Below are 288358 nucleotides of genomic sequence, written 5' to 3' on the forward strand. Positions count from 1 at the left end.
TCAAATTTTTCTTTTGGCTGAAAAACCTGCAGGAAAATGTGCCTCAAAACCGCCTCCAAAAAATATTAACACGCATTGCACATATGTCTTTTTGAAGAGGCAATAAAAAGAAAATGGAAGTCGGTGAGAAAAAAAATACTAGGTAGTAAGGGAAAAAACACCAGATTAAGTGGTTGTTCCCATGAAAAAAAAAAAAAGCCAGTAAAAAAAACATCTTGGGGCACATTTACTAAGCATGTTGCATCAGAATTTTGGCATAAAATGTGTGAATGGCATTTTGATTTGCGCCAAATATATCAACTGTTTTCTTAAAAATTTGCGCCATAAAGAGTACATCATGCCAGAAATGAATTATACATGTCAATGTGGGCGGGGCTATTAAATTGGTTCATATTACACCTCATTTACCATTCTCTTATCTGGAGAAATGTCTCAAATAGTTGTGGGCAATTCAGCCAGCTAAGGCTACTTTCACATTTGCGTTCGGGGCTCCGCTTGTGAGTTCCGTTTAAAGGCTCTCACAAGTGGCCCCGAACGCATCCGTTCAGCCCTAATGCATTCTGAGTGGATGCGGATCCGCTCAGAATGCATCAGTCTGGCAGCGTTTGGGCTCCGCTCCGCTCAGCAGGCGGACACCTGAATGCTGCTTGCAGCGTTCGGGTGTCCGCTTGGCCGTGCGGAGGCAAACGGATCCATCCAGACTTACAATGTAAGTCAATGGGGGCGGATCTGTTTGAATTTGACACAATATGGCTCAATTTTCAAACGGATCCGTCCCCCATTGACTTTCAATGTAAAGTCTGGACGGATCCGTCTGCAGCTACTTTCACACTTAGAATTTATTTTACAATATAATGCAGACGGATCCGTTCTGAACGGATTCATCGTCTGCATTATATGAGCGGATCCGTCTCAGACTGATCCGCTCTGAACGCAAATGTGAAAGTAGCCTTATGTGGTGGTGTTTTGTGTAAAAAGTCACATTTATGGCATAAAGATGCAACCTTTTTGTCAAAAAGTCTAATTTATTAAAAGAAAAACCGACTCGTCGAGGGAGCAAGTGACAGGAAAGTAATAAAAAAGGACGCATTTGAGATAAGTCGCAATTTACCAGTGTAAATGGCGCAGATATGCTTCAAAAGTCGGAAATATGTTTAAAAAGTCTCAAGTGTGGTCTGGTGGGGGTGGCACATTTTGGTTTAAAAAAGCTTCATTTTTTTAGTGCCATTGGTGTTAAAATGTGGTAAATAGAGAGAAATGGGCGGATAATCAGGTTTATATTTTAAAAGTCACATTTTAAGTGGTGTGCGCCTTTTGATATGAGGTGAAATAAATTACCACTTTTGATTTGTATTGTTAGAGTTTTTTGGCGCAAAAGTGTGCCACCTTGTGTTTAAAATTTCCCATAGGTGTCCGTTCAACATCTGGAAATTTTTTTGCCTAATTGATGCGGCACCAATTGCGCCCAAACATGCAAAATACCATCCAAGAATTTTAAGTGCTGGTTTTGTTTCCATTAGGCCTCTTTCACACGGGCGATATTTCCGTGCGGGTGCAAAGCGTGAGGTGAACGCATTGCACCCGCACTGAATCCGGAGCCATTCATTTCTATGGGGCTGTGCACATGAGTGGTGATTTTCACGCATCACTTGTGTGTTGCGTGAAAATTGCAGCATGCTCTATATTGTGCGTTTGTCACACAATGCAAGAATCCACAAGAAAGTGCAGATGAGGTGCGATTTTATTAAAAAAATTTCACGCATGGTTGCTAGGAGATGATCAGGATGGGGACTCGATCATTATTATTTTCCCTTTATAACATGGTTATAAGGGAAAATAATAGCATTCTTAATGCAGAATGCTAAGTAAAATAGGGCTGGAGGGGGTTAAAAAAAATTTTTGCAAATAATTTAACTCGCCTCATCCACTTGTTCGCGCAGCCCGGCTTCTCTTCTGTCTTCTTCTTTGCTGTCCAGGAGAAAAAAGACCATGGTGATGGCTCATGTGACGGACCATGTAATGAGCGCAGTGACGTCACCACAGGTCCTTTAACTCAAAGAAGAAAGAAGAGAAGCGTGAACAAGTGGATGAGGTGAGTTAAATTATATTATATATATATATATATATATATATATAATATATAATAATAATATTTTTTTTTTTTACCCCTCCATCCCTATTTTACTAAGCATTCTGTAATAAGAATGCTATTACTTTCCCTTATGACCATGTTATAAGGGAAAATAATAAAATCTACACAACACCTTTGGGTACCAAACATGGCGATTTTTCTCACACGCGTGCAAAACGCATTAGTGTTTTGAAAAATTGCGCATTTTCCCGCAGCGCACCCGCATCTTATCCGGCCCAAATCCATGACGCCCGTGTGAAAGGGGCCTTACAGTTGATGAGGGACACACCTTTCAGATCAGCAGCATAACTGGTTATGGTATGGTTTGAAAACCTTGAACTAAAGGCCCCATACACATTATTGTATTTTCAGCTGAATCCACCGAGAACTGCGTGTTCGACTGACAGTCTGTGTCTTTCCTGCAGCGGATTTTGTCAGGGTAGAGAAGAATCCGGCAGTGGCTTTCTCCCCTCTCCCCATTGAATACACATAGACATCCCCTTGGTGTTTTTTAACCATGTTGTGGGACTGCAGCTATACCATCCTATACATTAGGGCTGATGCACACGACGTATATATTTTTTGCGGTCCTTAAAAAATTGATCCACAAAAAATACGGGTGACATCCATTTGCATTCTGTATTTTGCGGAACGGAAAAGCTGGCCATCCATAGAACAGTACTATCCTTGTCTGTAATGCTGACAATGATAGGATATGTTCTATATTTTTTTTTTTTTTTTTTGCGGAATGGAAATATGGACATATGGAAACGGAATGCACACAGAGTAACATCAGTTTTTTTTTTTTTTTTTGCGCGGACCCATTGAATGGAATAGTTTCGCATACGGGAAAAAAAACAGAACGACCACGTAAAAAAAAATATATTTGTGCGCATGAGCCCTTACTACATGACATTTGGTTGCGGTAGCTAAAATGTGACACTGTTTTCCCCTGACTTCAATGGGAGTAAAGATATGTATTTTTATTTCTACATGTGGTAAGTAGATGAAGCAGTACAAAGAATGCTCCCTAAGCCTGTTAAGGGTGTTCACCGGCAATTAAGAAAATGAAAATACTTAAATGTTACTTTATTATAAATATATTCTCAAATGCCTTTCATTACTTATAATGGTTCGTTTTTGTCTGGGGAGCAATCATTGGGAGAAACAAAATGGCCGCTGTCCCATCAGTTCACACAAAACCTGTCCTGATCATACATGAGGACAAGGTACTTTACAGCACTGGGGTAATGAGCTGCCTCCTCCTCTCTACTTGTCAGGGATTATGATCCTGAATACAGATAAGACCTTTAGCTGAATCTTTGAGGAATTTAGTTCATGAGGAGACATGAAGTACAGAGAGGACGGACAGGACAGGCTGCGGTAATGTTTCTGTGGTAATGGAGACTGTAAACAAGTGCTGCTGCTCATTACCCACACCTCCCCCTCCTCTCATGTCTCCTCATCTTCTCCATTACCACAGAGATTCACCTGTATTCAGGACCATGGTTCCTGACAAGCAGAGCAGAGAGGAGGATGAGGCAGCACTATGGCTCATTGTGGTGAAGTAACTTTTCCTCCTGTGTGATTAGGACAGGTTTTGTGTGTACTGACAGGAATGTGGCCATTTTATTTCTCCTAATGATTGCTCCCTAGACAAAACAAGCCATTAAAACTAATGTAAGGTATTTGGGAATATATTATTATAAAATAATATTTACCGTTAAGTTTCCATTTTTTTTTTTTTTATTCCTGGAGAACCCCTTTAAGAACACATGAGGCAAATCCGCATGTATCCACCATCCCTTTTCCACTTGGTTTAGCAGATTCCAGTTTTTGCTAAAGTTGCATTTTGCGCAGTGTACCCCAGCCTCCACAGACCTCAGATGGCGTTCTTCCCACATGACTGATCCTTGGCTCTTCTTGTGCAGATGTTGCTTGAATGTCGCAGATGCAGGAGCTTGTGTGTATCTTCCATAATGCATTATGCATTTTCACTGACAGAGCAGATTCATCCCAGCAATGTCTACTTATTTGTCAGGTTTATATATCATACACTACTTTTTATAGCTTGAGTATTTGTGCACATGGCACCTCTATATTGAAGAGCGTTTTAGCCATGGACAATTTTCCTCCATAAATGTTCAAAATGATGGATAATAAAACAGGGCTGTGGCGTCGGAGTCGAGGAGTCTGAGTCGGAGGCAATTTTGGGTACCTGGAGGTGGAGTGGGCAAAAAATAAACAGACTCCTACAGGATTTAAATTAGAATAAAAATTTTAAAAAAGTTTAAATGTCTCAATTCACAAAAAGTTATAATTAATTACCATATTTTTCGCCCTATAAGACGCACCTATTTTTATGGAGGAAAATAAGAAAAAAAATATTTTGAACAAAAAGGTGTGCTTTTGGTGGGTTTTGAACTAATGGTGGTCTGTGGGTGGGTGGCACTGTTATGGGGGCATCTGTGGATGACACATAAATAGCATCTTATCTTATGTGTCATCCACAGATCTCCCCCCCCCCCCCCTGTAACAGTGTCCCTGTATAGTGAATGGGGGCCGGCATCTGTTTCTGTAATGGCAGCGGGGCCCGGTGCCTGCTTCATTCATAAAGTGGGCGGAGCAGGCGCGTGACGTAGTGAGCTACGCTACGAGCGCCCGCCCGGCCTCGTGACTGCCAAGAAGTTTTTAAGATGATTGGAATACTTTAACAATACCCACAAGTTTGATATGATTATACTACAGTGAGCGGGGCCCGTTGTAGTAGAATACAGTGACTGCACCGGGCCCCGCTGCCATTACAGAAACAGATGTCGGCCCCCAGCCCCTCCTCCCTCTCAGCCTATTCACCGGACGGTCGTAGCATTCGCCCCATAAGACGCACTGCTATTTTTTCCCCTACTTTTGCGAAAAATACGGTACTTCTCTACTGTAAGAATAAAGGCCAATGCATGCAGTGCGCCACGTTACCGCAAAACGAACGCGTTAAGTGACCATGAAGAAGCATGCTTTTCATATGCTTCACTATATGGCACGCAACGCACAGTTAAGGAGCGGCAATACTTATACTTTCCATTGTGTTGTGTTCCGCTGTTACAGGGAACGCAACGCCCATGGTTAACCTAGCCCCTCGCTGATAACTGATTAAGTAAATAAGTTTTTTGCAGGGCTAGAGACACTTGTATAAGTGAAGGGAACGGATAGTTAATAGTTCAAGACTGAAGCTGTAAACCATTTGAAAAACTGCTGTCATTCAGCTAAGGCTATAAAAACTTGTAAACTCGATTGTTAACTTAAACTTTAAACATGACTATGGGATTCTACTAGGGAAATCATGTTTTACAATAAATGCCCCTTCCTGAATCCTCCCACTGCCCGATCTTCAGCAGAAGATCAGCACACAAAGGCGAATGCAGCAGCTTGACATTCGCATACTAAATACAAAGGAGCCTGAGTCGGAAGTACCAAAAACAGAGGCGTCGGAGTCGGACCATTTATCTACCGACTCCACAGCCCTGTAATAAAAAAACATAAGTATATCTAGTCCCACGTTTTAAAGGGTTTGTCCCATGAAAAATATTCTACAGCTTTTCAAACCAGCACCTGGATCTGAACACTTTTGTAATTGCATGTAATTAAAAAGTTAGTATAGCTAAACTATAGTATAGAGTTATTCCATATAATGTATCTGTATAGCGCCACCTGCTGTTGGTTTGTTTTTTATTTCTTTGTCCTACTCACTGAGATGGCAGCACATGCTCAGCTTTATCCTTCAACTGCCTGTTGAGCTGTAATAGGGAGAGAGCTGCAGCAGAAAGGACACTCCCTTGAGCTCGCCAGCTTGATATAAATCTAGCAGAGCAACTGTAGCAATGAATAGGGATATATCTGGATCCATGTGAGGTATTGGGCTGGACTTAGCTTTTTTTGAAAGAAATTGTCATGTACTATATGATGTCTGATTTTCATTTTATAAATTACTCATTAGATAGCCCCCTTTAATTACTGGAAATCACAGCTCTTACATGTATTGCTCCTTTTAAAGAAGCACTCCTCCAAAAATGTTATTCTCTTATTTGTTGGAAAGGTACATGATGTAAACTGTAGTGAAGCCAGTGACTGTATTTCTGAGTAGAGATCAGCAAAGCAACTTCGGATGCTACATCCAAAGTCGCTTTGCTAAAAATAATTGTTATAATGCTGTACGGAGATCCTTCTCCTTACAGCATTAGAATGTATGGGCTCCCATGAGGCGAAGTCCACGCGTGACTTCATCGAGTAACTTTGGTAATTGATTATTACAGTGAAAAACTTGGAACCAAACTCTGCTTCGCTTCCTAGGTACCACTCGGGGATCCAACACCCGGGACCCCCGGTGCGGCTAAACTCTGTTCACTTGAATGGAGCTTAGCCGCGCCCAGGCCAGTTTATACTAGTCGTGACGTCATTGGGCCTGCAGTAAACGGTGAGAAGGCCGCGGCACTCCTGGAGTGCCGCTGCCTTCTCAAACAGCTGATTTGGCAGGAGTCCATGGTGTCGGACCCCCACTAATCAGATGCTGATGATCTATCCTCTGCAGAACCCCTTTAACTTCACTATAGCTTGAGAAATGCTGAGATTTTCTCTCCAGAAAGTTGTGTGACGTTTAATGATTAACATTTACTGTCTGTCTCAAGTAATAACCACACATCACATAATATGGTATCATTGCCCATACAAGTGCATGGGTAAAGAAAAGGTCATCTGTGCTATCTTGCTGTGTACCCCGCTGCTTGGAGCATTCCTTTGTACAGTACGGAGCATGACTAAGACAGCAGATGGGCTACTATGCTAATGTAGCGTGCAAGGAAATGGAGATCCAGATTTTTCAAATATTTGGAGCACATTTCTAATGCTGGTCTGTCAACTAAATTAGAAATTAGTCAAAACCTGGTTGGACTCAGCAGACATCGAAAAATAGACTGAAGCTGCATGGAAAGTAGTCTGATTAAGGCCTCTTTCACACAGGCGTTCCGGATTTGCTCTGGATGCGTCGAGTGTGCATTGCAGGAAAACCACACAAGTAGGCACGCAATTGCAGTCAGTTTTGACTGCGATTGCTTTCCGATGTTCAGTTTTTTCCGCGCGAGTGCAATGCGTTTTGCACACACTTTGCACGGGTTTGGGTTAGGTGTTCTATTCATTTTATTATTTTCCCTTTATAATATGGTTATAAAGAAAAATAATAGCATTCTTAATACAGAATTCTTACTACAATATTGCTTGAGGAGTTAAAAAAAATATAATAATAATTAACTTGCCCCATCCACTTGTTCACGCAGCCGGCATCATCTTCTTTCTTCATCTTTCAGGACCTCCAAAAGGACCTTTTGACGTGATCGTGCTCACCAAGTGGTGAGCGTGGAGAGGTCCGCACAGGTCATGCTAAATGAAGATAGAAGATCCTTCTATCTTCATTCAGCAGGCCGTGCGCTGACATCACCGCTCTAACCACGTGGTGAGCGTGATTACATCATCAAAGGTCCTTTTGCAGGTCCTGAAAGATGAAGGAAGAAGACTATTCCGGCTGCGCAAACAAGTAAGTGAGTATTTTTTTTATTTATTTTTTTAACGCCTCAAGCAACATTTTAGTTTACATTCTGTATTAAGAATGCTATTATCTGCCCTTTATAACCATGTTATAAGGGAAAATAATACAGTAAATTGACTTTTATCAATTTACTAACATAATCTTCTAGCAACCATGTGTGAAAATCGCATTGCATCCGCACTTGCTTGTGATTTTCACACAGCCCAATTAATTTCTTTGGGGCCTGCGTTGCGTGAAAAACACAGAATATAAAACATGCTGCGATTTTCACGCAACACACAAGTGATGCATGAAAATCACTGTTCATCTGCACAGCCCCGTTGAAGTGAAATGGGTCCGGATCAGTGCGGGTGCAATGTGTTCACCTCATGCATTGCACCCACGTGGAATTCTCGCCCGTGTAAAAGGGGCCTAAGAATGAGGCTACACTGCTATTTTGCTGCAACACCTATTTAAAAATTGCTGTGTAGCCGTCAAACTGAATGGGGCCGCAGCGCTAATTGCAAGTTACATTTTTTGCCATTTTGGGGTTGCAGTCATGGCAACTTAAAGGCTATGAACACCTTTGGGGGCAATTTCTTCATGAGTGCATTTTACTCTTTTGGGGCTAAACATTTTTTTTCAATTGGTCTTTATTAAAAATATTGAGCCGTTCTGTCACAAATGGTTAACTGTTTTCTACAGTAGCTGTGTGCATCCTACTTTCACTTTGTGCTAGTCATCTGATAACCCTTATCTCTAAATTAGGGCTTGTTCACACAAACGTAAGGGCTACGGGCCGTGCTGTGGACCCACCGCGATCCGTACATTCCGCAAAAAAATAGAGCAAGTTCTATCTTTTTGCGATGCGGAAGCATGGAATGGAACCCCAGGAAGCACTCCGTAGTACGTAGACTACGGATTTGCCGCATTTGCCGACCCATTCGTGTGGACCCTTCGTATGCGGTTAGCAATAAGTCAACGGAGGGGCAACGGCCATGTGAACGAGCCCGTACTAAGAGGTCATTAACACTTATTTAAGCTACATTCTTATTAGTATGATAAGGATTGATCTTTAATAAGTGTTTATAAGGTCAAGAGCAGAGCCCGTTAGCTCCCTGCCTGACGGAAGAGAGAGAAAATTCAGATTCTGTTAGTGGAGCATCTCAGCTCTGTACAGAGAAAAGGGCTCCATATTTTTAAGAAAAGACCAATCAAATTTTTTTTTTTAAATCTCATAATGAGTACAACGCACTAAATAAAAATTTCCCCTAAAGGTGTAAGTAGCCTTTAAACCTCGGGCTGGGACCCCATTCAGTTCAGCAGCTGTATTGCTATACTGCATTCTTAGGATTACTCATTCTCCCCATTTTCCAATCTCAAATGAAGTCAGCTTAAATTTATACTAAACTGGCTTTAAATATGCACCACATTTCTCACAGTGGCTCCCAATGAGTGACACATCTGGTGCAGGATTAGGCACTGTACACCACCTATTGGATAGGTTACTTTGTGCCAAAATTCTGGTGCAATTTTGGTACAGATAGCAGCATTGTAGGGCACTCCTTTTCTGCTAAACCACACTCACTTGAAGACTAGGCATGGTGAATTTTCATGATTATTTTTCGCATTAGAATAATAAAACCTAAATACAGCAAATTGTACCAGATTTTGGCGCATTTTAAGCTGAGTTCTAGGGGCAATCATATTTATAAAGAAGAAGAATAACAATTTGCATTAGTTAAGCAATTTTTTTGTTGTTTATTTGTTTAATGTATATTAGATTTCTTTACCACCTGCGGCCTGGTGCCCCGGCTGTCATGTCAAGCAGACAATGCAGCGTTTTTCCCCCATCTGATTCTCGGCATATTCGCTGACTTCTGCTGGACCCCATTATAGTTAATGCCGGATCCGGAGAACCGCAGAACATCTTGCTTCCCCGACATTTTATTCTATTCTTTATGATGGGAAATGTTGGTATAGTTGGCTGACAGCTAAACATGTATGCTCGACATAACAGTAAATTGTTCCTAAAACAGACATCATACCATCCAGCCTATGGTCGTGTGCACACAACACTTGATAACCCTAGTTCTAGCAAAGCTTGATAAGTGCTCTATTTGAGTGACAGGGCAGATAAGAACTGACTACATAGAGCCAGTGATGGTTTTAGTGTAATGCAGCCCAAATCATGGTGCCGGTTAGTGCAAACGTTTAGTTTTGGTGCAGATGTACCTGAGCCCTGCGTAGTTTCTTCAGTATAAGGTCCACACAGTTCTTCAAAAGGGAAGAGTTAGGACAACACCTGGTTAGATGTAGAAGGGAAATTGACTATTCTGCTGCAGGAGCAGTAAATATCTCAGCTTTTAGTAGTTTTACACGCTGGAGTTATATACAGCAGGCTATTTACACCTGGGCTGATGGATATACCACATATCCTTCATGGTGTGACCTTGCACACTCATTTCCAATCTTCTTATGCTTTTACGAAAGCAAAAAATGAGGCCAAACATTTGTGCCTCTCCTCTGCCTGGCCATGCATTGCAAACCGGGCACATCTGTGGTTGACAGCCGAATGCCCACAATGTTATTGAACCAGACTGGCAGCTCTTAATTGGGCAGCGGCCTCTGTGGGCACTTTCATTGCTTAATTAGACAAGATAATCACATTTCGGAATTTAGCTTTAATCACTAATATGGCTAAATATGCCTCAGTAGTGACGGGGGTAATGACGTATTTTACGGATAACATGAAGCGAGCAGTGGGTTGTTGTTAGCAGAATTTTCAAATACATCATTAGGTTTAATAAGGGAAGGTGGGCGCACTGGTGCCAAGTGATTACGAGTTAATTAAAGCACTGGCAAGAGCACAACTTGGAAGGAGACTTCTTACTGGGGTCAGTGGGAATATGCCGTCTGTTTTAGGATTCCAGAAAGGAAATGTGAAGCAAATGCCGTTCACAGCCTTTTAGAGTAACTCTCGGCGGTGTGATTTCTCCCACCTTTTCCTTGCTTTATAATTGTGTCCCCAAGTTGTTAAATGAGCTCACAATATCCTCCGAGCGGGTTAGCATATGTTTGTGTTGTCACCTGGAGGGCCCTATTTCAGATTGTCCTTGGGGCTAATGCACACCGCCGTATAACAACTATAGTAGTAGATGATGGCTCTAGTAACGCGGAGAACAGCCATTTGCTTTTTACAGTATGGTATACAGTATTCGTACTGTATATTTTTTATATATTTTTTTTATTATACACCAATTATGAAAAATATTTCACTGGACATTTTCTAAATCTGCGCTGGACGATTATCTAAAAAAATGCTTGGAATCATTTGGATTCTCTCATATCTGCTGCATGTCACTAGACCTGTGATATTGGTCTGCCTTTTGGCTGTTGGGAATGCTGAGCGGCCAGGAGCATGCTGAGAGCTGTCACTCGCCATCAGACGGCAGGGCGAATGCAGCTTTGTCCTGCTCGAAAGAACTGTTCTGCGTAACAAATTCAGGTTCTTGTTTATCCTTATCGCAGGATAATATCACCCCTGCTAAGACGGCACATTTTATTGCTTCCCATTTTGTTACCCATTATGTAGTTGACTTAAAGGGATTCTGTCCCCAAGTTTTAGGCTATAGAGATACGGACATGCACGGCTAGATCGCCGCTAGCATGTCCGCAATATACCTGTCCTATAGGGCTGTGTGCTGTTATTATCTTTAAAAAAGGATTTTAGAGATATGTAAATTTAGTCTTGTAAGGTGCCCAAGGGGCTGTACGAATCTACCTGGTGCCCAGCCACGCCCGCCTGTGAAGGAACCCAGCACCACCTGTGTCCTCCGAATCTCCTCCGCGAGATTACGGCAATCTAACGAAAGTAGGAGATTCGGAGGACATAGGCGGTGCTGGGCTCCTTCACAGGCGGGCGTGGCTGGGCTCCAGGTAGGTTCGTACAGCCCCTTGGGCACCTTACAAGACTAATTTACATATCTCTAAAATCCTTTTTTTTTTTAAAGATAACGGCACACAGCCCTATAGTATATTGCGAACATGCTAGCGGCGATCTAGCCTTGCATGTCCGTATCTCTATAGCCTAAAACTTGGTGACAGAATCCCTTTAAGCTGAATGCCTATATAGTAAAAAAATTAAAAAAAAATTCACTTTTAGTACATTGTGGATTCATTTCTGGGTGTTTAGTGCTGGTTTGTAGGTAATAAGTTGAATACTCTAGAATGGCAAAAAATACCAAATTTTAAGGCAGCATACCTCTTAACAGCAGTTTCTTAGCTCCAAAGACATCTAAATAACGGAATGAATCAACTAATAGTTAACTTAAAAAGAAAAAATGGCACTGTTTTCTGTCTACAGCTCCTGTGCAGACAGATGTGTTTCACTGGTTGCAGACAAAAAAAAAAAAAGTTACCTTCCAAATGACCATTCACTTGAATGTGAGCTGGGCTGCAGTACCCACAGCGGATGGAGCTTTGTGCTTCTGCCTCCATCCACTGCGTAGTTTACAGCACCAGCAGCTGCCCAGAACTGTTGCATCCCTACCAATATGATATTGATGACACCTCCAGAGGATAGGTCATCAATATCTAAAAGTCCCTAAAAAAAAACCTTCCAAAATTGTACCAGAAATTAGACTTTTCTGCTGAGGTTTATTATATATATGTGTACATATTAATGCAAAAGTGACAGCACGAAGAGCAGGCATATTGATTGCCCCGTTTTTTGTTGGTTTCTTCTCATAAACTGGCAGCAATCTGACCTCTTCTCAGCTTTGTCTTGCTCTTGTTCTACCACTAGTTGCTGGTCAGATAATTCAAAAATGACAACCAGTATCTCTGGAAGGCAAGATTCACATATGCACTAAAGTAATCCGGCAGGCTGTTCCAGCAGAGACCTAGCCAGAGCTGTTAAGTACCATAGCCCATTGATTATAGTGGAAACTGGCTGAGATTCGGCCTCTCCCTGTCATAAATGCAGGGATTTTGCCGAACAAAAACTGAGTGCAGCGATTTTCGTTTATGCCAGAGAGTGGCTGGATTCTTTGTGGATTCCATTATAGTCTATGGGGTCTAGTGGACAGGTGGCACTATCCAGCTATGCCTGGTCAGAGAACTTTATCAGGCTGTTCTCTGCTGGAACAGCCTGCCAGATTGCTGTAGCCCAAGTATAAGAAACATTTATTGAGGAGCAAATTGTTGGAAATTCGATTTGGGTCCTATTCAGCCGAATCAGGAGTCTCATTTGATTTGGACCTGAATTAATTCTACCTGAATCAAAAGTTTTTGTGCTCTCTCTTGAATTCTCTTTTGACTCTAGAATCGTTTCACTCATGTCTAGAAACAATACCAAGCGTTAATATTCTGGTTTACTGATGGGATAGAAAGATTGAAGCTTTGCCCATACTATTCTCCCCTTAAACAAAGCACTATAGTCTGAGGACAGTTCTGCCTTTTTATCCATTTTCTTTTAAACTTTGCCCCCCACCCAGGGGGGTACCTGTGGAGAAATCCATTCCTATCATCTGGTCTTCATGTTTGTCTTTACTGGCTTCTGGTCCCCGACTGTCAACGTCTGCACAATGTGCTCACATGCTCTGCAGCAGCCAGTGACTGTCCTCAGCGGTGACGTTTCCTCAACCAGCATGTGACCTAGCATTGAGAACATATCACTGATGAGAGCACTCATTGGCTGCAATGGCGCACTTGACCCCGACCATGTGAAAAGTGACAGACTGGGACTGGAAGACCAGTTAAGAGAGCCCAGGAGCCAGAACCCATTGACCAGGAGTAGGTGAGCTCATTCTCCACAGGTACTACTTGCTGAGGGGAGGAGGGGCAATAAAAAAACAAAACATAACACTTGAACAACCTCTTTAATTGTGCTTGAAGATTATTTTTCCTAGAACTCAACATTGTTACGCCACCTATTGGCTATGTTATGAGAAATTGTCATGAGACTTCCATTACTGAGCAATGTTGTGTACTTTTTCTATACTGTTTTATTCTGTATCCTGAAATTAAAAGCTTTTTTGGCTTTATTCAGTTGGTTACATTGAAAGTAGGGCGATTTTTTTTCTTTCTCACATTTTCCTCATCTTTTCCTCTACGCAAGTGACTAAAGACAGCCCACAGCCACAAACTAGGCAATGTTGTTGGGCAACTTCATGACGGCTCCTTTGTAAGTTCACTTAGAAAACATGGAGATGAAGTAAAGGTCTGTAGAGATTAGCCGGGGGCTTGTTTTAGGAGACAAGTTATTTGGCAGAAGTTCTGCGATTGCTTAGTATGCAATGTTGCAACACCTAGCTGCCGATGTGTTCCTGCATTTCCCAATGTACTAAATGAAAGTGTTGATTACCTTGGTGGTTGGGAAGCTTTCTAAATACTTCTCAAGCCAATAAATTATTGTGAATATTTTTGAGGAGTTACATTATAGGCAATCTCCCAGTCTAAAATCTCGTTATGAATGGAGAATAGCTAGTAATTCCTACAGCAGATGTTGACAGATGTATTGTATCGGAAGGTTTCAGGTCACCACCATCAACAGCTCTTGTCAGATCTAAGGCCTGAGTCACTGAGCCAGTGCTGGCACGAGAGCACTGTGCTAGATGAGATGTCTAGCCTTGTGAATCACAGGGGAGAGGCAAATTAATAGAGCACAGGGACATAGTACTAGCGGTGCTCCTAGCGCTACGGTCAGCCCCCTGGTGCTCCAAGTAGGTAATTGGCATAAATATAAAAAGTCATATATGTGAGTGTTCAGTCTACAGAAAAAAGAAATATAGAATTTTGCTTAACATCTTATTATCATCTACATTTCTGGTACTTTGCAAAGCATTGGGATGTCGCACGAAAATCGACAACTGTAATGTGAACAGACCCTAAAATAAATAGTCACCCAGCTCTTCCATTAACGGTATATGTAATATAGTTCTAATTCCAACTTAATACAAATGATAATTGTCTAACAGAATTCCTTTTATATCTATACTCCATTTAAGAACCAGAAACTTTCTGATCTCTTGAGTTATGAAAAATACATTTATGCTCCTGCTGCTGAATATTAACTAAATCCAGTGGACGTCCCATGAAAGATTACGGAAAATCTCGCCGTCAGCTGAAACCAGGCAAAATGTCTGCTTGGTGGAGTGTAAATCATCTGGTCAAGTGGGGTTAGAGAAAGGGCTGCAGCGTCTCTAAGATTCAGGGAGTGCTTAGCCACGCTGAAGACATTTTTGCTTTTTCGCTCGGTTTTCATTTGGACAGCCTGGATTTTACTTCCCTGCAATTGAAAAGGGGTGTGCCGACTGTTTGCTTAGGTTCCTGTAAAGCTAGCATTCCTCTCTATTTACAGAGGATTTATCCCACAAGGGAGGTTAGCCAGCTTCCCAAAGTTAAACTTCATTTGGAAACATAAGCAAGCATGGATATAAACACGATTAGGCCTGTGGGAAAATGGTTTTCTGGTAAAATACAGTATGATTTGTTTCAGATGCTTGAATAAGATCCCAGCAAATATAGAATATGGGAGCAACCTTCAGCTTCTATTTGCTAGATTTGAACTACGCTAAAATTTTACAAGCAATTGATTTAAATGGTCATTTTTCACTAAATTGGTCAGTTTTACAGCCATCTAAAATATGCTGGTCTCAACAAATTATTCTCAAAGTTGATGCCAGACTGACTTTTTTCTTGGGTTTGTAGTAATTTTCAGGATATCAGGTATTGAAGTGTGGTTCATTCCTGTAATTTATATTAGATGCTGCTAGAGAGAAAACTCTTTGAGGGTAATTTTATCATGACCTGTGAACCCGTTTTCTGGCTTAAAAAAGTACACTAGTAAGCTCTATTTGGTGCTAAAATGTGTGATTTTCTGCTTCTTGCACCACTTTTCAAAAAATGTGTGACTGAAAATTGGCATAAAATATAGCTGAAATCTGTGCCAGTTTATAGCTGGTGTAGACTTCATCTTGTGGCACACAGACAGGCCAAAGTTACTTCAAATTAATAAGATGCGTAAGCTCTTAAAGGGGTTGTCCACCTCTTAATATTTAAATATAAAACAAAACGACTAAGATCGACAGGTAATAAAACAAGGGATACTCGCCCCTCACTGCCATTCAGACACCCGCTCACTGGTTTCTCCTTCTTGATCCCTTTTGACATGTGGAAAATGTTTGTTCAGAGAGTCACTGGCCACAGCGGTGACCCATCTATACTAATGATTGGCTGAGCGAGGCTTTCCAGGCATTTCCTATGTGTCACGATAGCACCAGGAAGTGGAGAACAGCGAGGACCTGGTAAGCATCGGACTGGGATCAGCAGAGAAACGGTAAAGTCAATATTCCTTATTATATTGTTTTACACTCATCTGAACTTTAACAACGAGCAATCGCCTTAGCCGACCGATGATAGACCATCATTGTTTGAAAAGAATTTGGCCGTGTTTAATATTTTCGTCCAATAGTCAGATGAAAGATCTTTTGTTGAAAGAAAGTTCTTGAACGAAAGATCTTTCTTAGAAAGTATGTTCAAGTTGTGAATGACCTTCACCGTCCCAAAAAATTTTGTGGCTGGACCTACCATGACGCTTTAATAAATTTAGTCAACAGCCTGTCCACTGAGACTGAAGACCATGCATCTGCTGCTATAATTTTTCCAAAGAAGCTCAGAACAGCCTGAAGACTACTTTAGCAGAAGTTGGAGCAGCAGATGATTGGTTGCTCACCTGCAGCTTCCTGTTGGGGAGGCAGAGACATGTGGCAGAGGTTTCTTTGCGACTGCAATTGTTCTGGAACATTACAGCGTCTGAGAAATTAGCTGTATCTCATACAGATGTAGTCAGCGGTATTTTGACACCTGCTGCAGCACGATGGTCACTTTAACGCAATATGTTGTATTACTCATATCGGTTTTTGTAGTGTTAACACATTAAGCCATTCAAACTCACTGGGCTACATTTGTACTTGCCTTTTTTTCAAACCTTGGGGCAGCAGTATTGCTGTACCTTCATAAACCCAGCTCTGCCTGGTGGATACCTGTAATCTGCCTCACTCAGTACCCCACTCTTAAGTGTTGCTCTTAAGGACTCATTGTGACCCCTTTTGTGTTATTTTTATTTTTTTCTGTTTTATTCACACTTGCATAAGGTTGTCACACTTAACTGAAAAAAAAGTGCCATGGCATCAGTGGGCGCTCCCCTATGAGGTAAGACCATAATTAGAGTAGGGCTAAACTGATGAAAGGCCCTCTTTAAGGCCGCATTCACAGTTGCATCGTGAATACAGTAGACTGATCCGACAGAGGATCAGGCCTCTGGAGCTTACCCTTTCAGCATTGCCAGACACGCCCATGTACTGCCATATCCCTATTGCTTATAATAGGTTTCGGTGGTGATCCGGCCGCTTTCCAGCATAAATGCCAGGTTTCGGCCGCACAAATACCTCTGCATGCGGTGGGTTTTGTCCGGTCGACAGTCTGCATCTATGCATCTAGCCTGCTAGAATATGAACTCCACTGATTTTGATGCGGATTTGTCCTAGATCCCACCCTTTGCATTAAAAACTCCACACCACAGGTTAGTTGCCATGCAGAAAATATCCGCACAGTGTACATGAATCGCATGTACTCACCTGGCACTGCAATACACTATGTACGCCTGTGGCCTTAAACCAAAAATTGCACCCTTGCTTTAGAACTGACTATTTCTAGTAGCGAACTGATGGCGGTAAAGTAGCTGGTGTGAGCAGTCGCTCATTCTAGGAATGTAAAGCAGCATGCCTTTGATCTTGAGCTCAGCCATAGTCAAATGTATCATTGACAGTAATATTGTGAACTATCGGGTGCTTTAGAAATCAGTGTGTGGCCTCACGTGTACAAGCAGAGCCCCCCTTTCATCTCTGAGATGTGTATATTATCTTTTCCTTGCTGTGAAGTGTTTATTACTGGCTGGGCCAGAGGCTTATTCTCCCACAGTGAGATTATCCAACCGTGTGTTGTGACCTACCTTCCCTGCATGAGCGGTTCTGTGACCTACCAACCACTCCAGTACTGGGGAATTTACTACGCTGGGAAGAAGGGGAAAAAAAACAGGCAATTTTGTTGGGCTCTTATGGTATGGTACTATATTTATCCTTGCTGGCAGTGCCACGACTTTCTTCCCCAGACATATTGCTCCTTTCATGAAAAGGGCATTGTGCTGTAACATCTGAATCAGGCTTAACTGTTTCATATTCATTGACTGCACAGAATTCCTCCCTGCCTCCATTGTGCAGGCTTGTATGAGCCCAGTATCCTCTTTCAGCGAGTCAAATTTGCTAAAATGATGCACAAAGAGGCCAGAGATTAGTAATGTATAAGGAAAAGTCTCTTAAAGGGGCAGCATTAATGTTAACCCTAGTATTGCTAGCAAAAAATAAATAAAAAATCCTTACTGAAATACTAATAGTTTAATTTAAGTTAATGCAATCTTTACACCCTATGTTCACCAGTGACCTCCCTCTCCAAAGTGCATGAGATTTCAAGAAATCTGATCTACAGATAAAAATCTCCATCATAAATTGATCCATGGAGTGGATTGTAGATCAGCGGCATGTCCATTTATGCTGTATATTTCCACTGCAGATCTCACACTTTGCAATGAAGAGCTTGACATCTGCAGCAATTCCGCTTCATAATGTCAGGAGGGTTTTATGCCCTGTATGGATGTACCAGTTGAGAATTGTTATCAAAACTGGTGCGAAGGAAAGTTAACTTAGTTGTCCCTAGCAGCCAATCGGATTGATCCTTCCATTTTCCAGACAGGTTCTGAAATATGAAAGATGGAATCTGAATTGCTATGGTTCATTAAGCCAATTTCCCTTTGCACCAGTTTTGATAAATCTCCCTGATTATCTTTCCTTTCTGACAAGTCTTTGCACTGGTTTATTTTTATTTTTTCTAGATTTATAGGTTTTAATGTAAAAACTTCTGGCTGGCATTCAAATACAAACCGGATTCCAAAAAAGTTGGGACACTATACAAATTGTGAATAAAAACTGAATGCAATGATGTGGAGGTGCCAACTTCTAATATTTTATTCAGAATAGAACATAAATCACGGAACAAAAGTTTAAACTGAGAAAATGTACCTTTTTAAGGGAAAAATATGTTGAATCAGAATTTCATGGTGTCAACAAATCCCAAAAAGTTGGGACAAGGCCATTTTCACCACTGTGTGGCATCTCCCATTCTTCTTACAACACTCAACAGACGTCTGGGGACCAAGGAGACCAGTTTCTCAAGTTTAGAAATAGGAATGCTCTCCCATTCTTGTCTAATACAGGCCTCTAACTGTTCAATCGTCTTGGGCCTTCTTTGTTGCACCTTCCTCTTTATGATGTGCCAAATGTTCTCTATAGGTGAAAGATCTGGACTGCAGACTGGCCATTTCAGTACCCGGATCCTTCTCCTACGCAGCCATGATGTTGTGATTGATGCAGAATGTGGTCTGGCATTATCTTGTTGAAAAATGCAGGGTCTTCCCTGAAAGAGATGACGTCTGGATGGGAGCATATGTTGTTCTAGAACCTGAATATATTTTTCTGCATTGATGGTGCCTTTCCAGACATGCAAGCTGCCCATGCCACACGCACTCATGCAACCCCATACCATCAGAGATGCAGGCTTCTGAACTGAACGTTGATAACAACTTGGATTGTCCTCGTCCTCTTTGGTCCGGATGACATGGCGTCCCAGATTTCCAAAAAGAACTTCGAATCGTGACTCGTCTGACCACAGAACAGTCTTCCATTTTGCCATACTCCTTTTTAAATGATCCCTGGCCCAGTGAAAACGCCTGAGCTTGTGGATCTTGCTTAGAAATGGCTTCTTCTTTGCACTGTAGAGTTTTAGCTGGCAACGGCAGATGGCCCGGTGGATTGTGTTCACTAACAATGGTTTCTGGAAGTATTCCTGAGCCCATTCTGTGATTTCCTTTACAGTAGCATTCCTGTTTGTGGTGCAGTGTCGTTTAAGGGCCCGGAGATCACGGGCATCCAGTATGGTTTTACGGCCTTGACCCTTACGCACAGAGATTGTTCCAGATTCTCTGAATCTTCGGATGATGTTATGCACAGTTGATGATGATAGATGCAAAGTCTTTGCAATTTTTCGCTGGGTAACACCTTTCTGATATTGCTCCACTATCTTTCTGCGCAACATTGTGGGAATTGGTGATCCTCTACCCATCTTGGCTTCTGAGAGACACTGCCACTCTGAGAAGCTCTTTTTATACCCAATCATGTTGCCAATTGACCTAATTAGTGTTAATTGGTCTTCCAGCTCTTCGTTATGATCAAATTTACTTTTTCCAGCCTCTTATTGCTACTTGTCCCAACTTTTTGGGGATTTGTTGACAAAATTTTAATCAACGTATTTTTCCTTTAAAATGATACATTTACTCGGATTAAACGTCATCTACGTTCTATTACAAATAAAATATTGACATTTGCCATCTCCACATCATTGCATTCAGTTTTTATTCACAATTTGTTTAGTGTCCCAACTTTTTTGGAATCCGGTTTGTATATGGATTATATATTTGAGTGCCAGCCAGAAGTTTTTACAGTATTGCAATATTTTTTTATAAGACAATAGGGTGGGTCTGCTGGAGAGAGCACCTTTACCGTGTCGGAGCTGAGGTTGAGCCACTGGAAAACAGATTATATATATATATATATATATATATATATATATATATATATATATATATATATATATAAAAAATTTTTTTTTTTTTTTTTTTAGATTTATAGGTTTGTTTGCCATGTGTTAGTTTAGCCTAATATGGGGCCACTTTTATGGTGTTTAGACATCATTTGCACCTTAAGTGTATGTACAATGCATTGGGAAGGTCTTCTTTTTCTTCACATTTTGTTATGTTGTGGCCTTTTGCTAAAATTAAACAAATTCAAGTTTCCCCCCATCATTCTGCACTCAGTAAAGCTCGGTCAGGTGGGATGGGATCCTTCAGTAGACAGACATTTTCAGGTCTCTCCAAAAATGTTCGATTTGAGTTCAAGTCATGTCTCTGCTTTGGACACTCAAAGACATTCAGTTGTGTCCAAGCCACTCCTTTGTTGTCTTGGCTGTGTTTTTGTCTTGTTGGACGGTGAACCTTTAGCCCAGTCTGACGTCCAGAGCACTCTGGATCAGGCTTTTATTAAGAATATTTGTTTACTTTGCTCCATTCAGCTTACCCTCAATCCTGACCAGTTTCCCAATCTCAGGTGCTGAAAAACACCCTTATTGCATGATGCTGCCACCACCATGCTTCACTGTAGGGATGGTATTGTGCAGGTGATGAAGTTACCGTATTTTTCGCCCTATAAGACGCAGAGGAAGACAATAGGAAAAAAAAATTTTTCATTAGACCTCTGGTCAGACCACCATTCAGACCCCCAATGTTAATCAGACCTCAGCTGACAGCCCCAATAAGCCCCCAATGTTAATAAGTTCTCAGATCAGACCCCCAATCAGACCTCAGCTTAGACCCCAATGTGACTGACCCCCAATCAGACCTCAGATAAGAGCCCCATTGCCTCTCATCTGTCCCTCATTGCCTCATATCAGCCCCCATGCCTCTCACCAGCCCACAGCATCCCTATATCAGCCCCCATTGCCTCTCACCAGCCCCCAGCCACGTTATATCAGCCACCAAAAGTATTATCAGCCCCCATCAGCCTCCTATGGAATAAAATAAAAATACATTTTTTTTTTTCCTGCCTGGACGTAGGGTTGGGCGATATATCGGTATCACGATATACCGCGGTATTAAAAAAAAAAGTCGATATGGTGATATCGCTGTTTCCTAAATATAGCGGTATTTTGTGATGTCATAGAAGCGGTCTTCTAAATTGGCATTTATCGTGATATATATCGTTATTGCGATAAATTTCTTAATATCGTTATTGTGGGAATATTTTTGATATCGTCCAACCCTACCGGACGCCGCTGCTCCCCTCCTCCAGAGCGATCCTCTTCTTCCTGCCGCCGGCTGTGCTGTGAACTGGCGTGAGGTCACAGAGTGCCCTCACGCTTTGCGCAGCCACAGCACAGCCGACAGCCGAGGACCAAGAAGCGGTGAGTACAGAGCCTTCACCGCTTCCTGGTCCTCCGGTACTAATGAGCGATTCCATAATGGAAGCACTCATTCGTATTCGCCACATAAGATGCAGGGGCACCCCCCCACACTTTTTTGGGGGAAAAACGCGTCTTATGGGGCGCAAAAATACGATATATCTTTATTTTATCAGACCAGAGAATCTTGTTTTTACAGTCTGTGTCCTTCAGGTCCTTTTTTTGCAAACTCCAGGTGGGTTTCCATTTGTCTTTTGCTTATGAGAGGCTTCCTTCTGGCCACTCTGCCATAAAGCCCAGATTGGTGGTGTGCTGCAGTGATGGTTGACGTCCTGAAAGATTCTCCTATCTGCACACAGGATTTTTGGAGCCCAACGAGAGTGACCATTGAGTTATGGGTCACCTCTCTTACCAAAGCCTTCTTCCCCGATTTACTTATTTTGAAGGCTACAGCCAGCTCTAAGAAGAGTCCTGGTTGTTCCAAACATCTTCCATTTAAGAATTATGGAAGCCACTATGCTGTTGGGAACTTCCAGTGCAGCAGAAATTTTTTGTACCCTTCTCCAGATCTAGGCCTCCACACAATGATGTCTGAACTCTACAGGCTGTTCCTTTTCTCATCGTGGCTTGGTTTTTGCTCTTAGGCCTCTTTCACATGGCCGTAGTGCTCCCTTGGCTGTATTGCGGGCCGCATATGGTGGTTCCGCAATACACGGGTCACCAGCCTTGCGCATTCCGCATCACGGATGCGGACCCATTCACTTGAATGGGTCTGCAAATCCAGAGATGCGGTACGGAACGGAAGCACGAAACGGAACCCCACGGAAGCACTACGGAATCCTTCCGTGGTGTTCCGTTCTGTGCTTCCGTTGCTCAAAAATATAGAACTTATTCTATATTTTTGCAGAACAGACGGAACGTGGACCCCATTCAAGTGAATGGGTCTGCGATCTACATGCAGCTACCCCACGGTCGGTGACACACGGCTGTGTGAAAGAGGCCTTATATGCATTCTCAGCTGTGAGACCTTTTATATAGTCAGGGGTGTGTCTTTCCAAATCATTCCCAGTAAACGGAATTTACCACAGGTGGACTCAAATGAAGGTGTAGAAAGATCTCAAGATGATCAAGAGAAATAGGAGGCCTCCAGAGCAAAATTTCAAGGGTCATTGCAAAGGGTCTGAATACAAAATTTATACAAAAATTTATAAAATTATGTTTTCACTTTCTCACTAAGGGGAACTAAGAGCAGATCAATGGGGAAAACCTTTTTTTTTTTTTTTTTTTTTTTTTTATTTATTTAAGCACAAGGCCCCAACATAAAATTTGAAAGAAGCTGAAGACTTTCCGAAAGTATTGTATACTTTATATTGTAATCCATTGTAAAGGAGGGCGATTTTTTATTTTTTTATTTTTTTTGTATGGTTTCTTGTCGCTTTCTTGTACTACTTTCTTACTTTAGGATTTGCTTTATTAGTTGTGTATGTGGCCGTTAGTAGGTCCTGAATTGCTTAATATGTAAAGTATTTCTGCCAGTGGCAGGTCGGCTTCCTGCTGCATTCATGGGAACTGGTGAGTTTCATTCAGCTGTGGATTAATTACAGAGAAAGCTGAGCTTATCCTACTTTCCACATCTCCATTACCAGATCTTGCCCCCGAACAGGTTAGAGATGCTGTAGTGAAAGAAGCTTATCCTGAGCTGCCTTTCATTCAGCTTCAGCAGGAATCTGAGAAAAACCCTCTCTATCTGGAGCTGGACTCGGGCTGCTGGGAGAAGTTTTGGCGGAGGTGATTGGGTGGAGCTGGCTTTCCTGGCATTGTAACACAGATTTTCCTGTTGTGATCTAATGTCAGCAGTCTCACATTCACTTACCCCAGCTCAGCACAAGGATATGTTGTGTTCCAGTAGCAGTTCCCCTCAGGACCCCTGACCTGTCACTCCTGGGTTGCTCAGTTCCCCCATTTGTGCACAATGCTCCACTTACCAGAAGCATGGCGAGATCCATCGGTGAGTATTCAATTTGATATGTCAACATCAAAAGGTTTTCTCAGATAACAGATGTTGTGTCATTTTAAGCATGGCTGATCTAATACTCGGCTAGAATTACACTACATAAATAGTCTTTCATTTGAAGGTTAGCTCCTTCTCAGATTGTTTTGAATTATAGTAGTGCCTGGCAGGTTGGAAAGGAGGAAGGAACAGGTGGCGGGGCTGGGCAAAGGTTGGCATTGAAGGTAGATAGTAGTGCCAAGTGGAATTTTTTTGTTACTGCAGTTCAATCCAGAGTTGATTTTTTATTTTGTATTGTTGGGTATCTGTGTGCTCTTGTAGACTATGTATGTGCTCTATATACAGTAGGCTTTATGTGGTGACTCTTTTTACTTTATAGCCTATGCTAGTGCTCTTATGTGGTATCTCTCGAGTTCCTTATCTTATCCCATCCTCCCTGGTTTAATTCAAATGGAAATATGAGTAGCTTTAGGTTTTCCGCCTTAATGAACACCTTCACCATAAAATGCAGCGTTATCTGCAAGCAGCCTGTTATAGAGCAGAAGGAGCTGAGCAGACGGATATATAGTTTTGTGGGATAAAAACCTCACATGACTTAAGAGGTATTGACTGAAATTCCTGTTCTTTCTGTGCTTAGGAGTCTGGTAGGCGGTATTTCTCGGCTATTGACAACCTTCACTGTAGGAATGCATAACGAGATAACGGTCAGTCACTGATTAGGACTTCCCACTGGACTCAAGTCTAGAAAGTGCTGCAATTTCAGTCAGTAAATTCCATGTTATACGGAGTATGCTTCCAACAAAACGGTCTGCTCTGCTCCTCCTGCTCTTCATGTTCACTGTTACAAGTTCCTTTTAAGGCCAGACACACATGAACGAGTTCAATGCGAGTAAGGGTCCATTGACAGGTCTGTAGTCTATTGCGTATCCGCAATACACCCGGCCGGCACCCCCATTAAACTGCCTATTCTTGTCCGCACTTGCATTAGACCTCTTGCACACAAACTTAATTTTTATTCCCCGTTCACGTTCTATTTTTTGCGTTCTATATATACGGACCGTATACGGAACCAGCCTTCCGTATTTTTGTTTTTCCCATTCTGTTCAAAGATAGAACATGTCCTATTATTGTCCGCATAACGGGCAAGGATAGTACTGTTCTATTAGGGGCCAGCTATTCCGTTCCGCGAAAAACAGAATGCACCCGGACGTCATCCGTATCTTTTGCGGATCAGTTTTTTGCGGACCGCCAAATACTGAAAAAGCCATACGGTCGTGTGCAAGAGGCCTTATATTGATCTATAAAGCTGTGTGTCCCTGTGAGACCTGGAATCTATTGAATTACACTGACAGCATTATATGAGTGTAATTGAATAGATTCCAGGTCTCACAGGGACACACAGCTTTATAGATCAGTATAATGCTGTGAGATCCTCTCAGAGGAGTGGCGTTTGGAACGGGAACTCACACTGAAGTCACTTGTATGTGTCTGGCCTTAAAGGGGTTGAAATAGCATTTATTATGTAGATGACGTTAATACAAGCCACTTATTAATGTATTGTGAATGTCCGTACTGGCTGGATAAATTTTTCCATTATATTACACACTGCTCGTTTCAGTGGTTACGACCACCCCGCAATCCAGCATCGGTGGCCGTGCTTGCACACTGTATGAAAACGCTCTAGTCTGTGTTCTCCCACGTTCCTGGCCACCAGAGAGGATGGCACTTTCTATAGTGTGCAAGCACAACCACCACTGCTGGATTTCAGATACATTAGTAAGTGTCTTGTATTAAATTTCACTACATAATAAAGGCTATTTGCCGAAGTGAGATAACCCCTTTAAGGGGTATTCTGGTCGTGACAAGTTAACCACAGGTTAGAGGATAACTATTAGATCGACAAGGGTTCTGCAGCTGGGGCCCCCACGATCAGCAGAACAGGGACCTTGTACCCCTTCTCCTCCCCCCAATTTGACTGATGAATCAGGTGGGGCTTGTGCACTACCACTCCACTCATCTCTCTGAGATCTCTGGAAATAGCTGAGCACTGTACTCTGCTGTGTCAGTGCTGTCCGTTCGGGGTGCCCTAAGGGGAATGTGTTCCCCCAATTCTCATTATTGGTGGGGGTCCCAGCGTTGGGGCCCCCCTGATCTAATAGTTATCCCCTATCCACATCCCTTTAATATGTGTTCAGATAGGTTGAGATCTCTCCAATGTTGAATACGGTAATTCTAGTCCTTTAGACACCAGGTAGTTTAGACGTGAGAATGAAGGCTGGAATATCTGCTTAATGTTCCACTGTCAGATCAGTGGAGAAGCCAGCTATATATACATTGTCACTGTGGGGTCTAGAACAAAGCCAGTGTGTGGTTCACAGGCCAAATAAACTGCAGCCGTCCGAGCAGAGGAAATTGGTTGTGTTTGAATAAAGCCTATTGATATTACCAGGATTTATTTTTGTTTAAAAAAGGTGTGACGCAGATTTCGGCCAAAATGGCGGCAGCCCTTTCTCTGGGCCAGCTGTGTTTACCTTCACCCAGATAATGGGGGGCCATATTCAAATGATTTGGCCACAGGCTGGGATGCAGTGGCAAATGGTTTATACAAGCATCACTAATTTCTTGTCACTTATTTTCCTGGTCACTTGATTATTTTCAGTGACCATATACCGTACTTACATTTCACTTACAACATATTGGATTACAAAGTGCGCTCACACAACCACCCTATTGTATGTGTTAAACTGCCCATACAGATATAAGGGGATCCGTCATTTCTCCTGACATGTCTATTTTTAATAAATGCATGATAGAACTCAGCATTGACCCATTACTCTGTTATTCCTCCTGGAAATGTCTGACTAAATTGACAGCTGGGTGTTACCATTCCTCTTGTCAATAGAGTGTGCCTCTAGGAGTAACAGGGCAGATCTCTGGAGAATATGCTCCAGAATTATTATATTGACTGGGGCGCAAATTTATTAATGGCCACCTGTCAGGTGCTGGATGTGGCCCCTGTGTAAGGGCAGCGCAGCGTAGTGACAGACACTCTGATTTCAGCTGTCTGTCTCTCATGAGTTATAGTGGGACACCTGTCAGTCCGGCTGCAAGGCGGAGGGAGTCCACCTGTCATCGGGGTGGCAGCTCACACGCTGCACAGATTATCATGCAATTACTCAAAAAGTACTTCAAATTAAAGGGATTTTTGGGGCTTTTTTTTAACTGATGGACCACGGATTTGGGTCAAATCGGAATTTTTGGGTGATTTCGATTTGGGCGAATTTTTTAAAATGACATCAGCCATTTTTCAGATCAGAAGACAGGAAAGATGTAGAAAGACTATCGCCTGACACCAGGCAATGTTTGTGTATACACCAGCAGGCATTTGCTGCAGAAATGCAAACATTTTTGGGCTTTTTTTATTTTTTTTTTAAACATAAGTTAAAGTTATGGCGCAGCTTCTTTTTAAAAAGGGCTGTTTGTTGCCACCAGCAGCCATGTGTTTGCCCATAGTCGTATATGTTGCTCTAACTTGAAAATTGGTTGGTGTTAAAACAGCCTGAAATGAGTTGCACACAGTCCTAGGAGACCCCAGAATGTCATCCCCAACTTTTTAAGGCAATTGAAGCAATTTTATTCCGGTTGAATTTTAAGACATTCATTCACTCATTAAAATGGGTTTCCAAGACTTTAATACCGATGACCTATCCAGAGAGGATAGGTCATCAGTATATGATCGGTGGGGGTCTGACATCGGAGACACTCTGTTTGTGAAGGCACTGGTGCTTCTGTGAGCACCGTGGCCTTCTCTGTACTTGTCAAACACAGCGTTGTACATTGAATAGCGGCTGTGCTTCAATCTCATTCACTTCAATGGGGCTGAGCTGCACCTACGCCATGTGACCGACGAACATGTCGTCACGGGCCTAGGAAAAGCTGAAAGAAGGCCATGGTGCTACTGCGAGTGCTGGTGCCCGTCTCAAACAGTGGTGATCTGGGTGTCGGACCCCCACCGATCAGATGCTGATGATCGATCCAGAGGATAAGGGTACTTTCACACTCGCGTTATTCTTTTCCGGTATTGAAATCCGGAAAAACACATCAGTTTTGTCTCAATGCATTCTGAATGTAAAGCAATCCGTTCAGTATGCATCAGGTTGTCCTTTCCGTCCCTTGTACGGTATTTAACCTGACAAAATGCCGCAGCATGCTGTCAAAATCCCGGAACACTACTGCGCTTGCTGGTATTAATTTCCATTGAAATGTATTAATGCCGCATCCGGTACCAAGTGTTCCAGGAATTGCCGGATCTGGTTTTCCGGTCTGTGCATGCGCAGTTCTTTCTAGCTTTGAAAAAAATAAATACAGGATCCGTTATTCTGGATGATACCGGAAAGACGGATCCGGTATTTCAATGATTAACTCTAACGGATCCAGAAAAAAAAAACGGAAATGCCTGCCGGTCCTCTCAATGCTAGTGTGAAAGTACCCTAAGACCTCAGTATTGGGCTACGTCTACACGACAACAATAAGTCGCGTGACAGGGCACAACTACACTGCAACATTTGTAGCGCAACATTTTGTTGCACTAATGTCGCGCAACAATTTTTATAATGGCAGTCTATGGTGTCGCACTGCAACATGCTGCGACGCAACAGTCGCAGAAAAATCCATCTCGAATGGATTTTCTGCGACTGTTGCGTCGCAGCATGTTGCAGTGCGACACCATAGACTGCCATTATAAAAATTGTTGCGCGACATTAGTGCAACAAAATGTCACGTGACAAATGTCGTCGTGTAGATGTAGCCTTCAAGGCTTGGAAAACCCCTTTAATGCTTATGTATCTCCATCTAATTCTTTGTAGCTGTGTCTCCGTTTTGCTTCTCGCTGGCTGTATGACTATGTCTTCTCTGCTTTTAACTTTCCCTCACTCTTCCTTCATTGTGTAGGATTTTGATGCTGAATCGGTCTATTTTTAGTGCTGTCCTCTGTGAGATCCTCGTCTTTTGTGTGTTCCTAATAAACATCCTTGTTTTATCATAATGGGGATGATCTAAAATGAGAGTTAGCGACGTGAATAAAACTGAATGCTTTCCCAGCTTTGCACAGAATCTAATATTGGACAAAGGGGTCGGGAGTTTTTGAATTATTTGCTATGTTTATGCCATTATCTTACTGTAGAATGCTGTGCTTGCCTTGTGCTGTGTTATTCAGTGTTTGATCGTCCAGGTGGTGTCTTGTATTTTTGTATATATATATTTTATTTTTTTGTTAACTAGCTCTCATCCGGTATTTTGCTGGTGTTATCATTCATATGAACAGTCCCGTAACTGATCGCCCACATTCTGGCCTACTACATGGTTGCCAGAGGTACAAACTAGAGTCATATAACGTTTGATGAAGTCAAGCTGTATAGGAATAAGGCTACTTTCACACTAGCGTTCGGAGCGGGTCCGTCTGATGTTTCATCAGACTGATCCGCTCCTATAATGCAGACGTTTGCATCCGTTCAGAACGGATCCGTCTGCATTATAACTTAGAAAAATTTCTAAGTGTGAAAGTAGCCTGAGCGGATCCGTTCAGACTTTTTACATTGAAAGTCAATGGGGGACGGATCCGCTTGAAGATTGAGCCATATGGTGTCATCTTCAAGCGGATCCGTCCCTATTGACTTCCATTATAAGTCGGAACGGATCTGCTCGCCTCCGCACGGCCAGGCGGACACCCGAACACTGCTTGCAGCGTTCAGGTGTCCGCTCACGGAGCGGAGGCTGAGCGCTGGCAGACGGATGCATTCTCAGTGGATCCGCGCCCACTCAGAATGCATTAGGGCCAGACGGCTGCGTTCAGGGCCGCTTGTGAGCCCCTTCAAACGGAGCTCACGAGCGGACACCTGAACGCAGGTGTGAAAGGAGCCTAAGGCCTCATGCACACGACTGTATCCATTTTTGTGGTCTGCAAATTGTGGATCTGCGAAACACCGATACCTGCCATGTGCATCCTGGATTGTCCCTTCCACGGGTCCAGCAATATGTTACCAATGCTCTACAGTGTGCTGTCTGCATCATTGAAATTAATAGGTCCGCATCCGATCCACAAAAAAAAGTGTGCGGAGCCCAAATGCACGCTGTGTAGTCCAGAGGCTCCACAGTTTAGGGCTAGACAGTAAAGTGTTAAGCTCTGTGTTTCTCTACACTTTCTGGCAGTTGTTGAGTTTGGCAATTGATTTGTTGAAAGATGCATGCTATCAAGGAATGCATAATATAGAAAGGAATGTCCCATGTTTCTTTAAGGATGCCTTCCTCTGATGAGCAGATGTGTTCGTCTGTATGCGGATTTATATATATGTGTGTATCTCAGATTGCAGACACGCGTCTGAGCGGTGGCACAGAGCAGAAGCCCACAGATGCACTACGTGGGATTTCTTCGGTCTGTACTTTGGCACCACAAAAAAAATAGAACATGTTCTATTTTCTTGCTGTGCAGACTGAATCTTGCATATCGCGGACCCATTCAAGAGAATCCAAAAAATACTATTTATGGTCCGCAGCACGGACATAGGGTGCACACATTCGTGTGCGTGAGCCCTTAGACTAATGTTGGCTGTACTTTCCCCCGACAGCAGATGTTGGAGCAGGGTTTCTCAGCTCAGGTCCTCGGGACCCACCTACCGGTCAGGATTTGAGACTATCCCACAGAATGAGTACCTGTGGTAAGTCCTGATGCATGGACACTAATAATATCACCTGCTCAATACTAAGGAAATCCTGAAAACATGACCGGCAGGTGGGTCCCGAGGACTGGAGTTGAGAAACCCTGTGTTAGAGGAAAGAAGGATCAGGCTGTCGGATCTTTTTATTAGGGGAACTAAGCTGCCGCCAGATGTTCCCTATGCATCTGTAAGGAGAGATCAGAAGGGATAGTTGTCGGTCAATGGCTTTTTAAAGTGTATGTCTACCCTTAGGCCTCTTGAGAACAAACAGTTTTGTATTTTTTTCCCTTCAGTTTTTGCGGATTCAGTTTGTGGTCCGTATGCGGAACCATTAATTTCAATCATTCAGCAAAAAAAAAAAAAGGAATGTACTCCGTATGCATTCTGTTTCAGTATTTCCGTTCCGCTGAAAGATAGAACTTGTCCTATTGCCCGCAAATAACGATCCGTGGCTTCATTCGAGTAAATGGTTCCGCAAGAAAAATAACGGAATGCATCCATATGTCTTCCGTATCCATTCCGTTTTTGCTGAACCATCTAGTGAAAATGTTATTCCCATCCCAATTTTTTTAATGTACTTACTGTTTAAACTTTATTGTATGTTTCCGTTTGTGATCCCCAAAAAAAACGGAATCCGAACGGAAGCGGAAACACTACTGAAACGGAAAAACTGATCCGTTTAAAACGGACAGCAAAACCATGTGGTCGTGTGCAAGAGGCCTTAGGTGTAGATACAGAGTGAGCTGTGCAACAGCAACTCCCTTGTTGCACACAGAGACTCATTTACATATGATTAAAAAGCCGTTTTTTCTGCAATAAGACCACTGAGCGACATGGGAGCAAGAACATTAGATTCAGTTGGCAAGGGCTCGCCAGACATGTAAGCTGGTTTTAATAAGATGGATTTGATGACAGATTCCCATTATATTAAGGCTGGAGGGAACTTTCTGTATATTTCAAAAGTATTATAATATACTAGGCTGTGATTTGGTTATTGCTTTCTTTATTTCCCCCAAGGTTCTCAAGAGCTGTGGATAAAAAAAGCCCTATTAATGTGTGAACTGCCTTGGATGAATTGCCGGAAAGTCATTGAGCAATGGGTTGTTTCCCAAGCTGTTGCTAATGAGCGTAAACCTTAATGACCCATAGTTTTGTATTTTTATGTTGTTGTTTTGTGTCGTCTGCGACTCATTGAGCACACAGAAAAACAGTTCATAAAGTTGACGGCGTACCGTGCTGCAGCTGTGCCGTCTAGAATTGTCCAAGCACAAGAACAACAAAGCCAATGTATGTGGCTCTCAGAGAAGGTACATCTCGTTGAGTGTGAAGCATCGTTTTTGCTTCTGCATCAGCGACTTGTCGACCCAAAGCAGCGATGAGCCCATGACGAGAGCAGAGGCAGGGAGAGCTGCAGAGGGCGACTCGACAAAGCCATTCCTCAAACTGGAAAGTGTAGCAGAAAATACGGTTCCAGTTATTTCATATTACGCTTGAGAGACGGCTTTTCTCACCAAGTCAGGCTTCTTAAATGTTCCTCTTCGACAAAAGATGATCCAGGTGTGAATGAACCCATTACTGACATACGTGTACTTTTTATTTTTTATATTTTTATTTTAATATGGGCTAAATTTCTCAATAGAGGCATCGCTGTCAGGTGGTTTAACACCTTATGTCTTTTTAAGACAGAAAGAAACATAAGTCGGTTTGTTTAGCATGGGGCATGGGTCTTGAAGAAAACCAAAAGCTTTGTTTGTCCGTTGTCTGATTTAATCACTCATAATTGTAGTATCGCGAAAAAGTTATTTGACAATGACGTAGCTGCTTGAGCCATTGTTCTTTTCCTATTCAGCCAGAAGTAAGCGCAAAAAAGAAGCTAATTGCTGGTAGATTGTCTACTGTGGACATTTTGGATTGTAATACTATCATTAAAGTTGACAACCCCCCATGGTTGACCTCTCTCGCCTAATCAAATTTTATATTGTGCTTTCAGATAGCTGATCAGCTTCCCTGGATTTCGCTGACGACACAGGAAAGCTTCGCCTGAAGATGGAAACACTGGAGTCGGAACTGACCTGCCCTATCTGTCTGGAGCTGTTTGAAGACCCACTGCTGCTGCCTTGCGCTCACAGCCTCTGTTTCAACTGTGCGCATCGCATTCTGGTCTCCCACTGTGCCAACAACGAATCCGTAGAATCTATTAACGCCTTCCAGTGCCCCACCTGCCGTTATGTCATCACCCTCGGTAAGCGCGGCTTAGACGGGCTCAAGAGGAACGTGACTTTGCAGAACATCATCGACAGATTTCAGAAGGCATCTGTGAGTGGGCCTAATTCCCCTAGCGAGACACGCCGAGAGCGGACATACGATACGAACAACAGCATGACTTCCAGCGAGAAAGTACTCTGCCAGTTCTGTGACCAGGACCAGGCACGGGAGGCCGTGAAGACATGCGTGACTTGCGAAGTGTCTTATTGTGATGACTGCCTAAAGGCAACTCACCCAAATAAGAAGCCGTTCACGGGACACCGTTTGATTGAACCTATCCCTGACTCGCATATTAGAGGGTTAATGTGTCTGGAACATGAGGATGAGAAAGTTAATATGTATTGTGTGACGGATGACCAGCTAATATGTGCCTTGTGTAAATTGGTTGGGCGGCATCGGGATCATCAGGTTGCTGCTCTAGGTGACCGATACGACAAGTTGAAGGTAGGAGCATCTTCAGTAAATGGTGAAGGAATACCTGTAGTCACCTGTTTAATAACTTTCCTAATTCAGACTGGTTTGGACGTACACTGGTACCAGTTTATTGATCCACCTTTAAAATCTATTAAGAAAGAACACATTTTTTTCACGGTTCAATATTTTTTATATGTATTATCTAAAGAAAGATTGGAATGTCTTTTCTGGCTTTGGTTGGCTAAAGTGAACAAAATTCATGGAAGCGATGAGCTGAACTGATATAAGTGAGAACAGGTTAAAACACTCCCGGTCTGTTCTTTTAAAGGTGATAACCTAGTTGAGAACCTGTACCGTCACTTATAGAACCTGTACTGTCACTTACTGTCACGGATGTGAATTGGCAATCATTTTCCATCCTCTAGCTGGCTACGGTGCATTAGCAGAGTGAGCTCCTCATTCATTCCTCTACAAACAGGTGGAACCTTCTAATCACTGCATTAGAGAGCGTAGCGTGCAGAGCTCTTTGTGATTGTTTAAATTAACGTCAGCTTTTTTTGAGCTGTAATTATTACATGAAATTACAGTAACACAATTTTTGTGTCATAAATAACTGTCTGGATTAGTTTTTTTTTTAGTTTTTTTTTCCCGGGCATTGGGCTCTGCTAATTATTTTAATAGCAGATCATCCTTCATTAGACAGGGAACAAAGGGGGGCCTGTGCAATCTTCATTCTTTTCACACAGATGGAAAATAGTACAGTTTTTGTCATTATTCTTAGACAACCATTGCATGCAACATTAAAGTGTACTCAAAGCGCCGCTTTTCCGTAATTCTGACAAGTTCAGCTTGACCCTGTATATAGAAGCAATTTCTGCCATGCATTCGACATTCAGAGCCATCAATTAGAGCCTACAGGTGTCTCGAATGTACATGTTCGTGCTGTTTCGAGTGGGCTAGGAAAACATGTGTTGCTCATTTCGCGAGACCTGAATGTCTCACCAACCTCTATGAATAAATAAACTTGGTAATTTCATAGATAGAATTAGTCTGCTATGCTGAGGTAAATGCAGATAACCTCAGGGCTTGGAGAGGTGAAATAGATGTTTGGTTAGTGGTGGCTTACCCATTTCTTGAACAGACATAACCTATAAAATTCTGACCTGTTCGGAGCCATATGATTCCTGATCTAGTATTAGTCAAGTTTACAGACTATTGGATGGTTTCTTGTAAGAAATGAATCCTAAATGGAATATCTTGAAGGACTATAAGGAGTTCCTACTGTGCAGTTCAGAGACAACAGGTGCATAGACCATCGACTGTTGGACAGTGCTGGAGTTAGAAATAATTTGGCACAGGTTCCAGATTAACAGACTGTCAGTTTACAGGGGGCTGAGATGCCACATTTGAAGATATTTTTGAAAGGGGTCTGCTCTTGTTTGTGGATTAATAAATGTTTGACCCTCATTCGGAAGCTATAGTTCTCAACATCAGTATGAAAAAAAATGGATGTTATCCAGATATTTGGAAAAATACTAGTTGGTCTAATCCAGTACCCAAATTGCCTTTTTAGTGGCCAAACAATGAGTTTCAGACATGGGGAAACAACCCATGGAAGCTCCATTAGCAAATAACAAGGTGTGTTGGCTAATTTGCTTTTGGGATTAGCTGTTTTTGCTTCTGGGATTTGTCTAGCACTGGCTTAATATTTAAAGGGGCTTTTCAGGAGTACAATTTCGATGACCTATCACTAGAATAAGTTATCAATATCAGATCAGTGGTGAACCTACTCCTGTTTGAAGAGTCTCTTCTTAGGCCAGCGACATCATGTTTGTCGGGGACATGGCCTATGTGCAGCTCTGGCCCAACTAAGTGAGTGAGCCTTGGCGACAACGCCAAGCACAAACGCCATACAGTGTACCGCACTGTGTTCGGTATGCTGTGAGGAGGCTGCAGAGTTGACCGAAGCGCTGAGGCTTCTTCACGGACCACCTCTAATCTGACATTGATGACCTAGCCTGAGGATAGGTTTTCAATATTGTACTCTCAGAAAATCCCTTTAATCCAATATTCCCCAAAACCACCATGACTTTTTAAAGCATATGAGAAAGTTACTATGTGTTGTTTGACTAATGGCAACCTAATATATATTTTTGTCTGAATTGGAATAAGCCATTTGTGGTGTGTTCACACATTTTTGATGCAGGTTTTTGAAGCAAAAGTGAGAAGTGGATAGTAATAGAGTTATACAGTATACTCCAGGAGTTACAGAAACTTTTCATTGATCTAAAACCAAACAGTGAGATCCCAGCACCAATATTTTAGACGTGTTGGCAACATGAATCTTAGCCCTAACTGATGTCATGTATTGATCACTGTGGATGACAAGTGGTTTTGGGTGCAGTTGACTATTACAGTTTCTGAGAATTCTGCAGGACATGTTGATCAGAAGTGGAAATCGTCTTTGACATGGCAGCTGGTATTCATTGTCCGCAGGCTGTAGTCTGTCTGTGTGACTGGGCTTGAAGTCTGGAAATGTTAGTATTAGTGTCTTGGAGTCCTATATGTTGGTTCCCCGTTTATTATTATAATAATAATAATAATAATAATAATAGTATGTTACGTGTCCATTGGCATAAACCCTCCTCTAAATGATTTATTCACCTGACAAATTGTTCCTGACAAGACTGAGGCCTCCTAAATGTTGGCACTACTTGACCTGCACTGCATGATCTGGCTTCCTAAGGATAGGTAAAATATCTGCATTACGGTATTTCTGTAGTCCATTTTGGCAGAGGAATCGTATTTTTCCGTATCTGGCATAGGTGGACACTGCGGATCTGTACTCGGTATAATGTGGTCTGTTGGGTTTCCTGAATGAATCCAGGATTTCTGCCTGAAAAATACTGTTGCATGCAGTATGTTAGCTTTATGGATGTGCTCCTGTGACTTTGGCTGTGCTAGTCTGAATTTTCTTACAGTTGCATGCAGTTTATTTTTTTTCCACCAGAAAGCTATCATTCATGTATGGATCCCATAATGGTGAATAGAGATCCGGCAGACCAAGGCAATTCTGGTTCTGTGGTCCTCTCCTGGAACACAGTACTGCAATTCTAAAACGTACAGGCTGGTTTCACACGGGCGTTGCGGAAACATGCGTGATTTTTCCACGCGAGTGCAAAACATTGTATAATGCGTTTTGCACGGACGTAAGAAAAATCTGCATGTTTGGTACCCAAACACGAACTTCTTCACAGAAATTCGGGTTTGGGTTAGGTGTTGTGTCGACTGTATTATTTTCCCTTATAACATGGTTATAAGGGAAAATAATAGCATTCTTAATACAGAATGCATAGTACAATAGGGCTGGAGGGGTTAAAAAATGTTTTTAAAACAATTTAACGCCCCTTAATCCACTTGTTTGCGCAGTCCGGCTTCTCTTCTGTCTTCTTCTTTGAGGAATAGGACCTTTTGATTATGTCACTGTGCTCGTCACATGGTCCATCACATGATCTTTTACTATGGCGATGGATCATGTGACGGACCATGTGATGAGCGTAGTGACGTCACCACAGGTCCTTTTCCTGTGCACAGCAAAGATGAAGACAGAAGAGAAGCCGGGCTGCGCGAGCAAGTGGATTAAGGTGAGTTAAATAATTTTTTTTAACCCCTCCAACTCTGTTGTACTATGCATTCTGTATTAAGAATGCTATTATTTTCCCTTATAACAATGTTATAAGGTAAAATAATAATGATCGGGTCTCCATCCCGATAGTCTCCTAGCAACCGTGCGTGAAAATCGCGATTTTCATGCAAAGGACAAGTGATGCGTGAAAACCAACACTCATGTGCACATCCCCATAGAAATGAATGGGTCTGGATTCAGTGCGGGTGCGATGCATTCACCTCACGCATTGCACCCGCTCGGAAATCTCGCCCGTGTGAAAGGGCCCTGTAGGTGTATCTTTTATCACGTTTATCTCTAAGGCCTCTTTCACACGACCGTGACGGATTGGCTCAGGATGCGTTCAGTGAAACTCGCACTATTTTAGTAACATAGTAACATACTTTATAAGGCTAAAAAAAAGACATCTGTCCATCCAGTTCAGCCTGTTATCCTTCACGTTGATCCAGAGGAAGCAAAAAAAAAAACCTGTGAGGTAGAAGCCATTTTTCCCCACTTAAGGGGGAAAAAAAATCCTTCCCGACTCCAATTAGGCAATCAGAATAACTCCCTGGATCAACGACCCCTCTCTAGTAGCTATAGCCTGTAATATTATTACACTCCAGAAATACATCCAGGCCCCTCTTGAATTCCTTTACTGTTCTCACCATCACCACCACCTCAGGCAGAGAGTTCCATAGTCTCACTGCTCTTACCGTAAAGAATCCTCTTCTGTGTTTGTGTACAAACCTTCTTTCCTCCAGACGCAGAGGATGTCCCCTCGTCACAGTCCTGGGGATAAACAGATGATGGGATAGATCTCTGTACTGACCCCTGATGTATTAATACATAGTTGTTAGATCTTCCCTCAGTCGTCTTTTTTCTAAAGTGAATAAACCAAATTTTGATAATCTTTCAGGGTACTGTAGTTGCCCCATTCCAGTAATTACTTTAGTTGCCCTCCTCTGAACCCTTGCCAGCTCTGCTATATGTGCCTTGTTCACAGGAGCCCAGAACTGTACACAGTACTCCATGTGTGGTCTGACTAATGATTTGTAAAGTGGTAGGACTATGTTCTCATCACGGGCATCTATGCCCCTTTTGATGCAACCCATTATCTTATTGGCCTTGGCAGCAGCTGCCGGACACTGGTTTCTACAGGTAAGGCTACTTTCACACTCGCGTTTTGGCTTTGCGTTTGTGAGATCTGTTCCGGGATCCGTTTACATTCTAATGCATTCTGAATGGAAAAGGATCCGCTCAGAATGCATCAGTTTGCATCCGTTCAGTCTCCATTCCGCATTGGAGATGGACACCAAAATGCTGATTGCAGCGTTTGGTTTCAGTCTGATGAAACTGAGCCAAACTGATCCGTCCTGGCACACAATGTAAGTCAATGGGGACGGGTCTGTTTTCACTGACACAACATGGCACAATAGAAAACTGATCCGTCCCCCATTGACTTTCATTGGTGTTCAAGACGGAGCTGTTCACCAGAATTCCTAGGTCTTTTTCCATGTCAGTGTTAGCCAGTGTTTTACCATTTATTATGTACAGGTGACTTGCATTTTTCCTTCCCATGTGCATAACCTTACATTTGTCACTGTTAAACCTCATCTGCCACTTCTCTGCCAAAGCCTCCAATCTAAAAAACTGAAGGTTTATAAACAACAACAACATTGGTGAAAAATGCAACACTTGCTTCCGGATGCAATGCGTTTTTCACTGAAGCCCCATTTACTTCTATGGGGGCAGGGCTGTGTGAAAAACACAGAATATAGAACATGCTGCGTTTTTCACGCGACTCAGAACTGATGCGTGAAAAAAACCTCTCACGTACACAGACCCATTGAAATGAATGGGTTTGGATTCAGTGCGGGTGCAATGCGTTCACCTCACACATTGCACCTGCGCGGGAAACTCGCTTGTGTGAAAGGCGCCTAAGTCTTAAGCAAACCTGGTTTCTGCTCATTCCCTCTTAGCACAAGGCCAAGCCATGTCCACCAGAGTGAGACCTAATCTGTGTGTGTACCTCTCTGCTGAGTCTTCAGTGCACGTTTGGATAGAGACAGGGTTCATGTGACAGCACTTTGTAGTACCAGTCAAATCCTCCTATGCTATAAAGCAGGATGTGAGAGGGTGCCATGTTTTCTGAATAATGGAGAGGCATCAATAGCCCCATGGCAAATGTCAGTCTATCGGGAGACAACCCACAAAACAGTGTCTCAGGGGCGTAGCTAAAGGCTCATGGACCCTGGTGCAAGAGTTCAGCTTGGGCCCCCCTTCCTTCAGTGCTTTGTGGCCAGGGGCAGGGAAGCACATAGCCTTCATGCTGTCTGGCGAAAATTGAAACACCTCAACCTTCTTGACCTAACCCCATCCCTCCAGCCAGAGGTGTAGCTTGACCAGCATGGACTTTCTATAATACCGGTGTCATCTTATGCATTATGCATTGCAAGGGTTTTTGGGCCCCCTCCAGCTCCTTGGCCCAGTAGCGACTGCTACCTCTGCACCCCCTATAGCTACTCCTCTGCAGTGTATTACGATGATGAAAAAGGGCTATTAAAAAGAAACTGTGCAATTTTTCTTATTGGAAGTAGAGAAGCCGTGTCTACAGGCGTTACGTAGTGTTGGAAAGATTGTGGTCTTGGACTGTCTGAACAACTAAGCGGTTCATCTTTGATGAAACCATTATTTTCCTAGAAGCCCAAGTCGCCCATTTCAGTCTTTACAGAATTCTTGGCACAGACAGCTGGGTGCCTCGTGCCCCAGGGAGCATGGCTATTTGTGAGTTGCAGACCTGACTGTACACGTGTGGCTTCAGCAAGAGCTACTTCCATTTTCTGGCAAGCGCGTCGAGTGGATAGTCATGTAACCTCTCACTGGGTATCTGTCAGACGGATGGCACAGATGCCTAGAGAGGTGGAAGACATATAGCCTGAGCACAAAGAACATCATCTGTGTTCCAAGATAACCCTGCTGAGCAGAGACTGCAGGGTGATGAACATGTTCCTCATGCCACTTAGAAACACATCCAGTCTGCAGAAAGCAGGACTTCTGACGGCAGTGGTAAAATGCTGCTACATCTGACAGCTAAATATTTTACACTTCCTACAAAATGTGTCGATGTCTCCATAGGCTTAGAAGACCAGGATTCCACAAGCATAGAAATGTCACACTCGCATGTATCTGTCGGCATCTGAGCAGCGCGTAATGCTGGCTCCTGCCGATTTATACATTGTGACGGATTGTCAGGAACAAAGATGCACAGCGTTCGGTGGGGATCTTAGTCACCCCCCCCCCCTCCTCCCCTTTTCTCACACATAAAAATTTATGACAAATATCATTAGAATTTGGGAAATGATACATACTCTTGCTTAAAGGGTTTTTCCTATCCTTTGTATGTGATGGGGGTCTGATACCCGAGACCTCTTGCGATTGGCTGTTTGAGAAGGCACTGGTGCTCGCATTAGAGTTGCAGCCTACGCCATGTGATGGTACGTTCATTGGTCACATGGCCTAGGCACAGCTCAGGCCCATTGACGTGAAGGGGGCTGAACTGCGATAAAAAGCACAGCCGCTATACAAAGAGTACTACCCTGAGCGCCCCTGCCTTCTCAAACAGCTGATTGGCGGGGGTCCCAGGTGTTTGACCTTCACTGATTACATAATGATGACCTATTCAGAGGATAGCACATCAGTTAACAAATCATGAAAACCCCTTTAATTTCTTCATTATTTTTCTCTACATTAACGGCTTAAGTCATGCGGACTGGCTAATGTCAGTGAGCCTGAGCCAAGTGCTGCTTAATGTGTATTTCTCAAATATAGAGTATACAGTCATGTGAAAAAATTAGGACACCCTTTGAAAGCATGTGGTTTTTTGTAACATTTTTAATAAAAGGTTATTTCATCTCCGTTTCAACAATACAGAGAGATTAAAGTAATCCGACTAAACAAAGAAAACTGAAGAAAAGTCTTTTCAAGATCTTCTGTAAATGTCATTCTACAAAAATGCCTATTCTAACTGAGGAAAAAGATAGGACACCCTTGCCCCTAATAGCGAGTGTTACCTCCTTTGGCTGAAATAACTGCAGTGAGACGGTTCTTGTAGCCATCTACCAGTCTTCGACATCGGTCTGAGGAAATTTTACCCCACTCCTCAATGCAGAACTTTTTCAGCTGTGAGATGTTTGAGGGGTTTCTTGCACGTACAGCCCTTTTCAAGTCACCCCACAGCATCTCAATGGGATTCAAATCTGGACTTTGACTTGGCCATTCCAGGACTCTCCATTTCTTCTTTTTCAGCCAATCTTTGGTTGATTTACTAGTATGTTTTGGGTCATTGTCATGTTGCATGGTCCAGTTCCGCTTCAGCTTTAATTTTCTAACTGATGGTCTCACATGTTCTTCAAGCACCTTCTGATACACAGTAGAATTCATCGTGGATTCTATGATGGTGAGCTGACCAGGTCCTGCTGCAGCAAAGCAGCCCCAAACCATGACACTTCCACCTCCATGCTTCACAGTTGGTATGAGGTTCTTTTCTTGGAATGCTGTGTTTGGTTTACGCCAAACATGTCCTCTGCTGTTGTGTCCAAATAATTCAATTTTGGACTCATCTGTCCAAAGAACATTATTCCAGAAGTCCTGGTCTTTGTCAACTTTATCTCTGGCAAATGTCAGTCTGGCCTCGATGTTTCTCTTGGAAAGCAAAGGTTTCCTCCTTGCACACCTCCCATGCAAGTTAAACTTGTACAGTCTCTTTCTGATTGTAGAGGCATGTACTTCTACATCAACAGTAGCCAGAGCCTGCTGTAGTTCTCGAGATGACACTTTAGGGTTTTTGGAGACCTCTTTTAGCATCTTGCGGTCTGCTCTTGGGGTGAACTTGCTGGGGCGACCAGTCCTGGGCATGTTGGCAGTTGTTTTGAAAGCCCTCCACTTGTAGACTATCTTCCGGACAGTGGAATGGCTGATTTCAAAATCTTTTGAGATCTTTTTAAATCCCTTCCCAGACTCATAGGCTGCTACAATCTTTTTTCTGAAGTCCTCTGACAGCTCTTTTGCTCTCACCATGGTGCTCACTCTCACTTCAACAGTCAGGAGCACACCAAACTAAATGTCTGAGGTTTAAATAGGGCAAGCCTCATTCAACATGCAGAGTAACGATCTACTAATTATGTGCACCTGGTGTGATATACCTGTGTGAGATCTGAGCCAATTTAAGAGGGAATACATGTGAGGGTGTCCTATCTTTTTCCTCAGTTAGAATAGGCATTTTTGTAGAATGACATTTACAGAAGATCTTGAAAAGACTTTTCTTCAGTTTTCTTTGTTTAGTTGGATTACTTTAATCTCTCTGTATTGTTGAAACGGAGATGAAATAACCTTTTATTAAAAATGTTACAAAAAACCACATGCTTTCAAAGGGTGTCCTAATTTTTTCACATGACTGTATATGTAAGGCAGCACTCACCATTTGTCGTATAAAAATCCTTTATTCGTCTAAGCAGACATATACATGTGTGACAGGGGCGGACAAAGGCCGCGGCCATGTTGCGCTTCTTCTGGCCACTGACGTAGACACGTCCCACAGGTGCTCATTTTATGTGCTACTCTGCACCATTATCATGGTGATCAAATAATTTACTGATATGTGTATCTCGGATTTAAAAACAAGCAACAGTAATCAAACAACGCTACCCTAGATGTTCATTATTTTTAGAGGAAAACTCTAAGGTCACTCCTATCATTTAAGCCTAATGGACCTAAGGCTTTTGTTCAGATAATCCATCTCGCTTCTTTTTCTAACGGGCGGTGCCTGTCATCACCTTGTGGAAGAGGGGGTACATATTCAATACCTGCGCTTCCCTTACGTGAGTTATCAATCTTGGGCATCCTCTACCAGATTTTATCGAGTTCAAATGTTATCTGAACCTTTCATATATACATCTAAGGGTTTTACCCACATAAAAACGTCCACATTAACACATTACCAAATATACAATGTATGTACTTCTTCAAGTTATGAAGCTATCAACTTTATGGTATATACCCCCGAAAAGCAGGATTTTAGTACCTACATTATACCTACAGAAGGCATGGTTTCCACATTTAAAATTTCCTTTTGGTCTCCTCTCTTGTAGCCAATTTTTGTTCTTTTTTTCTACATATCTACTCCTCACCAGCATATCCTTTATGGTGTGAGTTTCAAATGTTTTTTTTTTTTTTTTCAATCTATTTTTAGTGAACCATATCCCAATTACTTTGTATCATTTTACAAATATTTTCTGTCATCGGACTGTATCTAACGGGAAAGACTAATCTTTTTTGGTCTTCCCTATTATTCCCTTTTTCTTTTGTTATTCCCCTTTAACAAATCTTGCTGGGAGATTTTATCAGCTTTCTCCATACCTAATTCGAGTTTTTTTTGTTTGTTTCGGCTACCTTCTCTCCAACAGCCTTTCCTTCAGTTCTAAGGCTTGTGTTTTGTCCATCACTGCCGTAATCCCTGCTCTGTGCGGTATGCGAATATGGAGAGTTTCTACAAACTATACTCCCTTGCCACTGAAATTCCTTCAGTGCCAAAAGGAAGTCACTAGTGTCTCTCACATATGCAGGGGCATTTTTTAATACTGGTCTCAATAACCAGTCAATATATTTAGACAAAGGTTCAGTCGCCGACACTATATAGGGCGACCAGGGTGTCTGCTCGGCCACTTATGTATCTTAGGTAGAAAATACCATGAAGGCTTAGTGGGAAATTGAGGTATTTATTTTCAGCCATGCGATTTAAAATAACCTCTTTCTTCACATACTTCTGGACAAGATTTTTCAATTGGTGTTGTATTTCTATTGTCGGGTCACTGTGTATCCTTTCTTAGGTATTTTCATCTCTCAGTTGCCTCAATGATTCTTCAACATAGTACGGTCTAGACATGAGGACCACATTTCCCCCCTTGTAGGACGGTTTTACCACCAAATCTTCTTGTGCACGAATCCATATAAGGGCTCCCCTCTTTTTTTTTTTTTTTTTTTTACTGATATCCCGTGCACAGGGCTATATAAGGGCTTTTATTTCTTTTAAAGGGCTTCTGTCACCCCACTAAAGTCATGTATTTTATTTTTTGGGCTACTTAAATTCCTTATACTGCGATTATATCAATATATAATGTTCTTACTCCTTTTCCTTCAGCAGTTTTTTCAAGAAACAGACTTTCATAATATGTAAATTACCTCTCTACCAGCTGGTAGCAGCCGCATCCTCCTTTCATAAAGACGCCGCCTCCTCATGTTGATTGACAGGGCCAGCGAACGCGCTCGTCTTCTGCCTGGCCCTGTCTGTGTTCAAAATCTGGCGCCTGTGCCGTACCTGTCTTCAGTCGGCGCAGGCGCACTGAGAGGAGGACGCTCGCTCGGCCGCTCCTTCCTCAGTGCGCCTGCGCCAGGTGTAGATGTGAAGTCATCGGCGCAGGCGCATTGAGGATGGATCGGCCGAGCGAGCGTCCTCCTCTCAGTGTGCCTGAAGACAGGTACGGCGCAGGCGCCAGATTTTGAACGCAGAGAGGGCCAGCCAGAAGACGAGCCCTGTCAATCAACATGAGGAGGGGGCGTCTTTATGAAGGGAGGATGTGGCTGCTACCAGCAAGTAGCCGCCCTACTTGCTGGTAGAAAGGTCATTTACATATTATAAAAGTCAGTTTTTTTTTTTTTAAAGAAACTGCTGAAGGAAAATGAGTAAGAACATTATATATTGATATATCGCAGTATAAGGAATTTAAGTAGCCCAAAAAAATGAATTTAATGGGGTGACAGAAGCCCTTTAAGACCTGTTGTTGGAAAATATCTATACTCCCACCAGCCGACAAAGGGGGACAAAACGTGGACCTCACGCCCCCTGTAAAATGATGTACATTTCCATTAGCATCAGTCAGTTCCGTATCTGTTAGCAACTCAAAACGCAATGTTTTTTCATTAAATTTAGTTGAAATATTTAAATTCAAAGGGATCTATACTGACAGGTATTGTTTTCTATCGCTCACTCCTTGGGATACATTGCTAAACATCTTGTGTAAATGGAGTTTGCGTACAGATTTGAACATTTCGATCTCCAAGCTCACATCATCAAAGCGCTCCACTAGGCTGTATCCCTAGTATCCCAGCCCTATTTGAAGGACAGAGATACTGTCCGGCAACAATTCATAGTCCGTTAGATTCACAACAGTGCTTTTATTAAATTCCTGTCCCTTGACGGGATTTACTGTCTCCAACTACTTCCGAGTTGATTTTCTGGTGTTTCCTTGCTTCTTCTGGTGTTATTCCTGAAGGGTGTTTCCTAGACTCCAGGTCGGGTTGCTCGTTATGGTTAATTGGATCATCTGATATGCTTGAATCTGTAGTCCAATATTCACTTTTAGTGCGTCTTTGATATCGCTTTCTTTGTTGTTTTTTATTTTTATTCCAATCCAAATACCCTTCCTGTTTCATAGTCTTGTTTATCTCTTAGGAATTTGTCTCTTTTTCTTTCCTTCACTTCTGCTTGAGTAACCACCAACTTATTTAGTTTTTTGTCAAACATTTGCATCTGATTTTCTGTCAATCTACTCTGTAATTCGTTCTGCATTTTTGTTAACTCCTCCTGTACAGTTTTATGTTCCATTTCATCACGTATCAGGACCATTTCCAAAACTGACTGCCTTTAAGCTGGCCATACACATTAAACAATGTGTCATCCGAAAACGAGCCACTGTTTAAATCAACTTTTTACGTCTATTTTTAAATAAATTTTTTGGGTTATTTTTAATATTTCAAGTCACTACTTAAAAAAAAAAAAAAAAAAAATATCTAAACTCCTGCAGTTTTCACACTGGCCACTAATGCCACGTCCATCCTAGCATTTACAATTCCAGTATTCTGTTCTGACAAGGACATTGGCAATGCGCTCACCAGATCCCATTCGCTATGAGATCTGCCAGGTTTTTGGCATGTATAATTACAGCTGCACGGCGGAAAACCAGGGGATCCCATTACAGTGAATGGCATCCATATACCAGATCTAGCAATTCCAGTGTTCTCTTCCTTTGCCGGAACAGAATGCTAGAATTGTAGACGCCAATGTAGATGTAGCCTTAGCCAAATAACAGATGTCATTTCCTGTTCTTTTCAGATCACATTTCAGCAGTCATCTCATTATCATAACAGGCAGGATTACAGTAACAAATATATAACACCTATATAAAGATAAGACGATATCCACCGTTTATAATAGTTGATTGTCAAAGCTGATCTACTCCTTTGTAAAATGACCACTGCACAAGTAACAGAGCATGCCTACAAAACTCATCCATAGAAGTCAATGAGGTCCAGCCAGTCTATTGTGTCTGTGTAAAGCTTATCTCTAAATGCTGTTAACTAAGGCAAGATGGCAGCATCCATGATTATCTTCAGGAAATAGAATAAATCGGACTAGAAAAAAAAGGAACACGTGTCGCTGTCTGTCTGACTTGAACTGGCAGCAAATGATAGGTGACACATTCCCTTTAACAAAAAGTGTTGGAAGATATCTTGTTTTTCCATCAAAACGTTCTCTATGCTTCCGTGTCTGCAGAGCAGCGGGAGACCATAATATCGCACGTGCCAAGTGCTCGCTGATGTCTATCTTTGGGTCATGACATTTAATTTCTGTCTTCTCTTACCAGAAGTCCGTCTCCTTCCTGCGCAGCCCTGGCCGATCAGGCCGAGGCTGGAGTTTAATACAGATATCATTGTGACAAGCCAATGACTGGAATATCCCGTTTACATATTGCTTGGCTCACTTTTTCTCATCAGCTAAAGTCGGGAGGTCACTTTCACTCTAGTGAATTAAAATGGGGCGTTACTTCCCTTTTTTGTCTAATTTATTTCATTTTGTGACATGCACTCATTCCGTATTGGGGTTGTTTCTGCTGCATGTGCATAGATTTCTGAACAGTCTATTTAGATGAATGAGTCAAATACATTTTTGTGAAAAATCTGCTACATACAGACGTGGACAAAATTGTTGGTACCCTTTGGTCAATGAAAGAAAAAGTCACAATGGTCACAGAAATAACTTTAATCTGACAAAAGTAATAATAAATTAAAATTCTATAAATGTTAACCAATGAAAGTCAGACATTGTTTTTCAACCATGCTTCAACAGAATTATGTAAAAAAATAAACTCATGAAACAGGCATGGACAAAAATGATGGTACCCCTAACTTAATATTTTGTTGCGCAACCTTTTGAGGCAATCACTGCAATCAAACGCTTCCTGTAACTGTCAATGAGACATCTGCACCTCTCAGCAGGTATTTTGGCCCACTCCTCATGAGCAAACTGCTCCAGTTGTGTCCGGTTTGAAGGGTGCCTTTTCCAGACTGCATGTTTCAGCTCCTTCCAAAGATGCTCAATAGGATTGAGGTCAGGGCTCATAGAAGGCCACTTTAGAATAGTCCAATTTTTTCCTCTTAGCCATTCTTGGGTGTTTTTAGCGGTGTGTTTTGGGTCATTGTCCTGTTGCAAGACCCATGACCTGCGACTGAGACCAAGCTTTCTGACACTGGCTAGTACATTTCTCTCTAGAATTCCTTGATAGTCTTGAGATTTCATTGTACCCTGCACAGATTCAAGACACCCTGTGCCAGACGCAGCAAAGCAGCCCCAGAACATAACAGAGCCTCCTCCATGTTTCACAGTAGGGACAGTGTTCTTTTCTTGATATGCTTCATTTTTTCGTCTGTGAACATACAGCTGATGTGCCTTGGCAAAAACTTTGATTTTTGTCTCATCTGTCCACAGGACATTCTCCCAGAAGCTTTGTGGCTTGTCAACATGTAGTTTGGCATATTCCAGTCTTGCTTTTTTATGATTCGTTTTCAACAATGGTGTCCTCCTTGGTCGTCTCCCATGTAGTCCACTTTGGCTCAAACAACGACGGATGGTGCGATCTGACACTGATGTTCCTTGAGCATGAAGTTCACCTTGAATCTCTTTAGAAGTCTTTCTAGGCTCTTTTGTTACCATTCGGATTATCCGTCTCTTAGATTTGTCATCAATTTTCCTCCTGCGGCCACGTCCAGGGAGGTTGGCTACAGTCCCATGGATCTTAAACTTATGAATAATATGTGCAACTGTACTCACAGGAACATCTAGTTGCTTGGAGATGGTCTTATAGCCTTTACCTTTAACATGCTTGTCTATAATTTTCTTTCTGATCTCTTGAGACAGCTCTTTCCTTTGCTTCCTCTGGTCCATGTCGAGTGTGGTACACACCATATCACCAAACAACACAGTGATTACCTGGAGCCATATATATAGGCCCAATGGCTGATTACAAGGTTGTAGACACCTGTGATGCAAATTAGTGGACACACCTTGAATTAACATGTCCCTTTGGTCACATTATGTTCTGTGTTTTCTAGGGGTACCATCATTTTTGTCCATGCCTGTTTCATGAGTTTATTTTTTTACATAATTCTGTTGAAGCATGGTTGAAAAACAATGTCTGACTTTCATTGGTTAACATTTATAGAATTTTAATTTATTATTACTTTTGTCAGATTAAAGTTATTTCTGTGACCATTGTGACTTTTTCTTTCATTGACCAAAGGGTACCAACAATTTTGTCCACGTCTGTATAATTCTACCCTCTTCTCTCCCATTGCTACCACGCTGTTCAGATTGTTGTCCCGGGACCATTTTCTGCATTGTCCAAAATTGATCATGTGTGAACTACTTGGACCTCTGCTTGGGTACATCTCATATTAACAATGTTTTTGACAGTTGTTTATCCCTTTTTCATTTATACAATGGGACTATGACAAAAATAGGATTCTGGGAAATAAGAAAATGATTAAAGGGGGTCTTTCACCAGGACACTTACGGTTGTAAACCAGACACAATGCCTTGTTGGGCTAGCTCAGCAGAATGTGATGATACTTTTACTTAGCGATCTGTTGCTTCATTCTGGAGAAAAGTACTTTTACTCCATATGCAGATGAGCAGTTAAGTGCACAGAGGGCGGGCCCAAGTCTCTGCATGCTCCTGTGCACCTCCTACAGCCTCTACCAGCCTCTTCTGATCCTGCCCGTCGAGAAGGAGAGGGAAGGGCTGGCAGAGGAAGCAGAAGGAGCAAGGGATGCACAGACTGGCTTGGGTTCACCCTTAATGCGCTTGAATGCTTACTTGCATATGGATTTGACTATTATTATTTTTTCCAGGATGAAGGAACAGATCACTAAGTGAAATTTATTGTTACCTTCAGCTGGGCTAGCCTAGTAGGCGTTGTGCTTGGTTTAACAGTGAATTCCAACCAATTGTCTGAAATGCACTGATGGCTCCATGTACAGTGAGTGCATTTGGAAAGTCTTCAGAACCTTTCACGTTTCTTCACATTTTATGTTGTGACCTTGTGCTAAAACAAAAAAATAGTACTATCTCTGTACTTTGCCTCATTCAGCTCTTCAACTCTGACCAGTGTCCCTGTGCCAGCCACTGAAAACATCCCCACCACAGTGCTTCACTGTAGGGATGGGATTGGGCAATGTCTAGTTTTCTCCAAACATGACACTTAGGACTGATGCAAAAAAGTTCAATCTTTATTTCGTCAGACCCAGACCAGAGAATCTTGTTTCTCACAGTCTCAGAGTTCTTTAGGTGCTTTTTTTGCACCTTTCCTGTGTCTCACTGGCCACTCTGCCATAAAGCCCAGAATGGAGGAATGCTGCAGTGATGGTTGACCTTCTTGAAGTTTCTCTGGAGTTTACCAGAGGTGGGGCCAATCAAGGTGTGGAAACATCTTAAAGGGAACCTGTCACCTCTACTATGCTACCCTCGCTGAGCGTTTCTAAATGTTCATTGTGTTACCCTAAACATATAAATTACACTTTTAATTTCATTTGCAGACAAATTTCAATAAGTATTATGCATTTTTGTACTTCCCGCCTTTTTATGCAAATTAACATAAGTCATATCTTACTTGTGTGACCAGAGAAGAGTCATATTTTCAAGCTCTTGACTCATCTCAGGCTAATTTACATATGTATCAAATCGTTTTTTTACACAATAAAAGCACACAGAGCTATGGGGACTGGGTATTGCGGATGTGCTAGCGGCGATCTAGCAACCCATGTCCTCAGCTGTATACCCAAAATCCAGGTCACAGGTTCCCTTTAAAGATGATTACAAGAAATGGGAGGCCTCCAAAGCTAAATTTCAGGTGTCTTATCAAAGAGTCAGAATACTTTTATGTCCATGCAAAATTTTAGTTTTTTCCTTTTTGTAAAAAAATATTGCAGATATTTCTAAAAGTCTGTCAGCACTTATCACTGTTATCTCATTAGGGGATATTCGTACAGATTGATGGGCAAAAATGTTGTGTGTTTTGTTGCGGCCTCAAAAAAAAAAAAAATGTGCAAAAAGTGAAAGGGTCTGAAATATTGTAACCAACATAATGTGACATGCTGCCTGCACTGTGAAATGATCAGAACTGGTGCAACTGGTTTATTGGGACAACCCATACTTAAAAAGATGATCTTGTATCTGTAGTACATAGCATTTTTGATCTATGATCTATCGAGGCAGAGAAATGATGGTACCATAGGCACAAAACTAATATAAAAAAATCTGAAATTTAAAATCAAAATTGAGAAGCATTGTGATCACTTGACATTGACATTAAAGCACTTTTGTATCTAGTCTTGGGTTGAGCACAGGATATCCTTGTCAAGAATAATCAGGAAGAGAAGTGCTGGATAACCGATAAGTAAAGAATTGCACTGTGTGACTAGTCACATTGAACTAAAGCATAATCTAACCATGTGCTTTTATTTTTTATATTTGGTTAGTGTTACAGTTTTAGAAATTTAAATGGGTGGTCCAGTCTACAGACATTAATTAACGATTTTCAGGATGAGTCATCAATATCAGATGGGTGGGGGTCCGGCACCTCCACAATCAGCTGTTTTGGGCAGTTGTGGTACCAGGAACTATACAGTGTACAGAACTGAAGCTTAAGGCGCCTGTGTAGTCTCCACTGCTGGCGTACTGCAACTCTGCCCCATTCACTTCAGTAGTAAGCCAGCGAAGCCACCACATATTGTGCAGTTGATTATCCGGGGGTGGGTGACTTCTTATGCTCTATGATTCTCTGCTGTTTGTTTGTTCTGCTGCTTACTGGGTCTCCGCTGGTCTCTGCTTTCTGCTCTCAGGTCGACACACAGGAAGTGGCTAGTGATGCCTGCTCAGCCAATTTTTACCCCAAACATTTTTATGTGCATTTTTGGGGTACTCGTATGTGGACAACATGTCATTGAGAAGATTCTTAAGGTCCCTTTACACCTACTGATTTTAAGGGATAAGCATTTGTAGAAATCTTTGTTCTTGATAATTGGCTTGTGTAAAAGATGCCATCAATCAACTGACACCGAAAATCCTAGTTGCTGTGCAGCAGGATGTGCTGTGTAACCAGGGATCTGCTGTCCAGGAACAAGAGATCGCTAAATTGATTTCTCCTCCCCATACAGCGCAGGTGATGGCGCCATTACCCTTATAAGGCTCTCTTCACCCTACTGTCATCACTTGACTAGCCTCATGATGAGTCCAATTACTGATTGTAATGGATCATAGACTTGTATTGGGGTTTGCGATGTGCCCATTGAGAATCATGTGGTGCTGAAGACTTCACATCTATTGGTGATAAAAACACTGGACCTGAAGACTGAATGGGGAATGCCTGATAGATGAAATAATTTTCAAGGCTTCTGCAAGCTTTCTCTTTGCTGCTCGGTCTGGTAGAGTGGAGCACATGGGAATGGGATAGAAGTGAATGTATAATTTATTTATAGAATGCAACCATTTTACACCAGAAAGCTGTTACAATACACGGAGGGGATAATAATGCAGTAAAACACAGCTGAATAAATGCAGGTAAGAGAGGAGCATATGAAGGGCATGATATGCAATATACCCCTAGACCCTGGAGAATGGGCACACAATGCCTACGTAATACCTCTGTTGTTGTGTGGTAGTTTATTGAGACCTACCAATACATTTAGAATTTCTGCTGAACTTCTTGGTCTGCATTGTCTGGACAGTGAGCTCTTCAAGGTCGTTTTCTGGAGCTTCACTGGTTAACTTGTATGGCTTAAATTGATTATGACATATACAAATGAGTTCTAGGCTGAGCTCTTCACTGATGATCACTAAACATGAATTATACAAGAGATTGCTTAGCTGGGATATGTAACCGTGTAAACACATTGCAGCAACTGAATGAAGAGAATGCGAGTGCTTTTTAGGTCACCGGTGGATTTGTTTTTGACAGGTCTTCTAGAAATTTCTTAACATGCATTTAGATGCTGCAAGGAGCAGCCAGTTGTTGGGAAGGGAGCTTTCGTTCCCGACAGTCGGCTGCTCGCTTAGTGGAGGTGAAGCACTGTATTTACCTGTAGCTATCGCCCCCACAGTATGAGGTTGAGCGATGGCTACTGCTATTGCTCGGACCCTACAAAGTCATTTCTCCTGGGCAGCAGAGTGCTGTTCACACAGAAAGGTCTGCTGCCTGGGAATAGGGCTGAAACGATTATTCGAATAACTCGATTAAATCGAGTCAAAAAATTCATCGATGCAGTTTCCCTGTATCGAGGAATCATTTAGATCACGTGATCACGGAGTGGGAGTGAAATTAAGCGTCTCACTCACCGCTTCCGTGTCCTCCGGAGGCCAGAGAGGCAGGACTGAGCGGCCGGCACAGCTGAGGGAGGAGGAGGGAGTCTCTCCCTCCCCACTGTGCGCGGCTGCCGCTGAAGACCAAGTAGGAGGAGGAGGGGAGGGACTGAGGAGGAGGGGAGGGGAGGGACTGTGGCCACTGCGCCACCAATGAATGTGCCGGCCGTATCCCACAGGGTCCCCCTCCCCCCCCCCCATCATTGGTGGCAGTGTCAGTTCCGATCGGAGCCCCAGCAGTGTAATGCTGGGGCTCCGATCGGTTACCATGGCAGCCAGGACGCTACTGAAGTCCTGGCTGCCATGGTATGTTAGTGAGCAGAGAGCAGCGCATTATACTCACGTGCGCTGTGGCCGGCGGTCGCTCCTTCTCATAGGTCTGTGCGGCGCATTGCTACTGCTGTAAGCATTAGCAATCCGCCGCACAGACAGAAGAAGGAGCGACCGGCGGCCACAGCGCACGTGAGTATAATGCGCTGCTCTCTGCTCACTAACATACCATGGCAGCCAGGGCTTCAGTAGCGTGACTCCTGGCTGCCATGGTAACCGATCGGAGCCCCAGCATTACACTGCTGGGGCTCCGATCGGAACTGACACTGCCACCAATTATGGGGGGGAGGAGGGGGACCCTGTGGCCACTGCCACCAATGATTAATACTGGGGGGGGGGTGCGTTATCAGAGACTGGGGGGGGGGGGAGGCAGATCAGAGGCTGGGGGGGGAGGCAGATCAGAGGCTGGGGGGGGAGGCAGATCAGAGGCTGGGGGGGGAGGCAGATCAGAGGCTGGGGGGGGAGGCAGATCAGAGGCTGGGGGGGGGAGGCAGATCAGAGGCTGGGGGGGGAGGCAGATCAGAGGCTGGGGGGGGAGGCAGATCAGAGGCTGGGGGGGGAGGCAGATCAGAGGCTGGGGGGGGAGGCAGATCAGAGGCTGGGGGGGGAGGCAGATCAGAGGCTGGGGGGGGAGGCAGATCAGAGGCTGGGGGGGAGGCAGATCAGAGGCTGGGGGGCAAGGCAGATCAGAGGCAGGGGCAGCAGATCAGAGGCTGGGGGGAGGCAGATGGAGAGAGAGTGGTTGATGGAGGCTGCAAGCACCACCTTGGCATGTATAAAGTTATTGGTTTAGAGAGGGGTTAATGAAGGCACCTCCAAGGTGCTTTCATTAACCTCTTCAAACCAATAACTTTATACATGCCTAATGCCAAGGTGCTTCCATTAACCCCTCCAAACCCAATGGGCATGTATAAAGTTATTGGTTTGGAGGGGTTAATGGAAGCACCTTGGCATTAGGCATGTATAAAGTTATTAACCCCTTCAAACCAATAACTTTATACATACCTAATTACGTACGTTATTTTAAGTAGCTTTTTCTTATTAGATTACTCGATGAATCGAGAAATATAATCGATAGAATACTCGATTACAAAAATATTCGTTTACTGCAGCCCTACCTGGGAACGACGATTGAGGTGTCCGCACCTCAGATCAACAAGAGTTTTGCCCGTTAATCAGGTAATATGCAGCACCTTTACACGGGCAGGTCATTGGGAACGATCATTCGTAGATAGCTGTTTAGACGCCAATACCTGCCGCACAGAATCGGTGATTTTTGGTACCGGCTGAAGGACACGATCACCCGATGTACAAGCATTTGCTTGTTCGTCGGGTGATCGCTGACCCCTTTTACATGGCCAGTTATCGGGAGCAAGCTTGTGTATAAACGCCTATCCTCAATATTCACTCTGTGTAAAAGGACCTTTTACAGTTTCCCTGAAAATCCGTCTGCAAATTTATAGGTTTTCTTCTACAGCAGTCTATATATTCTGTGCAATTTTATTATGGTGCAGTTCCACCAGAGGGAGATCATAGGTGCCAGAATATAGGCTGATTTAGGGTCTATTCACACGACTACAAATGGGTCCGCATCTGTTCAGCAATATCAGGAACGGGTGTGGACCCATTCATTCTCAATGGGGCAGGAATGTATGCGGAGAGCACACTATGTGCTCTCCGCATCTGCATTTCCAGAGCGCGGCCCAGAACTTCCGGGCTGCGGCACAGCAAAAAAATAGAACATGACTTATTCTCGTCCGCAATTGCGGACAAGAATAGGCAGCTCTATGGAGGGTGCCGGTCGGGTGTATTGCGGATCTGTAATACACTACGGATTTGTTAATAGACCCTTAATGGAGAGGTTATAGAAACCTATATGTAGAGTATGTTCCAGAAAAGCAATGTTCTGTTTCCTGATTTCTAGTCAAATGCTGGTGATTTCGCTGTATTAGGGACTCACAATGTGTAGAAGATGTTTCACAATCATAAAAATACTTTAGAACCCAATACAAATGCAGAGAAGTCTTCCATCTCCTTCTCCTCAGCCGGCCCTGACCTGACACTTCCGTCCTGTTGACCAGGTAATTCTTGCTAGATATTCAGCTGGGGATTATTTTGGACAGGTGCCACAGAAGAGGATTTCCAGACGAATGGGTGTGGTAAAGGAGTATTCATGTCTGTGATGTAAGGGCTTGGTTGGGCCAAGTAGGTAATTGGCTACTATCCTGTTGACCATTTATCTTAAATCTACAAATGATAAATCCTGAAATTCTGAGTTCTGTAGGTCAGGCTGTGTCTGTCCAGCCTCTGGTACAAAGTACAGCTTTATTACTCAGCAAATATCCTGGCGAGTTTACTCATTTACATTGAATATCTATCTGGACTTTCCACCTGACGCTGAAGTGACCACTGGTAAATACACTTATCTGCTGGGATTTAGAAGATTGTCGACTTGATTTTAAAAAATGCAAAGCTGCCACACACTTATATTGCCTTAAAGGAAATATGTCACCAATAATTGTATCTGCTCGTTAAATCCAGATAGTGAAACACATCCTTTTTTTTCTAATCACTTGGTATTTTCTGGTTGAAGATTTTTAAATTCTGTTTCCTGATAGAACATGATTATGGGGCGGCCATCTTGCCTGAGCTGTTCTTAACAGCATTTAGAAAGCATTAAGAAAATTGCTTTTTGGCAGCCACATGGGCCATAGACACAATAGCCTCAAGGGGACCTCATTGACTTCTATGGGAGAGTTTTCTAGGCATGTGCTGTGACCTGTGCAGAGGGTTTTTTACAAGGAATGGGCAATCCTGTCTTATGTATACACAGAGGTGATGTCATTATAGGCAGGATTAGAATAACGGATAAGCAGGTAACTGAAGTAGTGATCTGTACAGACCAAGAAGTGGCGCCAATTATTAGGCTTAGTGGCCAGTGTGAAAACTGCAGGATTTTATGTTTTTTGTTAAAATATAGGTCTTGACAAGGAACAAAATTTTTTTATTTAACCTAAAAACATGATTTAAACAATAGGCCATTTTCAGATGACCCATTCCCATAAAGGGGGCCATACCCATTAGATAGAAGTAGGTTGATGGTTGAACAGGAGATGAACAAACAATCATCTGGTGAATGTTCATTTTGCACACACTGCCATACATGGTGCAATTGTCTGTATTATGTATGTATACCCCTTTTCATATGTACAGTGCTATGGAATGACTGGCGCTTTAATAATAAATATTAATAATACACACACCGGTCCATAAAGGCCATTGCAGTTGTTCAAACTGCCCATACATGTTCAATGAAACTGAGCAATGGGCGAAATATCTTTCTGGGAATGTTCTTTCAGAGAAAGATCTTTCGTCTGACTTTGTGTCAGAAGATTGTTATTGAATGGCTAAAGAACCATTCGTTGTTAAAGTTCACCCAAAAAAACGATTGTTTCAGTTGAAATGGTCCATTATGATCAACCGTAGACTGTGTATGGCCTCCTTCAGATCCAACATAATACTGCACTCAGACAGGCTAGGATCAGGGGTGGACTGGCCATAGACCCTACAAGGGAAAACTTCCAGGTGGTCCGATGCCCAGGGGGCAGACCAAGCCCCCTTCAAGTGGCCGACCGGCTACCTATCGATTTAATGCATTCTCAGGAGCGGCATGGATGGCAGTATATTGTTCTGCACTGTGTATTTGATGCTGCTGGGGTGGTATTTGGTGCTGCACTATGGTATTGCTGGCTCTGCCTTCTGTCATTTTTGATTCATCTACAACATGGGGCCACTTTTATTTATTTTTTCCAGGGCCATTCTTAGTTCTCAGTCTGCCCCTGCATAGGATGGAGCGATGAGGCCAGTGGCTGGGGGGTAGAAAAACTATTACCATATTTTTCTTTTTTACAGATTTAAAATCACATATAATGTTTTAAGAGTTTCCACTCAATGTATTTCCCTTATGTAGAATTACCTAGAGGTCCTCATGGTGTTCTTACATCAAAAGTCGCCATGTAGTAATATAATCCATGCAGAACACTTAAAAGATGAAGTTTATTTTTGTATCAATTTTGGCATTTTAAATGTCCCCAGGAAAACCCTAAACTTTCTTCTAAGACCTGCGGGAAAAGCAAAATTCACTACATGCAGGTCTGGTAACTTGATCTGAGTAAGTGGACTATTAGCGACCATTGTTCTTTAGAGGGAGGAAAAGCCAAACCTGGGGATCTTGATAGTGGGAATTCCTGTAAAATGTCAGAAGGCATATAGTTGGATCCCATATTAACTCTTAGATAAATAATCCTTCTAGCAGCCCAGCACAGTGTGTGTGCTTGAGATTTAGTGTCATGTAGCAAGGCTTTAATCTTTTTTTTTGGTACAAGTAGCAAGAAATTTTATGATCTTAGCTAGACACTTGTATCACAGTATGACCCTCTGTTATTGTAACATTTATGATCTATGTTTCTGAAGTATATTATACACAGAGTGCAAAATTAACCTAGAAACTACTGGACCGACTTCCAGTGAAAACATTCCCAAACAATGAGAGGAATATTAAATTCTAGCTAAAGAAACAGTGACATTAAACTATGTAATGCTGTGTGCACATGCCAAATCAAGCAGGATATAGAAGTATTAAGCCGGTAATACGTAGCTGATGTTTATCTCTTTAATTCTGGAATCTTATTAAAACTGTGGCCAACAGGTTGTCCAACTTTATAATCGTGTTTGCCAGACCAAACCCCGTGGACCTGTGAAGGAAAGGATACTTACCTGCTCCGCACCGCTGAGTTTCGGGGCATTTTGGTTAGCCACACTCCAGTTCCCTACTTGTCAACTTCAGGAGTGGGCAGAGGTCACGTGTGCCACTGCAGCTAATACATTGACGCAGCAGTGACGTGTCCCCAGAATGGAATGTCACTGGGTCACATCCACGGGAGGCGATCCACATTATTCAGATATTGATAACATATCCTGAAGATAGGCCATTAATATTTCACTCCCAGAAAACACCTTAAAATAACGAAGGGTTGATGACTGAGCAACCACTCAGTGAATGAACATCTGGTGAATGATCGTTTTGCAGGCAAAACCATACACGTTTTAGTCTGTTGGCTGGTACAATCATTGAAACTGGTGGGGTTCACTCCTCTGCAGGTCCCAGCTTTCTGGGAATCAACATCCTGGTTACGGGGCCGCACGTGACTGCTGCATCCAGTCACTGGTTGCACTGGTGACCTCGCCAACTGGATGTTCATTCCCAGAGACCTGGGGCATGTGGTGGAGGCTGTGGAACCATGGAGCTGGAAATACAGCAGTGGGAACCAGGAAAGTATGAACCCCACCGCGGTTCCACCCACTCTAAACGGGTCTGATAAAGTTTAAGTTGAATAGCCTCTTTAAATTTCACACTATCAATGATCTTTTTGGTTGGAATCGTATGTTTTGATCAACTGCATAAGTATGTATGGGTACATCTAGTCCTTGAGAATGCATAGGGCACATTGAATGGTTAGTCCCAAAAAGCCACTTGTCTGTCTCTGTAGGAGGAGGGGGTCATATGTAAAAATAACATGTAGGATAGAGCCTGTGGATCTAACTTGTGCTGTTCAAAAAATGCACAAAGAAAATCTACAGTATAACAACAAAAAATCAGAAAATCTTCAGTTTATTTTCTGTCAGAATACATGGCTAGAACCGTGCACAAAACTGTAGCCAGAGGTCTGACAGTGACTGCTACAGTATGACGGGATCAGATTCCGACAAACAACTGAAGTACACAGGCTCTTACACTCCCCTGGCCATCATTGTAATTCAGATTTCTTGTGCCAAGACAGATGAAAGATTTTTAGGGATCTTTGTTAAGAGCAGGCTATTCCACAGGTAACGGACAGGACATCATTATTTTCACACATGGCTTCCAACAAGGGCTCTAGTGTACTTGAAACTAAAGCTGTTGAGTAAAGTTACTGAGGCAAGTTAGTGTAACGGAAAGGTTTTCTTCTCCTCGGTCGTCTTCCCTTTCGAGGATATGATTCCATTCATGTTTGTACCTTTTGAAACAGTAAACTATTCTGTAAAACTTCACACTGTTGAAATCTGTTCATAAAGGCCTTATCTACAGCGCCTCCCTCCAGAATTAGATAGATGTAGGTCAAATAATCTGCAGAGAGACTGTGCCACACATTTGTACTTTTCTTTGCTTCTTATCATCTGCTCAGTTTTCCAGGCTGCTAAATTTACTTAAATATATCCATATAGTTGCCAATAATAAATAATGCATCTTAAAGGGAATCTATCAATAAGGTAAATGTGAACAAGGCTCCGGTCCAGATGGATTACACCCAAGAGTTCTTATAGAACTTAGTTCAGTTATTGCTGTGCCCCTGTGTATAATTTTTTCAGAGATTCTCTAGGGACTGGTATAGTGCCAAACGGCAAATATGGTGCCCATATTCAAAACCGGCTCTAGGTCCTCCAAAGGTAATTATAGACCTATAGGCTTGGAAAGTATAGTTTGTAATTGGATTGAAAACTGGCTGAAGGACTGTGTCCAGAGAGTTGTGGTCAATGATTCCTATTCAGAAAGGTCCCAGGTTAGAAGTCATGTTCTCCAAGGTTATTGCTGGATCTCCTATTGTTTATCTCCTAATTTATTTATAAATGGTTTTGAGGATGGGATTAATAGCACCATTTTTATTTTTTTTGCAGATGACACTAGGCTATGTAGTAGCGTGCAGTCTATGGAAGATGTTCAATCACTTAGAAGTCAGCTTGTATTTTTTGGACATCAACTTTGCAAATGAGATTTAATATGGATAAATGTAAAGTTATGCATCTGGATAGTAATAATCTATGTGCATTATATGTCCTAGGGGTAGGGAACCTCCAGCCGGAGGGCAGCATATGGCCCCCGGGATCATTTCATGTGGCTCCCAGCCCCTTTCAGAACATATAGTGAAAATGCTAACATGGGAGGCAAGAGAGGTGAGAACAGCGCTACATTGGCTTTCCTCACCTTCCCTGCTCGTCTTCCGGCCCCGCTCTGTGCCCTGACACATACAGCGCCTTGACATAGTGCACATCTACGTGCACTATGACCTGACGCTGTGCGCTGTCAGGTCACAGTACAGCGAAACTGGAAGACCACCAGGGAGGGTAAGTGAATCTGCCAAGTGGCAGCGCCGTCCAGAGCTGGAGATTTAAGTTTATTTCTTTAATCGTCTGATCTGAGTTCTGTTTGGATTCTGGGGGGTCTGATAGGGTCTGATCTGAGGCTAATTGGGGTGGGGAAGGTCTGACCTGAGGCTGGGGGGTCTGATCTGATGCTGGGAAGGTCTGATGGGGCTGATCTGATGCTAGGGAGGTCTGATGGGGCTGAAACGAGGCTGAGGGATCTGATGGGAGTCTGATCTGAGGCTGATGGAGGTGGGGGGCAGATCTGAGACTAAGAAAGGGACAAAGGCAGGGACAGCATGACTGACATTAATGCCAAATAAAGAACTAAATACATAGACTGCTATGTTTGGTCAAAATGGCACCTATACTATATGTAATATATATATAGTGCAGGTACCATTTTCTGCTGCAAAAATACACTGCTCTAGATTTTTTTTCAATTGAAGTGCAATTTCTGTAACTTACCCCTAAGTTGGTTATATGTTTGACCAAATATAGCAGTCACATTTTTAAGTTGAGAATTTTGTATGGCCTGCGAACGGTTACAAATATCCAAATGGCTCTCTGCAGCAAAAAGGTTCCCCACCCTGTCCTAGGGGATGTAACAATGACAGTCACTTGTAGAGAAGGATTTGGGTGTCCTTGTAGATGATAGATTAAATACGTAACAGCATACAATGTCAATCAGCTGCTTCTAAGGCCAACAGGATATTGTCATGGACTCGCGGGGCAGGGATGTAATACTACCACTTTACAAAGCGTTGGTGAGGCCTCATGTGCCGTTCACTTCTGGGCACCAGTCCATAGAAAGGATGCTCTTTAAATGGAAAAGTACACACTAGCAACTAAACTGATAAGTGGCATGGAGGGTCTTAGTTATGAAGAAAGATTAAAATAATTCAATGTATTTAGTCTTGAGAAGAGACTTCTAAGTGTGTGTGCATGGGGGGGGGGGGGGGGGATGATTAGCCTATACAAATATATATGCGCCCTACAAAAATATTCTGGAAAGGTTTTCCATGTTAAAATCCCCTCAAAAGACAAGGGGCCACTGCCTCTGCCTGGAGAAGAAAAGTTCAATCTGAAGAGGCATCAAGGATTCTTTACTGTAAGAACTGTGAATCTGTGAAAGGACTACCTCAGGACGTGGTCACAGAAGAAACAGTGGACAGTTTTAAAAATGGCTTAGATTAATTCTTAAAAGTAAATGACATTAAGGCCGAATGCACACGGCCGTGTTCTGCGGCCGAGAGCGGTCCGTGGTATGCCGGGTTGGATTCCTGTTCAGAGCAGGAGCGCACGGCGTCATTGGTTGCTATGACGCCATGCGCTTCATGTCACCGCTGGACTACAGTAATACACTATAGCAACCAATGACGCCGTGCACTCCTGATCTGAACAGGAATCCAGCTCGGCATACCACGGACCGCTCTTGGCTGCGGAACATGGCCACGTGCATTCGGCCTAATGCCTATGCAACTGTGTAGAAATTTGGGTCTCGCTTCCTATTCTAAAATTTTCATCCCACCTATGCCTTGGTTGAACTTGATGGACTTGCGTCTTTTTTTTTTTTTTTTTCAACCAAATTAACTGTAAGGTTATGCTGCCTTAATTGAGTAGTGACAGACATGCAGATTTCAGACGTGTGCCGTTCATGAGCTAAAAGTAAGTGGTTGCCAAGTACCATCATCATCATCATCTCAGTCCCCACCTGTAAAAAAGGCTACCGGAGTCATGGTTATTCATCATCTTCTAGTGTCCCAACCCACCAGCTGATATTGGGTAGATTTTTCCTTTGCATTCTCCCATAAAAAGGTGAAGGGGGAGAGGGGATTTCATGAATAACTGTGACTCTTCTCAGGCAGCCATGACTCCTTTTTTTTTCCTGGCCTGGTCTACAATGATTATGATTCTGGTTCTTGGCAAATAACATGGTGCTGAAATCAGTGTGTCTGTCACTACTTTATTCTGCCCCCCAGTGAGGTCAGCATAAGGTTGATGACAAGTTCCCTTTTAATTTTATTAACTTATTGCATATAGTGTTTGCATGTTCATCCTGTCCAGCCTTGCATGTCTGGATTGATTTCCTTTTAGATTTTCATTAAGTTCAAAATTATGAGACTACTCAAATATATATATATATGTGTGTGTGTGTGTGTGTGTGTATAAAGTGGCCCACAGACATGTTTATCTTTTTATAAAACCTTTTTCCGCTGTGAGCCACCAAGACTTTCATCACCTGGGGAGATTTTTCCAGCCAGTATGCAGCAGAACAACCTGTTAGGCCAGTTTCACACTAGTGCTAAAATGATCCAGCAGAGGTAGAGGAACGACCTTGCAGAGTTCATTGCATCCGGCTTAGTCAGAAGGGGCCGGACCACCTCAACCAGCGTTTTATGCCGGAAACCCTTCAGGTCCCATTATAGTCAATGGGCTCCAAAGGGGAAAGGTAGTATTTGGCAATGCCAAATACGATGAACTCCAGCAGGCTGTTCTACCAGAACAGCTTGCCAGATCATTTTAGCGCTAGTTATTTTTTTTGATTGGGTGACTAAAATAATAGATGGCGGAGGTGCAGTAGACATCGCTTATCTAGACTTTAGTAAGGCTTTTGATACTGTCCCACATAGAAGGCTTATCAATAAAAGTCTTTGGGCTTGGACTCCCATATTGTTGAATGGATTAGGCAGTGGCTCAGGGACAGACAACAGAGGGTTGTAGTCAATGGAGTATATTCAGACCATCGTCTTGTTACCAGTGGGGTACCTCAGGGATCTGTTCTGGGACCCATATTGTTTAATATCTTTATCAGCGAAATTGCAGAAGGCCTCGATGGTAAGGTGTGTCTTTTTGCTGATGACAAAGATTTGTAACAGGGTTGATGTTCCTGGAGGGATACACCAAATGGAAAAGGATTTAGGAAAGCTAGAGGAATGGTCAAAAATCGTGCAACAGAAAATTTATTGTTGATAAGTGCAAGATAATGCACCTGGGCGTAAAAACCCAAGAGCAGAATATAAAATCAGTGCTACAGTCCTAACCTAAGTATCTGAGGAAAGGGATTTAGGGGTCATTATTTCAGAAGACTTAAAGGTAGGCAGACAGACAATGTCATAGAGCAGCAGGAAATGCTAGAAGAATGCTTGGGTGTATAGGGAGAGGCATTACCAGTAGAAAGAGGGAGGTACTCATGCCGCTCTACAGAGCACTAGTGAGACCTCATTTGGAGTATTGTGCTCAGTACTGAAGACCATATCTCCAGAAGGAGAGAAGAGCTACTAAACTGCTACATGGATTGCAGGATAAAACTTACCAGGAAAGATTAAAGGACCTTAACATGTATAGCTTGGAAGAAAGACGAGACAGAGGGGATATGATAGAAACTTTTAAATACATAAAGGGAATCAACAAGGTAAAAGAGGAGAAAATATTTAAATGAAGAAAGACTGCTACAAGAGGACATGGTTTTAAATTAGAGTGGCAAAGGTTTAAAAGTAATATTGGGAAGTATTACTTTACTGAGAGAGTAGTGGATGCATGGAATAGCCTTCCTGCAGAAGTGGTAGCTGCCGATACAGTGAAGGAGTTTAAGCATGCATGGGATAGGCATAAGGCCATCCTTCATATAAGATAGGGCCAGGGGCTATTCATAGTATTCAGTATATTGGGCAGACTAGATGGGCCAAATGGTTCTTATCTGCCGACACATTCTATGTTTCTAGTATAAAAGGTGTGCCTCTAATTATAAATGCTGTGTTAAGTGTAGACATATCTAATGTAACGAATGGTAGGTAGCTACATGGCATCCCCAATAAACTCCTTTCTTCTGTCTGGTTGCCATGCAACCGTTTGCTCATCCTGTGTTGTTAATTGTAGCTAAAATGGCAGATCTGGGAGCTGTGGTTATCGTCATGATTGCGCCATGTTGCCTGTACGGAATCTGTCACCACATACCTACAAGTGAAGCTAAGTCTCTCTGTACAGGGAGTGCAGAATTATTAGGCAAATGAGTATTTTGACCACATCATCCTCTTTATGCATGTTGTCTTACTCCAAGCTGTATAGGTTTGAAAGCCTACTACCAATTAAGCATATTAGGTGATGTGCATCTCTGTAATGAGAAGGGGTGTGGTCTAATGACATCAACACCCTATATCAGGTGTGCATAATTATTAGGCAACTTCCTTTCCTTTGGCAAAATGGGTCAAAAGAAGGACTTGACAGGCTCAGAAAAGTCAAAAATAGTGAGATATCTTGCAGAGGGATGCAGCACTCTTAAAATGGCAAAGCTTCTGAAGCGTGATCATCGAACAATCAAGCGTTTCATTCAAAATAGTTAACAGGGTCGCAAGAAGCGTGTGGAAAAACCAAGGCGCAAAATAACTGCCCATGAACTGAGAAAAGTCAAGCGTGCAGCTGCCAAGATGCCACTTGCCACCAGTTTGGCCATATTTCAGAGCTGCAACATCACTGGAGTGCCCAAAAGCACAAGGTGTGCAATACTCAGAGACATGGCCAAGGTAAGAAAGGCTGAAAGACGACCACCACTGAACAAGACACACAAGCTGAAACATCAAGACTGGGCCAAGAAATATCTCAAGACTGATTTTTCTAAGGTTTTATGGACTGATGAAATGAGAGTGAGTCTTGATGGGCCAGATGGATGGGCCCGTGGCTGGATTGGTAAAGGGCAGAGAGCTCCAGTCCGACTCATACGCCAGCGAGGTGGAGTACTGGTTTGGGCTGGTATCATCAAAGATGAGATTGTGGGGCCTTTTCGGGTTGAGGATGGAGTCAAGCTCAACTCCCAGTCCTACTGCCAGTTTCTGGAAGACACCTTCTTTAAGCAGTGGTACAGGAAGAAGTCTGCATCCTTCAAGAAAAACATGATTTTCATGCAGGACAATGCTCCATCACACACGTCCAAGTACTCCACAGCGTGGCTGGCAAGAAAGGGTATAAAAGAAGAAAATTTAATGACATGGCCTCCTTGTTCACCTGATCTGAACCCCATTGAGAACCTGTGGTCCATCATCAAATGTGAGATTTACAAGGAGGGAAAACAGTACACCTCTCTGAACAGTGTCTGGGAGGCTGTGGTTGCTGCTGCACGCAATGTTGATGGTGAACAGATCAAAACACTGACAGAATCCATGGATGGCAGGCTTTTGAGTGTCCTTGCAAAGAAAGGTGGCTATATTGGTCACTGATTTGTTTTTGTTTTGTTTTTGAATGTCAGAAATGTATATTTGTGAATGTTGAGATGTTATATTGGTTTCACTGGTAAAAATAAATAATTGAAATGGGTATATAATTGTTTTTTGTTAAGTTGCCTAATAATTATGCACAGTAATAGTCACCTGCACACACAGATATCCCCCTAAAATAGCTAAAACTAAAAACAAACTAAAAACTACTTCCAAAGATATTCAGCTTTGATATTAGTGAGTTTTTTGGGTTCATTGAGAACATGGTTGTTGTTCAATAATTAAAATTAATCCTCAAAAATACAACTTGCCTAATAATTCTGCACTCCCTGTAGATATGCACTTGCCCCCTGAAAGCAACGGCCTTTGTCCCATCCTGTTTGGCCCCAATTCTGAGAAACGAGCACTTTTAGGTTAATGAGGGCATTACCATTGCGCCTCTTTGGACCCGAAACACTGCTCTCTTTTTGTGCCAGCCGCACCCCCCTGACAGGGCCAGGCAGTATAGCCATCATCATGCCTAGCCCTGAAATCTCGTAGCTGCATGTTTGCCTGCGTCATCTGCGAATGCACAGAGTAGTTTCCATCCGCTTGACGAGCTTGTCTTGTACTACACATGCACTGATCACAGAGTTGAACGCGCGGGCACAATTACATCTACGCTGCCTGGCAGGGCCTGGAGGACACAGATGACATAGGTGATCGGAGCTTCGGCTGCAGCTGCAACGCTCTAATTACACCAAGGGGTTAATTTGCATATAATAAAATGCTAGTTTCTCAGAACGAAGCCACCGATCAGGATGGGACATTTAGCAGGCAATTGTACATCTACTGAGTGAGTTGGCGCATTCCCTTTAACAATCTGGACTAATGTCTGTCCTATATATGCTCAGTCTGAATTTTGGTATCTCTTGTGAAGAACCAGTCACCTAGAAGAGAAGGATCTTCTCTTGAAGCAAAATTAGCTGAGTCACAACTGGCGCTCAACATTCTGGCGACAGACGCCACCGGCATTCCATAGCATTAGGAAGTGAAAATTACAGCCAGCGGCACAATTCTCTGTGGAGCACGGGATGACTGAACATTTCTGGGATTTATGACATTCCTCCCTCAGGCTGTGTGGTATGACAACCTCGGCCTACACTAGGTGGAAGAGGCATTTGCCTACATTATTGTAGTTGAGAACGGAAGGTTGCAGCTTATGCTTAATATTAGAGTTTGTGTTCTGGGCTATGTGAAAGCATGGTGAACCCAAGACTGTTTCGTAGCTTTTATATAGAGAAACCAAACTGTACATTGTGATCAATTACTGACCAAGTACAATGTGGACCTCCCAGGAGGTCTTCATGGGTTTTGCAACTTGGTTGTCACTTTGGAAATGTATTGCCTCTGTTAACTTTTGATATTTACACATAACAACATGAATTTTAAGACCATAAAAGGGTTATCCTACAAAGAATTTTATAGCATTTTATATAATATCAACTAAAATACTGTATGTATTTTCCTCTGCTGAGATATTATAAATGTAAGCTTGTGTCCTCCGTGGTCTGGTGGGATCTCTGCTAGTGACTTTCAAGGCAGCGTGGAGAGATTAGCTCTCTTCCAGGAGAAAGACAGTCTCTATAGTGCCCCTAGTGGAGTGACACTGCAGAGACAGCTTTCTTTCTCTAGAGGTAAAGAGCTAATCTGCGTTCTTCTTTTCCTCAGGGAGCACAAAATGTATATGAGACAGTAAGGCCTCATGCACACAACTGTATTTTGTTTCAGTGTCCGATCATGTTTTTTTTGCGGATAGGATGCGGACCCATTCATTTCAATGGGTCCGCAAAAAATGCAGACAGCACACTGTGTGCTGTCCGCATCAGTATGTCCGTATCGTTGCTCCGCAAAAAAAATAGTGCATGTCCTATTTTTTTTTCTAGTTTGCGGACAAGGATTGGCATTAGTACAATGAATCCGCAAAAAAAACAGATGCCATACGGAACGTCATCCGTTTTTTTGCGGATCCGCAATTTGCAGATCACAAAACACATACGATACCGTCGTGTGCATGAGGCCTAAGTCCGTGAGGGCTGAGCGGCAGAACTACCCACTTGATGGAGCCTTCTGCTTCCAGCTCCGTCCAGTTGCTACAAACACCTGATTTTATAGGTGGCGAGAATCAGGCCCCCACCGATCTGATATTGATGACCTACCTGTTGGATAGGTCATCAGTATCTAAAAGGTTAATGACCCCTTTAAAAGAAACCCTGACAGACCCCACTAGTGATCCTATTTTCCTGTTGCTAGCGGCCCCCTCACAAAATAACAGATAATAATTTGCTATATAGTGACGATTGAGGAATAATATTGATAATAAAACAATACTAATTAATGTATTCAGCTTTTATTAACGTATAAGGCGACTTTCACACTAGCGTTTTCAATTCCGATTCATTGTCAATGGGGACAAAATTGAAGGGAACGGAATGCTCCAAAATGCATTTCGTTCCGTTTGGTTGCGCTCCCATTGCGGACAGAATAACGCTGCAAGCAGCATTTTTCTGTCCGCGATGTGGTGCGGAGCAAGACAGATCCGCCCTGGCACACAATGTAAGTCAATTGGGACGGATCAGTTTTCTCTGACGCAATAGAAAACTGATCCGTCCCCCATTGACTTTCAATGGTGGTCATGACGGATCCGTCATGAGGCTATATAAGACATAATACAACCGGATCCGTTCATGACGGATGCATGGTAACAGAAGCATTATTGCAGATCCATGACTGATTCGCAAAAAATCACTAATGTGAAAGTAGCCCAACAATACCGTTTATAGCACTATTGCCACGCCTGCTGAAGAGCTCCAGATTACATGTAAGATAATACAATGTGTGCATGCATATACAGTATGTATTAAATAGTGTGCATACTGAAGGGGAATATGTGCTAGCTTGCAGATCTTGACAAAATGTTCATTCTAAGGCCCCCGTCACACGGGCGTCGTTGGTGAGGGCCGGATGCGATGCAGGTGTGTTCAGGGAAAATCGTGTGGTGAGCGCGATGACGTCAGCGAAGGTCCTTTTGCAGGTCCTTCAAGAAGACCAAAGAAGAGGATCCCGGCTGCGCGATCAGGTGGATGAGGTGAGTTATGTTTTTATTATTTTTTATACTTGGCATTCTGTATTAAATAATGCTAATAATAAAGTAAATGGGGTCCCGGGTCATAGATCCCTCGTCTCCTTAGCAACAATGCGTGAAAATCACACCGCATCCGCACTTGCTTGCGGATGTGATGCGATTTTCACGCAGCCCCATTCATTTCTATGGGGCCTGCGTTGCGTGAAAAACACAGAATATAGAACATGCTGCGATTTTTTGCGCAACGCACAAGTGATGCTTGAAAAACAACGCTCGTGTACACAGCTCCACTGACATTAATGGGTCAGGATTCAGTGTGGGTGCAATGCGTTAACCTCACGCATTGCACTTACGTGGAATACTCGCCTGTGTGAAAAGGGGACTAATGGTAGTTTAGTCTCCTTATCTGGTTGTTCTGGCCTTTTTTCACAAACATTTTATTATCTATTTCATGAGCTGTCCAGTGATAAGATACATTAGGGTTAAGTCAGGGTCGAACTTGTCGCCTTTATCTGTGGCACCAAGACCACTTTTTGTCTGCAAAACCCTATATAACCTTGTGTATCTTTTGGTGAAGGACTGGTTTATTATACAGTTATTTTGCTTGCCGCACCACTTTTAGGAGTATTATGTGGTTGTTAAATCCCAATAAACAGCCTAAACCACAACCTCATATTCCCAGGAGAATCTCTCTCTGGTATATAAAATACTGAATGGAATTTTAATATATCACAGGGGATATTAAGATGTTCTTTGGTTTGATTCTATAAGTAATTTTAAAGTAGGCATATTTCTGGGACTCGTGGGTTAGATCCATGCTTGCCTATGCTCACACTTTGATAAGACTTCCATAAGTATAAAATGTTTTAATTTAGCATTTGGACTTTTTGTATGTATTACAGAAAGATTTTTCTTGGTATTACTAGAAAATTATTATTTACATCTTGATACGAGAGCTCTTATTGCTAACAAATACATCATTTCAGGTTCAGATACTCTTTTAAGAGAGACTACACACACCACACCACACCAGGGTTATATTTAATCTATTTCATTTAATGTTTGTGTCGTTAAAAGATATTGACAGTATCCACTATAACAGTGACCTCCACAGCCCCTCACCCCCTTAACTTTGACCTTTAAAGCAGCCTTCCCCTTTAACAGTAAGTTCCACAGCACCCACCCCCTTGATGGTGACCTCCACAGGGGCCTCCCCTTTTAACAGTGACCTCTACAATACCCGCCCCTTAACACTGACCATAGGTTTCAGTCCCCTTAACTGACCTCCACCATTCTCGACCCACTTAGCAGAGACCTCCACAGCGACTGCCCCTTTTAATAGTGGCCTCCACTGTCCAATCCTCCCTTAACAGTGACCTCCAAAGTGGCCTGCCCCTTAACAGTAACATCCACAGCACCCTCTTCTTTAACAGTGACCTCCACAGTACCCAGTCTCGTTAACATTGATTTCCACAATAACCCGCCCCTTTAACGGTGACCTCCACGGAGCTCCATTCCCTTAAAATGGGACTTCCACAACACCCCACCCACTTAACACTGACCTCCAGCAGGCGTGGACTAACCAGATCAGGGGGCGTGGCTGGGGCCTGGGAGTGGGGGTTTTAAGTTTGTCTTTTGAGGCTGGCCTGAATGACCACCCTACTTGCCCCCTGAACTGTGACTTCCACAGCACTCCGCTCCCTTAACAGTGTCATCCACAGCGCTCTGCCCCTTTAAAGCTGACATGCAGCAGTGAAGAAAAATGGCTGGGTTGTTATGGAAACCTGGTGTAAAACTGTGTGTATGTGGAGACTAAGGCCCTGCGAGCTTCTATTGGCTGATAAGGATCATGTGACCGTGTGTATGGCAATTGGGATATGAAGAGAAAGACCTGCAGGCTTCTATTGGCTAATGCAGGTCATGTGATGTGCCACATTTGCATTTTTTGGGGGAAATATCTCAGGAACGCTAAGTCCTTGAGAGCTGAGACCCGGTCTAAAACCTTCACGGACACCTGATGTACCCGCGTGCTAAATTTCGTGATTTGTAAATGCGACGGTGCGGATTCCTTTTAGCGGACATACATGCATGCATACATACATACACTCAGCTTTTTATATTAGATATAAGTAAATGTATGTAAGGTAATAGTGATAATTGGGCAAATGTATATCCTTTTAGCAAATTAAGTACAAAGAATTAAAAAAAATTAAAACACAACACATAATTACTAATTACATCCACACTTCACCTAGAGTCCTGACTACATCCAGAATGAAGGTGCTTACATCACTGATTGAGTTAGCGTCACCTGACAGCGACACGTCACCTGACAGCGACACGTCATCTAGGGAGTCCGTTTCAGCTAAACTAGTAAGAGACTCGTCTGTGAAGGTTCTCATTTATTCAGGTCATGGTATATATCTGTAAAGAATAAATCAAGGCACCTGGACGTACTGTAGATTTCTTGAAAACGTTTCACTCGTTCTTCCAACGAGCTTTCTCAATTCTGTGATTGTACAAAAATTGTACAAAAATTCTGGGAATAAATATGTAACTGAATCCACATCTGGTAATTATACCCAGCATTGGGTCAAAGGTGTTGATTCCATTATCCTAATTGGAGTCAGTAGGTGATAAAGACTTCCCAGAAAAAGGTGTCAAGACCGCATTGTATGTGGCAGACAATAGATGTCTAACCCCCCCCCCCCCCACCTATATTCAAGCTTGGCTTCTCCATTTTTACGTAGATGGCCTCCTTTACGCCTTGTTTGTACCAATCGGCCTCCTTATCCAAAACACGTACTTGACTGTCTTCAAAGGTGTGACCTGTTACTTTTAGATGTTAGTACACGGCTGAATCTTGACCATACGTTTTGGCTCTTATATGCTGAGCCATACGCTGATGTAGTTGTTGTTTTGTTTCGCCGATATACAGTTCTGAGCATTCCTCATTGCACTGGACTCTGTTACTTTTAGATGTAAGTACACGGCTGAATCTTGACCAGAGGTTTTGGCTCTTCTATGCTGAGCCATACGCTGATGTAGTTGTTGTTTTGTTTTGCCGATATACAGTTCTGAGCATTCCTCGTTGCACTGGACTGCGTACACAATGTTGTCCATCTTGTGTTTAGGCGTTGGGTCTTTGGGGTGAACCAGTTGTTGCCTCAGTGTGTTGCTGGGTTTGAAGCAAACAGGAATGTGATGTTTATTAAAAATCCTTCTGAGTTTCTCAGACACCCCAGCTACATATGGGATAACCGTATTCTTGCGTCTGTCATGCTTCTCACCCTCACTGGTAGTCTTGGTGGTCTTTCTTCTCCTTCCTTCTGTTTTGACAAAGGCCCAAACTGGATACCCACAAGTTTTAAGTGCCCCTCTGAGGTGTTTGAGTTCCTTCGCCTTGGCCTCTGTGCTGGTGGGGATTTTCTGTGCCCGGTGGTGTAGAGTCTGGATGACTCCCAGTTTGTGGTCTAGAGGATGGTGGGAATCAAATAGGAGGTACTGGTCTGTGTGTGTTGGTTTTTGATAGACCTCTATTCCCAGTTTCCTTCCCTCGTCCAGAAACGCCAGTTTGTTGTTCTGCATATCTTCCCACGTGAAATTGATGTTATGATCCACTGAGTTGATGTGGTCAGTGAAAGCCTGTAACTCTTGTTTATGAATTTTAACCCAAGTGTCATCCACATATCTGAACCAATGACTCGGTGTAATTCCCTTGAAAGTGGTCAGGGCTTTCCTTTCTACTTCCTCCATATACAGGTTCGCTACAATAGGCGAGACATTGTGTACGCAGTCCAGTGCCATGAGGAATGCTCAGAACTGTATATCGGCGAAACAAAACAACAACTACATCAGCGTATGGCTCAGCATATAAGAGCCAAAACGTATGGTCAAGATTCAGCCGTGTACTAACATCTAAAAGTAACAGGTCACACCTTTGAAGACAGTCAAGTACGTGTTTTGGATAAGGAGGCCGATTGGTACAAACAAGGCGTAAAGGAGGCCATCTACGTAAAAATGGAGAAGCCAAGCTTGAATATAGGTGGGGGGGGTTAGACATCTATTGTCTGCCACATACAATGCGGTCTTGACACCTTTTCCTGGGAAGTCTTTATCACCTGCTGACTCCAATTAGGATAATGGAATCAACACCTTTGACCCAATGCTGGGTATAATTACCAGATGTGGATTCAGTTACATATTTATTCCCAGAATTTTTGTACAATTTTTGTACAATCACTCAGAATTGAGAAAGCTCATTGGAAGAACGAGTGAAACATAGAAACATAGAATGTGTTGGCAGATAAGAACCATTTGGCCCATCTAGTCTGCCCAATATACTGAATACTATGGATAGCCCCTGGCCCTATCTTATATGAAGGATGGCCTTATGCCTATCCCATGCATGCTTAAACTCCTTCACTGTATTTGCAGCTGCCACTTCTGCAGGAAGGCTATTCCATGCATCCACTACTCTTTCAGTAAAGTAATACTTCCTGATATTACTTTTAAACCTTTGCCCCTCTAATTTAAAACTATGTCCTCTTGTAGCAGTTTTTCTTCTTTTAAATATTCTCTCCTCTTTTACCTTGTTGATTCCCTTTATGTATTTAAAAGTTTCTATCATATCCCCTCTGTCTCGTCTTTCTTCCAAGCTATACATGTTAAGGTCCTTTAATCTTTCCTGGTAAGTTTTATCCTGCAATCCATGTACCAGTTTAGTAGCTCTTCTCTGAACTCTCTCCAAAGTATCAATATCCTTCTGGAGATATGGTTTCAAAAAATCTACAGTACGTCCAGTTGCCTTGATTTATTCTTTACAGATATAGTAAGAGACTCGACTGGGAAAACGCTATCTTTCGTATGCAAAGGTGTTCCTTTTATAGGTGACCTTCAACTGCCTTCATAGAGTCCCAACTTTTATACCGGCTGAATAAAGAGCTTCACCCCCTATTGGACTATAGGCAGCTTATGCAATCCGTAGCGGGCACTGTGCCTGATCTTATTTATCTGTTATTATTACAGACCTCAGAGCTTTCAGTTCCCTGATCTGCAATACATCAGAATCCCATAGAATGGCAACTCTAGGACACCTCTTCTCTTCTTAGAACTCTGGGTTGTGCCATTCCTCTGCTACTCCTCATAGAAACAGTGGGCTTTACCATTTCCAGTTACCAAAAGATATGTCCCTGCACACAGTTACTCTATGAGCACTGGTTAGACAGTGTCAGTACGGTAGGGACACACACACACCCAACTGGTAATGCCCAGTTTTCATTTTATTCATTAATTTCTAAAAGGAATAATGGAGGAATGGGTAAATCCAATAGATCTAAGAAAAGATGGTCTAAATTGCTAACACAGATATGTCAGGAGATCTAACTAAATATACTAGGTACGGAACGTAAAATGTACATGGCTTGGGAAGATGCATCTCCTAAAAGCACCCGTCACCAATTTCTGCCACCCCATCAGACACCCCCGGTGACCATTTCGAAGTACCTAAAGTACACTACGTGCAGAATTATTAGGCAAATGAGTATTTTGACCACATCATCCTCTTTATGCATGTTGTTGTCTTACTCCAAGCTGTATAGGCTCGAAAGCCTACTACCAATTAAGCATATTAGGTGATGTGCATCTCTGTAATGAGAAGGGGTGTGGTCTAATGACATCAACACCCTATATCAGGTGTGCATAATTATTAGGCAACTTCCTTTCCTTTGGCAAAATGGGTCAAAAGAAGGACTTGACAGGCTCAGAAAAGTCAAAAATAGTGAGATATCTTGCAGAGGGATGCAGCACTCTTAAAATGGCAAAGCTTCTGAAGCGTGATCATCGAACAATCAAGCGTTTCATTCAAAATAGTCGACAGGGTCGCAAGAAGAGTGTGAAAAAACCAAGGCGCAAAATAACTGCCCATGAACTGAGAAAAGTCAAGCGTGCAGCTGCCAAGATGCCACTTGCCACCAGTTTGGCCATATTTCAGAGCTGCAACATCAGTGGAGTGCCCAAAAGCACAAGGTGTGCAATACTCAGAGACATGGCCAAGGTAAGAAAGGCTGAAAGACGACCACCACTGAACAAGACACACAAGCTAAAAAGTCAAGACTGGGCCAAGAAATATCTCAAGACTGATTTTTCTAAGGTTTTTTATGGACTGATGAAATGAGAGTGAGTCTTGATGGGCCAGATGGCTGGATTGGTAAAGGGCAGAGAGCTCCAGTCTGACTCAGATGCCAGCAAGGTGGAGGTGGAGTACTGGTTTGGGCTGGTATCATCAAAGATGAGCTTGTGGGGCCTTTTTGGGTTGAGGATGGAGTCAAGCTCAACTCCCAGTCCTACTGTCAGTTAATGGAAGACACCTTCTTCAAGCAGTGGTACAGGAAGAAGTCTGCAAGGTAAGAAAAACATGATTTTCATGCAGGACAATGCTCCATCACACGTGTCCAAGTACTCCACAACGTGGCTGGCAAGAAAGGGTATAAAAGAAGAAAATCTAATGACATGGCCTCCTTGTTCACCTGATCTGAACCCCATTGAGAACCTGTGGTCCATCATCAAATGTGAGATTTACAAGGAGGGAAAACAGTAAACCTCTCTGAACAGTGTCTGGGAGGCTGTGGTTGCTGCTGCACGCAATGTTGATGGTGAACAGATCAAAACACTGACAGAATCCATGGATAAAGAACAGAAAAGAAAATTTGGAAGTTAATTCAATTCAGACCTATTGGGATCACAATGAATCCCAAAGGAATGGGAAATTGAAAAGTTGGGCGCCGACAGGGGTGGTGTTGGGATAAAACTGGCAAAGGAGAAAAAAAAGGAGAAAAGAGAAAAAGGCTAATAAGGAGAATAGGAAAATATGGGAAGGGAGGTGAGGCAGCTCAAGAAGTGTTTGTACCTACAGACACTTAAAGGATAGTGAACAGGTGTAAGGGGTAATAAACTACAGTGTTGGAGAGTCCACCACTTATAGTTTAGACCCCAAATGGAAGAGAGCGCCAGGCCTTATTAACAGTGTAGTTAGAGTGGGAGTACCGTTGAACCGTGATAATTATCAAGAGCAGGAAAGGAAGCAATGTAGTAAAACCTGGATAATGGGTGCTCCAACGTGGAAGACCCTAAGTATACCCTGCTCCACAGGAAAGACCGTCTGACAGCCCAATTTAGAAGACAATGTGGTTGACAAAGATAGAGACTGATAAAAATGGAATGGAATTCATAAATGATGAAGTAAATATAAATAAATATATATATATATATATATATATATATACATACATAAAGGAGATAAAATATCAAATAAATAATGATAATAATAGAGGTGAGGAATGCCCAATTCAGGACAAAATCACACTCTTAGAAACACTCACTTCACTGGGGGGGTGGTCACCAGGATAAGCATATGACACCTGTGACTTGAACCCCCCCGGCCAGGGTCGTATGTAGAGTCGTAGTGATGAAGGCAGCAGGTAATCCGGTGCTTCTGATCAATCACCTTTATTGTAGAAAATGGCTCGACGCGATAACAAGTTGGAAAAACAATGTTGTGGGCACAGAAATGAACCGAAATATGCTCGAAATGAATGTTGTGGGCATATATATATATATTTATTCATTTCGAGCATATTTCGGTTCATTTCTGTGCCCACAACATTGTTTTTCCAACTTGTTATCGCCACGGGCTCCTATTGGCTCTCTGTGCGTTCCACCTGAGCATCGCTGCTTTTGGGCCGGAAACCCCGGCTCCCGTTCCCGTTGGAACGCACTAGGTGCGTTCCACGGAGCGGAAACCGGCCTTCCTTCCGGTCTGTGACGTTGCAGGTTGGTGCCGGCTATCAGCGGCACCCCAGGGAGCTTAGCCGGACATTTGCTCCAGCAGTCCACCTCTACTTCCGCCCGGTGGTGATACGCATCGATATGCGTTCCACAGGGCGGAAGTGCTACTCCATCCGATCCGACAGGCACGATCCGGTACCTCTATTGTGCCTATAGTTGGCACTATGACTTGTATGAAACATTTATATATTTTTATATTTGCCTTTAGTTGTAAACCTATACACCATGTCATATATTCTTTATATTCATTCATCTATTTGATTGTGGAACGCATATGCGTTCCAAATACCGGAAGTACGGCTTCTCCACTTCCGGTTTGAAAAACGCGCCCTTTTGAGGGCCATTATTGTATAAATTGTTTGTTTTACCACTACTTGATTATGTAATGCTCCTGAAGAAGGGGATCTATTGTCCCCGAAACGCGTCGAGCCATTTTCTACAATAAAGGTGATTGATCAGAAGCACCGGATTACCTGCTGCCTTCATCACTACGACTCTACATACGACCCTGGCCGGGGGGGTTCAAGTCACAGGTGTCATATGCTTATCCTGGTGACCACCCCCCCAGTGAAGTGAGTGTTTCTAAGAGTGTGATTTTGTCCTGAATTGGGCATTCCTCACCTCTATTATTATCATTATTTATTTGATATTTTATCTCCTTTATGTATGTGTGTATATATATATATATATATATATATATATATATATATATTTATATTCATCATTTATGAATTCCATTCCATTTTTATCAGTCTCTATCTTTGTCAACCACATTGTCTTCTAAATTGGGCTGTCAGACGGTCTTTCCTGTGGAGCAGGGTATACTTAGGGTCTTCCACGTTGGAGCACCCATTATCCAGGTTTTACTACATTGCTTCCTTTCCTGCTCTTGATAATTATCACGGTTCAACGGTACTCCCACTCTAACTACACTGTTAATAAGACCTGGCGCTCTCTTCCATTTGGGGTCTAAACTATAAGTGGTGGACTCTCCAACACTGTAGTTTATTACCCCTTACACCTGTTCAGAATCCATGGATGGCAGGCTTTTGAGTGTCCTTGCAAAGAAAGGTGGCTATATTGGTCACTGATTTGTTTTTGTTTTGTTTTTGAATGTCAGAAATGTATATTTGTGAATGTTGAGATGTTATATTGGTTTCACTGGTAAAAATAAATAATTGAAATGGGTATATAATTGTTTTTTGTTAAGTTGCCTAATAATTATGCACAGTAATAGTCACCTGCACACACAGATATCCCCCTAAAATAGCTCAAACTAAAAACAAACTAAAAACTACTTCCAAAAATATTCAGCTTTGATATTAATGAGTTTTTTGGGTTCATTGAGAACATGGTTGTTGTTCAATAATAAAATGAATCCTCAAAAATACAACTTGCCTAATAATTCTGCACTCCCTGTAGAAGTACGCTGCTCTAATAGTTAAAACACGCTTGTTCTAAACGTGGAGCAGGTAAGCGGAGAAGGATTTACAGCGTCATAGACATTTAGTATAAGGAGTAGACAATTACTTCTCTCACGTTATTGTTTTATAACCTGCTCTCAAACATTCTGAATTTTGGCTTTTACATGATCGTCTGACAAGGGTAATAAGGTTATGACACGTTATATTATAATATGCAGTATATTTCATTACCTGTCACTAAGTGATATTTAAACTGAAGTAGGTCATTTATATTTAAGTATCCTGTGTCGTCTGAAATCGTAAAATGAAATTCCTTCCTGCAGGGCCTATAAATTTGATATATGAATCTGCTTTTTTGCTATCCATAGGCATGCTCTATGTAAAATGATTTAGCTGCAAAAATAAACAGTGTAGTTTACAGCACTATTCCTGCCGTCAGAGATACCAGAGCCCTAACACACTGGGGGGGCCAATGGGGGTGCAGGGGGCGAAACTCCATTGGCCGAAGATGAGATCTGTCAGGATAGGCGGATAGCCTTGACGCTAGTGTGAACAGAACCTAAAAATCCTATATAAAAATTTGAGAACAATCTACACTACCTAAAAATATATAATTACAGATAATAATCTCGTGATGGTTTCTGTACAAATTTTTACACTAGTGATTATTATTAAACCAATTCTCCTGCATCAGTTTTACTTTATCTATTGGTAATATATGCATAAAAATAGTAAAAGAGGGCGCATTGGAGGTGCTAATAGTGTGTCCGTAAAGGTGTTTTGTGTGACATGAGAAAAAAATACCAGTAAGGGCTCGTTCACACAAACGTTTTTTGCGTTCCGTATACGGGCCCTCTTTTTGCGTTCCATATACGGAACCATTCGGTTCAATGGTTCCACCAAAAAACGGAATGTACTCTGTATACATTCAGTTTCCGTTCAAAGACAGAAAATGTCCTATAATTGCCCGCAAATCGCGTTCCATGGCTCTATTCAAGTCAATGGGTCCGCAAGAAAAACGGAACACATACGGAATGTACTCCGTAAGTCTTCCGTATACTTTCCGTGTTTGCGGAACCATCTATTGAAAATTTTATGCCTAGCCCAATTTTTTTCTATGTAATTACTGTATACTGTATATGCCATACGGAAAAAACGGCACTGGAAAAACTGAGCGCAAAACACTGAAAGCCATACGGTTGTGTGAACGAGCCCTAATTCAGTAAATCAGTATTGCCTCTTTTGTTCCCTCCACATATGTATTTAAAGGGTGTGGACACTTTTGGGGGGCAATTGCATTCTACTCAGTCTAGGCTAAAAGCCATTTTTTGAGTTGATCTTTATTACAAACAGTTTTTCCTCTATAGCTTTCACTTTTAGTACATCTACAGACTATCGCTCTCTGCCTCTCTGCGTATTGAATCCATCAGGGAGCTACTGTGATGGTTCAATCTGTAGCCATTAACTCTGAACTCCTGACAGCTTATAAACAACCGTTGTAGCTAGGGCTGCACGATATATCGAAAAAATAATCGAATCGCTAAATGCGATATGGCCGACCCGAAAATGCCACGATTATATATGAAGGGGCCCCGCGCACATAACTGGCTTTGTGTGTAAAGTATTTTACTACTGTGTGAAACAAGCTCTCTCCTATTGATAAAATGGCCAGCCTCTGTACTCACTTTCACGATGAATGCACTGCAGCGAACGGTAGCGTGACTGACGTCACTTAGTAACGCTCCTGCTTCCTGAAGTGGGAGGAGCGTTACTAAGTGACGTCAGTCACGCATCGGCCGGCCAGCTCGCTGCCGCTCGCTGCAGTGCATTCATAGTACTGTGAAAGTGAGTACAGAGGCTGGCCATTTTATCAATAGGAGAGAGCTTGTTACACACAGTAGTAAAATACTTTACACACACAGCCAGTTATGTGCGCAGTTTAGGACACATAGGGCCATGAGGGGGACCAGCATAAGATGCTATATGTGTGTCTTATGCTGGCCCCCCTCATGGCCCTATGTGTCATAGCACACATCCCCTATAACAGTGCCATCCACAGATCCACCCCATAACAGTGCCATCCACAGGTCCCCATAACACTGTCCTCCACAGATTCCCCCAGACTACTGTCCTCCACAGATTCCCCCAGACTACTGTCCTCCACAGATTCCCCCAGACTACTGTCCTCCACAGATTCCCCCAGACTACTGTCCTCCACAGATTCCCCCAGACTACTGTCCTCCACAGATTCCCCCAGACTACTGTCCTCCACAGATTCCCCCAGACTACTGTCCTCCACAGATTCCCCAGACTACTGTCCTCCACAGATTCCCCCAGACTACTGTCCTCCACAGATTCCCCCAGACTACTGTCCTCCACAGATTCCCCCAGACTACTGTCCTCCACAGATTCCCCCAGACTACTGTCCTCCACAGATTCCCCCAGACTACTGTCCTCCACAGATTCCCCCAGACTACTGTCCTCCACAGATTCCCCCAGACTACTGTCCTCCACAGATTCCCCCAGACTACTGTCCTCCACAGATTCCCCCAGACTACTGTCCTCCACAGATTCCCCCAGACTACTGTCCTCCACAGATTCCCCAGACTACTGTCCTCCACAGATTCCCCCAGACTACTGTCCTCCACAGATTCCCCCAGACTACTGTCCTCCACAGATTCCCCCAGACTACTGTCCTCCACAGATTCCCCCAGACTACTGTCCTCCACAGATTCCCCCAGACTACTGTCCTCCACAGATTCCCCCAGACTACTGTCCTCCACAGATTCCCCGACTGTCCTCCACAGATTCCCCCAGACTACTGTCCTCCACAGATTCCCCAGACTACTGTCCTCCACAGATTCCCCCAGACTACTGTCCTCCACAGATTCCCCCAGACTACTGTCCTCCACAGATTCCCCCAGACTACTGTCCTCCACAGATTCCCCCAGACTACTGTCCTCCACAGATTCCCCCAGACTACTGTCCTCCACAGATTCCCCAGACTACTGTCCTCCACAGATTCCCCCAGACTACTGTCCTCCACAGATTCCCCCAGACTACTGTCCTCCACAGATTCCCCCAGACTACTGTCCTCCACAGATTCCCCCAGACAACGGCGCGGCCTCCACAGATTCCCCCAGACTACTGTCCTCCACAGATTCCCCCAGACAACGGCGCGGCCTCCACAGATTCCCCCAGACAACGGCGCGGCCTCCACAGATTCCCCCAGACAACGGCGCGGCCTCCACAGATTCCCCCAGACAACGGCGCGGCCTCCACAGATTCCCCCACATAACTATGTCATACCCAGCCATGTCAGCGGCTCATATGGGAAAATACAAGCAAATAGACCTCTAGCACAATTCCCTTTTAAAATATTGCATATTGTTATCGCAATTTTTAGGGCCCTAATCACATCGCACTAAATTCCCATATCGTGCAGCCCTAGTTGTAGCAATGAATGTTTAGGAGCGGTCAGGAAAATACAGATAAAAGCTACAGATCGAGCCATCAGAGCAGCTCCCTGAAGGATCCAGTGTAAGGCCCAGTGCAATAGTCTGGAGATGCAGTGAAAGTGAAAGCTATAGAGGAAAAATCTGTTGAATATTTTTAATAAAGACCAACTGAAAAAAAAAAAAAAAAAAAAAATTTGCTCAAAATGTGCATAATCCAATGATTAAAAAAAATGCCTCAAATATGTCCATAGCTTTTAACATATCTCAAAATATTAACTGTCCTGTATTTTTGTATTTTATAGCAAAGCTTGGAAACCAACCTCACCAGCCTCATCAAAAGGAACACCGAGATGGAAATGCTGTTAGCCAAGCTTATTCAGACGTGTCAGCATGTTGAGGTGAGTTCAAAAATCCATCATTATAGCCATAGCATTGAGAAATACACCCAGTTGAGGATTATAATGACTTTCTTTTTTAAGAATGGTTTAGATCCTTACAAGGCAGAGGATTGTGCCTGTTGATTCTTGAAGTTTTGCTATTTTCTATTGTTGCACTGGCTGGAAAAAACATCGGAGACACTTAAAGGGGTTGTGTTTGAATTTTTCATTCTCCTGAAACTGTGCTATTCTTGTCTTTGGTCTTGACTAAGTCTGTTATTAACTTGTACAGGCTAAGCTGCAGTACCAGACATAGTCCATGGGCAAGAGTGGTGCTGTTTCTGGTTGAAATAACGGACCTTTTTCTAATCCAATTTCCTCTCACTATCTCTTTAGACCTGGGATGCATGGAGAATGTCACAATCATTTTACTATCGAGCTTTAATTGACTTTGTATGTAATCTTGTGGACTGCAGCTGTATTTTCTGTACTTGACCAAATACATAAACCAAAAAATGTCTATGGCCGTGAACATTGCACTATGAAAATGCAGTCTGTACATGTTATAGAGCAGGAGGAGCTGAGCAGATTGGTACATCATTTTGAGGGAAAAGGTTCAGTAAATCTTCTAACTTAGGAATCTAACCCTCGGCTCCTTATATGCCGAAGAGTCCAGTGGGCGGTCCTAACTGGCAACTATCTCTATATATAAGTCTATATCACTTATAGGACCACCCATGTGACTACTGAACTCAGATTGTGCAGAGATTTTAATGAATAAATTACATAATTTGCTCTTTTCTCCCCTCCCCACAAAACTATACATCAATCAGCTCAGCGTCTCCTGCTCTATAACATGCTTCCTGCAGATTACACTACAGTTTTATGATGACAGGAGCCCTTTAAAGAGGTTGTCCAAAGACAAATATTCAGCAGTTTTCAAACTGGCACCTTTGTAACGGCATGTAATATTTTTTTTTTAGCATAGCCACTGAATTATTCAATTAAATGTATCTGTATAGCGCCACCTGCTGTTTTTTCTTTTACTTATTTCTCTGTCCACCTTTGCTGAGATGGACGCACATGCTCAGTTTCATCCTTCAAATGCCTCTTGAACGGTGATTGGGATAGAGCTGCAGCAAAAAGGACACCCCTCCTGAGCTTCCAGCTCGATATAAATCTAGCAGAGCACTTGGAACAATGAATGAGATGTTTGGATCCATGTAAGATCTAGAGCTGGTTCTAGCTTTGTTAGAAAGACATTGCCATTTACTATTTGATAGTCATGGGGTAGCCCCCTTAAGGACCAGCTCTTCTGCAGTCTTTTCGCAGGGATTTCCTGCCATTACATAAAATCCACCTAAACGCATTTAATTCATGATGTTGAAACGCTTTGATTCATGTCGGATATTTCCTGTTCAGGGTAACGGAGCAGAGTGGTTCCAATCTTAGAAACTGTCCCAAGCGTGCGTCTTACTTTTAATGCACAATGTATACAGATTGTAAGCTGCGGAAATTGGTTCCTCCTTGGGATTACTTTCATCAGCTGTGCTCCGTAATGATTTTTCCTCCGTACGTTTCGGCTTGTGATGATTATAGAACACTTGGCTTCTTGCGCATCTGCTTTTACTTTCCTGACAAACTATCACAGGAATCTAATTGAAACATCAAAATTTTAAAAAAATTGTGTTTTCTCCGCAGCAAAGCGTTTAAAGCACAGATACTTTGAAGTGGTTAGGTCTTCCGCCACCCCCACTCCCCCTTTTCTATGCATCTTTTTTGAAATTGTGACTGATGCTATCTAATGAGAAGCTTGACAGAGCCTGATCAAAGCGGAGGCACTGAGCTCTGGTATTATCCGACATGTGGAAGTGTCAGTGTCTTAATGGGGAAACCGCATTAAGAAGGTTGTTTTTCATTGCACAGGCCGCTGCATGGCTCAGCGTAGATTTACAATGCCAACGTGGCCGGGCTGTAAAAAAGCACCACTCCTGTCATTAAGTCATCACTAAAATCTGACGCTAGAGAAACTAAAAACAGGTATTCGGTGCGTGTCTGAGCGCCGGATTTCATAGCAAAGTCTGGATTTCTTTTCTTTCATCTGCCATGTATTAAATGCATTGTGCCGTAAAGCTGATTGTTGCTTTTGACAGCCATTCATAGGAACATCAAAGAGAAAGGAGTCGTTCAGTTCTAAAGAACAGCGACTTTGGGTATACGTTACATATGTGGAATTCTGGGAACATTAAGGAAAACCCCATTTGGTTGCAGGCTGCGAAGCAGAACATGAAAGGGGGAGGTCCTCTACATCCGGTTGTATGTTCTACGGTGCTAAGGATGCCTGGCCATTGTGGGCCTCTGTTCTAATTGGCATCAAGGCTTCAGAAATGAAAGGGGCAATGATGAAATCGACACCCATTTTTTCCCCAAAGAATTTATTAAATGTGCAGCCATGGCGGGACCAGCAAAAACGTATATACTCCATAAGGGAGCGCTTAAAGAGGTTGATTAAAAAAGGCAGGGATGCTATTTGAACAGTTAAAAAGAAAAAAAAAAAAGAGTGAGGAGGTTACATCTGTGAATCCAAGACCTCAAGTTCTCATTCCTTCACTTACAGATCATGTAAGGATACCTGCACATGTAGCAGAATATGCTTAGTTTTTCCATGCGTGGTATACTACCACCAATCTTATGTACACTTTGCAGATGTTTTAACCTGCTGTGTTGATTTAGAAATCTGCGTTTTTAGCTGCAGATTTCACCAACCGCATCTAATCCGCACAAAGAACTGCTGTTAGACATTGCGGCTTATAGTGCTGTTTGTGTGCAGAAACGCACAGAAAATTGTGCTGCTCTTCTGCACGTTGACCTGTGTTCCGGAACCCTAAATGTCCATAAAAGTTAAAACTCATCTCTCACACAGTATTATAAAGGCTGTGTGTTTCCTGTAATACAGTTACAGTATACTAGTATTTGAACTGATCGGAAATATCACCCCTTTGTAAAATACCTTTCTCCTCTTGTGTGACTTGTTGAGTGCAGACAATTGTGGTGACCGCTAAAAGGCTGACAGTGTAGGAAATAATTTTTATGGGAAATAATTCAGCCTGTGACTGTGAAACTAATAAAAAATAGTCTCTTTATGTTTCCCTTTGACATTTTCTTCTATTTTATCAGCTTGCATTTAAGGTTTATTTCCTAGGTGAAGATCTCACAAGTAGCATACTATACCGTACATTGATGGATAAATGTGTGGCCCAGATTAAACCTTGTGTGGCAGGAATTTTTGTTCTCAAGTGGCATGCTGGGGAACAGCCAGTAATACATGAGGAATATGTTTTTATGGCCCATTATAAAGCACTCAAATTATGGTTTTGTTTGTCCTTTTGGCAATGTTCCCAGAATTAAGGCTCCAGAGCCACCAGCGCTTTGGACCTAACATGACTCTCTACCGTACCACCCAGGTCTCTCATTGAGTAGTTCCTTTACATTTTTTGTTCCAGGTCAATGTATAAAACTAACTCTATATGTACTGCATGGCTTGTCTTTATTAGTTCTTAGGATTTAAACCTAACAGTCTATGAAAAATAAATATACCACAAATTGGAAAGGTCTTTGGAATAAAATATGTAATAAATGGCTGTGTCTGGTTCTTAGGATATCGTCTATCCTTAACTGTACCTACTTCACGCTTTCTTGGTCTTGTTTAAGTATTCAACATTTAATATGGTGACCTGCATTATAAATGTCTATAAACACCTCTTGACCTCCCATGTAATTGTCCTCTTATGGTAATGTTCAGTTGCCAAAATGGATTAAGTTTGATCAAACATGCCTCGGAGTCATCTCATTCACATGAATATTGTATGACGATTGAGTTTCACCAGGGCAGTGAATTGAATTATGTACTAGTGCAACCTGCAGACCCTCTCAGACAAAGAGGAATCTGTTTTGGATGAAATTTTATTAATGAAATATATGGAGATAATGGACTCTGTTTTCTTCAACTTTTTAGATTGATTTCCCAACAGGAGCTTTACAAATGTGCATAACAAAACTTTCGAGTTCAATCTTGGACTTTTTCCATACTCTCATAAAAATGCCCAAGACAACTTTTTGAACAAGCAGAAACCAAAGCTGGGCGTGCATATTAGATTAATGCTGGCCGAACTTGCTGAATTAGGCGAGACCTGCCAACCATTTCATGTATACAGGGGTGTCTAACTTACCCCAACGGCAATCATCGTTTCTACACAGCGTTAGAATTGTTCTGGCTGTTTGAGTCCTTACAACTTCTTGTAGCTACCTAAATATGAAGGATTTGCAAGGATTTGTCCAACCTGTTCTAATTTGATTGAAAACTTCTTGATCAAACCAAATCCTAAAATACCATTTACCTTAGCCAACACATAATTGATGGTCCTCTTCTTACATCCATTGGGTCACCAAAACTCAAAATAACGCACAGCATTCTCTTGCCAGAAAAATTGATGCTGATCATGGTTCGAAAGTGACTGTCACTGCATACATACTTAATTTAGCAGAAATGTTTTATTTTCAGTTAAAAACTTAATAATCCTTGAATAACTTTAAACATGAGTTAATAAAGTACTGTGAACATTTGAGCATGGAGTAGTCACTGTTATGTATATGTATGACTCAGTTGGTTATAGCATTCTTTGAGTGGACGTTTCTAATTCAGGACTTCATGGAAACATCTCTGCTATGCCGTTAAAATCTACTCTTAATACATTGTTATTATCAAGTCGTTATAGCTTAAGATGTCTCTTTGATGTTTGGGAATGGAGCGTAAAAGTCTCTGGCTCAGTTTTATGTTAGAGAAATAAACATGCTCCGTTGTTCTGACATGAGTCAATTCCCAAGGACATTTTCCATTTTACCACAATTGCTTGAAATGCACACAAACGTATCTTCTTTCCGTGTCTGTTCCGTATTTTTATTTTTTTTGCAAACCGTATGCAGAACCATTCATTTCAAGGAGTCCACAAAAAAAATGGAAGTTACTCCGTGTGCATTCCGTTTCCATATCTCCGTATTTCTGTTCTGCAAAAAATAGTCCTATGGTCCTCATTACAGACAAGGATAGGACCTGTTTTGTTAGGGGCCAGCTGTTCCGTTCCGCAAAATACGGAATGCACACAGACGTAATCTGTATTTTTTGCGGACCACAAAATACATACGGTTGTGTGCATGAGCTCTTACAGTCATTCACCTATGATAAGCAGTGAGACTGATCTCCACCATTGCGTTTATTTACTCTGAGATGGTTCAAAAAGATTAACCAACACTTTAGACAAGTTTATTTAAAAATGTTCTAAATGCCTTTCTAATATACTTTACTGTTTTACTAAAAAGCTAGGCTCCTGAAGTTCTGGGTGTCTTTTGCACTTTGGAAGTGGTACGTACACTCATGGGGAATGTGTGGCTGAAAACCACCCAAAGTTGGACATTCCCTTTAAGAAAGGATGTTCTTAATTATTTCTGGTCAAATACTGGCCAGGTGAATTATACTTGTGAATTATCCCCTTTTCACGGTTTACTTTTTAGGAGTTATAGCTTATGAACTGTACAATGTGAATTAATCTTGGGCATGACGCTACTATAAACAGGATTTTTATAGGCATGTCTGTGTGAAAAGAAGTGTATGCATGAGACATTACAATTGACTTACCCCCCACCTTCCCTTTCCTGCCAAATTTCCCAAAGCAGTAATTGTCAGACTCCACTCGGACAGATCTTTTTAACTCTGCAGAAAAGTGCAGGTGCTGTGCTACGGGCCTAACATTATGCTGGGAACCAGGAAGCAAGTTATTGTCCCCCAGGACAATGAAGGGAACGCATCAAAGCTGATTTTCCAGTGCACGTTATTCATGTGATAAAATGATTTTATGTCCTGCTGTAATAAAAACACAGCTTCTGCCGTGGAATCTACTGGTTCTGTATTTCACTGAAAAATTCCTAATGGGAAAATGCTACGTCAGCAAAAAAAAAAAAAGGAAATCCCAGTAGGCTTGATCCAGTGGGATGAAATTAACCAATGGGGGTGCCCTATACATGTCGGCTATACAGTGTATATACACAAACTATATGACTGACTTTGTAATTATAATCCAAGGAAAAATGGCCACCAAATGCTTAGTCCATTAAAATCTTCTAAGCTTTATTTCTGTAAGTTAAAATAAACAAAAACATGCACGTTTCGGACACTTGAAACGTGCCAGTGCTGCCTTCTCTTCATTGTTTACCTGCTCGCCGTTGACATTGCAGCAGTGAGCAGGTGTAAATACAAGAAGCCGTCCCATTCATTTCAACGGGACAGCTCGTTCCTATACAGGAACAAGATGGGACGCTTCTTGTAGTTACACCTGCTCACCGCTGCGATGTTGATGGCAAACAGTTAAACAATAAAGAGAAGGCAGCGTTGGCACAGCGCGTGCCATGTCTTTAACCAGCTGATCGGCAGGGGTGCCAGGTATCAGACCTCCGCTGATCTGATATTGATGATCTATCCTCAGGATAGGTCCTCCATAAAAATATCCTGAAAAACCCCTTTAAAGATGTAATGAGGAGGAGTCTTGTCAATGTCATCTGGTATTAGTATGCGTTTTAGAGTGAAACATAGCTCTTTGTCATGAGGGCCCCACTTAGGATTTCGAGATGCCCCTGGTTGAGGCAGTATGAAACTGCTGAAAGATTCCCCTTCAAAGACGAAGTATAGGTTATCGTTCCATCCCACCCTGAGATGACACTTCCTAATCCTTAGGTCTACTTTGGCATTTCCTTTAATCCTTTCTTAGACTCTATTTTAAGAATTTCTTCTGGGAGGAAGAAAGTCATATTACAACCGTGACATAGACTATACTTATTGAACGCTTCCTGCAAAAAGGAAAACAAACACGCACACACACAAAGCATACACACAACTGTTTATCCAGAAATAACATTTGACCCGTGAGGTCATCGCTTCAGCCTAGGGACTGTTTTTGCTAAGTAAGGACTGCACACTGACTTTCTATGATGTGACAACCGTTGCATAGCTCTTTGTGACTTTTCTAGTGAAATGACCTAAATTTAAAGGAATTATATTTTAATCAGCTTTTTGTAAACTTATATTTGGGTGGATAACTTCTTCACTAACAGAATTTGACAGTTTTATATATGCCTTTTTTGGAAGACATGTAGTTCTCTGTACAAAGCTGCTGTGGTCCTTTTACAATAACCGATATAATTATCAGGAACAACCCAAACATCCCTGATAATTGCCTGATCCTCAGCGGAGAGGAAGCTACATTTACGCACAGCAATCATCTCTAATGTATTGGTACAAGCGATTGCAGCATCATTGTTTCCTGGCACCAGATCTGCTGCCGAGAGATTTGTTAGGTGCCAATCAAAAGATAACACCTGCTTACTGGTTTGTCAGGTGATCGCTGGTACCTTTTTAGACTGGGCAATTATTGGGAAGGAGCATTTCTATAAACAAGGCCCATGTAAACAGATTTTTTTTCTGTGTTTACTCCACGTTAGACTGATAGAAGCATGTAATTTTTACCATCACCGCGTTTTTCTTTATAGTTAAAGGGACACTGACAGGCCCAATAAGCATATTTGGGTATATATATGACAGTACAGGTCTTATCAAGTGTATTAAAATCATCTCAGTATCCCCCCTGTCCACCTTTATAAATACCGAAAACTAAAGTTTTATAACCTGCTTGTCTCGCCTCCAATCGGCCCAAGGGGCGGCGTTTCATCTCAAAATGCGCCCAACCATCCGCTCCCAACTGCCGTTCTGAAGCCCCGCCCAGCTCATCAATATTCACTTCGCTGGGTGGCGGCTACAACTCTCCCCGACTCAAGATCCTGCGCATGGCCAATTCAATCCTCTGGGCACGTCCTCTGTCTGGGCCAAGGAGAATTTGCAGTGCTTAAGGGTCCATTCACACGTCCGTAGTGCATTGCGGATCTACAAGAATAGGACATGCTTTATTTTTTTCCGGAGCTGCGGACCGGAAGATCGGGGCTGCGTTCCGGAAATGCGGATGAGGATAGCACACTCTGTGCGCTTTCCGCATCCATTCCTGCCCCATTGAGAATGAATGGGTCTGCACCAGTTTCGGATATTGTGGAACGGATGCACACCCATTCCACTGGACGTGTGAATGGAGCCTAAACCATGCTTTTGTCAATATGTTAATTCTATAATAACCGAATATATATTTTTTTAAAAAAAATATAGAAATGAAATACATACATGGAAGCAGTGAACTACTTTACATTACATCGGTTTTAATTGGAAAAAAAAAGTTTAACCTAAACTGAAATCAGACCTTCTCTTAGACTCTCCATGTTCCCTCTCCTGGGACTTCTGGACATCGAAGAGTGGGAGTTGTGTGTGATAAGACAACCTCTTAAAAGTGCAATCCTGCCTTGCATAGTTTTCCTCACTCTTGGGTCACATTCACAGATGAAGGTCATCGCCTGACTCCACTTTGTTCCATCGATCACATCTGTATTGGAGGTGGCAGGCGGGAGTGATGGTGCGGCTGTTAGGAAGTTTTGTGACCCTGTAAGCATATTTACATGTGTTAGTAGGTCATTGTTGTAGGTTCATATATAGCACAGCATTGCAGCTGCTTTTTAAGCAATCAATGTGGACATTGTGCACAATCATAAGAGCTTTGCAGGAAGCTTTCTAATTTTAACGCATTCAAACTCTTGATAATGGCGAGTACAATGTTACTTTTTTTTTTCTTTCTCAGAGTTCCCATTCCCCCCCCCCCACACTTTTAATATATATCTTACATTTTGTCATAAAACAGTTTGTGTTAGGGGACCCTTCTGCTTTAGGTCACCCAGGGCTTCAAAGCCCCAGCTGGTTGTGAAAGTTAGCTGCAGATGTAAACATGTCACATTAGGCTACCATGTCTTGATGACACTGGTTCTCAAGAGTGGCAGCTACAAGTGAGAGTTTTGCAGCTGAGATTTTACAAGCAAAGAAAGTGATCATAAACCTGTGACAGCATACAGAGCTGTCTGGATGGCTTGGTACGTGTGCTGACATTTCACCTTTTTTGCTTTTTCTTATTTCATGTGGGTGGCATAATGGTTACGCTAAAGTATAACTTGTCTCGTGAAAAAGACGGGTGGTTGAATAGATGCTACACACAACCAACCATTAGGTCTTTGCATTCATAGTCGGCTCCTTGGAACTGACAACAGTAAAACAACTCTGAAAAATCTCTGCTTCAGCCTGTAATCGAACTTCCTGTGAGAGAATCTGTCTGGGCTTAAAATAAAATACACAAAGCTGGAAAACCCGTTTAAGGTTCTAAAAATATGTTTAACTACTTTGCTGACCACCTGTTTATTATATATGTCCAGGCGGGTGGCACTTATCTCTGCATGGATGTTTTTAAAAGTTCTTTCAGAGATAGCATCTGTACGCTAGTAATGCAGCTGCAGGAGTGTTGAGCCCACTGTCAGTGACATAGAGAAGGCAGGGACAAATCTTGTACCATCCCTGACTTCCCGATCGCTGCATACACAGTGCTCAATGAGTGCTGTGTATAGAGACAAAGCTTCCTGCTTTGGTTCATGTGATCGCTGGGGGCCAGGTGTCTGCACGAGCTGCTGAGTCTTAGCATACCAGACTAGCTCTGCAGTGAGGTTGTAGAACCTTGTATAAAACATCTATGGGTTGTATTTCCCATGTAACTGGGCTAATATGTCAGCAATAAAAAATGTCCCCCCAAAGTTCTTGTTTAACCGTATGGTGTAAACAAGGTGTAAATAAAAAAATTAAAAAAATAAATATATATATATATAATATTAGGGCTGCAACGATTAATCAACGTTATCGATAATATTAGCAATGAATCAGCCAATTATTTGATATCCGGGCGAAAGTGGGCAGTCAGGCGCTATGCCTGCGGGTCCCTGAATTTTAAATCACTGCATCTTTATTACCTTACAATGGAGCTCCAGTAACAGGCAAAGCGGGCGGCGCCGTAACGTCACTTACTCACATGGCGCTCATTCTCTGCCTGCTTCATTCATAAAGTGGGCGGAGCAGGCGCATCGCGTGAGTAAGGGACGTTACGCCGCCGCCCGCTCAGCCTGTTACTGGAGCTTCATTGTAAGGTAATAAAGATGTGGTGATTTAAAGTAAAAGTTACTGCGAGTTAAGGAATACTGCTGTGAGCGGCGGGGCCGGGGCTGTTATGGGGAGGGGGATCTGTGCACTGTTATGGGGAGGGGGATCTGTGTATGGCACTGTTATGGTAGGGATCTGTGTATTGCACTGTTATGGGGAAGGGGATCTGTGGATGACACTGTTATGGGAAGGGGTTCTGTGGAGGACACTGCTATGGGGGAGATCTGTGAATGACACATATAGCATAAGATGCTATATAGTGTCATCCATAGATTCCCCCCCCCCCCCCCCATAGCATGGTCATGCAAAGATCCACCTCCCCATAACAGTGCCATCCACAGATCCCCTACCCATAACAGTGCACAGATCCCCCTTCCCATAACAGTGCCATCCACAGATCCCACCCCCCATAACAGTGCCATCCACAGATCCCCCCCCATAACAGTGCCATCCACAGATCCCCCCCTATAACAGTGCCATCCACAGATTCCCCCCATAACAGTGCCATCCACAGATTCCCCCCATAACAGTGCCATCCACAGATTCCCCCCCATAACAGTGCCATCCACAGATTCCCCCCCCCATAACAGTGCCATCCACAGATTCCCCCCCCCCATAACAGTGCCATCCACAGATTCCCCCCCCCATAACAGTGCCATCCACAGATTCCCCCCCCCATAACAGTGCCATCCACAGATTCCCCCCCCCCATAACAGTGCCATCCACAGATTTCCCCCCCCACCCCCAAACCGGTGCCATCCACAGATCCCCCCACCCCCATAACAGTAACCTTGTCTCCTACCTGCTAACTACTTTGGGAAATGTTTGAGGATGGGTGCAGCACAGGATGTCCATACATGTTGGAATGCGGAATTTTAATTAGAAATTTACCATAGAGAATGCATTCATAAATGTCTAGTATTTCTTAACCTGCCGTGGAGTGCAGGGCTTGATTCACCTATATTTTCATAATTTTTCTTGATTGTTGGCTTCTAAATATATCTATCTCTATCTATATATATATATATATATATATATATATATATATATATATATATATATATATATTATAAAAACTTTTAGTCTCATGATTTTTATTTGTTTTTAACAAATGGTTGTTAGTAGACAGTCTACAAAAATTTTGACCACTTTTATCCACTTATTGGCTATAAAAACTCACAAATCTAGCATTAGGTTAAATGCACGAGTTTTGAATTGCACACGTTTTTTCTTTGCGGATTTTCATGCATCAACCGGTATGAGAATAGACAAATCTCATGTACGCTTTGCTTTCTTTTTCTGTGAGGAAACTGACCTGCCGTGCAAAGTTTAAAATCCACAGCATGTTTTGTGTGGAATGCAAGGTTCAAATCTGCAGCCACACCGCATCAAATCTCCATGGAAAAGGGACAGAATTCTGCATGGAAATGTGATTTTCTGTTTCTAACTGCACCCATGTGCGTATAGCCTTATAGCAGGGGTGGGGAACCTTTTTGCTGCCGAGGGCCATTTGGATATTTGTAACATCGTTCGCGGGCCAATTCTCAACTTAAAAATTTGACTGCTGTATTTGGTCAAACATATAACTGACTTAGGCCTCATGCACTCGACCGTATGTATTTTGCGGTCCGCAAAAAATACGGATGACGTCAGTGTGCATTCTGTATTTTGCGCAACAGAACAGCTGACCCCTAATAGAACAGTACTATCCTTGTCCATAATGTGGACAATAATAGGACCTGTTCTATTTTTTTGCAGAACGGAAATACGGACGTGCGGAAATGGAATGCACATGAAGTACCTTCCGTTTTTTTGCGGACCCATTGAAATGAATGGTTCCGTAAAAAAAAACAGAACGGACACGGAAAGAAAATAGGTTCGTGTGCATAAGCCCTTAGGGGCAAATTGCAGAAATTGCACTTCAGTAAAAAAAAATAATAATATAGCGCAATGTATTTTACATATTTACATATTTAGTTCTTTATTTGGCATTGATTGCAGCCAAGCTCATTCCACGGGGGCCCAGAGAGGGGTTCATCCAGCTTTAACTCTTCCTGCCACTGTCCCTGCCTCTTTCTTCGCAACTGTCCTTGCCTTTGTCCCTTTCTCAGCCTCTGATCTGCCCCCCAACTCCATCAGCCTTCTATCAGACCCCCCCCCATCAGCCTCAAATCAGACCCTCCCCAGCTTTAGATCAGACCTCCAGCCTCAGATCACACCTCAGATCAGACCGCCCCAGCCTCAGACCTCAAATCAGGGGGCAAGGCCATCAGATTAATCTCTCACAGGTCTAGCGCCCGCTGGGAGATTCTCTCCGTCAGTACTAAATCCTAGCCCCTGTACACTATACTATACTGCCCTCAGCGAAAGGCACCAATATTGCTGGCTTTTTAGATTTTACAATTTTCAGGTAAATGTGAAGCAGACTGAACTTTGTGAACCGTTCAACTGCATACTAGAGCTAGGCGTATGCCAGGTGGATCCAGATTTCTAAAGGCTTGTTGATCAGGTTGGATACACAGCAGCTCTATGGCAATGTGACTTTTTTGTTGTTGTTTTAATGCAATTCAATCTTATTTCTGCAGGTAAATGCATCTCGTCAAGAGGCTAAATTAATGGAAGAGAGTGATCAACTCATTGAAATCATACAGCAGAGGAGACAAATTATTGGAACAAAAATTAAGGAAGGCAAGGTATGGAAATTTCAATATGAATCTCTATGTAGACTGACCAAGAGATATTTCTACTTGTGTAAGGGAATCTCTCACCATAGACCTCCCTATCCATCTGTTTGCATAGATACATCACTGTGGTTCACCTGAATTAAAACGCAGTTTTTGTTTTGCTCATCCAAGGCTCTGTTCCCGAGTTAGAATATCTTTTCTTAAAATGGAATTAGGCCTTTGGTGCAATGGGGGCATCACCTTTGCTCTTGTTGCACCCAAGCTCTACTCCTTTCTGTGGTCAGCCCCTCCCTCCCTGCTTTGAATGCCACAGATTGGCAGCAAAATCTGCTGCAGATTTTCCCACTGCTGTTGACATCACATGTGAATGCACCCTTTCTGTTTACGTTCAGTGGCTGAAAATGTGCTGCTCACACCGGGGTGCATTACTTGGTGCCCATACACACAAGCGGGCCATGTTTTGCAGTCCGCAAATTGCGGATCCGCAAAACACAGATGCCGCCTGGGTGCGTTCCGCAAATTGTGGAACGGAACGGGGACCGCCCATAACTAGAAATGCCTATTCTTGTCCAAGAATAGGACGTGTTCTATTTTTTTTTTTTTTGCGGGACCACGGAATGGAGCAACAGATGGGGGTGCTGTGCTGTCCGCATCTTTTGTGGCCCAATTAGAGTAAATGCGGGCTCAGATGCTCACCCAAATACCCAATGTTCGTGTGCATGAGGCCTTACAAGGGATAAAAGCTCTTAGCCCAAAAGCTGAGTGAGCTGGATATGCGCTCAGTTGTCTTCGGCACTCCCGTGGAGCTGAATGGAGCAGCAGCGCACATGTGTGACCACCTCTCCATTTAAACCGAGTAGTATAGACCCTCGTTCTTATGATCAATGGGGGGCCGCAGATGACACCATCTTCAGAAAGTTGAAAATCTTTTTAAATGTTTGTATTGTTTTTTATATTTTTGCAATTTTTTATCTTTGTAATAAGAGATGTAGGTAAATCTAGTCATTACAGGATATTCTAGAGTAAGGTTTTAGTTGTAAGGTTACGTCAGTGCTACCTTTCTGCGTACAGAGTTGTCTCTCATATCACAGTAGCTTTATTTCTGCCTCCCTTGAGGTTAGCGAGAGCTGTAGTTTGTGTTGATCTGTTGGCATAGCTGTGCCGTCCTGGTATGTGTCCTTTTGTAGCTCTTAAGTTGGCTTTAAATGTCAAGTCTAATGAGAAAAGGGCCGGCTCAGAATAAAGTCCAGTGGGGGTTTTAATGGTTCACTAAAGCTGTCGTGCACCTCTAATTAACTTCATATAAAAGACCTGCTGCCCCATTGCTGATGTAAAAGTGCTTGAAGAGCAGCGGTCCATGAGGTGACATGTCACAAGTAGTTTTCTTTCTCCAAATACGGTGAGGGCTTTCATGGACTTGGTCAGTGGAATGATAAAGACTTGGGCTATTTTTAAAATAGTCAAGTCAGTGTTTTTGTACAAAGCTTTATTCGTTCCTTTAGGACCATGACAATTTTTGGTTTTCCGCTTCTGTTTCCTTCCAAAAGCCAAAGCCTTTTTTTTTTTTTTCTATTCACAGCCGTATGTGGGGAAGGTTTTTGTGGGACAAGTTATATTTTAAACGGCACCATTTAATTTACCATGTATTATATTGGAACATGGGGAAAAAAAGAGTCTTTGTGGGGAAACAATTTAAAAACAAAATTCTGCCTTTTTTGAGTTTTTTTGTTTTTCGGCGTTCACTGTGGGCTAAAAATGACAGGACAACCTTATTCTGAGGGTCAGTGCGATTCTGGCAATAAAAAATGTATACAGTGATTAGAATTTTTCATACTTTGGAGATTTTGTTTAATTTAAAAACTTTTTTACTTTTATTTTTAGCCTTTATTTTATAAAATACTTGCATCCTTCATGAAATGACAGTCCAGCAGCATCTTTTCTTAACTCTGCACTGTGCCATTCCTGTTATTCCCCTAAAAATATATGAATAAATTCCAAACAAGGTTTAGGCTCCATTCACACGTCCGCAATTTCGTTCCGCAATTTGCAGGAACGGAATTGCGGACCCATTCATTCTTATGGTGCAGCACGATGTGCTGCCCGGACACGGAATTGCGGACCCGCACTTCCAGGTCCGCAATTCCGTTCCCAAAAAAATAGAACATGTCCTATTCTTTAGGCATATTCTATAGTGCTGGCAATGTGCGGTAGGCAAAATGCGGAATGCACATTGCCGCTGTCCGTGTTTTGCGGATCCACTGCTCTGTGTCATCTGCAAAACACGTTGCGGACGTGTTAATGGAGCCTAACATGTTGAAGGTTTCTGCACAGGGGAAGGATGGCTTTTGGTCGTCAATTTATTCACACATTTTTGGGAGGAATAACAGAAAGAATGGCGCAGCAAAGTTTTAAAAATGCTCGAGAATCTTTATTTAATGAAAGCAACTATTTACTAAAACGGACATGTCAGGAGAGGTGACAGGTTCTCCGCAGCATGTATTAACGTTTTCTTTGCCACCCTGTCATAAGGATCCATATCTCTTGTATATTAGTCCATATCTTGGCCTACAGCAGGGAATTCAACATTGGACACCTCTCCAATAACAGAACTTGACATTGTATTGCAGAAAAAATTAAGTACTCCCTCTCTTGGCCCTAGAAAGATAATTGAAAGATAGTTTTTATTAAAGATGAGCAAGTCGCTCAAAATTCGATTTGGCCAAATCAGTCGACCGATTTGTTTCAGGTCCCAAATAAAAAGTGCTCCAGTTGGCCTGAAAAGTGGGTATGCTTTGAGGTCTCCTTGGAATTATATTTTTCTCTGTTGTTTCTCTTTTTTTTTTTTTTTTTTTTTTTTCTCTCCAAAATTCACCCAAATCGAATCCCATCTCTAGCTGTTATTATTTAAGTTCTGTTAAATTACTGCCGTTTTTGTGCGCTCCTTCATATTGTCAGCAATGATTAATCCCAGCCTTTTGTGCATATTTAAATTTAAAGGCATTTTTCCTGACATTAAGGCTACATGCACACGACCATATGTGTTTTGCGGTCCACAAAAAAAAAACGGATGACATCCTACGGTCCCTGTATGCTTACTTATCCTGGTTTCAGCTTGACGCACAGAAAATGACCAGAAATTTCTGCTCAGAAGATTAGGCAGAGCTGCAGGTAGGGATTGGCTGCGCAGGCATCTCTTGCCATTTCCTATGCATTAAGGCAGGACCAAGAAATGAAGAGCAACAGGGACCGAAATACCAACAGAACAGCACGCCTCCTCGGTACTCTTGGAAAAAAAACTTCATACTGGGGCAGTTCCGTTGACCTTTTTGAAACCTGGCATGTCTATTAGGGCGTTGGGTTATCTGGATTCTTAGTTGTTTGCCCTTTACCATGACAGAGGGACTTGAGTAATCAGGAAAGCAGACACAAGGAAATCAAATTTTTGTATTAATAACTTATTCCACCCAAAAGCCTGAAGAAATTGCCAGAGTGATATGTACATCTTAGGTCAGCAGTTTATTTTTAACAAAGGAGGGGAAGTGTTCTGTTCAGGATATAGGAATTCCTTTTCTGACTTACCACAAGTTTATCTCCATCTGTCCTCTTCTACACTGTGTTTATTTGGTTCTCTGGCTCATGCACAGTATATTCTGCGCTGCTTACAGACTCATCAGCTCTGAACCAAGAATCCGTGTTGTGGTTTACAGTCAAAGTTGATCCAGGATTGGATGTGCAAATCTGGGAAATAGTTGACTTATGAAGCATTGTAAGATTTGGCGGGGTTGTCTAGATACACCATTTGTTCTCAGCACTGCAGTGTCAGGCTTGGCAGCACCTGAACTTTCAAGCCCAGGGATAAGGGTGGGAATATGAGTAATGCAAAAGAAATCATTGAAATGACAGATTTAATCGGTTAAGTCCTGATGATTGATTTTTGTATATATTTTTTTTTTTATACTCCCCCCCCCCCCCCCCCCCTTCAAGAATTAAGCATTGCTGAAATGTTCAAGTGGCTTCAATTCAGTTAAGAGTCTGAGGTTAACCATTTCCACTTTTGCATATTCAGTCACATTAAAATAATATTTGTTTTTCAGCTGTGTCACAGCAACAGTAAAAAGTCAGCTACAGGGCAAGGCCAGTCTTGTACCTTGTACAGAAGTTAAGTTCCAGGAATTCTTCTTCTACTGTGTAGCCAATGTCTCTGGTGACCAATTAAGAAGTCCACATCCAGATCCTGATGACTTGTTTGTGTGAAGTCACCACTGTCATGATTTTATTGTATGATGTTCCGAACACTCACACATAAACCGTCCCATTCTAATATAAACCTGGTTTTATATCATTTCTTCTGATGTATAGTAGTTCTGCAGTACATGGCTTCTAGCAACTAGTGTTCCAATGGTGAAGTATCTCACAATGTTGGTTGGATTTTGAAGAAATTTGGGAGGTGGATGGTCAACTTCACACACAAATTATTTGGACTTCTTCACTGCCACCCTTTCTTCCTTCCAGGTTTCTTTCTACCAGGGGTATAACTGTAAGGAGGTGCAGTCACACCTGAACCCCACCTGTTGGGATGATCATGTTAGAATAGTGCACCTTGTGACGAGGAAGAAAGGAAGAATTTCCTTGTATAAATTAAGAATTGGACAGAAGTGGAAAGAAATAAAAAAAATAATAGTTAGGCCAATTAGTGGATCCCATTATGTTTATAAAAATGTATTACATTCTTAATGTAAAGCGGTTGTGGCACCAGTAAATATTGTACATATAACATAGATCAGAAACAATTAACAATATTTCACAATTTGTATGCATAACAAATGCCCCTTTTTGAAGAGATTTTAGATTTACTTATATAGCATGGTGCCACCTGGTGTTTAATGTTTATTAATAATAATAATAATAATAATAATAATAATGATATATAGCACCATCATATTCCATAGTACTTTGCAATCAGAGAATTCATATAAAAACAAAATCGCACATTACAGAGTAGCAAATTAGTCAACAACTCAAACAATAGGATTGAGGGCCCTGCTCGCAAGAGCTTACAATCTGTGAGGTAAGTTTATATCGGTTTGCCTTCTGAGCTTAGTACTAGTTTACATATTTAAGACTGCCAGAGGGGGGAAGGAGACTGACTAGGGAACTTACTGGGGAGTATATTTACTGCTACTGGTGGTGCTCTGGAACATTGGTTTAGTAAAATAGTGCAAGGAGTTTGGGGAGCTTAGGCAGAAAATAGAGAAATGGGTCATGTGACACTGCCCAGTAGCTTGTCCACATTAGCACAGTTTAGCAGCTGTGCTGAGATGAACAGAGAAGGAAAAAGTATATTGTTATTATTATTAATAAATCGCCATTTATTCCATAGCGCTGTACATATGAAAAGTGGTATACATACATAATACAGACAATTGCACTAATCATAAACCAGATGAGTTACATACAGAAGGACAGAGGGCCCTGCCCATGAGGGCTTACAATCTACATGAGTATATATTTTTTAAGGTGGAAACAGTGCAACTTAGTTCAAAACAGTGCTTAAAGAGGACCTTTCACCTGAAAATGAAAGTTAAACTAAAGATATAGCCTTACTTACATGCCTCCGGTATTGCTTATTCAGTCATTAATTTTTCAATCAGTGCCCCCGTTTGTCCGCACTGCCCCCCGGAATATTTGCTGCCTTGTATGCTAAAGAGCCATTCGACTCAACTAGGAGGGCCTTCAAAAGTTCTCCCGGGCATATCATTCTTCTCCCTGTCACGGAGCGCATCCAATCAGCGTGCCTAGCTCTTAGCCAGGGAGAAGACGCTCCAGTTCTTGCGAGAACTGGAGCGATGAACTGGAGTGTCGTCTCCCTGGCTAAGAGCGGAGCGCGCTGATTGGATGCGCTCCGTGCCAGGGAGAAGAATGACACGCCCGGCTCATTAGCATACAAGGCGGCAAATATTCCGGGGGGCAGTGCGGACAAACGGGGGCACTGATTGAAAAATGAATTACTGAATAAGCAATACCGGGCGCATGTAAGTAAGGCTAGATCTTTAGTTTAACTTTCATTTTCAGGTGAAAGGTCCTCTTTAATGTCCTTGTGATACTTTAGGTGACCCTGATTTGTGGTATAACCCCTTTAAAGAAGAGCTTTCTTCTTTTTTTAGTTTAAATACCTTTACTTGCGGGGTACCCTTCCCCGCTGATGCTGCCACCCTGCCGTTTTGTGGTTTTATTTATATCGCTCCTACACCCCGCTGTGCCCCCCTGTAGTTTTCGTACTCAGTATGTTAATACTGAGCATCGGTACAGGGAGGAGGAGATGCCAGGATTTCTCAATGGGCGTCTCCTTCTCCCTGGCTGTACCGCGATTCAATCACAGCGGAGAGCGTCACAGCCAAAGAGAAGGAGATGCTCATTGAGAAACCCTGGCATCTCCTCCTCCCTGTACTGATGGCAGGCAGGGTGGCAGCATCAGCGGGAGGTACCCCGCAAGTAAAGGTATTTATCTAAACAAAAAAAAAAAGCATGAAAGGTCCTCTTTAAATAACTGTGTGTAATATTTAAACCTGATGTTTAATGGTTGTACTGGTATGAATTTGAACACATGTACTGTATTAACAATGATGCAACCGGTACAGTATGGAACATACTTAGGAATTTTATTTTGATTAAATAATCCATTTGGTGGTCTCGGTGTACTCATTAAACATCCTCATGCCTGGTGCTCAATGGACCAAGTTTTCCGGTATAACGCAATCTGCACTTGACATAAAAAAATATTAGACTTTCGTATTTGTTATCCTTTAAAGGGTGGGGGGACATGGCTCACAGAATAAAATATTATTTGCATCTCAGTGATTTTAGTTATCACAATTTGTGGTTATCATGTTAAAAGAGAAATCTGTCAGGAAATGACGTGCAGGGCGAGAGTATCGGGCCAGCTGTGCTTGTTTTGGCCCAAGAAGATTGGCATTATATAGACGGTCTTTTCTGCTTAGCACTTACATTTTAAGTATTATTACACACATGAGGAATGCATTTAAGCTATGAAAAGGATCTCTGAGACTATTTACCGTCATTTTCTAATTTCACAGGAAAAGTCATCCATTTTGCAGCATTATTAATAATGTTTTCAGCATTACTGCCAAAATGTCACTTGGATACAGACTCCCACACAGCCCATGTGCTGCGATTTGATGCCGGTATATGCTGGTCTCCTCCAGTGATTAGTTACACAGGGATTATCTAAACAAATTACCTCATGCTCAGTGGTTTTTAAGACCTAATGCATGTGATTTGTAAATCACACTTTTATTGCAGCTATTCTTATTATTTAAAATGGAACCCTTTAACCTTACTAGGAAGAAGGGATGCAAATCAGCTCTTAGCAAACGATGTATGTCTCTAATGCCACCAGATGTAAAGTAGTTATCCTATAAGTCAGCGATCAGCAACCTCCGACACTCTAGGTGTGGTGAAACTATGACTCCCAGCATGCACACTTGGCTGTTCTCAGTACTCCCTTAGAAGTGAATGGGAGTTGTAGTTTCACAACAGCTGGACTGCCCCCTGCTATAAGTCAGTGTTCAACCTTTTGAACAGGCTTTGAGACATGACTTGGATAATAAAAAGGCCAGCACCTTATCTGCAGACAGCTGTTTCAGGGTGATTGCTCCTCATCAGTGTAGAGCAGAGAGTACTGGCTTACCTGGGTGAGAGGCCATAACCCAATTAGGCGCTCTCTATAAAGAAATACAATGTCCCCCGAATCCTGACTTAGGCCTCTCACCGAGTTAAGGTGCTGGCTTAATTATTATCAAAAAGTCGTGTCTCAAGGCCTGTTTAAAAGGTCAAATATTGACTTTTAGGTTGGTTACCTTGCATCTGGTGGCATTAGAGACAGAGCTTGCTAAGAGCTGATTTGCTCACAGAATTCCAGAGGAGTGTTGCGTCGATTAGGCGCTCTCCATAAGGAGATATAGTACCCTCCGAATCCTTTAATATTACTAGCAAAGCTACCATGCTTGGGAACTTGCAAGTGGCAACATCTACAGTAGTGTTGTACAGAATATGTATATAGTCACATCTATGTCTAGCAGGGATAGGAATTCAGTGTCTATATATTATGGCCCTTTCACACCAGCCACTGATCAAATGGGGATTGCATATTTTCTGCCATTAAAAAATCACCTTTTGTCAGCAGCATATCTTCCTGTAAAAACTGAGAATGTGCTGCCGACAAATGAAAAGTTTATGCGCACATACATTTGTGTTAAAGTTTTTTTTTTAGGGAGTTCAGTGTTGATGGACCATCCTAAGTAAAGGTCATCAATATCTGATCAGTGGGGGGCTCCGTGCACTGTCGCCAATCAGCTTTTGGTTACATGGCCTAGGCGCAGCTCAGTCCCTTTCAAGCGAATGGGGCTGAACTGCAATACCAAACACAGTCGCTATCCAATGTACGACACTGTGCATTGTATGCTGTGAGGAGGCCACAGTGCTCATCAGAATTGGTTGGGTATTGGAAACTCATTGATGGATAAGCCATCAATGTGGAACTCACGGAAAACTCCTTTAATTTTCATTCATCGGCATACTAACAATAACTGCAGCATCTCAATGTTACTTAACGAGCACCATTCGGCATACTGCATTGGCGATTGTTAAGGGGCAGAAAATCAACTTGTGTAGAAGGACTCACACCCTAGTACAGTGATGTCGAACCTTTTAGAGGCCGAGTGCCCAAAACCCACTTATTTATCGTAAAGTGCCAACACGGCAATTTACCCTGAATACTATAGTTCAATATAGTATATATTCCATGTACTTTATCATTTAGCTATTAAAGCCTGCCTACATTCAGTGCCCTGCCTGTGCTGTTTATAGCGCTCCCTGCGCTGATGAATGGCAGGAAAAGTCTAAGGCATATTGGTACACCATAGACTTTTTTCACAGTGCGGGTGCCCACAGAGAAGGCTCTGAGTACTGCCCTAGTATGTCTTGTGCAGGTTATCGGGCACTAGAATGAAACTGACACAGGCATAGGGAAAACAAGCAGATGCTTGGTAGATATTGTCATGGATTAGAAATGTAACAAGCAAAATGTATACATTATGCCTAGTGCAGGGCCTGAGGGAGTGGTTCAAAGCACACCAAGTAGACAATACTTGGGTCAAGCTCTTCCCCTCGGCGTCGTTTTTCAGGTTTACCTGGAGTGTTCCTTTAAGAAAGATGAAGAGCCTCTTCATTTCAAGTTGCTAATTTTATTAGTAAAGCCCTGGTCACATCTACATCTTCTTCAGGATGCAGGGATATTCTTAGAATCGAAAGGATGGACACAATGGCCATTATAAACTCTAGTCAGGCACAATTGTTCAGCCTAAAAGATGACACTACCATTACTATGACTGTACACCAAATTATTGGCCAAAATGCTATGTACTGGTGGAGTTTATTTATGGAGAACCTTTCTAGAATATGGAGATCCCGACTAAAGCTCAAATATCCTTTCTATGAGTGCAGCTTTGTCCTACTTCAAATGGTTTCTCACACAAGCGAGCCAGTTATACCTTTTATGGTCTTCCGAGTGGCAATCAGTTTGTCATCCTCTCCCTGCACAATGCATTCTTGCTGTCAAGTATGATAGGTGTCTCCTGAAGTTTTTAATTAGAATTTTTTATTAGAATTTAAGAATTCTAATGTGTTTTTATGTTTTTGTTTTTTCTTTCTTTAAGGTGGTCAGGTTGAGGAAGTTGGCCCAGCAAGTGGGGAATTGCAAGCAGTGCATTGAGCGCTCTACATCTCTCATCTCCCAAGCAGAGCAGTCTCTGAAGGAGGCCGACCATGCTCGCTTCCTCCAGTCAGCGAAAAGTATTACGGAAAGGTAATTGAATTTATTTTCTTAATATTTTGTTCTTTATCCATGTGAAGCAAAAATATTTTTTTCATATAAGTTCTTGTAAATACCTTGCTAATGTATTCCAAGACTCCTATATTGATGACCATTTCTCAGGTCATGAATATTGAATCAGTGAGGGTTGGAGTATCTGGCACACCTGGTGATCAGCTGTTTGAAGAGGCTGCTCTGCTTAGTGGAGCTCTGTGGCCTCTGCAGCTTATCGAGCACAGCACCACACATTAAATAGTGGCTATGCTTGGTATCAAAGCTCAGCCCTGTTCACTTGAATGTGACTAAGCTGCACCTAGGCCACTTGACCAATGAATGTGACGTCACTGGCCTAGCAAGAGGCCGCAGTGCTCACTGGAGCACCACTGTCTCTTCAAACAGCTGATGGGGGGGGGGGGGGGGTTGCTGAGGATTGGACCCCCACCAGTCAGATATTGATGTAAATCCCTAACTAGTTTACAAGATTTTCCAGTTCCTTAAAAAATTAAAATGATAAGCATTTAGGTACTCTGTTCGTCTGTGATTGTGGCACTCCTTTTATGGCCACAGCGGTGAAGCATCCACATCGCCAGTGATTGGCAGCCATGATGGTGTGTTGAAACCACAAGTCATCTCTGCAGCAGGTTAAACCAAACCAGACGGCGACCATACTTCATGATAGTATACTCACAGATGAACTGATTTCTAGCATAAAATATCATTACGTCTGTTTGTATTTCAATTGACGGCAGCTTATGGTAGCAGATGATATATGGTTTACTGTTTCTAATCTGAATCTTGTGTATCCCACTTTAACATGCCCACCATTATTTTCTAGTCTACTGCGGAAACTGAATCTGATTTGGTTTAATGCAGCATGTTTGTTGCCAAGCTATTTTGGAGAGTTATATGGCGTATGTGCACAATTTATCAGGAAAACGTTCCCAGGAATTCAAAAGTTGGCCTTTAAAGTCACCAGACTTGGCTCTTCGACGCATTGTTTTCAAGACTTGCGAAATTGATATCAGCAGGGTAGACACAGAAGATTTTCCTCATGGAAACTTCTAACTTATACTAAATACCAGTCCTTAATTATATTGATGCACTTAAAAAAAAAAAAAAAAACATATTTGTGGCTAAGGGAGTACACACGTTAGAGGTCATGTTAACAAAAGCTTCTGTTGATTTCGAAACTGTGCAACATATTCATAGAAATCTTACAATATTCCCCTTGTGACAGTTAAATTTGACGTGTATTAAAAGGTACAGCTGCCAATTAACCCTGGCATTCCTCAGGCTGGAATCCTCCGGGTGGCTGAGATGTGGTGGCCACAACCACATTCACCCATGGCAGCCAATGGCCTCACAAATTTGAATGTAACTTCATGCAGTCATTGGCCGTCATAGGGTTGTGGCCACCCCATGGAAACCCCGCCATAGTGCCTGCATAATCACACGTATAGCAGATCCATAATGGCGTCTGGCAGTCGCATTGTACATTAGATCATCGATAAATCTCCCCTCCTGAACCTAAAACACATGGTCCTCTAAGGAAAAAAATGGCTGACCTGTTTAGTTGTTTTAGGCAACATTTCCCATTTTCATAGAGAAGTATTTTTTCCCCCCCAAAAACGCTGTACATACTGTAAAGTGACAATTTTTGCAACTAATAGATCAAAAGAGGAAAAGTCATGTAAAAATATACTTTCTGGGTGGCAGAATGGTAAAGATTTACTCACCACGACTCCTGACATGTAACGTGTAACCTGATGTGTTGTCAGAACTGCTTGCATTCCCGTGTAATAACAATTCTGGAGTATCTGTTCTTATGACTTTGTTATGACAGTCCTCTATTATTCCTGCAAATAAATATCCATCTGAGCTTGCCCCTGACAGTCTTACGATATCCAGTCAGTGCTTCCAACATCAGACTGTGCAGATGCACAACTCCAACTGGTAACACCCAGCTGGACCTGTAGTGGCAATTCATTCCTAACTTCTAGCAGAAATAGAGGAATGGCACAACACAGAGTGATGAGAACAGGTGCTTTGGTATTGTCAATATATGGAGAATGCAAGTAGTTGTTAAAACATCAGGAGGGGTGACAGCCTTTACTGTTTAGCTCCATATATTTGAATAGGGATTACCTGCGACAGACCATGGACAGACATGGTGCTCCTTTTTGAAAAAAAAAAAAAAAAAGCTGACGCATTTTTTTTATTTTTCTTGACCTTTGCAACCGATTTAAACTCCTGAAAGGGGATAGCCACCTTTTTGGGCTTTTTTGACCACCTTTCTTCCTGGCCAGACATGCAAAAGGGGAGAATACTGACCTGCTCCCCACCACTTGGTCTTGGCTCCTTTACTCCCTGTTCTTGGCTGCCTAACTACAGGCCCCCACTGTCAACATCAACGTGGACACTGCTGCAGTCAATCCCTGGTTGCTGCGGTGACCTTCTCCCCTTGCATCAGGTCAATTGGTCACGTGTCGTAAGAGGGACAGGTCACCACTGCGGACAGTGATTGGCCGCAGCAGGTGGATGTTGACAGCAGGGGACTCAAGCGAGACAGCCAAGGATGGGAAGTGAAGAACCTGGTACCCAGCAGCTGGGAGCAGGCAAGTATGCTTCCCTTTTACAGCTCTGGCCAAGAGGGTGGTTGGCCAAACCTCTCCAAAATGTGTCCACCCCCATTAAAGCCACAAAGCTTAGGTTTTACCTGCTATAGAGTTTTTATTAAAGTGATTTTGACATGATGCATGGGGGACACGTCCCCGCTTCAGCCATTCATTGGCTGCAGCCACCACCTGACCCACATCAAACTGGATGTTGGTGCAGGAAGACCATAGAGCTTCAGCGGCGGAGCAAAGTAGCTGTAACCCAGCAGTTAGGATCAGGTCCAGCCTCATTGGCGGGCAGGGGAGGTGAGGGTCCTACCTGAAAGAGCCCTGGGGGTAAAAAAAAAAACTTTAATGTCCTGTAGCCACTACATGCACAACCCAATTTGTGAGCATTGTGTGCCCACTTTGATAAACTGTATTTATTAGCCCTGATAAGCCCCTTTAAATGCTATGGTTTGAAGTTGTGTCTGCTTATGCCTTTCATATCCCTCCAGACCTATTTTTCACACCAACAGGTGTTTTCTGCAGCGGCGGGGAAGCCACCCATGCTGTTTTCTGAGCGAACAATGGGTTGAGCCTCTGTTAAGACTTTTTTGTTATTCTGTTTTTAGAGTTTCAATGGCAACTGCATCCTCCCAAGTGCTGATCCCGGAGATTAATCTGAATGACACATTTGACACATTCGCGTTGGATTTTTCCAGAGAGAAGAAGCTGTTAGAATGTCTTGATTATCTCACAGGTAAAGCGGCAGTCAGTCATCACTAATTTAATCATTCAAATGACAAAAGCTGATCATGATTCACTTCAGCAGACTGTGCCTTGTCACAAGGACATAATTAGAGGGGTCGAGAACAGCAAATGGAATTGCAGACCAGTGGCTTTATACTGATTTTGTCATTGAAAGCGGTGTTGGGCTACTTTCACATTAGCGTTCTTTGCGGATTCGTCATGGATCTGCAAAAATGCTTCGGTTACAATAATACAACCGCATGCATCCGTCATGAATGGATCCGGTTGTATATTATGTCTTCTATAGCGATGTTGGATCCATCTTGAACACCATTGAAAGTCAATGGGGGACGGATCCGTTTTATATTGTATCAGAGAAAACTGATCCGTCCCCATTGACTTACATTGTGTGTCAGGACGGATCCATCTTGCTTCGCACCACATCGCGGACATAAAAATGTTGCTTGCAAACGGAACGGAATGAAATTTGGTGTATTCCGTTGAGTTCAGTTCAGTTTTGTCCCTATTGACAATGAATGAGGACAAAACTGAAGCGTTTTCTTCCGCTATTGAGATCCTATGACTGATCTCAATAGCGGAATTGAAAACGCTAATGTGAAAGTAGCCTTATAAGTAGGGAACCAACATTATATTGGCCCGATAAGCACTTTCTGATGCAGTAGTGCATGTAATTTCTCTATAATTTATGTGAACCAATAGCAATACCCAACATTGCTGTATTTTTATATAGCTTGTTGCACCTGGTAATTGCAGTTGGATAGATTATGCTGTTCACAAAAAAAAAACAGACAAGAATAGGAGACGATCTATTATTTGTGGAATGGCTGTGTGCTGTCCACAATTTTTGTCAACCCATAGAGAAAAATAGATCCTAAAACGCAGGCCTAACATACTGTTGTCTGCATGAGGCCTTAGAATGATGTTCACACCATGTTCATAGTGAACATACATATATTTACTGAGGGTATAGTCCCAACTTATACCACTATTTGCTATACAGTTTCACACATCAGCCATTGACTCCCATTGTTAATAAAACTCATACCACAGAAGTATGTTTTCTGAATACATGTTAAAAGGGCACACTTTGCCATACTTCAGGCCCATTTGAGTCTTGACAGGATCAACATCTATGGTTTTCCTGGGTTATACTACAAATGGACTGAGCAGAGCCTTAAAGGCTATGTACTCCTTCGGGGGCATTTTTTAAAATAATTGTATTTTACTCATTTTGGGCTCAAAATCATTTTTTTTTTTCAATTCTTTATCAAAAATATTCGGCAGCTTTGTCATAAAGGGTTAAAATCTGCCTAGACTTTGTTTGTACCTATCTAATAACACATAACCATCTCTAAATTAAGCTATAACCGCTATAATGAGTGTTTATAATGTCAGAGATAAAGAGCCGTCTGCTGAGCTGTCTGATGGAATAATAGAGTAAAACACAGAGTCTACTACTAGTGAATCTCAAGGATGTACCGAGAAAGGGGCTCAACATTTTTAATAAAGACCAATAGAAAAACTATTTTTAGCCCAAAATGAGTACAATGCAATAATAATAAGAAAAATGCACCTGAGGGTGTATGCAGCCTTTAAAGCGGTATTCCCATATGGAACATTGATATCATATCGCTAGGATATCCAATGACAGATAGGTGTGGGTTCCACCTCTGAGATCTGCACCTATATCCAAAACAGGGTCCCCAAATAGGAGATCACACTGCGCCTGCCCGGTTAGCTCTCCATTCATATGGGAGTTCTGAAAATAGCTGAGCAAGCACGCTCAGTCCCATGGAGGTGAATGGAGAGCAAGATACTCCCATAGCGGTGACCAGAGGTTAGCTGCACATGCGAGGCTGCTCTTCCTTAATTTCTTAGACTCTGTTCTGGAGATAGGTGCAACCTCTGAGATCTGCACCTATCTGACATTGATTGCATATGCTAGCAAATACCCTCTTTCAATAGAGTAATCCTATTATCTCCTGTTTGCAAATCTGACTAGTGTTAACCAAATCCACCAATTCCATAAGGATGTTTGTTCTGCAGATATTAGGGCACAAGAAGGATTAGGCATGTTGAATACATGTGGCATACAGTTTATAGCCCTTCTTAAAGGGGTTATCCAATTTCTGAAACAGCCCCCCCCCCCCCATGTGCCAGGGGCCCCTCACTGCTAATATACTTATCTCTCTCCCCTCTCCTGGTCCCCCGCACCACTGCCGGTGTTTCGGGGGTTGGGGGAAGGGGGTTAGGTAGGAGCCAATGGCAGATGGCGACGACCCTTCCTAGCATCGCGGGTGATGCTAGGGAGGCTTGTCCCCGTCCCATCTGTCATTGGCCCCTCTCCCCGACACCCTATGTTTTCATCAGTGTACAGGGAGAAGCGGCGGTGCGGGAACCAGGAGTGGCGCCGGTAGAGGGGTAAGTATATTGCCTGTAAGGAGCCCGGCACATGGGGGGGGGGGGGGGTGCTGTTTCAGTAATAGAATAGCCCCTTTAAGGACACAAAGATTGTACTGACTAAATTTCCACTATATTTCTTTGTTAGGAATCCTTGTGCACACATGCATATTTAGCCGAACCAAGCATGCATGTGTATGGGTGGTTAGGGAGGAGTAGCTTTCAGCCTAACAAGCGTAATTAGAGTGCAACTCAGCCCCATTCTGTCGAAAGACATTTCTTAGACACAAGTCATAGACCAGATATGTGTTGTTTATGGGGAATAAAAGTAGATCTGCCCTTGAGGATATCCATTACTTTTTAATGTTTAGCTTGATAAGGGGTTGCATTTCTTATACATTGCTTTCTAATATCAACAAAATTTGAAAGATCATTATTTGGGACAAATAGACAATTCAGCTTTAGGTTATCTCCATCTTTTATGGAGAATTTAAGGGGTTTTCCACTGTAGTTGTCTTCTGAGAGTTCATTGTGGTCTGTGGGAAGATATCACTATTAAGGGGTCTTAAGCTGTGCCTAATAGGTGTCTCCTGACGAGAATGAGTTGGTTCGTAGAAATACTGTAGGGTACCAGCTACACTAATATGAAAATATATATTTTCATATTTTTTTTTAGAAGCAATTAATGTCAAAGTCCGTTAATCAGATAAGGTACTGCTGCCAGGCTAAGTAAATTGCGTTGTTAAACATGAAAATACCTTGATACAAGCATTTTAACTGCACTACAAAAACCTATAATTCTTTTTCATAAGTGGATTTCTTATTGCTTCTGACAGCTCCTAGTCCCCCATTGATTAGAGAAGAACTCTGTACAGCCTCTTACGACACAATTACTGTGCACTGGACATCTGACGACGAGTTCAGTGTCGTTTCCTATGAGCTTCAGTACACGATCTTCACTGGACAAGCCAACGTAGTCAGTAAGTACATTTGTTTTATAGTTAAAACTGGGATTATTATACCAGATGAGCCTGACAACTATTTTATTAAATGAGGTTTTTGGAAGATGAACAATCTCGAAGATTAGTCTACTTTCACACTGGCGTTTTGGCTTTCCGTTTGTGAGGTTCGTTCAGGGCTCTCACAAGCGGTCCAAAACGGATCAGTTCGCATTCTAAAGCATTCTGAATGGAAAAGGATCCGCTCATAATGCATCAGTTCAGTCTCCATTCCGCTCTGGAGGCAGACTCGAAAACGCTGCTTGCAGCGTTTGGTGTCCGTCTGATGAAACTGAGCCAAACGGATCCGTTCTGACACACAATGTAAGTCAATGCGGACGGATCCGTCTTCACCGGAGCAATAGAAAACTGATCCGTCCTCCATTGACTTTCAATGGTGTTCAAGACTGATCCGTCTTGGCTATGTTAAAAATAATACAAACGGATCTGTTCTGAACGGATGTAGACAGTTGTATTATCTGAACGGATCCGTCCATGACGGATCCGCACAAAACGCGAGTGTGAAAGTAGCCTAACAAGGAAGATGGGCAAAACTGGGCCATCAGTCTGTTGGAAAATGTACTCTGTAGATTGAGTCTCTGGGCTTTACTTTCTCTGATTGTACTCATAGATTTTGTTTACCTAATTTTTGCTATTTTGAACCAGCGACTAATTGCTTAATTATTGGAATGATTAATGCAAGTGGTCCTTATAGTCAGTGTATGTGTTAATAAGATTTTCTTGTTGGGATGTGCTAATTGCTAGGCATTGAGGATGGCACAGCAGGAAGCTGTCACCCACCAACCTCCACTTTAATTACTGCTCTGTGGATCATCTCTGAAATAAGATAATTAACAAGATGGAAGGGCAGATAAATGAAAGTTGACTTTCCTCATACTGCGGTTTAAACAAATAAATGGAAAATCTACTTCTGTAAGAGATGACTAATTTTTCTCTGTGGTCTAATGAAGAAGTAGTTATTTTTAGAGAATTACATTACTGCTAGTCTGTCACCAGCAAAGCGGCACATTGTTACTGAGCATCATAAAATTCATTTTGGTTCATACTGTGGTTTAGGAATGTATATTTCTTACTACTTGTTGGTATGGATTTTATCCATGTTTATAGAAAGTTAAACCCTTTGAAGTCAGTTGGTTGCAAAATGTTTTGGTTTTCAGATGACCTGCATCATTTAGGATGAACAGTGATTACTTTATCATCCCACCACCCAATGATGCCTAAAAGATTTTGACATTTAACACCTTTTTTTATACGCTTGTATGCTTATATAGTCACATTCCACACAAATTTGTCACCTTAAAGGGGTTCTGCACTTTCAATTAATTGATGATCTATCCTCTGGATAGATCATCAGCTTCTGATCGGCCGGGGTCTGACACCCGGGACCCCCGCCGATCAGCTGTTTGAGAAGGCAGCGGCGCTCCAGCAGCGCCGCTGCCTTCTCACTGTTTACCGCCGGGCCGCCCGCCCACTGACGTCACGACTTGTATCAACTACAGTGGGCGCGGCTAAGCTCCGTTCAAGTGGAAAGAGCTTAGCCGCGCCCACTGTAGTTGATACAAGTCGTGACGTCAGTGGGCGGGCGGCCCGGCGGTAAACAGTGAGAAGGCAGCGGCGCTGCTGGAGCGCCGCTGCCTTCTCAAACAGCTGATCGGCGGGGGTCCCGGGTGTCGGACCCCGGCCGATCAGAAGCTGATGATCTATCCAGAGGATAGATCATCAGTAAATTGAAAGTGCAGAACCCCTTTAACGTAGTTCCATGCTTGGTTGATATTTAGGTGTATGTTTATAATTTGATCAGTCCTTATCAGTGATTATTCAAATATACAGTCAGATCCATAAATATTGGGACATTAACACTGTTTTAACATTTTCGGCTCCATACACCACCACAATGGATTTGAAATGAAGTGCACAAGATGTGCTTTAACTGCAGACTGTCAGCTTTAATTTGAGTGTATTTACATCCAAATCAGGTGAACGGTGTAGGAATTACAACAGTTTGCATATGTGCCTCCCACTTGTTAAGGGACCAAAAGTAATGGGACAGAATAATAATCATAAATCAAACTTTCACTTTTTAATTCTTGATTGCAAATCCTTTGCAGTCAATTACAGCCTGAAGTCTGGAACGCATTGACATCACCAGACGCTGGGTTTCATCCCTGGTGGTGCTCTGCCAGGCCTCTACTGCAACTGTCTTCAGTTCCTGCTTGTTCTTGGGGCATTTTCCCTTCAGTTTTGTCTTCAGCAAGTAAAATGCATGCTCAATCGGATTCAGATCAGGTGATTGACTTGGCCATTGCATAACATTCCACTTCTTTCCCTTAAAAATCTCTTTGGTTGCTTATGTATTATGCTTTGGGCCATTGTCCAACTGCACTGTGAAGCGCCGTCCAATGAGTTCTGAAGCATTTGTCTGAATATGAGCAGATAATATTGCCCGAAACACTTCAGAATTCATCCTGCTGCTTTTGTCAGCAGTCACATCATCAATAATTGCAAGAGAACCAGTTCTAATGGCAGCCATACATGCCCACGCCATGACACTACCACCACCATGCTTCACTGATGAGGTTGTATGCTTAGGATCATGAGCAGTTCCTTTCCTTCTCCATACTCTTCTCTTCCCATCACTCTGGTACAAGTTGATCTTGGTCTCATCTTCCCATAGAATGTTGTTCCAGAACTGTGAAGGCTTTTTTAGATGTCGATTGGCAAACTCTAATCTGGCCTCACCAATGGTTTACATCTTGTGGTGAACCCTCTGTATTCACTCTGTGAATTCTTCTCTTGGTTGTTGAGTTTGACACACATACACCTACCTCCTGGAGAGTGTTCTTGATCTGGCCAACTGTTGTGAAGGGTGTTTTCTTCAACAGGGAAAGAATTCTTTGGTCATCCACCACAGTTGTTTTCCATGGACTTCCGGGTCTTTTGGTGTTGCTGAGCTCACCGGTGCGTTCCTTCTTTGTAAGAATGTTCCAAACAGTTGTTTTGGCCACACCTAATGTTTTTGCTAGCTTTTTGATGGGTTTGTTTTGTTTTTTTGCCTAATGATGGCTTGCTTCACTGATAGTGACAGCTCTTTGGATCTCATCTTGAGAGTTGACAGCAACAGATTCCAAATTCAAATAGCACACTTGAAATGAACTCTGGACCTTTTATCTGCTCATTGTAATTGGGATAATGACGGAATAACACACACCTGGCCATGGAACAGCTGAGAAGCCAATTGTCCCATAACTTTTGGTCCCTTAACAAGTGGGAGGCACATATGTGCAAACTGTTGTAATTCTTACACCGTTAACCTGATTTGGACATTAATTTCAAGTCCATTGTGGTGGTGTATAGAGCTAAAAATGTTAGAATCGTGTCTATGGACCTGACTGTAATTTACATGCAGTCCTAATCCATAATTGGTATAGAAATTGAATGCAATAAGACATTCAAGAACCCAAATCAGGGCAATATCAAATGGAAAAAGAACAAATAAAGAGGTTTTGTACTGAACTAAGAAATGACAGAATCAGCTTTTCAGATCAGGCTGGGGCAAAGCACAGGATGGAGGTCACAGCAGAAGCAATCACCAAGATGGAGACTGTGGAACCCAGATGGTCACTGGCTTGTTACAATACACTGTTGCTGGAATTTGGATGCTTGGAGACACAGGGGCCAAATACAATAACCAGTGGACAGGACAAGGCAGGACTGTAGTCAGCAAGAGGTAGTTGTGAATGTAGCCTTAAGTTGTTACCAGGAGAGCAGTTTAGGAGCCAAGCACAGTAACCAAAGCACAAGGCAGGACAGACCGCCAGTAGTACCACAAATTCTAAGAATCACGTATAACTAAAAACAAACTTGAAACCAGCTTGGAACAAGGCAGCTTAATGCAAAGAACAACAGCAAAGGACCTGATGGGTACATCCACTAATACACTTGTGAAATTTACATAGATCCTCAGGCAACCTGAAAGGAGCAACTGACTAGATATCTATAATAGATCTTGATTAACAGCAGCATTGTAGCAGGACTCAGAATCAGTAGTGAGTTTAACCTTGAGTTGACATTGTTTTTTATATATACTGGGGTGTAACTGAATATTGAAGGCGGAAAGGGGTTGTCCCAGATTTTGATATTGATGGTCTATCCTCAGAGCGGCAGTCTCTTCCTAGGTGAGTGACATCATGTTCATTGGTCACATGGCCTAGGTGCAGTTCAGTCCTATTCAAGTGAATGAGATGGAGCCGTAATACTAAGCACAGCTGCTATACAATAAATGGCAGTGTGCTTGGTAAGCTGCGCGGAGGCTGCAGTGGCCACCAAATCTCTGCGGCCTCCTTAAGGAACTGAACAGCGGGCATTCTGAGTGTTGGACACCTTCCAATCTGATACGGATTATCTATCTTGAGGATAGATCATCTACATTACCCACCTGGAAAACCCCTTGAACATGGTAGTGCTGGATATGTAACCGGAATGGCAGAATAGGAGCACACTTCAATACCACCTGGGTCTAATGGCATCCTGCCACTGGAGCAGAGGTTAGCATCAACATCACAGTTCATGACAAGAACTTTATTGGTCAGGCCTAGAGCACCATGGGAAGGGTCTTTATGAAACCTGTGGCACATTGGCTTGGGTCAGAGGCATTTAGCACATATTGACCCGTCAAGAGTCCTGGAGCTAGTGCATGCATTCTATCCATAACCAGGTTGGTGTGATGTAAGGGCACCTCTATTGGTGAGCCTCTAGGTGAGTTTTTACACCTAGAATGGCAGATCCAAAGAGGGAAGCCTTTACAAATGAAGTGTACATTGGTGAATTGGATTAGAAAACATAATACCTACTATTGCTGTAAAAAAATTACCTTGGTACGAGACCACGATAACATAGCAGGCCTTAAGAAAACTGTAGCCATGCACTTGTCTATTGACTTGAGAGATGATGTCATTGTCATGTGGCACTCCTCATGATGGTCAGCGTTGAGTCCTGATGGCTTTTAACGAAGGCCTGCAACAAAATTAAGTTTGAATCATATTAGACTCCCGACACATATATATCCGGCTATCCAGCTCAACTCCCATCCAGTGTGAAGCAGAAAACACCTGTGGGGAACTAAACCAGAACTGATCCCATAGTTTTTCTACGGGATTGTTCTCATACATCCAGCATATCAGTTGTGATGCTGGATGTCAAATAGTGGCAGACAGAAAAACACTGCATGCTCAGTTTTTCAGTCCGGCACCATCAGTGGATAGACGCAGGATCTGTCCACTGAAGTGCTGTACACGTATATCAGTTCTCTCCGGCTCCTGGTCTTAAATAGCTGGCCGGACATAACTGATATATGGGAACATAGCCTTAGTAGGTTCCCCCAGAACACAATTTGATCAACACTGATTTAATATATAAATTGAAAAAAAGAGTGTTAATATTTGTGAACTAATTATTGAGCATGGTATTTAGTGTTCTTTTTAATTTCTAATGTATGTAAGAATTTACCTTGGAATTTAAAGCATCTATCAACATCACAGGAAGTCTGCTGATGTATGTCCTGTATGTTACGTCTTTGGGAACTTTCTTTACAATAAACTGAACACTTCCGTTGCTTGTTCTATTGTTAGTGGGCAAGCTTTTAACTCCTATTTATATAAGGATTATATATAGAAGGCTTTTGTAAGCAGGCATGCAGCACTTTATAGTTCTCAAAGGCAAATACAGTTATGGTGTAACGCTTAACAGTAAAATGAAGATTTCCCCATATGATCTTTAGTATTTCCTGTTTTTATTACTTTTACTGTAGATACAAACTCTTTAAAAATCTGTAAATGAGTAAGAATTGAACCTCTGCTCTTCATATTAAAGATTCCCACAGAAACGCCTCCTTAGCGGACTGGAAGTGTGACATCATGTCCACCACTGCAGAGGCTCAGCGGTTGTGCCACTTGAGAACACGTGCCTTTTGAGCCCAGTGAATGGCTGCAGCAGTGTACATGACCACAGACAGAACTAGTATTAGCATTAATAATGCATTCTGTAGAGATTAGGCTACTTTCATACTAGCGTTAATATTTTCAGGTAGTTAGATCCATCATAGGGTCTCAATACCAGAAAAAAAACGCTTCTGTTTTGTCCCCATTCATTGTCAATTGGGACGAAACCTAACTGAACCGAATGGATGCTCCAAAATGCATTCCGTCTGTTCTCATACCAGAGAGCAAACCGCAGCATTGATTTTTAAAGGAGTTCATGACTAATCAGTCTTGGCAATTTTAAAGATAATGCAACCGGATCCGTTCATAATGGATGCGGATGGTTGTATTATCAGTAACGGAAGCGTTTTTGCTGAACCCTGCCGGATCCAGCAAAAACACTAGTGTAAAAGTATCCGAAGGCCTCTTTCACACTACCGTATGGCTATTTCAGTGTTTTGCGGTCCGTTTTTCACGCATCCGTTGTTCCGTTTTTTTGTTTTTGGGGATAATTGGGCTGGGCATAACATTTTCAATAGATGGTTCCGCAAAAACAGAACTGATACGGAAGATATACGGATGCATTTCCGTATGTGTTCAATTTTTTTTTTGCGGACCCATTGACTTGAATGGAGCCACGGAACATGATTTGCGGGCAATAATAGGACATGCTCTATCTTTCAACGGATCGGAAATACTGAAACGGAATGCATATGGAGTACATTCAGTTTTTTTTTTGCAGAACCATTGAAATGAATGGTTCCGTATACGGAAAGCAAAAAACGGCCCGCAAAACGGGAAAAAAAAAACCTGTAGTGTGAAAGAGGCCTAAAAGATATACACATATTACATTTAAAGAGGACCTTTCATTACAATAAAAAATCTAAACTAAGCATACAGACATGGAGAGCGGCGCCCAGGGATCTCCCTGCACTTACTATTATCCCTGGGCGCCGCTCCGTTCTCTTGGTATAGGCTCCGGTATCTTCAGATTTTCGGCTCAACTGGGAGGAGCCTGCTCTTGTTCTTCTGGGTGTCTCCTTCTCCCAGGGAGGAAAAAAACTCCCAGGCTATGAGCTGAGCGCTGCGGAGAAGGAGACGCCCAGGAGAACAAGAGCAGGCTCCTCCCAGTTGAGCCGAAAATCTGAAGATACCAGAGCGTATACCGGAAGAACGGAGAGGCGCCCAGAGATAATAGTCAGTGCAGGGAGATCCCTGGGTGCCGCTCTCCATGTCTGTATACTTAGTTTAGATTTTTTAATGAAAGGTCCTCTTTAATGAATTCTTTAAGTCTGATTGGCTGATTTTCTGACTAGGCTTAGTGGCTTCTACAGCATTACCAGGAATTGATTAGTATAATTGTATCAGGGTCATAACCATCACAGTTAGCTGTACTCCTCATTAAGTCATGAAATAAACATTCACTTGGCTTTCTTTCATTTTCATCTTAATTACTTTAGATCCAATCCAGAAGTAGAACAGGAGCACATTTTAATGAGCTGTGTTCCAGTTTAACAGCGTGTGTCCATATTTTTTGCATTAATTTTCAAGCAAATGTTATGCTCACAAGTGGGTGTATGCATCTTTGTTTAGCTTAGTTATCAGGTGTCCTCACCATGCATCATCTAATTTTACTTGGATGATGTCCAAACCTTCTGGTAACTTCTACCTTCTTTTTCAGTGCAGCATGTTTATGGGGAAGACTTGAGTGATGTGTTCAGTGTACAGCCATCTTATGATCTGAAGCTCAATCAGAATAAGGCCTCATGCACACGACCGTTGTTGTGTCCGTTGTTCCGTTTTCCGTAATTTTCTGCGGACCCATTGACTTTCAATGGGTCCGTGGAAAACTCTGCTAATGCACTGTTTCCGTCATCCGTGTTTCCAGTCCGTGAAAAAAATATGACCGTTTCGCTGTCCGTGAACCGTTGTCCGTGAAAAAAATAGGACAGGTCAAATTTTCAAGTCAATGGGTCAGTGAAAAAACACGGAGGCACACAAGATTGTCGTCCGCGTCCGTTTTTTTCCTATCATTTGCATGGCAAACTTGACTTAGATTTTTTTTTTTTTACTTTCCTTCATGTCTGGTGATCCTCCAAAAACAAAGGGAGACACACGGAAACAAAAACGGACACGGATCACGGGGCAACGAAACCCCTTTTTGCAGACCGCAAAAGAATACTGTTGTGTGCATGAGGCCCAAGGCTATTTTTACACTCAGATCCGTGTTGTATCTGCACAGACGGATCCGCACCAATAATGCAAACGCTTGTATCCGTTAATAACTGATCCGTTTGCATTATTCATAAAAAAAAGTCTAAGTCAAAACGGTTTTGACTTGCATTGAAAGTCAATGCGAGACGGATCCGTTTTCAATTGCACCATATTGTGTCAGTGAAAAACTGATCCGTCCCCATTGACTTACATTGTAAGTCAGAACAGATCAGTTTGGCTCTGCGTAGTCACACGGTCACCAAAACGCTGCAAGCTGCGTTTTAGTGACCGTCTAAAAGACACAATGGAGACCAAACGCAGCCAAATTGATGCATTACGAACAGATCCTTATCTATTCAGAATGCATTGGGGCTGAACTGATCCGTTTTGGGCCTCTTGTGAGAGCCCTGAAACGAATCTCACAAGCGGACCCAGAAACGAAAAGTAGCCTAAAATGACATAGGCAGCATTTAAATAGGTTCTGTAATTTCAATAAACTTTGGATAAATCCATAGTACAAGCAAAGATAATATACTTTGTAATATATTTTATTACAGAAAAATGCAACTTTCACCAGCTACCACTTCTTCCTCTTCCCCCTGCACCGATTATTTACTCTTCCTGGTAATTTCTGTCTTGAGAGAAGCAGAGATGAGACGGATGTTCAACTTTTCTTGGGTATCGGGTTACAGTTGCTGCACATAGATGTCTATGCAGAGGGAGAAGATTTGCTGCAGTGAAACGCACATTGTAGTTTACAGTCTCACTCTAGTAATGGATTCACAGCTACACTGTTCATTACTTCGCTATAATGTATGTATAAACCATAGTAAATTAATTTGGATATGACTCGGATAAACATATCTAACCCAAGAGAAAAATAAAAAGGAAATAATATAAATGCAGAGTAGATGGAAAAGGGGTCATTTTCTGCCGTCACTCTTCAATGTTTCTAATGGTCAAATGTAGTGTTATTCCTGAATTTGCGGCTTATTCTGAAAAGCCATCTGAGATGACAAGTATGCTGTAACTCCAACACATAGTGTTTCTACAGTCCACAATCAAATGAATGTGCTTTTACATCCAGAATAGCCTCTAATAATGCTTGGCTATTTCATTGCCCCAGCAACACGATAGTCTGCTAATGTTGGGACTACATCCAGTTAGCCCTGCTCTATAGTAAAAAGGCACTGAACCTCATTGTGGATGAGATATATATATATATATCTCACCAGCAGCACCATCCAAAAAAGGGGGAAACGGATGCAGAGCGCAAGTATGGGAATAGGTGCTTACCCACTAGTATAGAAAGAAAAATTGGACTGGACTCCTGTAGACTTTCAAAATTGTCAGTGAAGAAACTTTATTCACCCATAAAGTGGCACGGAGCGACGTTTCGGCTCATACATGAGCCTTTCTCAAGCCACTTTATGGGTGAATAAAGTTTCTTCACTGACAATTTTGAAAGTCTACAGGAGTGCAGTCCAATTTTTCTTTCTATATATATATATATATATATATATATATATATATATATATATATATATATATATATATATATATATATATATATATAAAAATATAATCGTTCATATAGTATTGCTTGACAGCGGTTCGGCTTTCCAGTCTCTCTTAGATTACATTCTAAATCCTCATGTAAGATTGCCTGTTGATATATTAGGTCTAGGTGTTAAGAAAAACCACAGGATTGTAACCACACATTCCCTGGCCCCTGAAGGTAACACCTGCAGTAGTCTGTGGTTAACCGTGGCTTGCTGTTGGTACTTAAAGGTGACTACATTAGCACGGTATTTCAAGATATTGCTATAGTACTTGTTCTTTTGTCCAGACAATCAATTATATGAGCAGATGTCAAATCGATATGCTGGTCGTATGGATTACTTAAATTAATCTAGGCTTTTATAGAAACGTCCATGCCTAGCCAAATATAATCTGTTTATTATTGTGAATGGGGCTATATACCTGTGCTGGCACTGATCCCACTTGTGGTTAATGAAAAGTTTTCCGTAATGAAATTGCCTCTGGCACTATGAAAGAAAAACATGTGTATGACAGTTGCCAATACAAAACATGAGATTTGTTCACAGATGATGTATACACAGTCATGCAGAATTTTTAAGTGGTAACTCTGCTCCAAAAAAAACCCCTATATTTATAATCTGTGAACAAATATTTCACTCGCCTAGATTTTTAATATAGCGTGCAATATAATTTTACAACAAACATTATAGTGAACAGTCCATTAAGATGACAACATAGCCTCAAAAAGTTCAGTGAATTTTATATATACACACGAGGAAGTGGGTCATCAATGGTTAATGTATTGGCATTCCTTATTGTTCTTTTTTTTTACTATTGTACACCGCCACACACAATCAGGTTTTAATTACTACTTTTTATTCTATTATTTATATATCACACTTCTTTGAAGGGTGTTGGACATATTATTATCACTAAGTGGCATAGACAGTGTTTTACTTTTTATCACTGGATAAATAACACTTTATATTTATAATGTATTTCATATTTATGAACGTTTTATAGAATTGTAATCCATTATTTAATGTTTGGACTTGTATATACTCCATATTTGCACTTTTTTGTATTGCTTAAGAAAAGTCCCAGTAAGAGGACTGAAATGTCGCACTAGTGAATGAAGGGCATCACTACCCACTACTGTCTACATTTTTTGGGGTTTGATCATGTCCTATATAATAGGTTTCTTAAAACATTGGTTGAGCGTCTGAGATTGAAATCTGCCTGCAGGCAAATGTATGCCCTGTGCACGCTGCTGTGAACACTTAAACTTGTTAATGTAGAGTTGTTATACATTTCCTTTTGAGGTTGTTGTACAAATGCAAGAAAAGTTCAGCCAAGATTTATAATTTTAAGTTAAAGTTGGTAAATCGGCAGTGGAATTGAGTCCAGTATTTCATATCTTTAAATAAAGGGTTTCCAAAAATAATTTTTTAAGTTTGTTGGACAGCTGAATATAACTAGTGTAGGGCTGTATTCATACCTGCAGTTTTTGATCGTGTTTTTGAGCCAAGCACAAGAGTGGATACAAAACAGAGGAAAAGATTTCCCAATATAATTTACCAGTTTTATATCTATTCCTGTGTTTAGCATGTGTGAGTACAGTTTTAAAGGGTATGGTCACCTTTGGGGTCATTTTATTATCACGTTGTACTTATTTTTTGAGTTGGTCTTTATTAGAAATTTTCAAACATTTGTCTCATACAACCATCAGGTTTCCACTGACTCTTCACTGCTGACAGCTCATAAAGACTCATTTAAGCTAATGTATAATGACATTGATAAGATTTCAGCTTAAAAGAATGTTTATGAGCAGTCAAGAAAGTAGAGCTAAGGACTATGGAATTGGCCGTCGGAGCATCTCTCCCAAAGGTGTCCATAGACTTTAAAGGAGTCTGGGGCAGTACTATTTCTCCTTGTGTAGAGCGCCTAGTAGGCGTAAGGAGTCTTATAGCCAATGCAATGCTCCTGTGATGATAAAGTTCTGAAAATCATCTGTCTCTTAGCCACTAATACCACCAGATGTAAGGTTGCTATCCTATAAGTCAATGCTAAACCAAAAGCACTGCCTTTGTTCTAAATGACACTGGCTTAATCTCAAGAGAAAAAGAAGGGTGCATGTTGAAATCCAACTAACGGCTGTATTACATTTAACAATTTTGAAGGCGATTGTCAGGACGGAAGTGTTCTTTCCCGTTATACCATCACTTGTCCCCATACTGACTAGTTGTTTGCTGACAGTAGATCATGATTAGACAGCACAATCTTCCGCTGGTAAACAATGATTTTTAAACATGCTTAGAAATCTGGATTGCCCAATGAACGAGTGTAATTGACGGCAGTATTAGACTGCCAGAGCATCGCTAACGAGCGTTCACAGGAATGCTCATTATCGATCATCCAGCCCACAATTGGCCAGCGTAATACTGGTTTAATTCTTTACTTCCAATGGGTTCACCCATCATTAGCCAATGTGTATGGCCAGCTCAACCAATATATTCTCTTCAGGAGATGGCAGTCTCCTTCACTGAGCGAGCAGCCAACTGTTGGGCCGTCTAAACTCACCTTTAATTAGTGGGATTCTCTGACAATGACCTTTATCTATGGCCTGCTTAACACAGCTCCTGCTACTAATTAAATAGGTAACCATCTTATGTAGAGGTCTTTCACATCAGTGTTTTTATTTCCATTGTTATGCTACGTTATAGGAGCAGAACAATGTAAGTACACATAACTGACAGGAAGAGAGCCAAGCCATTGACTAGAATAGCATCCATTCAGTTTCTGTTCAGGAGAATAAAGTCCTGCACATACTTTTCTTTGACAATCTCTGTGACTGAGGCCCCGAACAAGCCTTCAATGCAGATGAGAACATGGCCACACCTAGGATCAGTGAAGCATAAATTTCATTACTCACTTTTTGGTGATCCACCAGCAAGATTCTGGTTTGCTCAACACTTCACAGCTTTCATAGCATGTGTTACTGTCTAAATCAGCATATAGGTTAGATGGCTGTCATTGGGATGTGCCCATAATCTAATGTGTATGGGACCTACCTATAGTCCCCTTAAAGGAAGAAAATGTCATGCAAAAAACTGCCAAATGTAATGTTTGAATAAAGCCAAGACTTTACTGCACCTGTTCTTACCGCATCTGCAATGAGTCACACTGAGTCCTTGTTATTGCCCAATATTTCTTACATCACTTTTATCCTCTCATTCTTTCTATCCACTTTTCTTCACTCCAACTGGTTTCCCGTCTGACTCCTAGACAGGATCCAGAACTAGATCCAGATCTCATGGGGACCAGGGAGACAGCCTTTGGCTACAGGATTCTGATATGTTTCAGCAAAATGGGATCAGATGGTGCAGATGGAAGTGGGATATTTTCCTTTAGCTGTCATTGATGAATTTGAGATTTGTCCCATCCGGTGTGCAGAATTTGTCAGCATAGAGCCCTGAGGAAATAACTTTCTACATTATTACCTCCAGATTGTGAAGGCTTGCAAAATCTCAGTTGGGAACCTATTTCTCCTGCACTCATGTTCATGTTGCAGCTGTGATGAAACATAGTTTATATAAAGTAGCCGTCTATGATGGATGCAGCTTGATGGTGAGGCTAGGTTAGGTTAATGGTGTAGCCTTTACGGCTGTGCTCCACTTTGACTATAACATTGAAACTATATAAGGTAACTACTGAGGTTATTCAAGTACACTAACTATAATGCTACTACAACAGCAAAACATACCAGCACGTTAAGGGCTCTTTCACACTTGCGTTGTCCGGATCCGGCGTGTACTCCATTTGCCGGAATTACACGCCGGATCCGGAAAAACGCAAGTGAACTGAAAGCATTTGAAGACGGATCCGTCTTCAAAATGCGTTCAGTGTTACTATTGGCAGCCAGGACGCTATTAAAGTCCTGGTTGCCATAGTAGTAGTGGGGAGCAGGGGAGCAGGGGAGCAGTATACTTACAGTCCGTGCGGCTCCCGGGGCACTCTAGAATGACGTCAGAGCGCCCCATGCGCATGGATGACGTGCCATGCGATCACGTCATCCATGCGCGTGGGGTTCCCTGACGTCACTCTGGAGCGCCCCGGGAGCTGCACGGACGGTAAGTATACTGCTCCCCCGCTCCCCACTACACTTTACCATGGCTGCCAGGACTTTAGCGTCCCGGCAGCCATGGTAACCATTCAGAAAAAGCTAAACGTCGGATCCGGCAATGCGCCGAAACGACGTTTAGCTTAAGGCCGGATCCGGATTAATGCCTTTCAATGGGCATTAATTCCGGATCCGGCCTTGCGGCAAGTGTTCAGGATTTTTGGCCGGAGCAAAAAGCGCAGCATGCTGCGGTATTTTCTCCGGCCAAAAAACGTTCCAGTCCTGAACTGAAGACATCCTGATGCATCCTGAACGGATTTCACTCCATTCAGAATGCATGGGGATAATCCTGATCAGGATTCTTCTGGCATAGAGCCCCGGCGACGAAACTCTATGCCGGAAGAAAAGAACGCAAGTGTGAAAGCGCCCTAAAGGGGTTGTCTGCCCTTGAAGCCAACAACCCCTATGCCATGAACTTGTGCCTCCTGAACATAAAAAAAGATGATTCACCTGTCTAGTCCCATGATCACTGCAGCCAATCACAGACCTCAACGGTCACAGGAGCTTGAACTTTACATTGCAGCAATGATGTAACAGTCCTCTGAGGTCTATGATTGATTGGCTGCAGTGTTCAATGGGACTCAGCTGCTTCCTGGTCTGAGGGACCGTTGGCGGCCAGGAACGGAGCAGCGATGGAACAGTGAACAGGTAAGTCTACTTTCACACTCGCGTTTTGGCAATCTGGCACAATAGAAAACGGATCCGTCCTCCATTGACTTTCAGTGGTGTTCTAGACGGATCCGTCTTGGCTATGTTAAAGATAATACAAATGGATCCGTTCAGAACGGATGCAGGTGGTTGTATTATCTGAACGGATCCCTCCATGACGGATCCGCACAAAATAAGAGTGTGAAAGTAGCCTAAGTAGTCTTTTTTTGTTTGTTTTTAGGAGCACAGGTCCATAGCATAGGGTTTTTTGGCTCCAAGACCCGACAACTAGTGTTGGGCGAGCATGCTCGGCCGAACACTAACTTTACTTGAACATCGCGAAGCTCGGCACATCGCAGTGTTCGGCCGAATACCGCGTGTGCTCAAGCGCGATGCTCTAGTCTCCTCCCCGCGCGTAGGTAGGTAAGTACTGCCATTCACTCTAATGCCGTAGCAATGTTGGCTACTGGCATTACAGTGATTTGCTGTCCGAAACCCGTCATCGGGTGCATATTAGCACCCGATGACACATGTTCGGCTCAGTCTTGGTCAGGGAGAGCTGGAGAGCAGATGGCAGAGATAGTGTAAGGAGTGAAATAGGAATATTTTAGTTTTTATACTTGTTATAGACCCCAAAGTCCTTTTAAGGACTATTGTGTGTGGCAGCAATATATAGTTTTAGTGCAACCTGCGCTAAATTGCTAAAACTGTTAGAGACTCAAAACGACTATAGTTGTATCTGGCAGAAATATATATTTTTAGCGCAACCTGCACTAAATAGCTTGCAATTGTTTGGCCTCTGCAGACAGCGACATTATCTGCACTACATCTCCTTTCTAACTTGTGCGCAGCCTAAAAATATCTGTGACATCCAGTGTACTTTTTCCATAGACTGTGTCCGCTGCGGACAGTTACATTACCTGCGCTACAATTCCTGTAAAACGTTTGCGTTTCCGAAATATCAGTGACATTCAGTAAAATTTTTTTGCTGCTGGTGGCAACGACATTACGTGCGCTACATCTCCAGTATAACGTTGGCACATCCGAAATATTAGTGACATTCGGTGTAATTTTTTTCACCGCTGGTGACAGCGACATTACCTGCCCTACATCTCCTGTTTAACGTTTGTGCAACCTAAATATCAGTGACATTAATGCAGTGTATTTTTTATGCGGTGGTGAAAGTGACATTACTTGCGCTATGCCTCCTGTTTAACGTGTGTGCATCCTAAAAATATCTGACATTCTGTGTACGGTTTTTGCGCATACACTTACAAAACCTGCGCTACTGTACGTGTGACATACTTGCAAGCATATATACCATTTTAATATGATGAAGGTGAGCAGTAAGGGACGGGGAAGTGGCCGGGCTGCTGGTGGTGCACGCAGAGGCCGTGGCCCTGGGCGCGGTGAAACTGTGCCTGCTGCCATAGCACAAGAAACACATATCCACGATACCTAGCTTTATGTCCCAGTTTGCAGAGCGGCGCTGGACACCACTCTCAAAGTCAGACCAGTGCGACCAGGTGGTTGGTTGGATTGTAGCAGATAATGCTTCCAGTCGATTAAGCACCACCCTATCTTCCACAAAGTCCAGTCTCGGTAGCCAAGAGTCTGGTCAACAGAATCCTCACCCTGATCCTCCTTCCACCCACCATGGAGAGTCTTGCCAAACAAGTGATCCCACACGCTGATATTCCGAGAAGCTGTTTTCATCGCCATTCCTTAATTTAGGCCTCTCGCCAAAACCGCTTGAAGAGCGAGGAGAAATTGTGCCCTGATTCCCAAACTCTGGAGCATCCATAATCAGAAGAAGATGACGGTGGGGAACGGCAATTAGTGTTTCATGAGGTGGATGATGATGAGACACAGTTGCCAATAAGTCAACCGCAATTACTATCTCAAGAGGTTCATGATGAGGATGAGACACAGTTGTCAATAAGTGAGGTTGTTGGGTCAGGTCAACAAGTCAGGAGGATGACCAGAGTGAGGAGGTGCTGGATGATGAAGTCGCTGACCCAACCTGGGAAGGTGGCAAGCCGAGCGAGGACAGCAGTACAGAGAGGATGGGATCCGCAGCAGGCTGGAAGAGGCAGTGGGGTGGCAAAAGGTGGTGTTTTTTTTTTTTTTTGTTTTTTTTTTTTAAGTAAGTGCAGATGATAAAAGAATTGTCATTTGCTACCTGTGCCGCACCTTTCTAAATTGCTGGCCCTGGAAATGTTGCCATTTAGGCTTGTAGACACAGGCTTTCCCACAGCCTGATGGTGGCAGCTGTCCCGCGGTACTCTGTCCCCAGCTGCCAATATTTTTAACGGTGTGCAGTCCCTGCCTTCCTCCAGCATCTGTCCCATAACATCACCCGTGCCCTGACCAATGAAGTTATTGGGAAGGTCCAATTAAAGACACATGTACAAGTGCTTTTGGCCAGGGATGCTACATTTTCCTAACGGCACACTGGGTGAACGTTGTGGAGGTCGGGAGCAAGTCATACCCTGGGATTGCACAGCTGCTACCAACGCCAAGGATTGTGCGTCCTACTTTCATCAGGGTTTCTGCCACCACCTAAGTTAGTGGCTGCAACCCCCCTTCTCCTCCTCCTCCATTTCCACCTCTGAATTATCATCTTGCAGTATCAGTCAGCCATCATTCAGTAGCTGGAAGCAGTGTAGCACTGCATTGGGGAAGCGGCAACAGGCCGAGCTTAAACTGATCTGCTTAGGTGACAAACAGCACACTGCCGCAGAGCTGTGGCACTCAACCTTGAACCAGGCATGGTTGTGTCTGATAATGGCCGTAACTTGGTGGCTTTGGAGCTTGGCAAGCTCACACACATACCATGCCTAGTCCATGTGTTCAACTTAGTAGTTCAGCAGTTTCTCAAAACCTGTCATCGACAACTTCCGCCGGTCTGGCAATGCTGCAGCAGCGCTTGCAATTTCCAGCTCGCCAACTGTTGTGCGACGTGAGCATGCGCTGGAACTCGATGTTCCACATGTTGGCCAGGGTTTGTGAGCAGCAGAGGGAATAGTGGAATACCAGCTGCCACATGGTTGTCGCCTTTCCAGTCAGCTTCCGCTCTTCACAAGCGACGAGTGGGCATTGATGTCTGACGTCTGTGAGGTTTTACGCAACTTTGAGAAATCAACACAGATGGTGAGCAGCAACAACGCTATTATCAGCGTAACCATCCCACTTCTGTGTCTACTCAAAAACGTTTGCCGCTCACAATTAAGGCAGATGCTCTGCGTGTGGAAGAGGTGGAAATGGGGGAAGAATGTACACAGGGTGAAAGCCAGACCACCCTCAGTTCGTCTTCTCAGTGCGAATTAGATGATGAGGATGAGGAGGAGAAGGAGCAGGAGATGATGGTCTCCATTACAGAGGGTAGTACCCATGGAAGTTTTATTCCATCTGTTCAGCGTGGATGGGTAGAAGAGGAGGAAGAGGATGAGGAGATTGCTGTCCTCATAAGGAGGATGACTTCTCAAAGTCTTGTCTGTTGGGACTCTGGCACACAAGGCTGACTTTGTTAGGCTGCCTTTCCTGTGACCCTCGCGTTGTATGCATTTTGGCCAACACTGATTACTGGTTGTTCACCTTTCTTGACCACCGCTACAAAGAGAACTTCTCATCTCTCATTCCTGTGGTGGAGAGGATGAGCAAAATGGTGTAATACCAGAAGGTCCCTGTGGAAAAATTGCTCCAAAAATTTCCAGCTGACAACGCTGCCTGCAGAGTACCTAGTTCCTCGGCCAACCGAGGAGGTGAGACGAGGGGAACACAGGCAGGTCAACATTCTCCAAGGCCTGGGACAGTTTTATGACACCCTGCCAGCACCCTCAACTTGATGTGTGGCCTAGTGTCACAAGGAGGGAAATATTTTGGAAGATGGTGAAGGAATACGTAGCAGACCGTGTCAGTGTCCTTTAGTGATCCCTGTGTGCCTTACAACTATTACGTGTCCAAGGTGGACACGTGGCATGGACTGCCACTCTACGCCTTGGAGGTGCTGGCCTGCCTCACCGCCAGCGTTTTGTCAGAGCATGTATTTAGTGCTGCTGGGGGCATAATAACTGATGAGCGCATCCACCTGTCAACTGAAAATGCTAACCGGTTGACTCTTATAAAGATAAACAAGACCTGAATTGCCCCTGACTTCTCTACTCCACCAGAGGAAAACGGATGAACATAAAGGCACTCTAAATGTGGCTTTTATGGTGTATTGAATTCACTATATTCCCATGCACCCCATCCCCCACAAAAAAGGGTATATGGTTCAATCTTCCTCTTCTCGTTCTCCTCCATCATATCAACATGCTTATTAGGTTGCCCTCACTCCTAATGTTTTAGAGGGTCAGCTCAGCAGCAGACCCTCACCCCTAAATTTTTAGATGTCAGCTCAGCAGCAGGCCCTCACCCATAATGTTTTAGAGGGTCACCAGCAGGCCATCAATCATAATTTTTCAAGGGTGTGAATGATCCCCTTCTTTATGTGTAATAAAGGGTGTATTGGAGTGCCGGTTCCATGTACTTTTTGGCAGCCCTTTCCCTTAGTGCATAGGCTTTGAGTGTAGGAGTCCCACTACCTGAACAATTTTACCACAATGTGAATGAGACCCTACTTTATGTGATATACAGGTTGTATCGGAGTGCCTCTTCCTTGTAATTCTTGGCAGCACTTGCACTTTATATTAGGGCTGCAACGATTAATCGATGTAATCGATTATATTCGATAACTGGATTCGTTGTCGACGAATCCAGTTATCGAATAATCGCCGATTCGTTGCTATGCGGGCGGGCGGTCGCTGCATCTTTATTTTACCTTTTTACAATGACGCTCCTGTAACAGCCAGGCAGAGGGGACGGCGGCGTAACGTCACTCACTCACGTGACACGCCTGCTCCGCCTCCTTCATTCATGAAGTGGGCGGAGCAGGTGCGTCACGTGAGTGAGTGACGTTACGCCGCCGTCCGCTCTGCCTGGCTGTTACAGGAGCGTCATTGTAAAAAGGTAAAATAAAGATGCAGTGATTAGTCCGACTTATAAGCATCGGGGCCGGGGCTGTTATGGGGAGGGGGGAGGATCTGTCTATGGCACTGCTATGGGGAGGGGGGTCTGTGTATAGCACTGCTATGGGGAGGAGGGGGGGTCTGTGTATGGCACTGCTATGGGAAGGGGGATCTGTGCACTGTTATGCCCATAACAGTGCACATATCCCCCTCTCCATAACTGCGCCACCCACAGATCCCCCTCTCCATAACAGCGCCACCCACAGATCCCCCTCTCCATAACTGCGCCACCCACAGATCCCCCTCTCCATAACAGCGCCATCCACAGTTCCCCCTCTCCATAACAGCGCCACCCACAGATCCCCCTCTCCATAACTGCGCCGCCCACAGATCCCCCTCTCCATAACTACGCCGTCCACAGATCCCCCTCTCCATAACTACGCCGTCCACAGATCCCCCTCTCCATAACTGCGCCGTCCACAGATCCCCCTCTCCATAACTGCGCCGTCCACAGATCCCCCTCTCCATAACTGCGCCGTCCACAGATCCCCCTCTCCATAACTGCGCCGTCCACAGATCCCCCTCTCCATAACTGCGCCGTCCACAGATCCCCCATAATAGTGTCGTCCACAATTTGTTTTAATATGGCCTTTGAACATCATTTTTTCAAGTAAGATCATATAAACCTCTCTGTTTTGTAATTTTGTCGTTTTTCTCGATTAATCGTAGAAATTAATCGGCAACTAATCGATTATTCAAATAATCGTTAGCTGCAGCCCTACTTTATATACAAGTAAATATACAGGAGAGAATGTTTCCTAACAATTTTTCTTCTAAAATCGATTTTATCCTCTGTTTGGTGCGTATTATTGTCAGTCTGTAAAAGTGTGGTACTACTCGGACAACATCGTTCCCAGCAGTGACCTGGGAGTCCAAGATGCATCCAGACATCCTCCCCATGCTATTCCCGAACCATTTCAGTAGTGTTTCCATCAATTACTGACCTTTTCCTATGAACCAGACACCCTCCCCTCTTCAGAGCAGGGGGTGCCTGGTTTAATGCTTGGGTTCTTCCATTGACTTCCATTGTGCTCGGGTGTTCCAACGAGCACCCGAAGTGTTCTACTTGAGCACCTGAGCACTTTGGTGCTCGATCAACACTTTTAAAATCAGTATTGCAGATAATATCTAAATAAAAGAAAACAGTGTTGCCGCTATTACTACTGCGCAAAAGTCTTTTACATCTAAATTCCTTGCAAGTGTGTAAATGAGAAGTGCATATGAACTACAGCTTTTTGGTAATAGTTTTTCATGGCTTTTGTTTTTTTTCTATTGTAAATGGACTCTTGATTTGCCCAGAGCCTACTTTAGGTTTACAGTCTGGAAGTTTTCTATTTATTAAAGGGATATTCCCTCTAATGGTAGCTCAGTGGTTAGCACTTTTGCCTTGTAACTGTGGAGTTCTGGGCTCGAATCTAACCGAGGACAACATATGCTTACAGTTTGTATGTTCTCCACATGTTTGAGTACATTGCAAAAACATACCATAGGGAGTATAAGCCTCACAGCATCAGAGAGTGATGACAGCTCCAGTACAGTGTGTGAAAGTCCCATGCTATATGAGCAGCAAAAATAAGTGTTCTAGCGTATCATTAGTATTGGCCATGACATAACCATAGGGGTCTTATATCTGGGAGCTCCCATGGATCATGAGAAAGAAGGGGCTGAATACACCATGCACAGCAGCAGCCCTGGCACAGAACAATTAAAGTACAGTATAATTAAAGTAATTTGGATAGTACTAAACCCGTAGAACACTTTTGTGAACAGTCTTTGTGGAGGACAGGCTTCCTAATTGTTAGATTGAAGGTCAATTCCACTGTAGAAAATAGAAAGGGTGAACATGCTGTGATGCTGTGAGATAATTAGGGGTGACCCATACACAGACACAGATTTATCTTTCAACCCTGTATTTAGTTAACCTGTTCTCATAGTAAATGATAGTATTAGGTGCCAGTGCACCAGAGGAGCGGTTGTGGATCTGCCACCTGGAAAACGTATCACTAAACATCCTGTAGCCAAGGTCTATGAAGAGGACATGGCTATGTTATAGAGCTGGTAAAGATGAAGAAATACTTGTCATATAAAAATGTATTTTTTTTTTCAGACAGGGAAATGTACCTTTAGTCTAAATGTTATTAAAATATCATCATTTTTAAAGTATAATGTTTTATAGCATAATACATTAATAGCTTAATTCCATTATTTGAGGAGTTAAGAATCTGACCTTGAATCTACAGTGTGTAGATTTTTTTGCCTTTTGGAGTCTGTTTCGAGTTCTCGGGATGAGGCTTACTTAAAGCTCTGCTGCTCATAAACAGCAAAGCGCTGAAAGCAAATACCTCATAATGCAGTCCATTTGCATTTAAGTAGGTTAGAGCAGAAAGTAAGCACCTTAAGTCAAAAGCTTCATATTTACCAGCACATGCAAGTACTCACGTTTCAGGTTTTATATATGTAGGAGGAAATAGCTGTCGTATCCACAAAGTATTGCTTTTTTATATATATATATATATTTTTTATTTAAAGTCCTATAATTACTATAATTTACTAATAAATAAGGAAAAGATAAAAATGAATTACGTTAGTGATGACGTACATATAATGACAGATAGTTCCTGTATGATGCTTGTACAGTTTGAATGCTCTCAGAATAGCACTGAACATTGGATCATACCATTATAGGAACACAAGGTGCAGTCGTGTAAAAGGAATGTGGGGAATGAATTATTTCACACCATGAACCAACAGTACTTCGTAATTATTCTATGAAAGGAATAAAGGGGTTTTCCGAGACTTTATAACTGATGACCTACCCTCACAATAGGTCATCAGTATTTGATCGGTGGGAGTCTGACACCTGGGTACCCCCACCGATCAGCTATTTGAGAAGACACTGGTGCTCCTGTGAGTGTGTGGCCTTCTCACAGCTTTTTCTAGGCCAGTGGCAACACATTCATCGGTCATGTAGTGAATAGGGCTGAGCTGCAATACCCAGCACAGCTGCTATACAATGTATAGCAATGCACGGTTTGGTAAGCACAGAAAAGAGCGTGGCACAACTCTCTAAGGAGCGCCAGTGCCTTCCCAAACAGCTGATCAGCGAGGTTTTGGATCCCCACCAATTAGATACTGATGACCTCTCCAGAGTATAGGTTATCAGTATAAAACACTTGGAAAACCCTTTTAAGGCTAGTTTCACACCTGTGGTAAGGTATCCTGCAGGCTATTCCAGTAGAGAAAAAGCCCACCAGGATTCACCAGATTCGGCATAGCTGGAAACTGCTTCATATGGACTGTAATGGAATCTGTGTATTTTCACAGCTTAGACAATAACCTGCCAGAAGGTATGATCCAGAAAAATGGTGCCTACACATACAAGTACTCACAGATTGCCACTATTAAAACATAGCCTTTATTCATATTAAATTAAAATAACCTCAGTTTTTTTCGTTCCGTATACGGAACCATTCATTTCAATGGATCCACAAAAAAAAGGAAGGTACTCTGTATGCCTTCCAGTTACGTATTTTCGTTCTATTCAAAGATAGAACATGTCCTATTATTGTCTGCATAACTGACAAGGATAGTACTGTTCTATTAGGGGCCAGATGTTATCTGTATTTTTTGCGGATCTGTTTTTTGATGACCGCAAAATTCCTGAAAAAGCCATACGGTCTTGTGCAGGAGGCCTAAGTCTTACCCTATGCTTCATACCCTGCCTACAAAACGGAATAGCCGCCCCGATAGGGGCAATCTCGTATCAGGAGCATGCTATATACCCCTAGGATGGCCCTGATAAAGGGATGGAAAACCAACTAATATAAATTGGCAAATATACTACCATAAAAATTAAACTAAATTTAATATTTAATCTCAGAGTATATAATCCACCAAAAACAATATGTCACTCCTTAGATGGGATTCATCATATGCATCACAAAATAATGCCTTGCAAAGATATATCAGATAGTTTATAATGATGATGACCCTGTTTCAACGCGTTTCGCCCATTAAATCGCAGGCCTCATCAGGGGACATATTTTTATTTGATAGGAGAATATAAACAAAAATGTCTCAAATTCTCCAATTAATTTCACAGAATTATCCTTAAGGTGGAAAGACTATCAACAGAGAAAGTTGTGAGGCAAAATAGTGCCAGCTTTTAGGTACAGATATAGAATGTGCCAGGTATAATTCCTCCCCCACACACGCATAATATTTATATCCACATTAACCTAGTTATCATATATTGAATTGGTATGCAGATGCCAATATCTATTTTATACACTGCCTGTCCAAAAAACATGGATTTAACTAAGCAAATAGTTATGAGCCTCCTATTGGATAATTACTGCATGGGTGATTATCTGTCAGCTGGCAACAAGTTATTTAACCCCAACTGGTGCACTGAGTTGCTTCTCATTTCTTAAAAAACCATGTCGAAAGACACATCTTGTGGTCGTGGAAAAGATCTGTTCTTTTCAGTGATACCAATTTGAAGTGTATGCGACTTTTTGATCACTTTTTATTAAAACAATTATTAGGTAGTTGAAGTGACAAAAAATGGAAAATTGGCAGTTTAATTTTTTTCCCCTGCTATGCCATTTGCCGTATGCCATTAATATTGTTATATTTTAATAGTATGGGCATTTTCGCACGTGGCGATGCCCATGATGTGTGTTTTTATTTTTATTTTAAGAAAAGGGTGTGATCTGAACTTTTAGGTTTTATTTTTGTTTTATATTTCTAAAATCTTTACTTTTTTTGTAACTTTTTTTTAAAGTCACCTAGGGTTACAATAACTGGTAATCATTTGATTGCCCATAGTATTCAGTGATGGCTAAATAGCCATCATTGAAGACTTCATTTGCGCTATATCAATACAAGGCTGCCACCTAGTGGCCTGTATTGATATATACATCTAATTGACTCTGAAGCCTGCTTGAGGCTTCGGTCAATTAGATCGAGGTAACAAGTCCCCCGATCTCAGCCGGGGAACGCTGTTATCGGACCGGAAGCGTGCAACTTCTGGTTCCGGTCTGCACAGATGCCGTGGTCACATTTGACCACGGCATCTGAAAGTTAAGATGTATGCGATCGGCATTATGGCTGATCGCATACATGTGCCACGGGTAGCAGAGACCCTGTGGCTAAGGTGCCCGCTGCATGCGCGAGCGTGTGCCATGTTTAGGGATCGGACCCATGATGTTTTTTTTTCTTTGTAAAACAGATCTATACAATGCATATGACACTTGGAAGCCACCCGTGTTTTGCGGATCTGCGGTTTGCGGACCGCAAAACACACACTGGTCGTGTGCATGAGGCCTTAGATGGTGTTTTTTTGAATGAGTGGGGAGGAATAAGCTGTAGTCAGATAGAAGAGACAAAAAAATTACTTATTTAAAGAGACAGAGACACACAGGCTGCCCGTAGAGGTCTATATGGATATGAGGAAAAATGCTGCTAGAGGGAGAAAAAGGCATTCTTTTCTGATAAGATATATTAGTGTTTTCTTAATGCACCTGTACTAATGATTTACGCAATAGTGACCATTTAATTGCCCTCTGTTTTACAAAGAAAAAAAAAATTAAACAGTGTGTATCTATTTCCTTTTGCACACAATGTTTTCATTTGTTGTAAGGGTTTGTCTGCTTTCAAAAGTCATATGCATTGTATAGATCCTAGAAATAGATAATGTTTCCATTTACATGCATAATCCAGTGAAAGGCTATGACATTTATAAATATAGTATGGTGCCACCTAGTGTTCAAAGTGTTTTAGCAATATGCAGTTCTACCTAGGGAGCTGGTGGACACACACACAATCATTCTCCCCACAATCAGGGGTCTGTGTAGTGATTCTCCTAAAAATGGCTTTCTGCCCAGCTTGTCAGGGAAGGAGAAGAGCCTGAGCAGTAGCATGGCAATATAACTGAGAGAACCATTTCTGCAGGGAAGTAAGAATTAAACTGAAAAAAATTTTTTTTTTTAGAAGTACAAATTAGCAGCAGCATCAAACGGACCCATGGAAGAAAAATATAATCAAAATGTTTTTTTTTTTTTTATCCTGCAAACACTACAAAAGTTATTGACTACGTTTCATAAATGCTAAACTATGAAATTTTGCTCCGTAATTGAGAATGTTGAAAAGACGTCATCCAAGTTGCTGGTAGACCAAGTGCCTAACTAAAGTTTTAAAATGATTATTGATAGCCTATTGTTTATGTTTGTGGGAGGTCGTCTTCTGGAACCCTTGGCGCTGCGTACTCATTGCAGTAAGAAATAAAGTCGCATGATTTAGAGATGCCATTTTATGTTTGTAATTGTTTGGAAACTGAGGCGTCAAACCCCACTGATAGCACATTAATAACCTATACTATGGATTCCATATAAGACTCTATGTACAGTATTATACTGTCTCCATCAGCCGTGTTACTCCCTCACAGGTACTTTTCGCAGTCAAGGCTATGCAATAACTAGTTCATTTGTTTGCACTTGCAGGCTTGTGTAACTCTGCCGACAGCTGGATGATTGTGCCCAACATCAAGCAGAACCACTATACTGTGCACGGCCTGCAAAGCGGCACTAAGTATATTTTTATTGTGAAGGCTATAAATCAAGCCGGCAGCCGTAACAGTGACCCTGGGAAATTAAAGACAAACAGTAAGTAACTGTAAATGTGTGTCCATTGTCCTGTGAGCATTTTTCATGTTTTAGAACGGTAAGTACATTTAAGGTGGGTTTCTGCTCATGTTAATGACTGGGCAAATTCACACCAAGATTTTAAAAGAACCTGCCATCTCAAAATGCAGTACAATTTGTAGCCACCATGTTATAGAGCAGGAGGAGCTGAGCAGATATATAGTTTTGTGCGAAAAGATTCAGTGAAACTTGTATACAGTTATATCTCTGCTCTTTCTGAGTTCAGTTGTACACAGGGGTCATGACTGATACCATTCTCTGTGTAAAGCCTCATGCACACGACAGTATTTTTTCACAGGGTTCCGTTGTTCCGTGATCCGTCTTTTCTTCTGTGTGTCTTCCGTGATTTTTGGAGGATCACCAGACATGAGGGAAAGTTATAAAAAAATAAATAAAAAATAACTCGTTTTGGTGTCCGCCTGGCCGTGCGGAGCCAACCGATCCGTCCTGACTTACAATGCAGGTCAATGGGGACGGATCCATTTGACGTTGACACAATATGGTGCAATTGCAAACGGATCCGCCCCCCATTGACTTTCAATGTAAAGTCAGGAGTCCCTAAATCCGATGGTATATGTTAACTTGAAGCGTCCCCATCACCATGGGAACGCCTCTGTTAGACTATACCATCGGATTTGAGTTACATTGTGAAAACACAGATCCGACAGTATATTCTAACACAGAGGCGTTCCCATGGTGATGGGGACGCTTCAAGTTAGAATATACTAAGAACTGTGGACATGACTGCCCCCTGCTGCCTGGCAGCATCCAATCTCTTACAGGGGGCTGTGATCCGCACAATTAAGCCCTCAGGTGCCGCTCCTGAGGGGTTAATTGTGCATATCATAGCCCCCTGTAAGAGATAAGGTGCTGCCAGGCAGCAGAGGGCAGACCCCCCTCCCTCCCCAGTTTTTAAATTCATTGGTGGCCAGTGCGGCCCCCCCTCCCTCCCTCCCCCCCCAGTTTTAAATTCATTGGTAGCCAGTGCGGCCCCCCCTCCCTCCCCAGTTTTAAATTCATTGGTGGCCAGTGCGCCCCCCCCCCTCCCCTGTATTAAATTAATTGGTGGCCAGTGCGCCCCCCCCGATCATTGGTGGCAGCGGAGAGTTCCGATCGTTGGAGTCCCAGTTTAATCGCTGGGGCTCTGATCGGTTACCATGGCAAGCAGGACGCTACTGCAGTCCTGGCTGCCATGGTTACTTAGCAATTTTAGAAGCATTATACTTACCTGCGCTGTCTGTTACCGGCCGGGCGCTCCTCCTACTGGTAAGTGAAAGGTCTGTGCGGCGCATTGCTTATAGCACAGACCTGTCACTTACCAGTAGGAGGAGCGCCCGGCCGGTCAGACAGCGCTGGTAAGTATAATGCTTCTGAAATTGCTAAGTAACCATGGCAGCCAGGACTGCAGTAGCAGCGATTAAACTGGGACTCCGATCGGAACTCTCCGCTGCCACCAATGATCGGGGGGGGGAGGCCGCACTGGCCACAAATTAATTTAATACTGGGGAGGGAGGGGAGGGGGGCCGCACTGGCCACCAATGAATTTAATACAGGGGAGGGAGGGGGGGGCCGCACTGGCCACCAATGAATTTAATACAGGGGAGGGAGGGGGGCCGCACTGGCCACCAATGAAAGGGGTTAATTGTGCGGATCACAGCCCCCTGTAAGAGATCGGATGCTGCCGGGCAGCAGGAGGCAGTCATGTACACAGTTCTTAGTATATTCTAACTTGAAGCTTTCCCATCACTATGGGAGCGCCTCTGTGTTAGAATATACTGTCGGATCTGAGTTTGCACGATGTGAAAACTCGGTTCTGAAAAAGCTGTATGCAGACGGATCTGCGGATCCGTCTGTGCTAAAGTAGCCTACGGACGCGGATGGCAATCTTGTGTGCCTCCGTGTTTTTTTCACAGGCCCATTGACTTGAATGGGTCTGTGAACCGTTGTCCGTCAAAAAAATAGGATAGGTCCTATTTTTTTGACGGACAGGAAACACGGATCACGGCCGCGGATGACAAACGGTGCATTTTCCGAGTTTTCAACGGACCCATTGAAAGTCAGTGGGTCCACAGAAAATCACGGAAAATGGAACAACGGACACGGATGCATACAACGGTCATGTGCGTGATGCCTAAGTGTTTATACATAGGTAGCTGTTACTGATAGCTGTACATGGGGGCAGTCTTAGGCTCAGAAAGAGCAGAGGTTTAAAAGGAATCTGTCACCAGACCTCCCTATTCAACTGTTTGCATAGACACATGCTGTGTTTCTTTTGTTGATCTGAGGCTCCATTTCTGAGTTACGATACTTTTTCTTAATATTAGGCCTTTGATACAATAAGGGCTTCACCCTCTTGTTGCACCCAAGCTCCACACCTTTCTGCGTCCAGCCCCTCCCTTGCTGCTTTACCCTCTTTTGGACCTGTCAATCAAAGCAGCCAGGGAGGGACTGAACACAGAAAGAATCAGAGATTGGGTGCAACAGGGGCAATATTGATGCTCTTATTGCACCAAAGGCCTAATTTGCATATTTAAAAAAGTATCATAACTCATGACCAGAGCCAAAAGAAAAACGACATTTGGTATAGAGGTAGTTGGAAACAGATTATTTTAAAATGTTTACAAGTTTTATGAAATCTTTTCTTTAAAACTCTATATGCAGATAGCACTGTGTTTTGTGTCAGGTTGTCTTTAAGTACATCATTAGGTCTGAAAGACTGTGAGTAACTTAGAACGTATGATCAGCCCACACTAGTCCAAGATAAGAACTTCTAACATTTCTAAGTGCAATTGTCTAACCAGTGGTACATAGAGATACAGTATGTGTTCTGGTCACATGACTGAATAAAGTCTACCACCATTAAACCGAAAAAGGCAGCATAAGAACAACCGGAGAGATAACTGCGTAGATATTGACATCAATAGCCCTTACTTAACCCCTGAAGGACCAGGCAAATTTTGGACGTGATTTTTGTTTTCCCCTCCCAGCCTTCATACTTTATTTTTCCATTGACTTGAGGGCTTGCTTTTTGCAAGAGGGAGGAATTGTACTTTTCAATGGAACGTTTTCATGGTTTATATAAAATATATCGAAAAAAAAAATCGAAAAAATCTGATTTTGTTTTTAGGATTTTGTTTTTAGGCTGTTTACGGTGTGATAAAAATGTGAGGACTTTTGGTTTTGGTGGGGTAAGCTGTAGATTTCATTGACACAATTTTTGTGTACCTGTGACATGATAATTTCTCAATTCATTTATTTTGGAAGACAAGGTGACCAAAAAGCAATAATTCTGCCATTTGGGCTTTTTGTACACTGCTCACCCCACATGATAAAGAATGTGGCACTGAGACATGGGCTGTGGAAATACTGAGGATGGATATATTCAGTAGAAATCCAGGTCTGATGTCCTGTATAATTTTTTTTTTTATTATTTTTTTTCAAGGTTTACCACTCCTATTACTTCGAAAATTACACTGTGTTTCTAGCCATTGAAGTAAAATTAAATTGCAAGTTTCAGTTTTCTTCTATTTGATGCCAAACAGAACATTCAATAAATCATTGCGACCAATTAAGAAACATGTATGAAATGTGGAGGGTGTTATGGTAAAGCAGTTTAAACAGGAAGATTTTTCTTGTTTTGGCCAGAGTTAAAACAGTAGTAATTTGTATCTGGCTTAGTCAGGAACATCCACCCACAAAATCTTCAGAAGTTCATGTTTTTATACCCTTAAGAAACAATATGGGAGCTGTTAACATCCAGTTACATGTGTCACAGGGAGGTTCATGAATGTCTCAAGAATCGGTCTATAGCTATAGAAGTTTGGCAAAATGTTGCAAAGTAAGAATGCTTTTAAAAATAGAAGTGTTAATAGTTTATTTATATCAAGGGAATGAACAATTGAAATCTAAATCAAATCAATATATGATGTGACTGAACTTTGCCGTTAAAACAGCTTCTAGGTACACTAGCACTCAGTTTTTGAAGGTCATCGGCAGGGAGGTTGTTCCAGCCAGACATCTTCGAGAACTAACTACAGATCTTCTGTGGAAGTAGGCTTGTTCAAATCCTTCTGTCTCTGCATGTAATCCCAGACAGAATTGATGATGTTTAGATCAGGGCTCTGTGGGGGTCATATTATCACTTCCAGGACTTCTTGTTCTTTAATCTGAAAATAGTTTTTAATGACATTGGCTGTTTGTTTGGGGTCATTTCTCAGCATTGAGGACATCATTAATCCTAATCAAATCCCCAACCCCATTTGTGGAAGGGCAGCTCCAAACATACAAGGAACCTCCGCCATGCTTTACTGTTGCCTGCAGAAGTTCATTATTGTACCGCTCTCCAGCCCTTCGGCAAACAAACTTCCTTCTGGTACAGCCAAATATTTCAAATTCATCAATCTCATCTATGCCATTTGTCTGCATCCTGGTTCCTCTGTTTTTGTGCATTTTTTGTGTCACTTGGCCTTGTTTCCACTCAACTATTGCTTTGTGTCACCATATTCTGGTATCCAATTTTTCAAACAGAGTGTTCAGATTTTAAAAAAAAAATTGAGCTGTAGTTTTTGTTGGTATCATTTTGGGGTTAAGGCTGCTTTCACACTAGCGTTCGGTATTCCGTTCGTGAGCTCCGTTTGAAGGAGCTCACGAGCGGACCCGAACGCAGCCGTCCACCCCTGATGCAGTCTGAATGGAGGCGGATCCGCTCAGACTGCATCAGTCTGGTGGCGTTCAGCCTCCGCTCCGCTCGCCTCCGCACGGACAGGCGGACAGCTGAACGCTGCTTGCAGCGTTCGGGTGTCCGCCTGGCCGTGCGGAGGCGTGCGGATCCGTCCAGACTTACAATGTAAGTCAATGGGGACGGATCCGTTTGAAGATGCCACAATGTGGCTCAATCTTCAAGCGGATCCGTCCCCCATTGACTTTACATTGAAAGTCTGGACGGATCCGTCCCAGGCTATTTCCACACTTAGCTTTTTTTTGCTAAAATAATGCAGACGGATCCGTACTGAACGGAGCCTCCGTCTGCATTATTATGGGCGGATCCGTTCTGAACGGATCCGCCCGAACGCTAGTGTGAAAGTAGCCTTATGCAACTTTTTTGATAACTTTTTTTTTTTTGGGGAATGTGAGGTGACCAAAATACTGTTGTTCTGTCTAAGAATTTTTTTCTTTATTGTTAATGATGTAACATGATACTTTTATATCAATTATGTTTCTTTTTTTAAATGTGATAAATGAGGAAAAGAGGGAGATTTTGGATTTTTAATATGTATATATTTTAACATGTACTATACATGTGATTTAATCGATCTCTGATTGCCAATCTTTGGCAGGGTATTATAGAAGCAGTAACATAGGAGGTCTGGGGGTCTTCACAAGGCCTTGAATGCCAAACGAACTGCTCGACCCTCCACAATCAAGAGACAGAAGGCGCCCCCTCACTCTAACTTCTCAGAAGCTCCAGTCACTATTGACCCCATTGAGGTGTTAAATGACTAGAATTGGAGTTATCTCTGATCCCGGTCACTGAAGGCAAGTGTCAGTATAATGCAGCGAGCACCCTTCGTTTATGGGTTTATGGAGCCTGCACCCTTCTGCCATTAAGAGATTGTCCCAGGATCACAACTTATCAGCTATCCTGTCTGATCAGTGGGGTCCAATCCCTGGGACGACCACCGATCACGAGAAAAAGGGGTCTTGTATTCCCTGTTTGAATGGAGCACCAGTCAACCATGCACACTACTGCTCCATTCAGGGAATTTCTGGAGATGGCTGAGTGTTCTATTTTGCTATCTTCAACACTCCCATAGACTTTAAGTGGAGCAGCATCACATATTCAATTGAGGAACACGGGGTCCCTATTACCGCATTCACTGGGGGTCCCAGTGGTTGCAACCTCACTAATCAGACATCTCCCACCCATTGTATGGCTAGATTATAAGTTATATCATTCTGGGTCAACCCCTTTAATAAATCATGGTTGTATTCTTATTTGTATTAGATCAGCCCAAAAAATTGGCAGGTGTACGGAAAAAAAATCTTGCCCAGCATTGTATTCATCTTTTTTGTTTTTTAGGCAATCTGATCTAAACACTGATTATTGTTATTGCAGATGGCAATAGCAATGTGTAATATCTAGGCAGGTTATTATAGTATGGTAATGTTTATTAAACTTGCCGTTGAACTATACATTTCTGATGCCAATGCCTTACGACTTCAAGAGTCAATGAACCACGCCTGAAATGTCACCTGGAAACCTACTAACTGTACTCCTCTTACCGGCCCTTATGTAAATATACAGGTTAATCAAGGCCATAATGCTTTTCAGTTCAAATGTTCCTTGCTTGTGTTTTTGTAATTCTGGAAAGAAATGCTGTTTTGTTAAGAGTTGGATAGGGAAAGTACGTCTGGCATATCTGAGAGAGTTGAGGGCCTGCAGGCTTTGCTGACCCCAGTTCATCTGTTCTGTAGCCTCCAAAAATTTGCTGAGCACAAATGAGCATAATTAGGTCCTAGTTTTAGTATCCTTCAGCAACATCTGGGACTGTGTGGAGGGATAGTTTTAAAATGAATATGTTGTGACCCTTTAGCAGCAAGATATATATATTTGATTAGAGTATTTGTACTCATCTGAATCGGTCTAGCTCTCATCCAGAATGTGGCCTTTATAGATGATTTAGTTATTGTCTTTGTTATAGTCTTGCCTAGAGTCAAGTCCACTGCAGACGTCTTTAATCTGATTTAATCATATATAACCTTTACTATATCCAGAAAAGGATTGTGACTCTGAAACATAGCATTTTGTATCAGGATATTTTTATGAAAACTCCGCGTGTAAATATAAATGCACAGGAGTGGCATTTGCTAGCGGTGTGCCGCAGTGGTCAGAGAATACACTCCCGCAACAAACGTGCTCAAAAGAAAGATCCAGTTGCGGGCATTACCAGTAATAAAACATCCATCTTTATTTCTCATCCATTAAAAACAGCAGGTACACAATCCAGTTGTTAAAGGGAATGCATCGTCATAAAATGACCTATTGTTTAAATCCTCTTTTTATGTTACATTTGGACAATTTCTCCATGTACCTATCTATATTTATTTATGTAATGCGCTTATATATTCCGCAGCATTTTACAGACATTAGCATCAAGCGGTCCCCAATGGGGCTCACAATCTAAGTTCCTTATCGGTACATCTTTCGAGTGTGGGAGGAAATTGTTGTATCTGGAGGAAATCCACGCAAACATGGGGAGAACATACAAACTCCATGCAGATGTTGTCCTTGGTCGGGCTGCAAGGCACCAGTGCTAACCACTGAGCCACCATGCTGCCCATATTTAAAAATCAATCATAACATGCAATTTTCATACTGGCCACTAGACCTGGAATATGTCGAGACTTGTTTTAGAGTAGCCACATGGGTCATAGACACAATGGACCTGAGGGGACCTCATTGACCTCTATGGGAGATTTTGCTAGGCATGCTCTGTGACCTGTGCAGAGGTCAGGAGGGACTAGATGAGCTGTGATATCACCTTTTGTAGATGGTGGACCCTGTGTTATTTATCGCTGTCATGGTAATTCTGCCTATGATAATAATGTAGTAGCTACTGAACTGTTATTACCTGAACATGAGGTCTCAATAGTGATCACTGTAAAAAAAAAAAATGCACAATTTTGGATAGATATTTATTTTTTTGTTTAATATAGATAATGACAAGACAAATAAAAACCAAACAACAGAAATTATAAAAATATTAGTTACACAATAAATCATTTTCTGGTGCCACATTTTCCCTTTAAGGCTTCGTTCACATCACCGTTCAGTCTTTCCGTTCTCCTGCTTCGTTTAGGAGCAGGAGAACTGAAAGGACGGAGTAGGCACATAACTGAGCCAAACGGAGCCCTTAGGACCCCATAGACTAATGGGGTCTGTTATGTTTCCGCTTAGAAAAATTTAAATAATCTTCTAAGCGGAAACATAACGAACCCCATTATAGTCTATGGGGTCCTAAGGGCTCCGTTTGGCTCAGTTATGTGCCGAAACCGTCCTTTCCGTTCTCCTGCTCCTAAACGAAGCAGGAGAATGGAAAGGCTGAACGGTGATGTGGACGAAGCCTTATTCAGAGGCAGTCCAATGTCTTCTAATTCAGTGGAAGAAATACATGAGCTTTATTTTACTGTATATTGATTTTAGTAACCTTAGGTAATGCCTAATTAATTGCATTGAGACTGTTATGCAGCTGTGAAAATCTTTAAAACTGTAAAAGTTGTGTCTGAAGTCTCATAGGAAGCATGCACTATTAGCTAGTGTTAAACTTTTCAAAGGCATATTCACTTTTCCAAGTTTTTACCTGAGCATGAAGAGAATAGCAAAGAAAGCAGATAATATCTGCCATGACCTGTGGTACAGTTCTGATCGGGGGTAAGTGGGTTACTACATGTTATTCCAAGCAGAAAGTGGTTTTCATCTGGTTTAGCAAGAACAGTCATAAAAAATCAGTCCCTAATGTAACATTCGGGTAAGATTAAAACCAAATGTCAGATTCAACAGCAGCTGTGAGCAAAACCTTTCAGACATGGAATATCCTTTCTCTTTGTTATCCGTTCTACAGTATAGACGTTGCTTATATAAGGGCTTCTAGTCCAGGGTTAGATGGTTTTATGCACTCTTTATGTGTATTCGGTTTTCTCCCCCAATATTTAGCAGAATCAGTTGTGATGGTTTTTTAAATATATTTTAGCCATTTCCAAAACAACAGAAAAATGTCCTTCTTTATATGAGAAATCCCATGTGTGTTGATTGGCTTAAACTTAGCAGTTCTTCCTACCTGGCGGATTGTATTCAGCCTGAAGGTAGGACACTAGAAAAATCCCCATTGCTCTAAAGCCCTGCCAAGGACATCTTATTAGGAGACCAGAAACTTTACCATCCGTTGTGTAGGTTAAAGTGACCAAGCGTTAACTACCGTACCCCTTGTATAAGGAAAATTGCAACTTTTGATCATTTGATGACAAATCCATTCACATGTGGCGGAAATGCAGCGAATTTTGAATATAGATTTGCAAGATGAAATATGTATCGTATTATAGAACTGGCAAAGTAGATAAGATTTTAGCAGATCTCATCCACGTGCTACAGAAAAATATCTGATTGTGAATTGATTTGCCGGGCAGATTTCAAATTTGCAGTGCACACAGTTAGGACTGAAACTATTACTAGATTGAATCGAGTAATTTGACACTTATTATTTTTTTTTTTTTGCCTTGAGGATTCGTTTGTGTCATGTGACCACGGAGCAGGAGTGAAGCGCTTGCTATTACTCACCGCTCTGTGGTCACCCGCCGGCCCGCACCGCACTGCAGTGTACTGTATCTTGACACATCGTCAGGTCATAGTGCACGTAAGCGCGCACTATGACCCGACACTGTGTGACGTCAGGACGACAGTGCAGCGTGCGGAGAAGAAGATGGACTGCCCCTACAGGAAAGGTAAGTACTGACGCTGGTGGCACTGAGGGGGCAAGCTGATGGTACTGGGGGGGCTGATGAATTTTTATTTAAAAAAAACTTATTTTAATTCATTTTTTGTTATTAGAGTATTCGATTAATCAATAGAATACTCCATTACAAAAATGGTCGATAGCTGCAGACAGTAGTGGGAAATCCATGGACCCATAAATGTAATGTCATAGGCCTAGGAAGAGGCCTCTTCAAATAGCTGACAGGCGAGTTGCCATGAAGCAGGCCCCTACCAATCAGATATTGATGTCCCATCTTGAGGATAGGCCATCAGTATTTAATGGAGTTGGCCAATTTCTAGCTACTGATGACCAGTGTGTATGTAAGATGACTATACTTACTAATGTAGCCTTTGTTGATATTCTGTGCCATTTGCTATATTTCATAAGCTATGTCCCATTGTTGGGCAAACCTTCAGTGCTATCTGCATAGTACTCCTGTCCATAAGATGTGACCAGACACATCACTCCACCTCCAACATTCAAACACTCTGTACCTGCACTAAACTTCCAATAGTGCAAGAGCAGATGGCACATTCAGTGTTTTTAGTTTTTTTTTAATTGAGTTATTTTAAACATATTGCTCCATGAGCTGCACCTTTATGGACAGAACCATTGTTTGGGCAACACAAAAGACTTGGAAAATAGCACAGAATATCATCAAAGGCTATTTTATTGTGCCATATAGTCATCTTACATACGCATTGATCAGCGGTAACCAGAAAGTGGCCAACCCCTTTAAATTCCGCAAAGCTCCCTTAGGCTACTTTCACACTTGCATTTAGAGCGGATCCGTCTGAGACGGATCCGCCCCTATAATGCAGACGATGGATACGTTCAGAACGGATCCGTCTGCATTATATTGTAAAAAAAATTCTAAGTGTCAAAGTAGCCTCAGACGGATCCGTCCAGACTTTACATTGAAAGTCAATGGGGGATGGATCCGTTTGAAAATTGAGCCATAGTGTGTCATATTCAAACGGATCCGTCCCCATTGACTTGCATTGTAAGTCTGAACGGATCTGTTTGCCTCTGCACGGCCAGGCGGACACCCGAACGCTGCAAGCAGAGTTCAGGTGTCCGCCTGCTGAGCGGAGCGGAGGCTGAACGCTGCCAGACTGATGCATTCTGAGCGGATCCGCGTCCACTCAGAATGCATTAGGGCTGGACAGAAGCGTTCGGGGCCGCTTGTGAGAGCCTTCAAACGGAGCTCACAAGCGGAGCCCCGAACGCTAGTGTGAAAGTAGCCTTAATGAGTTGTTGAAGTGGTTTTGAATTGTAACCCTAGTCTTTGGGTAGTATGACCCCTGTTGATTTGCTAAAAATACAGTGGTCTCTCAGGTTCCAATGTTAATTTGTTCCAGGATGACCGTTGTAGGTTGAATATGTTGTCAGCAAAGACCATTGAAACTTTAGGGATTACTGCATATATAAAAATGTGAAAGCAGCATGCCACTATGTATACTTTATTTTATATTTTTTCAAGTTCAATGTTTATTTGGCTAATGTAGGCAACTTTCCAACCCCGCAATGCAAGTTTCCTATTTCATGGTATAGAAAATATTTTTCTTTGTATTTATTGTGAACTTTTCTCCTGAAATATGGAAATTGACATGGTATTTTTGGCTGCGACTATATTGTTCTTTCATCTGTTTGGATCGTGGCATGTTATGTGGCAGTCTTTCCTTTGTGCCATCTTTTGTTGAAACTGACTTGTAGCCAGGAACTTGAGGCCTCATGTTGAAATTTCATGTAAAAGCAAACATCCACTTGAAGTTCATCTTCCTGTTAAACAGGGCCATGCATTTAGACAGAAAATATTTAGCTTCCTTGTGAGTTTTGCTGGGCAAATGAGGTGGTGCACTTTCTTCCGAGGCTTCCAGTAAAGTCCTTAAGAGTGTTTCCCTACAAGAATATATAAAAAATCTAACTGAAAACCTTCGGACACTGTGTAGCAACCTTTTGTCCACTCTATTATCTAGATACATGTATTTTAACATTATAGATTTAGATGTTTTATATGTAGACTTTTCCATGTACCTTCCAGCTGTGACTTTGTGTAGATCCCGTTTAGCTGATTAGTAGAAAACATCTAGTAGCTACCCCCAGCAAATTAGTTTTTCCATCAAATCTTTCGAATCAGAATTAACTAGAATCCTATGCTGGATTATCACTAGGGCAAATGTGTTATTCAGTCCATCACTATACTTTATACAAATGTATCTTGTATATCTGAAAATGCAAGATTTCCTTCCACTTAGTGTTTTTCTTTATTATCCCAGGGTGATATCCAAGCATAATCCTGGATTTGAACTCTAAAGTATTAAATACAAGACCAGAATGTTATTTTGCTATTTACAAGACCCCTGAGACTTCGTTTGATCTGCTCAAGCTTATAGACGTGCCTACTTTAAGCCCCTTTAATTTCCTATAGTAGTTTCAGATCTAGAATGTCTAAAACTGTTTTTACACTTTTATTTGCAGTTGGCTCTATGTAAAGTATATGTGTGATGTTATTTGAGATATCTGTCAGGAAGCATTGTCATGGAAAGTACAAGAAAGCCAATCATTTACCTATTTATCAGACTATTTGTTCTTCTGTTACATTATTTTTTTTTTCCAAAAACCACATTCCATGAGCAATTAAATAACCCTAATAGTCGTAGATAAGGTTTGTGTAAAAACAAAAAACAAAAAAAGAAACCTTCAGATCTGTCAGTCATTTATTTTATTACTTATAATCTTACTTGCTCAAAAGGGGTTGCTGAGGTAATTAAAGGAACTCGGACAAGCCCCCTAATGGTCTAAAGCAGTGGTGCACAACCTTTTCTGGTTGGGGGCCACATTGTCAGCCTGAACCAATTCTAAGTGCCGAAAATAAAACTTAAAGGGGTATTACCAACTAAAATACTGTATTTTTGGCATATTGAACATACAGTATATTCTATAAATGTTTAGTTCCAGTTCCAGGACTCCCATCTAATAGGAGAATACATGAAAGATATATGTAAAAAGCCATAAGACATAGACATGCATGTCTTTTACCAGATGTTTGTTGGCCGCACAGAATGGTATCGAGGGCCGCAAGTTGTGCACCCCTGGTCTAAAGGATGCTTTACTCCCCTCATTGGTCCAGTGCCATTCTCTGCGCTACCAGTCCAGCCCTCCTGCCACTGATTGTTTACAAACCGCTGCAGCCAGTTACTGTCCTCATCTGTCTACTGGAGGAACAACGTCACAGAGAACGGCATTGGAGAAAGAGCTACGTATAGCATTATTTATTTTTGAATATTCAGGGCTTTTCCTGGCTTGTCTCGGACAATCCATTTAAGGGTGTTTTTACACATGGCATTTTTGCAGTGTTTTTCTTTGTTTGCATGAAAACACTTTGGCCAGGTCTTTGCTGAAATCCACTTGTAAAATATGAAATGCATTACAATGATTTTATGCTTGTAGTGTCATTTATTTGTGTATTTTTTTGTGACCTGTGGGTTGGTTGGTTTGTTTGTTTTTTGAATATACAGCTTTCTTGGATGGCTTTTTTTTTCCTGCCATTTTTCCATAGGCTTCATTATAGAACATAACGAAGACATGTTAATGTATAAATAAAAAGAGCATGTTAAAAAGATGCATGAAATTCTTGCCATTTTGCAAGCCCAAAAAAGCTGCAAAAAACTGTATGTGAGGGAAGTCTTGGGTGTCGTTCAGGCGAACGATTGGAAACTGGTTTGTGTTCCGGACAGTGAATATGGAGGAGTTTTTCAATGGACTGCACATAGGAGTCTGTGTGTGGGCTGTCTTTTCCACAGACACATTTGAGTGAATGAGTCTTGCTTTTATTTACTGTCTTCTGATTCAGCTTGGTCTTGTTAGAGCTGGGATTTCTCACAAGACCACGCTGTACCATCGCTGCCAACAGGTCAGTGTCTCACATCATTAAGATGCCAGAAAAGAGCCCAGAGAGGCTTCTTCTTTGAGGCAGCTTCTTACTCTGGTCTGAATGATACGCTGTCCCTTTTGAAAGCTGTGGTAACAGCATGGTCTCACGAGAAGTTTTGAGATGACGCTGCGCCAGGAACATCAGGAGAAACCCCAGCAAAGATCTTGGGGGACATTACTACAGAACGGGTGGAGGGGTGCATAATATTGATAAGTGAAAATATGCCATTCTCGAGGAAGCATGGCTAACTAGAATATAGAAATATCAGACTTTTTGGGATTGGTGACAGGTCCTCTTTAAAGGGGTTGTACGGGCTTTTTCTACTAATGAGCTATCCTCAGGATAGGTCATCAATATCAGATCGGGACAGGAGACTGCATTACTGTGCTTGCTGTCTCCTTATACAGCTGATTGGTGGGTGTGTCTGACCTTCGCCAATCTGACATTGATCTCCTATCCTGAGGATAGGCATACAAACACAAGTTGACTGCAGCATATCCAGAAGTGAACTTTATTCTCAGTGGTCCATGAAAAAATGTGCAATAACGCCAATAAAGTGCAACGTTTCGACTATTATGACACTTATATGGGGTATACACCTTATTGGTGAGATTTAATGAGCAGGTGTCATGGAGTGTTATACAGATCTGTGATTGGCACATGTTAATTAGGAGGTACAATGTATGCTATATAAGCTTTTTTGAGCTCACCTCATGTTATGCTTGATAAAGACTACTATGTAGTCGAAACGTTGCACTTTATTAGAGTTATTGCACATTTTTTCATGGACCCACTGTGAATAAAGTTCACTTCTGGATACGCTGCAGTCAACTTGTGTTTGTATGCTGATCGGATGACCAAGGTGGATCTGAGGTCGTGGATGGGCTGATGCATTTCACTTAGAGTCTACATGGTATTTGAGTGCTCCTCTGAATATAGTATTTGCTATCCTGAGGATAGGTCATCAATATTAAAAAGCCCAGACAACCCATTTAAACCAGTGGTGCAGTCTCTGATAATTAGTGGCCTTATTGCTCCAAGCAACCAGACAGGGTTAAGTTTTCAGTATGTAAAAGGCACTAGGAAAATAAAACGAGGACTGTGATTTGTTTCATTGTGAAACAAGATCACTTCTCCTCCGAGACGGAGTACAAGAGACTCTTGGTTTCTTGTCTTGCTAGGATTGTCTTGCTAGGATGGCAAAATTAAATAAAATCACTTCAAATATTTATCGATTTCCATCATAAGAATTTTTTAGTCCATGCTATGTAGTCTACAATATTGTTGGAGACTAATTCATCCAGGGATTTACTTTTAATTACTGTCGGGAAGAAATTTTCAGCTAATATGAGGCAATTGGCAGCTACCATGTAGGGTTTTTTCTTTAAGCCGGATGTACCGGGATCTTTTTTTTTTTTTTTTTATCTTCTTGATGTACTTCTCTCTAGTTCTCTTAACAAAAACAAAAAAAGTGGTGTAATTGTTTACTTAAAGGGATTGTCTCATCAGCGACAGCCCCCAGTAAGCCTAAGCAAATTAGGGCTGTATAACACCAACAGATTATCTGACCAATTTCTGTCCAATCAGACCAATAGTTGGTGTATATAGCAAAAGATCTCTGTGTGTAAACGACCATCTTACCAATAATTGATTAGAGAATCTGTCAGATAATCTGTTGGTAAATGAATAAAGAAAATAGACTTGGGCAGTCCTGGTGATTCGTTTGCATCATTGTGCTTATTTTTGTATTATACACAATATTTCAAACAAATCTCCAGGAGTGTAAGTCTATTTTCTTTATTTGTTGTTACGAAGTTGGGACCTCACGACTAGAGTACCCGAACCAGGACACAAGTGCCACATTCCCTTGAGAGATAATCTGTTGGTGTACTACATCCCTTAGGCATGTACTGTTAGATGGCAGCCACAGATAAATGGCCATCTATGTAATACAAAGACAGCCCTTCAGAAATGGAGTCCTGAGTGGAGGTACCCCATTATTAGGTTATGTTTATATGACCTGCCACTTTAAGTGAAAATTTCCCAGTATCAGTATTACTTCTGTTCCTGTTTTACCATATTAAATGAACAATTTATGCCATATGAAAAAAGTGCTAGTATTTTATGATAATCATATATTTGTCCAAAAACATTTCAACCGTGAGGTGGTGCCACTTTTCCACTATTCCTTTACAAAGCATTGTGAACTTTCTGTAACCTCTCTGGTACACAGCTGCACAACATGACCGTCACATTTGATCTGCCTAAGTGACACAACCGGGTCTCGTAGTGCCGCTAACCATATTTTGTGTTTAGTCCTGGCAGCTAAAGCTTTATTTTTTATTTATTTTTTTTCTTTTTTTTTTTTTGACACATGGTCCTTTTGTTTCCCTGTAAAGTATTGAAAACCCCTTACGTTCCATATCTTTTGTTTTCTACAGGCCAGCCTTTTAAATTGGACCCAAAGTCTGCCCATCGGAAGCTTAAGGTTTCTCATGACAATTTGACAGTGGAAAGAGACGAAACTTCTTCAAAAAAGAGTCACACGCCAGAGCGTTTCACTAGCCAAGGAAGTTATGGTGTAGCTGGCAATGTGTTCCTGGACAGTGGCCGCCATTATTGGGAAGTGGTTATAAGTGGAAGCACCTGGTACGTATTAAGTGTCAGTCCCTGAGCTTATATCTAGTGGTTTTCCTTTCTTTTTATATGAAGACTATACCATAATGAACCAGGAATAATATTTAAACAGTAACACAAGTAGGCCTGGGTTTCCCTTAAGAATTTTACATACTTGTGTATCGATGTTTAGAGGAAATTGAAGATTTTAACATTCGCTATAAAAACTTGCTCAAATGGGTAATTTGCTTTTATTGTCAGCCTTACCAAATTTCTGCATCTCAGGTTAAAAGAAGGCCTTGGTTTAGTGACCACAATACTTAGCAGTGAAGAAAACCGGAGCTGGAATCCTTTGAATTTTACTTAGCATGGAAGGATTTCATGAAATAGCAGAATTACATTTTTTACACACTAAACTTCAGTACATGTTCTTGTGAAATGATGCAGGCTATGGCAGTTTTTTTTTTATTTTAACAAAGCCATATGGTGCAGAAAGCATCCAGGAAGCGCTGTGTTATCTCCAGATGCATGAAGGCGGTAAAGCGACCATCTAGTTTTCCATAAAAATGTCACACTAAATTATGAATGTAAAATTGGAATACCTGGTGCTCTTTTTTTAATCTTTCCTCCCCGGTTCCTACAATTCCATATCCCCTCTTTATTTAGTAAAAATTTCCTTTTCTCAGACTAGCACTGGTTCATCAGAGAGCAAGGGTGATTGTCTCAGACACTTTATCACACGAGGGGTCAATCACAAAGGCTTTACAACAGGTCTTTAGTGTTAAAAATTGCATTTTATTTTTCTTGCTCCCTCACAAAGTTTTTGGTTTTTTATTTTTTATTTTTTAAAGTGAGTGGAGCTTAGCAAAATGTATGCCAAATTAAGAAGTTAAAATTATATCTGACAGCTACTCCATCTCCTTGCTGGCATTTGCTTCAGTTTGTGAAGCACAGACATCACAGATGTGACACATTTATCATGGCTGCATCTTACTTCAGCAGCTTTTTAGGTAGACTGGCATGTGAAACACCAGTTTTTAGTAACGGACCCCCACTTTTCATAGAGTAGTGTGAGTAGCTGGTGGCCATGCTGTGAAAATTAAGAGTGGGAAACTGATTGGCGGAACCATGGCAGAAAGATGAAAAAAGAGGGCATTTGTGGGATATTTCTAGGGTACTGAACAGTCACATTCAGCCGTGTAACCAATGGTCTTTAAATGGGTGCCAGTTGCTTGGTGGGGGACCTTCTGATATAGGGGTTACTCACTTTATGAAACATTAAACCGTAACAGTCATCATGTAACTTTGCATTTATGACATAATCTTCATTTCTTCATTGGATGAAAGGTGTTGTGATAACTGCTCTGATCCCCTTTAAGGGCCAGAAAATAGTTTCCACCTACTAGATAGTTTCCACTTAATATATTTGTAACTCATGAAATAAAATAAAGAAACTTAAAGATGACCTTTCATCTGTTTAACTTATAGGAGCTAAATACCTGTACTTGCGGGGTACCCACCCGTTGCGCTGGCTCCTACGCCCCGCTGTGCTGGCTGTGACGCTCTCTGAGAAACCCTGGCGTCTCCTCCTCCCTGTACCGATGCTCGATATTGGGATACCGAGCGCGAAAACGTCATGAGGGCGCAGCGGGGCGTAGAAGCGATGTTTAAATTAAAAAAAAAAACGCGTGTCAGCATCAGTGGGGGGGGGGGGGGGGTACCCCGCAAGTACAGGTATTTAGCTCCTATAAGTAAAACAGATGAAAGGTTCTCTTTAAAGGGGTTGTCCACTTTCTTGGTTTCTATTTACCAGATCAGAGACAACCAGTAAAAGCTGCTTACTGGCATTAGTGCCAGCTACCCATCATGGCTTACTTTCAGTGGTGACAGCTGAGGGAAAAGTGCACTGTCAGACCTCCCATCTCCTAAATGGATTAAATCAATGGATAATTCACTGCCTGTTTAGAAGACTTAAAAATCCATGGGGAGGCTAATATCAGGATTTTTCCCACGCAATCTGTGCACAAAAGAATTGTTTGCCAAGTTTGAAGCACATATCCTATCTGTCTGTATGTATCTATCTATCTGTAAAAATAATAGCCAAACTGTAATGACTTTTCATGAAAAATCTGGATGTAACAATGTATTTTGTAGTAATTGATTTCTATTTTATTATTTTAAGGTATGCGGTTGGCATTGCATACAAATCTGCACCAAAGCATGAATGGATAGGAAAGAATTCAGCTTCCTGGGTATTTTGCAGATGTAACAATAACTGGGCAGTAAGACACAACAGTAAGGAGATTCCGATTGAGCCCTCTCCACATCTACGGCGCATTGGAATTTTGCTAGACTACGATAATGGTTCACTGTCGTTTTACGATGCCTTGAACTCCATGCATCTTTACACTTTTGACATTGCTTTTGCACAGCCCGTGTGTCCCACCCTGACCGTTTGGAACAAATGTTTAACAATTTTAACAGGCCTTCCTATTCCTGATCAACTGGACTGCTTGGAGCAGCTAGCATGATTTCTACAGCCATACCTTCATTTGGTGCATTGGGTTCCAGAAGTGAAAATTTGAAGAGTGTGCTTTCTTTGATTTAAATCCATTACAGGAATGTTTTACCAATTATTTATGGATAAACTTTTGATTAGTCTTTTTTTGGGGTTTTGCACATTGACTTGATTTAGCCGTCCTGCTCGCAGTGCTCATTAAGGAATGAAATGTTCTACAATATTACCTGCAGACCTTCATGGACTTCTTTCAGTTGCACATTATAATCCAACATCTCTCTGTGCAGATGATACCAGAAAATTCCATAGGTATCTGCTATAGATTTAGTGTTGTATAGAGAAAGATACATAGACGTTGGCTCGGAACTGTTCATTCTCAAACTATGGGCACCAGCATTTTGCAGTATGTGTTATGAATAATGTTTTACAAATGAGGAAATTGAGTTATGCACCTGTTCTTGTATTGAGAAGAAAGTGGCCATGTGTTTCTGGCGAATATGGAAAGAAAATAATTAAATATACATGAAATATTGTAAATGGCACATGAGCTATGTGTTATACGTACGGTCCTGTAAAATCCACAGATGGAGCAGGGAATATAGATTATAACATTTTTATTTCCTTTCAGAAGCTGTAATTTAAAAGAAAACTGTGTCAATCATATTAATCGGAGAACTCGGATGTCAATTTGTTCTAGAAGAAATCTAAACCATGGTCAGGTTGAGTTAAGCGAGCTTATTTGTATATTCAGGCAAAGGTTTTCTTAGTCCAGTTATTGTCCACCAAAGTTGACATGTTTTCATGCACTGACATTGGGCTAAAAGCAATGGCAATTATTTTGAGACCGGGAAAGTCCATAAGCCTCTCCAGTTTGCCATTTAGCGTCAGGGCCTTTATTTTTATGCACTTATATGGCTGTTGAGCTTATCAAGTTTTTCCAAGATATGAGCCTTCTGCTAGAATAGTCATGAGTTCTAGCTACTTTTTACATAAAATTGGATGGATGCAACTGGTGTGGAAGCAATAATATATCTAGTTGATCCTTCCATGTATGTCATATGAGTATATTAGGCAATATACAGCTCTAAAGTGTCTATAATAAGTTAATAATCACTTAAAATTAGAGTAGTTTGAGTTCATGACATTATAATTTTCAATGTTATGCATTCTGGTTAAAAAAAAGGTTTAATTTTTTTATTAACTGTATTATCTTTGCATTAAAACTGTTGGTGATTTGTTATAAAAAAAACATGATTCCAAATTTAAGATCATCTTTGCATTCCATGGATAAAAGTGATATCCTATAGTTTTAGAAACCTTTTTAAGTTGCTGTACAAGTCCTGGGAATCCACTGGCCATTTTAGCTAAGAAATAGAACATTATTATGGCCCTGGACTATTGAGGTCCTTTGAATGGCAATATGAGAGGTCTATTTAAGGGCTCATTTTTTATTGTTGCTTTCTCAAAGATATTCCTGAAAATGCATTTTACTATGTTAAGCATAGGTTTGTATCTTTGTATGTTGCCCAGCCATTTTAGCCCAATGAATCTTCTAAATACACATACAACACAATGTCTTCTATGGAGCCTACTAAGCATCGCATCCTCTCCCAAATTGCAATGTTATGCTTTTTTCAGCTATGGTATATTTTTTTTTAAGTGGATTTTTTTTAGTTCTTTTAGTGAATTCACCGTGACATTTTCATTTGGCATAGACTTTCACAGTCTTACTGCTCTTTTGAGTAAGGAATCCTCTCCTTTGCTGACATAAAACCCTTATTTCCTCTAGATGTAGAGTATGTCCCCTTTGTTATGGATGCGCCCCTTGCTATAAATTGGTCATGGAAGAGATCTCTGTATTGACCACTGTAATATTTATTTATTTATCAAGTTATTAGAGCATCTCTCAGCTTTATCTTTTTCTAAGATAAATCTCCATTATTTTGATAATCATTCTGGGTGTAGTTCACCCATTCCATGTATTACTTTTGGTTGTCCACCTTTGAAACTGCTCAAACTGTTATGTCCTCCTTATGCTCCCATGCCCAAAACTGTACACAGTACTCCTCCATGTCCAGTCTGACTAGTGATTTGTAAAGTGGTGGAACTATGTTCTCATCTATGCCCCTCGTGATCTTATTTGCCTTGGCATCAGCTGCCTGGCACTGAATGATACAGTTAATTTTATAGTCCTTTTCAATTTCAGGTTTATTTTTCCCTTTCACATGCAGAACATTACATTTATCAGTGCCAAACCTCAATTCTCTGCCCAAGCCTCCAGCTTATCCAAATCCATCTGTAACAGTAAACTGCCCTTTTTGTGTTAATTACTTTACACAGTTTAGTACAGGCTGCATAAAAATTATTTTTTACAGTGTAATCCCTCTACAAGATCATAAATAAACATAGGGCTCAATACAGAAAATGTCATGTAGGCCAATGAATAACTCTGTGACATGCTTTCAGAGGCTAGATGCATCTCCTTTATTGTTAGCTTTGGTTCATAATGCTGTCAGTTCAGAATTAATGGTGAATGGTGAGGAAATACAGCCTTAAAAAGTTTGGAGAATATTAAGAAAGAAAAAGACCCATTATTATTGATACTGACATTACCAACTCCCACTATATTAGTTTACCTCTTTGAAGTGTCTGTCTCGTATGAGAAATTACAGAATCCAGACTTGGGTAAAGTTAATTAGAAATAACACACCAACCTCTTATATGCGGATAGGAGATTCATGTAATCTGCTTTCAACATGCTATATACGCTTATTTGTGCAGACGTGCCCTTTAAAGGAAAATTAGATTACATGCGTCATTAATCAAATGTGTCTTACACGGAGCTTACATGGGCAGTTTCTGTATGTTTACTAAAATATTTCTACATATAGTGATGTGTAAATTATTCAGTTTGGAATTTAATGATAGCTGGGTTAAATGTAAACCCTTTGAGAAAAATCTCTTTGCAATTTTGTAGGCTTTTTTTAAATTATTTTACATAAAGATGGAATGAATATTGGCTTTCCGAAATTGGTGCCTCTATTGTACTAAATCTTTTTTGAGTGTCTTTGGAAAGAGCAGTCGAATGCACTTTGTTAACAGATCAGTGTGAGGTTAAGGGGTAAGCAGTTGACTATGAAGGTACTGAGATGTACTTTATTCTGCCTTATTTATATTACCGCTATTAAAGGGGAGCTTGTGAGCAGGAGATATATTCATAGCTTGTTAGTCAAATACATCTCTTCCTTAACTGATTTGATCAATTTCTGACTACATCCATGGCTTTTATTGTATTAACAAAGAACATTGACATTTTATAGCCTCTCCTCCTTTTGTCTGTGACTTTTAATCCAACGCAAAGCAAGAAGTTATTGGCTAATTGCTTGCATTTTATGGAACGTATCAATGAGTAAAGGGATCTCACAAAGTACATAGTTTTCCGGATTTCTGGGATAGTGAAACCCTTTGTATAGTCACAGGATTACTGAAATAAAACATATATGGTTCAGGTTGTATCTGGGATATTGTTCTACAGGGAACAAGGAACGCCAGGCATACCGTTGGTTAAAACTTTGAAACCTAATGGAATATTAATTACGTAAACTGAATCTGAAGTGGTTTACCTTGTTTTCTGGACAATTTTTACCAAAAAGAACAACTAGGATATCTTCAGAAAATGGAAAATATTCATGACTTGCGAATTCCCCAAAAAATCCATAAGAAGTCACTGAGAGAATAAGATTTCAAGATTCTGCTCCTCGACAAGTGAACTACAGGGTCTGGGTGAAAACTCGTCCTTTGGTCAGTAGTTACTGAACAGCAGTGTTCCTAGTCTTCCCGTTTTCTAGGAATCGGCATATCCATTAGGATGATCACAGATGTTTTTTGTTTTGCGTAACGCAATGTTGGGTTTTTCTGTAAACAGTTTAGTTTTGCAATTGTCTTTTACTATTTTGTATTTTAAAGAAAACTTGTATATTAAATCAAAGTTTTATTTTAAAATCAATATGTTGCTTTTGTCGTATGTCTGGAGAGGGAAGTTTACTTTTTTTTTTCGGCACCTCATACTTCAGAGGACAATATAAATGAATTCTGCATCAAAATTTAAACCTGCACAGTGACCCCTAAAGAGCTTGTTACCATTAAATGAACACGTTACTTTTGTAATGTACTATTAAAAAAATTATACATTTGTGAGATATTTTCTTTACTTCATTATAATAGTGACATAACCTCTTTAACATGGCTCCCAAGTGTCCCTCTTTTGGAGGAATAGTCCCTCTTTTTCCACTCAAGTCCCTCTGTCCCTCTTTTCTCCTTAAATGTCCCTTTTTTTACCTGGGAAATAAATGTGCATTAATAAACTCACTTTACTGTTCCAGAAGCTATCTGCCTGGTTCCTAACTGTATATTAGATCTTATACTGTGTTTTTTTTTAATTTTTTGTTTTCATTATTTGGTGCACCTTGGACCATAAATGTGTAATCGGCTGCACGTGCTGCAAAAAAACCCAAAAATGTAACCTCACTGGTTACCTGGTCTCCATTCTACCCCACCTCCTGCTACTGTCTCAACATGGCGGGAAATGGCTGTGAATGCTGCTTAAAGGAAATGTGTCACCAAATATTATTTTATCTGCCCGTTAAAACCAGATAGTAACACATATTCTTTTTTCTAATCTGCTTTCACTTTTTGATTTCAGATTTATTTATTCTATTTCCTAAACATGATTATGGGGGCAGTCTTAGCAGCATTTAGAAAACATTAAGAAAATTGCTTTACAGCAGCCCCATGAGCAATAGACACAATGGACAGGAGGGGACCTTATTGACTATGGGAGAGTTTTCTAGGCACGCTCTAGGCACGCTTTCTGTGACCTGTGCAGAGGTCATTGTACAAGGAAAGAATAGCTAAGATTTGACAATCACCTGTGAATGGTGGATCCTGTCTTATCTGTCATTCTAATCCTTCCTGTAATAATATCACCTCTGTGTATAGATAAGCAGGTATCTGCATTAGGCTACTTTCACACTAGCATTTTTGTTTTCCGTTTGTGAGATCCGTTCAGGGATCTCAAGCTGTCCAAAATGGATCAGTTTTGCCCTAATGCATTCTGAATGGAAAAGGATCCGTTCAGAATGCATCAGTTTGCCTCCGTTCAGTCACCATTCCGCTCTGGAGCGTTTTGTTGTCCACCTGACGAACCAGGGCCAAACTGATCCGTCCTGGCACACAATGTAAGTCAATGGGGATGGGTCCGTTTTCCACGACACAATCTGGCACAATAGAAAACGGATCTGTCCCCCATTGCCTTTCAGTGGTGGTCAAGACAGATCCGTCATGGCTATAGCAGACATAATACAACCAGATCTGTTCATGACGGATGCATGCGGTTGTATTATTGTAATGGAAGCGTTTTTGCAGGTCTATGACAGATCCGCAAAAAACGCTAGTGTGAAAGTAGCGTTAAAGTGATCTGTACAGACTAAGGAGTGGTGCCTATTATTATTCTTAGTGGCCAGTGTTAAAACTTGTTCAAATATAGATATTGACATGGAAAATTAAAAATAACATAAAAAATTATTTAAAAATAACAATGGTTTATAATCTTTGGCTTATTTGCTTCATAAATGTCGGAAAGTTGATGTGACATTTTTGACCATTTTACACCACATTCAAAGAAAAAAAAACAGTAGTAAATGTAGGCTTATGTGTACAAACACAACTTGCAAAATTAAAGGAATTCTTCTGATTAAGTTTTCTCTCACATGCCATTAAAAATAAAGCTATAGACACACTCTGAAAGACTACATACAGGTATGGTTGGCATATTTTGTGGAACATTATACCCTTTAAATCGTAAATGGTGTTGTGTGGTAATTCCCCAAGATTAACCAGCATTCTATGGATTTGAAATTTACAGCACATCCTGAAATCCACTTTTTTTTCTTCTAACATACGTTGAGTGCTGTGTTAAAAAATAAAATATATATTGAGATGTATTAAATGAAAATGTGTGAAAAATCTGCCACATCTGAATGTGGCCTAAATATTCCCTACACTTTTATATGTGTGATGAGAGGTGTAGCTTGATCTTCCTTCACCTGAAGCAACAACCGTCCATTCCTCTATGCTTGGATCGAAGTATCCTGACCAGGCCAGAGTGGCTTGTTGGCATCTAGTGCCTGTGACAAATGCCTTTTAGCTTTGTGCATGTCCATAGTGAGCTATAGACCTGCACATATAAAGATTGATCAATGCTGAAGATGTGTGGCCTGTCAAGTGTCAAGATCTGCTTAGAGTTTCTGTTCTGATCCTAGATTCCACATTCTGAAACTGAAAAAGAATAATTTTATGCAAAATGTATCTAGCAACTTTCTTAAAATGTTAAATGAAGCCATGTGATAAATGCAGAATTGGTATTGACCGAAACTAGTAAATCCTATATACACATTTAGCCTTATATAGTGGTTAATGGTCTGTCTGGATAAGAAATACAGCACAACTCATGCAGTCTGTGAGAAAATGTCCAAACTTTAATAGCAGACATAAAAGATTGGATTCTTTCTCCTTCTTCCTGTAAATTCCAGCAGTGAATTATTACATTACAGTTTCAAAAAAAGCTACAACTGGAAATGTCATGGTCATTTTATTGATCTAAGTTATGGAGGAAATTGAGCCCTTTCCATGGTTCAGTGTTCAAAATTGTGCTAAACAGCGTTCACATAGGGCACTACTACTGAATGCTTCTCAGGGTATACTTTGTATTATACTGTATTTTATGGTCAACATTCCTGCCATAAATTGAACTTGTAATATATTAGCTTAGATGCCAAGAGAATAGAAAGTGCATGAAAATATAAATAATAAAATATCCCTGCATTTCTTGCTTTCATCTCATCTTTTCTGATCTTATGTATCATCTTACAAGTCAAAAGGAGCAATATATAAAGAAATCTTTTGTATATGCCCTAAGAGATTCCCCCTCTCCTCACTATACTGTATCTTGCTGTAAGACAACTGGCTGGAAAAAAGCCTTTCCTCTCTGACTTAGCTATAGGGCAAAAATATTGAAAAGCCTTGCTCCCTTAAAAGGGGTTATACAAGAGTATAAAGTGTCTCCCCATGCGCCGGGCCCCCCACATGGAATATACTTATCCCGCTCCCTGCTCCACTCCTGGTCCCCATACCGCCACTGCTGCTTCTCCTCGTACACGGATGAAAACATCTGGTGTCAGGAGTGGGGGGGCAGCCAATGAGAGGCAGGGAAGAGCCCCATGTGGGGGGCCCGTCACATGGGGGGGGACACTTTATACTCTTGGATAACCCCTTCAACTTCCTACAGTGTCAAAATATTACACACAAAAAAGTATTTTTCCCATCTCCTAGCAACCATCCATGAAAATGAAAGCCACATAACTTGAATAGTCGAGCCTAGCACAAGAATAGAACCAAGTACTGCATGCTGAAATTTTAGAATAATTGTCCCATGACTGTAATGTCAGTATTCAATCCAGGTGCTGCCCATTCTACACTCGAGCAGCACATTGATGTGAACATCACTAGTCTGAATGAGCCTGTAAACTAAAGTGTATGACCACTGTAAATGAGTCCACACAAGACTGAACAGGGTCAGTAAACAGACAATAATTCTTGCCATGCAGACATAGGACTGCAACAGCTTAATTCTAAGATCAAAGATTCAATAGAAAGTCTTCTATATTTTACTTATTGTAGTCCTCCTTAACCCCCCCCCAACAGTTTTCCCATGATCTGCTCAGGCTTTGACAAAAGAACCTAACAGTTCATCCAAGAAGGTGGTCAGGACTGCTTTAACCCTTAAAATATCTAGCTGAGTTGGAGCTACAGATGTGATCCTGGTCTTGCTTGAAAGCTGACAATCTAATATTCAAAACAAGACCATTGTGCCTCTAAGCTATATATCCAGTTTTATGGTAGCTAACACTGTGATCCTGGCCTTGTTTTAAAGCTTAGATTGTCAGTTTAAAGGGGAGAAAAACAGATGCTCAGATCTCAGCCAGCATGGAGAAGTGAGGGACGTGCTGACAGCCTGCAAGGAGGAGAGTAAAAAGATCCTCTCATCCTGTCTAATTGTACTGACCCCAGGGGTAGAGTAAATGTGCTACTGTGTTATCTATCCCCTCTCTGATTGTCACATATGGAGGTCTTTTTTCCAAGAAAGAAGTGAAATGATCACTTGCTCATCTAATCGCCCTTTTGTGTAAATGGCTGTTTACTGATGCCATTACTAAGCCTTTTACAAGCATCCGGATCACATTGTGAAATAACACAACACAAACATCAGTAAAGTTTCCATTTTAAACTGTCCAAATCCTATCTTTACTATACAATATGCAGACCACTTCTCTAAGAATACCTTTTACATGCTACAGTAGTATTGTTATCACTAGAGGCATTTAATATATTTAGCTTTTTATATATCTATGAAAAAAATACCCGACAATCAGAAATGACTTTTCCGCTAATTGACTGTCCCCAAGAAACAATTGTTTACATTTAGTTTAGCAAAACAAGCTGGTTTGACAAGCCAGGGTTGTCATAGGCTGCATGGCACAGGAGGCAGTGTTGATATAGGTGTAGGGGCATTTTTCCTGACCTTGTGGATATTTGTTTTCTCCATAATAGCTCATTTTCAGTATGAACAAACCACTGGTGTCAGATAATACTTGTGTTAAGCTACACCCCTGAAACCAGGCACATTTTACCCATGTCAACTTAGGTGGTATTTTTTTATTGGGAAAGATGGCAACCCTAGAGCACTGAGTTATGGTTTACACAGAAAACAGTTAAAAAAAAAAAAAAAAACATCTACACACCCCTGTTAAATAACTCCAATATAAACATCAGCACATCAGTATGCATTGAATCATAACATAAACTCCTATATGAACCTTATACCACACACAACAGGTAATAAACGACACTTTTATTAATCCAAAATTAGGACATACATATATTACAAACAGTAAAAATTACATATATAGTAGGAGAGCAGGATTGTGGAGAAAAATCCCTACAGCACTAGGAATATGGTGCAATAGTATAGTTCTATAGTCACTGTTCATTAAAGCCTAAACCATTTAGTTAACGTAATGTGGTGCCAAAAGGCCTTCTAAAAGTAAAACCGGTATCTTCACCCATGCTTCACTGTGGGTATGGTGTTCTTTTGGTGATGTGCAGTGTTGTTTTTGCTGCAAACATATCTTTTGGAATTATGGCCAAAAAGTTCAACCTTGGTTTCATCAGACCAGAACACCTTTACCCACATGCATTTGGGAGACTTCAGATGTGTTTTTACGAAATGTAGCCTGACTTGGATGTTTTTCTTCGTAAGAAAAGTTTTTAGTCTTGCCACTCTACCCCATAGCCTAGACATTTAAAGAATACGTGAGATTGTTGTCACATGTACCACACAGCCAGTACTTGCCAGATATTCCTGCAGCTCCTTTAATGTTGCTGTAGGCCTGTTGGTAGCCTCCCAGACCAGTTTTCTTCTCCTCTTTTCATCAATTTTGGAGGGACATCCAGTTCTTGGTAATGTCACTGTTGTGCCCTATTTTCTCCACGTATGATGACGGTTTTCACTGTGTTCCATGGTATATCTAATGCCTTGGAAATTCTTTTGTACCCTTCTCCTGACTGATACCTTGTAACAATGAGATCCCTCTGATGCTTTGGAAGCTCTCTTTATTTGGGGTTAATCAGAGGCACTTTAAATGATGGCAGGTGTATGCTGACTCCTATTTAACATGATTTTGAATGTGATTGCTTAATTCTGAACACAGTTATAAGAGGATGTGCACACTTGTGCAACCACATTATTTAATTTTTTTTCTTCCCTCCACCTAAAAGATTTCAGTTTGTTTTTCAATTGAGTGGTACAGTTTATAGGTCACATTAAAAGGTGGAAATGGTCTGAAATGATTTATCTTTGTCTCATTGTTTACAGCACAGAAACCTGACATTTTAACAGGGGTGAGTAGACTTTTTATATCCACTGTATATAACCAGAAAAAAAAAGCACTCAAAAAAAAAAAAAGGCTTAAGGTAAATGGCAGGCACATTTAAGGGAGGTGAGAGGCACCCAATTGTCACGACCAATCGAAACTGTTTTCATCAGCATGGTCTGTGTGCTAGATGACCTGCAAGGGTACCTGACCACAGGCGTCATCGTCTTGCATGGGCCAGGGAGTATCTACGTTGGACGAGGGACCAGTGGGCTTCAGTGCTGTTCACTGATGAAAGACGATTCACGATGAGCAGAAATGATGGCCGCCAACGATGTTGGAGACATCAAGGAGAGTGCTGTGCATCAGCCACTGTTGTCACCAGATGAGCCTTTGGTGGTGGTGGTGGTACAGTGTGGGCAGGTGTGTCTAGTCAATACAGAACTGTCCTACACTTTGTAAATGGTACAGTGACAAGCCCCTACTACTTGAATAACATCATTATTGTGCTTCTGCATGAACAACAAAGGCTTAATTTCATTTTCATGGACCACAATGTGCCAGCTCATCAAGTTCGCATCATTAGGGAACAAATGCTGGAGTCTGGGGTACCTCTAATGTGTAGTGGCCTGCACTTTCTCTAGACCTAAATCCCATTGAAAACCTATGGGCTCAGCAGAGTCGCTGTGTGGAGGCTCGTAACTCTGTACCCCAGAACCTCAATGACCTGAGGGTCATGCCATGCCTCAGCAGACAATAAGTCTGCTTGTGAACAGCATGAAACATCCTTGTCAAGCTGTAATTAAAGCCCAAAGAACAACTTATTGAGACATTGACATTTTATTGACATGGGCTTTGTGAATGCACTGGGAAAATGCACATCTATTGCTAAACCATATAAACACCAGGTGGAAAAGTAAACACTATAAAGAGCAAAAAGTCCAGTAATTGACATTGCAGGGTACAAATATATTTAGTGGCTTGTGAACAAGAGCTGATGAAGTGGCAAGGACATTGGTGGTTTCTAGGCTCCATATATCCTTCAGAGAAAGCTGGAGAATTCAGTACTCTACCTCAAAAATTTGGCAGGGGCTGCGGGAAAGGGTGGTGTGACTGCTAACACTAACAGGAAAAGACGAACATAAACGCACAGGGCACAGGAACAAAGTGTTAGCTTAATTCATTTTTCATACTTGCTAAGCAAGGTCACTACCTTGCAGCTTTCTCAGGGGAGAGAACTGCATGTAATATTAACAGTTAATTTGTAAGTAACAGCCTGGTACTCAAGAGTATACACTACCGCATTTCATACACTTAAAGGACCTCTAAAATTCTGCATATTAGAAAAAAACATTTAAATAATGCAGCAAGTACAAAGTATCCGAAAGGAAATAAAAATGAAAAAACAAAACAAAGTCCACAATTTTTTTTTTTGTTTCATTAAGTTGAATAGCAGACACACATGAACTTTAACCCTTTAATGACCAGGCCTGAAAATGACTTAAAAGGGATATCCAGTATTTAATATAGATGACCTATCCTCAGGATAGGTGATCAGATTGGTGGGGGTCCAACATCCAGGTCCCCCACCAATCAGCTGTTAAAAGAGGCTGGAGATCAGTGAGCGCCACGGCCTCTTCCTAGGTTATGTGACGTCACCATACATCGGTCACATAGTCTTGTTGCAGCTCCTCCTCATCAAAGTGAATGGTGCAGAGCTGCAATACCAAGCACAGCCACTGTACTATCTATGTTGCTGCACTTGGAGAGCCGCCAATTGTTCATCCTTATCATTTCATGGATAACCTCTTTAATGAGCAGCAACATTTGTTCTTTTTTTGCCTCTTTGCGTTTAATCAGCCATAACTTTTAAATTTTTTCAGTGATGTGGCTGTCTGCCGTTTTATGATTGCTGCTGTTCAGGGGTGCATGTACATTAAAAAGTAATTTATATGAATTTATTTTTCTACGGAAACAGAAAAAAATCTATTCTTTAGGTTATGATCATGTGGCTACTTAATATGTGTAGCTTTTTGTTTTTATTCAATATGTGCACAGTTAAATGTATTTTATACCAAAAAAGGGTACTTTTTGTTTTTTGGAGTTGTTCATGTGGATTTATTACATTATTTTATTTATAATGTGACAGCAGGCTTATTAAACACACAGCCCTGGGGTCACTTGTAGGTCCTCTGGACTGAGTGGAAATGGATTTCCCTGTCTCCTATTGGGTCACGAGGAAACGTGATCCATTTGTAGGGGGAAGTCCCCTTGATCGTGCTTTTGTATCAAAGGGTTAACGGCCAGGATCAGAGCTTCCTCTGATCCTGGCTGTGAAAGAGGAGCCTGCTCTAAGAACAGCTGGCTCTTAGGGCCAGAGTACTCGGGTGCCAGAAACTCCCCTCTATTGCAGAGATGCCAGAAGACATCGCTTCAGGCTGAGGTCCTGTACTGTCTGCCATCAAAATAACTAATTTGTCAGCTTAACAGTACATTGCCATATGTCAATGCAGCATATTACAGCAAGAGCTCCATACGCCTAGCAGGAGCTCGGAAAGATTACATTGGACTCTCAAATGTTGTCCTAGTGTATTCACTACTGTGAGGGGTGAGCTGAGTACTCTCCTCATAAATACACTAGTCAGCAATACACTTACCCCATTCCTATTAGCAAATTGCCACACAATGCAGTGTATAGATCCGTAGCTGCTATGTGAGACCTTTATATAAGGCAGCATAAACATAAGACATTTGTCTAGGATTGCGTTTAGTCATAAATTTATTCCATTATGCACTAGAATACCTTTCTTACTGTGTTGAAAATTGTAGTCCACCAAATTTATCAGAAGTGGATCCTGCAAATAGTTTATTTTTGTTTTTTCACAATCGGAGTCAATGGTCAACACACTAAACCAGTTTATGGTTTATAGTGCGAAAATCAATTTTTTTCATGCCTATCTATACACTCGAATAGGTTTTAATTTCAATATTGGCACAAAACTCATCTAAGTAGAAAGTTCTATAAAGGGATTGTCCTACGAAAAAAATATTCATTTTGAAACCAGCACCTGGATCTGAATACTTTTGTAATTGCATGCAATTAAAAGTATAGCCACTGAGTTATTCACTGAAATCTATCTGTACAGCGCCACCTGCTGTTTGCTCTTTTTATAATTTCTTTGTCCTGTTCATTGAGATGGAAGCACATGCTCAGTTCCATCCATCAACTGCCTCAAGTTGCAGAAGAAGAGGTACACCCTCTAGCTGGGAACGTCCCCTAAGCTGCCAACTTGAAATAAATTTAGCAAAGCAATAGGAGCAATGAATGGGGAGATCTCTGCATCCATGTGAGGTACAGGGCAGGTTCTAAGTTTGTTAGAACTAGACTGTCATGTACTATATACTATCTTATATTTATTTTTTACATTAATCATTTAAGTTCTAAATGTCACCAAATGAAGGAATAATATGCAATTTGGGGAACCACAGGCAGCATGAAATACCATCAGGCTTCCTGGTTACAAACAACTATGTCTTAATCTGAAACCCTACAGCATTTCAGAGAAAATGTAATTAAAAAACAAGCCAGGAACATGGGGAAGAGCCATAGGGGCAGCTGCTGCCTTGAGTTGATTGACCTGCCTATTTAGGTATAAGGGGAGATGTGTTATTTAAAACCAATCTAGGTACTATTTAAGGTTCCCATTGAGGAATAAAGAGCGCAAATTCAACTTGGTTCAAGTAGAGACTATTTTCCCAAAAGAATGTCCTACCATTTGGAAGATAGGTTGAACTACCTAGCCTAAAAGGGATTATCACATGATTAATGTAAACATTGAACCCCATATACTACATGATAATCCCTTTGTAACAAAGCTAGAACCAGCCCTGTACCTCACATGGGTCGACAGATCACCCCATTCATTGCTTCAATTTCTCTGCTAGATTCTCTTGAGGCAGGCAGCTCGAGGGGGGGGGGGGGGGGGAAGGGTTTCCTTCCTCAGAGGATGATATAAGTAGAAGATTCATAGACTTTTTAAATGTCATACATTAATAAACATTGTACATACATTTGCACCATATATCTTTTTAGATACATTTCTCGCATATTTTCTGACTGCCCATACACATTCAGGTTTTGATTTGGATTGTTCAGTTTCTTTTTTTTTTATGCAGTTTTGAATCTAAAACAGGATGTGGATTCACAAGCGGAGAAGTAGGATCTACCCACTTCATCTTCTCTCTTTTTGATCATTTTATTATCCACACCTGGCTTTGGCTTTCCTGCATTCTTGAGGGTAAAGAACATGGGTGGTGGCAGTGGCAACAATGGCTGTAGTCTTACTCGTGGTGGTGGTTTGCGGTCTAATGCTTCCTGGACCTCTGTCTGACAAACCCTGATTTGGAGGTCTCCTCTTCTGGGGGTGCAAGGCAGAAATCCATCACAAGGGCACCAAAGTAGTATGTGGCAGCGTTATTCAGATTAATAATGAGGCCGGTTTTGGTGCAACCAGTGAGCGGAACTTTACCTAAGAAACGTGACAGTTGGTATACATACTTGCAAAAATAGGTACAATCTTTAGGCTACTTTCACATGTGCGATACAGCCTTCCCCAGGCTGTTCCAACATGAAATGGTGTGAATTAGCCAGACAAAAACTGCTGCGTGTCTGGTTGTGGCCAAATCTCCGCTGGACCCCATTATAGTTAATGGGGCCAGCGGTCATTCCAGTAGCATCCGGCAATGCTGGATAAAGAGAACTTTAGATAGGGTTTAATGAGATGTATTTGGTCATGAGACCGTACTTTCTTCAAATTGTATCACTGCCTAAATGTACAGTTAAAAGGAAATCTTTATTAGGAAATTTATTAAAATCACTAAGCTCATATGCCCTTACTAGGACTAGGCAGAAAAGGACAAGCGTCAAAGTGGAGCGGTGTGAGGAAATACCCACAGTCCCTCTGGCGCTACAAATGGTCAGAGCAGTAGGTATGCTGATAGATTGTCGCAATACCTATGTACTTTTCGGTACTGCTGTATCTCTGCCCTTAACCACTTCCCAAAGGAGAATTAGTAGTCCTTTATAAACTCACTGGACCTTTGTACGTCCACAAGTGAATACTACTAATATCAGTGTCAGACGCTCCTTGTATAACCTGGGTAGAATCACCAGGTCCCACAACAAGATAGCCGTTTAGACACTACAATTCTATGGCAGGTTGAGGCTTTGAACAGATATTAGCCCCCTTGGCCTGACTAGAGATGTGCCAGGAGCGTCAGGGAGAGAAGTGAAACAGTGTCACAGCCAGGCATCTGTTTAAGACTGAGCGCTATTATGCCTGGCTAATGGACTATCACTCCCCGCACTACTTAGCAGCCGCAACAATCAGTGTTGGATTCAAATGCCCTACATGAACTCTACGCGTTTCTGTGCCCCTATCGGCGGGACACTTCATCAGGAGCACCAGACAAAACCCGAGTTTAGACTCAGAATAGGGGAGCATCTTAATGATGTGCGTAATAACAACGATACCCCGATTTCCAGACACATGAACGAGATGCATGCAGGGAACACCAAAGTTATGAGATTTCAAGGGATTAAACATATCAGGCAGATGCCACGAGGAGGGGATCTGGATAACAGACTCTTGCTAAAATGGATTTTCCGAATGGACACTGAGTCTCCAAGAGAACTAAATGAACACAGCAACTTTACCTGCTTTATAGAATAATTTAGCATTTACGGTGCTGGCGTGCATTGTATCTCCCCCTATGTTGGTTATGCTGCAATATTCATCTAGTGTGCTGTCCCCTATAAATATATGATGCACCATCAGCTATACTTCACTTTATTTTGCTCTATTTTATTTTATTTGAGTTTACTGGTCCGTGGCTACATGTTCTCTAACATCATTAGCCATAACACTGTGGGTGTTGTATCTTGCTAACACACTGCTGACATTGGTCCTGTCTGGACTGTTGTCAGGGCCTGTTTAGTATGTCTGCCCCTCTTGATATTCTTTGTCACTCTGAGGGGGTTTTAAAGTCGCCTATAGATCCCCGTGGAAGTGAATCTCTGCCACGCCCTCCTCCTCTGATTGGCTGCTCCGTACAGCAAACACCCTCCTCTTCACAAGCGCTCCCTTACAAAAAGAGCTGAAGTCGGCGGCGCGCTCACGGCCATCATAGTGCCGCTAACGCTGCGATATACAGGTGCAGCGTTCACCGCTAACTCCATGATAATTCTGTGATTGTCAGAAAATGACTCCGCTCGTTTTGCCTGGTGCTCCTGATGAAGTGTCCTGCCGATAGGGGCACAGAAACGCGTAGAGTGCATGTAGGGCATTTGAATCTGACACTGATTGTTGCGGATGCTAAGTAGTGCGGGGAGTGATAGTCCATTAGCCAGGCATAGTGCTCAGTCTTAAACAGATGCCTGGCTGTGACACTGTCTTACTTCTCTCCCTGACGCTCCTGGCACATCTCTAGGCCAAGGGGGCTAATATCTGTTCAAAGCCTCAACCTGACATAGAATTGGAGTGTCTAAATGGCTATCTTCTTGTGGGACCTGGTGATTCTACCCAGGTTATACAAGGAGCGTCTGACACTGATATTATTAGTAGTACTCACTTGTGGATGCACAAAGGTCCAGTGAGTTTATAAATTACTACTAATTCTCCTTTGGGAAGTGGTTTAGGGCAGAGATACAGCAGTACCGCAAGGTACATAGGTATTACGACAATCTATCAGCATACCTACTTCTCTGACCATTTGTAGTGCCAGTGGGACTGTGGGTATTTCCTCACACAGCTCTACTTTGGCGCTTGTCTTTTTCTGCCTAGTCCCAGTAATGGCATATGAGCTTAGTGATTTTAATACATTTCCTAATAAAGATTTCCTTTTAACCGTACATTTAGGCAGTGATACATAAAGAGAACTCTGCCAGAACAATTGTTTTCTTATTCTCTATTTCTATAGTACCCAGTTGCACGGTGTTGTCCTTTAACATATGGCCAATCTGTCTCTTTGGCATGTTAGGGCATCTGAAACTTCTAATAGCAACCAAAATGCAGTTAAGTCCACAGCTGATATACATGTGTCACCTTCGCTGGCTTTAATTTTAAGACATTCCTCCTTGTAATGGTCTCTAAATCTTCTCTAATTCAATACTTCTATCCCTCCAGGTCTAGCACTTGCTTCTGTCTCTTTCATCCAGTCATCTTGCTGTGTTTTACTCCTTACCCCAATTCAAAGCCTTCGGGAATTACAATGCATTACAGTGGCATAAAAACCCCTTTAGTAGTGAACCCCTGGGTTATTGCAGCTTCAAAAACATCAGAAAACCTAATCAAAACCTGAACATGTACAGGCAGCCTTACCAGGGCTAGGCAACCTTTGAATCTTGGAGTTTTTGGCATAACATGATATGAGAGTGTCCTAAGATGACGCTCACCACCCACTCAGGACTTTATCCATGAGTCCAAGACATAGCATCAATTTCTAATAGAGGCATCACAGCAGTAATAGACACAGCACTGTGTAATATGCTGGCAGCATCATAAATAATCAGCCTTGGGGGGTGTTTGGCTGAATTCGCTGGGTACTTAGCTGAGAAACATTAACAAACACAGGCAAATAATGTAGATATGGTTAATGTTTCTAGCATATTGGGACTTCACAACTCATATTTGTGAGGAATACCATAAGCTAGAATACGCCCTTCTATAATAGAGAAGGCCTCAGGGGTCTCTGGATAAAATCTTCATATGTCAGATGTTAACATGGAGAATCTGGATAAGTTTAGATAATTAATCAGGAAAGCCAAAGGTTAGAGAAATCCAATGATTACCTCAAATTTTGGTGAAAGACTTGACAGTCCTCTAGGAGACAAAACCAGTGATCATCACATGCCCCAGATATGTCAATGATTATTACACTCACAGCAAACTAATTGAACTGTGCTTTTTATGAAAATATATATAGACAATTTTATTTAATATGATAATATATGTATTATGCCCACAGCTGTACTACGTCCTTGCCCTATTTCTAAAGGTGGCCTTAGACCTTGAATAGTTGGTGCTCATTCGGCTCATTCTTCTGGACCCAAGCCATACACATTCATGCTTGACTCAGTTGAGCGTGCATATATTCTCAATAGGAAGAGGTGATTAAGCTGCTGTCAGACACCTCTGGCAGCTTCTCTGCTGTATACAAAGTATTGGGCATTGAAATTCAACATTCCAGATCCTTCTTTCGCCTGAAATCAGCTATTTGGGTAGAATGGGAGACCCCATAAATATAAGATAGTTGCCGATCCCAATCCACTAGACAATGTGCACTTAGAACTAATGATACATTATAATATATGTCCCCCATAAGAAAGCAACAGCAGCTTAGACTTTAGGGTGTGAAATAAGATAATGCCACAGGAATAAAATAATTCTAATGATTGTCCAGAGGGACCAAGCTCTGACAAAATAATAGGCTTTAAAGGGGTTGTCCAGCTTCTAAGTATTGTTGACCTATTCTCCAGATTAGTAGGGGTGCAACACCCACCACCCCCACCAAATCAGCAGTTTTTGCCCAGAAGCAGAAGGCTCTGCCCTCTGAGTTGTGGCCATGCTGGCATACTGCATTCAAGTGCTGAGCTGTAGTATACTGTCACGGCACCTACACAGAGGAAGGAGCTTTCTGCTTTTGGCTCCATCTACTGTTATGTTTCCTGTGCCAGTGGCTGATGAAAACTGCTATATGGTGGTGGTGGTGTCAAACCCCAATGATCTGATGATGACCTGTATGGTGAAAAATCCATCAATATCTAAAAGTTGGACAACCCCTTAAAAGATCTACCAGATGACAACCCCATTTGAGTCTATTTCTTATTGGTTAATTTAACAATAACCCTTTAGACCTTAAGAATAAATTATCCTATGTGCAATTATTACAGCAGTTATTACAATGAAATTTAAGGCAGACCTACACATATTATCTTCCATCAGAATAACTTCTGATCTGATGGACCTATGGAGACCTACTCCAAAACTGATAAAGTAGGTATTCCAGAAATGCAACAGCCTGTATTCACAATGTTTTCTGTTTCTTCATCTTAACATTTTCTTAAGGTGACCATATTGGATTTGAGTCACTAAAAATAATCTACTGCGTAATGATTATTAAGAGTATTCAGAACATTACAGAAAGTGAAGACATGATATCTGTCAAAAGTCAATAGGGCATATTGGATTAATTATGGCGTTTGCATGCCTTCAGTACCCATGAAAAACATCCTTTTATTGAAATTCCACATTTATTAACATTGTGTTAGGAAGAAAGTTATGAAATTTTCACTTACACCAATTTTTCATCATCCAATATTCACTAATTACCACCAGTTGAAAAGGTGAGATAGAAATGAAGTTCCTATGAATTTGTACCTTAAAGCGATGGTCCAGTTTTGAAATCTTACCACCTATATGGAAATTCTATTAAAAAAGGGGTTTTCTGTTCAAAATCCTTATCCCTTGGTTGGAGTGTGGGGCAGTTACAAAGAAGGTCTCTCTGGAGGACCTGTCCTGTCCTGCAATACAAAGACAATACATTGATTTTAAATCAGCACTGTGTAATGCTTGTGTGGTGGTGCTGCCACTAACTACTAACAAGTGGGGATTGTCCAAAGTGGAGAACCCCTTTAAGTTGAAGAAAGAATAAAGCTTCTAACATATGGTAATATCTAATTTCTGCACAGAAACTCAAATGTCCCATGCTATTTTAATATATTTAATATTCAGTTAGCAGTATTGGATGCACTAAGGTAAAAGGGTCTGTCACATCTAAACAAGTGAATAATAGGTCACATATACTGAATGCTGATGGATTCTTTCCAGTTAGTACCGTACTGTACATTGAGTCATAAAAGACAAACTAAAGGTCTTTTTGCATCGACTTTTGATTGGTAACTAGGAATTGTAGGACTGTTCATTTGGTTGATCATCAACCTGTCTAGACATCACCCCCTATGCAGTTTGCATCGGCCCGTGTAAAGGAGGTCCAAGTTATTTGTTGATCAGCACTCGTTATGGTCCTGCATTACTACTTTAATATGGCTGCACAAACAAGATACCACGTGGTTCCATTGGACCTTACCTACAAGGCACTGTAAATCTTCACAGAACCCTATGCCCATGTTGCAGCCATATTATGGCCCTGAACAACTGACCTAAAGCTATTGCTATACTACAACCTTTTACATGCTAGTCTCAGCCCATAATCATCATGGTAGCATCACAGGATTATGTGCTGCTATCACAAAGATGACTTGAGAAGACATGCCATCGTTGCTTTGGGTTATCACTTATGCTTGTATCTTAAGGAATCTGAGAACTGACAAATTCACTGTGATAATCTCCTTGCATTCAGTAGACTGTGAGATCACACCATGCTAACGCCAAATGCTGCAGTCCTTAATGAATCTTCACCTTAGTGCCATAAAAAGAATACAGGCAGATGTGATGCGTTTCGGCTAAATACCCTTAAGCATGTCACATTATATATACAGCATGGTACATACTGTATATATAGCAACTCTTGAGGAAGAGTTGATAAACTCTTCCTCAACAATAATTTGCACGTGCTGAATTACCTACCGTTCATAACCAGGTACATGTTTATCTCTATGGCTACAAAGCTCTGTATTCATTCTTATTCCCTTTGACACTATTTGTGATTGTATTAGGATAGCACGTTAAATTGATTTATTCTATACATATATAGCCATATGTGATTGAATCTTGAATGTGCCTTTTTTTTTTGCTAAATATATGTACCATGCTGTATAATGTGCCATGCTTATTTGAAAAGGCTGAAATGAGTCACATCTGCCTGAATTTTGTTTATGGCAATAAAGTGAAAATGTATTAGCATCATTAAGAGAGTGCTGTTCTACTTCTTCTACTTGGATGTATAGGTCTAAAACCCAGGATACGAACACCGCCACCTCCTTCCAGAGTAACGACTGATTATTTATATTAATATTAATGAGTAAAACATTTCAAATGCTTTACTTTCAAACAGCAAATATTTAGCAGTCAGTTTTGATCTCCTAAGTGAATCCAGACTGTCTCATGACACCTTCCTAATATTTCTGACAGCTTTAGTGCCTGAGGTCTTGGAAGAAAGCAATTGTTTTCATGCCCAGTTCAATCAGGGCATATAAAAGACTCAATAATCCTCCCAATATAATTACTAGATACATTGCATCAGCATGAACATGTTTGACAACCTCAAGGTCACATGTATTTGCAACCAGAAGTTTTCAGTGGAAAGTCTTGGAATTAACTGAAAAAGGGTATCAAATGACGTATAGCCTTACATAATAATTTGTGTTGTATTTATAATAAGTTTCATTTGAGAATTAATATAACTGCATGAGGAAGACCCAGATATGGCAGTATGGCAGCATTTCCTATATAGAGCCTTAATAAAGCTATAATGAAGGTCTCTCTGTAAGCCTCCATTTTCTTTTTTTTTTTTTTTTTTTTTTATAGGAAGCCCCAGCAAGCTGGAGCATGCAAAAATTGCCCAAAAACTCAGTTTTGCTCCTCTCCACAGAAATCTTTAGTAAAAGGCGAAAGATTTATGGGTTCAGAAGAGAAACCAGAGTATACATCGGGCAAGGGCTTCCTGGGTTCTTGGTGCCATCTCCTCGGACCTCAATTGGATCAAGGAGACCACCTGGAAGGAGTAGGCTGTCCATGTTCTAGACATGCAAATGAGGCCACTAAAAAGCCTGCAAGAGCTAGAGAAGAACATTCTGTTTTTCAACCTGAACAAGGAAGCCCCAGCAAGCTGGAGCATGCAAAAATTGCCAAAAAACTCAGTTTTGCTCCTCTCCACGGAAATCTTTAGTAAAAGGCGAAAGATTTCTACGTTCTGAAGAGAAACCAGAGTATACTTTTTCATGTGGAGGCAAACAGAAGTCTTTTTTTTCTGTCAAATCTTGTATTCTCTTCTAACAGCAAGGCCAAGAGGAGGGGAAGGCTGATGAGGAGACTGACTAAGGGGCCATTTAGGAGGAGAGACAGTTTCCAAGGGCTGGGTGAAGCTACAAACAAAACAGAGACAGGCATACCATACAGGGGAGTATGTTTAGGTAATGCAACAAAATACTTTAGCACGTGGAGGCTCATCTTGTACGGTAGTGCAAACGTAGGCACAAGAATAGTTTAAAGGGTGTATCCACAGGATAGACGATAACTATGCTAGCGCCACCCAACAATCATGAGGCCCCCATAACCATGGGGCCCCCCAAAAAGGATGGAGCAGGCTTTCATTTCTATGTGAGTTCCGAAGATAGCCGAGCGGTGTCCTCAGCTATCTCCGATAGTCGATCCTTTCATTTCAGGATGTTCTACGGGGTGCAGGGACCCTGTTCTCATGATCAGTGGGGGTCCCAACTGTAGGACCCCCAACAATCTAATAGTCATCCCCTATCCTGTGAATAGGGCAAAGGGGTATTCTGGTTACATTGTTATCCCCTATCCACAAAATAGGGGATAACTATTAGATCACGGGAACGAGGACCCCATACTCTGTGTAGCCCCCCTAAGTAAACAGAGCAGCCTCTCATTTGTATGGGAGTTTCCAAGATAGCCGAGCAGTGTCCTTAACTTTCTCTGATAGTTGCGTCGTTCATTTGAGGGTCTTCCACGGAGTACAGAGACCCCATTCTCATGATCGTGGGGGGGTCCCAACTGTAGAAACACCAACAATATAATAGTTATCCCCTATCCCATTAATAGGGGATAATTTAACTTAAAGGGGTTCTCCAGGAATTAAAAAAATAAAAATACTTAAATATTATTTTATAATAAATATATTCACAAATACCTTTCATTAATTAGAATGGCTTGTTTTGTCATTAGGACAAATAAAATGGCCGCCATCCTATTAGTACACACAAAACCTGTCCTAATCACACAGCCGGACAAGTTACTTCACAACACTGAGGTAAAGCGCTGCCTCATCCTCCATTCTGCTCTGCTTGTTGGGAATCATGATCCTGAATACAGGTGAATCTCTGTGGTAATGGAGATGATGAGACATGAGAGGAGAGTGAGGTGTGGCTAATGAGCAGCAGCACTTGTTTACAGTTTCCATTACCACAGCAACACATTACCACAGCCTGTCCTGTCAGTCCTCTCTGTACATCATGTCTCCTCATGAACTAAATTCCCCAGAGATTAAGCTAAAGTTCTTATCATCTGTATTCAGGATCATAATCCCTGACAAGTAGAGAGGAGGAAGATGAGGCAGCTCTTTACCTCAGTGTTGTAAAGTTACTTGTCCTCATGTGTGATCAGGACAAATTTTGTGTGAAACAAAATGGGACAGCGGCCATTTTGTTTCCCCTGATGATTGTTCTCCAGACAAAACGAGCCATTATAAATACTGAAAGGTATTTGAGAATATCTTTATAATAAAGTAATATTTAAGTATTTTCATTTTCTTATTTCCTGGAGACCCCCTTTAACTGGAATACCCCTTTAAGGCTGAAGAGCAAATCGATTTAGGGTCTGTTGGCTCCCGCTGCCTTAGACCTCCAGAGGAAAGTGACCACCTTTCTGGAAATTCACCAGTAGAATTAGACGGCATCTAGCCACAAGAATGGTCATGTGGAGACTATATAATTTAGGAGAATGGCTTTATTTGTCAAAGAAGTAAAAGTTCCTTGACCAACAAAGTCATTGTCCTGATTTCAGGAGTCTCCAGGTGACCATTCTTTACCTATAGAACCTGTCCAGTTCAACTGGTGATATCATTCAGGACTTATGGGTATACGTGTGGCCACTCCATTCATTTCTGTGGAAATTCTGGAAATAGCCGAATGCTGTACTTTGCTATCTTCAGAACTCCAAAAGGAGCAGCCATGTACATGTGCAACCAGCCGCTCCATTCATTTCAGGGACCCCCAATTCAGGACCCCATTTTCGTGATCAGTGGAGGTGCCAGCGCTAGGACACCCACCGATCTAATAGTTATCTCCTATCCTGTGGATAGGGGATAACTTCTAACAACCAGAATACCCCTTTAAAGTTCAATCTGGTTACATACAAACCTATATACTGGCAGATTGCCTAGCACAATGATGGGCAAACTGCGGCTCTCCAGCTGTTTTAAAACTACAAATCCCATCATCCCCTGCTGTAGGCTGATAGCTGTAGGCAGACTGTGCATACTAGGAGTTGTACTTTTACAACTGCTGGAGAGCCGCAGTTTGCCCATCCCTTGCCTAGCACAGTGATAGGTAAGTAGTCACTTTGTGTGTCTCCACTCCACTCTCTTTCCTCTTCTCTCTCCTCAAGTTTTTGGGAAAGTTAGGTGACAGTTAATAAGACCAACATACAGACGTGGACAAAATTGTTGGTACCCTTTGGTCAATGAAAGAAAAAGTCACAATGGTCACAGAAATAACTTTAATCTGACAAAAGTAATAATAAATTAAAATTCTATAAATGTTAACCAATGAAAGTCAGACATTGTTTTTCAACCATGCTTCAACAGAATTATGTAAAAAAATAAACTCATGAAACAGGCATGGACAAAAATGATGGTACCCCTAACTTAATATTTTGTTGCGCAACCTTTTGAGGCAATCACTGCAATCAAACGCTTCCTGTAACTGTCAATGAGACATCTGCACCTCTCAGCAGGTATTTTGGCCCACTCCTCATGAGCAAACTGCTCCAGTTGTGTCCGGTTTGAAGGGTGCCTTTTCCAGACTGCATGTTTCAGCTCCTTCCAAAGATGCTCAATAGGATTGAGGTCAGGGCTCATAGAAGGCCACTTTAGAATAGTCCAATTTTTTCCTCTTAGCCATTCTTGGGTGTTTTTAGCGGTGTGTTTTGGGTCATTGTCCTGTTGCAAGACCCATGACCTGCGACTGAGACCAAGCTTTCTGACACTGGCTAGTACATTTCTCTCTAGAATTCCTTGATAGTCTTGAGATTTCATTGTACCCTGCACAGATTCAAGACACCCTGTGCCAGACGCAGCAAAGCAGCCCCAGAACATAACAGAGCCTCCTCCATGTTTCACAGTAGGGACAGTGTTCTTTTCTTGATATGCTTCATTTTTTCGTCTGTGAACATACAGCTGATGTGCCTTGGCAAAAACTTCGATTTTTGTCTCATCTGTCCACAGGACATTCTCCCAGAAGCTTTGTGGCTTGTCAACATGTAGTTTGGCATATTCCAGTCTTGCTTTTTTATGATTCGTTTTCAACAATGGTGTCCTCCTTGGTCGTCTCCCATGTAGTCCACTTTGGCTCAAACAACGACGGATGGTGCGATCTGACACTGATGTTCCTTGAGCATGAAGTTCACCTTGAATCTCTTTAGAAGTCTTTCTAGGCTCTTTTGTTACCATTCGGATTATCCGTCTCTTAGATTTGTCATCAATTTTCCTCCTGCGGCCACGTCCAGGGAGGTTGGCTACAGTCCCATGGATCTTAAACTTATGAATAATATGTGCAACTGTACTCACAGGAACATCTAGTTGCTTGGAGATGGTCTTATAGCCTTTACCTTTAACATGCTTGTCTATAATTTTCTTTCTGATCTCTTGAGACAGCTCTTTCCTTTGCTTCCTCTGGTCCATGTCGAGTGTGGTACACACCATATCACCAAACAACACAGTGATTACCTGGAGCCATATATATAGGCCCAATGGCTGATTACAAGGTTGTAGACACCTGTGATGCTAATTAGTGGACACACCTTGAATTAACATGTCCCTTTGGTCACATTATGTTCTGTGTTTTCTAGGGGTACCATCATTTTTGTCCATGCCTGTTTCATGAGTTTATTTTTTTACATAATTCTGTTGAAGCATGGTTGAAAAACAATGTCTGACTTTCATTGGTTAACATTTATAGAATTTTAATTTATTATTACTTTTGTCAGATTAAAGTTATTTCTGTGACCATTGTGACTTTTTCTTTCATTGACCAAAGGGTACCAACAATTTTGTCCACGTCTGTAACAGTACCCATACAGGTACGGTCATTTAGCTTTCCCTAAATCGAGGAAAGTTGTGTGGCAGCTCCTGTGAAAGCTGTAACAGTGACCACAGCTAACGTTAATATCCAATTGGCATCCAATGATGTAAGAAAAAAGCATTATTTACACATTTTATGGTCTCCTTCACATCAGCATTTGTTATTTCTTCATTGCTTAAAGGAGGGATTTGCATATCTCACTCCCTCCTTGTGGTGTCTTGCTGCAAGTAAGTTGTTTTAGCCTGACGAAGGGGCTGGTGTGGCCCCGAAATGCATTGCTAGGACAACTTTCATATAGTACAGTATTTATCCGTTTACACCCATTTCCAGACCTTGGCTGCTGTGATGGTTTCCACCTTTTTGTGATGTGCGATCCGCTTCCACAAGTTTTCCGGAGAGAGTTCCTGGCTGCATCTTGGTGATCTTAATTACTCTGCAGGTTGTTGCACCCTGAGCGCATCAAAATGAGGTGACAATCTCTTCACCTGGCTACTCTCTTTTTACCCCATGATGCACTCTCCTCCTCCTTTCATGTGAAGTGTGTTTGGTTTTTCCGTTATTCTGCTCCGTTACAGTCTTACCATATAATAACCAACTAATAAGACATTTGCATATATAAATAATTTTAAGTTTTCAACTAGGTACATTCACATTGAGTTTCGTGCTATACTGTACATTATTTAAGCATTTATTAATATTATAAGAGATGCAATCCTCAGTTTGCCATCCGAGAAAAATGTACTTTTCAGTCCCTACACTGGGAACTAAAACTTGTCGAAAATTCAAATGTTCCTACGGCATTTATAAGCAGTCCTTGAATATTAATGAGCACTTAGAGCAATGAATAACCCAAGAGAGAAGAGGAATTCTATTCTTTATGTACTAAACTAAGCAGAATGGGAGCACTTGGTATGTACTGTAGATTGAGCCTGGAATTAGTCGGACCCTGAACAGCCTATTATTCATGAATACAGTGAAAAACATTGTTGTTGCTGCTCTTATGTAAAACGCTCCATTTACAGTTTGTGAAAGTATCTCCAGTTACTTCAGGCCAGAAGAAAAAAATACGTAGGAGTTGTTTCATGGAGGAAATGGTTCCATGTCAACAGCCTTACCAGCGTAGAATGCTGGCAAAATGATTGTACATGTCCAGCAAATAAAACACTGTTGAATGAGGGTATCATCTCATAGGTATGGCTGAGGCGCACTTTATTTTCCCATTAGCATAATAAAGAGTTTGGGAGTTTCTCATGAACATTATTCTAAGGGCATATTCACACAGTGTGGAATTGTGTGGAACAGTGCTATATTTATGACGATTACGTGGCAACACCACTGCAAAAACAGCATGCAAACATCTTTTTTTTCTTTTACTGCAATGTAATAATATATGATGGCTATAAATTACTTAAAACAATTATTATGGTTAATTATGATACCTATACCCTCATTCTTTACATCCTTTGTCTTTTTTCCACCTCTTCTTCTACCACTTTCCATACATTATTCCTAATTCCCATAGATTTTTTTTTTTTTTACAGTATCAAGAGAGTAATCTAAGATATTGCATCACTGCTACTGGCCTCAAGGACAGGGGGGACTAATCCACATACAGTAGAACCTAATCAAGCTATTTATTGCTTTACTGTAACATTACCATATGCATCATTTTTATCATGTGACATTATGTCCTTTGACACCATTGTCCTCATGATATCTGTGTTATATACTCATTGGCCTAACCTCTTTCTGTTTCTTTTTTTAAAACATTCTTTTCACACTTTCATTCTATAGAATTGATTCGCTCATCTCTAATCACTGTATGTGACAACACTGTGAATTAGCTTTTTACTGCAACATCACTTTGTGCATGATTTCTATGTAGGTTAATTGGTTTCTTGTTTATGGATGAGATAAGCCAATTAAATGTCTCCCCCCTCCCTAGTGAACCCCCCTGTGTACATTGTACATTACAGACATACGTAAATGTAGAATCTGTATTTAAGGGAATCTGAAAAATCACAGAAAAATATATGCCAAACATCCTGCACGATATTGTAGTAAATATGCGGTTGTACATGGCTACATTTATGGAATAACGGAAAATAATGTACTAAAACAATAGATGCAAGCATTATATATGGATTAAGCCCTCACTCTAATGATAAAATTTGAGACTTTGTGCCCACCTACCCATGCCACGGTGGTCTCAGTCAGGCAGGACTCTAAACCTACCCATGTTGGGCATCTATATTAAGGAGAGCAGATCTTGCACATATAGTGTTTTGCTCCTACAGTCGTGGCCAAAAGTTTTAACCCCTTAAGGACTCAGCCCTATTTCACCTTAAGGACTTGGCCATTTTTTGCAAATCTGACCAGTGTCACTTTAAGTGCTGATAACTTTAAAACACTTTGACTTATCCAGGCCCTTCTGAGATTGTTTTTTCGTCACATATTGTACTCCATGACACTGGTAAAATGAAGTAAAAAAAATAAAAAATTTTGCATAATAAAATGCCTAATTTACCAAAAATTTGGAAAAATTATCAAATTTCAAAGTTTCAGTTTCTCTACTTCTGTAATACATAGTAATACCCCCAAAAATTGTGATGACTTAACATTCCCCATATGTCTACTTCATGTTTGAATTATTTTGGGAATGATATATTTTTTTTTGGGGGGATGTTACAAGAAGTTTAGAAGCAAATCTTGAAATTTTTCCGAAATTTACCAAAAAATAATTTTTAGGGACCACTACAGGTCTGAAGTCACTTTGCGAGGCTTACATAATAGAAACCGCCCAAAAATGACCCCATTCTATAAACTACACCCCTCAAGGTATTCAAAACTGATTTTACAAACTTCGTTAACCCTTTAGGTGTTGCACAAGAGTTATTGGCAAATGGGGATGAAATTTAAGAGTTTCATTTTTTTGCCTAATTTTCCATTTCAACCCATTTTTCCACTAACAAAGCAAGGGTTAACAGCCAAACAAGACTGTATCTTTATTGCCCTGACTCTGCCGTTTACAGAAACACCCCATATGTGGCCGTAAACTACTGTACGGCCACACAGCGGGGTGTAGAGTGAAAGGTGCGGCGTTTGGTTTTTGGAAGCCAGATTTTGCTGGACTGTTTTTTTGACACCATGTCCCATTTGAAGCCCCCTGATGCACCCCTAGAGTAGAAACTCCATGAAAGTGACCCCATCTAAGAAACTGCACCCCTCAAGGTATTCAAAACTGATTTTACAAACTTTGTTAACCCTTTAGGTGTTGCACAAGATTTAATGGAAAATAGAGATATAATTTCAAAATTTCACTTTTTTGGCAGATTTTCAATTTTAATATTTTTTTTCCAGTTACAAAGCAAAGGTTAACAGCCAAACAAAACTCATTATTTATGGCTCTGATTCTGTAGTTTACAGAAACACCCCATATGTGGTCGTAAACCGCTGAACGGGCACACGGCAGGGCGCAGAAGGAAAGGAATGCCATACGGTTTTTGGAAGGCAGATTTTGCTGGACTGTTTTTTTTGACACCATGTCCCATTTGAAGCCCCCCTGTTGCACCCCTAGAGTAGAAACTCCAAAAAAGTGACCCCATTTTAGAAAGTACGGAATAACGTGGCAGCTTTGTTGGTACTAGTTTAGGGTACATATGATTTTTAGTTGCTCTATATTACACTTTTTGTGCGGCAAGGTAACAAGAAATAGCTTTTTTGGCACTTATTTTTTTTTGTTATTTACAACATTCATCTGACAGGTTAGATCATGTGGTAATTTTATAGAGCAGGTTGTCACGGACGCGGCGATACCTAATATGTATACAATTTTTTTTTATTTATGTAAGTTTTACACAATAACTTCATTTTTAAAACCCCAAACTTTTTTAGGGTCTCCCGCGATATCCGAGATTTCCGCGCGCGCTCACAGGAAAAGAAGGTAAGCGAGTGGATCTCCAGCCTGCCAGCGGCGATCGCTCGCTGGCAGGCTGGAGATGTGATTTTTTTTAACCTCTAACAGGTATATTAGACGCTGTTTTGATAACAGCGTCTAATATACCTGCTACCTGGTCCTCTGGTGGTCCCTTTTGTTAGGATCGACCACCAGAGGACACAGGCAGCTCAGTAAAGTCGCACCAAACACCACACTACACTACACCCCCCCCCCCCGTCACTTATTAACCCATTATGAACCCCTGATCACCCATGATCACCCCATATAAACTCCCTGATCACCCCCCTGTCATTGATCACCCCCCTGTCAGGCTCCGTTCAGACGTCCGTATGATTTTTACGGATCCACGGATAAATGGATCAGATCCGCAAAACACATACGGACGTCTGAATGGAGCCTTACAGGGGGGTGATCAATGACAGGCGGGTGATCACCCATATAGATTCCCTGATCACCCCCTGTCATTGATCACCCCCCTGTCATTGATCACCCCCCTGTAAGGCTCCATTCAGACGTCCGTATGATTTTTACGGATACATGGATCGGATCCGCAAAACACATGCGGACGTCTGAATGGAGCCTTACAGGGGGGTGATCACCCATATACACTCCCTGATCACCCCCTGTCATTGATCACCCCCCTGTCATTGATCACCCCCCTGCAAGGCTCCATTCAGATGTCCGCATGTGTTTGCGGATCCGATCCATGTATCCATGGATCCGTAAAAATCATTCGGACATCTGAATGGAGCCTTACAGGGGGGTGATCACCCATATACACTCCCTGATCACCCCCTGTCATTGATCACCCCCCTGTAAGGCTCCATTCAGACGTCCGCATGTGTTTTGCAGATCCGATCCATGTATCCATGGATCCGTGAAAATCATACGGACGTCTGAATGGAGCCTTACAGGGGGGTGATCAATGACAGGGGGGTGATCACCCATATACACTCCCTGATCACCCCCTGTCATTGATCACCCCCCTGTAAGGCTCCATTCAGACGTCCGCATGTGTTTTGCGGATCCATGGATCCGTAAAAATCATACAGAAGTCTGAATGGAGCCTTACAGGGGGGTGATCACCCATATACACTCCCTGATCACCCCCTGTCATTGATCACCCCCCTGTAAGGCTCCATTCAGACGTCCGCATGTGTTTTGCGGATCCGATCCATGTATCCATGGATCCGATCCATGTATCCATGGATCCGTAAAAATCATACGGACGTCTGAATGGAGCCTTACCAGGGGGGTGATCAATGACAGGGGGGTGATCAGGGAGTGTATATGGGTGATCACCCCCCTTTCATTGATCACCCCCCTGTCATTGATCACCCCCCTGTAAGGCTCCATTCAGACGTCCGCATGTGTTTTGCGGATCCGATCCATGGATCCGTAAAAATCATTTGGACGTCTGAATGGAGCCTTACAGGGGGGTGATCACCCATATACACTCCCTGATCACCCCCTGTCATTGATCACCCCCCTGTAAGGCTCCATTCAGACGTCCGCATGTGTTTTGCAGATCCGATCCATGTATCCATGGATCCGTGAAAATCATACGGACGTCTGAATGGAGCCTTACAGGGGGGTGATCAATGACAGGGGGGTGATCACCCATATACACTCCCTGATCACCCCCTGTCATTGATCACCCCCCTGTAAGGCTCCATTCAGACGTCCGCATGTGTTTTGCGGATCCGATCCATGTATCCATGGATCCGTAAAAATCATACGGACGTCTGAATGGAGCCTTACCAGGGGGGTAATCAATGACAGGGGGGTGATCAGGGAGTGTATATGGGTGATCACCCCCCTTTCATTTATCACCCCCCTGTCATTGATCACCCCCCCTGTAAGGCTCCATTCAGACATTTTTTTGGCCCAAGTTAGCGGAAATATATATTTTTTTTGGTTTGTTTTTTCTTACTAAGTCTCATATTCCACTAACTTGTGTCAAAAAATAAAATCTCACATGAACTCACCATACCCCTCACGGAATCCAATTGCGTAACATTTTTAGACATTTATATTCCAGACTTCTTCTCACGCTTTAGGGCCCCTAAAAAGCCAGGGCAGTATAAATACCCCACATGTGACCCCATTTCGGAAAGAAGACACCCCAAGGTATTCCGTGAGGGGCATATTGAGTCCATGAAAGATTGAAATTTTTGTCCTAAGTTAGCGGAAAGTGAGACTTTGTGAGAAAAAAACAAAAAAAAATCAATTTCCGCTAACTTATGCAAAAAAAATAAATTCTATGAACTCTCCAGGCCCCTCATTGAATACCTTGGGGTGTCTTCTTTCCAAAGTGGGGTCACATGTGGGGTATTTATACTGCCCTGGCTTTTTAGGGGCCCGAAAGCGTGAGAAGAAGTCTGGGATCCAAATGTCTAAAAATGCCCCCCTAAAAGGAATTTGGGCACCTTTGCGCATCTAGGCTGCAAAAAAGTGTCACACATCTGGTATCGCCGTACTCAGGAGAAGTTGGGGAATGTGTTTTGGGGTGTCATTTTACATATACCCATGCTGGGTGAGATAAATATCTTGGTCAAATGCCAACTTTGTATAAAAAAATGGGAAAAGTTGTCTTTTGCCAAGATATTTCTCTCACCCAGCATGGGTATATGTAAAATGACACCCCAAAACACATTCCCCAACTTCTCCCGAGTACGGCGATACCAGATGTGTGACACTTTTTTGCAGCCAAGGTGGGCAAAGGGGCACATATTCCAAAGTGCACCTTTCGGATTTTGCAGGCCATTTTTTACACATTTTGATTGCAAAGTACTTCTCACACATTTGGGCCCCTAAATTGCCAGGGCAGTATAACTACGCCACAAGTGACCCCATTTTGGAAAGAAGACACCCCAAGGTATTCCGTGAGGGGCACGGCGAGTGGGCTTTACCCAAACCATTTTTAGCGAAAAATGTATATATGGATGTCGTTTTTTTTGCAAACTTTTACAGCTGAAAGTGAAAAATGTCATTTTTTTGCAAAAAAATCGTTAAATTTCGATTAATAACAAAAAAAGTAAAAATGTCAGCAGCAATAAAATACCACCAAATGAAAGCTCTATTAGTGAGAAGAAAAGGAGGTAAAATTCATTTGGGTGGTAAGTTGTATGACCGAGCAATAAACGGTGAAAGTAGTGTAGTGCCGAAGTGTAAAAAGTGGCCTGGTCATGAAGGGGGTTTTAGCTAGCGGGGTTGAAGTGGTTAAAGTGCCATCGTTTTTTCAGTTTTTGGGCGATTATCTTGAGTAGGGTCTCATTCTTTGCGGGATGAGATGACAGTTTGATTGGCACTATGTTGGGGTGCATATGACTTTTTGATCGCTTGCTATTACACTTTTTGTGACGTAAGATGACAAAATATGGCTTTTTTTACACCGTTTTTTTTTTTTTTTTTACAGTGGTCACCTGAGGGGTTAGGTCATGTGATATTTTTATAGAGCCGGTCGATACGGACGTGGCAATACCTAATATGTATACTTTATTTTTATTTATGTAAGTTTTACACAATGATTTCATTTTTGAAGCAAAAAAAATAATGTTTTACTGTTTCCATAGTCTAAGAGCCATAGTTTTTCCAGTTTTTGGGCGATTATCTTGAGTAGGGTCTCATTTTTTGCGTGATGAGATGACGGTTTGATTGGTACTATTTTGGCGTACATGCGACTTTTTTGATCACTTTTACTACCTTTTTTGGGAAGTAAGGTGGGCAAAATTTCAATTTTCTCATAGTTTTTATTTTTTTATTATTATGGCGTTCACCGTGTGGGGTAAGTAACATGACTGTTTTATAGATCAGGTCGTTACGGACGCGGTGATACCTAATATTTATAGTGTATTTTATTTTTTTCATTTTTATTCAGTGCTAAAAAAATAATTATCTTAACTTTTTTCACTTTTTTTTACATTTTTTTGACCCAGACCCACTTGGTTCTTGAAGATCCAGTGGGTCTGATGTCTGTATAATACAGTAGAGTACAATATATATTGTACTGTACTGTATTTTACTTACATTTTGTTTGCACCATGGACAGCAGGACCCCTGAGAAGGTGTCCTGTTGCCATGGGAACCTTCCCCGTCTGCCACAAGTTCGCAGACGGGGAAGGGTAAGCACAGGGCTGAGGGGGGCTGTCAGGGGGCTCTCTCCCTCTCCATCGGGGGCTGCTGTGCCTTTGCAGCCCCCCAAGACACTTAGTTATCACTTTTTCCTTATGGCACGGTGCTCCATCGTGCTGGAAAATGAATTGTTCTTCACCAAACTTTTGTTGGATTGTTGGAAGAAGTTGCTGTTGGAGGGTGTTTTGGAACCATTCTTTATTCATGGCTGTGTTTTTGGGCAAAATCGTGAGTGAGCCCACTTCCTTGGATGAGAAGCAACCCCACACATGAATGGTCTCAGGATGCTTTACCGTTGGCATGACACAGGACTGATGGTAGCGCTCACCTTTTCTTCTCCGGACAAGCCTTTTTCCTGATGCCCCAAACAATCGGAAAGAGTCTTCATCAGAGAATATGGGCCCCAGTCCTCAGCAGTCCATTCACCATATTTTCTGCAGAAGATCAATCTGTCCCTGATGGGTTTTTTGGAGAGAAGTGGCTTCTTTGCTGCCCTTCTTGACACCAGGCCATCTTCCAAAAGTCTTCGCCTCACTGTGCGTGCAGATGTGCTCACACCTGCCTGCTGCCATTCCTGAGCAAGCTCTGCACTGGTGGCACTCCGATCCCGCAGCTGAATCCTCTTTACGATCCTGGCGCTTGCTGGACTTTCTTGGACGCCCTGAAGCCTTCTTAACAAGAATTGAAACTTTTTCCTTGAAGTTCTTGATGATCCTATAAATTGTTGATTGAGGTGCAATCTTAGTAGCCACAATATCCTTGCCTGTGAAGCCATTTTTATGCAACGCAATGAAGGCTGCACGCGTTTCTTTGCAGGTCACCATGGTTAACAATGTAAGAACAATGATTTCAAGCATCACCCTCCTTTTAACAGGTCAAGTCTGCCATTTTAACCCAATCAGCCTGACATAATGATCTCCAGCCTTGTGCTCGTCAACATTCTCACCTGAGTTAACAAGATGATTACTGAAATGATCTCAGCAGGTCCTTTAATGACAGCAATGAAATGCAGTGGAAAGTTTTTTGGGGGGATTAAGTTAATTTTCATGGCAAAGAAGGACTATGCAATTCATCTGATCACTCTTCATAACATTCTGGAGTATATGCAAATTGCTATTATAAAAACTTAAGCAGCAACTTTTCCAATTTCCAATATTTATGTAATTCTAAAAACTTTTGGCCACGACTGTAGTTACCTCTCTTTGCACCAAGCAACCAATGAGAGGAGGAGCACACACAACTATATTTACAACCTTAATCAAGGTCACCTGTTAGATAGGTGGGGCAAAAGTGCACATGAATGCTACCCCCAGGATAGAAGCGCATTCACACTTGAAGGTGCCACTCCTTCAAGACAAATTTAAAAAATCACGAAAAAAAGATACAAAACATCCTGCACGATATGAAAGTAAATATGCGAATGTACATAACTACATTTATAGAATCACAGAAAATAATGCACTAAAACAATAGATGCAAACATAATATATGGACTAAGCCCTCACTCTAATGACAAAATATGAGACTCTCAGCGATTACATTTTGATGAAAACACATCTGTGCCCACCCACCCGCACCAATGTAGTCTCAGTCAGGCAGATCCTATTCTAAACCTACCCATGCCGTTGAGCATCTATATTCAGGAGAGCAGACCACCATGGTGTGGGTAGTTGGGCATGTTGTGTATAAGAGACTGAAAGATCTGAAGCCATCACAAGATGGCGCTGGCAAATTATCTATAGTTACACTCACCTAAAGAATTATTAGGAACACCTGTTCTATTTCTCATTAATGCGATTATCTAGTCAACCATTCACATGGCAGTTGCTTCCATGCATGTAGGGTTGTGGTCCTGGTCAAGACAATCTCCTGAACTCCAAACTGAATATCAGAATGGGAAAGCAAGGTGGGCTACAACAGCAGAAGACCCCACCGGGTACCACTCTTCTCCACTACAAATAGTAAAAAGATGCTACAATTTGCACAAGCTCACCAAAATTGGACTGTTAAAGACTGGAAAAATGTTGCCTGGTCTGATGAGTCTCCATTTCTGTTGAGACATTCAAATGGTAGAGTCCGAATTTGGCGTAAACAGAATGAGAACATGTATCCATCATGCCTTGTTACCACTGTGCAGGCTGGTGGTGGTGGTGTTATGGTGTGGGGGATGTTTTCTGGGCACACTTTAGGCCCCTTAGTGCCATCTGGCAATCGTTTAAATGCCACGGGCTACCTGAGCATTGTTTCTGACCATGTCCATCCCTTCATGACCACCATGTACCCATCCTCTGATGGCTACTTCCAACAGGATAATGCACCATGTCACAAAGCTCGAATCATTTCAAATTGGTTTCTTGAACATGACAATGAGTTCACTGTACTAAAATGGCCCCCACAGTCACCAGATCTTAACCCAATAGAGCATCTTTGTGATGTGGTGGAACGGGAGCTTCGTGCCCTGTTTGTGCATCCCTCAAATCTCCATCAACTGCAAGATGCTATCCTATCAATATGGGCCAACATTTCTAAAGAATGCTATCAGCACCTTGTTGAATCAATGCCACATAGAATTAAGGCAGTTCTGAAGGCAAAAAGGGGTCCAACACCGTATTAGTATGGTGTTCCTAATAATTCTTTAGGTGAGTGTATATCCTTTTCCTGAGTTTAAGGGGGGAGAGCAGACACAGCAAATTCCAACTGAATATTGACTGTGTGGAGACATAAAGGTGAGACCCAGGTTACAGATGAAATGGAGGGGTCAATGCACCCTCAAAGTTTTAATGCCATTCCAGAATTTTAAACAACCAGAGAGGGAACAGGTAACAAACGATACTCGGGTAACCAGGGTAAGAAGGGAAGTAAAAGGCTCTTTTGACCTATATATATATATATATATATATATATAGATGCAATAGGTGTTCCACGAGGTGTCCCTGATTAGTTCAAAGCCCGGGATCAGGTATCAGCTGGTTTCGAATCCCTGATAACCATTGTTAGGGATTCAACAATAATGTAGACTGGATCAACTACCTGTATTGCAATCAACAAAGGTTTGTCAACTACACCAGAGATGCCCTAAAAGGGGTAGTTGAACACCTAGGCCCTACTTCAATTATGGCCTTTCAGAACCGTATGGCCTTAGATATGATTAGTGTTGGGCGAGCATTCTCGGCTGAACACCATTTTGACTCGAACACCGCATGTGCTCGAGCGCGATGCTCGAGTCTCCTCCCTGTTCGTTTGTTGGCTGCTACGCAGCCAATAAACGTGCGGGGAAGTACTGGCACTCACTGCAATGCTGTAGCCATATTGGTTACTGGCATTACAGTGATTGACTGGCCGACACGCGTCATCGGGTGCTATATAGCACCCGAAGGCATATGGTTCGGCTCAGTATTAGTCAGGGTGAGCTGCAGCAGAAGGGACAGATAGTGTAGGGACAGGAATAGTTTTTTACTCAGGGTTTGATGTTGAAAGGTGTTAGAGACCCAAATGTCCTTTTAAGGACTATTGTTTTATCTGGATGCAATATATATTATAAGCGCAATCTGCGCTAAATTGCGTGCAATTTTTTGGCCGCTGCTGACAGTGACACAACCTCTGCTATATCTGTTGTGTTACATTTGCATATCCTAAATATCTGTGACATTCAGCGCAATTGTTTGGTCGCTACTGACAGCGACATTACCTGCACTACATCTCCTGTATAACGATTGCGCCTCCTAAATATCTGTGACATTCAGTGTAATTTTATCTTAGCCGCTGGTGACAGTGACATTACCTGTGCTGCATCTCCTGTATAACGTTTGCGCATCCTAAATATCTGTGACATTCAGTGTAATATTTTTGCGCATACACTTACAAAACCTGCTCTACTGTACGTGTGACATACTTGCAAGCATATATACCATTTAATATGCTCAAGGCAATCAGTAAGGGACGGGGAAGTGGCCGTGCTGCTGATGGTGCACGCAGAGGCCGTGGCGAAACTGTGCCTGCTGCCACAGCACAAGAAACACACTCATCCACGATACCTAGCTTCATGTCCCAGTTTGCAGGGCGGCGCTGGACACCACTCTCAAAGTCAAACCAGTGCGACGAGGTGGTCGGTTGGATTGCAGCAGATAATGCTTCCAGTCGGTTAAGCACCACCCATTCCACAATATCTAGTCTCAGTAGCCAAGAGTCTGGTCAACACAATCCTCACTCTGATCATCCTTGCTCCCACCATGGAGAGTCTTGGCAAACAAGTGCTCCCACACTCGTATATTCCGAGGAGCTCTTTTTATCGCAATTTCTTGATTTGGCCCTCTCACCAAGCCCGCTTGAAGAGGGACATGAGGAGATCTTGTGCACTAATTCCCAAACTCTTATGGATCCACAGTCAGAAGAAGATGATGGTGGGGAATGGCAATTAGTGTTTCACAAGGTGGATGATGATGATGAGACACAGTTGCCAATAAGTCAACGGCAATTAGTGTCTCAAGAGGTTTATGATGAGGATGAGACACAGTTGTCAATAAGAGAGTTTGTTGTTAGGTCAACAAGTCAGGAGGATGACCAGAGTGAGAGAGTGGAAGAGGAGGTGGTGGACGATGAACTCACTGAACCAACCTGGGAAGGTGGCAAGCCGAGCGAGGACAGCAGTACAGAGGGGGAGGGATCCGCAGCACCACAACAGGCTGGAAGAGGCTGTGCGTTGGCAAAAGGGAGAAGGTGGGCCACACTAAACAGGCTCGCAACTGTTCCCTGGAGCACCCACTTGTGGCAATCTCCCTTGCCAAGGTGTAGGTGTTCCACAGTTTAGTGCTTTTTTGAGGAAAATGCGGACGATAAAAGAATTGGCATTTGCAACCTGTGCTGCAACAAAATGAGCAGGGGCATGAACACTAGCAACCTCACCACCATTAACATGATCCGCCACATGGCATCAAAGCACCCTAATAGATGGCCCGAACGCCTGGTTCCACAATCAGTGTCTGCGGGTCACACCACTGCCTCCTCTTCCCCTGTGTTACATGCTGGCCAATCCCAGTCCAAGAAGCAGGCCCGAATGCCTCCCACCCTGCACAGGCTCTATCGTAGGGACGGGCTGCACCTCAATGGGGAAGGGGCAGCTGTGCTGGGGAGAAAGATGGCTAGAAGGTTGGAGGAGTGTTTAAACTAGGGACTGGGGGGGAGGGTAATTACGTTATAGGACGGGAAGATAGTGCAGATAGAGACCGGGGGCAAAGTAATGGGACTGGGGGAGGAATGGAAGGAGGGACTAGAACAGTTCAGAAGGAAAGGTGTAGGGTAAAAAATATACATAAACCTCTCAAATGTATGTATACTAATGCCAGAAGCCTGACTAATAAAACTGGTGAACTGGAATTAGTGATGTGTGAGGAGAATTATGACATAGTGGGAATAACTGAGACATGGCTGGATGATAGCTATGACTGGGCGGTTAATGTACAAGGTTACAGTCTGTTTAGAAAGGATCGTCAAAACCGGAGAGGAGGAGGGGTCTGCCTCTATGTAAAGTCCGGTCTAAAGCCCACACTCCGCGAAGATATAAATGAGGGACATGAACATGTGAAGTCACTGTGGGTAGAGATACATGGAGCTAAAAACAACAATAAATTACTAATAGGAGTTTACTATAAACCACCTAATATACCAGAGTCCACAGAAAATCTATTACTAAACGAGATAGACGAGGCGGCAAATCATAATGAGGTGGTTATTATGGGGGACTTTAACTACCCAGATATAGACTGGGAAACTGAAACTTGTATATCTCATAAAGGAAACAGGTTCTTGGCAATAACCAAAGACAATTACCTCTCCCAACTGGTTCAGGACCCGACTAGAGGGGCGGCCATACTGGACTTAGTATTAACCAATAGGCCGGACAGAACAACAGACGTGCAGGTTGGGGGACACCTGGGAAATAGTGACCACAAAGTAATAACCTTCCAATTATCATTCAAAAGAGCGTTTCTACAGGGAGGAACAAAAATACCAAACTTCAAAAAAGCTAAATTTAGCCAACTAAGAGAGGCCATAGGCCAAACTAACTGGGACAAAGTCCTCAAAAATAAAAATACAGCCACAAAATGGGATATCTTTAAAAACATCCTAAAATCTCATTGTGAGAGGTACATACCGTATGGTAATAAAAGGTTAAGGAATAAAAAGAAACCAATGTGGATAAATAGAACTGTAACGAAAGCAATAAATGACAAAAAGAAAGCATATCATTCACTGAAACAGGAGGGGAGCACGGAAGCACTGAAAAACTATAAGGAAAAAAATAGAACATGTAAAAAACAAATAAAAGCGGCCAAACTAGAGACCGAGAGATTAATTGCCAAAGAGAGTAAAACTAACCCTAAAATGTTCTTCAATTATATAAATGTTAAAAAGTATAAATCTGAAGGTGTCGGCCCTTTAAAGAGTAATGAGGGGGAAGTCGCAGAGAGCGATGAGGAGAAAGCAAAGCTGTTAAATATTTTTTTCTCCAATGTATTCACTGAGGAAAATAAATTGTCAGATGACATGCAGAATGCAAAAATAAATTCCCCATTAAAAGTGTCCTGTCTGACCCAGGAAGAAGTACATCAGCGACTTAAAACGATTAAAATAGACAAATCGCCAGGACCGGATGACATACACCCCCGTATCCTAAAGGAATTAAGTAATGTCATAGCCAGACCCTTATTTCTGATATTTGCAGACTCTATACTGACAGGGAATGTCCCACAGGATTGGCGCATGGCATATGTGGTGCCAATATTCAAAAAGGGGCCAAAAACAGACCCTGGAAACTATAGGCCGGTAAGTTTAACATCTGTTGTGGGTAAACTGTTTGAAGGTTTTCTGAGAGATGCTATATTAGAGCATCTCAACAGAAATAAGCAAATAACGCCATATCAGCATGGCTTCGTGAGGGATCGGTCATGTCAGACTAATTTAATCAGTTTCTATGAGGAGGTAAGTTCTAGACTTGACAGCGGCGAATCAATGGATGTCTGGAGAACCAAAGCATTTGACACTGTACCACATAAAAGGTTAGTTTATAAAATGAGAATGCTCGGACTGGGAGAAAACATCTGTATGTGGGTAAGTAACTGGCTCAGTGATAGAAAACAGAGGGTGGTTATTAACGGTACACACTCAGATTGGGTCACTGTCACTAGTGGGGTACCTCAGGGGTCAGTATTGGGCCCTATTCTCTTCAATATATTTATTAATGATCTTGTAGAAGGCTTGCATAGTAAAGTATCAATTTTCGCAGATGACACTAAACTGTGTAAAGTAATTTACACTGATGAGGACAGTATACTACTACAGAGGGATCTGGATAGACTGGAGGCTTGGGCAGATAAGTGGCAGATGGGGTTTAACACTGATAAATGTAAAGTTATGCACATGGGAAGGAAAAATGCAAGTCAACCGTACATACTAAATGGTAAAACACTCGGTAACACTGACATGGAAAAGGATCTAGGAATTTTAATAAACAGCAAACTAAGCTGCAAAAACCAGTGTCAGGCAGCTGCTGCCAAGGCCAACAAGATAATGGGTTGCATCAGAAGGGGCATAGATTCCCGTGATAAGAACATAGTCCTACCTCTTTACAAATCGCTAGTCAGACCACACATGGAGTACTGTGTACAGTTCTGGGCTCCTGTAAACAAGGCAGACATAGCAGAGCTGGAGAAGGTCCAGAGGAGGGCAACTAAAGTAATAACTGGAATGGGGCAACTACAGTACCCTGAAAGATTATCAAAATTAGAGTTATTCACTTTAGAAAAAAGACGACTGAGGGGAGATCTAATTAATATGTATAAATATATCAAGGGTCAGTACAGAGATCTATCCCATCAGCTATTTATCCCCAGGACTGTGACTGTGACGAGGGGACATCCTCTGCGCCTGGAGGAAAGAAGGTTTGTACACAAACATAGAAAAGGATTCTTTACGGTAAGAGCAGTGAGACTATGGAACTCTCTGCCTGAGGAGGTGGTGATGGTGAGTACAATAAAGGAATTCAAGAGGGACCTGGACGTATTTCTGGAGCTTAATAATATTACAGGCTATAGCTACTAGAGAGGGGTCTTCCTCTGGATCAACTTGCGGGATAACAGGCCGAACTGGATGGACAAATGTCTTTTTTCGGCCTTATGTACTATGTTACTATGTTACCTGGAGCTTCACAAGCACCATCAGCTAGCACATCTACTTCTTTGTCCCAACGCAATGTACAGATGTCCATACCCCAAGCCTTTGAACAAAAGCGCAAATACCCAGCCACCCACTCAGAGGCCATAGCACTAAATACACACCTTTCCAAATTGCTGGCCCTGGAAATGTTGCCATTTAGGCTTAAGGACACTGAGGCTTTTCACAGCCTGATGGCGGCGACTGTCCCTCGATACTCAGTCCCTAGTCGCCACTATTTTTCCTGGTGTGCCGTCCCCTCCTTACACCAGCATGTGTCCAGTAGCATAACCCGTGCCCTGACCAACGCGGTTATTGCAAGGTCCAATTAGTGACTGACACATTGACAAGTGCTTTAGGCCAGGTACGCTACATTTCCCTGACGGCATACTGGTTGAACCTTGTGGAGGCCGGGAGCAAGTTGTACCCTGGGATGACACAAGTGTTACCGACGCCAAGGATTGTGGGCCCTACTTTCATCAGGATTTCCGCCACCACCTACATTAGTGGCTGCAACCCCTCCTTCTCCTCCTCCACCTCCTCCACTTCCACCTCTGAATTCTCCTCTTGCAGCACCAGTCAGCCATCAGTCAGTAGCTGGAAGCAGTGCAGCACTGCAGTGGGGAAGCGGCAGCAGGCCGTCCTGAAACTCATTTGCTTAGGTGACAAATATCACACCGCCGCAGAGCTATGGCAGGGTATAAGGGACCAGACTGAGCTGTGGCTCTTGCCACTCAACCTAGAACCAGGCCTGGTTGTGTCTAATAATGGCCGTAACTTGGTGGCGGCTTTGGAGCTTAGCAAGCTCACACACATACCGTGCCTTGCCCACCTGTTGAACTTAGTGGTTTAGCGGTTTCTCAAAACCTACCCTAATTTGCCTGAGCTACTGGTGAAGGTGCGCCGTGTGTGTGCCCATTTCCGAAAGTCATCTACAGCTGCCGCCCGTCTGGCAATGCTGCAGCAGCGCTTGCAATTGCCAGCTCACCGACTGTTGTGCGACGTAAGCACGTGCTGGAACTCGACGTTACACATGTTGGCCAGGCTTTGTGAGCAGCAGAGGGCAGTAGTGGAATACCAGCTGCAACATGGTTGTCGCCTTTTCAGTCAGCTTCCGCTCTTCACAAGCGACGAGTGGGCATGGATGTCTGACCTCTGTGAGGTTTTACGCAACTTTGATGGATCAACACAGATGGTGATCGGTGATGCCGCTATAATCAGCGTAACCATCCCACTTCTGTGTCTACTGAAACGCTTGCTGCTAACAATGAAGGCGGACGCTTTGCATTTGGAAGAGGTGGAAATGGTGGAAGACAGTACACAGGGTGATAGCCAGACCACCCTCAGTTTGTCTTCTTAGTGCGTATTGGATGATGAGGAGGAGCAGGAGACGGTTGCCTCCGCTACAGAGGATAGCACCCATAACAGGTTTTTTCCATCTGCTCAGCGTGGATAGGCCGAATAGGAGGAAGAGGATGAGGAGATTGAGAGTCATCTCCCTAATGAGGACAGCGAAATCTTGTCTGTTGGGACTCTGGCACACATGGTTGACTTTATGTTATGCTACCTTTCCCGTGACCCTTGCGTTATACGCATTTTGGCCAACACCGATTACTGGCTGTTCACCCTTCTCGACCCCCGCTACAAAGAGGACTTCTCATTTCTCATTCCTGTGGTGGAGAGGACTAGCAAAATGGTGTAATACCAGAAGGTCCTTGTGGAAAAATTGCTCCCAACATTTCCAGCTGACAACGTTAGCAGCAGAGTACCTAGTTTTCTGGGCAACCGAGGAGGGAAGATGAGGGGAACACACAACAGTTCTAACAGAAGAAAGGCAACACTGTCCAAGACCTGGGACAGTTTCATGACACCCCGCCAGCAAACCTCATCCTGATGCGGAGCCTAGTTTCACAATGAAAGAAAGGTTTTTGAATATGGTGAAGGAGTACGTAGCAGACCGTGTCAGCATCCTCAATGATCCCTCTTTGCCCTACAACTATTGGGTGTCCAAGCTGGACACGTGGCATGAACTGGCGCTCTACACCTTGGAGGTGCTGGCCTGTCCTGCTGCTAGCGTTTTGTCAGAGCGGGTATTTAGTGCTGCCGGGGGCATAATAACTGAAAATGCTGACAGGTTAACTCTTATCAAAATTAACAATGCCTGGATTGCCCCTGATTTCTCTACTCCACCAGAGGAAAGTGGCTGAACATAAAGGCACTTAAAATTGTTTTTTTTTTTTGTGTATTGAATACACTGTATTCCATGCACCAAAAAAGGGTATATGGTTTCTCATCCTCCTCCTCCATCATATTAACATGCTTATTAGGCTGCCCTCGCTTCTAATGTTTTAGAGGGTCAGCTCAGCAGCAGGTCCTCAACCATAATTTTTTCCGATGTTATGCGCAGCAGCAAGCCCTTAAAGGGGTTCTGCACCTTCATTTAACTGATGATCTATCCTCTGGATAGATCATCAGCTTCTGATCGGCGGGGGTCCGACACCCGGGACCCCCGCCGATCAGCTGTTTGAGAAGGCAGCGGCGCTCCAGCAGCGCCGCTGCCTTCTCACTATTTACCGCCGGGCCGCCCGCCCACTGACGTCACGACTTGTATCAACTAGAGTGGGCGCGGCTAAGCTCTGTTCACTTGAATGGAGCTTAGCCGCGCCCACTCTAGTTGATACAAGTCGTGACGTCAGTGGGCGGGCGGCCCGGCGGTAAACAGTGAGAAGGCCGCGGCGCTGCTGGAGCGCCGCTGCCTTCTTAAACAGCTGATCGGCGGGGGTCCCGGGTGTCAGACCCCCGCCGATCAGAAGCTGATGATCTATCCAGAGGATAGATCATCAGCTAAATAAAAGTGCAGAACCCCTTTAACTATAATTTTTTCGATAGTCAGCTTAACAGCAGGCCCTCCACCATAATTGTTTCGATAGTCAGCTCAGTTGCAGGCCCTCATCTGTAATTTTTTCGATGGTCAGCTCAGCAGCAGGCCCTCAACCATAATTTTTTCGATGGTCAGTTCAGCAGCAGGCCCTCGCCCATAATGTTTTAGATGGTCAGCTCGGCAGCAGGCCCTCACCCCTAATGTTTTAGATGGTCAGCTCAGCAGCAGGCCCTCTCCTATAATGTTTTAGATGGTCAGCTCAGCAGCAGGCCCTCGCCCCTAAGTTGTTTTAGGCGGTCAGCTCAGAAGCAGACTCTCAACCATAATTATTTTCAATGGTCAGCTCAGCAGCAGGCCCTCGGCAATAATTTTTTCCATGGTCAGATCAGCAGTAGGCCCTCGCCCCTAATGTTTTAGAGAGTCAGCTCTCCAGCAGACCCTCAACCATAATTTATTCGATGGTCAGCTAAGCAGCAGGCCCTCACCACTAATATTTTAGATGGTCAGATCAGCAGCAGGCACTCGCCCCTAATGTTTTAGAGGGTCACCAGCAGGCCTTTTCTCCTATTGTTTTGACAGTCACCAGAAGGCCATCAATCATAATTTTTCAAAGGTGTGTATAATGCCCTCCTTTATGTGTAATAAAGGGTGTATTGGAATGCCAAATCCTTTTAATTTTTGGCAAGCCCTTTCACTTAATGCATAGGCTTTATGAGTGTTGGAGTCCCACTACCTGAACAATTGTACCACAATGTGAATGAGGCCCTCCTTTATGTGATATACAGGTTGTATCGGAGTGGCTCTTCCTTGTAATTTTTGGCAGCACTTGCACTTTATATACAAGTAAATATACTGGAAATAATGTTTCCAAGATGCATCCAGACATCCTCCCCATGCTTTTCCCAAACCATTTCAGTGGTATTTCCATCAATTTCTGACCATTTCATGTGAACCAGACACCCTCCCCTCTTCAAAGCAGGGGTGCTTGGTTTGATGCTCGGGTTCTCCCATTGACTTCCATTGTGCTCGGTAGAGCACCCGAGCATCCCGAGGTGTTCTACTCAAGCACCCGAGCACTTTGGTGCTCGATTAACACTAGACAAGAACTGATACCTAAATCCTCTACAGAATATCAACATCAAGAGTCTCGCCCTTATGTTCTGTGTTAGGGACATGTGAGAATCTGACTTCCCTTTGTAAAAGTCCATTAAGAGGGAGTCTATCCACAAGGGATAGATTGTCTCCAAAGTAGTGAAACAAAAATGTATTTTTGTATAATGACCAATGGAACAATGCCACGAACCTCAGGGGGGACGCCTCCTCTGATGTACATATAAATTGCTTAACTTTCTCTAATAAACAAGAATTCTGCTTTGATCCTTGAGAGGTGTCAGTGTGATTTTCTCCGTCGTGCACGACTCACTAACAACTTGCGATTTGGAGCAGACAGTTGATAAGATAGCACAGCTTGTGTGCATCCAAAACAGGCACATATGTGTTTTGATCAAAATTTATTGGCTAAGAGTCTCATATTTTCTCATTTGAGTGAGGGCTTAGTCCATATATTATGTTTGCATCTATTGTTTTAGTGCGTTATTTTCTGTGATTCCTTAAAGGGAATCTGTCAGCAGTTTTATGCTGCCCTAACTGAGACTGGCATAAACTGGTTGCTTTGACTGTTATAAATATGCTGAGTGGAGTCTGCTCAATAGTGTGCACAATCTCAGGAGTCCTTATATTCATGAGCCCCTGCCCCCCTGTGGATTCTTTCTATACATTGAATGTAAAGAAAGCTGCCAATCAGTTTGTGTGGGGAGGTTTGAGAAGAGTTAGGAGCTTATTTATGGCCCAACGTTTTCATCAGATTTAATATAATATGTTGGGCTTGGTACTGTGTCTCACCCACAAACATTAAGACATGGGGGGTAATTTATAATTTTTTCCCTGCCACTTTCGTGGCATCACAAATTCATAAACACTGTGTTTGCGACTTTTTAAATGGCAATTTCAACAAATTGTGTCATAAATGTTTTTTACGCTTTTTAAATATTCACAAGGCATGTGAATAGTCATCAATTAGGCTTATCTGACAGCAGTGTAGGGGAAATTAAAGACTGGTGTAAAACGCTAGTCTTTTATAAATCTCCCCACGATGTTAGCATATCGTTAATAAAACCATTGATTATCAAATTTGAAATATTTGGGATGCATCTGCACTGCATTAAGCTGGATAAAAGGTGTCTCTAGCGGGAAGGGGGGCATGGGGTGGCCACCCCGGGCCCACTGAAGAAGGCCACCACAAAGTTGAAGACTGTCTACGAGCATTTACAAAATAGAAGATGTACCACGGCACTCTCATTTCTTCAGCATTTCAACATTTAATCACCAATTCTCAGCGATGTTTCTTTTTCAAGCAGTGTACAAAGTGAACAAGGTGCAACATTTATACCCTTCAATTCCAATCACACGATGCAGTTGAGCTCCTCCACCAACATTAATACATTTCATCATCTCAACACATAGTGAACTCTCATAAAATCTTATATACATTTACAACCACCATATGTATGTGCTTACATTAATTAGGGAATCTGGTAGGCATAATTCTCCTCATGTGGTCCCGATCTCCTCTGCGCTCCTGCAATGTGCACGCTTAATTTGGTGTGCCACTTGATCCAGTGCACAGGATGTGTATACAGCGTCTCTAGAGTAACTATGCACCTGCGCAGTCGCACATTCAGAAGCGACTAGTGCTCAGAGAATTGCCCACACCGTTTCTGCGCATGCTCCGCCTATCGCTTAATCAGCAGCAATACCATCGATCATTTCCTATTTGTACAGTTTATAATCCATCTTTGTCACGGCACTGGGCTCAAAAAGCAGACCGGTTCCAAGTAGTAAAACTGTTCCAATACATTTTATATGGAAATTATAACTATTTCCAGAGCTGTGCCTTTGTTTGTTAATCCACACCTATCGGCATTATAAGGAAAAAAATGTCACATTTATTCGCACAACTCCGGACCATACATTATAACTTGTGGTTGGGGCTCCTTCACTCAAGCACAGTACAAGGGGGTACTTCCTCTCCTCAAATTTAAAGGAGACATCCCTAAGCCATATATCACAACCATTCCAGATAGTGGTGCGATAACTCCCTTGAAAAGGAAGAACCACACTCTCCTTCTGGGTACCATCCATACCAATGGCAGGAGACACATCCTACCTTTGCAAGAAGTATAGAAACATATGTCAAAAAGTCACGATGGTCACAATAAGGTGCAAGCTGCCACCTAAAACCATCTCTCATACCATAGCCCTACACAACCACTATGCGCAGTATAGGTGGGAGAATAGAAACTCAATTTTTGCCAGATAAAGACAGCAAAGGGCACGTTGGTGTCATAACGGGGAGTGGGGGAACCCCCCATTGCGCAATGCCCTAAGCTAACTGGGCCACAATGCAGGGAAAAGGGAGCTGGTCACCTCCTAAAGCTTCCCTCAACAGGCCCTAGCTGTATGAGCCCCCTTTAAAGGTAAGAGGACTCATACCCACGAGCCTAGAGGTCTAGGAATCCCTGCATTGCCCTACAGATGGTGACAGGGCAGAGAATACCTGTACATCCATGACACGGATGACAGGCGTCTCCAGAGGCCCAGTAGCTGACAGGGTGCAAGACTATGGGTGAAACAGTACGGCAGATAAGTAACACAGCAACATACCAAATGCTATCCACACTTACCTGCCGCAGCCTAGATGGAAGGACGGCTCCAGACTGGAAATCCCACAGTCTTGCTTTTGCTTAAACCCCTCCGGGAAAGCAAGCCCCTTTTGGAGCAGTCACACCACAACACAAACCTCCAAACAAGGACCACACCAAAACAACATACACTAGGTGAAGGAGGGAAAACAGAAAAACACCGGAAGGGACACACAGACAGAGCAAGGGAAACAATATAACAAATAAGGATGGCTCACACAGACAGGAACATTCAGCCAGGGAGCAAAGCTCCTACACAGACTGATAAGCAAACACTGACCTCAGGCTCCAACACACCAACATATAAGGAGGCCAGAGGTCACACCCACCACACAACTAATCATTAACCCTGATTAAACCAAAATGGGGAAACACCACAACCAAGGAAAAATGCTTCACATGCAAACCACGTTGCCAACGGCAACCGCACGTGCAGACACAGAGTCACGACCTTACCAAGGGTCATGACAGCTAGATGGCTCAAACGACCAAATCTAACTACATACCACTTTGTCCCCAGCCGTCCCACTAGTCCCATGTGCCTTGAGAAAAATGGATTGATATTATATAGCTGCTACTATTCTCGGCAGTTCAGAAAGGATTCACTTCACAGAATATGCCACCAGGTTCCTCAAACAGTGAATTCTACCTATAAAGAGATAAAAACAATCACAACCAATTAGGCTGGGCATCATACTTAAAGGGAACCTGTCACCTGGATTTTGGGTATAGAACTAAGGACATGGGTTGCTAGACGGCCACTAGCACATCCGCAATATCCAGTCCCCATATGCAAATTACATATGCAAATTAACATAAAAGAGTCATATCTTACTTGTGTGACCAGAGAAGAGTCATATTTTCAAGCTCTGACTCATTTCAGGGTAATTTTCATATGTTTCACAAAATGTTCTGGTACCGGTAAATATGTTTTTAAAACACTTTCCTTTTTATCCACCGAAAGTAATTTCCGTATCTGATAACGATGCTGATTGAACCTGTTACAGAATTCCTGTGTCGTTTCACCTACGCATAATGATCCACACGGGCATTGCAACACATAGATGACATACTTTTTGCCTGTCCTAGGGTGCCTTTCAACAAGCTATTGCAATCGCAACAGCCTAGACATGGAAAACACCCCTTCTTTTTCACCTCCGGCATCCCCTGTCTTCCCACATCAGCATGTATTAGTCTGTCACCCAAATTATGCCTATGGGACATTAAAGGGGCAACCCAGAATTCCTCAATATTGGAGAAAGACTGTGTGAGTATGTGACAATTTTTTAAGACCTGTGCTATTTGCCTACTTGGGTAGAATAAGTTGAAACAAAGGGAATCCTCTTAACTTTTTGTTGTTCCCTACCACCACTAAAAAAATCTGTACGTTTTAGTTTACCTATCCTGTGTCTCTGTAACATATCTTTAGGATAGCCTCATCGATAAAATCTATTGCACATTTCCTCTAATCTCTTGTGAGATTGTGGATAAGCTCTGCCTGTATAATGTTTATGTTTAAATTGTATTGGAGCTGTGATTTGGCAGGACGCAGGTCAGTACACCCGATTACCAATTGTACTATACTGTTTGGCACCTAAAGTAACAGAGACTAGCCTAGGCCTTGTATTGGCTAGTTAGTTAGGGTTATAGCTTTGTTAGGCCTTACTGTACTGGACTGCAGAGCAGTAATTGACTTGCAGACTCTGCTGCGTCTGCCACCGGTTAGGTGTGTCCTCTATAGCAGCACAGCACGACTTGTAGGCTCTGGTGTGTGCGCCAACAGGCTAGGCCTGTCCCTTGGACAGGGACGGTGACTGTGGACCTGGGGTATTACTTATTCTGTTTGTACTTATGTTATTACTGTTTCCAAAGTAAAGTTTCTGTTCTTGTATATAAAGCTGGTGTCAGTGTCGCTTTCCTTGTCTGTGACTTCGTTGTATCCTGGGAAGCCCACCCCGGTACACTGTCTTACAACTTGGCGTAGTCGGCAGGATACAGCAACCATTATGGATGGGAACGTGGCGGGATACTGTCCCCCGGCGCCTGTGGCACCGGATCAGGACCCAGCTCAGGGGGCGCTCTTGCGCCGTCTTCTAAAATGTGAGAGAGTCCAAGGGGGGTGTGCCAAAGAACTACAGTGGCTGAGCCCCATTGCCCGATCTGCATGCCAACAGTCCCGTTACGTGGCACATTTAAGTGGGGTGGCGTAGAGGCCACTGTTTTGCAGCTACGGCCAGCACACTCTGGGATTTAAATATGCAAAACACGTGATGACTCATGCTGATGACTCATGCTGCTGTGTGTGCCAGAGAAAGAGGAAATGGTGACATGAGGAGACATGTTTGTGCAGAGGCTGGAGACAGGATTCAGTGCCATCCTCAGGTCAGGTCTGTGGGACTTGGAGCGATCAAAGTGACTGTCAGAAGTGACTGATGCCTGTCAGCAATGCAGATGTTGTCAAGGTAGAGAGGATCGGTTCCCGGAAGGTCAATTGGACCAAGGAACGTAGTTATAGACCCTGTAAGGCCTCATGGTGGATGGAAGGACTTGCAAGTTGGTGTTAGTCGCCATCGGATAAGGACCATGCCAGGGTCAGCGATCCAGAAGGCTTCCTAGAAAGAGAGAAGACCGGGTCCCGGAAGGCTGAAAGAGCCGTGGAACGGTTAGAACTACCAGTAGAGGTGGAGTTGCTCAGCTTGGCGAAGAAGTAGTCCGCCATTTTGTGAGCTGCATGAGAGAACTGTGTGGATCCGGATTCTGTTCGCAGAAATGAGTATTGGCGTCAGGAAGCTGATAGGAACAGAGGGTCAGAGTACAGGTTCTGCAGGATCACATGTGGCAGCGGCTTGCTGTCTGTTTGGGAGCAACCAGTAAACACAGGAAATACCCAGGTCAGTGACTCAGCTGCACGGTTATTGACTTATAGGCTCTGCCGTGTACGCCATCAGTCAGGTCCGTTACCCTGCCGCATAGAATCGACTTGCGGGCTCTGCTGTGTACGCCGCCTTGGGTACGGTTGTTCATTTGGGCTGGTACCGTGACTCTGAACCTGGGGTATAGGGTATTCTGGACACTCCGTTGTTGCTACACTCCAAGGCCACTCCAGCATCCAGGCTGGGAGTATTCGGGACACGTGAACAGTCATTTGGGGGCAAGAGAAAGGAATGTGACATGTTGTTCACTGTATTTGATATATATGTGATATATATTCTCTCTGTAACTACTGTTATTATTATTTCTGTTAATACCACTGTTCAGTAAAGTTACTGTTTTTGCATCAGGAGCTGGTGTCCGTGTCACTTTCCTTATTCCTTGACTTTGCTGTATCCTAGGGGTCCCTCCCCGGTTCACTGTCTTACACTCTCATCCAGTCTCTCCTCATCTGAAACTATCTATTTTACTCTCACAAGCTGACTATATGGAAGTGATTCTTTCATGAATTTTGGATGATCACTATTGAAAGTCAACATGTTATCACGATTTGTGGGTTTTATAAATAGAACTGTACATAAAGTACCCCCCACACTGTACACTGTCGTGTCTAAAAACTGTAATTGTGTCTGTGAGTACACTAAGGTAAATTGCAGTTCACTATAGATGAAATTAACATATTGTTTAAACTCAAAAAGCTTATCCAATGTTCCTGTCCAAACAAAGAAGATGTCCTCTATATACCACATCCAACCCCCCCCAAAAAAATCGCAGAGGTTGGATGCGTATATAAACGACTCCTCGAACCTGTTCATGTACAAATTAGCATAAGTCGGGGCCACATTTAACCCCATTGCGGTCCCCCCCACTGCTGGACATAACATGTTTCTTCAAAAAGGAAATAGTTACTGGTTAGTACTAAGGAGAGGATAAATTGTGCCTGTCTTTTTTCCACCCCATTTTTATGTAAAGTCCGTTCTATGGCTTGTAGGCCTTTTTCATGTTCTATACTCGTGTAGAGGCTTACCACATCAAAAGATGATATATAGTCTCGCTCATGATACTCCAAAGCTTGTAACTGAAAATCTGTGGTATCCTTTACAAATTATATAGCTGACATGAAATAACCTCTGAGGAACCTATCAAGGAAGGTTGCTGCTGGTGAAAATATAGAATCAATGCCCGACACTATAGGGCGCCCTGGGAAATGTTAAAGGTTTTTATGTATCTTCGGTAGTATGTACAATATAGGTGTCACTGGATGTTCAACTAATAAATCCCTATGTAATTTCTCATCTATCAGATCTGTAGCAAAGGCGTCATCAACAAGTAATTTAAGTCTCCGCATAATAGCAAATTTAGGGTCCGCGTCCAAAGGTCGATATACGTCAGCATCGCTCAGCTGTCTTTTAATCTCTGCTGTATATTTTATGGTGTCCATCACAACTATGGCTCCACCCTTATCAGCCTTTTTGATTGTAATCTCTGTTCTCTAACTCAATTCTTTTAAAGCCCTGATGTCTCCCTGGCTCATATTATTTTTGATATCGCTTAAGTTGGTACCATACCTAATTTGTTCTACACCCCTTTTCACCAAATCCACAAAGGTATTCACTGCATCTTTAAATATTGGTGGTTGAAAATCACTCTGCTAATGCAAACCCATGTCTTTAAGTTTAATGATGTTAGTATCCCCAATGGTCTGGGTTACACCACATTTGTTTGCATTTACAGAGTCCAAACCACACTGGTCTTTACCAGCTGTATCATCAAAAAACACCCGTAATTTAATACGTCTGAAAAACTTAGGTAAATCAACTTCCCAATTAAACCAGTCAACCCCAGCAGTGGGGCAAAAGGACAACCTCTTTTCCAAAAGAAGCAATTCACCCTTAGTTAAGTCAATGGAAGATATATTTACCACTAATGTCTGTTCATCTTTATCTACTTCAGTTGGCCTTGTCTCTCGTGTTGTCTCGGGATTACCTGTGAACCCCTCTTGTCCAATGGTGGTTTCTTGAACCATGGGTCTTTGTCTCTTTGCATCATCTTCTGTGCTAAAAATTGTTGGTCCTCACTAAATTCGCCAGATGATTCCGTATCTGTATTATGAGGTCTCCTTCCTCGGCGTCCCAAAATTTCTGTCTGTTCTGTGGTTTCCTACTTTGTCCCCCTTCACCTGGAGGTTTTTTGCAAATATCACCCTTTAGGTAGTCTTCTTGATCCCTAAACCATTTTTGTCTTTTAGACGTCTCAATATTTGTACGGTGTACTTTAAACTCCATCTCTGACTGATCTTTGGTTTGAGAAAAATCCTGTGGAGTCAACATACTTTTCAATTGCTCCTCTAATCCACTTATTCTTTTCTGACTCTCAAGCAATTCCTTCTGAAGATATTCCATGTTAAGTACCATTATATCCATTGAATAAAGGTTAGATATTTGTGAATTTTTTTTGCAAAATTAAGCATTCTTAGGTAGGAGTATAGGTCTCAAATGTGTCCTCAGTCCCCTGGGGATACGTTCCACCATATAATATTCTCTCAACATGGAGAGGTGCAATTCCAAATTAATATTTAGTTTTACCTCCACTTCCCATTTCCTCTTGACCAAATTCTTAGTGGGCTGATTCAGGAAAGAGCCATCCCCCACTGCGCCATCCAGTATCCGTGTCATTTGCTCACTAGAATAAACCAACCTCTTTGGTGAATCCATTGTAGACTTCCACTTTAATCCAAACAATAGAATTAAATCCAATTCCCAATAATGTGTGCACGCCACCAGACTGTTACTAGTGAACAAACCAGAAAGGAAAATGCAGCAGCACAAAAGTTGGATCCTTCAGTGGTGGTGCCCGCGGTGTCAGGTGCCAGTCCGTAGCACCCTGTCACAGCAAATACAAAATAGAAGATGTACCACGGCACTCTCATTTCTTCAGCATTTCAACATTTAATCACCAAATCTCAGCGACGTTTCGACCAGTCTGGTCTTTTTTAAGCAGTGTACAAAGTGAATAAGGTGCAACATTTATACCCTTCAATTCCAATCACACGATGCAGTTGAGCTCCTCCCCCAACATTAATCCATCTCATTATCTCAACACATAGTGAACTCTCATAAAATCTTATATACATTTACAAACACCATATGTATGTGCTTACATTAATTAGGGAATCTGGTAGTGATAATTCTCCTCATGTGGTCCCGATCTCCTGCAATATGTGCGCTTACTTCGGCACGCTGGCCGCGTGTGTATACCGCGTCTCTTTAGTAACTATGCGCCTGCATTGGAACAGTTTTACCACTTGGATCCGGTCAGTTTTTTTAGCCCAGTGCCGTGAAAAAGATGGATTATAATCTGTACAAATAGGAAATGATCGATGGTATTGCTGCAGATTAAGCGATAGGCAGAGCATGTGCAGAAATGGTGTGGGCAATTCCCTAAGCACTAGTCGCTTCTGAATGTGCGACTGCGCAGGCACATAGTTACTAAAGAGACCCCGGAAATGCGGATTCGCATCCGTTCCAGCCCCATTAAAAGTGAATGGGTCCGCAAATTGCGTAACAAATGCGGACCCAAATTACGGTAGTGTGAATGGACCCTTAATGTTATGTTATGAATAGGGATGAGCGAACCCGGTGAAGTTCGGGTTCACCGGGCTCGGCCAAACTGTCAAAGTTCGGGTTCGGGACCTGAACTTGACCTGAACACCGAACCCGAACCCCATTAAAGTCAATGGGGACCCGAACTTTACATTTTTATTTTCCGTTACATCATGGTTATAACGGAAAATAATAGCATTCTTAAGATAAATTGCTAAATCAAATGGCCATTGAGGGGTTAAAAATGAAAAATAAACTCACCTCATCCACTTGATCGCGCAGCCAGTATCCTCTTCTTTCTTTAGGACCTGCAAAAGGAGCTGCGAAGACGTCACATCGCTCACCACGTGGTGAACGCGGTGATGTCATTGCAGGTCCTTTTGCAGGTCCTGAAGAAAGAAGAGTATACCGGCTGCACGATCAAGTGGATGAGGTGAGTTTTTTTTATTATTTTTAACCCCTCAATGGCCATTTTATTTAGCATTCTATCTTAACCACTTCCCATCTGGGCCATTTGCCCCCTTCCTGACCAGGCCTAATTTTGCAAAACTGACATATCTCACTTTATGTGGTAATAACTTTGAACGCCTTTATTTATCCAAGTCATTCAGAGATTGTTTTCTCGTGACACATTGTACTTCATGATAGTCATAAATTTGAGTCAAAATATTTCACCTTTATTTATGAAAACATCCCAAATTTACCCAAAAATTTGAAAAATTCACAATTTTCTAAATTTCAATTTCTCTGCTTTTAAAACAGAAAGTGATACCTCATAAAATATTTATTATTTAACATTCCCCATATGTCTACTTTATGTTGGCATCATTTTGGAAATGTCATTTTATTTTTTTAGGACGTTAGAAGGCTTAGAAGTTTAGAAGAAATTCTTCAAATTTTTAAGAAAATTGCCAAAACCCACTTTATAAGGACCAGTTCAGGTCTGAAGTCACTTTGTGGGGCCTACATAGTGGATACCCCCATAAATGACCCCATTGTAGAAACTACACCCCTCAAGGTATTCAAAACCGATTTTACAAACTTTGTTAACCCTTTATGCGTTCCACAAGAATTAAAGGAAAATGGAGATCAAATTTTAAAATTTCACTTTTTTGGCAGATTTTCCATTTTAATCCAATTTTTTCTTTAACACATCGATGGTTAACAGCCAAACAAAACTCAATATTTATTACCCAGATTCTGCGGTTTACAGAAACACCCCACATGTGGTCATAAACTGCTCTATGGGCACACGGCAGGGCGCAGAAGAAAAGGAACTCCACATGGTTTTTAGATGCCATGTCCCATTTGAAGCCCCCTGATGCACCCTTACAGTTAAAACTCCCAAGAAGTGACCCCATTTTGGAAATTAGGGGATAAGGTGCCAGTTTTATTAGTACTATTTTTGGGTACATATGATTTTTTGAAAATTCATTATAACACTTTATGGGGCAAGGTGACCAAAAAATTGGTTGTTTTAGCACAGTTTCTATTTATTTATTTTTACAGCATTCACCTGAGGGGTTCAGTCAAGTGACATTTTTATAGAGCAGATTGTTACGGACGTGGCGATACCTAATATGTATACTTTTTCTCATTTATTAAAGTTTTAAACAATAATAGCATTTTTGAAACAAAAAAATTATGTTTTAATGTGTCAATGTTCTGATAGCTATAGTTTTTTTATTTTTTGAGAGATTTTCTTATGTAGGGGCTCATTTTTTGTGGGATGAGGTGATGGTTTTATTGGTACCATTTTGTGGGACATACACGTTTTTGATCACTTGGTATTGCACTTTTTGTGATGCAAGGTGACAAAAATTGCTTGTTTTGACACAGTTTTTTTTGTTTTGTTTTTACGGTGTTCACCCGAGGGGTTAGCTCATGTGATATTTTTATAGGGATGTTTTTTACGGACGCGGAAATACCAAATATGTCTATTTTATTTTATTTTTTTATATTTTTAAATTTTTTTTTATTCCTTACTTTGGGGCTTTTTTTTTTACATGTGAAACTTATATTTTTTTTTTTTTTTTTTTTTTTAACCCTTTATTTTTTTTTTATTTTTTTTTACACTTTTCGTCCCCCATAAGGTCATACAAGACCTCTGGGGGACATTTGCTTCACTTTTTCTTTTTTTTTTTCACTGTTGATTTCTCCTGTAACTGGGGCTGACATAGTAGCCCCAGTTACAGAAGAAATGCACCTCCCAGAGAGGCTGTACAGCATGATTCTGCGCTGTACAGCCTCAGAGCAGGGCTGATCAAGGTCTCTGAAAGACCTCACAGCTCCTGCACTCTCCGGTCCCGGCGGTCACATGACCGCCGGGCCGGAACAGGAAGCGCACAGCGCTTCCTGCTCTGCATACACAGCGCTCGGTGAGCGCTGTGTCTGCAGCGATCCGGAAGGCAGGGACACCTGGGCACTGTCTCTGCCTTATCTCTGGGTTGCCCTGCTGTCACTGACAGCGGGCAACCCGATCAGCAGCTGCACGATTAGCGTGCAGCTGCTATTTCTGAAAGGACGTTTTAAAACGTGCTTTCAGAAATAGAGGTCCACCCATAGGACGTTTATATCCTATGGGCGGACTTAAAGTGGTTAAGAATGCTATTATTTTCTGTTATAACCATGTCATAACCATGTTTCAGTGAAAAAGTCAGTGTTCGGGCCCGGGTACCCGAACTCGAAAGTTCAGTACGAACCAGAACTTTAACCTGGGTTGAGCGAACCCGAACTGCATAAACAATTAATGGGGTTGTCCAACCCCTATGGTAAGGACATGTGCCCCTTAACACAAAAAAACACTACCCTGTCTGTGATCCTGCCACTGTTCTGTTTCCGGCCGCTTCCAGTTCCTTCAGGATCAGGAAGCAGATTGGTACCATGACCACTGTAGTCATTCAGAGACCAGAGGTTACTTTGTCTTAAACAGCACGTCAAATGCTGAAATGTACATGTAAAAATGAAAAACTAATATCTCCATTTCAGTGGCTGTAGCGTGGGCCCCCAGAATCAATTCCACTTTTAGGTAAAGGCGCCTCAGTCCGACACTGGGCCCCTGCTTGTCGGGCAGGTCAGATAGCGCCTGAGCTTTCAACTTTATCTGTTTCCCAAGGATGCAGATACAGATGTGGAAAAACAAGGAACCACCTCTGGGAATAATGATTCGCTATACCCGGTGCCCGGTCCCTTTAACCATCAGGGTTGCGGTGGTGCCAGCTGCTCATGATGTCATAGAACTGCAGTTTGCATCAACTACATTATCTGTACTCAGAATTATTGCTGTGTTTTCTGTTGTGTTACATAGGACTGCAGATAACATCTACTACATTATCTGTAGTCAGAATTATTACTGTGTTATCTGTTGTGTTACATAGGACTGCAGGCAGGTACATGATGCTACATTATATGCACTCTGCTATAAAGTAACAAAACAAATATTATAATGTTGCTTCATGAACAGAATGCAGATAACGCAGCATCATGTACCTGCAGTCCTATGTAATGCCACAGATAGCACAGTGATAACTCTGAATACAGATAATGTAGTTGATATTACCTGCAGTCCTATGTAAAACCACAGAAAATAATCAGCCAAAAAATTGCCGCTGACACCCAGCACCCCCACAATCACCTGATATCTGCACAGTAGACAGAAACGGAAACAGATGGCTCTGTCCACTGTGCTGGTATCAGCTGATGCTTATCACCTTTACACAAAACAGGTAGATGTAGCTCCATCTGGATGGACAGCAGTTGCGTGGTAATGCAGCTACTTCATTTAACTTCATTGGTAATTGGACAACCACTACTCCATTTAAACAGGGATTCAGGGGGGCCCTCAGGGTTGGAGATCCACTCAGATGTGTTTTGCTTCCCAGTGCTGAACCCCTAGCCAGTGGCATACATAGAGAAGTAAGGTCCCCATAGCAAAGATCAAACCAGAGTACCAGACCCCCCACACAGGACAGAAGAGTTTCTGCCTAAATCCTTTTCAATTACTCTTGGGCCATTGTTCCTTTAGAGGGTAGAGCCCTGACAAAGTCTTCAGAGGAGATAATCCAACTAAGACTGGGTCCCCTCTTGCCCTGGGCCCCATAGCAGTAACATGGTCTGTCGCTATGGTAGTTACGCCCCTGCCCCTAGCTATGCCTCTGAGCTGGTTAATGTATTGTGCAGTTTATATTTAAGTGAACATCAGGTGTTAACCATATGAGTACATACAAAAACTTGTGAAAGTTAGCAGACTTTGTAAAATCATCAAGTGCTTTAAGCATCTGCTTCAAAAATTCATTTCAGGGAATTAACATCACATTTGCTGTTTTATACCCAATAATTATACTGCTATATAACTTGAAAGGCAAAGAACATTTATTTTTAATATTCACTATGAAAATATTACCATATGTCTGAAAATCAGCTGACCTAGAATCGGTCACCTATAGAGAAGTAGCAGAATCTATGGAATATATACTGTAGATTATATGAGGTTGGTGCTTGTTTTATTTATCTGTGTTTCTACTTGAGGACAATCTGTTTATGGGGTTGTCCGGGTTCAGAGCTGAACCCGGACATACCCATAATTTCACCCAGGCAGTACCCCTGATGTTAGCATCGGAGCATCTCATGCTCCGATGCGCTCCTTGCCCTGCACTAGTTCGCGCCGAAGACTAAGGGGTCTTTTGTTTACAATAACACACTGTCGGGGGGAAGCTTCCGCCCGGCAGTGTGTTTGGTGATGTCACCGGCTCTGATGGGCGTGCTTTAGCACTGCCCTAGCCGTTTTACAGGCTAGGGCAGTGCTAAAGCCCGCCAATCAGTGCCGGTGACGTCACCGGGCTTCCTGGCAGCCCCATGGAGAGCCTGTTTTGTCACCAGAACTCCTGAAAATGCCTTTGCCCTGCGCAATTTATCACAGGGCAGAGGAGAGCATCGGAGCATGAACTGCTCCAATGCTCAAGTTGGGGGCTGCCTGGAAGTGTGTCTGGGTTCAGCTCTGAACCCAGACAACCCCTTTAATAGTCATAGGTCCTCAAACACCGGTAAGGAAACAGATTTACTGTTAGAAAGAATTGTCCTAAACATCCATACAGCCGTGCTCCTTTGAACTGATGAGGGCTAATCAGGGTTGCCAACCTAAAAAAAAATTATACAACTTATCAAAAAAATCACAGGCAGCCAACATTTTGTAGACAAATAGGACACTGTAATTAATGATAAGTGATATGTGAGTGATATATGCATGAAGCTCAATATACTGATATAATTGAAAACAAAAATCCAAAATTATAGCACCTCCTATAAAATCCTCACTGATCCTGGATGACCTTCTCATATGTAGTAAAAGGGACTGCAACATTAGGGAAGTTAGATAGACGAGATTTCTCTGTCTTCAAATTGCCCCATCATGGGGTTCCGAGCAGTTGTAATGGCAGCCAGGGATGCTGTGAAGTCCCTGACCATATTAAGACTACAACTATACAGCCAAGATGCTTTCCTCCGCAAAAATAATCTCTTAATAATTTCCCCCCACAACACACAAACAATTTAAAAGGGTTTTCTGAGATTTTAAAATTGATGACCTAGCCTCAGGCTAGGTCATCGGTATCTGATTGGTGGGGGTCTGACAGCAGGGTCCCCTACCGATCAGCTGTTTGAGAAGGCAATGTCACTCCTGTGAGCACCGCAGCCTTCTCACATCAGTGTACATTATACAGTGCTGTGCTTGGTATCGCACTCAGCCCCATTTACTTCTGTGGGGCTGAGCTGCACCTAGGCCTTGTGACCTTGTGAACATGTCATCACTGACATAGGAAAATCTGCGAAAAGGACTCAACGCTCACAGGAGTGCCGGTCCCTTCTCAAACAACTGATCAGTGGGGGTCCTTGGTAATGATGGATGAACATCGGCCGGGACAGTTTGCGAACGCGCGTTCGCGATCAAATGATCGCGGCGGTCCCCATTGACTTTAATGGCAGGCGAACTTGAAAAACCTTCAGGTCATACTTGCAGCCACCAAATAAATACTTACTAGAAGTGCACAAATAGTCCCACAACATGGACAGTGACAGACCAGAGGGGGATGATTGGCAAAAATTTCCACAAATAATATGTATTTTAATCAGGGGCCATTTTTATGCGTCTTAAAGGGAAACTCTCAAAATGTTTATTTGAGGCCACATGAGTACCCAAAAATTAGGCATTCACCTGACCGAAAAGAACAAGTGATTGTATGGCTGGAGGTACATTAGGCGGTTACTGGATAAAAATTTTACTGTAGGCCAGTACAGGCCCCAAAAATTAGGCATTCACCTGACAGAAAATAACTTGTGATGATGTGGCTGGAGGAACAGTAGGCGGTCACTGAATAAATTTTTTACTGTATGCCACTGGAGTACAGGCCCCAAAAATTAGGCATTCACCTGACAGAAAAGGACTTTTATGCCGCTATATATACATAAGACAAGGACCATGATTTGTTCTGGGTGGTGGCGGATATTTGTGGGCTGGCATGAGGAAATTCAAGGACACTTGACGAGGGGCAATCCAATAGTTCCATGGCAAATTGTGCCAGCTCTGGCCACAGGTCAAGCCTGCACGCCCAGTAGTCCAGGGGTTTCTCGCTTCTCAGAGCATCCACATTGCTGTTAACCCGATGTAGTCAGACACCTGTCGTTCTAGGCGTTCCCTGAGGCTACATCCTGTCGATGGGTTGGCTGCAAGAATGATCTCCTATCTGAAGTGACCATTCAAACCGCCCTCTTCTTGCAAGCGTGGTAGGATTGGTACCCGCACCTGTTTCGCTGTGGGTGGAAATTCCAATGCCAGCACCTGCAACAGCAGAATGCAGCATCTCTCGCAGCAAGGCCTGGAAATTCTGCATTCTGACAGCCCTCTGTGATGCTAGTAACATATCCGCCATTTTGTGTTTGTACCGGGGGTCTAAGTACGTTGCCACCCAGTACTGGTCCTTGCCCTTTATGCTTTTTATACAGGGGTCCCTCTTCAAAAACTGGAGCATTAAGGCCGCCATTTGCACTAAATTGGAAGCGGTGGAGCGCCCTGGCTCCTGCTCATCGTCCAGGAGAATGTCGCCCTCTGTCTCCTCCCTCCAGCCACGGACAACACCAGGGATCCCCAAATAGTTTAAAGTCCCCCTCAAAGCCTGCTCTTCTTGCTTATCCTCCTCCCCCCGGCCACCATCCTCCTCTGACTCCTCTTCAGATTCCTGCTGACTTGTCTCAGATGGAGTAGCCCCCCTGGGAATTCATTCAGCCATTGCGACTTCCTCATCTTCCAGCTCCTGGTCCTCGACAGCTTGATCATTGACATGACGCAATGCACGCTCCAGAAATAAAGCGTAAGGTACGATGTCACTGATGGCGCGCTGGCTGCGACTGACCAGTTTGGTGATCTCATCAAATGGCCGGAGAAGTCTGCAAGCATCGCGCATGAGCAGCCACTGGCGCTTGTGAAAAGAAACCAAGCTCCCAGAACCTGTCCTGCTGCAGAGATCCAGCGCGTAGGTTTGTCAAAAATCAGACGTCTGACGGGCAAATGGTGTTGCCGCTGAACGTCAGGAAGGCGAGCCATGACCGTGTAAGATCTTCTAAAATGCCTAGATATTTTCCTGGCCTGCCGCAAGACGTCCTGGACACCGGGGTATTTGGCAACAAATTACTGCACGACTAAGTTCAGGACGTGTGCCATGCATGGCAAGTGTGTCATTTTGCCCTATTTCAGCAGATTGGCACCGTTGTTGCACACCACTTTACCAACTGTCAAATTGAGTGGGATTAGCCACTGATCAGCCTGTGACCGCAGAGCTGAAAGCAGTGCAGGACTGGTGTGGCTCTTGGCATCCAGGCACAACAGCCGCAGCACAGCATGGCAACATCTCACCTGGCACGTCAAATAGGTTCTGGGGAGCTTGGGGAGCGCAGCGGAAGAGGCGGTAGCAGTGGAAAAGGAGGAGTCAGCTGAGGAGGAGATGGAGGATGGAGTAGGAGGAGGAGAAGAAGAGCCAGGCCTGCATGCAATCCGTGGGGGTAACACTAAATCCACACGGGAGCCACGGGTTACAGTTGTGTTCAAAATAATAGCAGTCAGACATCACTAACCTGATCAATCACTGTTTTTGGTAGAAGTGATATTTCTACACTACTCTACTACACCTGCTTTACTAGCAGGTGTAGTAGAGTAATAGAAATCCAACAGACCCAACAGTCATGACAAGCATGCTGCTGATTCTCTGTACTTCAATCACTTATTGAAAGGGGCATGTTCAAAATAATAGCAGTGTGGAGTTTAATGAGAGAGTTCATTCATTCTTTAAAAAACAAGGTGGCAATTATTTGCCCTTATTTAAGGAAGGAAGGCAGCAAATGTTGTACATGCTGGTTACAGTGCATTTCTCTCTGAAATTCTGAGGAAATGGGTCGTTCCGGACAGTGTTCAGAGGAACAACGTACCTTGATTAAAAAGTTGATTGGAGAGGGGAAAACATATAAATAAGTGCAGAAAATGATAGGTTGCTCAGCTAAAATGATCGCAAATGCTTTAAAATGGCAACCTAAACCTGAAAGATGTGGAAGAAAGCTAAAAACTACTATTCAAATGGATAGAAGAATAGACAAAATGGCAAGGACATCAATCCGCTCCAGAAAGATCAAAGAAGGTCTAAAGTTACCTGTGAGTACTGTTACAATTAGAAGATGCCTATGTGAAGCCAAGCTATCTGCAAGAAGCCCCCGCAATGTCCCACTGTTGAAAAAAAGACATGTGCTGAAGAAGTTACAATTTGCAAAAGAATTTGGCGCCAGCGGACATCGCCATATGTTCGCATGTTTGGGGAATTGTGAACGTACAAAGTTTGCCGCAAAATGACTGCTGGGGCGAACTGCAAGGCCATCTCTAGTCCCGGGTATGGCCCCAATGATCAGATACTGATAGCTAACTATCGAGAGGATAGCTCATCAGTATTAAAATCTTGGTACACCCCTTTAACAACCATGTCCCTCTGCTCCACAAACACAATCTCTAAATATTTCCCGTATCCCCAATATAACATTTGCCGCCAAGTTCCCCTCCCCAACACATAGCACAAAGCCACCCACACCTTATTTTAAAAAAAAGTCCTCATACCCCACAAAATTACCTATAAAGAAGCCTTCCTTCCCACACAATCTTTAAGCCAAGTCCTCCTTCCCCCATGAAAAGATCTATAAAGAACCCTCCTCACCCACATATAATACACTCCTCAACATTGAAATAGCATTTACATGACTTGGCATAATATCAATGAGGTTATCAATGGTTGTCTGAGGAATGCTGTTTCACTCTGTATGCACTTCAGCACGCAGAACATCAAGATCTGCTGCTGGCAGCTCCCTTTGCAATGACGTCACAGATGTTCTCAAAGGGAGACAAATTTGGTGACGCTGAAGGACATGGTAGTATGTTTTGGCCACACAGGTGGTTCACAGTAGCTTGAGGAACACCCTGCATGGCAATATCCTGCTGAAAAACAGTTCCTGGGATACTTTGAAGAAATTACTGTACCGCTGTTTCCATGACCAAATCAATGTAATGCCAAGCTGTCAGTGATTCACTGTACCTGGACTAGAGGTGTCCAGTTATTGGAATTTATGCCACCCTACACCATAATCATGGAAGTAGGATCAGTGTGATATTCACTTGTGACGGCCTCTTTAGACTAGGCTCTGGCTATAATATCGATCAGGACAGGAATAGGGCTAAAACAGGACTCATCTCTGAAAATGATAGAACTCCAACCTCCATATCTATTTTGCTGTACACCATGAAAGCCCTTAAGAGTGTTGACATGAGGTCAACGGAACACCTGTAGCTGGGTGAAACACAATGTCGTACAAAAGTCTTCTGATGGTTTGTGCAGACACTATTTGCTGCCTTAGGCTTGGGATATGACATAAAATTTCCATTGCAGTGCAGAATGGATCACTATGTGCCATTCTTCTAATCAGATAATTGGTTTGTGCTGAGTTTTGCCTCTGTGCCCCGTTTGCGGTCATTCCAGTTCATAGTTGTTTTCCCAAACACCGAAACACACAGTGTTGTCTGTACTGACATCTAGGCCTAGGCCTGCTACAGTGATAAACTAAAGTCTCTCAATTCAAGGATTCTGTCTCTCTCATTTTGCAGCAAGTGGCAATAACTGGCATATCGACGAACAGGAGGATTTACATTATCACTCGACCTGACTTGATCAGATTTGTGAGGTTTTATGTTGCTAAAAATCTTTGCTTTCAATCTGGCTTCTTTGCTCCTCCCACGTGCCTCCCACTGTGGTTCTGTCGGTTCTAAATATAAGACAGCTTCCTCAATTTGAATTAACAATTATGGCTTTCCCTTTTTATTATTGCAATTTCAATGTTGAGGAGTGTATTTATAGCCAAGCCCACCTACCCCACAAAAACAACATCTACAGTATAACCATATAATTCCTCCTGCCTCCAAACATAGCATGCACATTTAAGCCCCATCTCCTAGAAAGTCTATAAAGAAGACACTTCCCTCTTCCACTACATACCATATGAAGTGCCCCAGAGGACTACTGCGGAGGGTTAATTACTTCTAAAAGGGTTAATTTAATGTTGATGAGTAAAATGTTGTGATTCATTATTAAAGAACTTATTTCTTTATGCACTGTGCATACCTAATAACAATATATGGGCAGTATAGAGTTAAGACTGGCAGATTTGGTTAGGTTAGACTTTGTTGTCTTAGCTGAGATGAACTACAGACAATACCTACATGTGCAAGCTCCTACAAACTAAACCAGAGTCCAGAGAACTTTTATCTCTGAGGCTACAGCTGCCAGAGACTAGATACTTTATCATCAGAGTACCTCTAAAGGATCATCCATCTTAGAAGGTCAAGTACCATTTAGACCATGCAAGATAATGTCAGTAAGGTACTGCTCGTTTATGGCATGAAATACTTTACTGCTATGGAAAGGCTTCATTGTGCAGCACACACCACACTCGTATAACGGACTGGCTGTCCATTTGAAGAATTGCACCCCTTGGATCAGGAATTGCAGAAAGAGTTAACAGGAGTTTTTCAGGAAATCAAATTGTATGATTTTTAAAGCATTTATTTGTCTTGCACTGCTGAACATAAGTATTTGAACACCTGAGAAAAAGCAAGAATTCTGGCTCTCAAAAACCTGTTACTGTGCCTTTAAAAAGTCCACCTCTACTCCACTTATTAATCTAACTTAGTAGCACCTGTCTGAGCTCTTTAAAGACCTCTGTCCACCCCACAGTCAGTCAGATGCCAACTACTACCATGGACAAGACCAAAGAGCTGTCAAAAAACACCAAAAACAAAATTGTGGACCTCCACAAGGCTGGAAAGGGCTATGGGGCAATTGCCAAACAGCTTGGTGAAAATAGATCAACTATTTTGAGCAATTGTTAGAAAATGGAAGAGGCTAAAGACGACTGTCAGTCTCCCTTGGACTGGGGCTCCATGCAAGATCTCACCTCGTGTGGTATCACTGATGATAAGAAAGGTGAGGAATCTGCCCAGAACTACAAGGGAGGAGCTGGTCAATGGCATGAAGAGAGTTTGGACCACAGTTTCAAAGTTCACTGTCGGTAGAACACTACGCTGTCATGGTTTCAAATCATGCATTGCACGGAAGCTTCCTCTGCTCAAGTCATCACATGTCCAAGCCCATCTGAGGTTTGGCAATGACCATCTGGATGATCCAGAGGAGGCAAAGGAGAAGGTCATGTGGTCAGATGTGAGACCAAAGTAAAACTTTATGGTCTAAACTTCACTCGTCGTGTTTGGAGAAAAAAGAAGGATGAGTTGCATCCCAAGAACACCATCCCTACTGTGAAGCATGGGGGTGGTAGCATCATGCTTTGGGGGTGCTTTTCTGCAAAAGGGAAAGGACGACTAAACTGTATTAAGGAGAGGATGAATGGGGCCATTTATTGTGAGATTTTGAGCAACAATCTCCTTCCGTCAGTCAGAGCATTGAAGATGGGTCATGGCTGGGTCTTCCAACATGACAACGACCCAAAGCACACAGCCAGGATAACCAAGGAGTGGCTCCGTAAGAAGCATATCAAGGTTCTGGAGTGGCCTAGCCAGTCTCCAGACCTAAATCAATAGAACATCTTTGGAGAGAGCTGAAACTCCGTATTGCCCAGGGACAGCCACGAAACCTGACAGATCTAGAGGAGATCTGTGTGGAGGAGAAGGCAAAAATCCCTGTTGCAGTGTGTGCAAACCTGGTCAAGAACTACAGGAAACGTTTGACCTCTGTAATTGCAAACAAAGGCTTCTGTACCAAATAATAATACAGATTTTCTCAGGTGTTCAAATACTTATGTTCAGCAGTGCAAGACAAATACATTCTTTAAAAATCATACAATGTGATTTCCTGATTTCTTAAAATTTTATTCTGTCTCTCAAAGTGGGAATTTCAGACTCCTCCATGATTTCGAAGTGGGAGAACTAGCAAAATCGCAGGGTGTTCAAATACTTCTGTTCCTCACTTCATCCATGCTCCTGCTTTGCACCCTGTCATACACCTAACATCAAGGGCACTCATTACTAGTAGAGATGGTCTTGTGGTTCGCCCGGCGGTCGTTTCGCATGCCCCATATTCTTTTGCATTGCGCCGAAATTTGACCCATGACACACCCATCAGGTGGGACAGGACAGCCAATTGAGACGTTTCAGCACATGGACACACCCCCACCTTATAACAGAACCCGATCTGGCAGCCATTTTACATTCTGTGTTTTGCCGATATAGGGAGATGTTGTTTTGTGGAGCAGGGACAGACTGTTAGGGACACCAAACGCTAGCTTATAGGCCCACAAAAGTCCTTTTAAGGACTGGCATATGTGTGCTATCGATAGGTGTGATATACTGAGGGGTGTGATATATCTATAATATACTTTTTAACATAGAAAGTATATTATAGTGCATCTGTATTGTGCAGCAGTTGTGTGTGGTTCTGCTGCGATACCGCGACTATATAGACGTACAAGCGTTTTTGGAACAACTATTTGCAACGGGTGTGATATGCCTGTTGCCCCCCAAAAAACTGATTAAGGGGTGCGGTATACCTGCTTCCACAAAATACTGATTAACCTGTTGGGGGGACAGGGCGTACAGGTACGCCCTGTGTATTCCCGATCACCGCTGCGTGGCGGGCAGTGATCGGAACAGAGTGCCTGCTGAAATAATTCAGCAGGCACTCTGTGACAGTGCCGAAGGGAGTCCTGTGACCCCCCGTATCGGCGATCGTGGCAAACTGCAGGTCAATTCAGACTTGTGGTTTGCTGCATTTCCAGGTTATTCGGGTCTCTGGTGATAATACACCACCAATCACCATCCTTAGATCCTGAGAGGTGATGGTGACATTACCTCTCAGGATCGCTTCCGATTCTCTGCACGGGCTGGTGGGGCGGTTGACTTCCCCCAGCTCTGCCTCCTCCTCCACAATGCATCCTGGAGCGTGGAGAGAGGAGCCTTGTGGAGCACAGCACCCCCAGCACCCCTCATCTGTGCCCAGCACCCCCCATCTGAGCCACCACAGGTACCTAGGGACAGGTTTAGTGACAGCTTAGATTATGCAGGGAGATTAGGGAGAGTTTAGGAAAATAAAAAAAGTTTTTTTTTCAGCAAAACCCTGATCGGGTGTCTGGGGTCCACAGCACACTCAGCTGTGTGACCCTAGACCCCCCAGGGTCACTGCAGCTTGCCCCCCTGCCCCCCTGTTCCCCCACACAATTTTTTTTGTGTGTGCGTGCGCTGACTTTGGCTGGCAATTTTATAGTCCTGCCACTGTTAGCGCATCGTCCACCCCACCGCTGATCAGCTTCGGACCGCTGATCAGCGAGTTTGAATCTTTCTAGATTTTTTTTTATTTAGTTTTTTTTTTCTGTTAGATTTAGGGTAAGTACTCAAACACCCATGCCCCCCCCCCCCCACACACATACGCCCTGCATGCCTCCGACTCAGAGAGCCTCAGTGAGGACGAGGATGACCCCACTTTCCTCTTGTCATCCGCGTCCTCCTCATCATCTAGTGATGATATTGAGCCCCCAAGGCGGCGGAGATGCTGCCAGGCAGAGCAAGGGGACCCCCATGCCAGGGACCCTGTGGCCCACACTAGTACGAGCAGCTCTGGGGCTCATACTAGTTTTCCGGCCCACCAGATAAGTCCACCTGAGCCCTCTACCGGTGAACTTGCATGGTGTACCCCAGAGGATTTTGATCCCGTGATTCCTGATTTTGTTGGCCGTCCAGGAATCCAGATTCCCACAGTGGGCTTCATTGAATATGACTTTTTTTTTTTTTTTTTGTGACCACTTTGTGAATCTGATGGTTTAGCAAATGAACTTGTTCGCACAACAGTTCGTTGCTCAACACCCAGGCTCCTTTTTGGCTAAGTCCAGTGGCTGGACTCCAGTCAGTGCAGCCAAGATGAGGACGTTTTGGGGGCTCGTGCTGCACATGGGCCTAGTCAAAAAACCCAGTGTCAGGTAGTACTGGAGTGGGGATATTCTCTACCAGACCCCATTCTACTGTATGACCATGACACGTTCCCGTTTTGAGGCCATCCGGAAATGCCTGCATTATGCAGATAATGCAGCATGTCCCCCCCGAGGTGATCCTGCCTATGACCGCCTGTACAAAATCAGGCCGGTCATCGATCACTTCGGGGCCAAATTTTTGGAGGCCTATGTACCTGGAAGGGAGGTCGCTGTTGATGAGTCTCTCATTGCTTTCAAGGGGAGACTCATTTTCCGCCAGTATGTTCCCTCTAAGTGGGTGAGGTATGGCGTGAAGCTGTACAAACTTTGTGAGAGTACTTCAGGGTACACTTACAAGTTTTGTGTGTACGAGGGGCAAGATTCCTGTATTGAACCCACAGAATGTCCCCCCACTCTGGGTGTTAGCGGGAAACTTGTGTGGGACCTTATGCACCCACTGCTAGATAAGGACAAGAGGGATGTCCTTGTACTGTCCACAATTCACGGTAACGGCATCACCTCTGTCCCTGTGCGAGGTACCGCGGCAACGGTCCTCAAACCCGATTGTATTGTCGACAACAATCGGTATATGGGAGGAGTTGATCTCTCTGATCAAGACCTCAAGCCATATAATGCCATGCGCAAAACCCGGGCATCGTACAAAAAAGTTGCAGTCTACTTTGTACAGGTTGCCTTGTACAACTCTTTTGTGCTGTCCCGGAGTGCTGGCAACACAGGGAAATTCCTCCAGTTCTATGAGGCAGTCCTCAAGGCCCTGATCTTTTCTGACCGGGAAAGAGCAGGCCGGAGTACCTCGGGGAAAAAAAAAGTGCAGAGTGTGTCACAGGAGAGGGATACGGAAGGACACCACCACTCAGTCTGACACGTGCCCCGATCATCCGGGCCTCTGCATTGACGGTTGCTTCAGGGAGTACCACACTTCCACGGAGTACTAAATTTATAATCCCCTTCCCCAATTTTAATTCTATGTAGCCACTGACAATCGCCTAGAAAATAAAAAAATAAAAAAAACTTTGGCTCTCATGAACTAACCCCCCAGATGAACACAGTAAAAAAAATACAAATAAAAACGTTTTTTTTTTTTACTGTGTTCACCTGAGGTATTAGGTCATCTGTTATTTTTATAGAGCAGATTCTTACGAACGCGCAATACCTAATATGTCTACTTTTTAAAAAATTATTTAGGTTTTACACTATAATATCCTTTTTTAAACAAAAAAAAATAACATTTAGTATCTTAGAGTTAGCTTTTTTTGTCATCTTACATCACAAAAAGTCTAATAGCAAGCAATCAAAAAGTCATATGCACCCCAAAATAGTGCTAATAAAACCGCCCTCTCATCCCTAAAAGAAATGAGCCCCTACTTAAGACAATAGCTAAAAACTAAAAAAAAACTGACTCTCAAAATAAACAGTGCCAAAACAGCTATTTTTTGCCAAATTTCCCTTTTAATAATTTTTTTCCGTTAACAAAGCAAAGGTTAACACTACAGTCAAACAAAACTCTATATTTATTCCCCTGATTCTGTAGTTTTCAGAAACACCCCATATGTGGTCATAAAATGCTGTATGGCCAAACAGCAGGGCGCAGAAGGAAAGGAGCGCCATATGGTTTTTGCAATGCAGATTTTGCTGGACTGTTTTTTTTTTTTTTATACCATGTCCCATTTGAAACCCCCCTAATGTACCTCCAGCCACATAATCACTTTTCTGTCCAGTGAATGCCTAATGTTTGGGGCCTGTACTCCACTGGCCTACAGTACAATTGTTATCCACTGATCGTCTAATATACCTCCAGCCACATAATCACTTGTTCTTTTCTGTCAGGTGAATGCCTACTTTTTGGGGCCTGTACTCCCGTGGCCTAAAATAAAAATGTTCTAGAATCCAGCAGTGCACATTTTTGAGAGTTTCCCTTTAAGACGCATAAAAATGGCCCTTGATTAAAATACATATTTTTGGTGGGAATTTTTGCCATTGTTTCCCCTTTGGTATGTCACTTTTTATGTTGTGGGACTATTTGTGCACTTCTAGTAAGTATTTGGTGGCTGCAAATATTCACTTTAATGGCAGGTGAACCTGACAAACCTTCAGGTCTTATTTGCAGCCACCAAATACTTACTAGAAGTGCACAAATAGTCCCACAACATAAAAAGTGACATACCAAAGGGGGATCAATGGCAAAAATTCCCACGTGCGTTCGCAAAACATCCCGGCCGATGTTCGTCCATCACTAATTACTAGACAGGAGACCCCAGAAAGTTCAGGGTGTGCCCTGAAGGAACAACGTGTGCACCCTCCATTTACTGCATGGCCCCCGGGAAGCACCACCATGGACCCGTACTACTCCTATCAGTGCCACAATTACCACTCCCTTCCTTTTGACTCTCCCCCTGCGAGTTGCTACACAAATAAAAGAACATGAAATAAACTTAATCAGCTGTTTTACCAGACTCCTGAGGTCCAAGGAGGAGTCTATATAGTGGCAGCAACAGAGGAGGGAGGAGAGTCACACGCAGTAGATATGATTCCTCCTTCCCTCCACTTGCTTCCTGTGGTCTAGGACGTGATCTTCTTGGGAGCTGATCACTTAGCTACTAGCTGGGATTTGTAATTGATTAGGTGGGATGGGGCCATGGTCATTCGGTCTCAGGCCCTCTTGTCACATGACCCTATAGCAGCTGCATAGTCTGTATCCACTGGCTTAGCACATCCAGAGTGCTGCTATGTTTTGTATATTTGTTTCCATTTTCATTGTAGGCTGCAATGTTATACAAATCAGCAATTCCTGTACATTCTCTAGTTAATTATAACAAGGGCTATTTTATATGTTCTAACTTTTGCTGCCTATGATATAAATACAGTCCAATCTGCAGGCAGCATGTTAGCTGAGCAGATTGATTTATACCTTTTATGCAAAAAGATTTTGTATGGAAAGATTAAGTAAAACTTGTCATTTATATCATCACATTTCTGCTCTTTATGAGCTCAGTAGTCAAGTGGGTGTTCTTATCCATGATTGCCAGCCCTCCTTATATGTGTGTATATATAGACAGTAGTGTTGATCGAGCACTAAAGTGCTTGGGTAGAACACTTTTGGATTCTCGGGTACTCTACCAGATCACCCGAGCACAATGGAAGACAATGGGAGAACCCGAGCATTAAACCAGGCATCCCCTGCTCTGAAGAGGGGAGGGTGCTTGGTCCCACTGAGGTCTATGAAGAAGATCGCTGTACAGTGGGGGAATCCCCCAGTGTGAGTCCGTGCTTAGAAGTCCCTGCTCTGACTCTATATATAGCTATGTCCATATATGGAGTCAGTGCTTTGGGACAACCAGTGTATTTAAATCTAATTTAGCGTCTATTTCTGAAAAGTTTCTGCCGGGATTTGAATTCACAAACTTCTACATTAGAGACAAGAACTGTAACCACTCAGCTATAAAGCTGAATGATAAAAAATAAAAAAACTCATAGTGGTTTCTCATGTAGTAAGTATTCATATATAGAGATGGCCTTGCAGTTCGCCCGGCGGTCATCTCGCGGCGAACTTTGCATGCTCGCGATTCGCCAAACATGCGAACATATGGAGATATTCGCGCCCGCCATGTTCTTTTACATTGTGAAGAACTTTGACCCATGACACATCCATCAGGTGGTACAGGACAGCCAATTGAGACATTTCAGCACATGGACATACCCCCTACTGTATAAATAAACCTGATCTGGCCGCCATTTTACATTCAGTGTTTTGCCAGTGTAGGGAGAGGTTGCTGTGTGGAGCAGGGACAGGCTCTTAGAGACACCAAACGCTAGCTAATAGGGCCACAAAAGTCTTTTTAAGGACTCGTATAGGTGTGCCATCAATAGGTGTGATACACAGAGAGGTGTGATATACTTATAATATACTTTTATAATGAGTCAAAAACACATAGATCTATATAGTGATCACCTGGAAGTCAGGGGCCTCGGAGCTAGGGGCTTACTAGGGCCATTTTTATATAGGTAAGGTTCTGGATGGGGTCGCTCTTATCAGGGCGGGTGGTCTGTGGTTAGGCTATCAGGGCCAGAATAGCACCCCCCTGTAGGGCAATCTCAGGGACAGTTCCTTGCCCACCCTGTCCTTCAATAACACATCATCATCTAGCCCAGGGATAGATGTTTTTTGCTTTCCCTCCGGGATTCATGGATGTGCACTGGAACCCCCCGGATTGTGGTAGGACATATGGTTTCTCATTTGGTGCCGCCGAGCACTTGTTATTGGCTACCACATCTATGCTTTTGGTACTTTAATAATTTAGATTTAAACTTTAATAATTTAATTTATTTTCATTTTGAGGGATATCTTTTCCATTCACACGTCCGCAAAATGGGTCCGCATCCTTTCCGCAATTTTGAGGAACGGGTGCAGACCCATTCATTTTCAATGGAGCTGGAATGTGCTGTCCGCATCCGCATTTGCAGATCCGCACTTCCGCATCTGTGCCTCCGTTTCCGCAAAAAAATTGAACTTTTTTCTATTCTTGTCCGCAATTGCAGTCCGCGATGTGTGGTCTGCAAAATGCGGAATGCATATTGCCGGTGTTCGTGTTTTGCGGATCCGCAAAACACTTACGGACGTGTGAATGGACCCTCATAGTAACATTATTTAAGGTTACGTTTTATCTTTATGTATATTCTAATGGATTGCCTTCCTTGTACAATGTTATAATATACTTTCTAAAGTATATTATAGTGCATTTGTATTGTGCGGCAGTTGTGTGCGGTTCTGCTGCGATACTGCAGTTATATAGAGGGACAAGCGTTATTGGAACAAATAATTTCTACTGGTGTGATATACCAGTCCCCCCCCCAAAAAAACTTGAAGCGGGTTGTTATATACCAATATACTTTTTTTATGTTGCATTTGGGTACTGTATAGTGCATTTGCGCATGCGCGTACACGAAAATGATATTGCCGATATTTCGCATTGAAAAAAATAATGAATGTAGATCGCAAATTCGAATAATACATCTGGTATGTCACTGTTCATGTTGTGGGACTATTTGTGCACTTCTAGTAATTATTTCTTGGCTGAAAATATGAGCTGAAGGTTTTTCAGGTTCGCCTGCCATTAAAACGAATGGGACCCGGCCCGAACTTGCGGTTTCGCGAACATTTGATCGCGTTCGCGTGTTCGCGAACCGTCCCAGCAAATGTTCGTCTATCACTATTCCTATACAGCAGAAGTATCATTTTATATTTTACTGTAGGTTAACATACAGCTCTATAGCGTAGTGGTTAAAGTTCTTGGCTCTAATGTAGAAGGTTGTGAGTTCAAATACTGGCAGAAACATTACAAGTTTTTAGCCATAATATATTATTATATATTTAGAATATATAATATATGTAAATATATTATGGCTAAAAACATCAGTAGTAGTTTCCCACATGTTATGCATTCATATATATGTATGATTTTATCTATATCATCTATATACACTCACCTAAAGAATTATTAGGAACACCATACTAATACGGTGTTAGACCCCCTTTTGCCTTCAGAACTGCCTTAATTCTATGTGGCATTAATTCAACAAGGTGCTGATAGCATTCTTTAGAAATGTTGGCCCATATTGATAGGATAGCATAGTGCAGTTGATGGAGATTTGAGGGATGCACATCCAGGGCACGAAGCTCCCGTTCCAACACATCCCAAAGATGCTCTATTGGGTTGAGATCTGGTGACTGTGGGGGCCATTTTAGTACAGTGAACTCATTGTCATGTTCAAGAAACCAATTTGAAATGATTCGAACTTTGTGACATGGTGCATTATCCTGCTGGAAGTAGCCATCAGAGGATGGGTACATGGTGGTCATGAAGGGATGGACATGGTCAGAAATAATTGGCACTAAGGGGCCTAAAGTGTGCCCAGAAAACATCCCCCACACCATTACACCACCACCACCAGCCTGCACAGTGATAACAAGGCATGATGGATACATGTTCTCATTCTGTTTACGCCAAATTTGGACTCTACCATTTGAATGTCTCAACAGAAATCGAGACTCATCAGACCAGGCAACATTTTTCCAGTCTTCAACAGTCCAATTTTGGTGAGCTTGTGCAAATTGTAGCCTCTTTTTCCTATTTGTAGTGGAGATGAGTGGTACCCGGTGGGGTCTTCTGCTGTTGTAGCCCACCTTTCTTTCCCATTCTGACATTCAGTTTGGAGTTCAGAAGATTGTCTTGACCAGGACCACAACCCTACATGCATTGAAGCAACTGCCATGTGATTGGTTGACTAGATAATCACATTAATAAGAAATAAAACAGGTGTTCCTAATAATTCTTTAGGTGAGTGTATATATATATATATATATATATATATATTTTTTGTAATTACACATTAATTTTGTGCTATACATTTTTTACAATTACAAAAAACATATATATATACATTTATTTTAGCCTCTATTTCTGAAATGTTTCTGCTGGGATTTGAACTCACAACTTTCTATATTAGAGCCCAGAATCTTAACCACAACGCTATAGAGCTGGAGCATGGATGTTAACATCCACGGGTGCAGGTTTTAAAAAAACACGAAAATTTTAAATATCTCGGTGTACAAATCTCCGGAAATATAGAAGAATATGAAAAATTAAATGTCCTCCCCCTAATTAAAGAATTAAGAACTAAAATACATATATGGAAAAAACTGCCAATGTCAATTCAAGGTAGGGTAAATTTAATAAAAATGGTCTTTCTCCCAAAGATACTCTATATATTGCAAAATGCTCCAGTGAGAATATCGCAGACTACCTTTAAATTATTAGAAAGACTAATGGGGGACCTCATCTGGAAAGGCGCGATTCCTCGGATAAAGAAGGAAGTCCTCCAGCTCCCAGTGCAGGATGGAGGTCTAGCGGTTCCTAATTTGTTTCTTTATTATTTAATAATTCAATACGGGAATATAAAGGGTAGCTTAGACACTCAAGTGGGTAGGCAAGAATTAAATAGATGGGGTTGGAAAGAGGGAGGGAATCACTTAGAGGTGTTGGAGTCAGGTTTTTTGGGTAAAAAAAATTCAGAGAATAGAATATTAAACTTAATAGAATACGTATGGGGGGAAATTAAGAAGATATTGGAGATTAAAGGGTTTTTGAAATACACACCGATATGGAAAAATGTTAATTTAAAAGAATTAGAAACAATAAGGGACTATATAGATTGGCAGAAAAAAGGAATGAAATATCTAGACCAGATCTTTGAGGAAGACAAGTTGAAAGATTTCAACACAATGGTGTTGGAATTTGGGATCCCCCATACTGACACGTATAAATATCTCCAACTTAGGAATGTATTGCGGACAGTGGTACAGGAGGATAGGTATAGAAGGGAAAAATCAGATAGGTTGGATAAATTCATTACAGTAGGGGAAGGAGTAGGAACAACAGCAAGGAGATATAGGCTTTTGATGGGTGGGAAGAGAAAAAAGATCACAATGCTAGCTCTAGGAAAATGGGAAAAAGATCTTGGATCCCTTACAGAAGAAAATTGGAAAGATGCCCTTAGAAACTATGCTACAATCTCCGATAGGGGCTCTCATAAGATCTCACAATTTTTTATAGTGCATAGATTACATCGATCTCCATGGATGTTGAAAAGAATGGGTGTGAAAGCAACAGATAAGTGTCCAAAATGTGGGGAGGAGAGAGCAGATTTAATACACTGTTTTTGGAGATGTCCCAAGCTCCATAGATATTGGACAGAAATAATGGAAACCATATTCTTGCTCCTGAAAGTCCGGCTGCCCAATGACCCAATAATTGGTATTCTAGGGGCAACTGAACATTTGAAACTAAATAAAAAAACTCGACTGGTCTTGAATAAAGTACTGTTTCAGGCCAGACTGCTCATACTTAGGCAATGGATAAAAGTAGATCTACCGACAGTGGGACAATGGAGAAAAATGGTAGACAATTTAATTAAAGAAGAACGAGTGATGGAGAACTATATAAAAAGGTCAATAAATCTCGACCAAGTGTGGGAAAAGTGGTCACTTTAGTGTTTATTTTTTTATTTTATTTTTTTTCTCTCTCACGTCCCTACGCGGAGGGGGGGGGGGGGTGTAGGATGGGAAACGGGAGAAGATAGGGAAAGAAAAAAAAAAGGAACTGTACTTATTAATTAGGACTGGTGGATCTCTGTTTACCTGATTTTTGTGGATTTGTTCCTTGTGTGAAAATTAAATAAAGACTAATTTAAAAAAAAAATAAAAAAAAAATTTAAAATGATACTTCTGCTGTCTAGGAATACTTACTACATACAAAACTACTATGAGGTTTTTCTGACGAAGTTTATCATTCAGCTGTATAGCTGAGGGGTTAAGGTTCTTACCTCTAATGTAGAATTTTGTAAGTTCAAATCCCATCAGAAACTTTTCAGAAATAGAGGCTAAATTAGATTTAAATACATTGACTTGAGAACACACAGTGTTTGGCCGAGCATCCACTCAAATCAAAATAGATAGCTGTCCTTCACTGATAAGACCGCCCAGTGTGGCTACTGAGCTTAGAAAGAGCACAGATGTTAATGAATAAATTACATTGTTTGCTGAATCTTCTTTCACAAACCTATATATCAATCTGCTCAGCTGCTTCTGCTCTGTATCATTCTGCCTTCAGATTGAAATAAAATTACTGCATAATAATAAGCTGTACGCATCAGGTGATATTGTTTCTCATTGAAGAGACACAGAGGTGTATGAGGAATTATTTTACAGGCAATGCTCTATGAGAAAACCAGAGACCCCCCACACCTGTAGAAAGCTATTTCGGGGTTCTTGCCCTTTACCAGTATGGAGTAGAGTATTGGTTGGCTGGATGAGATCCCTAGAGTAGCCCAGGAGAAGTCTTTAACCTCTTGGGGACATATGACGTACCGGTATGTCATGATGTCCTGGTACTTAAGGACACATGACATACCAGTACGTCATGTGTAGTTCCGATCACTGCCGTGCGGTGGGCGGGGATCGGAACTGGATGCCTGCTGAAATCAATCAGCAGCCACCCTGGGACAATGCGCGGGGGGTCCAAAGACCGCAGGTCAATTTGCGGCGGTGATCGGAGGTGCCATCGGGTCCCCATGCTGTTGTAATGGGGACCCAATGGCATGGAAGGCAGCGCGATGCCTTCCTTAGGCATCGACGCTGCTTTCCGGTGAAGAGCCTGTGAGATCCAGCCCCCTGGATCTCACAGGCAGGAAGTATTGGAATGCATTGTAAAGGGGATTAGACAGAAGTATTGTAATGCATTGTAAAGGGGATTAGACCCCCAAAAGTTGAAGTCCCAAAGTGGGATAAAAATTTAAGTGAAAAAAAAGTTGAAAAAATAAAGTCCCCCCCCCAAAAAAAAATTAAAAGTTTCAAGAAAAAAACTAAACGTCATTCCACCCAAATAAAGTAAAATAAAGTAAAAAAAAATTGGTAAAAATTAGGGAAAATTGACAAAAACTTGACATATTAGGTACCGCTGCATCCGAATCGACTGGCTCTATAAACATATCACAAGACCTAACCCCTTAGATGAACACCGTAAAAAATAATCATCACTAAAAGTACAACAGCAAGCAAACAAAAAGGAGTATGCCCACCAAAATAGTACCAATCTAAGCGTCACCTCATCCTGCAAAAAATGAGCCCCTACCTAAAAAAAAAAAAGTTTGGCTCAGAATATGGAGACACTAAAACATTTTTTTGTTTAAAAAAAGCTGTTATTGTGTAAAACTTAAGTAAATAAAAAAAGTATAAATATTAGGTATCTCCGCATCCGTAATAACCTGCTCTATAAAAATATCACATGACCTAACTAACCCCTCAGGTGAACACTGTAAAAAAAGAAAAACCGTGTAAAAAAGCCATTTTTGTCACCTTACATCACAAAAAGTGTAATAGCAAGCGATCATAAAGTCATATGCACCCCAAAATAGTGCCAATAAAACCGTCATCTCATCCTGCAAAAATCATACCCTACCCAAGATAATCGTCTAAAAACTGAAAAACTATGGCTCTCAGACTATGGAGACACTAAAACATGATTTTTTTTTGGTTCAAAAATGAACTCATTGTCTAAAACTTACATAAATAAAAAAAATGGTATACAAATTACGTATTGCTGCTTTCGTGACAACCTGCTCTATAAAAATACCACATGATATAACCTGTTAGATGAATATTGTAAATAATAAAAACGGTGCCAAAATAGCTATTTCTTGCTACCTCCCCTCACAAAAAGTGTAATATAGAGCAACCAAAAATCATATGTACCCTAAAATAGTACCAACAAAACTGCCACCCTATTCCGTAGTTTCTAAAATGCGGTCACTTTTTAGGAGTTTTTACTCTAGGGGTGCATCAGGGGGGCTTCAAATGGGGCATGGGGTCAAAAAACCAGTCCAGCAAAATCTACCTTCCAAAAACCGTATGACTTTCCTTTCCTTCTTTGCCCTGCTGTGTGCCCGTACAGCAGTTTACGACCACATATGGGGTGTTTCTGTAAACTACAGAATCAGGGCCAAGAATATTGAGTTTTGTTTGGCTGTTAACCCTTGCTTTGTAACTGGAAAAAACTTATTAAAATAGAAAATCTGCCCATAAAATGTTAAATTTAGAAATTTTATCTCTATTTTCCATTAATTCTTGTGGAACACCTAAAGGGTTAACAAAGTTTGTAAAATCAGTTTTGAATACCTTGAGGGGTGTAGTTTCTAGAATGGGGTCATATTTGGGTGGTTTCTATTATGTAAACCTCATAAAGTGACTTCAGACCTGAACTGGTCCTTAAAAAGTGGGTTTCTGAACATTTCTGAAAAATATTTGAAGATTTGCTTCTAAACTTCTAAGCCTTGTAACATCACCGAAAAATAAAATGTAATTCCCAAAATGATCCAAACATGAAGTAGACATATAGGGAATGTAAAGTAATAACTATTTTGGTAGGTATTACTATGTATTATAGAAGTAGAGAAAATGAAACTTGGAAATTTGCAAATTTTTCTAATTTTTTGGTAAATTTGGTATTTAAAAAAAAATATTAATGAATTTGTTTTTTTACTCCATTTTACCAGTGTCATGAAGTACAATATGTGACGAAAAAACAGTCTCAGAATATCCTGGATAAGTCAAAGCGTTTTAAAGTTATCACCACATAAAGTGACACTGGTCAGATTTGCAAAAAATGGCCTGGTCCTTAAGGTGAAAATGAGCCCGGTCCCTAAGGGGTTAAAGCAATGTCCCTTTCTCTTTTTGAGCTGTAAGCATTGGCTGAAGTTACAACTCACAGACATCCTGCTCTTCTCACCCCTCATATTCAGCCAAGAAGAGGCATGCTTGTGACCCCCAGTTTGGTCAATGCGAGTCTCTGGTTCTGCCGTTTCCATACCTCCCACAGACCTATGGACAGGGCCACATGCATGCATAGCCACCTTCTGGCCATACTGGGCATAATGGGTTTCACCAGCATAGTTTCCAAAAATAAATGTGGCAGGACGAAATGTTATTTCTACCAAAGAAACCCAGAGACAAATAGGAGTCCACTTGTTATTGCAGGTTACCATAGACAAAGCACAGATTTACCGTGTGATAATGTACGTTGAAGTGGAAAGTCTACTGCAGCAGCTGCTAGTGAATACTATCCAGAAAACACTAATCATTTGGGACTCACACAGTTTCTAATGAAACAGATGTGGTAAGAAAAATGTACTGCGCTGTAGAGAGGAGAAGGACACATTCACAGCATGGACTATATGTGCAGTGTTAGCATTGGCACCGTCATGCAGTGGGCGTCTGTCAGTGTGCTTGTGCTGACTGCTGTACTTCCTAAGGGAAGATTGTCTTAGGGAATGTGTCATTCCTGATAAATCCAGTGGCTGGCTCTTCAGTTCATTGTTATTAGCTGGCACGCATTTAATAAAAGTACTGTGTGTTATACTCATCTAATGCTGTCATGCGTTGGCTTCTTTATAAAGAACAGCATTTTTGGCATCACCACAGTAACAAAAAAGAGAAACAGGTTTTCCATATCATATTATGTACAGATATTACGCACATTTGTCTTATTTCAAATCAGTTCTTTATAATAAAATATCTATCTTAGGGCTTGTTCATGTCTGCGTTGAAGGTTCCATTTTGGGGTCATCAAAAAGACCGGGCATGCAGGACTTTTTGTTCTAGGATCGTGAATGGAAACTGAATAGACTCCATCATAGTCAATGGAGTCTATTCAGCTTTGTTGGTTTCAGTTATGTTCCCCGATTCAACACTTCCATTATTTTCATTGTTCTGCACCTCTAACAGAGAAGAACAAAGAAACTATACAGTGGTGGTGTGAACTCGCCCTAATATACACTGATCTGACATAACATTAACATGGGTGCGGGTTTACAAACAGAATTTCTGTGCGGATTTTCATGCAGATTTCTCTACATTTCCAGAAGAAATTCTGCAGCAGAATCCGCATGTGTTACTTAGGGATTTTGTTGCAGATTCTGAAGCCTCCCCCCCCCCCCAATATTGCCCTTTACATTACAAGGGGTAAAATCTGCACTAAAATTCCACAGAAACACTTGGGATGCTGCAGATTTCAAAATTCACCTGGCAGGTCAATTTCTGCACAGAAATCTGTCAGATCTCATACACTTTGCTGGTGCTCTATTAAGCTGTGGTTTTTCTGCATGAAAATCCAATTGGAAAAAAAACATGTGCAGGTAGCCATAGGCTATATTTACACAACAGTGAAAAACGTCTGTGCGGTCACATGACCATTTTCAGAACAATGACAGTCTAGCCAGTGGCTCTCCCTTCCTTGATCATGGATAGGGAGCGCTCTATCCTCTGACTAACCCACCGTAAGATTTTGACAGATAAATAATATATGGTATATGCCTGTAATCACTTGATTCCAAATTGTAATATACCACTTCTTTTATTAAAATATGATTAATAGCATACAGTACATATAATGCATATCAGCAGGGCCCTTGCTGTATAGTGTGTTGTCCAGATACAAATGTAAAAATAATAATAAGTAAAATAAAATAAGTAAATATAAAACTAATAAGTAATAATAATAAGTTTAAATAATAATAGGGATAATATAATAATACTTATTATTATATATTATTTTACTTATTATTAGATGAACAGGTACACAGTGATCTTTATATTGCGCATGTCCTGGTTCCATTCCACTAGAGAGTGAAGTTATTTGTTTAATCTGTATGAAAGCTGTGCCCCTAATCTATGTTTTCCCAATAGAGACATATATACGTATATGCTATTGTTATTATATTTAATAAAATCATATTATTAACCTTCATTTGAAGTGTAGTAATAGTTTCAGTTGTCTGTCTTTAAAAAGTATCCAAGTCGGAAGTCTTTCTCTTCAGCAAACCACCATTCTATTTGTAAGTGCTCTCACAAATATATTCTACACTAAAGCTTAATGAATGAACACGAGAGACTGATGCAGGTTAATTATATATGCAATTAACTACTCTTGGGAGTATGAGGAGGAGCATCTATTAGGTATTTTAAGGCCTCTCACACGAGTGAGTTTAATGGGTCTGTGCACATGATCGTTTTTCTGCTTTGTGTGAGAATCGCAGCATGTTCCATATTCTGTGTTTTTCACGAAGCCCTGGCCCCGTAGAAGTGAATGAGGCTTCTGTGAAAAACGCATTGCATCTGGATGTAACCTGGATGCAGTCCGGAGGCAATGTGTTTTTCACTGATGGTTGCTAGGAGATGTTGTTTGTTAATCTTCAGTTTTTGTTATGCGCGTGAAAAAACGCATCAAAACTGATTGCACCCGCACAGAAAAAACTGAAACACTGAACACAGACAAAACTGACTGAACTTGTTTGTGAAATGGTGCAAGTTTCACTGAACACATCCTGACACAATCCGTATCATTCCCTTGAAAAAGACCTAAGACATGAAACATTGTACCAAACACACTGCCATGAGTAAGGACATAGAAGGTGTCCAAAATAAGTAGACGTTGTTTGGAACTTTTTGCAAGCATTTGTTATTTATGGATGTCCTTGAATAAAGCCTGATTTATGGATCTATGGACTATTTTCTACTTTAGTTATCTGTTAGTAAATAGTAGATTAGTAGAATTATGATAACAGCATGACAGGTCTATTGATGAAGATGCTCACAGAGGAGGGTTGAACTTAGTGTAATGTGCAATGTTCTAATTGAGTCACCCGTCCCCTTCCTTTTCTAGATGCAATGAATGGTCTGACTGAAAGGCTTGCAAGGAGGAAGTCAAGAGTTAATACATAGATTGACTTAAAATATTATATCCAGAAAACCATCCACCTATTTATGTAAAAATACATAACATTTTCACACATAGGCTATTAATATTTGAAAAATACACTTTGATGGTAGTGTCCATTTAAAATACTGCGCTGTACAGAGAAAAAATTATCAAGTCCTGCACTCCAGAATTCTGGCTTCAAAAAGTTGTAAAATAGTGTTCTGCAACTTTTTGAGCTTATTTTGTGCACAGTGAGCATAGTTATCCAGTCAAGCTGGTTTAAGTAAAGGGGTGGTGTAGAAAGTGGAGTAACATCTCAAATTTACATTGTCCAACATTTCATTTCTGAGCAAATTACTATGACAGACTCCTGCAAAACTGACTTTAAAAAGTACCCTTAAGATAAATCTCCCCAATGTCTATACGTTTGTATTATTGAACCTAATCAACTTTGCAATTCATTCTCTATGCTCCATGTACACAGCTTCATAACATGTACAGTATGGAAAAATAAATGAAAAATAAAAAGATCAAAATAGATCATTATAGAATCCTAAGGCCTCTTTCACACGGGCGTCATATTTTTGGCCCGGATAAGAGGCGGGTGCGTTGCGGGAACACGCGTGATTTTTCCGCGCGAGTGCAAAACATTGTAATGCGTTTTGCACTCGTGTGAGAAAAATCGTGCATGTTTGGTACCCAAACCCGAACTTCTTCACAGAAGTTCGGGCTTGGGATTGATGTCCTGAAGATTGTATTATTTTCCCTTATAACATGGTTATAAGGGAAAATAATAGCATTCTGAATACAGAATGCATAGTATAATAGTGCTGGAGGGGGTTAAAAAAAAATAAAGTTAACTCACCTTCTCCTCTTGATCGCGTAGTTCCCGGTCTCTTCTTTACTTAATGATGAGCTGTGGGCTAAATGACCTGTGGTGACGTCAGATCACATGCTCCAATCACATGGTCCATCACCGTGGTAATGGAGCATGTGATCTGACGTCACCACAGGTCCTTTAGCCCACAGCTCATCATTAAAGAAGTAAAGAAGAGACCGGGAACTACGCGATCAAGAGGAGAAGGTGAGTTAATTTTTTATTTTTTTTTAACCCCTCCAGCACTATTATACTATGCATTCTGTATTCAGAATGCTATTATTTTCCCTTATAACCATGTTATAAGGGAAAATAATACAGTGAATAGACTGTCACCTAGAAACCATGCGTGAAAATTGCACCGCATCCGCACTTGCTTGTGGATGCTTGCGATTTTCACGCAACCCCATTCATTTCTATGGGGCCTGCGTTACGTGAAAATGCAGAATATAGAACATGCTGCGATTTTCACGCAATGCATAAGTGATGCGTGAAAATCACCGCTTATGTGAACAGCCCCATAGAAATGAATGGGTCCAGATTCAGTGCGGGTGCAATGCGTTCAACTCACGCATCGCATCCGCGCGGAATACTCACCCGTGTGAAAGGGGCCTAAGAAATGCAGGATCCGGGTGTTGCAGAGAGTAATACAAAGTAATGCAACATAATCTGACATTTTGCAGGACCTGCCAATATTATTTTTATTATAAATAGAGTTGAGCGAACACCTGGATGTTCGGGTTCGAGAAGTTCGGCCGAACATCCCGGAAATGTTCGGGTTCGGGATCCGAACCCGATCCGAACTTCGTCCCGAACCCGAACCCCATTGAAGTCAATGGGGACCCGAACTTTTCGGCACTAAAAAGGCTGTAAAACAGCCCAGGAAAGAGCTAGAGGGCTGCAAAAGGCAGCAACATGTAGGTAAATCCCCTGCAAACAAATGTGGATAGGGAAATGAATTAAAATAAAAATTAAATAAATAAAAATTAACCAAAATCAATTGGAGAGAGGTTCCATAGCAGAGAATCTGGCTTCCCGTCACCCACCACTGGAACAGTCCATTCTCAGATATTTAGGCCCCGGCACCCAGGCAGAGGAGAGAGGTCCCGTAACAGAGAATCTGTCTTCATGTCAGCAGAGAATTAGTCTGCATGTCATAGCAGAGAATGAGGCTTCACGTCAGCCACCACTGCAACAGTCCATTGGCATATATTTAGGCCTAGCACACAGGCAGAGCAGAGAGGTCCCGTAACAGACAATCTGGCTTCATGTCAGCAGAGAATCAGTCTGCATGTCATAGCAGAGAATGAGGCTTCACGTCACCCACCACTGCAACAGTCCATTGGCATATATTTAGGCCTAGCACACAGGCAGAGGAGAGAGGTCCCGTAACAGACAATCTGGCTTCATGTCAGCAGAGAATCAGTCTGCATGTCATAGCAGAGAATGAGGCTTCACGTCACCCACCACTGCAACAGTCCATTGGCATATATTTAGGCCTAGCACACAGGCAGAGCAGAGAGGTCCCGTAACAGACAATCTGGCTTCATGACAGCAGAGAATTAGTCTGCATGTCATAGCAGAGAATGAGGCTTCACGTCAGCCACCACTGCAACAGTCCATTGGCATATATTTAGGCCCAGCACCCAGGCAGAGGAGAGAGGTCCCGTAACAGACAATCTGGCTTCATGTCAGCAGAGAATTAGTCTGCATGTCATAGCAGAGAATCAGGCTTCACGTCAGCCACCACTGCAACAGTCCATTGTCATAAATTTAGGCCCAGCACCCAGGCAGAGGAGAGAGGTCCCGTAACAGACAATCTGGCTTCATGTCAGCAGAGAATTAGTCTGCATGTCATAGCAGAGAATGAGGCTTCACGTCAGCCACCACTGCAACAGTCCATTGGCATATATTTAGGCCTAGCACACAGGCAGAGCAGAGAGGTCCCGTAACAGACAATCTGGCTTCATGACAGCAGAGAATCAGTCTGCATGTCATAGCAGAGAATCAGGCTTCACGTCAGCCACCACTGCAACAGTCCATTGTCATAAATTTAGGCCCAGAACCCAGGCAGAGGAGAAAGGTCCCGTAACAGACAATCTGGCTTCATGTCAGCAGAGAATCAGTCTTCATATCATAGCAGAGAATCAGGCTTCACGTCACCCACCACTGCAACAGTCAATTTTCATAAATTTAGGCCCAGAACCCAGGCAGAGGAGAAAGGTCCCGTAACAGACAATCTGGCTTCATGTCAGCAGAGAATCAGTCTTCATATCATAGCAGAGAATCAGGCTTCACGTCACCCACCACTGCAACAGTCAATTGTCATAAATTTAGGCCCAGCACCCAGGCAGAGGAGAGAGCTCCCGTAACAGAGGATCTGGCTTCATGTCAGCAGAGAATCAGTCTGCATGTCATAGCAGAGAATGAGGCTTCACGTCACCCACCACTGCAACAGTCCATTGGCATATATTTAGGCCTAGCACACAGGCAGAGGAGAGGTTCATTCAACTTTGGGTAGCCTCGCAATATAATGGTAAAATGAAAATAAAAATAGGATTGAATGAGGAAGTGCCCTGGAGTCCAATAATATATGGTTATGGGGAGGTAGTTAATGTCTAATCTGGACAAGGGACGGACAGGTCCTGTGGGATCCATGCCTGGTTCATTTTTATGAACGTCAGCTTGTCCACATTGGCTGTAGACAGGCGGCTGCGTTTGTCTGTAATGACGCCCCCTGCCGTGCTGAATACACGTTCAGACAAAACGCTGGCTGCCGGGCAGGCCAGCACCTCCAAGGCATAAAAGGCTAGCTCTGGCCACGTGGACAATTTAGAGACCCAGAAGTTGAATGGGGCCGAACCATCAGTCAGTACGTGGAGGGGTGTGCACACGTACTGTTCCACCATGTTAGTGAAATGTTGCCTCCTGCTAACACGTTGCGTATCAGGTGGTGGTGCAGTTAGCTGTGGCGTGTTGACAAAAGTTTTCCACATCTCTGCCATGCTAACCCTGCCCTCAGAGGAGCTGGCCGTGACACAGCTGCCTTGGCGACCTCTTGCTCCTCCTCTGCCTTGGCCTTGGGCTTCCACTTGTTCCCCTGTGACATTTGGGAATGCTCTCAGTAGCGTGTCTACCAACGTGCGCTTGTACTCGCGCATCTTCCTATCACGCTCCAGTGCAGGAAGTAAGGTGGGCACATTGTCTTTGTAGCGTGGATCCAGCAGGGTGGCAACCCAGTAGTCCGCACAGGTTAAAATGTGGGCAACTCTGCTGTCGTTGCGCAGGCACTGCAGCATGTAGTCGCTCATGTGTGCCAGGCTGCCCAGGGATAAGGACAAGCTGTCCTCTGTGGGAGGCGTATCGTCATCGTCCTGCCTTTCCCCCCAGCCACGCACCAGTGATGGACCCGAGCTGCGTTGGGTGCCACCCCGCTGTGACCATGCTTCATCCTCATCCTCCTCCACCTCCTCCTCATCCTCGTCCTCCTCGTCCTCCAGTAGTGGGCCCTGGCTGGCCACATTTGTACCTGGCCTCTGCTGTTGCCAAAAACCTCCCTCTGAGTCACTTCGAAGAGACTGGCCTGAAAGTGCTAAAAATGACCCCTCTTCCTCCTCCTCCTCCTCCTCCTCCTGGGCCACCTCCTCTTCCATCATCGCCCTAAGTGTTTTCTCAAGGAGACATAGAAGTGGTATTGTAACGCTGATAACGGTGTCATCGCCACTGGCCATGTTGGTGGAGTACTCGAAACAGCGCAACAGGGCACACAGGTCTCGCATGGAGGCCCAGTCATTGGTGGTGAAGTGGTGCTGTTCTGTAGTGCGACTGACCCGTGCGTGCTGCAGCTGAAACTCCACTATGGCCTGCTGCTGCTCGCACAGTCTGTCCAGCATGTGCAAGGTGGAGTTCCACCTGGTGGGCACGTCGCATATGAGGCGGTGAGCGGGAAGGCCGAAGTTACGCTGTAGCGCAGACAGGCGAGCAGCAGCAGGATGTGAACGCCGGAAGCGCGAACAGACGGCCCGCACTTTATGCAGCAGCTCTGACATGTCGGGGTAGTTGTGAATGAACTTCTGCACCACCAAATTCAGCACATGCGCCAAGCAAGGGATGTGCGTCAAATTGGCTAGTCCCAGAGCTGCAACGAGATTTCGCCCATTATCACACACCACCAGGCCGGGCTTGAGGCTCACCGGCAGCAACCACTCGTCGGTCTGTTGTTCTATACCCCGCCACAACTCCTGTGCGGTGTGGGGCCTGTCCCCCAAACATATGAGTTTCAGAATGGCCTGCTGACGTTTACCCCGGGCTGTGCTGAAGTTGGTGGTGAAGGTGTGTGGCTGACTGGATGAGCAGGTGGAAGAAGAGGAGGAGGAAGCCGAGAAGGAGGAGGTGGCAACAGGAGGCAAAGAATGTTGCCCTGCGATCCTTGGCGGCGGAAGGACGTGCGCCAAACAGCTCTCCGCCTGGGGCCCAGCTGCCACTACATTTACCCAGTGTGCAGTTAGGGAGATATAGCGTCCCTGGCCGTGCTTACTGGTCCACGTATCTGTGGTTAGGTGGACCTTGCTACAGATGGCGTTGCGCAGTGCACACTTGATTTTATGGGATACTTGGTTGTGCAGGGAAGGCACGGCTCTCTTGGAGAAGTAGTGCCGGCTGGGAACAACATACTGTGGGACAGCAAGCGACATGAGCTGTTTGAAGCTGTCTGTGTCCACCAGCCTAAATGACAGCATTTCATAGGCCAGTAGTTTAGAAATGCTGGCATTCAGGGCCAGGGATCGAGGGTGGCTAGGTGGGAATTTACGCTTTCTATCAAATGTTTGTGAGATGGAGAGCTGAACGCTGGCGTGTGACATGGTTGAGACGCTTGGTGACGGAGGTGGTGGTGGTGGTGGTGTTGGTGGTACATCCCCTGTTTGCTGGGCGGCAGGTGCCAACGTTCCTCCAGAGGCGGAGGAAGAGGCCGAGGCGGCAGCAGCAGAATAGGCCGAGGCGGCAGCAGCAGAAGAGGTAGCAGGGGGAGCCTGAGTGACTTCCTTGGTTTTAAGGTGTTTACTCCACTGCAGTTCATGCTTTGCATGCAGGTGCCTGGTCATGCAGGTTGTGCTCAGGTTCAGAACGTTAATGCCTCGCTTCAGGCTCTGATGGCACAGCGTGCAAACCACTCGGGTCTTGTCGTCAGCACATTGTTTGAAGAAGTGCCATGCCAGGGAACTCCTTGAAGCTGCCTTTGGGGTGCTCGGTCCCAGATGGCGGCGGTCAGTAGCAGGCGGAGTCTCTTGGCGGCGGGTGTTCTGCTTTTGCCCACTGCTCCCTCTTTTGCTACGCTGTTGGCTCGGTCTCACCACTGCCTCTTCCTCCGAACTGTGAAAGTCAGTGGCACGACCTTCATTCCATGTGGGGTCTAGGACCTCATCGTCCCCTGCATCGTCTTCCACCCAGTCTTGATCCCTGACCTCCTGTTCAGTCTGCACACTGCAGAAAGACGCAGCAGTTGGCACCTGTGTTTCGTCATCATCAGAGACATGCTGAGGTGGTATTCCCATGTCCTCATCATCAGGAAACATAAGTGGTTGTGCGTCAGTGCATTCTATGTCTTTCACCGCTGGGGAAGGGCTAGGTGGATGCCCTTGGGAAACCCTGCCAGCGGAGTCTTCAAACAGCATAAGAGACTGCTGCATAACTTGAGGCTGAGACAGTTTCCCTGGTATGCATGGGGGTGATGTGACAGACTGATGGGGTTGGTTTTCAGGCGCCATCTGTGCGCTTTCTGCAGAAGACTGGGTGGGAGATAATGTGAACGTGCTGGATCCACTGTCGGCCACCCAATTGACTAATGCCTGTACCTGCTCAGGCCTTACCATCCTTAGAACGGCATTGGGCCCCACCATATATCGCTGTAAATTCTGGCGGCTACTGGGACCTGAGGTAGTTGGTACACTAGGACGTGTGGATGTGGCAGAACGGCCACGTCCTCTCCCAGCACCAGAGGGTCCACTAACACCACCACGACCATGTCCACGTCCGCGTCCCTTACTAGATGTTTTTCTCATTGTTATGGTTCACCACAACAACAAATATATTATTTGGCCCAATGTATTGTATTCAAATTCAGCGGGATATAAATTTGAGGCCTAGTATTTAGGCGCTGGGTGACCGGTATGGATTTAGTGACAGAATTAGACTTGGAAATGCACAGAAGCGTGTGTGTGTGAAGTTATTCTGAATGACCCAATGTGCACCTTGAATATTATATACCCTTTTAGGGATAGATTTCAAATAGCTCTGATATAGCAGAAACCACTAAATTATGAAATTGCTAAATTGGGAATTGTACTTCAACCCAGAACAAAAAATGTGCTTTGACGGACACTAAATATCTTGCCCAGCAACAACAGTACAACGGTGGGTAACGAGAGATTTAGAGGGAATTAAATTTGAGGCCTAGTATTTAGGCGCTGGGTCACCGGTATGGATTTAGTGACAGAATTAGACTTGGAAATACACAGTAGCGGGTGTGTGTGAAGTTATTCTGAATGACCCTATGTGCACCTTCAATATTATATACCCTTTTAGGGATAGATTTCAAATAGCTCTGATATAGCAGAAACCACTAAATTATGAAATTGCTAAATTGGGAATTGTACTTCAACCCAGAACAAAAAATGTGCTTTGACGGACACTAAATATCTTGCCCAGCAACAACAGTACAGCGGTGGGTAACGAGAGATTTAGAGGGAATTAAATTTGAGGCCTAGTATTTAGGCGCTGGGTCACCGGTATGGATTTAGTGACAGAATTAGACTTGGAAATGCACAGAAGCGTGTGTGTGAAGTTATTCTGAATGACCCAATGTGCACCTTCAATATTATATACCCTTTTTGGGATAGATTTCAAATAGCTCTGATATAGCAGGAACCACTAAATTATGAAATTGCTAAATTGGGAATTGTACTTCAACCCAGAACAAAAAATGTGCTTTGACGGGCACTAAATAACTTTCCCAGCTACAACAGGACAACGGTAACGAGAGATTTAGAGGGATTTAAATTTGAGGCCTAGTATTTAGGCGCTGGGTGACAGGTATGGGTTTAGTGACAGAATTAGACTTGGAAATACACAGTAGCGGGTGTGTGTGAAGTTATTCTGAATGACCCTATGTGCACCTTCAATATTATATACCCTTTTAGGGATAGATTTCAAATAGCTCTGATATAGCAGAAACCACTAAATTATGAAATTGCTAAATTGGGAATTGTACTTCAACCCAGAACAAAAAATGTGCTTTGACGGACACTAAATATCTTGCCCAGCAACAACAGTACACCGGTGGGTAACGAGAGATTTAGAGGGAATTAAATTTGAGGCCTAGTATTTAGGCGCTGGGTCACCGGTATGGATTTAGTGACAGAATTAGACTTGGAAATACACAGTAGCGGGTGTGTGTGAAGTTATTCTGAATGACCCTATGTGCACCTTCAATATTATATACCCTTTTTGGGATAGATTTCAAATAGCTCTGATATAGCAGAAACCACTAAATTATGAAATTGCTAAATTGGGAATTGTACTTCAACCCAGAACAAAAAATGTGCTTTGACGGACACTAAATATCTTGCCCAGCAACAACAGTACACCGGTGGGTAACGAGAGATTTAGAGGGAATTAAATTTGAGGCCTAGTATTTAGGCGCTGGGTCACCGGTATGGATTTAGTGACAGAATTAGACTTGGAAATACACAGTAGCGGGTGTGTGTGAAGTTATTCTGAATGACCCTATGTGCACCTTCAATATTATATACCCTTTTTGGGATAGATTTCAAATAGCTCTGATATAGCAGAAACCACTAAATTATGAAATTGCTAAATTGGGAATTGTACTTCAACCCAGAACAAAAAATGTGCTTTGACGGACACTAAATATCTTGCCCAGCAACAACAGTACAGCGGTGGGTAACGAGAGATTTAGAGGGAATTAAATTTGAGGCCTAGTATTTAGGCGCTGGGTCACCGGTATGGATTTAGTGACAGAATTAGACTTGGAAATACACAGTAGCGGGTGTGTGTGAAGTTATTCTGAATGACCCTATGTGCACCTTCAATATTATATACCCTTTTTGGGATAGATTTCAAATAGCTCTGATATAGCAGGAACCACTAAATTATGAAATTGCTAAATTGGGAATTGTACTTCAACCCAGAACAAAAAATGTGCTTTGACGGGCACTAAATAACTTTCCCAGCTACAACAGGACAACGGTAACGAGAGATTTAGAGGGATTTAAATTTGAGGCCTAGTATTTAGGCGCTGGGTGACAGGTATGGGTTTAGTGACAGAATTAGACTTGGAAATACACAGTAGCGGGTGTGTGTGAAGTTATTCTGAATGACCCTATGTGCACCTTCAATATTATATACCCTTTTTGGGATAGATTTCAAATAGCTCTGATATAGCAGAAACCACTAAATTATGAAATTGCTAAATTGGGAATTGTACTTCAACCCAGAACAAAAAATGTGCTTTGACGGACACTAAATATCTTGCCCAGCAACAACAGTACAGCGGTGGGTAACGAGAGATTTAGAGGGAATTAAATTTGAGGCCTAGTATTTAGGCGCTGGGTCACCGGTATGGATTTAGTGACAGAATTAGACTTGGAAATACACAGTAGCGGGTGTGTGTGAAGTTACTCTGAATGACCCTATGTGCACCTTCAATATTATATACCCTTTTTGGGATAGATTTCAAAGAGCTCTGATATAGCAGGAACCACTAAATTATGAAATTGCTAAATTGGGAATTGTATTTCAACCCAGAACAAGAAATGTGCTTGAACGGACACTAAATAACTCGCCCAGCTACAGCACTAGGGACAGATTTAGCTGGATATAAATTTGAGGCCTAGTATTTAGGCGCTGGGTGACAGGTATGGGTTTAGTGACAGAATTAGACTTGGAAATACACAGTAGCGGGTGTGTGTGAAGTTATTCTGAATGACCCTATGTGCACCTTCAATATTATATACCCTTTTAGGGATAGATTTCAAATAGCTCTGATATAGCAGAAACCACTAAATTATGAAATTGCTAAATTGGGAATTGTACTTCAACCCAGAACAAAAAATGTGCTTTGACGGACACTAAATATCTTGCCCGGCAACAACAGTACAGCGGTGGGTAACGAGAGATTTAGAGGGAATTAAATTTGAGGCCTAGTATTTAGGCGCTGGGTCACCGGTATGGATTTAGTGACAGAATTAGACTTGGAAATACACAGTAGCGGGTGTGTGTGAAGTTATTCTGAATGACCCTATGTGCACCTTCAATATTATATACCCTTTTTGGGATAGATTTCAAATAGCTCTGATATAGCAGGAACCACTAAATTATGAAATTGCTAAATTGGGAATTGTACTTCAACCCAGAACAAAAAATGTGCTTTGACGGGCACTAAATAACTTTCCCAGCTACAACAGGACAACGGTAACGAGAGATTTAGAGGGATTTAAATTTGAGGCCTAGTATTTAGGCGCTGGGTGACAGGTATGGGTTTAGTGACAGAATTAGACTTGGAAATACACAGTAGCGGGTGTGTGTGAAGTTATTCTGAATGACCCTATGTGCACCTTCAATATTATATACCCTTTTTGGGATAGATTTCAAATAGCTCTGATATAGCAGAAACCACTAAATTATGAAATTGCTAAATTGGGAATTGTACTTCAACCCAGAACAAAAAATGTGCTTTGACGGACACTAAATATCTTGCCCAGCAACAACAGTACAGCGGTGGGTAACGAGAGATTTAGAGGGAATTAAATTTGAGGCCTAGTATTTAGGCGCTGGGTCACCGGTATGGATTTAGTGACAGAATTAGACTTGGAAATACACAGTAGCGGGTGTGTGTGAAGTTACTCTGAATGACCCTATGTGCACCTTCAATATTATATACCCTTTTTGGGATAGATTTCAAAGAGCTCTGATATAGCAGGAACCACTAAATTATGAAATTGCTAAATTGGGAATTGTATTTCAACCCAGAACAAGAAATGTGCTTGAACGGACACTAAATAACTCGCCCAGCTACAGCACTAGGGACAGATTTAGCTGGATATAAATTTGAGGCCTAGTATTTAGGCGCTGGGTGACCGGTATGGATTTAGTGACAGAATTAGACTGGGATATGGCCAAAAAATGAACAGACTATTGCTGGTTAAATGCACTTGGTGTGACAGCTTCACCCTGATGTAGGCTTTAGCCAAAAAACAACCACACCATTGAGGGTTAAATGCACTTGGTGACAGGCGCAGCTTGCCCCTGATTTTGTATATGGCCAAAAAATGAACAGACTATTGCTGGTTAAATGCACTTGGTGTGACAGCTTCACCCTGATGTAGGCTTTAGCCAAAAAACAACCACACCATTGAGGGTTAAATGCACTTGGTGACAGGCGCAGCTTGCCCCTGATTTTGTATATGGCCAAAAAATGAACAGACTATTGCTGGTTAAATGCACTTGGTGTGACAGCTTCACCCTGATGTAGGCTTTAGCCAAAAAACAACCACACCATTGAGGGTTAAATGCACTTGGTGACAGGCGCAGCTTGCCCCTGATTTTGTATATGGCCAAAAAATGAACAGACTATTGCTGGTTAAATGCACTTGGTGTCACAGCTTCACCCTGATGTAGGCTTTAGCCAAAAAACAACCACACCATTGAGGGTTAAATGCACTTGGTCGCAGCTTGTGCTGGCGCACCACAAGACACAAAATGGCCGCCGATCACCCCAGAAAAATGAGACTGACAAACGGTCTGTGCAGCCTAAAAACAGTGAGCAATTGAGGATCAGCAGCTCAATGATCCACAGCTGCAGATCGATCAGTTAATCAAGTCCTTTGGAGGAGTTAATCTGCCTAATCTCGCCCTACTGTCGCAGCCGCAACCTCTCCCTACGCTAATCAGAGCAGAGTGACGGGCGGCGCTATGTGACTCCAGCTTAAATAGAGGCTGGGTCACATGGTGCTCTGGCCAATCACAGCCATGCCAATAGTAGGCATGGCTGTGATGGCCTCTTGGGGCAAGTAGTATGACGCTTGTTGATTGGCTGCTTTGCAGCCTTTCAAAAAGCGCCAAGAAAGCGTCACAAAAGCGCGAAGAAAGCGACGAACACCGAACCCGAACCCGGACTTTTACGAAAATGTTCGGGTCCGTGTCACGGACACCCCAAAATTCGGTACGAACCCGAACTATACAGTTCGGGTTCGCTCATCCCTAATTATAAACACTCCAAGCACCAGAACCCATTTTTCACATTTGCTGCTGGATTGTTTAAGCAATGATGTCATGCTCAGTGGTGCATAATTCACATTATTTCAATAATTTTAACTTGATACAGTGATTGTGAGATCTCTGCAGGCCTAGTCAGTTGACTCTTTCTCTACAAGTTTATTTGACCTTTCTAAATGCCAGACATATTCCTCATTCATTGGCCACTGTGGTCTCTCCTACTAATTTGAGCATTCCCTGGCAGATGAATCTTAGGCTGCTTGCACATGAACGTTGTGCATCCGTTCCGTGCATTGGGGACCGCAATTGTCCGTGAGGCGGCCGGGACGGATCGAGACCCATTCAACTTGAATGGGTCTGAGATCCATCCACACTGCAAAAAAATAAATAAAAAAAATCGAACAATTTATATTTTCTTGCAGTGCGGAGGCATGGACAGAAACACCATGGAAGCACTCCGTAGTGCTTCTATGGGGTTCCGATCCATGCTTCTGTTCCGCATCTCCGTGATTGCGGACCCATTCAAGTGAATGGGTCCGCATCCATGATGTGGAGTGCACACGGGCCAGTGCCCGTGTATTGTGAACCCCCCATATGCGGACCGCAATAGGCCAGGGGCACACAGCGTTCGTGCTCAAGAGGCCTTATGAGAAGACGTGTACAGGTATTTTTGATCAGTGCAGATGTCAGGTAGCATAGCATTGATACATTTCTTCAAATTTTGGCCATGATTCCTACCAAACCTTGAATTCTATAAGGAAAATTTTTTTTTTCTGAAATATCATTACAAAAATATAATTTTACTTTCAACCAACTGAACCCGAGGACAGTTTGATTTATTTAAAACTGGGATCCATTAAAATATGGTTGAAATCTCTTTACCGTTGTGGTTTCATTTCCCAGCACAGAGTGCAAAACTGAGAATTACACATGTACAAAGCCACAATTCAATTAAATTGTGGTTTAGACAACGGATTTTACATGTTTATTCATTGTATTTCAGTGAATTGTGTGGCTCTCGACAGTTTATGTTAAATTCTGACGTTAACTAAGGTTATATAAATATTGTAACATATTTCTCCTTTCATGTAGATCCAGTGGTGAAACTGATGAGACTTCGTAATTGAGGCAAAATACAATGGCGTTAATTGTTCAAGGTTAACCAAGGTTAAAGGACACTTGAGATGGTGGCATCTTTGGGCATCATCAAGTTAATTATAAAAAACAAAAAACTCTTGTGTCTAACCTGCCTAGACATGACCTAACATTTATGTAATGGTTTCATCACACAAAGTATTTTTACAGTGTACAGAAGGTTGTAGTTGGTGTAAGGGGCAATCTCCTGAAATGCAGTCCTTAGGAGCCTGTAGGACACGGTATGACACTATATAAAAGGACAGTTTACACTCTTTTTATTTATTTGGACACTATATGGCACTGTTTATATGCACATAGCATAAAAGTACTTTTATGGATTCTGTATGCAGCATTAAAAAGGACCTTTCACCGATGATGACAATGTGAACTAAGTATACAGACATGGAGAGCGGCGCCACTGCAATTACTATTATCCCTGGGCGCCACTCCATTCTCCTGCTATGCCCTCCGGTATCTCCGCTCACTAAGTTATAGTAGGCGGAAATTTTAGTCACTAAGTTATGGTAGGCGGAGTCTGCCCTTGTTCTGCTCTAGCGCTGGCCAATCGCAGCGCAGAGCTCACAGCCTGGGAGGTTATCTTCTCCCAGGCTGTGAGCTCTGCAATGCGATTGGCCAGCGCTACAGAAGAACAAGGGCAGACTCCGCCTACCATAACATTGTGACCGGAGATACCGGAGGGCATAGCAGGAGAACGGAGCGGCGCCCGGGGATAATAGTAAGTGCAGTGAGAGCAGCGTCGCTCTCCATGTCTGTATTCTTAGTTCACAGTGTCATAATCGGTGAAAGGTCCTCTTTAATATCTTACTTTTTTGCACATGACCTTGTGTGGTGCACAGAATAACTATTGGTGTCATAGATAGACATTGTAGCAGTAATAACTAGGGAATAGAAGCCATCAGAAGATTTAGTGAGGGTCCAAATCATTAGGCTACAGCCACACGGTCAGGTTTCTGCATGTAGTTTTGGAAGTCAAAACCAGGAGTGAATAAAAAAAAAGAGAAGTCACATCTGTCCTGTATACTTTCTCTTCTTTTGTAATTCACTCCTGATTTTAGCTTCCAAAATTGCATTCAGAAATCTGGTTGCCCCCCTATTTTACCTGGAACTGGTAACATGACTGAATCTAAACAATATTAGTATGGCCTTCTGTATTTATGTTTTCAAGTGCTCGGCCTAATATCATATAGGCTCATGCAAAAAATCGGACTATAAATCGGTCACTGTAAATATACAATTTGGGAAGGAAGAGAAAAATAACATTTTTTTGAGCCTAGTCTGGATCTAAATATGATTGTAGCATGAGGGGTCATCATCCAAGTTCTCCAGCTTCAATTCTTGAAATAGACAGCCTTTCCAGTCTTTTTAAGAAAATGCTATAAAAACACTAATTTACTCTGTCACCACCTCTGCTTTCTACTGTTGAAAGTATTGCCAACTGGCCTGTGGATGCATGCGGCTGCCTTTTAGTGGTTTTTGCTTGCAGTACATGTCTGCCAGGATGTGATGTTAAATTGAGTAAAATTATGTTTTTGGTGGAGTTTTTGCATTTTTTCATGACTCTTTATATATAAAACATCATGCTTTTTTTTGCCCACAATCACTTATGGAAACCTTTGATGAGACACTGACCAAACACAGCCTCATACTGAACCTTCCTAATAGGCTGACACTTTGTCACTGTTTCACAAAGCTGGTATGGACCCACTGGAAGACAGCCAATTTGACCTGAGAATAAACCTGGGAGTAAAGTCTAAGGCTGGCATCAGACCTGAGCGTTTTACAGCACGTTCCTACGCGCTGTAAAACGCTCAACAAGGAGAAACCAATGCTTCCCTATCGGCATGGTTCTCACCTGGGCGTTTTACAGCGCGTACGTTCGCGCTGTAAAACGCCCGACGCCCCAAGAAGTACATGAGCTTCTTTGGGGCGTCTTGTCGCACGTTCCCGTACATAGACTTCCGGGAACGCGCGACAATGGGCGTTCGCTTGTCTCTGTATGCGCGATTGCAAATGCCCGTACAATCGCGCATACAGAGCGCTCCATCGCGAACGCTCAGGTGTGAACCCAGCGTAAGAGATTCCTTGGCATTCCCCCTTTGAGCCCTGTACAGGGATCTTAACTGCACTTCAGGGAATCCCTAGGTCAGAACCATGGGAATAGTCTCCATTAGCAATAGCCAATATGTTGTCAGAAAATGACACCACTACTGGTGACTGGTAGGTAGAAGTAATAATCAGGAAGGGATCAGGGCAGGCAGAGTTTGAGCAGCACTTTAGCTAGACAGAAGGTCAGGGAGCAGACTAATAGTGAGGTTAAAGGACAAGACAAATAATAAACTAGGAATATACAGCAGCAGAATACCTTTACAAGATACAGGAACCAAAATTGACTTATTGCTCAGATGCAGAAGAAGGGCCCTTAACAAGCCTGGGTCAGGTGGTCATTGGCTGAGTAAGGAGACAGTCACACAGCAGGTTTTACAGCATCATTTCTGAGCGGACAGCAGTACCGAAATTCAAATGAAAACCTGCCTGCTGGTGTGTTGTTTCTATCTCCCATACACCTCAATGAGAGGCATCGCTGAGGATCACCAAGTGGCGCATATAGACGCTGCCATGATCTTCTCAGTGTTCTTGACATAGCCACGACTTTAGCCCACCACTCGATGATCCTCAGCCCTGCCTCCTATTGAAATGAACGGGACATAGAAAGGACGCAACTGATGATTGTTTTTCAAAAACATTTTCGGTGTGGCTGTCAGCACCAAAATTACGCTGTAAAACCCGCTGTGTGAACGTTCCCTAATTGGAACTTGATTCTTGCAGGCCAGGCTTAGCTCTGAGGTACGTGGGAGTCCCTGGGGTATAGTGCCGGATGGTCACCCTTCATGCAAAGATATAGGCAGAAGATGGCAGCGAGCAGGACATAAAGGCATCAGGAGGTAAGTGGAGCAGAAAGTGAGGCATAACACTTTTTACCTTTTAACTTTTTCAGCTTGTGCTGTGTACATGGGAGGCAGCGGCAGGCACAGTTATCTCATTATCATGACAGGCCGGACTACTGTACATGAATGGTAGCACCCCTGTTGTAAAGTTGAAGGATTACACAATTTACAATATATGGTGCGAACATTTACCCCCCCCCCCCCCATACACACAGACCTGCATAGAGACCTCTGCTTCTGTCATAGAGCACATGGACAACACTCTCCCATTATTCATTTTATGACTAGGTGACTAGAACTCCATTCAAATCTGAATAAGGGCTCTTGCACACGACCGTTGTTGTTTTGCGGTCCATTTTTCACGGATCAGTTGTTCCGTATCTGATTTAAGTCCTTTTCCGTTCCGTTATTCTACAAAACATATCCGTATGGTTTCCGTATGCGATCTGTTTTTTGCGGATCGGAAATGGAAAGTAACCTATTAATCACCAAACACATGAGCAATATGGTCTGGGCATAGCATTTCTACAGTATAGATCTCCAAAATATGGATGAAATACGGATGACATACGGATGTGTTCCATGTGCATTCTGTATTTCTTGCAGACTCATTGACTTGAATGGGGCATCGGACCACGATTTGCGGACAATAATAGGACATGCACAACTTTTTTGCGGAACGGAAATATGGAAATACGGAAACAGAATGCACACGGAGTATCTTCCGTTGTTTTTGCAAACCCATTGAAGTGAATGGTTCCGCATACGGTCCGCAAAAAAACCAGAACGGAAGCAGAAAGAAAATACGTTCATGTGCATGAGCCCTAACACAGAGGAAATGAAGCCAGACCTGAGGGGCAGAAAGCAGCCACCTAATCCTGGAAGCAGGATCGGCCTGTAAAAGGAACGGGCCTGTAACCCATACCACCCAGCCTGTTAGCAAATCCTGTATGAGATAATTGAGTGTAATACTGTGTGTTACGAGGCAGAGATGCCACAACAGACGGGAATGTGCACATTGGTTGTGAAGTCTGAGAATCTGCATCCTGAAAAAGCCTATTGACTGTGCAGCCTGTGAGCTACTGCGCCGTGTGGAAAGGAAGCCGTGGTGATAAGTGCAGATAAGTGTTACTCTGAGGAGACTAGAGCCGGAGTGCCAAGTAGTTGAGTGCAACACAAGTCATAGGGACAGTGAGTTTTTGCCTCAAAACTAGAGAGTCATATTTGTCTGTTGACAACAATGAGCTAATTATTCTGTTGCTTGTAAGTAGAAACAAGTAGTTAAAGGGGTTATCCAATTTCAAGAAAACTACCCACATGTGCCGGACCCCTCACCGGTAATATACTTAACCCGCTCCGCATTCCCGGTGCCACTCCTGGTCTCCGCACCGGAGCTGCTGCTTCTCCCTGTACACGGGGGGAGCAGCCACTGGCAGGCAGGGACCAGGACCAGCCTCCCTAGCTCTTCCCTGTCCCGCCTGCCATTGTCTGCTCCCCCGACACCAAATGTTTTAATCCGTGTGCAGGGAGAAGCAGCACCAGTGGTGCGGGGACCAGGAGTGGTGCCAAGAGCGGGGTAAGTAAATTACCGGTGAGGGGCCCAGCACATGTGGGGGAGGGGGTTTGTTGAAATTGGGTAACCCCTTTAAGGTGCTACCTCTCACCAGCTCAGCTGCCACAGGATCCTGCAGGTGCTTTGCTTGATCGGCGTGCACAGAGGAACGAAGCTTCACCTTTGCAAAATTAAAGAAAAATAGCACTGGCCAATAGGGTTGAGCGAGTTGAAGTATCCGAAGTGGACTTCAATTCGAATTTCAGGGAAAATTGGATTTGCTGCGAAGCCGGATTTCCTCGTGATAACAAATACATTTTCTCTGAAATGGCGGTAAAAAAATAAATTCATACTCACCTCATCCATTTGAGTGCAAATTTTGTGTAGGATCTTCAATCAAGATGGCCACGGCGGCCTCTTCACACACAAATGGCTTAGGTGAGTATTGTTATTATAATTTTTAATGGTTTAATTTTTAATCTCAGATGCCGTGATCAGCGATGATTCAATCACGGGGGAGAGGGGGACGACGTGCAATCGCCGTTCCTCGCCATTGTGTCCTCTACTTACAAAGAAATGCGCTTTGTGAAGTGAATTTTTTGTGAAATTTGGAGAAGCAGCCAGATCTAGTTTTTGTAATCTTCACTCCTCACTACTAGCTGATAATTAAAAAACTTTTTTTTTTTTTACGGTAACATTCAGATAAAAGCTTTTGACATGTTTTAGGCAATACTTGCCCTTTGTCTAAAACGTACAAAGTCCAACAGAAATTTCTATTAAAATATACTAAGTATATACGACGGTGAGCCTATTGCATCCATAATACGTCATTAATTAGATAACACATAGCAGCCTTGTTTTAGGACTAGGGGGATGGATTACAGCTGGTCAAGGAAAAGCATGGTACATATGTATGGTAACAATTCACACTGCAAGAAAAACACATATTCAGGGACAAGTGTTAGGCTTATTTTGTGGATCACCACCAGCACCATTGAATCCTAATGCATATCCGGGAATATTGTAGGACAATGCTCATCAAAAAAATTGTTGATACAATTTTGAGTATTTATAACTAGTATTGAGCTAATCGAATCCCACAAAGTTGAATTCGATCCGAATTTCAGGATAAATTTGATTCGCCTAAAAGCCGAATTTCCTCATGCTTCGTGTCAGCGAATCAATTTATCCTGAAATAGTATAAAAAACTAAAAAATTCAAACTTTCCTCCTCCATTTGCTCACGACGAGCCACCAGCCTCCATCTTGCTTAAAGATATTGGCCAAAATCTTGCACCAGACGGAGATCTTCAAGCAAGATGGCGGAGGCCGACCCGTTGCGAGCAAATGGAGGTGGTAAATTTGATGTAATAGTTTTATTATTGTTAATTTTTTTAACTCAGATGCCGAGATCATGTATGAACGCGGCATCTAACGGGCACAATTACAGGGAGGCGCTATTGCAGCTCCCGGTCATTGCACCCGCTACTTCCAAAACAATGCTCTTCGTGATGAAGTAGTCTGTCACTAAGCAAATTTTATTTTTTTATTTGGCGAAGCAGCCGAATCGAATTTTTTAGAAATTCGCTCATCTCTAGATTTAACCTAAAATAGTGTAAACAATCATACTTACCTTCTGCATTTTCATGCGACGAGCCGGCCATCAACATCTTGATTGAAGATCTCGACCAAAATCCAATGCGCGGTGACATATGATGACACCATGCCAAGCGGCATGATTACGTCATCTCGAGCTGCGCCAGGATCTTCAAACAAGCAGTGGACCAGTCGCAAGCAAATGAAGGCGGTCAGTGTGATTTATTTATTTTTTCTGTTAATTTCACACTATGTTTTTACTCTCAGATGCAGTGATCATGTATGATCTGAGGGCTGCAATGACACGGAGCGGCACAATTGCTGCTCCATGTCATTGCACCCACTACTTACAAAGAAATGTGTTTCGGGACGAAGTAATTCATCGCAAAACAAATTTTTGGGGAAAAAAACACTAATTAATGGTAAAATTTTTAAAGAAGAATATACGTAATGTGTTTTCTATATATATATATATATATATATGTATTATATATAAGTAATGAATACTAACAAATAATATTATGAGAAATTATTTATTAGAAAAAATAAACATAAACATGATGAGTGAACCAACGAACATGCAGTGCTCTTGATTTTATTTAATAGAGCATAAGCAAAAATCATATATTTGCTCATAATAGTATAGAGTGGCAAGAGTGGCACTCTATGACTCTATGTTAAAAACTTTGTGCATTGAGGGCATCTGCTTATGGGCAAACACACTGGCGGCTCTGCGGCTCATACTGCCTCGTATGGAGTCCTATATTCTAAATACAGTATAAAAGATGAACTGTATTGTTCCTATTAGCAAAGACTTGTTTGACATCCAGCTATATGCACATAAGGGAAATTATGTGAATCCTCTGAAAGTTATGTGCCTTTATAAAAAGGAACTATCTAATTAATTTAAAAAATCTAAAATGAAATGTGCTCCTGCATGTGATACACTCACTACAATCGATTTTATGTGATATGTTTATCACCATTTATTTTATTTTATTGTAGTTTATCAAATCTTATTCTCTGTACCACAGTACAGTTATTAATAATGTGTGCGCATACGATAAGGAACAAATGTAACTAATTGTGGAATCACTCTACATTGGTATTTTTTTATTTTGATATATTTTTGGGGATCAGAATTATCAATAAAGGGTATAAAGGGTTTTATTTTAAATATCTAATACACATCCCTTTTTTATTATTTTTTTTATTATTTGATTATTTTTGGAAAGTTTTATATACCTAGCTGCTTTATTGCAAGAAGCTAATCTATATCTATACACTGTTTTGTTTTTCTATAAAGAAAACTAGCCAGTGCCACAAAAATGCCCCACGAACAGTGCCTTTTGAGGCGTTTTATTCACTTTTTGTGCATTTTTTGGATGCAGCATGCTTTAGCTGTGGGGGGAAAAAAAAATCACAAAAAGTACATGTGAACAAAACCTTAGAAAAGCAATATAAAACACCAGGTCCATTGGTGCTGCCTGGTTCTGTCTGTCCAACGGACAGTAATTTAAAGGGAAGGGGGGCATTTACAGTACATTTTGCTTTTGGTCCCTAATGATTTCTGTGTATGCCTTCGTCCATATGAAAAGGTTAGCATCACCCTGCACATATAATGCTGGATTGTACTCAGCGGTGATTAGAGAATTAGCACAACATATAAGTCGATGACAGCTGTGTTGTGGATGGGCAGAGCAATTACTTAACTGCATGTGCTTAGCTTTATCACGTTTATTTTATTATATGATGAAGTACCTTCCGTAAAATGTTTTATGATCTTGAAAAATTAGCTGAAGCAAAGTGTTTTTCTGTAGTTTATGTTCCCCTCTAATGTGCCTGGTTATCACATTCTTTATGTATTTATTCATTTCCTTTCTTAAGAGAGAACATATTTGAAAAGAGTTATTCGCTGCTTACCGTCTGTATCCATGACTTCAGCCTGTATTATAATGGCATAAACCACAGAAGCTGACTCATAACTATCCAAGGCTCCAGAGACATTGCTAACATTTTTAACTCTGCTTGAGATCTGTAAAACTAGAAACAAATGCATTGCCAATTATTTCAATATGGAAGAAGACCACCATAAAGTCCGTTTTACAGTGCCAGGGCAATAAGAGCCTTATATTTAGAATGATTCAGTGGACGTCCACCAACTTCAGCGCTAAAGGTCCAACAAACAGCAAATACTGTAAAGGATATCGTGCACACAGCATACACATAGAAACTACTTAAACATAATTAATAGGAGTTTTCAGGGAAGAAAATATTTATGACCTATCCTCTGTATCGGTGGTGTTCTAACACCTTTCACCACCAATGATCAGCTGTTTGAAGAGGCTGTGACACTCTAGTGAGCACTGTGGCCTCATCACAGCTTACCAAGCAAGGCATAGTTCATTTTATTGCAGCTGTGCTTAGTATTGCAGCCTATTCACCTGAATGGGACTGAGCTATGCCTAAGCCACGTAAGCAACTAACTTGTTGTCACTGGCCTAGGAAGAGGCCCTGGCGCTCACTGCAGCACTGTTGCATCTTTAAACAGCTGATTGGCGGGAATGTTGGGAGACGGACCTCCACCAATCAGATATTGATGACCTATCCTTAGGATAGAACACCAATATTCTTGTCCTGGATAAATACCTTTAATACTCAGTGGTATAATATGCAGCCACATAAGAAGTGTGAAACTAGGAGAAGGTTGAATGTCCTGAAGAGCGACGAAAGAATGAAAATTACAGATTGAAAGTTATTGCATTTTTTTCTCAAAGTAACCACTAAAATAAGTAAAAATATTTTACCAAGATGTCCGTAGCCTTTAAGCATCATGTGGTCTTTGTTGAAATCACTAAGGAAATGTCAGGTACTCTAAAAAGAAACACACTTACTTCTAGCTGCTTTCTAGTTGAGTCAATTGTTGGAAATTTTAAATGAGAGATTCCCTCTTTTCAATCCAGAATCTCTAACGTCACGACCTCGGGGTGAGGGCCATATCCTCAGTTATTTATTTGGAGTGTTTTTTTCTGATGATTTTTTTTTTTATGGAAATACAAACCGGATTCCAAAAAAGTTGGGACACTATACAAATCATGAATAAAAACTGAGTGCAATGATGTGGAGATGCCAACTTCTAATATTTTATTCAGAATAGAACATAAATCACGGAACAAAAGTTTAAACTGAGAAAATGTACCATTTTAAGGGAAAAATATGTTGAATCAGAATTTCATGGTGTCAACAAATCCCCAAAAAGTTGGGACCAGGCCATTTTCACCACTGTGTGGCATCTCCCCTTTTTCTTACAACACTCAACAGACGTCTGGGGACCGAGGAGACCAGTTTCTCAAGTTTAGAAATAGGAATGCTCTCCCATTCTTGTCTAATACAGGCCTCTAACTGTTCAATCATCTTGGGCCTTCTTTGTTGCACCTTCCTCTTTATGATGCGCCAAATGTTCTCTATAGGTGAAAGATCTGGACTGCAGACTGGCCATTTCAGTACTCGGATCCTTCTCCTACGCAGCCATGATGTTGTGATTGATGCAGAATGTGGTCTGGCATTATCTTGTTGAAAAATGCAGGGTCTTCCCTGAAAGAGATGACGTCTGGATGGGAGCATATGTTGTTCTAGAACCTGAATATATTTTTCTGCATTGATGGTGCCTTTCCAGACATGCAAGCTGCCCATGCCACACACACTCATGCAACCCCATACCATCAGAGATGCAGGCTTCTGAACTGAGCGTTGATAACAACTTGGGTTGTCCTTGTCCTCTTTGGTCCGGATGACATGGCGTCCCAGATTTCCAAAAAGAACTTCGAATCGTGACTCGTCGCCACACTCCATTTTAAATGATCCCTGGCCCAGTGAAAACGCCTTAGCTTGTGGATCTTGCTTAGAAATGGCTTCTTCTTTGCACTGTAGAGTTTCAGCTGGCAACGGCGGATGGCACGGTGGATTGTGTTCACTGACAATGGTTTCTGGAAGTATTCCTGAGCCCATTCTGTGATTTCGTTTACAGTAGCATTCCTGTTTGTGGTGCAGTGTCGTTTAAGGGCCAGGAGATCACGGGCATCCAGTATGGTTTTACGGCCTTGACCCTTACGCACAGAGATTGTTCCAGATTCTCTGAATCTTCGGATGATGTTATGCACAGTTGATGATGATAGATGCAAAGTCTTTGCAATTTTTCGCTGGGTAACACCTTTCTGATATTGCTCCACTATCTTTCTGCGCAACATTGTGGGAATTGGTGATCCTCTACCCATCTTGGCTTCTGAGAGACACTGCCACTCTGAAAAGCTCTTTTTATACCCAATCATGTTGCCAATTGACCTAATTAGTGTTAATTGGTCTTCCAGTTCTTCGTTATGCTCAAATGTACTTTTTCCAGCCTCTTATTGCTACTTGTCCCAACTTTTTTGGGATTTGCTGACACCGTGAAAATTTGAATGAACGTATTTTTCCTTTAAAATGATACATTTACTCGGATTAAACGTTTGATCTGTCATCTACGTTCTATTACAAATAAAATATTGACATTTGCCATCTCCACATCATTGCATTCAGTTTTTATTCACAATTTGTTTAGTGTCCCAACTTTTTTGGAATCCGGTTTGTATACAGAAGAAGTGGGGGAGGGGGGATAACCTAATTTTCTGTTTAAAAATGCTAAGTGTTTCTACATTCAAGTTTTTTTTATGCAGTTTTTGGAGTTTAAAGAGTTTTTCCAGGAATAAAAAAAAATGAAAATACTTAAAAATTACTTTATTATAAATATATTCCCAAATACCTTTCATTAGTTACAATGGCTTGTTTTCTCTAGGAAGGAATCATTAGGAGAAATAAAATGGCTGCTGTCCTATTAGTGCACACAAAACCTGTCCTAGTCACACAGCAGGACAAATTACTTCACAACACTGAGCTAAACAGCTGCCTCATCCTCTCTTCTTATTAGGGATTATGATCCTGAATACAGGTGCTAAGAACTTTAGCTGAATCTCTGGAGAATTTAGTTCATGAGGAGACATGAAGTACAGAGAGGACGGACAGGACACACTGTGGTAATGGAGACTGCATACAAGAGCGGCTCATTAGCCACATCTTCATCCTCCTCCCTGTACATGACTACTGATGAACTCCATTCCTACAGAGATTCAGCTGAAGATCTTATCATCTGTATTCAGGATCTGTATAAATGAACAACATAGTCCTTTTTTATTCCACTACTGCTTTTCTCTTCAAAGAGTGCATAAAAAAAACTGAATGTGAAAACCCAGCCTATTAGAGATTTGAAGACTTTTTCCCAATTATGCTGCCGTACAGCATGCATGAAATGTATGCATGTTATGCAAGATTTTTGTGGGGGTTGAGGTTTTTTAGTCACAGAATGGTTTGCTTGCATTTTTTCAGAATTTGTTTTCTTATCGAAAATTTTGTGGGAAAACACCTGAAAAAACGCTACACCGAGAGCATGCTGTGATTTGATAGAACAATACCAAGATACTCAAAAATTGCTAGGAAACTTTCTTAAAATGCCACCACAAAAAATTGGTCAAAATAAAACATCTGGTCATGGCATTTTTTTCTCTGAATAAATGGGAGACAAAAAATGTTGTGTGTGTTATACAAAGACATGAGACAAGTGTTAAACAGACAGTTTTAACCCACCTTTTAATCATTTTGAGGTTCTAAGTTCACTCTAAGTCATTATCATTCTTCGTACTGCTTGTTATAACTCAACTTTCATATTCCTCGTACGATATGCAGTAAATTTTACAAAATCTATATTAAAGCTCTGTTCACACTAATGACCTCTGGTTATAATAGAGTCATTACAACTGCATCCTTATAGATCCCATTGATGTGTAATAGGGTCTTTCAGCCTACCATCTGAATACCAGTATTTTTGACAGTAAGAATACTTTTATAGATGCAAATGTGAATGGAGCCTTAAAACTTTGTTTATTTTCAACTGCATGCAATATAAGTATATATATGATTAATTCATTAATATTGAACCCCTTCAAGCTCTGCGACATAATAGTACATTGCAATGAGAGGGTAATTAACTTTCATTGTCATTCTAATATAGCACAGCGATGATGCTGGCTCAGAAGCTGTGCCTGGGTCATCATGTGTGAGTGCCGGCTGTTTTACCCAGCAGACATCCCACTCAGATGGAGATAACTCTTATCCCAGTCACTTGCCATGGTCAATGCATCCAAGTGGTTGCCATGGCAGTCTGGGACCTAACAATGGCCTTTACCACTACCAAAACAAAAAAACTTTTTACACTTATAAATATCTTTATAAGGTTATAACATAATTATAATTAGGTTATAACATAAAAAAATACACATAATTGCTAACGCCACATTTATAAAATGATCATGTTAGGCATCTTATGCAGTGAATGGGATGACAAAATTACAGTTTTTATTCATTCCACCTCCCGACAAACACGATAAAAAGATCATAAAATCATATCCACCCCAAAATTGTACCAATAAAAGCTATAACTTGTCTGTCAAAAAACAAGCTCTCACACAGCTCTCATACGCCTGTCAATGGAAAAAATAAGTTCTGGTGTTTGAAATGTAGAAATAAAAAAAAAATCCACTTCCTGACATCCAAAATAGACATCGTCCTTAAATGCTAAGAACACCTTCAGGCATTTTTTTCTGATTACATTTGACTCATTTTTTGGCTGCAAATACATTTTTCAACTGGTCTTTATTAAAAATGTTTAGCCGATTTGGAGATACATGGGTTAAAAAATCTGTCTTTGATCTCCTGACCTCATAAACATTCATTATAGCTAAACTCTAATCAAACTGATAAGAATATGGCATAAATGAGTATTTATGAGGCCGGGAGATCAGAGATAAGACTTCACATGAGCCGTCAGCTGACTGGACTTCAAAATGATACTCGGCAAACAGACAGATTTTTTAAGCCCTGAACATTAAGCTGAACATTTTTAATAAGGACCAATTAAAAAAATGATTTTTAGATAAAACTAGTGCAATCATAAAAGAATTGCGCCGAAGCTGTTCCTACTCTTTTCTTAGTTAGTAGATTCGGCAGAGTAAACAGTGTTGCAGGCATATTCCACTTTACTTTGTTTGAAATGTGAATATATAGATGAGATGTGTTTTGTTCCTGGTGCAGCAAAAATCTTGAACATTTGGTTGGGATTTACCATGCAATTATAGGATTTAATTAAAAGTCACTTGAACAAATTATCTATTATTCAGCTGTGCACACAAATTATTAAGTAAATAAGCACAAAACACAAGCTGCTTAATGAGAATTTAACCTAAAATTCATGTTCAATTATGTAATGTGTTCAGAATTACATATGCAAGGATTCCAGCAGCTTTTAACGACACTAGATTTTAAAATAGTATATTAATTACTAGGGAGGCTTAAGGAGAAGAGAAGTCTGGCCCCAGGAAGGAGTACGACAAATTGTTGGTGAAGCATGGAGATTGTAAGGGGAGGCACAAGAAATGTGATAGGCTTACAAGAACCGCCTGGGTATACAAACCGGTTTCCCAGAAAGTTGGGACACTAAACAAATTGTCAATAAAAACTGAATGCAATGATGTGGAGATGGCAAATGTCAATATTTTATTTGTAATAGAACGTAGATGACAGATCAAACGTTTAATCCGAGTAAATGTATCATTTTAAAGGAAAAATACGTTGATTCAAATTTTCACGGTGTCAACAAATCCCCAAAAAGTTGGGACAAGTAGCAATAAGTGGCTGGAAAAAGTACATTTGAGCATAACGAAGAACTGGAAGACCAATTAACACTAATTTGCTCAATTGGCAACATGATTGGGTATAAAAAGAGCTTCTCAGAGTGGCAGTGTCTCTCAGAAGCCAAGATGGGTAGAGGATCACCAATTCCCACAATGTTGCGCAGAAAGATAGTGGAGCAATATCAGAAAGGTGTTACCCAGCGAAAAATTGCAAAGACTTTGCATCTATCATCATCAACTGTGCATAACATCATCCGAAGATTCCGAGAATCTGGAACAATCTCTGTGCGTAAGGGTCAAGGCCGTAAAACCATACTGGATGCCCGTGATCTCCGGGCCCTTAAACGACACTGCACCACAAACAGGAATGCTACTGTAAACGAAATCACAGAATGGGCTCAGGAATACTTCCAGAAACCATTGTCAGTGAACACAATCCACCGTGCCATCCGCCGTTGCCAGCTGAAACTCTACAGTGCAAAGAAGAAGCCATTTCTAAGCAAGATCCACAAGCTCAGGCGTTTTCACTGGGCCAGGGATCATTTAAAATGGAGTGTGGCAAAATGGAAGACTGTTCTGTGGTCAGACGAGTCACGATTCGAAGTTCTTTTTGGAAATCTGGGACGCCATGACATCCGGACCAAAGAGGACAAAGACAACCCAAGTTGTTATCAACGCTCAGTTCAGAAGCCTGCATCTCTGATGGTATGGGGTTGCATGAGTGCGTGTGGCATGGGCAGCTTGCATGTCTGGAAAGGCACCATCAATGCAGAAAAATATATTCAGGTTCTAGAACAACATATGCTCCCATCCAGACGTCATCTCTTTCAGGGAAGACCCTGCATTTTTCAACAAGATAATGCCAGACCACATTCTGCATCAATCACAACATCATGGCTGTGTAGGAGAAGGATCCGGGTACTGAAATGGCCAGTCTGCAGTCCAGATCTTTCACCTATAGAGAACATTTGGCGCATCATAAAGAGGAAGGTGCAACAAAGAAGGCCCAAGACGATTGAACAGTTAGAGGCCTGTATTAGACAAGAATGGGAGAGCATTCCTATTTCTAAACTTGAGAAACTGGTCTTTTGGGATTTGTTGACACCATGAAATTCTGATTCAACATATTTTTCCCTTAAAATGGTACATTTTCTCAGTTTAAACTTTTGTTCCGTGATTTATGTTCTATTCTGAATAAAATATTAGAAGTTGGCACCTCCACATCATTGCATTCAGTTTTTATTCACGATTTGTATAGTGTCCCAACTTTTTTGGAATCCGGTTTGTAGTTCTAAATATGATTATTGAATAGTGAAACTGAAAATGTACAATATATTAACATAAAACAATGGGAAATTAACATAAATCCAATATGAGAAATAAATATGGTTATGTAGTAAAATAAAGCCTGATGATTTCATCATAGCAATATTTGAACAGCTATCACAGTAAAACCAAAGTGCCACATATGGGGGATGAGTGAACCTGAACTTCACAGGTTCAGGTTCGGTGTTTGGGTGGTGTAGGAATTTCGTTAACGAATATAAAGTAATTCGTGGACGGAATGCAAAACCGAAGCCTTTAAGAGGCATTCCATTTTGATCCATCATAATAGAAGTCTATGGCCAAGCATTATAACGGAATCCATAATGGAATTCCTACACCATCCGAACACCAAACCCGAACTTGTAAAGTCCAGGTTCGCTGATCCCTAGCCGCATTTTATATTGTTCAGGAATATACAATTTACTGTACTGTTAGACCCGAGGCACGTGAAGCCTCAACTCCTCCACCCCCCCCCCCCCCCCCGTTGTCTAGCAATGCCAGAGCAATGACAATGCATACAGTCATCTCACTGCATACAGATAATATACATAGTAATGATATAGTAAAGGGATGTTTAAATTTAATAATGGTACAACACAGAAATCATGCACACAATGATGTCACTATGCACTCAGTGAAATTACGGCACAGGCAAAAAAAAAGATCACACAATATCACAAAGCAGGTATATTGCACATAGTCATGTCACAGGACAGGAACAATGAAGGGATGTCACAGCACAGGAAAAGGGGACACAACAACACAACAGGTAACAATGGAGCTCCACAGCAATACTCGGATTGGGTCCCTATTAGATTTTCCATGGGGCATGCCCCATGCATATGAGTGGTGCTATTTCTGGAATAGAGCTTTTTCAACATAAGGGCATCCAAATTAATATATTTATGCAATACATGGTGTCTTAAGGGTTTTTTCTACAAGTAGAATATTAATGATGTATCCTCAGGATAGGCCATACATATCTAATGGGTGGGGGTCTGACACCGAACACCTTACTGATCAGCGGTTATTGTCATATTCCAAGACTGATGTGTTGATGTGCATGTAGTAGTATTTTAAAGTCTAAGGACATAAGATGTCTATGCAGTGTCCCACTCCAATGCAGTGTGTTCCACTGCAAATGGGTTTCAAGTGCATTTTCTAGATGCATGCAGCTAAAAGATCAAAAATGTGATTTATTGTGTATCTATACATTTTCTGTGTATTGAGCAGCTAACAGTTACTAGGCCTTACGAACCACTTGCTCGTGAGGCTGGTGTCACCCTCCCCATAGAGAGTGGTTAGAGTATCCAGTGTAGAGACAGGGGATGTCTGTGAGGCGTAGTGTGTGCGGAGACAGCAAAGCACAGCCCTGAGGATAACTAGCTCACAAGAAAGCTTATCCATCAGTTAAAGTGGAGAAAAATAACTTTAAACACATTCCAGTGTTGAAAGGAGGCGCGGGTAAAAGCATTGTGGAGATCAACTGCTTAACCAGAAGATCAAAAACTCCATAGTAGACATTGTCCGGATATAAAAATAAATAAATACAGCCACCGCACGAGCTGTTGCCACTCATAGGTAAATGATACCATCCTACAAGGCTACCACCATATGCAAAAACCAAAATCTAAAAGGGCAGTAGTAAAATATTACTTTTAATAATGAATCTAAAAAGTCAAATGGCCCAAATTGTAACCATGAGGCCACATTGATCAAGCAATAAGCATCACAAAGTCCGCGTCGGACACATGTATATGGATAGGTATACTGCAATGTATATACACCGCTTACCCAAATGGATGTGTAGGTAAAGGTAGACGAAACCAGCATCCATACCAAATAAATCTCGTCCTCACACACAGATGACTTTGGCTCCAGTTGTATTCAATCCACAAACACGTCGCCCCCTAATCATCTATTTTGATAGTGTGTAATGTTACAGAGGACAGTGAAAAGATAGACCCCCTAACCATCTGATTAAAAGGGTGCTAAAGAAACCTAATTAAAGGTGCTCAGATAGAGTGAAAAAATGTTGAACCTACGCGTTTCATTTATTTATATAGCACAAAAACTCATCAGGGGACAAAGGGCTCATGCAACATATACATGGGATAGTCCAATCCTAGAATAGTCGTCCTGAGGGGGTGTAAGGTCGCACCTCCTGTAATATTCACCCAAAGGGATTGCCCGGATATGCCCACTATACTACACCCTGCTGTGACAACCTGTAAAAAAAGGTGCAGAATTTAGTCTTACGTCGAGGTCCACTCAGTGGTTGCATAGCAATAAAGTGATGCTTTAACCCTTTTGCTATCGGCAATAATGCCAAGTGAGATCACAGCCTCTAAAGGGTTGAAAACTTTGGGGCTTCCGGGCTTCTTACCGCCATCCTCTGCAGCCAATCAGGATGGTTTTAATACACTCAGCCTTGCTGAAGAGGCTCCAAAATGGTATCAATAAAAACTACAGATTGTCCTGCCAAAAATAAACAACCACGCAGCTTAGTAGATATAACTATAAAAAAGTTATGGGGGTCACAAAAGAGTGATGTAATTATTTTTTTTTAACACTATTTAGACATAAAAAACCTATACATATGGGGAATCGTTGTAATCATACTGACCCAGAGAATGAACGGCATGGGTCAGTTTTGCCACATACAGAATGCTGTGGGAACAAAACCCATAAAACAGTTGAGTTTTTTTTTCCAATTCCACCCCATTTGGAATTTTTTTAACTACTTCTCACTACATTGTATGCCATAATTAATGGTGGCATTAGAAAGTACGACTGGTCCCGCAAAAAAATAATCTCTCAAACAGCTATGTGAATGGAAATCTAAAAAAGTTATGGCCCTTCCTATCACTTCACAACCCAGGAGAGCATCAGATTGAGGACTAAAGACAGCAACCATTCTTGGTATTATCCCCTCCTCTGCTGGTCCTGTTGCATCCACAGTTTGCCAAGTCCATTTTTGTCTACTACTGACATTCGTATAATGCTGGAGAAGTTTGTAAACTAAAGCTTGTTTGGACACATTCCACTTCTTCTTTCACATGTGCAAGTCATATTACCCATTATGGAGAGCAGTGGAAAAGGAATTTGTGGAGATACTGTACATCTTATTGTTCACTAATGGGCAAAGCATCAAGAATATAACTCATACACAGAGATCTTCTAGTGTATTTCTTTCAATGAAAACCATTTTCCTTGATAAATCTACTGTTAACATCTGAAATAGATTTAATGAATGACACATACTTGGCTTGGATTAAAAGTAAGCTTATTAACAATCAGGGTTACATTGATTATTCCCAGGAGGAACATTCTATACTCTATATGTAAAGCATCACTTTCTGATTGCTGGGTTTAGAACAATACTGGAGGCTGAAAACTCTAAAGGCCATGTAGATATGTCGGATGGTCAAACAACGCAATGTAATATAGGACAAAAGTTTCATCAACAAGCTTATAACAAGAATGAAACACTCAGAAAAAAAATGCAAAACCAGGGTTGGCTGGAAATGGAAGGAGCACAGGGCAATGTTATCCAGGAAGAAATCCACCAGTTAGGGCTCTTTCACACTTGCGTTCTTTTCTTCCGGCATAGAGTTCCGTCGTCGGGGCTCTATGCCGGAAGAATTCTGATCAGTTTTATCCTAATGCATTCTGAATGGAGAGAAATCCGTTCAGGATGCATCAGGATGTCTTCAGTTCCGGAACGGAACGTTTTTTGGCCGGAGAAAATACCGCAGCATGCTGCGCTTTTTGCTCCGGCCAAAAATCCGGAAGACTTGCCGCAAGGCCGGATCCGGAATGAATGCCCATTGAAAGGCATTGATCCGGATCCGGCCTTAAGCTAAACGTCGTTTCGGCGCATTGCCGGATGCGACGTTTAGCTTTTTCTCAATGGTTACCATGGCTGCCGGGACGCTAAAGTCCTGGCAGCCATGGTAAAGTGTAGCGGGGAGCGGGGGAGCAGCATACTTACCGTCCGTGCGGCTCCCGGGGCGCTCCAGAGTGACGTCAGGGCGCCCCAGGCGCATGAATCACGTGATCGCATGGCACGTCATCCATGCGCATGGGGCGCTCTGACGTCACTCTGGAGCGCCCCGGGAGCCGCGCGGACTGTAAGTATACTGCTCCCCCGCTCCCCGCTCCTGCTATGGCAACCAGGACTTTAATAGCGTCCTGGGTGCCATAGTAACACTGAAAGCATTTTGAAGACGGATCCGTCTTCAAGTGCTTTCAGTACACTTGCGTTTTTCCAGATCCGGCGTGTAATTCCGGCAAGTGGAGTACATGCCGGATCCGGACAACGCAAGTGTGAAAGAGGCCTAAGATGCTGAAAATATGACTTGAAAGTTATCGATCTGTAGAATTGACAAAACTTCAATAGGCAGTAGTACCTTCTAATGGCAGGTTTACACAAAGGCAGTTGTTGAACTGATCATTGGGAACAAACATTAGTACGAACTCTCGTTCCCGATAATTGGTACCGGTAAAGATATCACAGATCACCAGATGAATGAGCAAAACACTCATTCATCAGGTGAAATGATTGTTCCATGCAGACAACTAAATCATCAATTCTGGGCAGAAGATTGTGCTGTGTCAACAGCACTCTGCTTCCCAGAAACAATGAATCTGTATGAGGAGTTATGGCAGTCCTCCTCATACAGTGGAGAACATTGCCACATATAAATGCAGCTCTTTCCTCCACTGATGAACAGACAATTATCGGGAAGTTATCTCAAGGATAGCCAAGGGGTCTTACGCATTATACTCAAACATAAATGGGAATATAGTTTGTCTTTGCTATAATAAGTGACAAGCAAACCTAGTTTTTCAAACTTGGCATACAAGGTTCGGGTAATCTAAGAATTCCATTATGGATTCCGCTACCACGGACCATAGTCCGTGGTAGCGGAATCCATAATGGCATTCTTAGATAACCCGAACCTTGTATGCAGAACTTGAAAACAGAAGTTCTCTCAACACTAGCTACAATGTGATGTGCAGTCATTTTATCCTTCTGTTCCACTTGATATCAGCTTTGACATACTGCAACAGGAGTTGATACAGTATAACATCGATATAACATATTTTTTGCTTTCCCAGAATTAGTTTTCCTTTGACAGCATTTTTTACTTAGAAAAAAAGGAATGCCCTACAAGTAAGTGCTTCTTCCCCACTGTGACTATTTTATATACAACATGGTGGGAGGAATTTTTTTTGTTTTACATTTTTTTCCAGCTTGTGAATGCAATGTATAGAATATTAAATAGTGCCATTAGAGAGTACAACTTGTCCCACAAAAAAACTCAATTTAGAGCAGTACTATATATGCAATGGTTTTCAACATCTTGATGTAACCAGCAATAACATAAAACTGAAAGACCCCTACTGGTTAGCTGAATGTGAGGGCCCACCAGAGCGATTAGCTTGGGGGACACATGGGGGCAATGACCCCCACATTTTATGTCAGTTACTAGGCAGTGTGTGTTCTCTGCCCCCTCCCCCTTTCTTTTTCCCGCTCTTATTTTACAGGTAAATTTACCTCAAAGAAGAAGAATCCGGTTGGAGATGGTTTTGTTTATGTTGGAGATTCTGTATGGCAACTGAAGAGGAGCTTCTAATTGGTTGCTGCCCTGTTGCTGGGGGAGATTTCCAGCTCTGTGATTTGTCCCTGCCTGCAAGGCGGGAAATTTGTCCCCTTTATATTCCCAGGTTCGCTGCTACATCAGGGCAGTCGCCGCAGATCTGGACAGCGCCCTTCCTCCCTTCCTCCCTTCCTCCCTTCCTCCCTTCCTTTAATTTTGTGCTATCTGTCGCTGTGCTTTATTAGAGGGGCTGTATCGCTCAGCTGATGCTGAGTGGATCTTGGTCTATATGGATGGTTTTAAATTGGTATTTATTGTTATGGTTATGGTTTTAATTATTAATTAATTTATAAAATTATTTATTGGTTTTAATCTTGGTTACCCTTAATAAAGCACTTCGGCCATTTCTATTCCATTAAGAAAAAGTTGTCAGTGTTTTTATTTATCTTAATTACAATATGGTGGAGGAAGAGTGGTGTCATTTGCCTCCATGAGATGACAACGATGCAGCTCAGGGGAGTATTGTTTTTATTGAAGAGACACAGTGTTGTATAGAAACATATTTTTTGGGCAAGGCTCTATGGGAAAAAAACATGCAAGTTAACTCATACCAATCAGAGACGCCCTTCAGTAGAAAGCAGGGCAGCTGGAAGAGATGCTTAATACAGCTCAGGAGGCTACTGTTCCACATTGAAAAGACACAGAAGCAGGGGTGTAACGATCACGGTCGCAGAGGGTGTGACCGGGCCTGGTAGGAGGGGGGGCGCAGCCCCACAAGTGCTTTAAATGGCCAGTTACCATCGGGGCCTACTTAATTTTCCGGCTGCGCTACTTCTCACATCCCCAACAAAACCCATACCGTCCCATACCTACCCATACCCTCTCTGCCCGGCGCTGCGCCACCAGACTCACACACCCTGTCAATTCATTCTGTGATGAGACCCGGTGCTGAGGTCACGGGTCTTGCGGGATCACAGGACGGAGTGACGCGGTGCCATAGAGAGCAGGGCGGGGAATTGGAAGCCTGGCAGCAAATCATTCATTACTCAGGGGTCAAAATGAAATATATAGGGGCAAAAAATGAAATGTATACAGTGAGAGAGGGGGCAAAAAATGAATTGGGGGTGGGGTAATGGGGGTGGGGGTCCCCAATGCAAAGTTTGACCTGGGGCCCATGGAACTCTAGTTACGCCACTGCACTGAGGTGTTGTATGCAATCATTTTTCAGGTGATGCTCTATGGGGAAAAATAAGGATGCGAATTAGCTCATACCAGTCAAACAAGATGCATTGATCTGTAGACAGCACTCTTTCAGGGTTCTTCTCCTTTATTAGTGCACAGCAAGGTCCTGGTTACCTGGATTCATTGCTTTAGATTCTACTCAGGGGAGTACTGCCTTTCATTAAACAGACACAACAGTGCATGGAGACTAATTTTCAGGCAATGCTCCTTGGGAATACAAAGTATGCAAATTTACTCATACCTACCAACTAGTGATGAGCTAACCCAGACATCCACCGACCAACCCATAGACAGACATCTGTAGACAGCACATGGAGCATTGCCTGGGTGTCCACACTGCTATGTCTCTTCTGTGAGAAACAATTCCCTCTGAGTTGTGTTATGAAATACACAAAGTTGTATCTGAATTTAAAGCACAAAGTTGAATGGATAGTCAGATGTTCCGTGTAGCTTTGCATAAATGGCCAGATGTTCCACAGAGGAATGGCAGAAATATGAAGCGGTATTTCCGGTGTTGATGTTAACTTCCATATTGAATTCTGCACTTCTACAACTATAAAACATATTAGTCCTTACAATTTTCCCTTAAGTTTCATCTCCCACAAAGTTAACATAAATTACCTAAAATCTCACCTATTCCAAGAATGTGATTTCTATAAGCTTCCACTTTGTAAGGAGAATTACTGCAGAAAGCTCCTGACAAGATGAAAAGGAAAGTTATGAGTCACTGATGAGTGAGGAGTCGCGTCTTATAGTCGGTTTGAACTTTATCAATCTGTCCCTGTGTGTAAAGAATTTCAGAGAAAACACAGCTGACATATTTCCAGTGTCCTACAAATACTGCAGCGTGATAATGCTTTTGACCGAGACAATGGCCCTGCATTGTGAAGGACTCTGTAGCACTGCCACATGAAGTCAATATCATCTGAAATGCTGATAGATGCATGTTATCTGAAAGTACTTGGAAATGTCAGGGAAAATAGTGGTGTTATACGATTACTGCTTAGTAAAACGAGATAACTGCCTAAAGGATTATCCCAACTACCATGTGTTTCTCAGCATGTCCTTCACCAAACTAGCAGAGCTGTAGGAATGCCATGCTATACCATCATCCTATTGTTATCATACTAAGAAATACTTGTTATAACTTGCCCTATATGAGTTATGTCTGGTTTATATAAAGCATGTTATAAATCGCATTATATCCTCCATATTAATCCAGACCCCTTTGTGTATTCCAGAGCTGAGGGGTGCTGATTACATTTCCAGGGTGTTAATAAAATTAGTTCAAGTGGCCAATAGAGATGAGCGAATCGAATCCCACGAAGTGGAATTCGATCCGAATTTCAGGATAAATTCGATTTGCCTAGAAGCCGAATTTCCTCGTGCTTCGTGTCAACGAATCGATTTAACCTGAAATAGTATAAAAAACAAAAAAATTCTAACTTACCTCTTTCACTTGCTTGCGACGGGCCGCCAGCCTCCATCTTGCTTAAAGATCTCGGCCGAAATCCTGTGCAGTGAGAGATTACATCACAGCTGGCGTGATGACGTAATCTCGCGCCGCACAGGATCTTGGCCGAGATCCTCAAGCAAGATGGCGGCGGCCAGCCCGTCGCGAGAAAATTGAGGCGGTAAGTTTAATGTAATTTTTTATTGTTAATTTTACACTCAGATGTCGCGATCATGTCTGAACGCGGCATCTGAGGGGTACAATGATGGGGGCAACGCTATGTCTGCCGGACCCCATTATACTCTAAAGGGACCGACAGATATTCCATTAGCATCTGGCAGTGCCAGATCCATTTCATTCCAGCAGGCTGTTCCGTCAGAGAAATACGTAGATGTAAAGCTAGTCTCACTTCATTAAATGCCATTTATCATGTAGAGAAAGTTAGAACAAGGCACCTACTAATGTATTGTGATTGTCCATATTGCCTCCTTTTCTGGCTAGACTCATTTTTCATCACATTATACACTGCTTGTTTCCAGGGGTTTACGACCACCGCTGCAATCTATCAGTGGTGGTTGTGCTTGCACACTATAGGAAAAAGCATCAGCCTCTCTGGTGGCTGGGAGCAAGCGAGTGTGCATAGCCCACCTCGTAATCTACGCGATTATGGTTCCATACCACCTAGTACAGATATGTTGTTAGTGCTCACAATATGAACTAATAAACATAATAAGCACGTTTATAGTCTTGTTCTTAGCTGCTCAGACATTACTACGTTTTACTTTTATGTTTACAGTTTTTTTACGGTGAGAATGGTTTATATATGTGTCTTAGTTTTACCGACTAAGCACAGTCACTCAAGCAGATTGAAGAAGTGTGAGAGATGTGCTGAGTAAATCTTTCTCAATCCCAGCTGTGTTACTCCATGTTCCAGAAAATGCTCCTGATTAATGCCTTGACATTATTTATCAGACTGACATTTTTTTCTTTTGCTTTATAAGCATTTTAGTTTGTCTTGTGTGTTTTAGACCTATAGCATATTTTTTGTAGCTGATGAACCATTAGCATTAGACTTGGCTTTGTGGATGTGTTCTTGGCTTGCACTAAAGATTATGGGGAACAGTTATTAACATATATACGCCACAATAGTGGTTTATATCAGTCATGGATTTTGTTGCGCGCCATTTTGCAGCAAAACCCGCAGGCCGCACTCATTTATCATTTTCCATGTCAGTTTTTGGCATGAAAAATGGCTTCAATCTATGCCAGCAAGGGAGCTGGTGTAGATTTAAGTCTTTCGCATGGCCTGGAGGAAGCGCCAAAGTTATGTAGTATAGGATGTATAGATTGCCGATTGTGCCGCAAGCCCTGGAAGAATGGAGTGGAGAATGCAAGTGTTAGTGGCTCTGGCTGCAATAATTATTCACAGTAACAGTCCTCATACTGATGCTCCCTAGGATCAGGGCAGTGATAGGAGTGCGCACCCTTTCTTTATTTTATGCACTTATATAGAACTGACATATTCCACAGCGCTTTACAGACATTAGCATCAAGCTGTCCCCAATGGGGCTCACAATCTAAGTTCCCCATCAGTATGTCTTTGGAGTGTGGGATGAAAACAGAGTATGTGGAGAAAACCCACGCAAATACGGGGAGAACATACAAACTCCATGCAGATGTTGTCCTTGGTCGCAATCGAACCTAGGACCCCAGCACTGCAAGGCACCAGTGCTAACAACTGAGCCACCGTGCTGCCCATTTCTTCCCTCGGGGCATATCCTGATGATATGGCTACTGCCTTATGGTAGTTGGGGTGCCCTTGGTGTTGTGGGTTTGGTGCAAGGGAGGAAATGTAGGTGCAGTGGCTTGCAAATGGTGTTGGAGTCAGTTATCTGGCTAGTTATAGGAAATAATCAAGTTTTTCTTTACTAAAAGAATATGAGTTGAAGCACATCCAACGGTACCAAAACACTATTCCAACTAAGTCGCCGTGAAAACCTTCCCAGATAGCAATGTATGGATATAGACCAGGACGGGGATTGTAGTATTCCTTCCCTCTATTCCACCAAAGTCTCTTTCTCTGGAGAATCTAAGTCTTGCAAAATTATTCTTGCAACTGGGGTGGTAATTTCCAGCTGAAGCGTACAGGGTTAAGATATGGTGAGTCAAACCGTGTCCAAGTGTTGAATTTTTATTTTTTTTGCAATGTCCCTGCAGTAGTCTCTTTCAGCCTTAGAAAGAAAATACCTTATTGACTCCAATGATCTGGCATGCAGACTCAGGACTTTCTAGTTCTTTCCTTTCTCTTTTCTTGCAGTACTGTGAAGCAGAGATATTCGAAAATATCTGATCTCAATTTATTTGTGGTGAATCGCGTTTAAAAACAGCGATTTCCTGGCTGCAGAGAGCCTGAAAAGTGGTGTAGAACACTATGCCTTGCAGCAACATGCAAAGAGAGTCTGCTGTGGTAGTAAAACAAAAATGACAGAAATTAAAGCAGGCCCAGCATGGATGTGGAACCTACACTCGCTGAATTATATGGTAGCCGTCATGGCACATAACAGGTAGAATTTAGTGTTAGGAACCCGTCTAACAGAGATCGCCTTGACGTGCGGCAGACGGGTTCAAATAATTTTGTACAAAATGATTTGCCAAGCATCTCTAACTTATTAGTGTAGCACTTGCAATTATGATGCAATTTTGTACTTTATTTGGTTTGCAGAGAGCTGTTGCATTGCATGTTTTGTTTTACAGTATTGTTCTCAGCCGTAGCAACGTGCCCCTGCGCTTTGGGATGTGCTGACTGACCCCCCCTTTTTTCTTTGCAGTTAAAACAATACTATGAGTCAGTATGACATGCAGATGACAAGCATCGCTCTTAGAATCACTTCACACTTCACTCAGTTGGTCAATTACAGGGCCAAAACTGACCAAATAACTCAAGTGTGAACTCAGCCTTACAGGTCAATGTTAGCATCAGATATAAAGAACCATGTAGAGGCCCAAGATCCTACTATAGCATTAAAGAGCGCACTCCTTTTACACTATTGTCAGCTGATTCCACATAGATGTCTACAAAACCTGTTCTATTAAACCCCCCCAACAGAGTGGAGAGGGTGTCAACAATAAGTTTGCGTTGACGTCACTGATTATTTTGACGTTCCTCTGATCTGTCAGAACAATAACCCTTAAAAAATGGATCCTGTCTGTTGAGAATCCGCCTTCACTCAGTCAGCATTTGGTCAGTAATCCATCAGTATTGCTAAAGCCAAAAAAACAGGAGTGGATCCAAAACAGAGATGACACGTGAATGGAATATTTGAAGGTCTTCTGTGTTTTGTACCCACTCCTGCTTTTGGCTACCAAATCATAAGCCAATTCTGATGCAAAATAGGGACCATGTCATACAGGCCTTACAACTACAGCATAGACAGGATCCGTTGTGCGTATCATTTTTTCTTCCTTCTGACAGATCAGAAGAAGGGTCAAATAAATGATGGTGTGAACCAGGCCAAAAAGGCAAAATAGTGGGCCAGTCATGGAGTGGGGAGGGTGGGAACAGCATGAAGAGACCACAGAGTGGCCCACTGACATAGTGTTGAGGTGGCAGCAACATGTGGAGACCACAGAGTCGTGAGGTGGTAGCAGCATAAGGAGACCATAGAGTGGTGAGGTGGCAGCAGCATGAGGAGAACACAGGGTGGCCCAGTGACATAGTGGTGAGGTGGCAGCAGCATGTGGAGACCACAGAGTGGTGAGGTGGCAGCAGCATGAGGAGGCCACAGAGTGGTGAGGTGGCAGCAGCATAAGGAGACCACAGAGTGGCACAGTGACATAGTGGTGAGGTGGCAGCAGCATGAGGAAACCACAGAGTGGCCCAGAGACATAGTGGTGAGGTGGCGGCAGTCTGAGGAGACCACAGAGTGGCCCAGTGACATAGTGGGGAGGTGAGAGGCAATACAAATACCATCTGAATATGGCGGGTGGCTGTAGGAGCACCTGGCAGCAGGTGCGGCATCAGGTGGGTGGCAGCATCTAAATAGTAGCTGAAGCAGGTAGCCATAAGAAACAGGTCTCTTTTGTCAAGGTGTAGGTGTGGCACCATGGATGATCTAGTCTGATGCATCAGGCTCTGGTGTTTGAAAATCCTGTCCGATTCACGCCTGATTCATCTTCACAAAGGTTAGTTTCTGCACATTTTGGGTGGACAGGCGAGTTCTCTATGGGGTAACTAAGGCCACCACCGCACTAAACACTCACTCTGATGCCACACTGCTGGCCCGGCAGGAAAGCTTGTCCAGGTCAAACTCGGCCAGTTGCACCCACAAATCGAGTTTGGCTGCCCAGTAGTCCAGGGGATCTTCGATGTGGGGTGGCAGGGTGCACTCCAAGTATGCCTCAACCTGCTGGTTCAGGTTCTGCTCTATGTCTAGCTGTTGCTGGGTGAGTAGTTTCTTCAGTAGGCAGGTGAAGAAAACTGCTCATCAGCGACTATAGACTTAAGTTGCTGCTGATGGAGCTGGTACTGCTCCTGCCCCCTCAATCCCCCTCAGCAGCCATGGCAGTGGAACATGTGCGCAGAGGGCCCCCCCCCCAGTCAGACCTGCGTGAGGATGGGCGATAGCGTACATAGGCAGCGGCCAACTGACTACATAGGATGTCTCGATAGTAGTTCAGTTTGTCCTCCCTCTCAGCGAGTGTAAAAAAGGCCCCCCATTTTGGACCGGTAGCGAGGGTCTAACATGGTGGAGAGCCACTGCACTGATCAGGAGTGTATGAAGAATTGAAGATTTTCCTAGTTTCAACGAAGGAAAATATAGATTTTATGAAAGACAGGAGACGAACATTATGCATTATCTTTCTTTTTTACTCCCAGCAGCAAAATAGTTAACAATGTAAACATAGAACATTTTTTATAAAATATGTAAATGAGCCTCTAGGACTATCCAATGAACAGCCAACAAAGGTTATATAAGGTTTAGCCCAACATAAAAACGTCCTTCTTTCTTGATGATGTGATGAAGGATAACTGGAACTTGGTACGATAAACATCCATTATAAATACAGGCGTTGGAAATTAAATCTGGATTTGATGATCCACCAAGAATCGCACCATCTTGAATATAATCGGTGTATTAAACTGAAAGGAAAGAGAAATGTAGATAATAAGGGCTGGGTCAAAAGGGTGGGATAATGTTCGTCTCCTGTCTTTCATAAAATCTATATTTTCCTTCGTTGAAACTAGGAAAATCTTCAATTTTAATTCAAGACAGGAGACTCCATTATGCAAGTTCAAAGCTTAATTTTAGATATGAATGTAAAGCATAATATCACAACATTGTTACTGGTTATTAAATAATACCATGGAAACATGTGCTTCAGGTCTGAAATAAAAGTTTTTAAAAGTTGATTCGGAAGACCAATTAGCTGCTTTTAAGATGTCTGATAGAGATCCTCCAGCTTGTCTAACTTTAGTAGACATAGCTCCTCTAGAGGAGTGTGCTCCAAAGAGTGAGGTATCAACTCCAGCTAAAGACATAGTTTGAGATACCCATCTAGCCAGGGTTGCTGCATGACACTGGTAAGTGAGGTTTGCAATAAGAAATAAGGAGTTGAGATACCGATGGATTCCTGAGTGGTAAGGTTTTTAGTTCATAGGATTGTAAACACCTAACTACACAAAGTTTTTCTTGTAAAGGGAACGCAGGGTAGAAAACCGATGAGATATTGGTTTTTGTACGACGTACAATAGAGAATTGGACGCCTTGTGGTAGAAACTGTCTATGGGATATATCCAAAGATTTGACATCTGATACTCGTTTAAATGAAATAAGGCATAATAACATGGTTAGTTTAAATGACAACAATTTCAACGGAAGAAGATCATTATCCTCCCAATTTAGGAACAAATTGAAAACCAAATTTACGTCCCAAGTAGAATTATATTTGGGCATGGGAGGTCTTCGAAATCTAATACCCTTCATGAGTTTGCAAACTAAAGGGTGTTTGCCTACTGGTAGAGTTTGGATAGGGGAATGATAAAAGGAAATGGCCGATCGGTAAACGTTAATCGTTCTATATGCTTTTCCTGCGTCAAAAGAATCAGACAGGAAATTTATAATCTGATTTAAAGGTGCACATACGGGATCCAATGACCGTTGACTGCACCAATTAGACCAAATCTTCCAGGCTGAACTGTAAGAAGATCGGGTGCCTGGAGCCCAGGCGTCAGAAAGAATGTCGTTAGCTGATCGTGAAATTTCAAAATCAATTCCTGACGACCGGAAATTAACCAGGCTACTAAGGATAGATGGTTCGATAGAATTAACGGATGTTGTTGTCCTGCTGGATTTAGAAGGATCGAGGAATGAATGGGAAGGATGCGTGGGTAATCTATCGTCATTGCCAGTATCTGGGGAAACCATGTTTGAGTTGTCCATAGTGGGGTTATCAGAACCAGAGTTGATTGTTGTGACATGGTTAGAAGAAGAATCCTCGGAATGAGATTGAAAGGAGGGAAAGCATATAACCTCTTTTCGGGCCATATCTGAGATAGAGCGTCGGTTCCTAACGATTCCGGATCCGGGCGCCAACTGAAAAAACGAGGAAGTTGACGATTGAGTCGAGAGGCAAAAAGATCCAGGTACATTGGACCCCAAAGTGAATCGATCTGATGAAAGATGTTGGGATCTAATCTCCAATCGCTGGAATCTGTGAGAAATCGGGAATTCCAATCTGCAATGGTATTGGATAAGCCCGGAAGGTATTCTGCCTTCAGAGTGATATGTTTGTCTAGGCAGAAATGCCAAAAAGTTTTGGCAATGTTGGCTAACGTCTCTGATCTGGTTCCTCCCAAGCGGTTGATGTATTGTACCGCCGCTATATTGTCCATCCGAAGAAGGACACAACAATTGGATATTTGTTTTGTAAAACTCTTGAGGGCAAAAGAGCCTGCCAAAAGTTCTAAACAGTTGATATGAAGGGAAGACTCTTTTTCGGACCATTTCCCTCCTGTGGAAAGGGAGCCACACCGAGCACCCCAACCCAGTAGACTGGCGTCCGACTCGATAACTATATCTGGGACAGAATTGAATATAGTTTTCCCATTCCAGTCTTGGATATGTTGTAGCCACCAAATTAACTCCTCCCTGGTGTCCGGGGTTAGGATTACTTCGTCCGAGTAACCTAATCCTTCCCTTAAATGTTGTGTTTTTAAACGTTGGAGAGCCCTGTAATGTAAGGGAGCAGGAAAAATTGCTTGGATTGAGGCTGAGAGTAGGCCTACAATCCGTGCTATTGTCCTCAGAGATACTAAATTCTTGTTGAGGACAGATCGGATTTCTTTCCTGATAGTCTTCAATTTCCTGGATGGAAGACTCAGAGTAGCAGATTGAGTATCTACCAGGAAGCCCAAAAATTCCACCTGTTTTGATGGAATTAATTTGGATTTTTCGTAGTTGACTAGAAATCCCAAATTGGTCAAAAGAGTTAGTGCCCAATGGATATGAAGGTGAATTATTGAAAGAGATTGAGCCATGATAAGAATATCGTCTAAATAAATGATGAGGCGTACACCTCTTGTCCGAAGGATTGCCACCACTGGTTTTAATAGTTTTGTGAAACACCAAGGAGCTGAAGCCAATCCGAATGGTAGGCTGGTGAATTGATATTTGTGACCCTTCCATAGAAACTGGAGGTAAGGTTGAGACATCGGATGCATAGGCACCGTGAGATAGGCGTCTTTCAGATCTATTTTTGCGAGCCAATCTTCTTGTAGGAGTAGGTCTCTCAGTAAATGGATACCCTCCATTTTGAAATGTCTGTAGACGACATAATTGTTGAGGGTTTTCAGATTGATTACAGGTCTGTGACCTCCATCCCTCTTTTTCACTAAGAAGAGATTGCTCAAAAAACCCGGAGATTGTACAGGTATTTTTATTAAAGCGCCTTTGGAACATAGTTCCTTGATTTCTAAATGTATCAGATTTTGATCTGTCTGGGAAAATGTGATCGGATGTGGTAACTGAGTTTGAATTGGTTTGTAGCCAAAGTCTATTTGGTAGCCTCTTACGGTGTTTAATATCCATGCGTCTGTTGAAATCATAGCCCAGACGTGGATAAAATGTTTTATCCGACCTCCTAAGGGAATGTGGGAAGAAAATGGAAAGAGATTTCTTACCTGCAGAGGGTCTTGATCTCGGGAATCCTCTATTTCCTCTCGCACGCCATGGTCTTCCTCTTGTAGGGAAGAATGGAGTGGTATTGTAGGAGGTGGATGGGTAATTAGTATATTCTTGTTGTGGGGAGGGGCCTTTAAAGAATTGTCTGTCGTGGGATCCTCGGCTGGGAAACCGGCCCTTTCGTCTCCCAGCCCTTCCAAAAACACGCCCTTGGAAGACTCTTTTTAAAGAATTCTGGGCCTTATCAAGTGATGAAAATAGCCCCACATACTTGTTAATATCTTTAACAAAATAATCACCGAAGAGTAACCCATCGGAGGATGGATTATTATCCGGGTCATTATGCACCGTGGCAAGGTGCGTCAATTGTGGATCTAACCTCATAAGAATAGAACTCTTTCTTTCAGTGCATATGGTCGCATTTGTATTACCTAATAGACATATTGCCCTTTGTGACCATCCTTTTAGGACCGATAAATCCACAGGTTTGTCTGAAGTGGAAGCCTGTTCAGTCAAATCTAATATTTTTGTCAAAGGACCGACCATGTCTAGTAATCTATCTTGGATCGTCCTAAAGGAACGATCTACTCCTTTTTTGGGATTTTTCCCTGATTTTGACAAATATTTTACCAAAGCTGGATCAATTTCAGGCGTATCTGAAATTTTATGTGGGAGAGTGGGTCTAGGGCATTCAGCTCGTAGTTTGTTTCTTGCTGAATTTTCTAGTGGCTTTTTGAGCCAAGAAGACACAAATTTAGACACCTGGGGTAATGGTACCCATTCTCCTGACCTGGGATGCTTAATCATTCCAGGGTCAAAGAAAGGTACCCCTGATCCATCCAAAATAACGGATGAAGAAAGATTTCCTTCTTCCAGGTTTGTCTCCTCCTCATCAGAAATGTCTTCATATAGAGATATTATATCACTAGAATTATCATCTTCATTAGAGGATTCAGGAGGGGAAGAGTTAAATGAGTCTGGCTTAACTCTTAAAGCCTTAGATGCCCGCTTTGTGACTTCAACCTCAGGGGCAGAGGGTGCAATATTAACTGCTTTAGCAGCGGTAACTGTGCTTTTTGAAAAAGCTCTAGATTTTTCCTGATCCCATTTATCCTGTGTTTTTTGTAACTTTTTAGGAGTGGGATCGGTAGAAAATCGCCTTTTACAGGCTGATTTACCCCTCTTAAAACCATCCGCAAGGCGGGAAGAGGATTCCTCCGTAGACCAGAATTGGTCGGACGGGGTAACAGGGTCATTTGGTTTTTGCAAGGTCTGCGCATTAGTCATAGCCATGGTCACAGATTGTGTAATGATACTTTGCAATGATGACATGGCTGTGTCGACTGCACATTTTACAGATCTAGAAACTGTTTCATTGACCATGGATTGGAGGAGATCTTCCTCCACAATAAGTGAACCTGGGGTTCCAGGAATATTTTTATGATTTTCAGCGGACATGTTGGCTGATAATTTATATATAACCAATTAAGGAAAAATGCTGAAATTGTAAGGGATTGTAAAATATCACCATATACACCAATATAAAGAAATTGTAATGAAGAACAGTATATGTAAAGGATATTATCAAAACTATCACTAAGCAGAGGATAAGGAATGAAATTAGCTAGCAGTTTTCTTCTGAGACGAAACCAGCAACAGATGCTATCTCTGAATGAGGAGAAAAGGGCGGGCAAGGCTGATGACCAGCTGCACATGCGCACTGGGGATCTGGTGCTGAGGTAAAGTGAAAGTAAACAGTGACAGGACTACTACAGGTAAGTCAGCATAGAGGAAAATAGTGGTGCAAATGCAAAGCAGGCAATAACTCTAATCAGGGGGAACTGAATGCAGGAGAAAACACATTAATATGTGAGTGTACCCAAATTTTTATGAAAAATAATCACATGCAGCATAGCATTTTGGTAAAACCACAAAACAAGTGGCAACATACGTTGTCCACAACCATATAGAAGAATAAATAATCAATAATAGAAATATTTATAATAAGTATATAAAATAATCTATATAATTATATTTATATGACAAAAGAACTTCAATACATATCTTTCTGGGAGCAGCAAGAAAGAAGGACGTTTTTATGTGGGGCTAAACCTTATATAACCTTTGTTGGCTGTTCATTGGATAGTCCTAGAGGCTCATTTACATATTTTATAAAAAATGTTCTATGTTTACATTGTTAACTATTTTGCTGCTGGGAGTAAAAAAGAAAGATAATGCATAATGGAGTCTCCTGTCTTGAATTAAAATCTGGTTTATTCCAGGCTTAATCCTTGTAATAATGAAAAAAAAATGCATATAAAAAGGAATATTTAAGTTCAACATAACATATGGACTTTACAAAGCATATATTTAAAATAACGGTATGAGGAACTGAAATGCTAAATACATAAGAGCCTGCCTACAGGGAGATGGCAGGGAAATAGCAGACACAATAACAGCAATACAATAGTTTTATAAACACGAGACATAGGGCATGACAGGAGGATATCTCCAGAATTGGTATTACACAGTGAATGCAAGTAGTTACTACAACAGGCATTTCTGGAGAGGCGACCGGTCCTCTTTAAGTCAAATCTGTTTTAAATTCAAGCCATTTGGAAAGTGGCTTTCAAATGTTATTATCCAAAAGTCTTCTTTGCCAAACCTTAGATACATACTTATTATGAAATAGAATCAGATGCATTATTGTCTACCTGAGTACTAAAACAACTAGTGCTGTAATGCAGAGTGCTAACAGAGTCAATAAATTATATCATTCATCAAATCAGTTTTTAAATGTATGCCCTTTGGAAAGAAGCTTTCAATTGTCATTATCCAAAAGTCTTCTTTACCAACCCATAAATACTATACATAGTGAATCCGGTATGAAATAGAAA

At 42.2% G+C, this 288358-nt stretch overlaps 1 protein-coding gene and 2 non-coding genes across 3 annotated transcripts; 1 reads left to right on the forward strand and 2 right to left on the reverse strand.

Annotated features, from left to right (window-relative positions):
* The first annotated feature begins 23691 nt into the window (after positions 1-23691).
* On the forward strand, positions 23692-157226 carry MID1 (midline 1). Its single transcript, XM_044300935.1, has 10 exons — positions 23692-23838; positions 32545-33263; positions 81518-81613; positions 94355-94462; positions 104188-104336; positions 107572-107699; positions 110947-111090; positions 137261-137422; positions 153370-153577; positions 155727-157226. Exons 2-10 carry the CDS (start codon positions 32601-32603, stop codon positions 156073-156075), a joined length of 2007 nt encoding a protein of 668 aa, XP_044156870.1. The 5' UTR covers positions 23692-23838; positions 32545-32600; the 3' UTR covers positions 156076-157226.
* Positions 157227-177599: 20373 nt separating this feature from the next.
* LOC122944340 lies at positions 177600-177715 on the reverse strand. The gene has a single exon (XR_006391000.1). It is a non-coding gene; the product is annotated as a U5 spliceosomal RNA (small nuclear RNA).
* A 171-nt stretch (positions 177716-177886) lies between these two features.
* Positions 177887-178002, reverse strand: LOC122944337. The gene has a single exon (XR_006390998.1). It is a non-coding gene; the product is annotated as a U5 spliceosomal RNA (small nuclear RNA).
* Positions 178003-288358: the final 110356 nt, after the last annotated feature.

Source organism: Bufo gargarizans, chromosome 7, assembly GCF_014858855.1.
Source record: "Bufo gargarizans isolate SCDJY-AF-19 chromosome 7, ASM1485885v1, whole genome shotgun sequence".
NCBI classification, from domain to species: Eukaryota; Metazoa; Chordata; class Amphibia; order Anura; family Bufonidae; genus Bufo; species Bufo gargarizans.

What these genes read in the sequence shown, in the direction of transcription:
- MID1 (XM_044300935.1), top strand. Translation starts at nt 32,601, where the DNA reads ATGGAAACACTGGAGTCGGAACTGACCTGCCCTATCTGTCTGGAGCTG. An exon ending in ACCGATACGACAAGTTGAAG is followed by an intron (nt 33,264 to 81,517) that starts GTAGGAGCATCT and finishes TGTATTTTATAG; the next exon opens with CAAAGCTTGGAAACCAACCT. An exon ending in TGGGAAATTAAAGACAAACA is followed by an intron (nt 137,423 to 153,369) that starts GTAAGTAACTGT and finishes TGTTTTCTACAG; the next exon opens with GCCAGCCTTTTAAATTGGAC.